At 49.5% G+C, this 219,293-nt stretch overlaps 9 protein-coding genes, 1 long non-coding RNA gene, 3 other non-coding genes and 1 pseudogene across 25 annotated transcripts; 8 read left to right on the forward strand and 6 right to left on the reverse strand.

Moving 5' to 3' along the window:
• Positions 1-12,412: 12,412 nt before the first annotated feature.
• COL5A3 (collagen type V alpha 3 chain) lies at positions 12,413-57,408 on the reverse strand. 4 transcript variants are annotated; one of them, XM_045852884.1, is made up of 67 exons: positions 57,163-57,408; positions 53,017-53,175; positions 52,732-52,921; positions 52,503-52,659; positions 51,683-51,787; positions 51,254-51,406; positions 49,398-49,511; positions 49,146-49,292; positions 47,892-47,939; positions 47,778-47,819; positions 47,401-47,463; positions 46,837-46,911; positions 46,669-46,752; positions 46,426-46,482; positions 46,283-46,336; positions 46,032-46,085; positions 45,406-45,459; positions 45,271-45,324; positions 45,038-45,091; positions 44,631-44,675; positions 44,474-44,527; positions 44,258-44,302; positions 44,045-44,098; positions 43,865-43,909; positions 42,871-42,924; positions 42,724-42,768; positions 42,526-42,579; positions 41,050-41,094; positions 40,881-40,934; positions 40,629-40,736; positions 40,133-40,186; positions 28,442-28,495; positions 27,543-27,587; positions 27,273-27,326; positions 27,106-27,150; positions 26,726-26,779; positions 26,577-26,630; positions 26,433-26,486; positions 26,199-26,306; positions 25,938-26,027; positions 25,630-25,683; positions 24,805-24,912; positions 24,593-24,700; positions 24,457-24,510; positions 23,838-23,891; positions 23,078-23,185; positions 22,948-23,001; positions 22,712-22,765; positions 22,548-22,601; positions 22,361-22,414; positions 21,717-21,824; positions 21,006-21,059; positions 20,725-20,778; positions 20,380-20,433; positions 20,191-20,244; positions 19,889-19,996; positions 19,645-19,698; positions 19,114-19,167; positions 18,835-18,942; positions 18,528-18,581; positions 18,412-18,447; positions 17,907-17,960; positions 17,129-17,345; positions 16,934-17,046; positions 15,356-15,424; positions 13,467-13,706; positions 12,413-13,375 (listed from the first exon to the last, which is right to left on the reverse strand). In XM_045852884.1, exons 1-67 carry the CDS (start codon positions 57,338-57,340, stop codon positions 13,229-13,231), a joined length of 5,337 nt encoding a protein of 1,778 aa, XP_045708840.1. In that variant the 5' UTR covers positions 57,341-57,408; the 3' UTR covers positions 12,413-13,228. The 4 variants fall into 4 exon arrangements, with proteins under 4 accessions (XP_045708840.1, XP_045708838.1, XP_045708837.1 ...); XM_045852882.1 differs by having other exon boundaries at positions 53,017-53,178; XM_045852881.1 differs by having other exon boundaries at positions 47,778-47,939; positions 53,017-53,178.
• On the forward strand, positions 57,155-64,432 carry RDH8 (retinol dehydrogenase 8). Its single transcript, XM_045852886.1, has 7 exons — positions 57,155-57,272; positions 59,014-59,203; positions 61,509-61,670; positions 62,278-62,457; positions 63,426-63,519; positions 63,748-63,931; positions 64,036-64,432. The coding sequence occupies exons 2-7, from the start codon at positions 59,095-59,097 to the stop codon at positions 64,249-64,251; spliced, it is 945 nt and encodes a 314-aa protein (XP_045708842.1). The 5' UTR covers positions 57,155-57,272; positions 59,014-59,094; the 3' UTR covers positions 64,252-64,432.
• Positions 64,433-65,724: 1,292 nt separating this feature from the next.
• LOC123828500 lies at positions 65,725-69,419 on the reverse strand. The gene is made up of 3 exons (XR_006787469.1): positions 69,336-69,419; positions 66,679-66,845; positions 65,725-66,223 (listed from the first exon to the last, which is right to left on the reverse strand). It is a non-coding gene; the product is annotated as an uncharacterized LOC123828500 (long non-coding RNA).
• Positions 69,420-72,131: 2,712 nt separating this feature from the next.
• On the forward strand, positions 72,132-97,878 carry LOC123828510 (complement C3-like). 2 transcript variants are annotated; one of them, XM_045853557.1, is made up of 41 exons: positions 72,132-72,262; positions 72,396-72,603; positions 73,056-73,230; positions 73,391-73,461; positions 73,556-73,644; positions 73,721-73,803; positions 74,042-74,129; positions 74,879-74,981; positions 75,078-75,198; positions 75,466-75,581; positions 76,236-76,376; positions 76,460-76,669; positions 76,876-77,085; positions 77,381-77,542; positions 77,801-77,930; positions 78,989-79,066; positions 80,387-80,584; positions 80,764-80,875; positions 81,137-81,225; positions 81,318-81,457; positions 81,848-82,054; positions 82,704-82,755; positions 82,928-83,014; positions 83,165-83,368; positions 84,578-84,653; positions 84,875-85,043; positions 88,216-88,311; positions 88,472-88,625; positions 89,451-89,629; positions 89,791-89,949; positions 91,090-91,149; positions 92,104-92,194; positions 93,437-93,482; positions 94,507-94,594; positions 94,891-94,977; positions 95,206-95,311; positions 95,676-95,765; positions 96,017-96,103; positions 96,189-96,278; positions 96,375-96,510; positions 97,117-97,878. In XM_045853557.1, exons 1-41 carry the CDS (start codon positions 72,192-72,194, stop codon positions 97,247-97,249), a joined length of 4,992 nt encoding a protein of 1,663 aa, XP_045709513.1. In that variant the 5' UTR covers positions 72,132-72,191; the 3' UTR covers positions 97,250-97,878. The 2 variants fall into 2 exon arrangements, with proteins under 2 accessions (XP_045709513.1, XP_045709514.1); XM_045853558.1 differs by lacking the exons at positions 94,891-94,977; positions 95,206-95,311; positions 95,676-95,765; ... (2 more) ...; positions 96,375-96,510; positions 97,117-97,878 and having other exon boundaries at positions 92,124-92,194.
• A 4,580-nt stretch (positions 97,879-102,458) lies between these two features.
• LOC123828424 lies at positions 102,459-104,292 on the forward strand (annotated as a pseudogene).
• Positions 104,293-108,864: 4,572 nt separating this feature from the next.
• On the forward strand, positions 108,865-113,265 carry SHFL (shiftless antiviral inhibitor of ribosomal frameshifting). Its single transcript, XM_045853022.1, has 8 exons — positions 108,865-109,197; positions 109,666-109,789; positions 109,973-110,022; positions 111,407-111,445; positions 111,593-111,742; positions 112,190-112,293; positions 112,391-112,545; positions 113,032-113,265. The coding sequence occupies exons 1-8, from the start codon at positions 109,177-109,179 to the stop codon at positions 113,253-113,255; spliced, it is 867 nt and encodes a 288-aa protein (XP_045708978.1). The 5' UTR covers positions 108,865-109,176; the 3' UTR covers positions 113,256-113,265.
• Positions 113,266-113,525: 260 nt separating this feature from the next.
• Positions 113,526-121,286, reverse strand: ANGPTL6 (angiopoietin like 6). Of its 4 annotated transcripts, XM_045853016.1 has the most exons (7): positions 119,801-119,872; positions 118,731-118,843; positions 116,118-116,700; positions 115,276-115,450; positions 114,549-114,736; positions 114,199-114,469; positions 113,526-113,724 (listed from the first exon to the last, which is right to left on the reverse strand). In XM_045853016.1, exons 3-7 carry the CDS (start codon positions 116,691-116,693, stop codon positions 113,534-113,536), a joined length of 1,401 nt encoding a protein of 466 aa, XP_045708972.1. In that variant the 5' UTR covers positions 116,694-116,700; positions 118,731-118,843; positions 119,801-119,872; the 3' UTR covers positions 113,526-113,533. The 4 variants fall into 4 exon arrangements, with proteins under 4 accessions (XP_045708972.1, XP_045708974.1, XP_045708971.1 ...); XM_045853018.1 differs by lacking the exons at positions 118,731-118,843; positions 119,801-119,872 and adding an exon at positions 121,185-121,286; XM_045853015.1 differs by lacking the exon at positions 119,801-119,872 and having other exon boundaries at positions 118,731-118,921.
• LOC123828237 (suppressor of SWI4 1 homolog) lies at positions 121,176-128,039 on the forward strand. Of its 2 annotated transcripts, XM_045853020.1 has the most exons (13): positions 121,176-121,271; positions 121,360-121,530; positions 122,256-122,357; positions 122,550-122,600; positions 122,695-122,865; positions 123,407-123,483; positions 123,673-123,780; positions 123,881-124,004; positions 124,087-124,165; positions 124,284-124,413; positions 124,484-124,647; positions 124,730-124,813; positions 126,721-128,039. In XM_045853020.1, exons 1-13 carry the CDS (start codon positions 121,254-121,256, stop codon positions 127,821-127,823), a joined length of 2,382 nt encoding a protein of 793 aa, XP_045708976.1. In that variant the 5' UTR covers positions 121,176-121,253; the 3' UTR covers positions 127,824-128,039. The 2 variants fall into 2 exon arrangements, with proteins under 2 accessions (XP_045708976.1, XP_045708975.1); XM_045853019.1 differs by lacking the exons at positions 121,176-121,271; positions 121,360-121,530; positions 122,256-122,357; ... (7 more) ...; positions 124,484-124,647; positions 124,730-124,813 and adding an exon at positions 125,389-125,454 and having other exon boundaries at positions 126,721-127,950.
• On the forward strand, positions 122,400-122,486 carry LOC123828642. The gene has a single exon (XR_006787487.1). It is a non-coding gene; the product is annotated as a small nucleolar RNA SNORD105 (small nucleolar RNA).
• On the forward strand, positions 123,520-123,599 carry LOC123828644. Its single transcript, XR_006787489.1, has one exon. It is a non-coding gene; the product is annotated as a small nucleolar RNA U105B (small nucleolar RNA).
• Positions 128,040-128,086: 47 nt separating the features above from the next.
• EIF3G (eukaryotic translation initiation factor 3 subunit G) lies at positions 128,087-132,446 on the reverse strand. The gene is made up of 11 exons (XM_045853021.1): positions 132,310-132,446; positions 132,126-132,172; positions 131,517-131,600; positions 131,319-131,407; positions 131,120-131,179; positions 130,247-130,351; positions 129,966-130,155; positions 128,964-129,071; positions 128,699-128,835; positions 128,514-128,620; positions 128,087-128,205 (listed from the first exon to the last, which is right to left on the reverse strand). Exons 1-11 carry the CDS (start codon positions 132,327-132,329, stop codon positions 128,190-128,192), a joined length of 963 nt encoding a protein of 320 aa, XP_045708977.1. The 5' UTR covers positions 132,330-132,446; the 3' UTR covers positions 128,087-128,189.
• Positions 132,447-146,984: 14,538 nt separating this feature from the next.
• On the reverse strand, positions 146,985-196,117 carry DNMT1 (DNA methyltransferase 1). 4 transcript variants are annotated; one of them, XM_045853168.1, is made up of 40 exons: positions 196,073-196,117; positions 181,498-181,534; positions 180,865-180,972; positions 180,452-180,671; positions 179,750-179,825; positions 178,091-178,169; positions 175,898-175,932; positions 175,393-175,498; positions 173,895-173,926; positions 172,778-172,862; positions 168,814-168,848; positions 168,035-168,116; positions 166,349-166,383; positions 165,975-166,020; positions 165,802-165,882; positions 165,616-165,725; positions 162,877-162,995; positions 162,493-162,585; positions 161,876-162,027; positions 161,519-161,706; positions 161,249-161,432; positions 159,907-160,004; positions 159,547-159,694; positions 158,422-158,537; positions 158,007-158,211; positions 157,798-157,931; positions 156,198-156,371; positions 155,827-156,048; positions 154,663-154,855; positions 153,768-153,852; positions 153,505-153,633; positions 153,071-153,353; positions 152,602-152,743; positions 151,129-151,295; positions 150,590-150,767; positions 149,717-149,912; positions 149,264-149,427; positions 148,924-149,040; positions 147,798-147,888; positions 146,985-147,339 (listed from the first exon to the last, which is right to left on the reverse strand). In XM_045853168.1, the coding sequence occupies exons 4-40, from the start codon at positions 180,531-180,533 to the stop codon at positions 147,308-147,310; spliced, it is 4,494 nt and encodes a 1,497-aa protein (XP_045709124.1). In that variant the 5' UTR covers positions 180,534-180,671; positions 180,865-180,972; positions 181,498-181,534; positions 196,073-196,117; the 3' UTR covers positions 146,985-147,307. The 4 variants fall into 4 exon arrangements, with proteins under 4 accessions (XP_045709124.1, XP_045709122.1, XP_045709121.1 ...); XM_045853166.1 differs by lacking the exon at positions 196,073-196,117 and adding an exon at positions 187,162-187,290 and having other exon boundaries at positions 175,414-175,498; XM_045853165.1 differs by lacking the exon at positions 196,073-196,117 and adding an exon at positions 187,162-187,290.
• Positions 196,118-203,619: 7,502 nt separating this feature from the next.
• On the reverse strand, positions 203,620-211,534 carry S1PR2 (sphingosine-1-phosphate receptor 2). 2 transcript variants are annotated; one of them, XM_045853426.1, is made up of 2 exons: positions 210,742-211,534; positions 203,620-206,135 (listed from the first exon to the last, which is right to left on the reverse strand). In XM_045853426.1, the coding sequence occupies exon 2, from the start codon at positions 206,091-206,093 to the stop codon at positions 205,035-205,037; it is 1,059 nt and encodes a 352-aa protein (XP_045709382.1). In that variant the 5' UTR covers positions 206,094-206,135; positions 210,742-211,534; the 3' UTR covers positions 203,620-205,034. The 2 variants fall into 2 exon arrangements, with proteins under 2 accessions (XP_045709382.1, XP_045709383.1); XM_045853427.1 differs by lacking the exon at positions 210,742-211,534 and adding an exon at positions 210,416-210,733.
• A 2,671-nt stretch (positions 211,535-214,205) lies between these two features.
• On the forward strand, positions 214,206-214,369 carry LOC123828645. Its single transcript, XR_006787490.1, has one exon. It is a non-coding gene; the product is annotated as a U1 spliceosomal RNA (small nuclear RNA).
• The last annotated feature ends 4,924 nt before the right edge of the window (positions 214,370-219,293 follow it).

The raw sequence follows: 219,293 nt of genomic DNA on the forward strand, positions 1-219,293 counted from the left end.
GTAACTTGACTGAAGTCACCCAGCTATAAACAGGAGACATGGGATTCGAACCCAGTTCTGTCGAACTCAAAGCAAACGTGTTAATCTCTGTGGTATTATAGTGGGTTATTTGTTATGCATTTTTCCTTCCCTATCACATCCATGTAGGCAACTGAGGGTCTTGCTGGGGACTCCTTGGAAAGAGAAAGAGTAGAATCCATGCCTCAGGGTTGTCCCACTGAGGGTGAGAGAGGTGGGTGTTTATGGTCCAGGTCCTATGTGTTATGGGGGGGGGCTGCTTCAGGGGGCACCAGCTCCTCGGTGTTTCTGGCCTGGCTGGTGTGTGAACTGAGACAGCCCTGAGGCTGGAAAAACAATGCACAGGAACATGTGAAGGCTGATGTGATTCAGGAGGGGCACCAACAGCATCTGCCTGGAGCCCATTTTTCAGATGGAAAAACTGAGGCACAGAAAACTTAAGATGCTTGACCAGGGCCACAGAGAGGGAACAGCAGAGCTAAGGCCATAATCTGGTTTGTGTCTGACTCCAGGTGTCAGGCTCTTTATGCTGTGGTTGCAGAGGAATACCTGGGCCAGAGCCTCCAGTGTTCACAAAGCATCGGGGAGGCCTGGCCCTGCCCAGGTGAGCTGAACATCACTTCACCCCTCTGCAGCCCTGACACCATTCATCCAGTGTTCTCCGGGTCCAGGCCTCCCAATCCCCACTCCCCCCACCCACTGCCCAGTACTCACACAGAGTGGAGCGCAACCCCCTTTCAATGCCCAGGAAAAGGCTCCTGAGGGAAGCCAGAGTTTAGCCCTCAACTCAGAGTTCCCCTGGTACTGTCCCCAACATTCAGCCCTGTTCTTTCCTTCTCTGGGGCATTCCTCACTGTGGAACTGCAGCCACCCCTGAGACTTCCTCGCTTCCAGGCATCTCACACACATGTGTGCTGAACGACCCAGCTGTGGGGGCGGGAATTGTCCTCCAGTTGCCCAGGCCAACTGGGAACTGACACTCAATCACACAACATGGGCACATGTCATCCAGGGACACCACGCCCGGATACATGGCCCAGGCGCACCCACCCACCACACACACACAACACACAACGCTCAGTCAGATGCACACCCCAGGCACAGGGCACGCACAGAAACACATACCCATCCTCAGGTGGTTAAGAATATCAAAGGTGAGCCAGCCACAGTTATTCAAGAACCAGCACTCGCAAATACAGCGACCCAACTGCACGCAGACCCTCCTTGACACAGAAAGTACCCACACCCCACAATGCAGGCACACAGCTCACACAGAGATCCCAAGTATAGACATGTAGTTCATGCATCAAACACCCAGAAACCCACAATATAGTCACGCAGACAACACATAATAAAAGCACATAGTTCACATACATGGAGAGCCACAAAACAGACATGTAGTTAACACAGGCACACAGAACAAGCAGCAGCAGTTCATAGGCAAACACACAGACCCACAACATAAGCACATAGTTTGAACAGAAAGACCCACAGTTCAAACAGAATCACACACACAAACACACTACACGCAGATAGTTCACACACACAGATCCACAGAAATCCATGGCATGACACCGTCCAACATGTGAACTCCAGGCCAGGGCAGCGTGGGAATGAGGCTGTGAGAAGAGGCGAGGTGGACAGGATGACTCAGGGGGCCTCTCTGGGGGAAGAGGAGGAGAGAAGGATCGGGGCTGGGCAGGCATCCAGCACATGTGATTCCCATTACAGGCTTGGGAATTGAGGGATGAGCTGGCGGGACAAGCCGACCAAGCATTGCCTCCCAGCCCTGCCAAGCCAGGAAGGAGCAAGTCCCCAGTCCAAGGTTATGGGGCCGGAACTTGGCTCAGAACCGCAGTAGCTCCTACCAGGAGTGGCTCCTACCCTGAGCCAGGCCTGAATAGGGCTCACTTTAACCCCTGCAACAGTCCTGGGAAGGGTTTTACAGGAAAGGAAAGTGAGAAGCTTGGAGAGGTTAAGCCACTTGCCTGAGGTCACACAGCTAGGAAGTGGTGGGCTGGGCCGGGCTGGGCTGGGAGCCCAGGTTTCTGTGGCCAGCCACAAGGTAGATGCAAGTGCTCCTCCATGAATCCACAAGTTGAGACCAGGTGCTCCCTCCAGGCCTGGCCAGCACTCAATTTGTGGCTATGAACAAGGCAGCCTCTGTCCTCAAGTCATTGAAAGTTAAGAGTGCGTGCACAGATGGGCAGGGTTTTCTGAGTGTCATTCGGGGGCCCTGGTCTAGCCTGGTGGTCAGGGTCAGGGAATGACACTGCAGCTGAAACCTGAGGGATGAGTAAGCTGGCAGGACATGGGAGACAGAGAGAAGAACAGACGCAAAGGCCCTGAGGCCATGAGGTGCAGGAGGCTGGGTCTCCTCATGAGGTACAGTGACAAGTGAGGCCAGAGCTTCCAGATAGAAGGACTGGACTTTATCTTGGGCCCACAAGGGAGCCTCAGGAGAGCGGTGAGAGGAAAGGGACCCAGTGAGGTTTGACAACCAGCATGAAGATCCTCCTCAGAACCGTAACCCAGACTTTCCATATGTCCACATTACACACTCCAGAGGCAGTCATCAGGTGCACGGCAGACCTGCTGGGACGCCTGAGCGGGAGCAAACTGGGAAGCACTGAGAAGTTCATGAGCAGGAGAACGAACAACTATGCTGAAGCAAGCATTTAAAAAGTAATTAAAGCCCTGGCCAAATTGTTCCGTTGGTGGAAGCATCGTCCTGTACACCAAAAGGTTGAGATTTTGATTCCTGGTCATGACACATACCTAGGTTGAGGGTTTGATCCCCAGGTGGGGTGCACACAGTAGGTGGCTGGTTGATGTTTCTCTCCCAAATTGATGTTTCTCTCTCCCTCCCTCTCTCTCAATAAATCAATAAATGCACCCTTAGGTGAGGGTTAAAAAAAAAACAGACAGGACTAGAAATACTTGTGTGTACATGGAAAAGATACAAAAAAACCCAGCTGAGTAGCAAAGCAAATTGCAAAAGAAAATGCTCAGCATTGTAGCAGTTATAGTTTAAAAACTTGCCAAGTCATGTTGTGCTATCATCATGGATACAGCCCCCACATGCCAAAAACGTGGAGAAATCTTCCTAGCAGAAGCTCCCAAGGGAAGGGGAAAGTAGGGAGTTAGTGTTAATGGGGACAGAGTTTCAGTTGGGGAAGATGAAAACATTCTGGAGATGGATGGCGGGGACAGTCACACAATAATGTGACTGTACTTAATGGCATTGAACTAGACACAAAAATGGTTAAATAGTAAATTTTATCTTGTGTATCTTTTACCACAATTTAAAAATTTTTAAAGAATTCTCTACACTCATCTATCTACCATTAGTGGGGAAAGGAGAAAGACACAATGGCAGAAATGTATGCAGAGGGCATCAACTGTGTGCACAATGCTTTTATTTCTTAGATTGAGTGGTGTACACACAAGTGTTCATTATAAAGTTCTCACTATACATGATTTTCTAATAATACCAATACTTTGATGGTGTTTACTACATGGCTGACATTGTTCTAAGTGTTTGATCTAAATTAATTTAACCCTCACACACCTGTTGTATAGTTGGTATTATTCATCCCACTTCATGGCTGTGAAGACTGAGGCCCAGAGAGTTGAAGGTCACATCTATCATAGTAGAGGGCTAAAAATTGTACCAAGTGGCTAGCTCTAACCATTACCCCACACTGCCTCCATACACATTTTATATTTCATCCATCAATTTTGTCACACTAGGAATGTATCCAAGAAGAGCTCATGTCTTGGAAGGGTCATAGAAAAGGGGCATTAGGAATTTTCTGGAGTGCTGGAAACAGTCTACTTCTTGCTTAGGGTGTGTAGACAATTGTCAAAAATCATCCAACAGAATGCTTGAGATCAGTGCATTTTATCATATAGTATGTGCCTCAGTGAAAACAAATTTGTAGAAAGAAATATACCCAATCCAGCAATCCCACTTCTGCAGAATATTTATTTATTTACTTACTTACTTATTTCTCCCCAAAAGAATTGAAAGCAGGGTCATAGCAGCTTTATTCACAGTAGCCAAAAACTGGAAGCAACCAAAGTGTCATGGGTGAATAAACAAATGGAGTAGGTCTACAGAATGGAATGTTATTCAGCCTTTAAAGGGAGGGAAATTCTGACACATGCTACAGAAGGGATGTCCCTTGAGGACATTATGCTAAGTGAAATAGGTCAATCACAAAAAGACAAATACTGTGTATATAATTCCACTTATAGGAGATCTCTGGAGGAGCCAAAGTCACAGAAACAGGAAGTAGATGGTGGGTGCCTGGGGCTAGGGGAGGGGGAGCAGGGAGTCAGTGTTCAATGGGGACAGAGGTTCAGTTTTGCATGATAAAAAAGTTCTAGAGATTGGTTGCATGGCAATGTGAGTATACTTAACACCACTGAACTGAACACTGAAAAATGGTTAAGATGGCCCTGTCTCGTGTGGTTCAGTGGGTTGAGTGCTGGCTTGCGAATCAAAGGTTCACCGGTTCAATTCCCAGTCAGGGCACATGCCTGGGCTGCGGCCCAGATCCCTAGTAGAGGGCACACAAGAGGCAACCACACATTGATGTTTCTCTCCCTTTCTTTCTCATTCCCTTCCCCCTCTCTAAAAATAAATAAATTAAAAATCTAAAAAAATGATAAAGATGGTCAGTTTTATGTTACATGGTGTTTTTTTACCATAAAAATGCAATAAAATAAAGAAATAGACCAAGGTCGGGGGGAAGCATGTATGACGGAGACAAGACCAGCTTCAAGGGAGCCTGGTTGTCCTCTCCAGGTCACTCAGTCTTTGTTCTGCTCAGCTTCCCCCAGCTCCCCAGTACCTCCACTGTTATCTCCCAGGTCCAGGCCCATCCTCTCAAAAGGAATCTCTAATGTATGGGGCACTCAGGATGCTAGGACACACACACACCCTTGCAGGGACAGGGACCTTGTGAATCTACGTGGCATTTTCCTGGGCATGGCTGTGTGAGAGAGCACATGGCTCCCTCCCTCTCTCCGTGTGAGCAGCTGCTTGCAGGATGCCTTCCTGGAGGAGGCTTTTCGTCCTCCTCACTGCCTTATTGTTTTCCGCTGTATAACCTGATGGATCATGTATGTATTTGTTGCTACCTGTCAGCCCTACTGGAGGGTTCATTCCACCAGGGCAGGGATTTTTGTTTTGTTCACTACTGGATCCCCAGAGCTTGGAACAGCACCTGGCACATAGCAGGTGCTCAACAAATTTTCGTTGAATGAACAAATGTGTGAGGACCAGGCGGGGGTCTCGGAGTTGTCCATGATGGAGTTTGCCTGGGTCTGTGTATGTAGCTTATGTGTTGGTGGCACATCTCGGGGTGGGGCTATGTGTCCCTCTGCATGCCTCCATGTCTCTGTGTGTGACAGGGGGGCTCTCCCTGCAGATGTGGCTCCATTACTGCATGTGAGTTTGTGAACACAGTTGTTTGTGTGTATATGAAGTGAGGTGGTATGCTCTGGGTGTGTGTCCAGGCACAAAGGGGTGCAATTGTGTGCATGGCCTGCTATTTGTATCAATATGTCTGATCTGTCTGAGGGTGCAGCATTGTGTATAACATGACTCTGGCCCTAGGAGTTTGCCTGGGGGTCCTGGATGTGACCTGCACCTATGGTGGGGGAGGAGGGAAGCAAGTGACAAGATAAGTGGCTAACTCCACGGGCTATTGGTTTATGTATGTCACTGCGTATCTCTGAGGATGAGTGTGTATGTGAAATCTGATACTCCACCCATCCCCCACAACCATTTCTGTATAAAGCCGCAGATGCCCCCAAAACTGGCTGCCCTGCCCAGCCCCCTGCTCAGAACAGTGGGTGCAATTGCTCTGGAAGTACAAGCAGTGATTAATTACAGCTGCTGGATATGCAGATCAGCTGGGGGCTTTCCCAGCAGCCGCCTGGGTGCTGGCAATGCCGCTGAGTAAACACACACACAGAGCCAAGCCAGCTGAGCCTGGGAGACCCAGAGGTTCCTCCCTACACCTTTGTCAATTACCCTTTAACTTAGCAATGTTTAATTTCCAATTATTTAACAAGTTTTTGGCTAATTAAACAGTTCTTTTTTTTAAGATTTTATTCATTTCTAGAGAGGGAAGGGAAGAAAGAGAGAGAGAGAGAAACATGAATGTGCGGTTGCTGGGGGTCATGGCCCGCAACCCAGGCATGTGCCCTGACTGGGAACCGAACCTGCAACACTTTGGTTCACAGCCTGTGCTCAATCCACTGAGCTACGCCAGCCAGGGCAATTAAACAGTTCTTATTACACTATTAATTATCCCTCCCTTCCAAACTACCTGCACTGGGGTGGGGTTGGAATGCAAAGGCTGATGCCAGCCAATCTGCATGCAACCCTGGGCTATATATTGAATGTCATTTTTTAAAAGGATGGGGGGAAAATTCCCTCAAAGGAGATGATGGGTACTTGTTTAGCAAAATTTGTAGCTCTAGACTCTGGGCAAGTTACTCCACATCTCTGTCCCTCAGTTCCCTTATCTGCAACATGAGAATTGTAACAGAACCTTCTTTAAGGTTTTGATGAGGAACAGATAAATTCATCCAGGCAAAACATTTGATGAACAGTGTTTGGCATATGGATTGCGTGGGCATGAAGATGCAGTCTATGAGGAGGATTGAGTGAATGGTTCTTCATAAAAAAGTAAGATAAATTTGATCAGAGTATAGACAGCCTTAGAGAAAGGGGCGAGGAGGTTAGGCAAGGAGAGATCAGGGAGGGAGACGTCAGAGAGGGAAAGAGAGGGGTGGGCAGCAGAAGGAAATCCAGACTTGGGAAGAGCACATGTCCAGTGACAAATTCACAGCAGTGGGCACTTCGGGGGATAAAGATATTAAATATTAAATTTTAACTTGTTGGTTTTCCTGCAATGAGACCTCCTGGTTCACACACACACATTCTGACCTTCAGTAAAAGTTAGATTCATTCACTGTATTAGTCAGGATAATTAATGTTAGCTGCTGTAATAAGCAACCCTTAAAAATCTCAAGGGCTAAAAGCAAGTTATTTCTTGGTCACATCTGATGGGGGTCTCCTTCGTAGCATTCCTCCAAGCAGTAACTGGGGGAACCAGGCCCTTTTCTACTTGTGTGTATGACACCTCCATCTTACGCAGGTGATCTCCAAAGTCACTGTGGGGAGAAAGCTCATGGAGGACTACACAGGAAGAAAATAACACAGCTCTGCTGTTACCATGTGCGTTGAGTTAAAGATGTTTGGGAGAGGAACTAAAAGGAAATCAGGTCCAAGTCTACATCTGGGTTGATAGGAGAGAACATGGGGTGAAGAAATCAGCAAAAGCAACAAATCAGGAGAAGAAATGACCAAGAGAAACACCATCCACTCAAGAGCTCCCATGGGTATTTGAGGGTTTCTGGGTTCTTCACTGTACGTGGCACACTTCCTCAAGACTCCACATGGTTCTTCCCTACATCCTTCATGTCTCTGCTCAAATGTCACCTCCTCAATAAAGCCTCTCCTAATCACACTATTTTAAATACCCTCCCACCCCATCACTCTCTAGCCACATAACTTGTTCGATTTTCCTTCACAACAAGCACTACTACCTGAAGTCACATTTATATAGTATTATCATCTCCCTCAGGAGTAAGACTTGGAGGGCAGACTGCCTATCACTCTTCTATCCTCAGCATTTGGACACTGAGTAAACACTCAATAGAATGAAACAAATGAATATGTGAGTGAATGAGTGAACTCATCAATCCACCTTCAGACATCAACATTCTTCATGGTGGTAAGACTCTTAGTGACATTTATTGAATAAGGGAATCCAAGACAAATATTTGGGTGGCCTTAAGGAGCCTGATGACAGGAGTAGGAGGGTAAGCTCTGGGTTTGGGGGAAGCACTCACCCCAACCGACAACCTCTATGCACCCTACCCAACCTGATCCAACTCAACACACATGCCCTCCATCACTACTACCTCAGCTCAACAATCTCCATCAACTGATGAATGGGTATATCTAGACAATGAAATATTCAACAATAAAAGTAATAAAGGATACCATATGAAAATTCAGGGACTTCCAGCCAAGATGGAGTCATAGGTAAACATACTTTGCCTCCTTGAACAACCAAAAGAAGGACAGCAACAAATTTAAAAACAAAATATTTACCAAAACTGCCAGAAAATCAAACTCTATGGAAATCCGATAACCAAGGAGTTAAAGGAGAAACATTCATCCAGACTGGTAGGAGGGGCAAGATGGGCAGCCAGGGCAGAGAGGATCCGGTGGCTGGAAGACCAGGTGGTCCCACATTTGCATGCAAATAAATCAGGAGGAACAACTGGGGAGCAAGACAGACTACGCAACTCAGTGTTCCAGCATGAGGGAAATAAAGTCTTAAAACCTCTGACTGTAAAAATCTGTGGTAGTTGCAGCAGTGGGAGAAACACCCAGCCTCATAGGAGAGTTCACTGGAGAGACCACAGGGTCCTAGAATGTACACAAACCCTCCCACCTGAAAATAAACACCAAAAGGGTCCAATGTGCTTGTGGGTAGCAGGGGAAGTGACTGAATGCCAGCCAAGAGCCAAGCAAGCAGCATTGTTCCCTCTCAGATCCCTCCCCCACAAACAGTGCCACAACAAAGTAGTAAGGGTTGCCAGGCCCTGATGAATACCTAAGGTTCCACCCCTTCCTATGGTAACAGACTTGCTGAGACAAAAATATATATATATATATATATATAGTCCAAATGAAAGAACAGATCAAAGATCCAAAAATAGAACTATGTGATAAAGACATAGCCAACTTACCAGATGCAGAGTTCAAAACACTGGTAATCAGGATGCTCACAGAAATTGTTGAGTATAGTCACAAAATAGAGGAAGAAGTGAAGGTTATGCAAAGTGAAATAAAGCAAAATGTACAGGGAACCAACAATGATGGGAAGGAAACCAGGCCTCAAATCAATGATTTGGACCAGAAGGAAGAAATAAATGCTCAACTAGAACAGAATGAACAAACAAGAATTCAAAAAAAATGAGGAGAGGCTTAGGAACCTCCAGGACAACTTTAAACATTCCAACATCCAAATCATAGGGGTGCCAGAAAGAGAAGAGGAACAGAAGAAATTGAAAACTTATTTGAAAAAATAATAAAGGAGAACTTCCCTAATCTGGCAAAGGAAAGAGACTTCCAGGAAGCTCAGAGAGTCCCAAAGAAGTTGGACTCAAGGAAGCACACACCAAAGCACATCATAATTACATTACCAAAGATTAAAGATAAGGAGAGAATCTTAAAAGCAGCAAGAGAAAAGGAGATAGTTACCTACAAACGAGTTCCCATAACACTGTCAGCTGATTTCTCAAAAGAAAACTTGCAGACAAGAAAAGGCTGGAAAGAAGTACTCAAATCATGAAAGGCAAGGACCTACATCCAAGATTACTCTATCCAGCAAAGCTATCATTTAGAGTGGGAGGGCAGATAAAGTGCTTCTCAGATAAGGTCAAGTTAAAGGAGTTCATCATCAACAAGTCCTTTAACATTATGAAATGTTAAAGGAATTCATCTAAGAAAAAGAAGAAGATAAAAAATATGAACAGTAAAATGACAAGAAACTCATAACTATCAACAACTGAACCTAAAAAAAAAAATACTAAGCAAACAACTAGAACAGGAACAGAATCACAGACATGGAAATCACATGGAGGGTTATCAGCAGGGAGGGTGAGGGGGAAGAATGGGGGAAAGGTACAGGGAATAAGAAGCACAAATGGTAGGTACAAAATAGACAGGGAAAGGTTAAGAATAGCACGGGAAATGAAAAAGCCAAAGAACTTATATGTATGACCTATGGACATGAACCAAGCTGGGGAAATGCTGGTGGAAGGGGGTGAAGGGTGGAGTGGAACAAAGGGGAGAAAACAATGGGAAAACTGTAATAGCATAATCAATAAAATATATTAAAAGCAAAGAGCCCTGGCTGGTGTGGCTCAGTGGATTGAGTGCCAACCTGCGAACCAAAGGGTCCTTGGTTCAATTCCCAGTCAGGGCACATGCCTGGGTTGCAGGCCAGGTCCCCAGTGCGGCCTGGGGCAACCAGGCAACCACACAGTGCTACTTTTCTCCCTCTCTTTTTCCCCCCTGTCCTCTCTCTCTAAAAATAAATAAATAAATAAATACAATCTTTATAAAAAAAAGTTTTAAGAAAATTCAGCTCTACTAGAAAGAATGAAGATCACCAAAAATGCTAAATATTTGGAAAAAATATTTTTTAAAAAAGGAACAAAGTATTAATGCATACTACAGAATGAACCTTGAAACTATTATGCTAAATGAAAGGAGCCACACACAAAGGGCCATATACTGTAAGACTCCATTTATATGAAGTGTTCAAAATAGGCAAATTCATAGAGACAGAAAAATTAGTGGTTTGCCTACTGCTGAGAGGTTGAGGGGCATAGAGAGTGACTGCAAATGGATATGGATTTCTTTTGAGGTGATAGGAATGTTCTAAAATTGTGGTAGTGATTGCACAAGTCTGCAAATGTGCCAAAAACCATTTAATTGTATAATTCAAATGAGAGAATTATATGGTATTGAATTATACCTCAATAAATTTGTTTAAAAAAATACCTCAACCTGCCCTAGCTGGTGCGGCTCAGTGGATTGAGTGCTGGCCTGTGAACTGAGGGGTCGCCAGCTTGATGCCCAGTTTAGGGCACATGCTTGGGATGTGAGCAAGGCCCTCAGTAGGGGATGTTTCTCTCCCTCTCTTGCTCCCTCCCTTCCCCTCTCTAACTATTAATAAATAAAATCTTTTTTTAAAACCCTTTTTTTTTTTACATTTTTAGAAAGATTTTATTTATTTATTGTTAGAGAGGGGAAGGGAAGGAGAAAAAGAGGAAGAGAAACATCAATGTGTGGTTTCCTCTTGCTCACCCGCTACTGGGAATCTGGCCCCTACTGGGGACCTGGCCCCTGTCAGGGCAAGCATGTACCCTGACTGGAAATCGAACCATGGCCCTTTGGTTTGCAGCCCATGCTCAATCCAGTGAGCTACACCAGCCAGGGCTAAAATTGTAAAAACCCCACACACACTCAACTCAACATCAAACCCCCAGCTCAATCCTGACAATTCCCACTGCCTGTTCATAACAACCACAACTTATCTCTACTTGGCTCATCCTACATCTCAAATCGACCCTAATTTAATTTAACCCAACATCCAATTCCAAACCCTTAATTCAATCCATTCATTGTCCATCCTCCAACTCAACAGATCCCATCATTAATTCACAACCCCAAACTCACTCCAAACCAACCTCCAATTCAACTCAACTTCAACCGACAAGTATTTTCATAGAAACTCACCCAACCCCTAACTGCCAACCTGTAGGGAACCGCTTCACGTGGTGTGGAAATGTAGCTCAGCACTCCCATGGAAAACCAGTGGGGAGAGAGTGGCCTGGAGGACCATGCCCTCGGGGAGGTTGTCCCGTGGGGAATCAGGCCTGCATTGTGCCTAGGCTGCTATGAGATTTGCTTTTGCTAAAACTCCCTCACCCTGAATTGAGGCAGCAAGTGCTTACTATAACTTTCTAAAGTCTATGCTAAACCTCCAAGCATGGAGTGTGACTGGTTCAACTACTTTTTCCCTTGGTCTGCAACATCCTTCTCTTTGAAGTAATTAGCAACATTCTTTCCTTTGTTATCTGTAAAAGGTAGTCCCCTGAAGTGAACCTGTGCATAGTAAATGAGGACTGCCCTCCATGTAATGTACCCAGGAAAACAATAAAAGCCTGTCTAGGCAGGGACTGGGGCCTCTCACCCCCTCTCTCTCTCAGAGAGTGGCCATGCCGCCCCTTTTTCTCCACAGGACTTCTGTAGTCCGTGTGTATTTGTTCTCTAGCAGCAACAACACACACGGATCCTGCAGGCCAGGATACGCTTCACCAACCCCAAACTCATTTCAAGGCTTAACTCCTAATTCAATTCTCTTCATCTCCAACTCATCCCCTGACTTGCCACCCAGACCTTTGACACCTAGTCATTTCATCTCAAATCCAAACCACATCCTGTCATCTCTTGATGCATCCTTCAGCTCAGCCATTGTCTCCAATACTAATCAAGATCGACATGGAGATCTGCTCTTTCTTTCTGCCTGCCTGCCTTCCTTCCTTCCCTTCTCTCTTAGAGATCTGGCTATTTTCAACCCATTACAAGTGGGTTCCCCCAGCCCCTAAGTCAACTTCACCCAAGAGCACACTTACTTAAAATAGGCTGTGACAATACTTCAGGTGAGACAAGCACCAGACCCTAAGAACAATGCAGCCAACACAAGATGAAGGACACAGACTGGGACACAGTTCACTGGTTTATTCTCAGACTCGAGATGCCCATTATGCCCTGGGGTGGGTAGGGGGTCAAGCTAGAATCTCTTTCATCATGTCCCAGCCTTCTGTAAGGAGGAAGCAGATTAAATACACAACAGGGGGGATTTTCCCTTTTAATACAGACCCAGATATAAATAGGGCAGCACCATTAGGATCCTGATTTACCCCATATCTTGGCCTCCAAACCACCTGGCATGGTAAGGTACACTAGGGCAGATATGAGGGGGCCAGTATTCAGAGCTGGGCTAAAGTAGCCAAAGGAACACACAACTCAGTCCAGGGAAGTCTCACTTCCCTCTGTAGTCTGACTTCAGTTCCTTCACTCTGAACCCACCTGAAAACAGGAATGAGTGAAGGGTCTCAGCCTGGGATCAGGAGACGTCCAGTGCTTAACTATTGGGAAGGGTAGCACCAAAGGCTGTTGGGGGCACTGACTGAGGAAGGGAAGGCAGGCATGGGGGGCAGCCATCAGCTGTGAATGAGTTCATTGCCTGGGCGATCGGGGGTGGGCAGGTGCAGATTGAATGGGCGTGGAGGGGAGAAAGAGGCAGACTACATTCGTTCCAGCAGGGGTGCGGTTCCAGCAGGGAGGCTGGACTCTTGGGTCCATGGAGTCCTGCCACAGTCCCCTGGGATGGAGAAGGAGCATTGTTGGACCATGCTGAGCAGACTTTCCCCTGGCTCCTCAGTCACAGGAGATGATAAATAGGGTGGCTTCAAAGCCTCAGCACCAAATGTGCCCCATCTGGGGCTTCCTCATGGTCCCGCCCACCCTCAAGACTTCTCAGCTGCTAAAGCAGACAGGGCCCAGTTCAAACCCAAACTTCTGGTTCGTCTGGCCAAAGTCAGTGGCCGCCAGGTCCCATAGGGGCAGAAACCCCGCTCGGGAAGAGCTGAACTCCAAGAGGGTCTTCGCCTGTCCCTTCCGGAGCTGACCATGGAAAGACACCAATGGGGAGTTAGGCGGAGGGCAGCTGAGGCCTCCCCTCCCTGCTCTGGTCACCCCTGCCCCTCTGCCTTACCCGGCAGCCATCATAGGGGACAGTGACGGTAGCTGCTGCTGTCTGGTTGAAGGACAGTTCCTCTCCATTGGTCCCAAGGAAGCGAAGGGAGCGGCCATGGTCGCCAGCAGCTTCATCCAGCCAGGCAGCGGCGTTCTGGCAGGAGTAGGTAAAGCTCTGGCGGGCTGTGGCGCTCAGCAACTTCAGAAAGGTCAACTGTACCACGTTCACCGGGGACCCATCAGCATCCACGTAGGAGAACTGGGGGTTGGACAGAGCGGGAGGTGAGGGGCCCCATCCAGCCGACCATGGTTCTCCTGTGAGCCCCAGGCACGTGTGGCTACTGAGCACTTAAAATGCGCCTGATGCAACTGAGAAACTTTTTTGAAACTTTATTTGTTTAATTTTATTTTTTTTATTTAATTATTTAATTCAAACTTTTTACTTACACTCACAACTCATAACTTAGTCTCCACTCAGTTATCAGAAAACTTAGGTTTGGGACAAATGGGGTATGTGAACCTACTTTTCCAACTGCAGGTTTTATGAAATCTAAGTATTTTCAATGAAATTTAGCTTCTAGATATAGTCCTGTAAATGTAGCTTTGTACCAGACTCTGAAAAACATGCATGGAAAAAATGTAAAAAGTAACCTTTATACTGCTATGCCGACATTTCGGACCTAATAATACACTTAAGTAAAGTATACACTTAAGTAAAGTATATTATTAACACAGCACTGGCTTGAGACGGCGTGCTCGGTAATGCGTCCTCCGGCTTCCTTCCTTCTCCTGCCTCATTTCCACGTTCCCCGACTCGTGGTTTCTGCACTCGCCTCCTCGATAAACTACTTGCATTTGAATCTGTGTCTCAGGGTCTCTTTGGAGGGAATCCAAACCAAGATACTCCCTTACATTATAGTAAAGCTTTATTTGTTTCCTTAGTCTGCTGTTTCCTTCGTTATATTCCCAGTAGAATATCAGCTTCATGAAGTCAAGAACTGTGTTTAACTTGCTGCTATGCTTCCAGTGCTTAGCACATACATACATGTTTCACAAAAAAGTCCCAAATGGAGCCCAAGATCCCCTGCCCCTAAAACCCGATCTTCTCATTTACGTATCTCCTCTGAGAAATTTATGTATCTCACCAGATGCCAGTTTCCCAAGCCAGGAACCTGGGCATCATGCCTGTCTCCTCCCTCCCCTCCATCTCATCAATCACTAAGTCCTATTAACTTGCCTTCATTGGTATTTTTCCAAGTCATGCCTTCCTGTCTCTCCCCATAGCACCGCTCCAGCCTGGACCCCTCCTCACTCTCCTGGACCAGCACATCCGTCTCTCCCTGGCCTCCCAGCCTCCAGTCTCACCCCCACCAACAGCAGCAGCCCCAGAGGCATTTTTCTAACACAGGATTTGATCTGCACCCTCCCTCACTTTAAACACAGGCCACAGCTCTTCACTGCCTTCTGTCTTTCTGGAGAGATGGGCCTAGCTTTCACCTACCTCCCCAGCCTCTTCTCTAACCACATTCCCCCTTTTACTCTCTAAAGCAGAGAAAGTGGCTTTTTCTTCTCTAAATTCACCACACCCTCTCTTGACTCTAAGCCTTTGCAACTGCTGTTCCCTCTGCTTCCAACTCTTTTTCTTGTCCTCTTAGACTTGCTAACCCAACTCACTCTTTAGGCCTTAGCTAAGCTGGGACTTCTAGCAGGTCCTTCCAGCACTGCTTCTGGATTTCCACCATGCCTCCTGCTTCCCCCATCACACGTCTGGCACTGCCCCACTCACCCTCCCTTCCCCAGTTGGTAGACTTGTCCTGTTCAGCTCACCCCTCCAAGCCCCTCTCCCAACCTCTTCAATGGTTCCCACAGCTTTTCAAACCATCTGCCACTTCGCCTTCAGCAACTCACCTTCTTCCCTCGACGGAATGTGCTATACCAGCTTCCCGGCTTTTCCCTGGACCAGGAAGCCAGTTTCACCTGCAGAGAGAGGGAGGGTCAGTAGCAGATGCCCACCAGGTCCTTTCTGCATTTACCTCCCATCAATGAAGGCTGCAGGTTGTAAACATCCAGGACACTCAGGCTGCCGGCTGGCCAGGGCAGTGGGCTTGGCTGGTGCATGGGGCAGGCCCACGGGGAGGGGACCCAGTCCTCTGAGGCAGCCCTCATTTGGTGGCTGACAAGAGTTGGTGGATAAATGCCCCAGCTTCCTCTCTTCCCAGGTCGGACAACTTCCAGGTGTGTGTTCCACACTGCCTCCCAGAAGTCCTCAGGGGAGCAGAGCCTTGGGTGCCCAATGGTGACATTTTAACAATACTAGCTGCCTCTCTCGATCCTTCTCACATCCCCCTTTCCCCTCCTGGTGTCTCCTGGGATTACCTCCTAAATAAATGACTTGCCTGAAATCTGGGGAACCCAAACCTAGAACCTTCCTCACTTCCCTCCCCAACTTCTGTCGGAGCAGGAGGAAGGTGAGCTGATGAGGGACCAGACCTCGGATGTCAGCACCTGCTTAGAGATCAAGTTCTGCATCCAGCCCGCATGCATGAGGGGGTCTGAGTACTCACTAAACCAGGGCTCTGACAGTTAAAAATAATAATAATGTATCAGAAGAACATTCTTATGCATTTTTGCAGGCCCTGTACTGGCCGTGTATGTTACCTGCAGTCGAGACATTAGCACATAGCCAGTGTTTAGTCGGTGTTTCTTGGTGCGCACATTGGCACGGCAACTGCACAACCACCCTAGGGGCAGACACTTGCTTGAGCCCCACTTCACAGATTAAAACACCGAGGTGACAGACCTGGATTCCAGCCCAGCTGGTGCAGAGCAGGTGCTGCCCACCCACTGCCCTCCACTGCTATGCCTGGTGCTTTGTGTGAGACTGTTAGTCTCAGGACTCCCTGCTGGAGAACCCCAGGATTTCTGGGGGCCAGGTGACCTCACCTCTCAGCTTGCAGCCTGGAGCTCAGCCAGCCCACCAGGCCTATAAGATAGTAAGCAAGTCAGGAGGTAGGCGGCCGGGTGGTTAAAGGCTGGAACTCCGAAGGCACGCTGCACTGGGTGATCTCATCACCTCTCTGTGCCTCAGTTTCCCTGTCTGAGGGATGGCAGAGCTACCACATCTGGTGGTTAGGGCTCAGTAGGGAAATGCACCTAAGTTACTGGAACGGGCCTGGCACATGTAGGCACTACTTAAAGGTTCGTCACCATTCGTGATTTCTTTACTAGTTTTTCTTGCCTCTCTTCCTCTGAGAAGGCAAGCTCCATAAATGCAGAAAAAATTTTTTTTCGGCTGTAACCCCAGCACTTGGCATACAGTAGATGCTCAATAAATGTTGGCTGCAGGAAGGATAAGGTCCCGGACAAAGCCAGGGGCGTGTGTTGGGGGCGGGGAAGGCGGGAACCGCCTTTCCTGCGGGGTGGGAGGATGGGATGGTGTCCAGAGCCCCGTTTCTCCTCCCACCAACGGCCCCCAGAGGCACTCACGGTCTCAAACTTTTTGTCGGGGTAGAGGCAGGTCTCTCCTCCTGCCGTGAAGTTGCAGAAAACCCTGAGCGCGTCTCGCGCGCAGCCCTGGTTGGGGTCAATCCAGTATTCCCCTGCCGCAGAGCCAGGCGGGGTGGGTGAGGGGGCGCGGAACCCCACGGTTCCCCGCCCGCCGGGGGAAGGGCAGGACCTCACCATCTGGCAGGTGCGGGTGGTTGCGGTGTAGTTCGCCGCACACAAGACCCGGGCGCTCCGCGGTGCCGGGAGGGCGCCGCATCTGCTCCAGCTCAAAGCTCAGCGACAGGAGAGAAGCCAGTACCTCCTCCAGGCCGCCCTCCGGGGCCTCCAGCACTCCCCTGCCCGGGACGGAGCGCCGCCGCCGGCGCAGCCCATGCAGCTCCGCAGGGGAACCCTGAGCAGAGACCAGGGCGGAGGAGAGGCGAGAGAGCCAGGCAGAAAGGAGAGCGATGTGGAAGGCAGAGAGAGGGGGGCGGAGAGATGAGAACGGGGAGGGAGAGATACGCACGGGCACAGAGACAGGGACAGGGACGGGGAGATGGAGACAGAGAGACACGCAGGAAGGGCAGAGACAGAAGACGCAGAGAGAGGGAGGGAGAGAAGTACGAAGACGATGAAAGAGAGTGAACCACAAGGTCAGACAAAGAAAGCAGAAACAGAGAGAAGAAAGAAAAAAAAACATAAAATAGTGGAACAAATATTGGAGACAGAGATGGAGAAAGGCCAGGCGAGTCAGAAGAGGTGGAGAGAGAGACAGGGAGGGACAGACAAGGGGGAGAAGCCAGGGTGGAGAGACAGCCAGTCAGTGCCCCACGGGTGTCCCCCATGATCCCCACCCCCCAGCCCAGGTCCCTCTTCACCTGCATCCCCTGAACAGCTGGTGTGCGCCCCACCTGGTTCTGAGTGCTGGGGGACCCTTTGGGGGCACTTCAACCTTAGGCCCTGGGGAACTTACCGGGGGGCCTGGGGGGCCTGGGGGGCCTGGGTCTCCACGGGGGCCGAGGGATCCCTGCAGGGAGAAGTCAGTTGGGGGTGTTCTCTGTCTATGGAGACACCCCACACACACTACCACCACCAACACCTGCACGCACTCAGAAACACACAAAGCCCTGGGTGGGGGGCAGGGGGCAGCGATTTTCAGCACCAAGCATAAAACACACATTCATCTTCTTTCCATATTTTAGCATCTCTGAAACCAGCATCTTAACATCTTTGGCAAGTCATAGTTTACTTGGCAGAACTGTTTTCTTTCTCCGAGGTTTATAAAGTAATGGTGCATCTTACAACTGATGGCATCTCAGGTTTCGTGAAATACAATGGTAGGTGTTGGGTAAATATTTGTTGAATGTGTGATTGAATGACTAAATAAGTGAATGAATGCCAAGGCATCGAGGGCTCAGTGCAGTGGAGGCGGGTAGGGAGCTCAAATGGGGGAGCCCAAGAGAACAGGGAGGACTCACCGGCACCCCCTTCGAGCCCTTCTGTCCCAGAGGGCCCTGCGGGGTAGAGACAGAGAGAATGGACTCCTGGCTGGCTCACCACGGTGACCCCCACCTCACAGACCCCTCATACTCACCGCCACGCCTGGGGGCCCAGGGTGGCCTGAAGGGCCAATGGGACCAGGGGGACCCTGGAGAGAGGACATCAGGGTCATTATTGATGGGGTTCATCTCTATGGTTCGGAAAAGCCTCCAGTCCCCTCAAGACACAGCCTCCAGCCCTCAAGCCCCCAGAGAGATCCCCCGTTTTCCCTAGACAAACCCCTATTGTTCCAGACCCAGTCTTCCCTGACCCCCCCAGTCTGCGAACCAGCCCATCTCTGCCACCCCACCCACCCCTCCTTCGAACACAGTCTCCCCGCCCGGGGCAGGACACACACTCACGGGCTCTCCCTTGGGGCCAGGAGGGCCCTGCACGCCTGGCAGCCCCTGGTCCCCTTTCTCGCCAGCCTCTCCAGGGGGGCCGATGAGGCCAATTAGTCCGATGTGGCCCTGGAGGACAAGAGAGGCGTGCGTGGGGGAAGAGAGGGGGTGCTGGGAGGGTTTCCTCCTAGAGCCCTGGGGCAGTGCATCTGGGGGCAAAGGAGACCTCAGTCTCCCAGCTCTGCTGGGGAGGAAAGGGAGATCAGCGAGGGAGGGACTAATGGAAGGAGGTCTCCTCACCTTTTCCCCCTTGAGGCCAGCCTCTCCCTTCAGCCCTGGGAGGCCGGAGGGTCCCTGGAAGGAGAGGGAGAGTCAGCTGGTGAGGCTCAGACGTAAAATCTCCAGGCCCATGTGGGTGATTGGGAGGTGGTAAAATGAAAAATTTCCCAGGTTTCAAAGGGGCATTAGCAAGGATATGATCATGGGGATGGTCAGGAGAGAGGGGGATGGCGAGGGGTAATGGAGGGGTGGGCTGGAGAATGGCTAATACGAATACTCAGTGGGGAGGATCAGAGTGGTGATCAGTGAGGACTACCAAGGCTAATGGTCAGGTTGGCCTGTTTAAGAGGGCCACTGTGGTTGGTGTAGACCATCAACATGGAGGGTCGGTGTGGCTGGCCAGTACAGATCACCAAGATGAGTGGTCAGAATAGAAAACACACATGGTCAGGGTAGACCTTCGGATAGTGAGGGATCAGCCAGACCATCAGCACCAGGGTCACGCCACATGGGGCTCAGTGCCAGGGCCTCAGAGACAAAGAAGTCTCTTACCATGGGGCCAGGAGGGCCCATCTGTCCAGGAGGTCCCAGGAGGCCTGGTTCACCCTGGGATGCAACAGAACATTGGAGGACCACACCCTGCCAGAATGCAGTGTGGCTGCCCCTCCCCCTACCAGGACCATCCCCTCCCCACCAGGATCAGTCCCTCCCAACTGTAATGAGAAATTATAAAGTGTGAGCACACAGGGAGGGCCTGATCCCACCCCCACCCCACCCCTGTTCTCGCCCCACTCACCACAGGGCCAGGGATCCCCCGAAGACCCTCAGGCCCAACACGCCCAGGGGGCCCTCGAGCCCCGACAGGACCTGTTCTCCCTATGGGCCCGTCAGGACCTGGCTCCCCCTAGAGTGGACAGGGCCAAGGGAGGGGGCCGAGAGTCAGGGCATGCCTGCCTCCTGACCCCCTAACCAAGAACTTTCAGGGAGGGGGAGAAAATTGGCACACTGGTGGTGGTCACAGGGCCCCTCCCCATTCTGATGACCCAGCTGTTGGCTGAGGGGTCAGGGCAGGGACGCCTCCGTGAACAAGGCACTCACCTTGGCACCTTTCTCCCCTTCTCTACCTTCTCGTCCCATGTGACCAGGAGGACCCTGAGAAGGGCAAGACAGTTAAGGGGGCCCTTTGGGAATGAATGGTGGGGTCATGTGAGTGGGGGCCTATAGGGGTGAGTGGGACAAGGTTGGAGCCGGGCAGCCAGGACAGCCCAGAGGCAGGTCATCACTCACCCTCTTGCCAGGGGGCCCAGGGGGGCCAGGCTCCCCGGAAGCTCCAGGTGGGCCCTGTGGAGATTGCAACAGCAGCGGGGTGGAATCAGCTAATGTCGATTGACTGTGACTGTATCAGGAGGCCTCTGACCCAAAGACAGCCTCCCCCAGACACCACCCAGCACCAGCCATCACCTGCCCCTCCCTCAGGCTGCTCACATGCATAGTGAGACCCCAGAGAAGCAAAGCAGGCACACCCACAGAGGCCCTGGGTGCCTCATGAACCCACGCCTCTGTCCCCCCAGTTCACCCACTCACTGGCCCCCACCCCCTCCCAGCACCGCCATCCTCCGTTTCCTCACTCACCGGTCCTCCAACGTCACCAGGGTCTCCTTTCTCCCCTGGAGAACCATCTAGACCCTGAGGCGGCAGGGGACAGAGTTGGGAGGCAACATGGGGTACATGAGAATTTGGGGGTGAGGATAATGAGGGTTATTTGTTCCAATGACCTTAGCCAGGTGTATAGGGGTAGGGAAATTGGGACACCAGGTCTTTGGGAGGTGAGGGGGGCCTATGGGGGCAACTGGAATGGGGAATTAAGAAAATATGATGGGCTCGGTGGGGGAAGGAGGGGGGCTCACACCCACCGAAACTCCAGGGTCTCCAGGGGGTCCTGGATCTCCTGGGAGCCCTGTGGGGCCCTGGAACACAGAAGGGTGAACAATCACATCCCGGAACCATTGCACATTCATTCATTCAGTTAACAGATAAATGTTGCCCAGGCACAGTTCTGGTTCCTGGGTTACACAATGAACAAACCACAAAATCCCCATCCCGGTAAAGAGAACACTCCAGTGTTCAGTGTGTGCAGTGCTAAGCTAAGAACCTTATGTGCATCACCTCACTGTCCTCCCAGCAGCCTCCCAGCTCTGGACTCACAGATAGAACTGACCCAGAGAGACACTGCAGTGGTGGAGTGGTCCCACAGACCGAAGCTGCTCACTGCCCTGCCACCCCAACTGGAGCCCCACCCCCCGAGATGGCAGGAGAGCCTCAATCTCTGCCCAGTGGCAAACCCCACATCAGCGCCAATCTCGACCTTGTCATTCCCAACATCATTAGAACGGTCCCATGTGGAAGCAAGGTTCACTCCCACAATGACGTATAATCACTGTGTTTCCACATTGATTCATTCATTCATCCATTCATTCAATCAAGCATCATTCATTCAGCCATGTTCTGGGAGGCTCATGGAATCAGCACACTGGAGGACGGGGCACCTCCTGGAAGTCCAGGAGCAGGTTTGAGTAGACACGACTGCCTCCCCCATCTCTGCCCGCACCTTCCCCAGGACTCACCACGTTCCCTTTGGCTCCATCCTCCCCAGGGGGGCCCTTCTTGCCTGGGGGTCCTGCAGCCCCAGATGGGCCTGAGTCCCCCTTTTCACCAACTTCTCCCTTGGGCCCCTTTGCAGAAACATAAGTCAGAAGTCAGAAGAGCTTGGACTGTCCAGGAGTCAAGGTAACATACCTGGATTTAGGAATCTGGGTGGTCTGGGACTTTCCTGGCGTCAGGGGTCAGAGTAGCCTAGACTGCCCAAGGGTAAGAAGTCAAAGGTATCTAGAACTTATAAGAGTCAGGGATCAGGATGGACCATTTGTCTAGAGGTCATGGGCAAGGTGGGTCGAGCCTGTGTGCCACCCTTGAGTGAATTAGAAAAGGGGTCCCCTGTGGGCACCTGATTCCCAGCTCAGGGCTCACGTTGGATCTGAGCCTCATCTACCTGCTCAGTTCCACACCCTTGTGCAGTGTGTGTGCAACCTGGAGAACTGTATGTAGCAGTGACACATTCTAAGGCTCTGTCATCAAAATGACCCAGGATGTCCATAGGTTCTGGGTCAGCGGGTGACCTAGGACTGCCCAGAGGTCAAGGTGGCCTGAGATGCCCAGAGGCAAGGGGTTCCCTGAGATGGGTGCAGGGATTCAGGACACAGTCACTCACAAGGATGCCTGGGACTCCTGGGGGTCCGGGATCTCCAGCCTCCCCTGGCTCACCCTAAAGGAGGCAAAGTGGGGTCAGGGGGAGCAGAGGTTTGATCCTGGCAGACAAGAGGCTCCCCCGAACAGCCACCCCCAATCAGGACTGGTGGAGTTTCCCCCAGCCTGTGTGGTCTGAGGCCCTCTCTCACCTTCTCGCCCACAGCGCCTGGCTGACCAATTCCTCCAGGTGGCCCTGGGGAGCCCTGAGAAGACAGCGAGGGGCAGAGGGGGGAATGTGGGATCCCAACCTCCCCTTCTTGGGAAACAGATGTCCCCACCTCTGAAGCCCTTCCCCCAGCCTCAGAATCCTCACCTCTGATCCACTAGGGCCAGGGGGACCCCGAGGACCTGGAGCTCCAGGGGGACCCTGTGGAACAGTCAGAAAAGCATCAAGTGACCCCATGCCCCCCAAAACACTACCCTTGATGCTTGTGACTTGCATAATCCTTAAAATGACAATATGCCCTGTGATCCCCCCACGTCAATCTAATGTTCTCCCTCACCCTGCCACTCCTCTCTCCCTTCCATCTTCTCCCCTGTTCTCCATACCATGGACCCCACGTCTCCGACCTCCCCTTTTTCTCCAGGAGGGCCTGGCAGTCCCTGTGGAACAAAGAGGCAAGATTAAGGCAAAGGGTGAGGGGATCCAGAGGCTGTACCCCAAAACTCAGACACCTACCTGAAGGCCACGGGGGCCAATCACCCCCACGAAGCCTCTCACTCCATCATCTCCTTTCTGCCCAAAGAGGCCCGGGGGTCCCCGGCGTCCCTGAGCGCCATCTGCTCCCTGGAAGAAGGAGAGGGCCAGGGAAAGTTAGGGTTCAGGTCAATGGTTGGAAATAGGCTCAGGGTCAAAGTCAAAACTGAGTGAGGTTGATGGTTAGAGTTGAGGTTAGGATTAAGTTTATGGAGAATCAGGGTTAGGTTTGGAGTTGGGGGGTGGTTGGGTTAAGTGTCAGAGCTTAGGAATGAAGTCAAGGGTTAGTCAAAGGTTTGAGATGGACACTGGGTGGCAAGTCAGGTTCAGATGAAAGTCAAGGTCATGAGCAAGGTTCAGACAGGGCTGAGATGGAATTTAGGGTTGGGTTTAAGGTTGGGGCCAAGACCAGATTCAGAGCTTGAACTGGGGTTTTGGGTCAGCACTGGAGGTGGGTCAAGGTTGAGGTCATGGCAGGAGTGGGCCAGGGTCTGGCTAACACAGGAATTGAAGATAAGGACTGAGCTGGGAGTGAGGTTAAAGTTGTAAGCAAGGTTGAGATTAGGGGTGAATTGGGGTTCAGGGTTGGGGCTGAGGCTTAGATTGAGTCAGAGTTCACACTGGGTGTCAGCATGGAGGAGTGGATAGGGCTGGAATTGAGTCTGGGACTGAATTGAGGTGTAGGACACTGTGCCTTTCCACTGGGGAACCAGGGAATGGCCACAAAGCCAGGAGCACCTACCGGGGAACCTGGGTGTCCCGCAGGACCCCGTATCCCTGTTGGTCCAGGTGGGCCCTGGAGGAGCAAACAGAGTTGAAAAACCCCTCAAGTTCAAGGTGCGGGGCGGTGGAACTAGAGATGTCAATCACTGTCCCCTGCCCAATCCCCACACCAGCAAGCCACAGCTGCACAATACCCCCCAATATTGTCTTCCTAGTCACCAACTGACGGGATCAGACACAGACATCTGTCCTAAGCTTGGCCCAGCAGGACTTTTCCCCAGAAGTCCCACCAGCACCCAGGGACCGATACTGGGGCTGGGCCTGAACTCCCAAAGGGAGGCTGGAGATGCGATGCCTCAGGGCCATGCAATGACAGCAGAGAGAACGAGGTGACACCAAGAAGAGGGAGAGGAGAGAGTAACCGGCTCAGCACCTTCCCTGGTCTCCTGGGGCCCCAGCAACTCTGTTGGTCCCTTCATTTCAGGTATTTGAGTGGTTTCTGTTACTAGCAGGTAGGTATCAAGATGGGGCCCAGGAAGGTAGGAAGTTCCTTGACTTCTCCCCCTGACTGACTACCCATCCTCCACATCCCTCTCCCCTCCCTGAGAACCCATCCCCCAGGGAGGGCCCCCACTCACCGCATCCCCCTTATCGCCTTTGCTCCCCTTGTGACCAGGGCTGCCCACCTCCCCCTGGAAAGGAAACAGGATGAGGGAGGACCCTGGCCCCCTACCCACAGCCTTCCCCAGCCCCTTCCTCTTCATGAACGCTCACCTTGTACCCTTCTTCCCCAGAAGGCCCAACAGCTCCAGGGGGCCCTGGAAGCCCCAGGGGCCCTGGGATCCCATCTTGGCCAGTGGGACCAGGGGGACCACGTTCACCCTGATGTGAGAGTAGAAGGAGGGATGTCAGAGACTAGGGCAGGAATGGGGTCCTGGTATGTGGATTGGGCCTGGCGTGTGGCATGGGGTGGGCAGACCACTTACCGGGGACCCCTTCTCTCCTGCAGGGCCAACAGGGCCTGGGCTTCCACTTTGGCCAGGAAGTCCAATGCCTCCTGCTGGGCCCACAGGACCACGCTCCCCAGGGGAGCCCTGAAAACAGGGGTGCGGGGTCAGGAAAAATAGGAGTAGTTGTAGTTCCCATTTCTGGAATGTTTTCAAGCTGCCAGGCACTGAAATCATGTGATTTACCAGCACGGATCCAGCACGACCCCTCCCTGCCCTTGCTTCCTCCTACTTTCACTCTGGCTCACTCCTCTCCAGCCACATAGGTCCCCTTGCTGTTTCCTCCAATAAACCAGGCATGGTCCTGCCTCGGGACCTTTGCACATGGTGTCCCTCCACCTGGAATGCTGTTCCTCCAGACATTCACACAATTCCTTCCTTACCTCCTCAGGTCTCAACTCAAATGCCACCTTCTCAGGAGGCCTTCACTGACCAGCCCATTTCACCTGCTCTTCGCCTGCTCCCCTCTCTCTGCACTGCCCTGTTTTGGGACATTCGTCATTGCTGATTTCTCATCTCCCCAACTAGACCGCGACCTCCAAGAGAAAGGAGGTTTTATATGTTCTTGTCTGTCACGCAGATAAGCATGTGTCAGAGGGATCATCTCATGGAGTTCAGTGATAACCTATGAGAGGGGCTATAATACAGATGAGGAAACTGAGGCCCACCAAGGAGTGACAGAACTGAATGTGACCCAGGCCTGTTTGACTCCCAAAACAGTGGACTTAATACAGTGCCCGACCTCCCAGACACCCCAAAGTCCCTCCACCCTGCTCCCCACCCAGCAGAAGGGGTTGCACTTACATTGGCCCCGATGGGGCCCGGGGGGCCTCTGTCACCCTTCAAACCTATAGGTCCCTGAAGGAGGAAACAATTCAGTCAAGAGACTCCCACAGGTGGCCTAGGTCCTGTCTTCACTTTGGGGGACTCACAGTTCCCACCCCCTTCTGGGTACTGAGGTCCAGGGGTCAGTCTCCTCCAGGTCATTCTTTTACTTTCATGGTTGTCCCCAGCCAGGATGCTGTCACCATGTCCCTGACCTGAGGCCTCCATTCCCTTCTCTGCTTCACAGCCCAGCCAAGCAGACACAAAAGGGCCCAAAGGATACTCACAGGGTCCCCTGGGGCTCCTTTGGGGCCAGGGAAGCCCCTAGGTCCAGGTGGTCCTTCCTTCCCAAAGGGTCCCGTTGGCCCCAGCTCCCCCTGCAGGAGTACAGAGGAGGAAGGTCAGGCTCCAGGGAAGGGTTGTCTCCCCCAAATCTGTAAGTCTGGGCCCCTCCCCTTTGGGACTAATTCTGAGCCTTCAGGTGGCCTGGGGCCACTGAGAAGCCATGGAGCCACTCTGCCAAGATTCCCCACAGGACAGGGTCTCACCTTGGCCCCCTCTCTGCCCTCCAGTCCTGGAAGACCTTGTTCACCAGGAGGTCCAGGAGGGCCTGGGGGCCCCCGCTCACCTAGAGGTCCTGCTTCTCCTGTCTTTCCCTGGAGAGGAAGAAGTCCCATCTTGAATAGAGGTAGTCTGGGGGGGGGGTCTATCTGAGATCCACACCCCCCAAAATATCCCCCAACTGGTACAGAACTGGAGGAGCTTGTAGAGTCCACTCTGACCTGAGGACCCACAACACCAGCTGGACCAGGTGGGCCTGTTTGACCTTGAAAGCCCTGGGGAGAAAAATTAAAAGATGTCACATGGGGTGGAGGAAGGGGAGAAATGGAGAGCCTAATGGGGTCAAAGATCAAAGGGTCACTCACCAAGTCTCCTCTCTGTCCAGGGTGCCCAGGTCGCCCATCTTTCCCCTGGGGGCCCTGAGGGACAAGGCAGGAGAGAGTCAAGGCACAAATAAGGAGCCTCTTCCTTCCCCAGCTCCCACCCACTGCCCAATCAGGGTGAGCTCACTTACAGGGGGGCCCTTTGGCCCAGGGAATCCAGGGGGCCCTTGTAGCCCCGGGAGGCCCTGAAATGGAACCAGAAGTCATTACTCATCCCTCCCACCTAGCCCCCTGAACCCCACATAACGACAAGAGCTTGCACATATTGATCACCTTCTGCATACTAGGCACAGGGCCTAGCATATGGAACTCATTTCATTCACCACTGAGAACCAGAGAAGTTAAGTTATTTGCTCAAGGTCACACAGCAGGTAAGTGGATGAGGTAGGATTTTAACTCATGGCTCTGATGTCAGAGGTGGTGCTATTTCCACTGTGTTATGTCTCCCTACTTCCTGGATTTGTCTCCTACCCAGAAATACACACACATACATATACATACGTGCACTCACCTTTTCTCCAGGGATCCCAGGGGCTCCATCCTGGCCTACATCACCCTAGGACATAGTGAATGAGATTCAGGCTGCAGAACACACTCCACTGGGAGGGGCTGGTGGGGACTTGGTGAACCTGGGCAGAGAGCCTGCCTCGGGTGCTTGAGCACCCCGCTACCCCATACCTTGGGGCCTGGTTGCCCTGTGGAACCTGGTTGCCCCCTCTCTCCACGGGAGCCCTGAATAGAAAAGAAACAAGGATTAGAAGTGAGAGGGTGGAGGAGCCTAGGATATGAGATCAAATCCTCTGGGTCCCCGCCCTCCATGACTCCCCCTCTTGTCCCACCAGGGACATCAACATAACCCAAATCCTCTTCCTTGCTCACTCCCCAACTCTTCTCTCACAGCTCCCCCCCAAGACCCTGTGGGGTAGGAGAAGCTCTCTGTTTTCTTACTTGTGGTCCCCGCTCTCCCTCCAGACCAGGCTGCCCTGCCTTCCCCTGGAAAACAAACCAGGTGAGGGGGTAGCAGAAGAGACTTACAGTACAAACACATGACACGAAGGCCCCCTGTCACAGACACAGAAAGATATCCACCACCATCTATTCACAAGTCTTTCACTCAAACACACACTCAACCATGCCAAGATCACAGACATGTCTGATTGCACCTATGGGACCCACACATACAAGCATGTTCACCCGTGTAGACACCTATGTATTGCAGCTATGCAGTAGGCACACATGACTGCATGCCATCATAACAGGCTCAGGCTGACACGTGGAGCTTATCATGTAATATGTTCCTGGAACACATGTGTACTCGATGTAGACACACACATGCATGGATTTATGTGAAAACTCAGTCCTGCACACATATCCACTGGTGTGCATATACACAGTGTCCATTCACACAGCAACAATGCACACAGAGCACAGATATGAATGCATGCATACACAGTCACCCAGTATACACAGAAATGCATGTGTGTATGTCACATCCTTTCACACATGTGTACATGCTCATCACATGTATTTGTGTCACATCACACAATGCATGCACAGGCTCATGCTCTGTTCACTCAGTCACAGGTCCTCAAGCTGCAGCACCCAGACCCCAGCTAATCTGCACTGAGAGGCACATGGGACACACATGCTCACATGCACACATAGGCACCTGTGCCATAATGCCAGGTAGGGTCACCTATGTGTGCCCTGCATTGCACGTGGAAAGAAGCGTGCACACAAGTGCCTCCAATGTAGACGCAGTTACCTGGGGCCCACCCACCATCATGCACAGCCGCGGGTGTTGACCCCAGGTATGCCCTTCCATCTCCCTGTCCATCACGACTCACCCGCTTTCCTTTCTCTCCTATTGGTCCCAGGGGACCAGGAAGGCCAGTAGATCCCTGAGTAGAGAGAATCCGAGAGAAGAGATGGGTTGAGGAGTGTGGGTGGCGAGCAACATTGTCCCCTCACCCCATTCAACCACCCATTTTTTTTAGGCCATTTCAGGCCACTGACTCCAGAAGCTTCTTTGGTCCCTCCAGCCCCAGCCTCCTCCAGAGCAGTCCTCTGTCCTCCTCTCCCCTTACTCTCCCTGCTTGCTCGCTCCACTCCAGCCATACTGGCTTGCTCAGTGCTGCTCAGAGGACACCAATACTCTCCTGCCCCAAGGCCATTGCACTGGCTGCTCCCTTTGACTAAGATGCTCTTCTCTCAGGTCCTCAGAGAGCCAGCTACTCCTCACCATTTACATGTCATTCTGCCACCTTCCTGACCATCACATTCTCTGAGTCACTCTCTGTTGATCACACCGTCCCATTTTATTTTCCCTTATTGCCCTGCTTATTTATTCAACATCTGTTTTTCCCACTAGGACATAGTGCTCTGGTCTTATTCCCCACTGCCTGGCATGTAGTGGGTGCTTCCTCAGTGTTCGTTAACTAACCCACTCTAGTCCCTCCTGTTCTGCCCCTCTCGGAGGCGTCCTCCCTCCACCTAGAGGAAGGCATCACAGGCTCTGATATCCCCTCCCACCCCTCACTTTGTTTTGAATCCCAGATCCACCACTCTGTGATCCTGGAAAAATGGCTTAGCCCTTCTGAGAATCAGTCTCCTTGTTTGTAGCCAACAGTATCTCCCTCATAAGGTGAGGCTTAAATAGAATAAAGTGTAGAAAGAGTTTTACACAGTGCATGGCACGTAGTAAGTGCTCAAGAAATGTTAGATGTCACTGTGATTTCTGATTATTACTATCCACTATGGACTGAATAGTTCTTCATCAAAATTCACATGCTGAAGCTCTAATCTCCAGTATTAAACCTCAGTGTGATGGTATTTGGGGGGTTTTGTTTGTTTGTTTGTTGTTTTTACTCTCACCTGAGGATATGTTTATTGATTTGAGAGAGAGGATGGGGGCAGAGAGAGAGAGGGAGAGGGAGAAGGAGGTGTGAGAGAGAAACATCAGTTGGTTGCCTCCCATACCTGCCCTGATGGGGAATGGAACCCACAACCTAAGTATGTGCTCTGACTAGGAATTGAGCCCACAAAATTAATGTACATTCCAACTAACTGAGCGTACATTACCGGCCAGGGCAGTGTGATGGTATTTGGAGGTGAGCTCTTTGGAAGATGGGTAATTATATAACAGGGCACAGCCAGGGCCCCCTCAAAGAGAGATTTGTAACAAGGTCCAGAACTCGGGGTATACAGTAAATATTAAAAATATATAGATGTCCGCCCTGGCTGGCGTAGCTCAGTGGATTGAGCTCGGGCTGCGAACCAAAGTGTCGCAGATTCGATTCCCAGTCAGGGCACATGCCTGGGTTGCAGGCCATGACCCTCAGCAACCGCACATTGATGTTTCTCTCTCTCTCTCTCTCTCTCTCTCTCTCTCTCTCTCTCTATCTTCCTCCCTTCCCTCTCCAAAAATAAGTAAATAAAATCTTTAAATATATATATAGATGTCCTAACCCCCACAAGTCTGAACTGGGTGATTGAACACAGGGAGCAGGACCATTGAGAGTTATTTTGCATATCAATAGTTTTGCAAATAACAGCAAAAATGGTTATTTAACATATCTCTAATGGCTGGTTAGTTTCATAGATATGTTAAGTAGCTGTGGCCACACTTTTGAGCCAGGGAGAAGGGAGTGACTTCAACCCAAGCTGTAACTGGGAGGCAGCTCCCCTTGGTTGCAGTGCCTGTGTGAGACCTTGGAGTTGGTTTGCTCCATGCCATGGGGCCACGCCTGCCCAGACTTACTATGGCAGCCCAGAAAAGCTGGAAAAATATGGGAATGCTGGCAGGTGTAGCCAATTGTGGGAGGAGTCAGAAATGGGGATGATGAGGAAGATTCAAGCCGGGACTTAAACCCAGGTGTGGCAGCCCTATGGCGAACCACGGAGGGTTTGGGGGCTCCCTTAACCATGGGGCTTAGGAAGCTGGAAAGCAAAATGTAGCAGTCATTCAGAGCTCTCTCTTAGCAGTTTGGAAGAATGCAGGGAGACATTGCAGAAAGAAAAGAGGTGAAAGGACTTTTGCTGGTGGGCCATGAGGAGGTGCCACGTGGGTTTGGATTAAGAACTAGCAATTGCGGCGACACAGCTGATGGTGCTGGGAACCACGGGAGGCCTGCCAGCCGAGCACAGGTTACTGGAAAGGACCAGGGGCTGCCTGAGCCACAGACTGCTATTTTTTTTTCCTGAGATACAGTACCCCTGACTAGGCAAAGGGGGGAAGGAAGGACTGTGTATGGGTGTTTTAAGGAACTTTGACATTTTAACAAAGACATTAAGTCATTACTCTAAGTCTGTATAACTTTTGAATAAATGGTTCCTTTCCTTTTCACCAAACTCTGGCACTGAGAGCCATAATTCCAATTCCTAAGGGTGGTAGGCAAGGCAAACCTACTACAGAGGGACCTTGGGGGAGAGGGGGATCCATTTGGTAACAGTATCTTGTCCCTGACCACAGGTCCATTCTGTAATAGTTTGGTCATGTCAGTGGAGTGCTGGGAACCACCCTGCCTGGTATCAGAAGCTGTAATCCCCGCCAAGGCTAAGGCTGAGTGAGTGACCTTCAGACCATAAGCCACCAAGGAGACAAAAGCTTATCTCCCTGGCAGGAGCACTGCTTCTGCTCCTTTTACTTCACCCTGCCTGGCCCCCAATGCTTGGTCGGTTAGGCAATGACAGGTAAGATTCCCCAAGGGGGGAACAGCCGATGACAGGCACAATCACGTGGGAGGCCCCAAGGAAGGACTTTGGGGGCTACAGCAAAAGGGGGTAATGGACCCTCACCCCTCGGCTTTGACACAGCCTGAGTCCTCATTGTCTGTGAGAAAATCTCCTAATCTCTTGGCTGCCTTACTTCTCTTACTCCACCTAAGCCTGAAACAATGACAGAGGGTGGTGCAGCTCTGTGCTGGAAAGGGCAGGTTACACGGGTGATCAGGCCTAAGAAAGAATATGTAAAATCCTGTGAAACCTGCTTTGTTTAGAATGCTCTCAATTAACTGATAAGGGTCCAGGGAAGAAGTAAGTTTGTTCCTTAAAGTTTTCACAGCTCTTTAGCTATCTCAAAATAGGCCCTCAGAGTTCCTTGTTATTTGATCCTTACTTCCTGGTAATGAGTAACAAGCTTTACCTGAATTCCTGTGTAAACAAACCCAATAAAAGCCATTGAGGAAAAGGCTCTTGGTCCTTCTCCTGTGAGAAATCAGCCACCTTTCCTCCCCAAGCAGATCATGTATTGGTCGACTTATTCTCATCTGTAGCAGCTAGGGGGGCCTTGCGGGCAGAGCCCCCCCCCACAGTGGAGCCCTCATGAATGGGATTAGACTGGATCTCTCTCTCTCCCTCTCCCTCTCTCTCTCCCCATCCTCCCCCAAAAGAAGAGTGTCAGTTATGGACGAGGAAGCGCCCTCATGAGAACCCAACCATGCAGGCATTCTGACCTCAGACAGCCATCCTCCAGAACTGTGCAAAATAAATTTCTGTTGTTTAAGCCACTCAGTCTAAGATATTTTGGTTACACAGCAGCCTGAGCTAACTAAGACACTGACCTCACCTTAACAGACACACCACACCTCCTGCAATGCATTGTTCAATGCCAAGACACACTCACCAGCCTTGGCTTGGTGTCTTTGCTTCAACGTCCATGAAGTTCTCCCACGGACTGAGTTCTATTCTTCGCTATGGTACCATGAGTTTATTACCAAACCTAATTATGTCAGTTGCTTTTGCTACTGGAGTCCTGTGACTTAATGAACATTTACAAAAACTGATGAGATGTAGAAAGGAAAAGAAAAATGTCTGTCAAGTCTAAGATCCAAGATGGTGGAGGAGTACATGGAAGCTACATGACCTCCCCCCAGGACTGTTACAGGGTGCAGCCAAGAGGAGGGACCCCAAATGGGCATTTGAAATGGGGTCCAGAACTCAAGGTGTCCAGGAGATTTTAAGATGTCCTCACTGCCCCCCACCAGGGTGTGGGTTGGGGGAAGGGACACAATGGAACAGGGCCTTTGAGAGCTGTTTAGCATAGCAACAGCCTTGCAGCTAACCTCTGGCGTGGTCATTTAACATATCTATAGCCTTTGGCTGGTCGCTTAGATATGTTAAATAGCTGTGGCCATGCTCTGAGCCAGGGGAATGGAAGTAACTTCCCCACCAAGATGTGACTAGGGGCAGGTCCCCCGAGCTACAGCACCTGCGTGGGAGCTTGGAGATGATTGGCTCCAGGACTTGGGGCCACACCTGCCCAGACTCATGATGGCAGTCCAATAAAGCTGGAAGGATATGAGTTCTGGCATGTGAAGCCGAGTGTGGGAGGAGTCGGAAATGGGGCTGCAGAGGAAGATTGGCGCGGGGATTTAAACCGAGATGCAGCAGCCATTAAGGGAGAACCATGCGGCTGTAGAAGTTCAGAGATCACAGCTATTGGAGAGAGAGAACCACGCGGCTTTGGCAGAGTGGGGACTCCCGTGGCCCTGGGAGAGAGGACCACGTGCCTTTGCCAGAGTGGGGACCCCCGCAGCTTTAGAAGGGGGAACCACCACCTGGTTTTAACAGAGATCCTGGCGACTCAGCTGAGGGTGCTGGGAACCCAGGGAGGTCTCCCAGTCGAGATGGAGTACTAACTGGGAAGAACCAGAGGACTGCCTGAGCCATGGACTTCTATTTCCTTTCCTAAGATACGGTACTCTGGACTGGGCAAAGGGGGAAGGAAGGAAGGACTGTGTCTGTTTGTAGGTCTTTTAAGGGACTTTGAGGTTTTTGATAAAGACATTAGGTCACTACTTTAAGTTTGTATAGCATTAAATAAACATTTCCTTTCCTTTTCACAAATCTCTGGCATTGAGAGACGTCTTTCCTCTGGCGGCGGACATGACAGACCTGGGGGCTTTCTTTTCAATAATAGTATATCGTCCCAGGCCCCCCTTGTTTGTTCTGTAACAGGACCAGTCTGGAATCACAACTAAGTTGTAGAGAAATCATCCAGAACAACCAGCTGAACACCAGCTGGAGAGAAGCCTTATAACCAAGGACAGACAGAAGAAACAGCCTCACCACAACAAGACTGGTAGCGAGTGCGGAGGAGGCATGAGAGGGCTGGCTGAGCTCCAACAGGCAGCAGCTGAAATTCCAGAAGGATGTTTCATGGCCGGGGGGGGGGGTTCCCCTGAGAAGTGTGGGTCTAAACCCCAAGCTGAACTTCCCAGCCTACACACCAGAGCCAGAAAGAACCCAGATAACATTCACAGCTGTGAAAAGCAGCTGTGTTTCTGTCTGCCAGGGAGACGGCTGGAGATGCAGAGAGCCTCTTAAAGGGCCAATGCACAAAATTTCATTTGCAGCCACATACCCTGGGCTCCAGCGGAGGGAGGGCAGATTGGACGAGAGACATTTGAAGAGAGTCTAGAGCAGGTGGCTCTGGACAGACAACTGAAGGAACAGCCACCAGGATCCCTGTGCTGAGTCATCCCCCACGCTGCAGGGCCGTCTTTCGCAAGCAGAGCACTCCCCTCTGAGTGGCGTCAGCCTGAGGAGAAGCAACAGCCCCACCCGCAGGAATTGCTCTGCCCCGTCTGTGGTGCTTAAGCTCAGATGGTGCTTACAGCTTGATTAGATTAACAGCTGATCAGTTTAATGGCTGATTAGTTTAACATCTAAGGCAGAAAGAAAATACAAAGAAACAGCCAAAATGGGAAGACAAGGAAACAGACCACAAATGAAAGAACAAGAGAATTCTCCAGAAGAATTGATGAAATGGAGGCAAGCAATTATCAGATAGTTTAGAGTAATGATTATAAGCGTACTCAACAGCATGAAAAAAGACATAGAAAAATATAAAAAAGGACCAGTCAGAAATAAAGAATGCAATATCTGAGATAAATAATACACTGGCAGGAATAAACAGTAGGTTAGATGAAGCAGTAGATAAAATCAGTGTTTTGGAAGACCAGGTAGGAAAAAACACCCAGGTAGAGCAGCAAAAAGAAAATAGAATTTTTAAAAATGAGAAGAGCTTAAGAAACATTTTGGACAGTGTGAAACATAACAACATCCACATCATGGGAATACCAGATGGAGAAGAGAGTGAGCAAGGGGTCGAGAACCCATCTGAAGAAATAATGTTGGAAAATTTCCCTAATCTGGTGAAGGAAAAAGTCACACAAGTCCAGGAAGCTCAGAGAATCCCAAACAAGTTGGACCCACAGAGGCCTACACCCAGACACATCATAATTAAAATGTCAAGGCTTAAAGACAAGGAAAGAATCCTAAAAGCCACGAGAGAAAAGTGGGTAATTACATACAAGGAAGCACCAATTAGACTGTTATCTGATTACTCAACAGAAACACTTCAGGCCAGAAGTGAGTGGCATGAAATATTCAAGGTGATGAAAAGCAAGGACCTACAACCAAGGCTACTGTACCCAGAGAGGCTATAGTTTAAACTTGAAGGAGAAATAAGGAGCTTCCCAAACAAGAAAAAGCCAAAGGAGTTTGTTAACACCAAACCAGTACTGCAACAAATGTTGAAGGGCTTGCATTAAGACAAAGAAGAAAAAGAGAGGAAAACAGTCTAACAATAAAATGGCACTACACATGTATCTATCAATAATCACCTTAAATGTAAGTGGCTTAAATGCTCCAAGCAAAAGACATAGGGTGGCTGAATGAATAAGGAAACAAGACCCATATATATGCTGCCTCCAAGAGCCCATCTCAGATCAGAAGATACACACAGACTAAAGTAAAGGGTTGGAAAAAGATATTTTATGCAAATGGAAAAGAAAAAGGAGCTGGGGTAGCGTTACTTATGTCTGACAAAAATAAATTTTAAAACCAAAGCTATAGTAAGAGACAAAAAAGGCCATTACACAATGATAAAGAGAACAATCCAACAAGAGGATATAACATTTATGCATCCAACATAAGAGCACCTAAGTATGTAAAGCAAATCATGATGGACATAAAAAGAGAGATCGACAGAAATATAGCCATAATTGAGGATCTTAACACCCCATTGACTTCAATGGATAGATCTTCCAGGCAGAAAATCAACAAGGAGACAGTAGCCTTAAATGACACACTAGATCAAATGGATTTAATTGCTATCTGCAGAGCATTTCACTCCAAAGCTGCAGAATATTCATACTTTTCAAATGCACATGGAATGTTTTCTAGGATAGAACATGTGTTGGGACACAAAGGAAGTCTCAATAAATTTAAGAAGATTGAAATCATAGCATCTTCTCAGACCACAATGCTATAAAACTAGAAATAAATCACAAGAAGAACACTGAAAAACATGCAAAGACATGGAAGTTAAAGCTAAATAATGTCATTAAATGGGTCAACAACAAGACCAAGGAAGAAATCAAAAGATACCTTGAAACAAGTGAAAATGAGGACACAACAAAACAAAATCTGTGGGACACTGGCAAAGCAATCCTAAGAGGGAAATTCATAGCATTATAGACCCATCACACACACACACACACAAAAAAAAGCTCAAATAAACAATCTAACTTCGCATTTAAAGGAACCTGAAAAAGAACAACAAACAAAGCCCAAAGTAAGCAGAAGGAAGAAAATAATAAAGATCAGAGCAGAAATAAATTAAATAGCATCTTAAAAATGATGCAAAAGATCAATGAATCCAAGAGCTGGTTCTTTGAAAAGATAAACAAAATTGACATACTTTTAACCAGACTCATCAAGGAAAAAAGAGAAAGGACACAAATAAATAAAATCAGAAATGAAAGAGGAAAAATAACAACTGACACCAAAGAAATACAAAGGATTGTAAGAAAATATTATGAACAATTATATGCCAACAAACTAGACAAACTGGATGAAATGGATAAATTCCTAGAAACATATGATCTCCCAAAAATAAATCAGAGAATCTGAAGAGACAGATTACACCTAATGAAATTGAAGCAGTAATCAAAAAACTCCCAACAAATGCCCTGGTCGGTGTGGCTCAGTGGAGTGAGCACCGGACTGCGAGCCAAAGAGTCATCTAATCCGTTCCCAGTCAGGGCACATGCCTGGGTTGCAGGCCAGGTCTCCAGTAGGGGGCACTCAAGTGGCAACCACACATTGATGTTTCCCTCTCTTTCTCCCTCTCTTCCCCTCTCTAAAAATAAATAAATAAAATCTTAAAAAAACAAAAAAACTCCAACAAATGTCCTGGGCCAGATGGCTTTTTACCAGGAGAATTTTACCAAACATTCCAAGAAGAACTAACAAATCTCCTTCTCAAACTATTTTATAAAATTCAAGATGAGGGAAGGCTTCCAAACTCATTTTATGAGGCCAGCATTATCCTAATTCCAAAACCAGAAAAAGGCACTACAAAGAAAGAAAATTATAGGCCAAAATCCCTGATGAACATAGATGCTAAAATCCTCAACAAAATATTAGCAAACCAAATACAGCAATACATCAAAAAGATCATACACCATGATCAAGTGGGATTTATACCAGGAAGGTAAGTTTGGTGCAACATTCACAAATCAGTAAATGTGATTCACCACAAAAACAAAATAAATGATAAAAACCATATGATCATACTAATAGATGCAGACAAAGCTTTTGATAAAATCCAGCACCCATTTATGACCTCTCAGCAAAGTAGGAATAGAGGGAACATACCTAAACATAATAAAGGCCATATATGACAAACCCACTGCCCACATCATACTCAACGGGCAAAAACTACAAGTGTTCCCCTACGATCAGGAACAAGACGGGGATGTTCACTTTCACCTCACTTATTCAACATAATACTGGAAGTCCTAGCCAGAGCAATCAAACAAGAAGAAGAAATAAAAGACATCCAATTTGAAAAGAAAGAAGTAAAACTGTCTTTATTTGTGGATGACATGATGCAATACATAGAGAACCCCAAACATTCCACCCAGAAACTACTAGAACTGATAAATAAATTCAGCAAAGTAGCAGGATATAAAATTAATATCCAGAAATGAGTTGCATTTTACATGCCAATAACAAACTAACAGAAAGGGAAATTAAGAAAACAATCCCATTCACAATTGCTTCAAAAAGAATAAAATACCTAGGAGTAAACATAATCAAGGATATAAAATACTTGTAAAATTATAAGACACAGAAGAAAGAAATTGAAGAAGATACAAGTAAGTGGAAGCACATACATGTTCATGGATAGGAAGGATTAACATCATTAAAATGTCCATACGACCCAAAGGAATCTATAAATTCAATGCAATTCCTATCAAGATTCCAATGACATATTTCATTGAACTAGAACGAATATTTCAGAAATTTATATGGAACCACACAAGGCCCTGGCATAGTGACAGTGATCCCGAGAAAGAAGAACAAAGTTGGAGGAATCACACTACCTAACATCAAACTGTACTATAAGGCCATTGTAATCAAAACAGCATGGAACTGGCATAAAAACAGTCACATAGATCAATGGAACAGAATAGAGAGCCCAGAAATAAACCCACATCTTTATAGTCAACTAACATTTGGCAGAAGAAGCAAGCATATGGACAAAAGATAGTTTATTCAATAAATGGTGTTGTGAAAATTGGACAGATAGATGCAGAAAAAAATTAAACTAGACCACCTACTTACACCACACACAAGAATAAATTCAAAATAGATCAAAGACTTAAATGTTAGACCCAACACCATAAATTTCCTAGAAGAAAACATAGACAACAAAATCTCAGATATTGTTCACAGAGATTTTTTATCAGATATATCTCCCCAAGCAAGGGCAACAAAAGAAAAAATAAACAGGACTACATCAAACTAAAAAGATTTTGCACAGCAAAGGAAAACATCAACAAAATAAAAAGACAACCCACAGAATAGAAGAACATATTTGCTGATACATCTGATAAGAGGTTAATATCCAAAATTTATAAAGTACTTACAAAACTCAACACCAAAACAAACAAATAAACCCATTGAAAAATGGGCAAAGGACCTGAATAGACACTTCTCCAAAGAGGACATACAGATGCCCAATAAACCTGAAAAGATGCTCAACATCACTAATCATCAGAGAAATGGATATTAAAACCACAATGAGATACCATCTCACACCTGTCAGAATGGCTGTCATCAATAAATCAACAAATAACAAGCACTGGTGAGAATGTGGAGAAAGGGAAACGCTTTTGCTTTACCAGTGGGAATGCAGACTGGTGCAGACACTGTGGAAAGCAGTGTGGAGATATCTCAAAAAATTAAAAATGGATCTGCCTTTTGACCTAGCAATCCCACTTCTGGAAATACATCCAAAGGAACCCAAAACACTGATTTGAAAGAACATAAGCACCCCTATGTTCACTGAGACATTATTTACAATCACCAAGACATGGACGCAGCCCATGTGTCCATCAGTGGATGAGTGGATGGAACAACCGTGGGACATTTACACGATGAAATTCTACTTGGCCATAAAAAAGAGAAAAATTACCCTTTGTGACAGTATGAATGGACCTGGAGAGCATTATGCAAAGTGAAATAAGCCAGTCGGAGAAAAACAAATACCATATGATTTCACTCATATGTGGAATTTAATGACAAACTGAATTAACAAGCAAAACAGAGACAGACTCATAGATGGAGGGCAGATGACAGCCAGTGGAGGGGGGTAGTTAGTGGGCGGAGAGACTGAGCAAAAAGAAAAAAGGACTCCTGGACATGGACGACAGTGTGGTGATTGTTGGGGATTGGGGGGGTATAAGAGGACTAAATGGTAATGGAAAAAATACAGTAAAGATTATTTTTTTAAAAAGCCTAAGTAAAATGGAAAATATTGAATATAAAAGGAAGGCACTAAAAAATTGCTGTCAAATTAGACATGGACAAGACAACAGTGCCAGACTGAGAGGGTGAAACCATGGAACTCTGGGAAGAGTCTACACTAGGACATCTCCCCAAATGTCTTTAAGCTTCTGCTCCAATTTATATAAACAAAAACTATAAATCATTAGTGATGTAATGTGGGTGTAGCTTTGGCAGAAAGACATGTCTAATCAGTAGCCTCATCCATCAAAACTCTGGCAAGCCATGCACATTTTTATATAAGTACATAAGTTATAACTAATTCAAGATATGTAAGATATGTATTTTTATAATTCTTTTCCTTACTGGCTGTGTTTGAACCAATTTCAATCACATAAAATAAGAAGGATCCTACAATTTTATTATCATAAAAATCATCATCACTATAATCACATGGGTGAAATAGAGACTACTGGTGTCTCCATTGTGCAACTGAAAAAAATGGGCTCAAGAGACCTGCTCAGGGTGGCTCAGCAAGTACGGGGTGACTTGCCCAGGAACACATAGGGGCTAATGGGTGGGTGTTTGAGCCCAAGTCTGTCTGTGGCCGCAGCCCATGTCTTGTGCTGTTTATCAATGACCCATGGGGTGAATAGCTCTGACCACAGCCCAGAACCCCAGAGGTAATCAGTCTCTGAACCCTGCCCCTGCCCACCTTCATCCCCCCAGCTTCTTACCTTAGGGCCTGGACGTCCTGGGTAACCTGGGAGACCAGGCACCCCAAGTTTGCCCTGCAGAGAGATTATGGAACAAAGGTCAGAAATTGCAACCTTGAAGTCGGAGGGGAAAGGGCAGAGCCACTGGAGCATGAAGGAAGGAGCAGCAGGATGAGATTCAGGCAAACATGGCTTCAGGTCCTGGCTCCTGCCTGGTAGGGGCCTGTCCTCAGGCAGCTCAGTCAACCACTCCCAAAATCTCCGTTTCCTTGTCTATAAAATGGGGATTAAAATGCCCATTGCACATGGTTGTTATGGAAATAAAAATCAGATAACGTGCAAGGAATTGCTCGGTATTGCTAAGCTGAGGAATTAAAGGAAATCACTAGGAGGGCCACAGTCTCCTGAGGTTGGAGAAAGAAAGGCAGAGAGCAGAAGGCAAAAGGTCAGGAGATACTGTAACCACAGAATGAGAAGCTGGAGAGCAGACTGGAGGGAGTGGTTAAGGCCCACTCACCTTCTCCCCAGCTGAGCCTGGGGGCCCCTCCTCACCAGGCAGCCCCTCCTGCCCTTTAAGCCCTTCAGGACCATCCTCTCCCCGGGGACCTGGTGGTCCAGGGGGTCCCTGGAATAGAAAGAAGAGGCCCTGATGTCAGTCCCTTTTTGACTATTGCTCCCTCCAGCCCCCTGTCTTAGCCCCAACTCACCCCCTCCTGTCTTCCCCAAGTCCCCCAAACCCACAAGATCCATTATCTGGAGATCAGCTTACCCAATCGCCTTTAAGCCCCCCGTCACCCTTGAAGCCTGCAAAGCCATCCTCTCCCTGAATGGGAGAGAGTACAGAGGCCAGAGGTCAGGGTTTCAGGGAAAGGACACAGGCAGAGCCCCATTATTATGGCATTATGGCTCCCCCACCAAGGAATCCTCTCCCTTCTCACCTTCTCGCCTTTCTCCCCCTGAAGGCCTCGGTTGCCAGAGGTACCCTGAAAAATAAATTTAAAAAAAGCTCTCAGGTCCTTCCCCTGTTTAAGAAGGGCCCCCAACTCAGTTCCCTGCCCTAAAAGAGCCAGGACAGTCCCAAGATGTTGGACTGCAGTGGGGTGGGGGCAGCCTCAGAGGGAATGATCTTCCCCAAAGCCCACTAGCATGGTGTGCAAGAAGCTGCCTCTCTCCCGCCCCTTCTCCCTGGCAGCCTTCCAAGGTCATCTGTGTGGGGATGTGCAGGGAAGGCCAAATTTCCAAGTAATTAATTCCCATCTCCTGGGGACACTGTGTCCACATTTCCTTCTGGCAGGGGAAGGAGGATGAACATTCCAGGCCCCAGCTTCACTCTAGAGCACAGGAATGTTCCCTGTTTTACTGGCTACAATGTGACTCTGTGCCTAGCAACAAGGCAAGTCTGTGCTTGGCTACAGTGAGTTGCTCAGTGCAAGCCCAGATGCTGCTCACACCAGACTCTGGGCTTGGGCCCCAAGGAAAGCTGCACTTGGCTACAGCGTAACCCAGCTCAGAGACTACAATGAATTACACTAGGATACTGTCTAATTATGTGTTTTGACAATAGCATGACTGTCTCTAGCCACAGGGAGACACAATGTAACTGAGCACAGTGACTACAAAGAAACTGGATACAATCTACTATGTGTTTTGGCCATAGCATGACCTCCAGGCACGGGGTCACTTGACCACCATGTAACTGAGTTTGGTTGGCCACAACTGTTCTCTGGCCTTAGCTACAATGTAACTAGATTCAGTGATAACTGTTTCAGCTATATATAACTATGCCTGGCTACTCTGAGTTTAGCCACCCACTGGACTCTGGCCTGTCATAATATAGCCCCCTCCCTGGTTACAGTGTAACTAAGCTTGTGTACAATGCAAAAATGTGAAGAACGTCCCCTGGCTACCACCAAACTCTGTTCCTAGATCACAAGTAACAGTACCTGTACTTGGCTACAATGTAATTAGACTTAGCTACCAAATAGATGTGAATTCTGTTGTCCCTGCCCTTGGTCAACAGTGCACTTCTGTTTAGCCACAGTGCAACCCTCAGCTTGTCCCCACACTGTTGTGCTTGCAGATTGCATGACTCTGGGCTTGAGCTTTAAAACAACCCTCTGCTGACGTGGACTTAGATGTGGCATAGGTACTACAGTGAGCAGGGCTCAGCTTCAAATGGACTCAGGTGTTCTCAACTACAAGGTGATGACTACACTGTAAGGCTGTCCTTTGGCTGTTCAGCTCCAAGGCAACACACATACTTCTCTGTGTGGTCGCTCAGACCCAAACCCCACTGCCAGTACACTGGCAGACTGATCCCTCTCACCACACATGCAGATGTTTCTGAGGGAACAGCCTCCCCGAAACCAATGCTAATGAATCACCCCTACCTGCAGGGCCCATGTATCACCTACCTTCACACCCCGAGGTCCAGGATATCCCGGAGGGCCTGCCGACCCTGGTGGACCCTAAGATGAAGACAATATTAGTGCTGTCCTGTCCCCTCCCCTTCCTTGTTCTCATTGCTCTCGTCTCTCCCCTCATTAGCCCCTGACTCCTGGTCCCGCCTACCACCTCTTGTCCCCAACGCAGCCTCTCTCCAGCTCACTTACCTGGGCTCCTTTCTCTCCTGTGGGGCCCTCGTGGCCTGGATGACCCTAGGGGGGAAATAGTCTAAATTGTCAGAGACCTACATTTACCACCCAAATTCCCAAGCTTCCCCTTTCTTCTTCCTTCCTCTTTCAGCACCCAGGTCCTACCGGAGGGCCATCAGATCCTGTGAGGCCTGGAATTCCTGGGTGTCCAGGGAGACCCTGAAAGATAATGAACATCAGGAAGAGACAGAGGATCTCAGAGCCTGGCATCCCATCAGGAACAGCCCTACTCAGACATGCAGCTGCATCAAGGTTCCAGAACAAGCAGATCCCCGGGGTCAGGAAACCTAACCCCAGCTCTGCCCAGACTTGCTTTGTGACCCTGGCTAAGCCCCCTCCCCTCCCGGAGCCTCAGAAATCCTCTGCCACTGTGCAGGTTGAGACAAGGGGTGGAAAAAATGCTGTGAGAGACATGTTGAAGTGGGGGGCCCCTAAGCACGCCCCTTTCTTTAGAAGTATCTCCCACCCACAGCTTCATCTGAAGAGGGGCAGGCCTTGGTAAACAGGAGGTGGCCCCTATGTCCTGCCAATGGTTAACAGGTCACTTCCCATGTCCTGCAGAGGCAGGTAACTTGGCCCAGCTAAGCCAATCAGATTCTCTCCTGAAATTTACCTGATAGAAACTAGGACCAGCTCAATTGGGGTAAAGAAACCGAACGGTAATGAGCAACTGTGGGCTGAAATGGCAACAAAGCAGCTCAGGGTCGTGTGGAAATGAAAGCTGAGTACAGACACACTAACTATGAATAGAATGAGGCCTGATTGCAGAGGAGACGGGAACAAGTGCAGAGGGGAAGCTGAACCGCAGGACCCCAGAGAGAAGGGCTTTCCTGGCCCTGGAGCCCTGGTAACATTGTCTGTGACTGGCTTCTGAGGCCCCCCTGTATCCTGACAATATCCCCTCATGTGATCTGGCTTTGGCAGCTTTCAATTTCTCCCAACCTACTCTTACCCAGCAAGGACACTTTGTTTAGGGAATACTGCAAGTTATCATTATCCAGAGCTGACCAAAGGGCCCTGATGGGAAGATTTTCCTGCAGACCAAATTGGAACAACACATGGTTGGGGGGTGGGGTGCACAGACAGAGCTGCAACTCACCTTCTCCCCAGGAATGCCAATGGGTCCCTGGGGGCCAGGGATTCCCTGGGGACACAAAACAAGAGGGTAAAAAAAGGCATGAGAAAGGGTGGTGAGTGCTGCAGTTGGGGAGGCTGGGGGTGGTCTATGACCTTGGCTGACCATCACCACCCCCACGTTATTGGGAAATACAGCTCAAACCTGAGACCCAGGATTTCCCTGCTGTCCTGGGGGGCCTGGTTCTCCTGGAGGACCCTGGGGAGAAAGTGGGGGCGTCATGAGGCTGGGAGGCGTCATGGTGTTGAGGTGTCTGTGAAGCTGATGTAGGGGGCAGGTGATAGAAGTAGACAGGGATGTGGATGGTCATGGGGTGGGAGTGTCAGAGAGCATCAGGGTCGGGGGCAGAACACGTACCACGTTCCCTTTGGCACCTGGAGCACCATCGATGCCGACTGCACCCTGGGGGAGGAGAAACTGTGAGACCAGGGCAGACATACACACAGGAGCCTGGGTCTGAGATGCTGCAAGGTGCAGGGGGAAAGGTGGGTGCACAGAAAAGCAACCAGGCAGCAGTGCTAGACATGGAGAGGAAGGTGAGAAGACAGACGGGGACGCAGAGAGACGTCTCACCGGGCTTCCCAGGGGGCCAGGGGAGCCTCTAGGGCCGATCAGTCCTCGGGGACCCTGCAAGGAAGTAGGAATGTTATTCTCTCCTCACTCACTGCTCTGCGCCCCGTGAGTCCTGACTTCCGCCCCCTGCACCAGGAAGGAATCCCCTGACACTCACCGGCTCTCCCGCCTGGCCAGTGGGCCCTGGAGGTCCCTCTGCTCCCTGTAGGAAAGCATCATCAGTTGGGGAGGGGGGAGGTAGGACCCATGCAGAACCCCTTTCCTCATGTGGGCAGCCCTTTCCAGGGGATGCCAGGGTCAGGGCATGCATCGGGGTCCAGCTGGCTGAGCACATGAGATTCGATTCAGGCCCCCAGCCCCAAATCTGGACCACCCACCTTGAGTCTCACCCCCTAACGCCAACGCTAGCCCTCAGCTCTCTGTCTGCTTTTCTGAGCCTCACTGGGGCCTCCTGGCCTCCAGTGCAGACCCTCGCCCCTCATCTTGTCCCCGAATACTCTGCTTCTCTCTGACTCTCTTCTGGCTTCCAGCCCAAACCGTCTCCTAACTTACGTCTGAACTTACCTTCTCACCATCTTCTCCCGGAGGACCAGGTTGCCCCGTATGGCCAAAGTCACCCTGGGGTGCGGAGCAGAAGGGAGGTCAGTGTGGAAAGGTGAGGGTGGAGACCAGACCCCCAGGAAGGGAGATGGGACCTGAAGGGTGATGCCTCAGACGCAGGAATGGAGGCTCTGGGGCTGGGGCGGAGGATGGCGGGGAGGGGGCTCTGGCAGCAGAGAGGGATCTCACACGCTCACCTGTTGGCCCTTCTCGCCAGGCAGCCCTGGAAGGCCGTCAAAGCCCCTGTCACCCTGCACAAAGAGACAGTAGCTGAGCCTTGAATCCTTGACCTTGGCATTTCCTCAGGTTTCAGTCCAGGCCCCATCACCTACCTTCGGTCCTGTGTCTCCTGGGAGGCCCCGAGCCCCATCTGCTCCAGAGCGTCCCTGCGGATATGGGACATTATCAAGGCAGCTACTGCCATTTATTGAGCCCCTTCCTCATGCAGAGTCCTGTGCTGGGAACTTCCATGTGTACCCATTTAACCTCCCAAATATACCTCGAACCCATCCACTACTCTTTATAACCATTGCCCCTTCTCTAGTCCGAGTCACCGTCGTCACAAAAGTTAGGAACCCTCATCTTCCGTCTCCATTAACTGCCCTGCTGTGCATTTCTCGTGGCACGTGAACCTCTCTGGAGTCACCGTGTTCATTTCCCCCGAGGTGCCGGGCTTGTCCTCTTGCACATGCTGTTCCTCCTACAGGAATGCCCTTCCTCTCCCCTTGACCTGGTTCTGCCTCAGATCCCAGCTCGAGCCTCATTTCCTCGGCAAGTCTTCCCTGGCTCTGTCACCTGGCCAGGTCCTTTGGTCCCACACTCAGTGGAGCCGCCACTCTGGGTCCTCTACCCTTACCCCACCAAGGACACCAACAGGCCCTGGGAGCAGAAAGCTGAGGCTCGTACTGGGTGTTGAGCGGTGGATAAAAGACGACCCGAGGACCCAGGAGTCACTCACCATCTTGCCCTGTCGGCCAGGAGGCCCAACAGGTCCCTGAAGGCCTCGGGGACCCTAGAAGAGAAAGAGAAGAGAATGGAAAGAGGAATACAAAGGAGGAAGGACTTATTGTCAATCGTTCCCTTGCAAGGGCCGTAATTGCAAAGCTATCCCCAGCCCCTTTGTCATCTTCCCCAACTCCACACTTCACCCTTTGGCCCTAGGGGAAGACCCTTCCCCTGCAATCCTGTCCCCATTCCCACCAATCTCACCTGTGGCCCCATTTCTCCCATCTCTCCTTTCAGGCCTGGATACCCAGGGAGACCCTTGGGAGAAGAGATGTGATAATATGGTTAGAGTAGGTTCCCCCTCTCCACTGATGTGTCTCCCTCCTCCATGCAGCCTCTTTACTCACCACGGGGCCTGGGCGCCCAGTGAGCCCTACCGGGCCAGGGGGGCCTTTCATAGAGAGCTGGAAAGACAGAGGGCAGCAGAGCCTCAGAGCCCCCACAGGACTCTAACACCCCCACCCGCCAGGGGGATCCGCAGGAGACAAACATCTATCCGTCTCCTGACTAGCCCTTCATTACCCCCCATCTGTGCCACCTTGTCAAGGTCCTCCCATCACCCCCCATCAATCCCCTGATGGTCCACACACCTGAGCCTGTTGCAGTATTGCCTGAGCCTGTGCCTGCTGGAAGGAGACTGGGGGTCCTTTGAGGGAGCCGCTTGCATACTGGAACTAGCAGGCAACTGGCAGTGAGGGAGGCCCAGAAAAGAGGCTCCACCCATGCCCCACAGCTGTGCCCCCCTGTCTCCTCCTTACCGGCATCATGATCACAGTGCCCGGCAGGCCCCGGACTCCGTCGATGCCAGGGATGCCTGGGAGGCCAGCGGGGCCCTGCGGGAGGGAGGCACACGGAGAGGCAGAAAGGGGTGGGGAGAGAGGCGGGAGAGAGAGAGGGAGAGGAGAAATGGAGAGACGGAGGTGGGGAGAAAGGGCAAGAAAGTAGGCAAAACAGACAGAGAGATGGAGGAAGGGAGAGTCAGAACAAGTGGTGGAGGCAGACACAGAGAGAGAGCCAGACAAACAAGAGAGAGAAAGAAACAGAGACGTAGGGAGAAAAACAGAGATAAAAGACACTCAGAGACAGAGACAGGCGCAGGGAGAAACGCAGGAGACAGAACCCCAGGGACAGAAGGGGAGCCAGAGCCGGAGTGACCATTCACAGATGGGGAGAGAGGAGCAGGAGGGTCAGCCCCAGCTCCAGGCTGCTGTCCCCAGTCCCAGCCCCTCAGTCCCATGTTCAGGCATCCAGGCTCCAAGCCTCAGCTCCGCAGCCTGACACCTCATTCCCTGAGATGGATATACCCTGGGGGAGCCTCTTACCGGTGGACCGGGGTCCCCAAGGAATCCTGGGGGTCCAGGAGGGCCTGAGGGGCCGACCACCCCCTGTTGTGGACAGAGGAACAGAGGTCATGAGAAGTGCAATGTGTGAATCCGGCTGACTTCTGACCCACCACTGACCCTGACCCCATGCTGACCTCCCCACCCCACCACCAAGATGTCCCTGGCCCCCTAACACTATACTAACTCACATCCATCGCCTTTACACTCCAGTCTCTATTTTGACATCCTTTGAGTTTCAAATGTCCAGTAGTTTTCGAATGGCCTGGCAGTATTACATCCCAAATCCTCACCCCAGGGGCTCAAAAACCCCAACTGGAAGATAAAGGCAGGAAGAGGGGAATGCAGCCATGACTTACCCGGGGCCCTGGGGCTCCTGGAGGTCCCTCAAACTGCTGTCCCTGAAGGAGAAATGAGTGTGACCCCCGGTCTAGCCCCGGTTCCACCACTTTCTCCAGCCCCAGGCCACTCACCTCTTCAATCACTGCAGGTTCTCCTTTCTCTCCCTTCTCTCCAGCGCCCTGGGATGGGGGTGGAGAGAAAAGAGGTGTGACCCCTAGACCTCAGACGAAGGACTCCCAGCTAACCAACCTCACACTCAACACATACACATGCATGCACACGCGTGTGCAGAGTCCATTCTCCGAGCTGCCTCTGCCATGCTTTCTTTAACCAGTTGAAGCAGCTCAGCTTCATGCTGAGCTGCTAGCTGCTAGCTGGCCATGCTGCATCGAGGGGAAGGGCACAGACCCTAGAGTCTGCTGTGTGGCCCTAATCCTGGGGCTGTCTCTCACTGGCTGAGAAACGGTCGGCTGCTTATTCATTCACCTGCTATGGCATCCCTGCACAGTCTGTAGGTGAATGATGGCTGTGTGTCTCCCATGAAAACATGAACAAGATAAAACAATGTTTGGCACACTACAGGCACTCAGGATATGCTAATAAGAATTTTTCACCTCCACCCTATCCAATACCGAGGCTAGAACCTGGGTCTCCTTCTCTGTCTGCATTATTTTCCTAGGCAATTTCATCGAATTCCTTGGTTTAAAATAGCAGCTCTCTGTCAATCAGTCCCAGGTCTTTATCTCCAGCCTAAAGCGTGTCTCTCGAATTTCAGAATCTTCTAACCAACCACCCACTTAACATCTCCATTTGGATGCCAAACAGGGGTTGCCAATTTATCACACGTGAAATGAGATCCTTGGCACTTTCCACCTGCTCCTCCCCCAGGCTTCCCCATCTCAGTCAACGGTCCCGTCAGGAATCTACCCAGTCATCCTTACATCTTTCTCCACCTCTGGCAGCAAGACCAAAATGGAGCACAGTGCAAATCTCTCCACTTGTTTCTATCCCCACCTCCACTGCCCTCCTCCAGGTCACCACCCTCTGCTGCTGCTGAGACTGCCGGTTTCCCTGCTGCCTCTCTGGTTCCCCCTATGGTTCATAGGCTGTTCAGCAGCCAGAAGGAGCTTTCAAAGCTCAGACGCGGATCTTGCTCCATCTCCAGCCGTTTCTCCTCATGCTTAGACTAAATGTTGAATGAATCGCCCTACCCAGACAGCCATCTATTAGCACAATGCCTGTCACAGTGCAGTCTCTGTCGATAAATATCTGTCAACTGGGTTGGAGTGGTGGGAAGGCATTCTAGGCAAGATAAAAAAGAAGGCAAGAGAGGGAATGCAACCATGTGTGGCCCCCCTGTGCCTAACCCACCCACCCAGACTCACAGGAAAGATCTGGAACTGAGCTCGTGATGACTGTTCTGCTGCCCGGAAGTCCGGGCCCATGGTGGGGCCACCTCCTTCTTCATCTTCTCTGGCTAACTCTGTCTCCAGGGTCCCCAGTTCAGCTCCACTGTCAGGGTCCAGCCCTCCCTGAGGACATGAGGACAGACCAAGGTTTGCCCCTGACCTCCTCATCATCTGCCTCCACCACTGCCCAGGGACCTTCCCTTCCAGCCCCTCTAAGTCCCCACTGACCTCCAGGGTGGTGACGTTTTGACCAACAGTCACAGTGGTGGTGATGACCAGGGGCGTGGGCGTTGGAGGGGGAGTTGGAGATGCTGTCTCCATCTTGGGGATGTCCGTGGAGGTCTGGAGAAGGGACAAGACAGTATCAGGTTTAGGGTCAGACCAGTTAAGGCAAAAAGGAGGCAAAGGAGAAGATAGGCCCCACCCCACCCCCACCCATCCTTAGCACTCACTCTGGGGAAAGGGCCATGGGAGGATTCCCAGAAAACAAGAGGATTGTTGGGTAGGGGGCTGGCCACTGGAGGCAAAGGATTGCAGGCTGGACCAGGACAGCCAGCAGGGGGAGCCCTCATGTGTGGAGGAGGAGTAGGACTGAGCCAGGTCTGGGAAGCCTGGAAGACTGACCAGAGCCCTTCGGTCAGGTTCAAGGTCCAGCACTCAGGGCCAGACTCCCGGAAACCTATCCCACATGTCCTCTCCAAAGGCAAGCTCCACAGTCACCCAGCCAGGTCACAATAAGTGAGGGAATGGCAGCTCCTCCTAGCCTGGACAGCTGCAGAGGGACTGGGTCAAGGGCATGAAGGAGACAGTGGGGGCCCAGGTAAGGGGCTGGGCTGAGGAAGGGGCTGAGGAGGGCAGGCTACTCATGGTGTCCCTGTTCTGGGCCTGGAGTAATAACCTCTTTCTCCACACTAATACTGAGGGCAGATGTAGTACACCAGTGACCCTACCCTAAACAAAGACCCCAGCCAATGGCCTTTACCAAGGATCACTAAGGACCCCTGCCTGGTGACCCACCAGCTAATGACTCCCATCAATGACCCCTGACTGGTGATCCCCACCCAGACACCTAACCAATGATCCCCAACAATAACCTACATCACTGGCCCCCCACGGTTATTCCTATAACCAGTGACCCATCAGTGCACCCTCTCAGTTAGTGACCCCATCAACAGCTGCAGCCAGTTACTCTTCCACCCAGTGACCTCCTCAGTGAACAACCCCAAGCAGTGTCACCCCCACAATAAGCACTAACTAGTGACCCCCCAATTAATAAACCCCACCAGCGATCCCTAATCAATTATTTCCCAGCCAGTGGTTCTCCAACAATGAACACCCATGAGGGAGCCTGGCTAGTGCGTCCCAAACTGTGACCCCAACACCAAACAACGATGCCACCCACCCATAACTCATCCATGAATTCCCAAAGAAAAACCCACTGGGGAACTAATTACTTCATCCATGATCTCCTGAAAGTCACTTCTCCAATTGGTGCCTACCAGCCAGTAATCCTTCATGGGTGACCTCCTTGAGTAATGACCCCCAGCAATGACCCCACACCCACAACCTCTAAACTAGTGACACTCATAACACCAACAGTGGCCTCCAACAGGGACACCCAACACTGACCTCAAGTAATACCTATAGCGACCCACACAACCAGCTCTCTCTATCAGGGAGGTCAGATAGTGCCCCTCACTTCAAATAATGACCCCCCAATAAGTAACCCTCACCAATGGCCCCAACCAGTCAACCCCAAGCAGTGGCACACTAACCAAGGGACCACCATTCACCCCAGCTGCCCTCACACAGTACCCTCATCATAAACCCTCTAACAACGGGTGCTCATCTGGGTGTGCCCCACCATCCAGCCCCCCAGGACTTGGAGGCAGAGGCAGAAGAGCTCATAAGACAGGACCAGACCTCCTGCCTGCCCCCAGTCATCAGGCAGCTAAAAGAAATCAAAAGGCAGGGGTTGGACACTAGGAGCAGAGTCCTTCAACGAGGTGCCAGTTGTCAGTGGGAATCAGAGAGCAGAAGCCGGGCAGTCAAAGATCAGAGGTGAGAGGTCATAAGTCCCTTACCTGGTTCTCCAGAGAGCCAAGAGATGGAGCCAGGGTCAAGGTCTCCTTGTTCTTCTTCTTCCTGCCCTTCCCCTTATGACCACGCCCTTTTTTCTTCCCCTTTCCCTTCCTCTTTCGGTGAGGGGGTGGGGTTTCTGGCTCACCCTGGGGGACCTGGGAAGAGGCACCCGGTCAGGTCCAGAGGCCCTCTGTGGGGGCCTCATCACTCAGGTCACCTGGGACTATGTTGGCACGTGGCCCATTGACCCTATGTTTTAAAGCCAAAGCTCACTCAGCCTTATGACCCTAGGTCAAGGTCACTCATGCCTAGGATCTGTGTGAAGGCAGGAGTCACTCAGGCCCATGGATGGGGCTCAGAATTCACTCATTCTTGAGACCTGGAGCCAGCAGTGACTCAGCCTGTGACCTCAGGACAAGCCTCTCACTCACCCCAGTGGCTGTCGGGTCCAGGTGGTCACAGCCAGGAAGGTACTGCTCACAGGCCTGGAAGGCAGCCTGAGGGTCTGGGCTTATCAGCAGCTCCTGAATGTCTCCCTGGAGAGAGGGTGGAAGACGGGAAGGGAGCCGCAGGCTGACTCTGACCCCCATTCCAAGCACTGAGGCCTGGTGCTTCTTCACCCAGAGAACCCTAAGTATAAGGAAGGGGATGGCCACACCACAACCCCATGGTGGGAGGGCAGGTTCTGCCCCTTAAAACTGAGAGGAGAAAGATTCTATCAGGGTCGCAGCAAATCACAACTGCAAACCACACCCCCCAACATCTATGCCATCAGAGGCTCTCAGATACATGGTGACACCTACTATGTGCCAGGTGGTCTTCAAGGTGCTGAGGACAAGATGGACAACAAGATGGATGAGGCCGCTGGCCTCCTGGAGGTGGCACACAGTGCAGTCACCCGCTGCAGCCACCACACCAAAGACAGGTCTGTTCCATGCTGCCAGCGCCCAGCATGACAACCACTTTGCACACAGTCACACACCACCACCACTGCTGTGGTGCAGCCGTGCACCACACCCTCATCCTCCTGCCACAAGCCAAGTACGTGCCATCACACAGGATCCTCCTGTGGCTCTGGAGTCTCGCAGTCCCACACCGCACACATGCATGATGATCCATGGGCCCCCTCCTCCCAGCTCCCTGGCAGCAAGCAGGACCTCCCCCTTCTCCAATCTCTTCTCCAGAGGCCAGGCTGTGGATAAAACTTCCACCCGCCCTCTGCCTCAGTTTCCCTGATCACTGAACCCCTACCTCGAAACTCTCCTCCCCGAGATCCTGGGTCCCCAGCACAATGAGTCCACCTGTGCTGATGAATCGAGGCCCCTGACCCAACACAGGGGGCTGAGGGTCACAGTCAGCCACCAGAGTCACCACGCTGCCGTCCACACTGACTGCCACACGGTGCCATCTACAGGGAGAAGTCTCAATGAGGGGTGCTCCTCACCCACGCCTCTTAGGACCCTCGCCCTCCCTTACTCACCTGCCATCTGTGAGGTTGACCTGATGGGGGAGGGGTCTAAAGGGCCCACCTAAGAGGTCCAGAGCTGGCCCCAGCGCCAGGCCCAACTGCCGGGCACCACCCTCATCATAAACGGACAGAAGGATAGAGTGGTTGGCTGGTTGGGCCCGAAGAGTGATCAGCACAGAGAAGTTCTCAGGAAAGTGTCCATCTGATAGGGGGGTCAGAGGGAAAGGGACAGCTCAGATGACCTGGCAGTGACCCATGCTCCCAGGATGACCCGCAGCCCCTCCCACACCGACCTACCTGGAAAGAGTTCCCACGTGGGGGCACCTAGTGTGCTGGCCTTGCCCACTCTGAATGCCCGGTCGCCCTCTGGAGCCCTCTGGGGGCAGAAGCCAGGCACCTCAGGGACCCCAGCCTGGCCCCCCCGCACACCCAGCACCTTCAGCACATCCACAGGGTCTGCTGCAGAAAGAAGCCGGGGTGCAAGGCAGTCAAAACAAGCTCAGGACTCCAGGTGAGTGGCTCAGGTTTGGAGACTCAGCTCCCCCCACACACACACTGTGTTTGTGGGTCAGGGAGAGGGAGCCGGTCGGGACCCTCACCCCCCTCACCACCCCACAGCTGTTCCGGCCTCATCAGCCTGTTGACTCCTGTTTTGTTGTGTTTTTTCCCCTTGGTTTTGGTGAGAGAAAAATACTCTGACCTAGTTCTGGGATGAATAAAAGCTTCCTGGCCTGAGCCCCAGAGCCAGACCATCCCCCTCTCTGCACTCCCCCGCACCAACTCCCTGGGGCCGCTTCTCAGGCCTGAAGCCCCCTGCCAGGGGGAACACACTCAGAGAGGATCCCTTGGCTCCTTGGGTATCTTTCCCCACCTCCTCCCTCTGACCTCTCCCTTCGACCCCCGTGCCTGTAAACTGTCCCTTCTGACCACTACCTCCCCTCGCTGCTTCCTTCTGACTTCCACTTTGGCCACCGCCACCCATGATCTCCTCCCTGTGACTGCTGCCACTTCAGCTCTCCCCCTCTGACTACTCTCTCTGGCCATCCCCCTGACCTCCTCTGCCTATCCCAGTCTCCCACATCTGACCTGTGACCTCCCCATTTTATCTCCCTCTTTGGTTTCTCTATGTCCACCTCTCGCTGATAACCTCCTGATCTCCCTCTGGCCCACTCCCTCTCATCCCAGCAAAGGAAGGGACTGGTCTGGCCCAACCAGATGCTAATCCAAGCAGTCCTACCAGCCCCACCCCATGCAGCCCAGGCTGGCCAGCTCTAAGTGGAACCACATGGCTTGGGCAGGGGTGGGTGGGAGCTACCCCTGGGCCCAAAGCCCCTGCCTGGTCTCCCCTCTTTTCTGCCACCCTCCCCCCAGCAGACGTCGCACTGACCCCCTGACCCAGCAGCCTCTTGGCAGGCGCTATATTCTACTGGATCTGCCCATGACCTCACCCTGGGGGCGGCTCTGCTGACCTCACTGCTGGAAGTTGGGGTCGGGGGCCAGACTTGGGGGAGATAGGGGCTTGCATGAGGAACCCCATCCCAGCTCCCGCTGGGTCAGACTCTTCCTTCTCCAGACTCTGTTTAGCCCGTTTCAGCCTCAGCTCCCTCCTGCCCCCAACCTCCTTCTGCTCTTTCTTTTCTTCCTTCTCTCCCCTGCCCCACCCTCTCTGTGTCCCACTTTCTGTCTCGGTCTTTCCAGGTCTCTCTCCATGTCCAGCTCTGAATCAGTCTCCCTCTCCCTCTTCCCCTCCCCCTTCCCTCTCTCCCCGTCTCTCTGCCTCTTGATATTTTATTTGTTCTCCTGTCTGCCTCTCTGAATGTCTCTGTCTCAGTGCCTTTCTGTCTTCTGTGAACTGCTCTTTCCATTCCTCTCTCTTTCTCTCTCCCTCTCCCTTCCCCCCCCCCCCGCCCCCTCAACCCTGCCGCCATCACCAACCCTATCTCTAATTGCCTGCTCTGTGGCTGGGCTGTCATTAAGAGGTATTTGGGTTACAGACCCTTGGGGCTAAGATCTGGGCTCCCAGGCTCTGCTAACCACAAGGGTCACTCCCTTGTGGAATGATCATCCCAGCTGCCCCCCTCCAGGCTGGGACCCAGGGGAGGGCCGAGATCCACAACCCCACCCAGTGTGGCTCTCCCAGTCTCTCCCCTCATCCAGGCCCCAGTCTCCTCAGTGGGAAAAACCTATTGACCAACAGTGCATTCACGTTTAAAAAGTCCTCCCAGCCCTGGCAGCCCAGCTCAGCTGGTTACAGCGATGTCCCAAGGTTGCAGGCTCAATTCTCAGTCAGGGCACATACAAGAAGCAAACAATGAAGGCATAAATAAGTGGAACAACAAATCGCACTCTCTCTCTCTCAAATCAATAAATTTTTAAAAAGTCCTTCCCATTATCTAACCCAAATGTCTTTTACTTCAATCTTGCAGCCCTTCTTAAATGACCTTTCAAAAACTGACTGCCCTTTCTTTTCATGGCTGGCTTTGTGACAAGGAGACACACAAGAGGCATTGAGTCTTGCCTGCAGGGTCAGGAGGTGCGGGTTTGTCAAGGGCCCAGCCCACCCTTCCCCTACAGACTCTCCCCTGCGGAGGTCAGGGCCCAGGGAGACACTGGGTGGGGCCTAGGCCATGGAGGGAGGCAGGCAGAGACCAGGCTACAACCCGGCTGGGCTACCCCCAGAAGTGCAAGAGAGCAGAGGTGTGAGTATCTGTGCAAGCATGTGCATGTACTACTGTGCACATGCATGAGACTGTGCATGTAGCCCATATGTGACTTCAGATGAACCAGAGAGTGTCTAAGAGTGTGACCTGTGGTGTGTCAATGTGTGTATTTGGCCGATGTGGAAAGACTGGGTTCAGTTCTTTGACTCGTGGCTATGTGTCCATGAGAGCCGGGTCCTGGCAGTGAGGTCACACAGGTGAGTCTGGATTGCAATAGCTGAGGCTGGAGCTGGGGGCAATGCGGTAATATGTGAACGCTGGCCAAGTCAGCCAGTGGGTGGCTGGTTGTGAATGTTGACAGTGCTGTACGAATGCCAGTGGAAGCATATGTGAGAGTTTGGAAGTGTGGGAGGGTGACAAAAGCTGTGACCGTGTGGCGGGTGGCTGATGGGGCCGTCTGGGCGTGGGCACCGGTGTTGAACATTCCCAGTGTCCCAGGGGCTCATATTCTGATTAATTGCCTGAGACTGAACGACTGTGTAATGTGTGAGCGTGGGAATGGGGCATAGGCCAATCTGGGATTACCCACGTGAGCAAGCACCTCCCTGGATTTCAGAGAAAGTGAGAAAGTGGTGAGTGTGTGTGTGTGTGTGTGTGTGTGTGTGTGCGTGCGCGCGCGCGCACGCGCGCCTGTCGGGGGCGCTGAGCTTACCTGAGGGAGGGATTTCCAACAGGGCCTGGCCTGGGATCTCTCAGACCAGGGAAGCCCTCTCGACCACCACTTGAGGGACCATAATCTTCCCAAACCCAAACCCCGGGTGCCCAGCACCCGGAACCCTGCGGGGCGGGCGCGGCATCCAGCCAGATGCGCGCAGCTGGGCGTGCGTCAGCGCTGACTCACCCGTCCGACGGCCCCCGGGACCCCTGGGGGGACTCCTGAGAAATTCCTCGGGAAAAACGCCCCATGCTCGCTCAGCTGGGGTGGGGAGCAATTTCCACTCAAGCCCCCGCCCGCCCTCCGCCCCGCCTCGCCCCGCCCACGCCCCGCCCCGCCTCGCCCCTCACCGAGGCCCTCCCGAGGCCCTGTCCATGGTGCTGATCCCAGTTCTGGGGAGCGCGGCGAGGGGGGAGGGGGGAGGAGGTTGGGGAGAGGAGGTGGTCGCACAACTATTGGGAGGAGAGGAGGTAGAGGGAGAGTAGAGTAAAGCCATTTGGGGAGACTCAAAGGTAAGTGTGATCTCCGATTAGATTAGCCCTCTCCCATACCACCCCACTCACCATTGCGTCCTCACTGGCAATTATTTACGCCCCCAAATCACCACTGCATCCCTCATAGGGTCACCCAGAAACGCACTATCGTAAGGCGGAACACATGGTTCTTCTCAAAATCCACCCTCCACACACACACACAGACACACCTGAACTTCTACAACTGACAATCACACACTTGGGGATCAACCCGTCACCCATATCCGTGCAACCATGGCCAATTTTCACACTCAGGCACCCACAAAGTTTTACTCCAAATGTCCAGACACACATCACTGCACGCGCGCGCGCGCACCTATAAACAGCATCCATTCCCCTGCACCGAGCAGTAGAGCTCGGTCACGTCTCCCGGCCCCACCCCGCTGTCACACCCACAAGTCGCCCAGAGCCCGACACTCGCACGCGGCAGCCACGCGCAACGCGGACGCTACCCCCGCTTTCCTGACTCCGCCCCTTCTTTGGGGGCCTCGCTGGATCCTGCACTCCGAGGCCTTTGTCCTCCCTCCCGGCTCACCGGCCTGTGTCCGAGGCGGAAGCTGCAGCAAGGCCAAGAGCAGGCAGAGGCCAGCCCGCGGCTGGCCCAGTCCCCGACGGCCCCCCATCCCGGCGGCGCCCACACGGAAGGTAGGGGACCGGCCGGGGCGGCGGCAGGGAGTGGCGACTCCACGGGCTCGGCGCACGCACTCGCGCATTCGCGGCAGCCAGCTCCACTCGGGATCGACAGAAGACTGCTGGAGACCCCGCCCTGGCCTCGCCCTGCGCTCCCGCGCCGGGCCAGGCGGGCCTCCCGGGAAGGGGGCTGGCTGACAGCTGGTGGGGGGAGTTTGGGAAAGTTTGTGCTGAGCGCTGATTGGCCAGCTCGCGTGGAGCCCTGGGCCGGCGCTGGGCCCTTCTGGCCCCACCCCACGCTGGAGGAGGAGGGTCACTCTCACCCAGCCTTAGAATTTGGGGTCCCAGTCTTACCCCAAGCCCTTTTCTCCTAATTAGTCCCCCTCAAAGGAGATCTTAGCCTCATTCAAACCGCAGCCTCCACCCAGGCCCTAGTATCAGGGGCACAGCTTTATTCCAAAGTCCTTCCGTGCCACCCAGGGCCCCTCAGTGGGACCTGAGCCTCACACCCAACTCCTGACGACCTGCCTTACCCGGACCGCTGAGCCCCGCAGAAGAGGTACTGCCTCACCCCAGCACTTTCCCTGCAGGCCCTTAAGTAAGGGCTCCTCTTCCTACCTCAAACCTCACCCCAGATTCCAAAATGAAGTTCCCAGACGTGCCCCAAACCTTCATTTATCCACCCAAATTCCAGAATTGGACGTCTGGCCCCATCCCCAACCCTCACCACAGACTCCCAAGCACCAGTCTTGACTTCCCCCAAACTCTTAATCTTCAAATAGAAGGTCCCCAACTCCATCCCTAGCCCTCCTCTCCCCAACTCAGTCCCCAAATGGACCCCGTATCCCCAATCCCAAACCTTCACGCCATTAGATGGGGAAGTCTGGCTCTGCCCCAATGCAGGGTACTGCCACAGGGAGGAGCAGCTCCCTGCCACTTCTGGAGTGAGGCAGGGGCCCCCTCATGCTACTGGGACCCCCCAGTGTGAAGAGGCCCCCAGGGCATCAGGTGGAGCTGTTTGTGCAATAGAACAGGAGCAGACATGTGGGATCGGAGAAAGCTTCCACAGGGAGGAACCCAAGGGGTGTATCCTGGGCCCTGACCTACCCCCCCACCACACAGAGGGAGAAACCAGCAGTGCCTCCCTCCCAGCCTCTGGCTGCTCTGCTCAGACAAAGAGTCTGTGTGTCCCTGGAGAGGAGGGGGCGGGGCCCCATCTGGCCTGAAGGGGAGATGGGGGCTCCCATTGTGGGGGGAGCAGAGGGATCCTCCCCAAGCTGTTTCTCCTCCCTCCCCAGGGACATCCAAGGCTGAGACCTCTCCAGCTGAAAGATTCTCATAACGCTTCTTCCCTGCCCTGCCTTGCTGGGAAGTTCCTCCTACATCTAATCCTGTCTTCTGACATTTCTGTGCACATTTAAAGGGACCTTTCTGGGACCACACTCTCTGTCGCTCTCTCTCTCTCTCTCTCTCTCTCTCTCTCTCTCTCTCTCTCCCTCCAGTCAAAGATCCTTTGCCCAGAATAGAGACAGCAAGCGTATGCCCCCGCTAATTCCTCGGGACCCCTGAAACTACTCCCAGCCCCGAATAATTTACAGTCATAGTAAAAAGCCCCCAGTTATAAGTGTAGCAGTGGGAAGACATTTTTGACAGGTAAAAGAAAGGGGGTGTATTGGGGTTAAGGAATTCCCCCCACCAGCTGCCTCCCCTGGGTCAGTTCAGAATCAGGGGTTTGAGGGGGCCTTTCACCATGCAGGGGATCTGTTTTGAGGATGTTCAGGATGACAGGTGGCCGAAGTCAGGTGCTGGCCAGCAGAGGTCATGCATCCAGGGAGGGATGAACATGGCTGATCCTCCCCGCACTGTACTGATCTCAGGCTGCTCGTCAGGAATTGGCCTGCAGCTCGCGGTGCAGCTGGCTCGTGACCCCAGGCAGCGCTACCAGGGTAAGGGGCCCAGGGCAGGGGTGGGAGGGGCGGGGCTGGGCACAGCTTCCCGGACCTCAGCCCCCTTGGCACTATTTCCACCAGCCCTTTCCTTCCAGCTGCATTTGGGGGCTTGGGGAGGACCCAGGACAAGTGAAGACCCCTTCCCACCTCTCCTCTCGAATCATCCTCTCAGCCAATGAGTATTTCCTGAGAACCTACTGGGTGCTAAGCACAGTTCTAGGAGCTGGAAATGCAGCTGTGAACAAAACAGACCAAATCTCTGCCTTGATCAGAGGTGTAGTGGGGGAGGGGAGGGAGGACAGACAATACACAGATTCAAATGTTTATATGTCTAGTGCTAAGAAGTGCTAAGAAGCAAAATAAAGCAAGGGCAACATGGGGGGGGGCAGTGATAGTTTTAGGAGGGCTGGTGAAGGAGATTTCACTCAGGTATTCCCCAGGACTCCCCTCCTCCACACCTCCCCAGATGACTGCTCCAAGATAAGCCTCTTAAGTGAATCTGACCTTGGGGGTTCCAGAGGTCCTCTAGGCCTAGGGACTTGGACTTCAGCAATTCTCGAGTCAGTTGCCCCAGTCTGCACCCCACCCACGGAGACCTCTGACCCAGAGCAGGCTGTAGTCAAAGTGGACAAAGGGCTGTTGCTTAAGGGGGTGGGGGGAAGGGCATTGTCCCAGTTGGCAGAGCTGCTTCTCCCAGCCCTCTGCCCTAAGTCTCAGACACATGCACAGCTTTGAATGCGACAGCCTGGGTGCCAGCATGCAGGAAAGGCACTGTGCTCTGTGTCTCTGTGGCAAGCAGATGAGTGTGTGAAACTGCTAAAGGGTGATGTTCATTGAGTGCTTACAATGTCCCAGGCTAAGTGTTTTGCATCTAGTTAGATATTTAATCCCCACATCACCCTTATGAGGTGGCTGCTATCATTTGCCCAATCTTAGAAATGAGGAAATTGAAGAACAAATTGCCAAAAGTTCTTGCTCAATGTTGCCCAGCTAGAAAGTGGCAGAGCCTGAATTCAAACCCAGGCAGCCCAGTCCCTGAGCCCACACTTGTCACTATATTGCGTGTGGATGCACCCATGAATCACAGAGGCCCACGGGCATATGTAAATGCCCACTAGGAGCACACGTGTGTGATTCTGGTGCGTGTATGAGGGGGTACAACATATTATATAGGTATGTGAGCTCAGCACTCTGATAAGCCCAGGTTCAAATCTCACTTCTAACATTAGCTAGGGTTGGGACAGACCAGGACTGTCACACCGTTGGGCCTTAGTTTGTTCATCTGTGTGATGGGGATAACTTTTTCCACCCATCTGGTTATCCTTGCTAAGCAAATCACCCTCAAAATCTGTGCTGTAAAACACTGTACTCACTTACCTCACAGTTTGCAAAGGCCATGAATTCGCAAGGGTTCACCTGGGCGGTTCTGATTCAGGGTCAAAGGATAGAAGTAGAACAGAGGAGTCTGGAACAAGCACCTCTCTCCCTTTCAGTAACCTCAGGGTGTCTCCATAGGGCCTCCCTATCTGGGCTAGCTTGAGTTTCCCCCAGTACAGTGGCCTCAGGACAACGGGGCTGCTACAGGGTGGCTGAAGTCATCAAGAGTGAGCATTCCAGCAGCAAGCCAGAAAAAGCAGCACCTTTTCTGGCCCAATCTCAGAAGCCACACATCATTTGCACCATATTTCATTATGGTGCCTAGCAAACCACAAGATTCAAAGAGGGGGGGAAGAGATTTCATGTTTTGGTGGGGGAGCATCAAAGTTCTAGAAGAATATATGCAATGAAAGATACCTGGGAAATAAGACAATGACCTAGTCACAGAGTTCTAACAGTGTTTACAGTTTCTGGCACATAGTAGTTGTTCAATAAGTTGGAACTTATGTTGATGGTGTCAATGTGCCTGTTCATACTTGCATGTACACATAGCACATATGTCGACCCTAGGTGTACATGCATTTCTTTTCTCAAGACAATCTGTTTTGTATTTATTGTATTGTCTGACATACTAGACTGTGAATTCCAGGAAGGCATGGGCTTTATCCTATTTTATGCAGTAGCTTCAGCACCTAGAATAGGGCTGGTGTGTGCTGGCTGCTCAGCAAACACGTGGGATGGGTGGATGGAAAAACATGTAAAGGTGGGTACACAAGTGTGCATTTGTGGGTGTGTGGTGAGTGTAGGTGTGTAAACCTGTGGGTCTCCATCCTTCTGTGGTGGCTCATGGAAGATCACAGAGGCGTGCAAGTCCATACACGGGGGAAAGGAGCCTGGGCCTGCCCCAACTGCTCTCTGTCCCCAGTGGTGGCCACCATGAGAGACCTGGGGAAGAAGGGGACACTGGAGGAAGCTGCCGGGGAGGCTCTGGGTCAGACCCTCACTGTGGCTCAACTGGACGTGTGCAGCGACGAGTCAGTAGCCCAGTGTCTCAGCTGCATCCGGGGAGGAGAAGTGGACGTGCTGGGTGAGAAGTCCCTGGGATCACTCGCCCCGCCCTGGCCTGAGCACAGATCCTCACCCCAGCAAGGCTCTCCAATGCGTGGGCACCAGCATCCTCTCACCCTGAACAGAGGGGTAGACTAATTGGCCAAGAGCCCACGGTACCAATCAGTGTTGGGGGGATACAACAAATAAACTGAAACCTGGGGTTGGGGGGACTTTATGGAAGAAAACTTCTCACATATGGAGAAAATCATATGTGGTTGGGAAAATTATTTTGATGAGTCATTTGGGGAAGGGAGCATGATGGAGAAAAAACTCATGGTTCCTTAACAACCTTCTAAGGAGGGTGGTTGTTGATGTTTTGCTGCAATTTGGGGTCAGAGCTGAATTGCTCATGCATTAAAGGGGAGGTTGTTCCCAGTAGCCCTTCCCCCCACCCAGGCTAAGTGTCCCCTATAACAAATGTTGAATTATTTGTAAAGATCATCAAGGCTCCACATTCGTCCACCCAAGATACCCTGAACTGACCCTGGATTTTGAGCGAGTGGGTAGAGTAATTCAGGGAGTGTCCCTGGAGGAGTGACACTAGAGGGGACTTCGAAGTAACCCTCAGCACCCCCCCCCCTTAGTGAATAATGCTGGAGTGGGCCTGGTGGGGCCCCTGGAGGAGCTCAGCCTCACTAGCATGCAGAAAGTCTTTGACACCAACTTTTTCGGAGCTGTTCGTCTGGTCAAAGCTGTGCTTCCTGGCATGAAGAGAAGGCGACAGGGCCACATCGTGGTGGTCAGCAGTGTCATGGGGCTGCAGGGTAAGCTCTGGACACCCACCCTGAGGATCCTCACAGTGTCTGACCCTCCCCAGCTAGATGGCAAATAGGTTTTAGTTCATGTTGCAAATGAGCCTGTGTTGAGAAGGATCCTGAAGCTTGGAAGGGAAAGTTCTGGGATAGATTAATTCTGTCTGCCATGGTGCAGAAATGGACAGTTGTGGATAGATGCTGCCAATGGCCATCTACATCCCAGAATCAACCCCACTTCTGAACACCTCCAAAAACCTCTCCCAACCATTCCCCCCCCCAAAAAAAAATATCAGAACTCCTTCTCCTCAGACTCTTCCTTGAGAAACACTCACCACCAGGCCCCAGAGATGTCTAGATTTGGGATTCTGAAGTTCCTTAGCAAAGGGAGCAGCAGTTGACTAGTGATGTCTGCCATGGGCCCACTATGGAAGCCACCTACCTGCCATCCATGCTCTTGGGTCTCTCCTCCTTGAACCCCTCGAGACTCCCTTGCTCCCCTGGACATTTCCTCAGATCTGGCCCCTCCCCAGCTGTCCCCTAAGGAACCCGCCCTATTTATTATCCTGCCACAGAGAAGGTACGTTTACTTCGCTCATCCCTTTGGCCCCTCACCCAGACACATTCACTGCTCAACGGGACTGATAAGGACAGCTGAACAGGGTTGTCCTTAGGGGCTCTGGGGACCCCTAGACCCAAGTGGCTCCCAGGAGTTTAGTGGGTAAAAGGAAGTCGGGGAGTTTCCTGGGCTGAGGGCAGACAGAGTGCTGCGGGAAGAAGGGGGGCCTGGCACCCCAGACAACCTCATCCTGACCCCCATGCTTCCATCACACGGTCGCGCGGCACCCAGCACGCTGGCCCCAGACAGCTCCCCATTCCAGTCCTCAAACCCCCTTGGTTCTGTCGCCCAAAGACCACCTCTCCCTCTGGACCCACAAACCCAGGCCCCCAAAGAGTCCACCTTCCTCCAATCCTCTCAGGTGTCGTGTTCAATGACGTCTATGCAGCCTCCAAGTTCGCCCTGGAAGGATTCTTCGAGAGTCTGGCGGTCCAGCTGCTCCAGTTCGACATCTTGTGAGGCTGGCGCTGGGCAGGGGTGGGGGGTGGAGACAGGGAGCGGGGGATGCAGGCGGCGATGGGGCGGACAAGGAAACGGGGGTGACGGAGGCGATGGGGGGAACAGGGAGGGATGAAATAATGACGCGGAAATGGGGGCTGAAGAGGAAAGAGGGGCAGTGGTGAGGAAAGTGGAGCGTGAGTGTGCTGGGGCACCAGGCTCGGCACCCCTGTCCCTGTTCCCAGCGTCTCCCTGGTGGAACCCGGTCCAGTGGCCACCGACTTCGAAGGGAAGCTCCTGGAGCAGGTGTCCACAGCCGGGCTCCCCGGCGCCGACGCTGACACCCTGCACTGCTTCCGGGATCTCTACCTCCCTGCTTCCAGAGAGCTCTCTCGCTCCCTCGGGCAGAGCCCCGAGGACGTGGCCCAGGTGAGTGGGGGCTCAGAGCCCCGAGATACGGCTTAGGTGTGCAGCGGGCCCTCCCCACAGAACTCCGGTCCCTGGGTCCCCGGGCTCAGGGCTCCACCCCACAGGTTATTGTCAAGGTCATCAGCTCGGCCAGCCCGCCCCTGCGCAGACAGACCAACGCCCGCTACTCTGCCCTGACTGCGCTCAAAGCCGCGGACCCCTCCGGCAGCCTGTACGTGCGAACCGCCCACCGCCTGCTCTTTCGCTGGCCACGCCTCCTCGGCCTCGGCCTCCGCTGCCTGGCCTGCGGCTGCCTCCGCGCTCGGGTTTGGCCCCGGTGAGCCTGACCCACCCCTCCTCACTACCGAACAGCCAGACCTCTTCAGTCCACACCCAGATCAGAGGTCATACAGACCATTCATTCATTCATTCATTCATTCATTCATTCATTCATTCATTCAGCAAATGCTGCCTGACCAGCTCTGTACCTGGGTGTTGCTCAGCCACCAGGCGCAGGCCCCTCCGTGGTCAGCACTGGGGCAGAGAGGAGGAAGGGGCATTGCCATGGACACTGAAGGGTGAGACAGACGGTCCCTTGGGCCTGGGAATACAGGAATGATCCAAACACGTCCACCCCCACCCACCCCCGCCCATGCACAGAGCCGGGTTGACCGGGGGTCTCCAGACCTCTCTGGTCACACACGCTCCGTCACAAGACGCGCATGTGCTCACACATGCACACATTTTTCATAAAATGTAGATTTGTAACCACTAACAGTAGCTACATTAAATATTTCACAAAGCTGGTAAGAATGTAAAACAGCGCCACGTCTATGAAAAACGTTATGAAAACCGACACGGAATTATATGATCCAGCATTCATTTCTGGGTGTCATCCGAAAGAATTAAAACCAGAATCTCCAAGAGATATCTGCACACCAATGTGCATAGCAGCACGGTTCAAGCCAGCCACTCAAGTGTCCATCAGTGCAAGAACGGGAGAACAAAACATGGCTCATCCAGACAGTCAAGTGTTATTCAAACTCAAAAAGAAAGGAAGTTCCGACACATGCTATGCCATGGATGAACCTTGAGGACATTATGCTCAGTGAAATAAGCCCATCACAAAGAGGCAAATACTGTGTGATTCGATTTATATGAGTGTCCCTAGAGTAAGCAATTTCATAGAGATATAAAGTAGAATGGTGGGGGCCAGGGGCTGGAGACAGAGCTATGGGGAGTGAGTGTTTAATGGGAAAGAATTTCAATTTTGCAAGCTGAAGAATTCTGGAGATAAATGGTGGTGACATTTACATGACAATGTGGATGTACTAAACACTAATGAACTGGACATTTAAAAATGTTAAGATGGTGCCCTGGCTGGTGTGGCTCAGTGAATTGAGCATGGGTCTGCAAACCAAAGGGTCAGTGATTAGATTCCCAGTCAGGGCACATGCCTGGGTTTTGGGCCACGTCTCCTGTGTGGGGCACACGAGAGGCAACCACACATCAGTGTTTCTCTCCCTCTCTTTCTCTTTCCCTTCCCCTCACTCTAAAAAATAAATAAATAAAAATCTTTTTAAAATGTTAAGATGGTAAACTTTGTGTTATGCATATTTTTACCACAATTAAAGTTACTTAAAAATTGCCCTGGCTGGTATGGCTCAGTGGTTGAGTGCCGGCCTGCAAATGAAAGGGTCGTGGGTTCAATTCCCAGTCAAGGCACATACCTGGGTTTCAGGTCACGTCCCCAGTGGGGGAGTGTGTGAGAGGTAACAACACACTGATGTTTCTCTCCCTCTCTTTCTCCCTCCCTTCCCCTCTGTCTATAAATAAATGAAATCTTAAAAAATAAATAACAGGGTTCCCACCTGAGCCCTCAACATATTGTCCCCAAGTTTCTCAGCCCCCCTCAGGAGAACTTGGAAGCAAATGGAATCTGGGTGTACATGCTGACTCTGCCTCCTTCTCACTGGGTTACCCTGGGTAGGTGACTCCTCTGGCGTCACCTTCCATGAAGCAGGGTTAGCGATGACAGTGCTGAAACAATAGAAAAGTCCCCTGCACTGTTACACCCCATTTGGAGTTTTTGTTGTGGTTCAGGATCAAAATTCCACCTTGGAATGCCAGCCTTCAGGAAAAGTTTTTTTTGTAATTCATGTTCAGTCTGCAGCCTTATGAGATGGAGACACTCAGAGCCTCCCCAGCTCATAGCTGAAGAAGCCAAGGTTGCTGGGACAGAGGAGAGGGGCAAGAATCCAGTCTAAGGCTGTCCAGCTCGGTGTGCACCAGTCTCCAGGGCTCTCCAGTGACCTAGGAAAACAAAAACTGAGTCTGGGGCCCTCGGAAGAGATTTGTTTGGGACATAATGGGGGCTACTTGGTATCTTTTGTCAAATTAACCTTCCCCTCCCTTTCCCTCTGTTGGACTTTTGCAGTGATATTGGAATACTTGCAGAAGAACATATGAAAGCAGGTGATGGTGGCAGTTGTGACAGTCACACGAAGTCGTGAACATGCCAACCCCCACTGAACCGTGCACTTTAAAATGGCAAATTGCATGGCACATGAACTACAACTCAATTTAGAAATTAAGTTAATGTTTTAAAAGAACATATGAAGCACACATATGCAGGAGGTCATTGAGTTGCCCCAGGAGGCCCACCCAAGGGTCACATCAACAACGTTCCTCTCAGTTGAGTTGGGTTCTGCCAACAGGAGGCATCGGTGGGAGATTAGCTGTGGGAAGAGAAAGGCCTGAGTACTTACCCCCCTGAAATGCTGCCCTGCAGCCCCACTTTGCTCCTTTCCATCTTCCAAGGCTGGTGATTGCATGAGCCCCCAGTGTCCACCTGATAAATGCCTGTGCAGCTTAAATTGCCCCGAGTCAGTTTCTGATGCATTTAAGGAAGAATCACCACCAATACACATGGCAACTATAAAAATAAATGCAGTGGGGGCCTGTTGTTAAATCTAGCTGGATGCTATTGCTCTGTTCTTATTTACCGCAGAGACCAGCCAGGATTGGCAGGAATTCAAAAGGTGTTCAGGACACTCTAACACTTGCCTCTTAATTTCAGCCCTCATACCCCACACCCCTGTCTTCCTCTTCTCAACAAATACAAGTCCATTCCTCTACAGGAGCGTCCAGCCTGCAGCCCACAGGCCGCGTGCGGCTCAGGATGGCTATGAACGCAGCCCAACACAAAATCGTGCATTTACTTAAAATGTTATGAGATTTTTTTTATGACTACATGCCTCAGTGTACTTAAAGTGTGGTGCAAAACAATTCTTCTTCTTCCACTGTGCCCCAGAGATGCCAAAAGGTTGGACACCCCTGCTAGAGGCTCAGGCCAAAAATCTTGGAGTCATCTCTAGCTCCTCTCCATCACACCTCACAGCCAACACATCAGGAGATCTTGCTCATTTGGCCTGCACAATGTATTCAGAACCAACCACTTCACCACACCTTCTCAGCCTCGGCACTGGTCCAGACGCCGTCATTTCTCACCTGCAGTATCGCACTAGCCCCCATCCCCTCCCCCCTCCTGCATTTGCCCCCCACAATCCAGTCTCCATGTCATAGCCCAGAGAATCCTTAAAAAACATCGTTTGAGTACTTAAAATGTTCACAATGTTTTTTAAAAAAATAATTAAAAGATATTTTACAATTCTATTCTCAACTGCCCAATTCCTGATCCCCCATCCCTGCCTGTTATAACTTGCTGGAGTTATCTATTCAGATTTTCCTTCTCATTGTGCAAGAAAAAACTAATGGATGGATAAAATGTGGTGTGTGCACACAGGCAAAGGAACGCCATTCAGCCTTTAAAAGAAAGGACATTCTAACCCCTGCTACAACATGGATGAACATTGAGGACGCTATGCTCAGTGAGAGAAGCCAGACACAGAAGGACAAACGCTAAGGGATCCCACTCACAGGAGGTCCCTGGAGGAGTCAGATCCACAGAGACAGGAAGTAGATGGTGGGAGTCAGGGGCTGGGGGAGGGGGTGGGAGTCAGTGTGTAATAGGGCAGAGGTCCAGTTTGGCAAGGTGAGAAGGTTCTAGGGATGGGTGGTGCCGTGTCTGCACAGCAATGTGAGTGGACTTAATGCCAACAAACTGCACATTCAGGAATGGTTAAAACAAGAGATTTTACATAGTGTATAGTTTATCATAATCTTTAAAATACATATTTTAATGGAAAACCTGAATACATACTTTTTTACTTTTTCACAAAAAGCAGCACGCCATGCACACCAGTGTGAACCACATGGCTCCCTGCTGCACCTCTTCTAGGTGCTCACACGTCACCATCCCAGAGAGGTCCTCCCTGATCACCACAAGATAGTACCATCACTCTGTCCCCTTAAACTGCTTTATTTCTCGTCACGGACATATACCACAGTTGTATACTACAGTCTGCCTCTTGCCCAACTCCACCCCCCAGAACATCAACTTCAGAGGGAAGAGATTGTTGTCTGCCTGCTCAGCGCCGTCCCCAGACCCTACAACAGTGGGTGGCTCATGCAGACACCCCAACATCTGATAAGTGAATGAATGGGTGGGTAAATCAATGCACTAAAATGAGACTCTCCTTGACCTACTAAGAAGGACTTAAAGATCTCTTTCTGCTCCTCACACCACCATGCTCCATCTTCCTTCCAGGTCTTTGCACAGGCTTCTCTCCCCAACAAACAAAACTGCCTTTTCTCTCCTACCCCTGACTCTTCACAGGATTACTCGTACTCCACTAAGACTTCCAGGTCTCCGCTTTCCTTCGACTTCCTTCGGGAAGCTTTCCTGGACTCCACAGGCTGGCGGGGTTGGGAGGCTCCTCTGGGCCTTCACTCCTACGTATTCATGGGTAGTTCCCTTTGATCAGGCAGTGCGCCCTGGTGGGCAGATATCGCTGTAATTCCACGGTTAGGCCACTTCCTGAAGCCTTTGGGAAACAAGTCGGGTGATCAGAAGTCCTCGGGAACCCAGAAATGACCGGAAGAGCCTGAGCTGGGACTGGAAGTGACTAAGCTGAGCGCCTCCAAGCTAAGAGGATCTTTACCCCTCCTACTTGAGCCAGAAAGAGCACTTCTCTGAGCCTCAGTTTCCTTATCTGTAAAATAGAGGCTTTGCTGGAGAGAAAGTCCCTACTAGGTGCCAGAACTTAGTAACTGTTTCAAAAGTAACAGCCTTTCGTGTTATTCCTTGCCTCCTGGGTCCAGCCCGGCCTTTCCCGGGAAGTCTGGGCTGGAATCCCGGGGAAGGGGGGCGGGGGAGGAGAGGGAAGAGGGGGAGGAAAGGGAAGAGGGAGGGAAGAGAGGGCGGAGGGGGAGGAGAAAGAGGAGGAGGAAAAAACAGCGGCCATGCATCCCTGCAAGGTCGTTCCTCCTGCCCAGCCTCGGCCTCGGCCTTCTTGCTACCAACCTGTGGTTCCAGGCTCACGAAAGCTGGCGGAATCTGAGTGGCAGCAGCAGCTGCTCTAGGCTTGTGTCCAAGGTACCCGCCCTGCGCCAGGCATTCCTGCGGGAGGAGGCCTAGCAGCTACTCCGCTTGTGGCTCGAGGTTGGCTGGCGCCCTCTCGTGGCCAAGAGAGAGAGACTGGCTTTGACCATTAGCGGGAGTGGACTGGGTGGAGCCCGCAGCTACTTTTCCCCACCTCTTACCCTCCTCCCGCTCCCTCTAATAGAGCTGGGAAAGTCACTTAAGCCCCCTGTGCCTCAGTTTCCTAGCTGCAGAATTTGTATCAGGACATTTCACCTTCCAGTGCCTGGATTTTCTCATCAGCAAAATGGGTCCGTGGGTTATTAAATTACTGAGAGGATTAAAAGAGACTGTACCGTCCTGGTGGGCGTGGTACAGTAAATGCCCACTGTAAACGGGTTTCTGTCCTGTTCACTGCTCTGTTCCCAGGGCCTACAACAAGACCGGACACACAGTAGGTTCCCGATGTACAATAACTGAACAAATGCTTATTCTTCTTTGGGGGGACCTGGGGTTGGGGTGGGGTACAGGGACAGATGCGTGAGATTGTGAGTTCCTGCTGTCACTCATTCACCCAATTCCCATTTTTGCCACCCATTCGTTCGTTGGATGGCAAGGTCGCATCCCAAAAGATGCCCCCCACCCCCGTTTGCTTTCAGCGTGTTTTCCTGTCTCCTTTGCTGTTCATCAGCACCCGAGGGCAGTTCTTCCCTTCCTGTGGGGCAGGTCAAATGGAAATTCAAGGCAGCCACAGGCCTGAGCATGCCCCACAAACAGCTCAGAGGCGCCCACCTGGCAAAGATCCCCACTCAGAAGACAGGACCCGGGCCCTGCTAGAGGGAGCCCAGCCTGGAGACGAAGGCGGGAGGGACTGAGGAGAGAGCTTCTGCACCTCTCGCCTTTGGACAGCACCCCATCCTGGACCCCTGGGAGCTCCTGGGACAGAGGAGGGGGCACATGGACACCTGGTGTGGGGCAAAGAAGTGTAAGGGAGAGCTCACTCCAGCCAAGGGAGAGCTGAACAGAACTGGTAGACATTCTCCGAGAGCCTGAAATGGCAGTCGAACACACCAAATGAACACCAAAGTTCTAGAACCTTCTAAATTAGGTGTCACCTGCAGTCCAGGCCTTAAACTGATTATGTTGATTCTTTGCTTCATAAGAGATTGTTTACCATAGACTAAAGTGCATTACTCATCTTCCCAGCTCATCTGCATGCCACAGGGCAAGAGGCTCACCTTCCTGGGGCCCCAGTTCCTTATCTTTACAGTCTCAGTGCTAAATTTTTACTTCAGCATGGCTGTGAGACATCACAACTAGTCACAGAGCATTTAAAAGCGTCTGGTACATGGTAGGTGCTCAATAAACACCTGAGGAATAAACGACTAGATGCTACCTGCCCCCTTTGTTTCTAACACACCTGGGTTTCTAGTGCTCTGCAGAGAGAGTATGGAAAGTCAGTATGCATTGAACCTAATTCACAGAAAGCTGAGGTTTAAGGAGAAAATGCACCTGGGAACCTTAGTAAATTTTGTCACTGTGCTCTCCACGTAGGGAGGGATATTTTATCTATTGTGGTCACTGCTGCATCCACAGCATGCTGAATAAGGCTGGGCTCCTAGCAAAGATTTAGTGAGTCTGCCCTGGCTGGCGTAGCTCCGTGGATTGAGCTTGGGCTGCAAACCAAAGTATCACAGGTTTGATTCCCAGCCAGGGCACATGCCTGGGTTGCAGGCTATGGCCCCCAGCAACCGCACATTGATGTTTCTCTCTCTCTATCTATCTCCCTCCCTTCCCTCTCTAAAAATAAATAAATAAATAAAAAGATTTAGTGAGTTTCTGCTGGGTAAAGGTACATTGTCAATGTTTGGGGAGACCTGGGGCAAGACTCCCCAAGCTAGTTGTACTGACCTCACAGAAGAAAGAGAAAACAGACCAACTTGTCTGTAGCTGCACCGGCTTCTAAAAGGCAGAAACCACGAAGTGGGTTCAACATCTTTAATGAGCATGTTAAACAGCCAGAGATAATTATTTCAGAACAGAGAAAGCTTTCTTCCAGGAATGCCTCCAGTGTGATGTGTTTTCCTCCCTGGTTTAATATGTATAATTTGCCTTTGGAAAAGGAGCCCAGAGAGTTTGGCATGAGGTAAGGACAATGGACAATGGCCACAGTTGACCAAGTATAATCGTCTCCTGCAAGGAAGGAGAAAACCACGCAGCAAGTGCTGGGTGCAGGAAGGTCAAGAGCAAAAGGGCCTGACCCGAGCATTTCTTGGGTCCTGATATGGCAGGGCCTGGGGCCAGGCGGCCACGTGGCTGCTCAGGCTGTGATTGAGAAAGGAATGCCTTGTGGCAGCGCTGCTTCCACAGCTCGCGCCAGTTTCACCAGGGCAGGGGCAGGGCTCCTGTTTCCTCCTACTCCTTTCTGACCCATCCCCACCAAACCCCCAGTCCAGTGCCCTGGTCCACATGGCCCAGGCTCCTTGCTGTGCAAGGGGACAGCTTCAGGATAAGACCCCATGGTTCATGGAAAGGACACCAACCCCCTGCAACTCTGGCCTCCAAATGGGGAGCTGGAACATTTCTCAATGCAACTAGCCCCAGCCCCCCAGGGCAGGCCTGCCTGTCCGACAAGGGAGGAGCAGCCCTCTCCACTCCCGTTGGGTTCATGGGGACTCCCTCCCCATGCCCGTTTAGATATTAACTCGGCCAGGACAGGCCAAGGCAAACACACCAGAGCTGGGGTGGACAAGAGAACAGCAACTGTGACCAGCAGCCCCACACCTCCCTCTGGCTGCCATGGATGTGCCCTGGTCCCTGGGCTTGATTCTGTTCCTGTTGGGGATGCCCCTCACCCACGCTAAGCCACTGTGAGTGTGGGGAGCTGGGGGGAATCTGCCGACTGCCTACACACCTGTCGTCTTCGTGACTCCCTGAATAGGACCCTGTTTGTCTCTGCTGCCGCCTCCCCCACTGGAGTCCCCTGTGTTTGTCTGCTGGCAGGTATATCCTGGTGACCCCCCGAGTCCTGCGGGTCGGCAGCCCAGAGACCATCCACGTGCAGGCTCACTCGGACTCCAGCCAGCAGCTCAGCGGGACTCTTCAGGTGAACCTCACTGTGTGGGACTTCCCCATGAAGAAGACGACGGTGGCTAGGAGCCAGCTCACTCTCTCATCGGAAAACCACTTTATGGATCAGACATCCGTGATGGTAGGTGACAGGCCACCAAGGGAGGCTCTGGGCCAGCAGCAAGAGTAGAGAGGGGAAGATTCTAGAGGAACTTCCTACAGGAGACACTAGGGAATACATGCAGGGCTTAGATATACTTAGTGCTTCTCTAGTGTTCTGTCCATCTGGAAATCCAAAATCTCCCTTAGTCTGGGCTCCAAGAAGGGCCATGATTAGCCTATATGCTACCTCTGTGCTGATTAACAAAAGACGCCCTCTGCTGGTGGCTTGGAAAGCTGAGCATGGGCTGCATTGCATCTCCACTTGGCTGAAGGTCTTTGTGCAGCAGCCAACTGCACAGCCACACAGGGCCACCCAGCTCCCAGAGACAGAGGGCCCCCATTCAATTGCTTCTCCCAAGATCCACTGCAGCACTCTGCATCCAGGGATGGAAACCCCAGCAGGGCCTGAGCACCGGCGGCATCTCTCCCCAGATCCCCGAGAGCCTGGTGTTCCCCACACGTCCAGGACAGCAGTATGTCATCATCCAGGCAGCCTGGGCCCCCACCTCCACATCTTCATTCATGGAGAAGGTGGTGCTGGTGGCTCCCCATGCTGGCTACATCTTCATCCAGACAGACAAGACCATCTACACCCCTGAGCACTTCGGTACAGCCACTGGGCATTTGGCCTGGGGCAGGCGTTGACTCACCCCGAGGCTCCCCCAGTACCCAACATACTCCACCTGCCAAGATGTCCCTGCTGCCCAGGACCATAGTGACCACCCCTCTCCAAACTCCATCCAACTTAGTTGCCCCTTCTCTCCCAGTTCAGTACCGGGTGTTCACTCTGAACCACGGGATGGATCCTGTGACCAGGACATTCACTCTGGACATCAAGGTGGCCTCTCCTGTTGGCAGGGCGGATCCTGGATACTGGGGTTGTGTTACGTGCTGCAGGCCTGCGGGCATAACCCACCTACCTGTCCCCGCAGAACCCAGAAGGGATCACTGTGACCAGCCAGGACCTGATAGCCAAGGAAGGTTTCTTCTCAAGCTCCTTCCACCTCCCAGAGCTCATCAGGTGCCCTGCTGGGAGCCCTGGGACGGAGGGAGGGAGGGTCTCCTCAGCCTCCATCTTCCTAACTTTCCGGCCTCAGTTTTGGGACCTGGAGCATCGAAGCCAGTTACCACAGTGCGGCCAAACAGAAGTTCAAGGCAGCCTTTGAGGTGAAGGAGTATGGTGAGCACAGTGTGACGAGGAGGGTAAGGTGGGACATGCTAGAAGCAGGGCTAGAGATGTGAAGGAGGTCTTGTGGCACACCTACTGCGTGCAGGGCCTGAGCTGGCTGCTGGTGAGCAGGACCGTGTGTTCCCTTTCCTGGGGGTTGCCAGAGTCAGCAGGGAGGGAGCAGGACAGGAAGGGGATGGGGGGAGGACAGTGATCTATGGGGGGTGTCCACTGCCTTTCCTCCACCCAGTGCTCCCATCTTTTGACGTCCGGCTGATTCCAAAAAAGAACTTCTTCTACCTCAGTGATGAAGCTCTGAATGTGGAAATCAAGGCCTGGTGAGTCCCCGTACCCTTAGTCTGGCCACAGGGCCAAGGACACCAAGAAACTGCAGGGTGGAGAGAAGCGAGCCACTTCTATAGCACAGAGGATATAATGAAGGCATCCTTCAACACCCAGGAGATAGCCTTGGTCACCACGTCTGCCCCTGTGAGGCTGCGCAGTCCATCCCTTCAGGCTTCCAGGGTTGCCCAAGCCACCTGGTCTACCTAATGGCCTGTGCCACCCATCCTGGTCTCGACCATCTCTGAAGGCCCACAAGGTTGTGCGGGCACCTCGGGCATCTGTGAGGTTGTCCAGATCACCTCTGCAGCACTAGGAAATTGCAAGTGCCACACTCGCTGCCTTATGGGATTTGCAGACCACCTCCACAGGCCATGCTGTCCACCTAAGGTTGAAAGGGCTGTGCCTGGTACTTCTTAACATGACACAGATGATTCCTGAAGCTGTGTCGTGCTACACAAGGTACCCCGTGGGCTGACCAGGCTGCCACATGGCTCCACGTGGCTGTCCAAGCCAACTACCATCTCCTGAGGCTGCACAAGCCACGTCTACAACCCCGAAAGGCTTTATGTGACATATTTGTCACCTTCCAGGATTTTGTGGGCCAGCAGTGAAACTGCCTAAGTTTCCAGGGGCCACCTCTGCCCCTCCCAAAGGCCCATGGCCATTGTTGCAGCTCTGTCAGATCACACGCACAAGGCCGGGTGGGTGCTTCAGAGCCAGCGGACGGCTCTCTCTCCCCCAGGTATGTATTCAACAAGCCAGTGGACGGGCACGCCCTGGCCATCTTTGGAGTGAAGCAGGATTCCCGCCGGATCTCCATTCAGAGCTCCCTGCAGAGGGTGAAGGTGACTACCCTGGACCCCTCCCCACCTCCCCTCCCCCAACCCTCCATCCCTTCCCCAGTAAACCACCTCCTCTGCTCTCTCCTGCCCTGAGAGCAGATCTCTAAAGGCCAAGGCCACGTCTCCCTCCAGAAGGATGTGCTGGTGGCTGCGTTCCAAGGCCCAGAAGAGAACTTAATAGGGGCCTCAATCTTTGTCAACGTCACCGTGTTTTCCTCAGGTGCCACCCTCACCCAGGCCCGCGGCTGAGCCCAGGACACTGTTCTTTCCCAGCCCAGGCATTCTGCCCGTGTGACCAACCTCGGGCCACCTCTTGCCTCAGTCCTCCTCAGAGAAATGGGAAAATGCCAGAAGGGCTGGCAAGAGCTGACCTTGCACTACTGTCTTTCCCTGTCATCACCAAGATGGGCCTCCCACACCAGCGGCCCTGCCACTGCCCCCAGATCGAACCTCCCCAACAGACCTCACGGTCCCTCTGTCTCCACAGGCGGTGAGATGGTCCAGGCGGAGTCCTCGGGGATGAAGATCGTCCGGACCCCATACAACATCAATTTCATCAAGACACCCCAGTATTTCAAGCCGGGGATGCCCTTCCACTTTAGGGTCAGGGTCGGGCTCCACTCCACCCAACGACTCAGGGGCCCCACCCTCGAACAGCCCCCCCAGGAAATAAAAACCCCACTGAACTCACCTGCCCCCTACAACTGATCTTTCTGAGAATTAAGTCCATCCTGCCCCCCCAGATCAATCCCAAGGTTTTAAGTCATAACCCAGGTCTTCCCAAAGCACAGTGATGGCTCCAGAATTTTTCTGTGGGGGCTCAGGAGTCACAGTCAGGCTGGAACGTGGTGCTCAGGGGTTTATCTTGAGGCCACATTTGCACAGCAATCATGCTGTTTTATACTTTCATTTAGGGTGGCTTTGTGATGCTGATGGGCACTGCTTTGATACCAACCCTACTCTACGTTTTCCCCAAGCCCTCCATGTCTCCTCCTACCTTCTCCACCCCAGTTCCACCCCACCCCCACCCCATGGGCCCACCAACACCCAGGGCCACCACCTGCGGCTGTGCACCGCAACTCTGCAGGGGGCGCCATCCCTAAAGACTCTGACAAGGATGGGGTCTCTGCTGGTGTCCAGTGCACACCTTGCTCGGCCGCCCAGGGCAGTCCTATCCGGGTTGCACTCCCCGTGCCCACCTCTCGAGCCAGGCCATCCCCAGGCCCGTCCTTTATCTCACCCCTCATTCCACCCCAGGTCTTCGTCTCAAACCCTGACGGGTCCCCAGCCTCCAAAGTCTTCATTCGCCACAAAGACAAAAGAATGCGGACCTCAGACAGGGGGGTGGCCACTGTGATCATCAACACAGATGCAAATATGAAGGAGCTCCCTATCGAGGTACCAACTCAATGGGGCAGAAACGGTGGTGGGGTTGCGTAAGCTGAACGGGTGGAGAGTCAGTGGCCCCTCAACCTCCCCAGGTGAAAACTGATGAAGAACTTCGGCCAGAGGATCAGGCAGAAGCTAAGATGATTGCTCAGCCTTACTCAACTCAGGATGGGTCAGGGAACTTCTTGCACATTAACACGATGTTGTTCGGTGCAGAAGTTGGCGACAACATCCTGCTGAGCCTCAACACCGAGCATCAGAACTCCGCAGCCAAGGAGCAGCTCACTCACTTCACCATCCTGGTGAGGGACGAGGAACAGGACTTGAGTCAAGGAATTTTTTCCCTGGAACAGTCTTGGCTAGCTGAGTTGGAGGAACTGTGAAAATTGGGGTGAAGGTGGGAGCCATCTGGGGTGGGCTCAGGCCAAGGAACAGAAGCAAGAGGGCTGAGGACCTCTCCTGTGGCCTGGCCTCACCCTTCTCATCCTTGGCTTCCCTGGTTTCCAAGGTCCTGAGTAAGGGTCGGATCGTGGCTGCCAAACATCAGTTAAGGCATAAGGGGAGTGTCTTCACGTCAACCACTATCGATGTGACTTCAGAGATGCTGCCCTCCTTCCGCATCCTGGCCTTTTACATACTGCCCAGAGGAATAGGCCAGGACCCTGAACTGGTGGCCGATTCCATATGGATTGATGTGAATGACAGGTGCATGGGGATGGTGAGTGAAGCTCCTTGAAGTTGTACATCACCATCATAAAGTCAGGAGAGGGCATATCCAAGTTCAAGGGCTTCCAGCCTGGGGGCAGGTGAGTGTAAGAGGCAGAAATGTGGCTTTAAAAGCTCAGCCTAGGATGTGGTGATGAGGCAAGTAAATGTGTGGAGTTGGGAGTGGCCTGGTGGAGTTCCCTAATGCTCCGTCAGAGCTGTGGGGTGTGAACCTGAAAGTGGACTTGGAGAAGCCCCTCGGAAGACTATGAGCTCCTCTTCTGACCTATCTCTTTTTCCTGGCTCAGCTGAAGGTTGGCTTAAATAATGAAGAGTATTCGGATGATTTGGAGCCCAACAACCAGGTGGAAATAAAGGTGACAGGTGATGCAGAGGCCAAAGTGGGGCTAGTGGCCGTGGACAAGGCTGTCTATGTCATGAACAGCAAACACAACCTCACACAGAAGAAGGTGAGAACATGTGGATTTGGGGTCAAAAGGTTGCCTGAGCTTTCCAGCTGGAGCTTCATCTTCTTCAGCTGTGAAATGGGCAGCGCTGGTGGTCACCAGGACTCAGGTAGCCAGCGCACAGCACAGAGATGGGCAGGTGGTAAGGGCTCGATGGGTGGTAGTCTGAGAATCGCCATGTGCGCCAGCAGTTGCAGTGCACTCCCGTGCCTTTCCTGAGGAGGCACAGGCACCAAATCCAGGTTCCTCTCTTGCCGCCAGGTCTGGGACGTGGTGGAGGAACACGACATTGGCTGCACGGCGGGCAGTGGGAAAGACAGACTTGCTGTGTTCAAGGACGCAGGATTGGACCTGAAGATGAGCACAGGGATGGACACTCTGGCGAGCACCGGTATGGGCGGGGGGCGGGAAGGGGACAGCACGGGGGGGAGGGGCATGGAGGGGGTGCTTTCTAGTGGTTAAGAGCATGAGGTTTGGCATCAGACACATGCACTAAAACCCAGGGTCTTGATACTCACCACGAGTCAGTCACACTTCTCTGAGTCTCAGTTTCTCTGTCCAGAAAATGGGGATAATAATACAAGTAATTCATTCTGTGTTAGTTAAGATATAGGTTTGGCCACATGTATCAAAATAAAATTAACAGTAGCTTAAGTAAGAAGTTTATTGGCCCTGACTGAGTAGCTCAGTTGGTTAGAGTGTCATCCCAATGCACCAAGGTTGCTCCCCAGTTGGGGCACATGCAAGAATCAACCAATGAATGCATAAATAAGTGGAACAACATGTCTCTCTCTCTCTCTCTCTCTCTCTCTCTCTCCCCCCCTCCATTCCTCTGTCTAAATCAATTAAAAATTATAAGAGAGGTTTAACAATCCAGAGGTCATTCTGGGACTCAGGGTCCCGCTAGCTTACTGTTCTGCATGTACACCTCATCAGGACCTCATTCCAGGAGGCAGGAGGAAGGGAAGAGGGGAGGAGAAAATACCTCTCTTACATCTTTCTGGCCAGAACACAGTCACGTGGCCCCACCTTGGTGCAAAGGAAGCTGGGAAATGTATTCATCATTCTGAGTGATATGTAACCATGGAAGTTTAGTTGCCACAGACGAGGGGAGGAGAATGGAGACTGGGGACAACTAGGAGTGTGTAACAGTCTCTATTTACCACCAGTCAGACCCTGTGCTCAGTATTTCTAAATGTACGATCCCTTTGATAGAACTGTGATTATGCTCATTTTACATAGCTGGGGACAGTACCGCCCAGAGAGTCTGTGACTTGTGGAAGACCACATAGCTTTTAAGTGGTGAGCCTTGACTATGAGGTACCCATGGAATAAAATGAGATGATGCACATAAAGCACTGAGCATACGGTAGCACTCAATAAATATTGTCAGGACTGTTGATAATGATCTTGACAGTAGTTGTCTTCATTCTTCCCTCTAACCCCTAGACTGGCAATGCCCCCAGAGCCCCTCCCCCAGCCGCCGCCGCCGCTCCCTGAAGAGCCTGGAGACCAAGAGGAATGCAGGTTGGCGCTAAAGCTCAGTGTGCCCCTCTATATTCATCCGTGCCTAAGATAGAAAACTGAAACCATTCTAGGCATTGGCAGCAGGGAGGAAGGGATTTAATCATAGGAGTTTTGTGCTTTCCAAACTATTTGATGGGCTATAGGAGTGGAAGTTTGAAGGCTGCTGGTGGGGACACAGGACCACCCCACTGCTGTTCTTGCAGAGTGTGGGGTCTCAGGAAACGTCTGCCGGTGTTTCTCCTGAGGCTGGGGGGTAAATAGTGGAACATGGAATTTTTCCCATTAAAAACACACAGACTGAGGCCCATTCATTAGCTCCCACTGCTGTGGGGCTTGTGGTCTGTTTCTCTTCCACTTTCAAATCTTACCTAAGAGCATCTTGGGTGCAGAATCCAATCCCATGCAGATCTCCAGCAGCAAGAGAGTCTGGGAAATGTAGTTCTTAGATGGTATAAGGCCCCTGTGATATAGCAGGGAATGTAGACAGAAGGAGAAAAGGTCGCTGAGTGCCACAGGATCCTATCTAGCCCTGAGCCTGGAGTCCAAGGAAGACGGGAGGCTCCGCTGGTTGGTGTTAGAAGCATGCATTCTATGAATCCTAGATGTTTCCGTCTCTTCAAGCAATGCTAAGGACTTGATGGATCTAAATAAGGGGAAATGAGTAAACTCTAATAAAAATCAAAGTAAAACCCTAACTCTAATTTCAATATCTTCTGGAGAAAAGTTTATAATATGAACTGCTGTTTCATTTGTGGTAGTTATCAGTTATATCATTTAACTAGACAATCTAAGCATGTTATATGGTGGACAATAAGATTTTTAAGCTGCTATAATTTTATCTTTAAGTGCATGCCTTTAGTTTGCTTGTTAATTTAGAAGCGTATGACTTGACATCATGCTTTATAGCAAGCTTTATGTTTTTAAAAACACATAATGAAAATTGGGAGTCAAAATGGCATCTTTTCTAAATAAGCATGGCACTCCCAGTCCCTGTCAAAAAGAAGAAAGACAAGGAGGAGGAGGGCGGGGCAGGGGAGGAAAGCCACAGTAGCTCAGATTCCAGCCCCAGCTCTGCTGCTTGCGAGCGATGGGACCCTAGACCAGTGACTCGACCTCCCTGTCACTCAGCTTCTTGATCAGAACTCACCGTATGGGTTCAAGTGAAGTGGTGGGAGGAAGATACAGGTAACGTGTTTGGACCAGCATCTGCCAGGGTTATAGCTAAACAGAGGCCAAGTGTACCTGGCATTAAGGTGGCTGGCTCCCAGCTCCCTCAGATCCTGCTCAGCCCCTCCTCGTCCCTCTAACTCTGGCCCACAGTGAGCAAGTTCAACACGGAGCTGGAGCAGAAGTGCTGTGAGGCTGGGCTCCGGGAGAACCCGGTGGGGCTGTCCTGTGAGGAGAGGACCCGGCACGTCCACCATGGGCCAGCCTGTGTGGCCGCTTTCCTGAGCTGCTGCCATCTGTCTGAGACCCTGACTCGAGAGGCCCGGGAGGATCAGCTGCTGCTGGGGACAAGTGAGGGGGGCGTGGCAGGAGGCATGGGGTTGGGGGCCTCCATCAAAGGGCATGGGGTGCCATGGAACAGGTCAAGGGGAGATTTGGACCATAGGAAAATGGGGTGCCCTTCTGAGGAGCCTGCTGGGCCTACCAAGGGAGAAATGCAAAGGAGTCCCACCCACCTCTGCTCCTTGCAGCGGATGAAGACGAGGACTTTGAAGACATCTTCCAGGAGGACCTGCCTGTCCGGACCTTGTTCCCTGAGAGCTGGCTCTGGAGGACATTTACTCTGCCAAAGAATGCAAGGGGGTAGGGTCCCCACCCCCATGCCGACGTCCGGCCCCTGGCCCTTGCATGGATCAGTCAGTGGATGTCCACTGAGCACAGTGCCACGATAGGAGCCTCCCTGGATGAAAAAGCAGATCCCAGTGGCTCCCCTGAAGTCTGCTGGTGATGCCTCTTGTGGGCTGACCCACTGACCCCTCCACAGTGATCGTAACCCATGGACGGCAGCTCCGTCCAGGCGGCACCAGCGCAGTGACGCCCCCGCCCCTGCCCCGCCCCTTCCAGGAGCACCTCCGACCACAGCGTTCTCGTGAATATGCCAGACTCCATGACCACGTGGCAGTTTGTGGCCATCAGCTACAAGGCTGGAAAAGGTGACCCCCACAGGCCCCACGCTGAGAGAACGGGGAAACAGCCCCAGGACAGCGGGCTTCTGCTTAACTTCAACACGGTCTCCTGGTTCTAGGTCTCTGTGTCTCGAAACCCTTGGAGCTGACAGTCAGGAAGTTATTCTTTGTGGATCTTAAGCTGCCCTTCGCCGTGGTCAGGAATGAGCAAGTCCAGATCCAAGCTGTGCTGTACAATCTCATGAGCCGCCCGGTCAAGGTGAAGCCCGCAGCCCTCCCCATCCTGCCAAAACACCTGTCAGTGGGTCATGTGGTGTGTCATTATTTGAAAGGGCCAACCAAGTAGTGGCCTTTTAAAAAAACTTCTAAGGTATTTTCTTATGTAAACCTTACAGCAACCCCGCAGGTACGTGTCATTGTTGTTCCTCAGAGATGGGGAGATTGACGCACAGAGTGGGCAGGGGCTTTCTGAGATCACACAGCATGTCAGTGGCAGAGGGGCTTAAACCCAGGCAGGGTCTTTGCCATCAACCACTGCGCTAGGCTGTCACCTACTCAGGATTCTCAGAGCAGGGGCAGGAGGGGACTGTGACTCTAGGCTCCTGGGTCACTCATGCACCAGGACCCCCAACGGCCCACCCTGCGGCAGGTCCGTGTGGAGTTCCCCTACAAGGAGCCACTGTGCAGTGCATCCAAGCCAGGAGCCCCACACCGCCAGGTGGTGGACGTGCTGCCCGCTTCCTCCAAGATGGTGCCTTTTGTGCTCCTCCCACTCGAGATAGGCAAAGTGGATGTGGAGGTCAAGGTCAGGGGCAATGGGGTCCAGGATCACGTGAGGAAGACACTCCTGGTCAAGGTAATGCATGCCCCTACACTTTGCTTCTAGTGCAGACGGCGGACCTTCCCTGTGTGATCATGAGGGGCAGGTGGGCCTAGGATCAACCAACAGGCCTCCCAGGTGTGAGTGAGGTCAGAGGCTAGATTTGGAAGCTCAATCACAGAGCCCTGACTTTACAACTTTGGAGTCAGACCTGGATTCAAATCCTGTCTCTGTTGTGTGATCTTGGGCAACTCACTTAACTTCTCTGAGCCCCCATTTTCTCATTTACAGAATGGGGATAGTCATCACACCCATGATAATCACAGAGCTGAGAAAGTTACACACAATCCATGTGCAACAGTAACACTTGATTTTCTTAACCAAAACACATTTAGCCCCTACAATATAGCACTTTAAGAATATTAACTCACTGAGCCCTCAGAACAACCCTAAGATGTAGGAACTATTATACTTGCCCTTATATGGATGAGAAAACTGAGACACAGACAGGTTAAGTAATTTGCATAAGATCACACAGCTAGGAAGCAGAAGAGTTGGGATTTGAACCCAGATACTAGGGCTCCAGCATCTATGTTCTCATTAGCTAAGCAAGGCTTCCTCTTATTGTCATTGTGATTGTCATTATCGCTATTGTTTTAACTTGTCTCCTCATTGGCTCCCACAGGCAGGGGGGAATATAGAAAAAATATCCCATAGCATCGTCCTGAACCCCCAAGGTTTGTGGGGTCTACAGGGGCATGTGGGATCCTGGGGACATGCCAGGGCAGAGGGAGGGGTTACAATGAGGGTCTCAGGCCAGGTGGACAGGCCAAGCTCCTCCTGAGCTCTGTGCCTTCTGACCACCCCAGCCCCAGAACCCACTTATCACAGAAGGTTGTGTCTGCTCAGGTCAGACCCAGGTGGAGCTGGTGCCACGACAAGACCTTTTGGACAAGATGCCCAATACAGAAGCAGAAGTGTTTGTCAGCGTCCAAGGTGCTTAGGGCACAGCTGGTGCCTGGGGGCTAGGGGAGGAGGGAGCTGAGTCCTCCAGGGCACAGCAGCAGGAGGCGCTGGGACTGTCCTTGTGATCAGAAAGCCACGGTGGCTCAGGCCATTCCCAGGATGACCCTGCCCACCCGACAGGTGACATCCTTGGCGAGACCATCCTGGGCAGCCTGACTCCCACAGAAACGCACAAGCTGCTGACTCTCCCAACTGGCTGCCCCGAGCAGACGCTGAGTCGCCTGATGCCTGCAATCATCCTGACCCGCTACTTAGACTCAACGGGCCAGTGGGGCAAGGTTGGGGTGGAGCACAGGGACCAAGTGATGAAGAACATTGTCAGCGGTGAGCGCTGCACCCTCCTGTGACCTGGAGGAGGGCGTCCGGGCCTCTCTGGGAGGGTGGCTGGGGTACCTCTGGGCTTGGGGGAGGCCCCACTACCCTCCCAGACAATGACACCCAGCCCTGACTCCTCTCCCAGAGGACAAGCTGATAGTGATCCACGGGTGACCCCCAAACGGTGACCCCAAATAGTCATCTCAAGGTGATTCCTAGATTACTCTTGAACTCTGCTCCCTCTCCCAGATGACAGCATGACACAAAGTCCCCCAGGTGACCCCCAACAGTAGCCCTCGGGTTATTTCTTCACCCAGACCCCCTTCCCAGGTTACAATCTGACAACATACATGCTGGTTTATCCCCAGGCAGCAACCCTGCAGGTTCTGTTACAGGCACACCCTGCCCCGGGTTGCACCCAGTCAGTGCCAAGCCCTTTCTTCTAGGGAACCCCCAAGCAGAAAGCTCCAGAATAATCCCAGGCACTGGCCTCCCTCCACCCAGTTACACCTGAATGCTGACACCTCCCCAGGTGACATCCAAACCCCCAGGTAACAACTGGAGGTGAATGACCCTAGTTACACCCAGAGCCCTCACGTTAATTTGGACATTGGCCCCCTCCCCCGGTTGCTCTCAGACACCAACTCTCCATTCAGATGCTCTCAACAGTAATCCCCAGGGGACACCCAGACCCCATCACCCCCGACGTTACACTCAGGGAACCCTCAGGAACCTTCAGATAACACCCAAAGAACAATGTTCAGAATACACCTGATAGGTGTCCCCACCAGACTACACCAGGAGCAACCTCTTCAAGGCAACACAGACACGCTGACACTCCTAGTTTTCAGGCCAAAAAGATCCCCAAGAAAATGCCCAGACAGTGGCCCCTCAGGGGACACCCTTTCCTGGGTTTCACCTTCCGAGATCCCTCTGAGCAGCAATTCCCAGTCTCCCCCTTCCCCAGGTGGAGTGGTTTCCCCGGTGTCTCCTCAATACAACTGCATGCTGCTCTTGCAGTCGTGGCTGGTTGTGACCCTCACTTACACCTGGGCCCCGCAGCTCCCAATTCATACAGTTTATAATCCGTCCCCTCCTCCAGGTTGTACATAAATGGAACGCCCTCACACCCTGCCCCTCCAGACTATGCCTGATAAATTCCCAGGCACGCCCCAACACCCAATCTCCCTGCAAGACCTCACCCACCTGCTTCCCCAGGATATACTCGGATGTTGACCCACCGGAGCCCAGATGGCACCTACCACATCCACAAGGGAAATCCAGGAAGCACCTGGTAAGAACACGGGGCAAGCCTGGGTTTAATGACCCCAGGCCCATCCGCGCTGTGGGGTCTCAGGACAGGCAGCCTGTGGGCCAGCAGCATTCCACACAAGTGAGGGTCAGTCTGAAGCAGTGTGGTCCCTGGGGTAGGTCTGCATAGTGCAGATGCGCCTGCCTTAGGACCCCCTCACTGCCCTCCCCAGTAATCACTTGCCCCCTCACCCTGCCCGCCAGGCTCACCAGCTACGTGTTCCGTGTTTACGCGCTGGCCTACTCCATCACAACCACCAGTGTGATCGACCTGCAGTCTCTCTGTGGCATTGCCAAGTGGGTCATCAGCCAGAGGCAGGCAGAGGATGGGCACTTCTTGGAAAAGGGCCCGGTGATCATGGCGTCCATGCAGGTGCCCACGCCCCCACCCCCTCCTGCATTGTTCAAACAAAACCTGGGGCTCTGCAGCAGTGATAGGGAATTTCAGGCCCCTGGCCTATTCTCAGGTAGAATGAGAAAAGGAAACAGCCGAGGCCCAGCAGCCAGTCTTATTGCCCCTTGCTCCCCTGAACTCTTTCACAATGTGAGGGAGGCTGGGTGCATCTGGAACCCCGTCTCTCCCTTACCCTCAACTCAAGCTGTCACCCATCCAGCCCCCTTCCCACTGGGCCCGAGTCCTCTCTGTCCCCCAGCCAGCACACCCATCCCTCCCAAGTGTTCCTCCACACAAATCTTGAGAAACAGCTTCCAAACAGACTAGGAGGCCTCTCAGGCTCAACACCTTCTGTGGCTCAAGCTGCCTACAGCACTGTCTCTCTGCTATAGCCCTCTCTTCTGCATCTCTTCCCAAACCTTACCCCTCACTATTCCCGGCTCATGGGTCCCTCCTATTCACCTCCGTGTCTTTGCTTGTGCTGCCCTCTCTGCATGGAAAACCCACACCTCATCCTTTTTTCTTTGTCTAGCCAAACTGTTTTCTTATTAGATTTAGCTCGACCACTGCCTCCTCCAGGAAGTCCCCCCTGAATACCAGGCCTGTTCCTGTCTCTATCATTGCACCTATCACATTATTCATTCACTTATTCATTCAGTAATTCAACAAACATTTATCCAATAACTGCTGTGTGCCAGGTCTTGTGCTAAGCAGAGGGGAAACACAGCTAAAAAAAAAAAAAGACATTTACAGCCCCTGCCTTGAAGAATTCACAAGCTCAAGGAGGAGAAAGGAGGGCAGAAGTTCACCAAACAGTTATAGCTATTGATTGTTTAAGTCACAGTTGGCTGTGTCCCATGGGAGATAAGTACCTGGAGAGAGTATTTAATAGGGTCCATGCTTGGCCCTGGAGGTGGCAGGGGAAGCCTGCAAAAGGAAGTGTCTGCAATACACAGACTAAAGTTCTGTGACACCTTGGCCTCCAGGTCCTCCAGAAGCTCCACCAGGAGCCAGGCCTGTTTACCAGGGTGGCCACAGGAGCTGTGTGGCCGGGTGGCCACACCACACTGGCCCCCTAAAGGGGTCACTGGACTTTTCTCCTGTGCGTCCCCCAGTGAGTGTCCACCCCAAAGTGTCTGTCGGTTTTCTGGGCACTGTTTTCTGCTGTTAATGGACCCAACTCCTAATGGCAATGAATAGATATTTTTGTATAGTCACACAGGAGAAAAGTAAGTGACAGTAGATGCAACTTGAAGAAGGAATAGGAGTTGGTGAGGGAAAGAACTGAGAGGGAGCTGCAGGCAAAGAGAACAGCATGTGTGAAGGGCTGGCGGCGCTGGCATGTTCGAAGAGAGAGAAGAGACTATTGCCACCAGAGCCCAAGAAGGGGGAAATATATCAGGTCCTAGGGCCTGCAGACCCTTAGGGGCCTCAATGAAGATTTAAAATAGTCTAGTTGGAGTTTTATTTTCCTATGCAGTAAGTCCTTCCAGGGAGGGAAACAGGTCTAGTTCATTGCAGTTGGCAAATGTTTGCTGAATAAAACTCTGGATGAATGAGTGAACCCAGCAAAGTCAGATTGCACCCCGAAAGGAAGGGAGGACATAAGGAGTCAGGAGGACTGTGTGAGTGAGAGCCCGACTCAGTATAGGAAGGTGATGCAGAAAGAACTTACAAACACAGGTTTCACATGCTTGTAGGTCAGAGCTTCATTCCACCAGTGAACATTTATCAGGGACCAACAATGTGCCAGGCACTCCTTTAAGTGCTGGTGACCCCAGGCCAACGAAACAGATGAAAAGCCCATCCTCATGGGGCATGCATCTTAGTGAGGGGCAGACAGGCAATAAGCATAATGTAGACAAAAATGACATGGCATGTTAAAAGTGGCATCATGCAAGATGCAGGAAAAGGGGGATCGAGGTGATGTGGGTATAATTTTGGAAGGCTTCATGAGGAGGTGATATTTATAGAAAGGCCTGGGGAGGTGAGGGAACAAGTCATGTGACTAACCAGGGAAAGAGTCTTCCAAGCACAGGGAAGTGCACGTGCAAAGTCCCGGCTCATGAGACTGGGCTGTGCCCCATATGTTGGAGGAACAGTGAGGAGGCCACTGTGGCTGGAACAGAGTCAGGCGGGGAGGGGGGCACAGAGGTGAGGACAGAAAGATGCTGGGACAGGTTGCACAGGGCCTTGAGGCTGCAGGAAGGACTTGAACTTTTCCTCTGAGTGAGGTGGGAGCCATGGAGGGCTCTGAGCAGAGGAGGAACATAGCCTGATTCAAGGGTCCCCAAGTTTTGTTGGCCTCTGTGGGAAGAAGAAACTGTAGGGGTATATTGGTGTCCTAGGGTTGGTGTAACAAAGTGCCACAAACTAGGTGTCTTAAAACAACAGAAATTTGTTTATTCTCACAGTTCAGGAGACTAGAAGTCCAAAATCAAGGTGTGATTTAGGCAGAGCTCTGTACCTTCTGAAGTCTTAGGGGAGAATCTTTCCTTGCCTCTTCTAGCTCGGTGGCTCCTGGAAATCCTTGGCATTCCTTGACTTGTGGCTACATACTCCCATCTCTGTCTCCATCTTCATATGCTCCTCTTCCTTCTGTGTGTCTTTGTATGGCCTTCTTATAAGGACACTAGTCATTAGGTTCAATATGACCTCTTCTTGACTTAACTATTACATCTGCAAAGACTCTATTTCCAAATAAGATTATATTCTAAGGTGTCGGGTATACACGAATTTGGGGGGGACATCATTCAACCCAGTACAGGGGTTGAGGGTGGAAGTTAGGAAGCTAAAGAGGCATTTAAACCCTAAGTCAGTCATTTACTAGCAATGGGGAGACTCTGCCTCACTGACCCTCAGCTTTCTTATCAGTAAAATGGAGCTGCTTCAAGAATACTCTGAGATAGCACAGCAAGCTTGGCACAGTACTCTCTGTGGCTGTTTGATGTTATCAGTAAAGCAGATCCCACACAGTCAAGTCTCCCTCCCTCTCCCTCTACCTCTCTCCTCCCCTCTCCTCTCTCTCCTGCTTTCAGCATCATCCAGCCCAGAGTTGAGCACCTGCAAGCTTTGCAAGGTCAGGCAGAAAAAGTTGGGAAAGGTGTCTCCAATATGCTAAGGGGTCCTGAGTGTGGTTCTCCATCCACAGGGTGGCTACCGAGGCTCTGAGGCCGACGTATCCCTCACGGCTCTTGTTCTGATTGCGCTGAATGAAGGAAAGGTGTTGTGCCACCATGAGATACCGGTAGGACCAAAGAGGAGGGCAATATGTGCAGGGCACCATATCCCCTGCACCCACAGGTCTCCCCCACCCTCATATCCCTCTCAGTCCATCCCCCTCTTCTAACTCCGAGACCCCTTTCCTCTGATCACCTCCCTCTAGCCTCCTCTCTCTCACCCTCTAGGATTTGATGGCCAGCATAGAGAGAGCCCGTGGCTTCCTGGAGAGACGCCTCCCCAACATTCAGAAGACCTTTTCCATAGCCATAGTCTCCTATGCTCTGGCTCTCACCAACAGCTCCCAAGCCAATGACCGCCTGGACAGCTTTGCCAGCCACAGTGAGTGTGGGGCCACCTCTTAAGCAACTGTGTATTAACTGCAGCCATGGGGGTGGCGGGAGGGAGATCCAGCAATGTATGATTCATCGTTTAGTGTTTATTGAGCACGTATGGCATGCCCACCCTCGGCTCAGGCCCTGAGAAACCAAGGTGAACAAGGCTGATGTGGTCACCACCCTGAGTCCCCACCATCCCTGGGGGAATCAGGCAAAAGACAAACAAATCAATAAAGAATTACAAACTGACCTGTACTGAGAAGACAAATGCAAAGTGAATGGGAGAGATGACAGCAGGAGAGGAGTATGGACTGAGGGGGCTGGGATGGCCTCTGTGAAAAGGGGATCCCCTCAGCTGGAATGAAAGATGAGAAGGCCCACCCCTGTGAAAGGCCAACGGTGTTTCAAATTCAGGGAATGGCACATGCAGAAGCCCTGATGTGGGGAAGTGCCTGGCGTGGTCGAGGATGGAAAGGTCATTCAATATGGGGCATTGAAAGGGATCTGCCTCTCATGGCCTGCTCTGCCTCATCCCCAACGGCCCTATTCCATCCCCTCCATTCTCCAAGTCAAGAGGAGTGGAGTTAGGAGAATTCCCTTTCTGTGGGACTGGAAGGACCTAGAGAAGCTTCTTGGAGACCCAGTTTCCCCATCTCTAAATAGTTAGAGTCTGTCTCAGAGTGGTTCTGAAAATAAAATATCCATATGCCTCCTCAAAGAGTTTGCATGAAGTAAAGATGAGGAAAACAGGGCCAGATGACAAAAGGAGAAGACAGATTTAGGTAGGTGGGCTCAGATCTGGGTGACAAGGTGGGCATGTATCTTCTAGATAAAAACTACTGGCCAGAAAAAGACAAAGACAGACACAAGACTTCCCTGTACACCGTTGAGGCCACCGCCTATGCACTGATGCAGAAGCTGGAGCTGGGTTTGCATAACGAGACGCAGGTCATCGCCAAGTGGCTGCTGGAGAATCGGGAGCCGGGAGGAGGCTTCAAGTCCACCCAGGTGACGGAGACCTCGGAAGGGTAGGGACTAGGGGAGAGGGGCTGTAGCCCAGGTGCGGCGGAGGATGACACTGCCGCTGTCCGTGGTGCTGACCTGTCGACTGCGGTTCCCGGGGCGCTGTCCATGGTGTTTATCTGAACCCCATGCATCCCAACACCCAGACCACAGTGGTGGCCATCGAGGCCCTCACCCGCTTTTGCAAAGCTGTTCCCTTTGAGGATGCCCAGGAACTCCTCGTCGAGATTAGCGCTCCCAGGAGATCCTTGAAAGTGAAGTGGGTTATCAATCAGAACAACGCTTACCAGCAGCGGTCAGCAAAGGTAAGGCGCCCAGGGGCAGACAGACGGGAAGTCCACACAGAGGTGACATTGGGGATGGGGCCAAGAATCACGTCCCTGCCAACCTCTTCCCCGAGATCGTCTCGCACCACTGGCTATGCTGTCTATGCATTAATTCATTTATTCTACAAACATGTTCTGAGCACCAACTGTGTGCCAAGCATTCTCTTGAGCATCGCGGGCACATTATGAAAGATATGTGGTCCCTGCTCTCGTGGAAACTACAGTCTAGAAAGACAGTCAGACAATAAATATAGTCTATTTAAGCTTCTAAAAACAGGAGAAAACATGAGTTTTTGAAAGTGAAAACAACCTGGGTGTGGGGTTAAGGTAATCTCCATGACCTTACTCCATGAAGGGGGTGATACTTAGCCTCAACCATTTGATACATCTTTACTGAGCACTCACTGTGTGCCAGGCATTTTCCTAGGTGCTAGGAGTATGACCATAAACAAGACAACAAAACCCCTGTCCCTGTAGAATTTATATTTTGTTGAAGAAAACAGACAATAAGGAGATGTAAATAAGTAGAATATGTAGTCTGTTAAATGGTGGCAAGAGCTATGCAGGGAGGGGATTAACAAGGAAGAGGGGTGGGGACACCAAGGAGCGAAATTTTAGACAGGATGAGCAGGAACATTCTCACCAAAATGTGGCATCTGAGCAAAGACCTTAAGGAAAGAAAGGAGTGACCCCTGTGGCTACCTAGGCAGAAGAAAGAGTGGGCACAAACAGCATGAGGTAGGAGTTTTCCAAGAATAGTAGTGAGGTTTAATCAGGAGCGATGTGATTAGATGTGAATTTGTAAAATTTTGCTCTCGCTCCTGAGAGAAAAACATATGAGGGAAACAAGAGTAGATGCAGAGGTGCCAGGGAGAAGCATTGTGCAGGGGGCTTTCTCACGTGGGGAACTTTAGAGACACTGCAGAGTGTCAGACTGGAGAGATGCACATCAGGACACAGCCTGGGTCAGCAGCTGTAGTTGATCTGTGATGGAGTGGACACCACAAATTTTCTATCAGGAAGGAAAATAAAACCATCTTTCCTCCCCACCCACCACTACATTTGAGCCATGTTTTGCTGCTTCCTTTGTCCTCAAATCCTCTTCTCTCTTCCTTCCAGTTTTCTTCTCAAGACAACTTAGAGATCAAAGCCAATGGCAGAGGGAGAGGAACCATCTCGGTAGGTTGGGTGTCCCATCCCTGGGATCATTAGCTGGAGCCCAGGGTCCCTTTAGTTGGTGGAAATAGAGACAAGTTTAGACTCCAGGACAAGATTGAAATCAGCAAAAAAAAAAAAAAAACTCTGCTATTTAGGACACTACTATTTGTTATGAGCCAAACTAAAGACACTGCAACCTCCACCCCCTGGGAAGTTGGTAAAAATATGGACTCCATGGAGCAGGTTAGGAAATAGACCCTCGGGAAGGTTTTCACTGAGGCAAGAGTCAAAGAAGGTAGAGGTCAAAGGTCACTGGGCCTCTCTGCCCTCCCCATGCTGAGTCCCTGGAAGGGATGTCACCTTCCTTACCCCACCAAGGGAAGAGTCTCCCTCCAGGGTGCTTCCCAGTCCTCAGAGGCTAACTCCACCATCTTAGCCTCTGAGGACTGGACTCCACCAATCCTCCAATACCTGTGCCAGCAGCTCTGTTACCCTGGGCCCCAAGCCCCGGGCCAGCAAGAACAGCCCTCTTGTGCACCAATTTTAGGACAGCCTGTCCTCAGGTTTCCAGCAATGGAGTCATGGTTGAATTCTGGTCATTGTGTGACGTTAGGCATGTCACACTTCTTCTGGAGCCTCAGTTAAATTTAAATTCATTGAAATTAAATACTACTTAAAATTCACTCCCTCAGTCACACCAGTCACATTTCACATGCTCAATAGCCGCATGTGGCGTGTGGCTACCATATGAACAGGATACACGGAGACCGTTGCCATCACTACAGAAGACTCTATTACACAGAGATGGTCTAGACTTCATAGGGTTTTGCACTCTGGTCACTGAACTCAGTAATTGAGGGGGCAGACTTGACTGTGAATTCCCCACAGGGGCAGCGACCTGGGCAGGCAAGGACTGGCCCAAGGAGGAAAGGGAGTGGGTGTGAATGGGCTCTGTCACCTTCCCTGCCCTGGCAGATTCTGACCATGTACTACAGATCCCCGGAGTCCGAGGAGGCCACCTGCAACTTGTATCACCTGAATGCTACTCTTACAAGTGCCCTGGAAGGTAAGCCTGGACCCGAGGATGCCCAACCCTTTGTTTTTGTTTTTTTATTTTAGCTATGTTTCAATAAATGCATTTATTGCTTTATTCAGCCATTCAACAAATACTTATTTGAGTATTTACTCTGTGCCATGCCCTGTCCCCTGGCCCTGGGAACATAGGCATAAACAAGAAAAATATCTCCTCTTCTCCTGAAGCCCCCACTCTCATAGGGAGAGACAAACAATGATACAACCATAAAATATATTATTTTCCTACTGTTATTTATTTATAACATAAAAGAATCTATATTATAAAAATAAGTGTATAGTATAATAGCACTTAATGATAAGTACCATACAAAATAAAGCAGGAAAAAAATCATACAGCCTTGGAGGCAATCCAGGAGAAGCTCTCTGAGGAGGTAGCATTTGAGCTGAGACATGAAAGAACTCTGAGGGTGGACCTTGGAGGATCAAAGGGGAAAATATTCCAAGCAGGCAGAGCAGCAAATGCAAAGGCCCCTGAGGCAATAATGAGCTCACCTGGTTTGAGGAACAGTGAGAAGGTCAGTGTGGCTACAGAGAAGAAAGGGGTAGAGTTTTTGGAGAAAAAGTTGGAGAGGTGACAGAGGCAGATGGTCCAGGGACTTGTTGGCCACAGTGAGGACTTCGGTTTGGGGGCAGAGTGTAGTGGGAGCCATAGAGACTTCTGAGCAGAAGAGGGATGTGACCCAGCATGGGTTTGGGGATGCTCTCTCTGGTGGCTGTTGGGGAAACAGACTGTAGAAGGCAAGAGTGAGAACCAGGAGACTAAGGACGAGGAAGCTGCACTAGTTCAACAGGAGATGATGGGGAGGCTGTGGCTCTGGTTAGAAATGGTGGGATTCTAGAGTTCCCAGTCTGGGGGACTAAGAAGGAGGATAGAGGATACTGCCACTGGGAGCTCACTGTAGGCGTAGGAGGAAAAAGTCTCCCTAGGCCCAGGACTTTCAGGGACCAAAAGTGACCAAGGCTTTGGCTTGGGCTTCATTTCTTGACATGTAATAATAATAATAACAATAACAATAATAACAAATCACTTATTCCTTATAACACCCTGGTGGGTTGGGAATATTATGATCCCATTTGTAGATTAGGAAACCAAACCAGAGAGAGGTTAAGCAACTTGCCCTAAGTCACACAGCAGAGCCAGAATTTTGAATTCAGAAAGCTGGCTCCAAAGGCTGTTTTGCCCAACCTCTAAACTTCTGCCTTCTCTCTGCAGAAAATAAAAAGGAAGAAGAGACTTTCCAACTCCGGATGGCAGCAAGGTCAGGGCACCAGGATCTTAGATTAGGAGGGAGGAAGGCCTCACTTCCTGGTATCCAGACTCTGTGTACTGAGTGGAGGGTGGGAACCATCTAAGCCTGCCTCTCCGTGCTTGCCCCTCCATCGTACCTCCTATCCTGCCCTCCCCTTCCTACCCCCATTCTGCCCCTACCCTGCCCTTCCATGCTTGTCTACCATCCAGCCCCCATCCTGCCATGTCCTAGGATAACTGCCTCCACCACAGTGAATGTGCCCCAGATACCCAGACCTGGCTCCAAGCCCCACAGCTCTTCCTCATCCTCATCCTTCATTGTTTCTAGACACCCCGGCCCCCAACCCAGTCCTGCCCTCTCTCCCAAATACCCTCTCCCAGGTCTGCCCCAGATGAAAAACATGTACTGAGGGCTTACTGAGTGTCTGGCTCTCTTCTAAGAGCTGGAGGCACAGATGTAAGCAAGGCAGCCCCTCCCTGCCTGGTGAAGTTCACAGCTTCTCAGGGGAGACAGACAATAACAAAACAATCACCCAGAACCAATGTAAAGTGGCAACTGTGATTCAATGTGGTAAAAGAAACATCCAAGAAGCTGCAGGAGGGCAAATTAAAGAATGCTCTAGTGTTGGAAGTGGACAAGGCTTACCACAGGGAGTGACTCATCAGCTGAGATCACAAAGATCAAAGGATGTTTCAGGGCAAAGAGGGAGAAGCAAGGATTCCAGGCTGAGAGAACAGCATGTGCAAAGGTCCAGTGGCAAGAGGGAGACTGACACCTAAGAGCAATCAAATGAAGGCTGGGGTAGGAGAAGGTGAGGTGGAAGGGTGAGACAAGGTGTTTGGTAAAGGTTGCTAAGCGAGGATGTGGCATATCAGATTCCTGTTTGTAAAAGCCGTCTGCTTTGGGGGTCAGAGGAGTAATGGGGATACCCAGGAGGAGGCCAGTGCACTGGTCCAGGCGAGATATGATGGCAGTGGGAGAAAGGGGGAGGGGGAGGTAGGAGGAAAAGAGACTGGAGCTCTGAAATTCCCAGGTTCCAGGGTGACCGAGAGGCCACAATGACCATCATGGAGGTTTCCCTACTCACTGGCTTCTACCCCAACCGTGACGACCTCAAACAGGTAATGTAGGTCCCACTTGCCCACTGCAGAGCAGGATGGGGGGCCCTGGCCACACCCTGCACTCCCAGTGTTGGCACAGGGCAGAATCTACCCCTTGTCAGTGCCCCATAGTCACTTCTGGTGTCTCCCTGCCTAAACCTAGCCAGTCCTTGCCCTGATTGGACCTCAGTTTCCCCAGCACTGGGGTTGATTGGGCAAAGACAGGGAGTTCTGAGAATTACTTCACACTGACTGGAGTTCCCAGGGCTGTGGGCCTTGGGGGTCTCTACTAACCTGCAGTCTCACCCTGTGCCCAGCTCACAAGCGACGTGGAGATGTATGCTTTCCAGTACGAGACCAATACAAGATCCAGCGACAGCACCGTGGTCCTCTACCTGGAGAAGGTGAGGAAGGCCAGGTGTCCACCAGAGGCTTGTGGGCAGCCCAGTGGGCAGACAGCCTATGGTCAGCAAGGTCCTCCTGGGTGGTGTTGCCAGAGGTCATGCCCCATCTGAGGTCAGGGCCTCAGTAGTCAAGGCCACGTGTGTGATCAGTGGTTATGACCAAGACCCTATGGTCAGTGTCCCATGGCCAGTGGCCCTGGTCAGCTCACACAGGACTCCCTCCCACAGCTCTCCCACAACGAAGACACGGTGCTGGGCTTCCGGGTCCACAGGATGCTGCCAGCGGAGTTCCTGCAGGCCGCCCAGGTCACCGTCTATGACTACTATGAGCCTTGTGAGCAGGGGGTTCTGGGGTGGAAGCATGTCCCACAATAAGGAGACAACTGCGAAGGGCAAAGCCAAGAGGGAGGGTAGAGGAGCGGGGCAAGGAAGGTGAAATAGTGCGTGACTGAGAAGGGCCTGGCCATGGGGTTGGGGGGAGTAAGGTGCGAAAGGGCTTGGGTATGGCCTGCTGGGAATGGGCTAGGCAAGAAGGGGCGGGATCTTCAACGGGAATGGGCCTAATGAGGGAAGGCAGGGCCAGGCCAGGTGGGGCGGGGCCTGCGGCAGGCAGAAAATTAAGGGGCTGAGCCAGGCGGGCGCCGGGCCCACAGGACAGCCCGCCCAAGCCAAACCCAGGCACGCTCTCGCTCTCGCAGCTCGGAGGTGCAGCTCTTTCTACAACCTGCCCACAGAGCGATCTGACCTGCGGAAGATCTGCCACAAAGACGTCTGCAGGTGTGCCGAAGGTGAGGTCATGGGGACACGAGGGCCGGGGCTGCCAGGCTAGGGGTCCAGGGAGACTTTTGTCACCTCCTGAGTGCTGGCTAGACTGAGTGCAGGCAGAGAGAGACCCAGCGAGATAGGAAGATACAGACAGAAGTTGGAGAAAGGCCAGACCCAGAGACCTGGGACCAGAAGGGGGTCTGAGGGGAGGGGATCTGAGGGGAGGAAGCCCCTCCCCCAGTGCAACCAGAGCAGCTGGCCCCTCACCCTCCAGAGCTGTGTCCGACTCTGAGGAAGAACAGCAACGGGCTAAGGCAGGAGGATCTCCAGGTGGCGGCCTGTGAGGCAGGCGTGGATTTTGGTGAGTTCCGGGTATGGGAAGAGGCAGGAGGAGACCCACCTACCGGCCAGCCACCGACACAAGCCCCTCTGTCCCCCTTCCCCAGTGTACAAGGCCAAGCTGAAGACTGTGGAGGCCTCTGCATCCAACCCCTACGTCTACTACAACATGCAGCTCCAAGCCTCCATCAAGAGTGGTATGTCCAAGGTGGTGTGGGTCCCTACTCTGGGGGGAGCCATTGTGGGGGAGGGCCAGGCCTGGACACCCCCTCACTGGGTCTCCTCTCTTCCAGGCTCGGATGCTGTCATGCCAAATGCCATGAAGAAATTTATCATCCACGCCACCTGCCTTGATTCTCTGGACCTGCAAGAACAAGAGTCATACCTCATCATGGGCCAGACATCAGACCTGTGGAGAGTCAAATCAGAGTGTGTGGTGCCCCCTGCTGCCCTGGGGACTCAGGCCTGGGCGCCTCTCCTACCACAGCCCAGTCCCTGGTGTCAAGATTGCTACCACACCTGGCAGCAGGAGACCTGGGCTTCAGAGCCACACTGAATGGAGGTGCAGGCTGTGCACTGCACAGCTCCGGGGAGCACCATTCTCGCAGGGGCTGTGTACATGTATACATAGATCTGGTTTTCCAACAGAGGATAGTAGAGTCAGAAGAAAGGGAGGCTTGTTTAATCCCCAGATAAATGGACTAATGCAGGGGTGTCCAACCTTTTTGTGTCCCTGGGCCACACATTAAATACACAAACACTAACAAAAGCAAAAAAAGCCCCATAATGTTTTAAGCAAATTTATGATGTTGTGTTTGGCCACGTTCTAAGCCATCCTGAGCCACTTGTGGCCTGTAGACTGCGGGTTAGACACCCCTGGACTAGAGGCTTGGGGATCCAAGATGGCTCTGTGGAGTAGACACTATAGACTGAGGCTCTGAGAGACTGCCAAGCAGGGCAGAGGGGAAGGCAGGGAAGTCTCCATGCCTCTGGGGGCACCAGCTCTCCTCACCCTCCTTCCTTCCCTCACCACAGTTACACCTACGTCCTGGGCAAGGAGACATTCCTCATGCATTGGCCAGCACAAGGAGACATGGAAAAGAAGGAATTACTGGACCAGCTGGAGAGATTTTCAGAATACGTGAGCACCCATGGCTGCGAGTCTTGAGACCCTGAGGCCTTTGTGGCTGTCAGGGTTTGTCTTCAAGCAGGCCTAGGCCACTCGGCTTACCCTCAGATAAAAAGTGTGGAATACCATACCCAAGCTACAGACAACTGTTCCTGTTCCAACGTTGGGCAGGGCCCTGCACAGCCTGCCCTGAAATTGCCTGCACCTGCCCCCTCCCTCTCTCCTATTCCATTCCAATCACATTGGCCTCCTTTGTGTCGTTTCAATGCCCAAGTCAACTCCTACCTCAGGATCTTTGCACTCATGGTCCCCTCTGCCAGGTACCCCTGTCCTCCAGATATCTGCGTAACGAACCCTTCCCTTATTTTGAGGAGGTGTTTAAACGTCACCTCCTCAAAGGTAATTGATTTAATAATATATCTAAAATATACCCCCTCCCATCACTCTCTCTTTCCTTACTCTGTTTTATTTCCTCAATCACACTTATATTGTATATGATATCTATTAGTTTGGTTGCTAAATGTTTCCCCTGCTCCACAATGTCAGCTCCTTAAGACCAGGGCTGTATCTGTCTTGCTCATGGCAGTATTCCCAGTTCCTACAACAAGGGAGCTGGTATACAGTAGATGCTCCAGAAATTATGGTGAATGAATAAATTGATGAATAAATTTAGTGCCCACCCTGTACCTGATGGAAGCTTAACAGGGAACCCCAAGCAACTGAGGAGCCAAGACGGGGGCAGGAGAAGATGAGTGAGTTTCATCACTGTGGACAGGGGTGGGAGTAGGGCAACCTGACAAGCCAAGGTAGCAGCCCATGTGGGTCCAGGGACACACACCCCAGGAGTGCTGGAGGGACTACAAGACATCCAGGATGGCTTGAACTTGGAGTATGAAAGAGGGAGAGGGAGACAGGAAGGAAGAGAAAGATGGGGCTGGGGAGGCTGCCAGGAAGGCTGACTTCATAAAGAGCTTTGAATAACAAGCCAAAGGGCTTGGTTATTTTCAAGGGCAGTGGGGAGTCCTGGAAGGCTTTTGAGCAACGGAAGAATTGACCATTCCTGTGGTTGAAGGTGCAACTGGTTGAGGGTGGAAACTGAGATGATGGCCAAAAACCTCAGGAAGAAGGTGGAGCTGTGGAGCTCACCCCTCTGTGTTTTGGTTTCCTCATCTCTAACATTACTTCCTTCAGACAGTTGTTAGTGCCTAGCACATAGTAAGTGCTCAATAAATATTCACTAGACATAGTATCAGTGAGCCAGACAAAAGTCCATGAGGAGTGAGTAGAATTGCTAGAATGCACACAACAGTCAGAAGAAAATCAGGTCACAGCAGTCCCTGCTTGAAACCCTCCTAGGCTCCCATTGCTCTCACACTCCAGCCTCAAGGCCCTGAACCATGGCCCTGTCACTTCTCTGACCCCTTGTCCCTCCACTGTTCGCTTCACTCCACTCCAGCCACACTGGCCTCCTCCACGGTCCCCAGAAACTCCAAGCTCTTTCTTGTCTCTAGGCCTTTGCTCAAGCTGTTCCCTCTGCCCACAACACTTTTCCCAACACTGCTTTTGCCTGTCCTTCGATTCTCTGCTCAAAGAGGCCTCCTTTACCCAGCCACCCTGGCTAGATGAAATTGGCCCCTCCCCTGAAGTTATCTCTCCCTGCAGCCTGCTTGTTCCCTTCAGAGTAAATGTCACAGTGTATAACGTAGGTTCTTTCCCTGCACCTTTGCTGTCCTACCCTGGGCTGGGAGCCCCAGGAGAGCAGGGAAGCTGTCTGTCTTAGTGACAGCAGCTCCCTTGGTCCTGGCACACAGTACAGGCTCATTTTTCTGAATGAGTGATTGAATAAATAAAAGATTAAAAGTGAGATTGAGAGAGAAGGAAGAGAGAAGAGGAGAAAGGGAGGGAGAGATAAAAGGAAAGAGAGGAATGGAGGGAAGAAGAAGGGAAGGATGGAGGAAGGAAAGAAGAAAGGGGGAGGGAGGGAGGCTCATGACCTGTTTTTGTACAGCCCTCAAGCCAAGAATGTTTTTTACACTTTCAAAGGGTTAGAAAGAAGGAGGAGTAGAATGTGTAACAAAGACCATGCAACCTGAAAATGTATATTTATTATCTGGGCTTTACAGGAGGGAAATGTGCCTATCTCTGAGTTACTGCATTAGTTATCTATTGCTATCCAACAAATTGCCCTAAAACTTAGAAGTTTAAAGCAATAAATATTTATTATCATTCAGTTTCCTCAGGTTAGGAATCCCCAGGGAGCAGCTTAGCTGCATAATTTGAGCTCAGGGAATCTCTCATGAAGTGACAAGCAAGATGTCAGCTGAGGTTGCTGTCATCTGAAGTCCTGATGGGCTGAAGGAGCCACCTCCACAGTAGCTCACACACATGACTGGCAGGTCGGTCATGGTTGTCAGGGGGAGGACTCAGTTCCTTGCCATGTGTACCTCTCCACAGGTAGCTCGAGCATCATCACAATATGGCAGCTTGCTTTCTCCAGAGCAGGTGATCCGAGAGGAAGAGCAAGGAGGAAGCCAGGATGTCTTTTTACGACCTAGCTTCATATAGGACACAGCGTTATCTCCAAAACACTCTATTGGTCACACGAGCTAGTGTAGGCAGGGACTATGCTGGGCATGACTTCCAGGAGGCAGGGGTCATTGGGGCAATCTTGGAGACTGCCAACCACAGATAATAAGTGACAGAGCTTGGGGTTTGAACCCAAGCAATCTGGCTGCAGAGTCTATGCACTCATTGCCATGTACAGATGTCCCTCCAAGGCAAAAGGTGGGGACATTTTTACTTATTTTTTAATGTGACAATTCAGTTGTGTGTTTTTAAAAATTTTATTTATTGATTTTTAGAGAGAGGGGAGGAGAGGGAGGAAGAGAGGGAGAGAAACATCAATGTGTGGTTGCCTCTCACGTGGCCCCCACTGGGGATCTGGCCTCAACCAAGGCATGTGCCCTCACTGGGAATTGAACCAGCGACCCTTTGGTTTGAAACCCACACTCAGTCCACTGAGCTACACCAACCAGGGCCGGGACACTTTTTAAACAGGCCTTATTGTTATATCAATTTTAGATTTACAGAAAAACTGGGAAAATAGTACAAAGAACTCTCATATACCCCCACGAATTTCCTCTATTATTTTTTCCTTTTTATTTTTTTTTATTTTTTAGTTTCAGTGGGCATACAATATTAGTTTCAAATGTATACCCCAGTGATTAGACATTATATAACTTACTAAGTGATCATCCCAGTAAATCTAATGCCCCTCGACACCATCCATAGTTATAACAATATCACTGACTGTATTCTCTATGCTGCACCTTCCATCCCTGTGACTGTCGTGTAACTGCCAACTGCTACTCCTTATTCCTTTCACCTCTTTCACCTACCGCCCACCCCTACCCACCTGGCAACCACCAAAATGTTCTCTGTATCTATGAGTCTGTTTCTGTTCTGCTTGTTCATTTATTCTTTTTTTAGATTCAGTTGTTGATAGATATGTACTTATTGCCATTTTATTGTTCATGTTTTTAATCTTTTTTTCCTTCTTCTTAAAGAAGACCCTTTAACATTTCCTGTAATACTGGTCTGGTGGGGATGAACTCCTTTAACTTTTTCTTATCTGGAAATCTCTTTGCTTATCCTTTGATTCTAAATAATAGCTTTGCTCAGGACAGTAATCTTAATTTTAGGCCTCACTTTTCCACACTTTGAATATTTCTTGCCAATCCCTCCTGGCCTGCAAAGCTTCTATTGATAAATCAGCTGAAAGTCTTATGGGAGCTCCCTTGTTGGTAGCTAACTTCTTTTTTCTTGCTGCTTTCAAGATTCTCTCTTTGACCCTGACCAGTGTGTCTCCGTTGGTTGGGTGTGGTCCTGCAAAGTGAAAGGTCGCTAGTTCAGTTCTGAGTTGGGGCACATGCCTATGTTGCAGGTTCAGTCCCGGTCAGGGTGCATACAAGAGGAAACCGATCTCTGTGGTTGTGGTTCCCCTATTATTAACACCTCCCATTATTATAATACATTTGTTTTACTTAATAAACCAACACTGATACATTATTATTTCCTGATGTCCACAGTTATCACCTAATGCCTTTTTCCAAGACCTTATCCAGGACACCACATCACCTTTAGCTGCCAGGTCTCCTTAGGCTCCTTGTGGCTGCGACAATTTCTCGGACTTCTTCTTGTTTTGATATCCCTGAGAGTTTTGAGAAATACTGTTCAGGAATATTATAGGATGTCCCTTTACTGGAATGTATCTGATGTTTTCTCATAACTAGACATGTGGGGTCACAGGTTTGGTGGAGGAATGTCACAGAAATAAAGTGCCCCTTCCAACGTATTGTATCAAAGGTATTTATGATCAACATTGTGACAACTGGTGTTGTCATAAACAATCGCCTGACTGAAGTGGCGTTTGTTGGGCTTCTCTGCTGTGAGACCACTGTCCCCACTTCCTTCTCCAAAGTGTGCCCCCTGGAAGGAAGCCCATCTGTGCAGCCCACTCTAAAGGGGTGGGGTGTCTGAACGCACTACTGAAAACTCTCGTGCATGGGGGATTAGTCGCTTCTCCCTCATTTATTATTTTATTCAATTCTTTATTTATTTCAGTAAGGACTCGTGGATATTAACTTGGTTTATAATCCAGTACTACTTGATGCTGTTGCTGAAATCATTCCCTTGTGGGCACTGGGAGCTCTTTCAGCTGGCTCCTAGTGGGTAAATAGAAACTTTCATGTAGATTACTAACTTAGATCTTAATAGTATTGGCAGTTTATACTTCCACTCTGCCATAGATTAAGGTTTTTACTTATTTATTTTTATCTTTTTATTTGAATTGTTGTTCAAGTACACTTTTCTGTCTTTTACTCCCATTCCAGCCCCCTTCCCAGCCCTCCCCACCTCCCTCCCATTCCCAGCCCACTAGTTTTTGTCCATGTGTCCTTTATACTTGGTCCAGGTTTTTGTTTTTTAATGACATGACACTTATTTTGTTCCTTTTATAAGTTCAGGTTAAACATTGCAATAATTTGATGCAGAAAATTCAGTTTCTCAAGTCAAGGAAAAGGGGGTCAGAGAAAAATGGAATAAATATTAACTTATTTAAGAAAAAAAAGATGCCCTGGCTGGTGTGACTCAGTGGATTGAGTGCCAGCCTATGAACTAAAGGGTCACTGGTTCAATTCCCAGTCAGGGCACATGCCTGGGTTGGGGGCCAGGTTCCCAGTAGGGGGTGCTTGAGAGGCAACCACACATTAATATTTCTCTCCCTTTCTTTCTCCCTCCCTTCCCTTCTCTAAAAGTAAATAAATACAATCTTGAAAAAAAGAAATTACTCAATCTCAACAACAGAATGTGGGACTAAAAGGTCTAACATTCCTGTCATCAGAGCCCCAGAAAGACAGGAGAAAAGAGCATAACACAGAAAAAATATTTCAAGAAATAATGGTTGAAAACCCCACAAATGTCAAACAACACAGGCCTATAGATTCAAGAAGTTCAGCAAACCCCAAGCAGAATAGACTCAAAGAAACTCATGCCTGAACCCATCCTAATCAAAAGTTTTTCTGCTGGCTCCCCCTGACAGCAGCTTGGGCTGCACCATGCTCCCTCCAAGCTGTGGACTTCCGCCACCGTTGTCTCCTTCCAGCCACCATCATGATCATCTACCAAGACCTCATCAGCCACGATATGTTCTCCGTCTATAAGGTCCAGGAGATTGAAGATGGACTGTGCCTGGAGGTGGAACAGAGGGTAACACTGATGACTCACTCATTGGTGGAAATGCCTCCACACCCAGGGCAAAGGTACCAAATGTGCAGTAATCACTTATGTTGATATTGTCATGAAACATCATTGGGAAGAAAATATCTTCACAAAAGAAGCCTGCAGGAAGTACATTAAAGATGACATGAAATCAATCCCAGGAAAACTTGAAGAACTGAAACCAGAAAGAGTAAAGCCTTTTATGACAGGGGCTGCAGAACAAATCCAGCACATCCTTGCTACTTTCAAAAACTACCTGTTCTTTATTGGCGAAAACATAAATCCAGATGGCGTGGTTGCTCTGCTGGGCTACCATGAGGATGGTGTGACCCCATGTATGATTTCCCTTAAGGTTGGTTTAGAAGTGGAAAAACATTAAGAAATTTGACAATTTGGATCGGTCACCTGTCATCATAACTGGCTGCTGCTTTTCATCTGCACACCAGGACTAGGACAAATGGGACGGATGGTATCTTAAGCCTTTCATTTATTTTGACCTTGATTTATTTGGGATGGAGGCATTGTTTTTAAGAAAAACATGTTGTCGAGGTTGTCTAACAATAAAATGCATTTAAACTCAATTGCTGAAAACTAAAGACGAAGAAAAACTGCTGAAATCAGCCAAGGAGGGACCAGCCATTGCACACAAAGAATGATCGCAGTGACGGCAGATTTCTTATTGGAAAGCATGCAGGATGGAAGGCAGTGGGACAATATTTTTCAAGTTCTGAAAGAAAAGAACTGTCAACCTAAAATTCTATATGCACTGAAAATACCCTTCAGGAATGAAGGTTAAATAAGGACATTATCAAAAAATAACCAAGAAAATTTGTTGCTAGCAAACCTGCTCTTAAAAAAATGATTATAGGAAGTTCTTCAAATGGAAGGAAAATAATACCGGAAAGAAAGTTAAAACTTCAGGAACAAAGACCAAGAGAAATGATAAATTTTTGGTTGATATAATAGACTCTCTCTCTCCCCTTAAGTTCTTTAAAATATCTGATAGCTGAGACCCAAAATTAAAACAATGACTGACGACATTTTCAATGTATGTGAATGTTACACATGTGACAACTCCAACATAAAAACGGGAGGGAAGGAACTAAATAGTGGCTTTGCATTCCATTCAAAGTGGTAAAATATTAATTCTAAGTAGACCAGGAAAACTCCAGTATGTATATTGTGATCCCTAGAGCTACCATTAAAGAGAGAGATCATAGCCCTGGCTGGTGTGGCTCAGCTGACTGGGTGCTGGCCTGTGAACTGAAAGGTTGCTGGTTTGATTCCAGGACTGGGCACATGCCTGGGTTGCTGGCCAGGTCCCTGATTGGGAGTGTGTGAAAGGTAACCAATCTATGTTTCTCTTGCACATCAATGTTTCCCCCTCTCCTTCTCCCTCCCATCCACTCTCTCTAAAATAAATAAAGAAAATCTTTAAAATAAAATTTCAGCTTGAAGGAACATTGCCATCAGCTGGCCTGAGTTCAAGTTCTGACTATGCCACTTACAAGCTGCCTGTCCTGCATGGTTTGCTTAAGCACTCTGAAATTCAGGTGCTTCATTTGCAAAAGGAAGAGTGGCACTGAGGAAGAATGCTTAAGAATGACTTGATAGGCTGGAGCCCAGAGGACACCCCACAGAGTGCCTGGCACCCAGCAAGGCCTGGATACATTCAGAGTATTTTTGCTACTGTGATTTCTCCACTCACCGGATCCATTTGAGCAGAGCCCCAAACAAGTTAGTCAACTTCTGCATGTAATGCATTCCTGGAAATGTGTTCAAAGCTGATTTCGCAAAATGCAAACAACAGATTTCCATGTTGTGAAGGACTTCTATTTACTGAGGACTACACAAATTATAAAATCCCAAATTCCTTCTCACCCGTTAAGTGTCATTGCCAAAGATATATTTCCAGGGTTTCACACATGTTGTTTTAAAAAATAACTGGATTGCCCTGACTGGGTGGCTCAGCTGATTATACACCAAAAGGCCTGATTCCTGGTCTGGGCACATGCCTGGGTTGTGGATTCAATCCCCAGTCAGGGTGCATATGGGAGGCAACCAATTCATATTTCTCTCTCACATCCATCTGTCTCTCTCTCCTTCTCTCTCTCTCTCTCTCCCCCCCCCTCTCTCTCTCTCTCTCTCTCTCTTTCTCTCCCTACCTCTCTCTCTAAAGTCAATTTTAAAAGATTGAATTTATCTTACTGTGTATATTTTGGTTCTAATTACAAAAGTGATGGAAGTTTGTTGCCAAAAATAATTCAGTTGCTGAGAAATATGCAATGTGGAAAGTAAAGGTGCTATGGAGATCCTCACACAGAAATGCCCACAGGTGGTTTTGTGTGCCCGGGGAGGGACCATGCCCCCAGCGTCAGCAAGGTCCTAGATGCCAAAGCATCAAAATACAGGAAATGAAAGAAATGGTTCATTCGGCATGCTTAATACTTTAGTAGGCCTTTCCAAGTTGCCCTCTCCAAAGGTTCTAACAAGGGACTCCCTCTCCAACAGTTTTGAGATTTCCCTACTTCCAGTTCTGGGCATTCCCAAATGTCTTCATTTGGTTAAACTGAGGGGAAATTTGACTAGGTTGCAAAAAGCATACACATGCTTCAACTGTGTCCACTTCCTCTATCATTAAACATATGGTCACCACCTTAAACCTCAAAGGGCCCAGCTAAAGGTCAAGATTTGTGGCTTTTGGCCCAATCTTCACTTGCCTCCACTATCCCCTCTTCTCACTAAGCCCCAGCTGCACTGACCTTCCACCTCCTGCAATGGACCAAGCCCTTTCCCACACCAGGACCTTTGCACATACTGCTCCCTCTGCCCTGAACCTCTTCACTTAGATAACTCCTATTCACCCAATGAGCAGATTCTTGCATTCAGAAAAACAAAACAACCAAAAAAACACTGTTTTCCCATTTATAATACTACTACCCACTTCATAGGGTTGCTATGAGGATCGAGTATATTTTAAAACACTTAGCACAGTGTTTCAGATAGTGTTAGGATTCAGCTCAAGAGGCACCTTCCCAATGAAGTCCGCCCTGGCCACCCTAACCAGGTCCCGTTCCCATGTGTTATCCTTTCTCATGGTTCTCTCCATCGGGGAGGCGGTGGGAAGCGGAATACACCATAAGTATAATTAAATAATTACTTGCAATATCATCTGCTTCATGTTTCTCTTTCCGTTAAGACTCTGACTCTGGAAGGGCAGAGATGCTGCCCAGCACCACACCTGCGCCATCAGAAGTACCTGATACGTACACGTCTGTCAAATTAATGAATGGATCCAATGAGCTCCAATTTGACTCAATCACATTATCAGCACATCCATTTTCTCCCTTTCCACACCTTTTTATAAAGACAAAGGATAAAATGCAGTAATGCTCACACCACTGCACAGCCAGCCACATCTAGCCCTCCCCCCACCAAAAAAAAAAAAATCTCAAACAGAACTGTTGGTGGGTAGGCAGCGCCCCCATGTGATCGCTGAGAATGTTTGCTTTTCTGTTAATGTACAATGCTGACATTCAATACTCGGGTTAAATATTCTGTTTGTCCTTCCAAATCAATTCTCCCCCTTCTCCCCTCAACTCTGTGCCCTGACAGGTTGACCGCATGACCAGATCCCGGCTCTCCTTGCCTTCTGGTGCAGCCACTGAGAGGCTCCAGCAGAAGATGGGAGTGTGGGAGGAGAGAGGCAGGGTTTTTATTCTCCGGTGCTTGGTCATAGGCTGGATCCAGTGACTCAGTTTTAAAGTTCAGAAGGAGGCAGAAGTGATACAATGTGACTTCTCAGGGTAGGTCTTGAAAAGATACAACTTCCACCCAGGTTTCCTTCTCTGGAATCACTTGCTCTGGGGAAGCCTGCTGCCAAGATGGGAGTGTACTCAAGGCATCTCAAGGAGGGATAAATTGAGGCATTCCACCACCCAGCACCCACCTGCCAGCCATGTGAGTGAGCCACCCAGGAAGCAGATCACCTGGTCCCAATCAGACCCTCAGGTGACTGCAGCCCCCACAGACATCTCGACAGCAACCCCTTGAGACCCTGAGCCAGAAAAGCCTAGCAAAGCCGCTCCTGGATTCCTGACCCACAAAAACTATATGAAATAATAAGTTTGGGGATAACTTGTTATGCAGTAATAGAGCACTACTACGACTGCTGACAACAGTCCCATGCTCCCACCTCGGGGGCCCTTGGCACTTGCTGTTGGCTCTGTCTGGGACTCTCTTCACCCACCTCCTTCAGGTCTGCCCTCAGAGGTCACTTCATGTCGCCTCCTCTGACGCCCCCTTTTCCATCTCCCTCAGTTCATGTTTCTTCTAGCACTTATGTCCTGTGTGTGTGTGTGTGTGTGTGTGTGTGTGTGTGTGTGCGTGTGTATAAAATTTCTTGTGTTTCCCCTACTAGAATACCAGCCCTCAGAGGGCAGAGTTCCTAGTTTTGTTTGATGCTCTATCCCCAGTACCTGGAACAGTGCCTGGCACAGAGTGAGCACTCAGTATGGTGGCCACTACTAGCAGCATCTAGTGGCCCTGCTCCTTGTAGTAGCTGGAACAGTCTCCCACTTGTCTCCAGCCAATTCGGTGCCCACCCTGGCCAAGGGATGGGACATAGCTGTGACCTCCCCTTCCATTGGGTAAGGAGCATTTGGCAACTATAAAGGGAAAGCCCCTCCACATCTCCCCACTTCCCTCGAGACAAAATCCCAGGCCCTGTGTGCAGACTCCAGGCCCCCATCCCTGCCTCAAAGAGCCACAAACTGTTTGCATTCACTGATGGAGTCGTCTCCACACACACAAAGCTTTGGGAGTCAAATAAAAAACATTAGAACACCTATTTTTTTAATCTTCATTTTTTGTTTGCTAAAGAATATACTTATGTAATAAATATATTATTATAAAATAATCTACAGAATCTATTGGTATAACTGTATTTGTATGTCATTTATAAAGGAATATCCATCTGGGGTGTAGCTTCAACATTTTTCTGATAGGGGTGCACAATTGGAAAAAAATGGAGTCATTTGTTCTAATGTAATTTTGCTTCCCCCCAGAGGACATCTGGCGATGTCCGGAAACGCTTCCAGTTGTCAGCCACTGGGGGAAGGGTGCCACTGGCATCTAGGGTGGGGACTGCAAGGATGTTGCTCAGCGTCCTACAGCACACAGCACAAAGAACTCTCCAACCCAAAATGTCGGCAGTGAGGAGGTTGAGAAGCCCTAGCCCGAAGCACCAGACTCTCTCTTGATTCGGGAGTCTTTGCACCAGCTGCTTCCCCCTCCCCACTCTATCATTAGCCTAGCTAAAACCTCAAACTTCAAGCCTTCCCCTCCTCCAAGAAACCATCCCTGTTGCCTATGGGCTGGGTCAGAGCCCCTTGTAAGGACCCCTCCAGCCCCCAGTGCTGACTGGGTTAGAATCTTGCTGTGTTTTTACAAACACCTCCCGCAAGCCCCGATGCCGGTCTCTTCGGACTAACAGCGCTGGGTGGCCCAGTGACTAGTTCGCCTCCTAGTTTGCATGCCAGGCGGTACTAAACGTCCTCCCCGGGGTCTCGAATTCTGGCAAATACCCAAGTACACAAGCACACAAAACCCACACACACCTAGAGTGTAGTCACTCTTATCATCCCCATTTTACAGAGGGGTACACTGAGGTTCAGAGAAGGAATCGGGCCAGATAGAAGACTCAGAAAGAGGTAAGGGTCCTTGCTCCTAATTAGCGCGTGATTCCTGGGGGAGGGGAGAACGCGAGGAACTAGGGGAACGCTAGCTTCGGGGGAGCAGCAGCGCGGAGACTCGCAGCGGCCTTTCCATGCAGCCCCGCCCCCACGAGGACGTGAAGACGCGGACCCCGCGCAGCGTGGGGACATGTGACCGACTGCAGAGGCCGCACCGCCTCCCCCACCCAAGGTCTGCGCGCTACGCTGCAGGGTGCAGACCCCACGAGCCCTCCTGGGTTTGGGGCGCTAGAGCAGAGGCGGAGCCGGGGCGGAGCCGGCGCACAGCCCCCAACCCATCCATCGAAAGCGAAAGAAGGGGCCAGGAAGGAAAGGCGGAGCTGGCCCGAGCCCCGCCCCCTGCCCTGCGTGCTGCTGGACCGCCGGGCGCGCCCAAGTACGGGGGGCGCAGAGCGCGCAGTGCGGACCCTCGCGGGTACCTGCGCGGCCGCCACCATGTCTCAAGAAGGTGTGGAGGTAGGAGATGACTACGACTGGGCCGGGAGCCCGCGAGAGATGCCAGGGAGGGGCAGGGGCCGCGAAGGGGGCTTCACAGCTCCTGGGTACTCCATCCGAAGCTCAGACCTTTCCCTAGCTGGCGCTTGTCCCCCTTCAAGAAGGAGAGTGACTGCCACCTCCCCCTGAGCGAAATGCGGCCTCCTCGACGAAAAGCGGGGGCTGCAGTGTCAAGGGTCAGAGGCCAGGGGTTACCTGGCCGGCCTCCTCCCGAGCCTGGGACGTTCGTCCCAGTCCACACCCTCCCCCAAAGCCCGGTGGGGACTTTGGCTTTTTCCAGGAAATGCCTTGGAGGGATGGAGGTAGGAGGTGCTGAGGCCAAAACCAAGGGTCAAGTTCGGGCAGAGAGGAGAAAGACTAGAGATGGGGGAGGGGCGATCGTTCTTCTCCTTACACCTTCGGAGCCCACCTGACTCCTCCATCCCCCAGCTGGAGAAGAGTGTCAGGCGCCTCCGGGAGAAGTTTCATGGGAAGGTTTCCTCCAAGAAGGCGGGGACTCTGATGAGGAAATTTGGCAGCGACCACACCGGAGTGGGCCGCTCCATCGTGTATGGTGAGCGGACAGGCGGGCTGGGGTCCTGGTTCTGGTGGGAGTTCCGCGCGAGGGGAGCGTGGTCGGTGAGGAAGGTAGAGAGAGGCGTTGAGATCCTCTCTTGGTCCGTACTGGGGCTCTGGGAACCTGAAATTCCCACAAGATCCTTCAAGGGCCCTTCACTTACACTTATCTCCCCACCAGGAGTAAAGCAGAAAGACGGACAGGAACTGAGTAATGACCTGGATGCCCAGGTAAACTGCCCCCTCTTCTCAAAGGACAAGGTAACTGGGGAGGGAGAACAGTGGGAACCCAGCCCATCCATCCATAATGAGCCCCCTCAGTGCACCTGCCAGATCACAACGCATGGTCCAGCCACATTTACTTCTTCACTTCTCAGCTAGGGAGCTTGCAATCAGTATGTGTTCATTACTTGCTGATGGTATTAAATGGGGGAGAGAGACATGAAACTAACGAGCGACACCAGCCAGGATTAATGTCATCACAGAGGAGTCCTAGAGGTCAGAGAAAGCTTCCTAGAGGATGTGTTGCCAACTCGCTGGAGAAGAGTGATCCCTGGGAATGGAGGGGTCAGAAAGGGTCTTCTAGAAGAGAGAATGGTGTGAGCAAAGGCACACAGTCTGGGATGAGCAGGAGATGAGGAAGAGAGGGGGGCAGGGAAGCTCAAGTGCTAAATGGATGGATGGATGGATGGATGGATGAAAGGCTTGAGACACAGGAACATCACGGCCACATTGCCCTCTGCAAGGCTTTGGTGGCTGATGCACTGTGGATTTTGCCTTCTTGAAAGGCCCAGCATTGAGTTGTTAAAGAGTATAATAAAATATGTATTGCATTCTTTACATTTATACATTTACATTTATACCTGTAAGGAGTATTGTAAAATAATAGCAAAGAGGAGCATTGATGGAGCACTTCCCTTGCAGCAGGACTCCAGGAATTTTACCTGTGACTCATTTCATTGCCACAGTGGCCCCATGAAACAGGTCCTATTATTTATCACCTCATTTGACAGATGAGGAAACTGAGACACAGAGCGAGGAAGTCACTGGCCAGGATTATGCAGCATGCGGGAGGCCACTGGAACTTGAACCCCAGCCACACAGAGCCAGAGCCTAGACTCTTAGATGCCCCTCATTAGGAACCCAGGGTCGGGGGGTGGCTTGGCCACATTCCTACAGCTGAACATAATGGGCAGGGGGCGAAGAGGGAGGGATCGAACTTGCTTCTATCTGAACCCAGAGCTGGAACATGTAACTTAAAGCAGCATGATCTCAAAGAGGCAACGTCTCAATGCTGACAAGCATATGACATTCGCAAGCAGGATGGGAGTATGAGGTCCAGACCTGCCTCACCACACTCACTGAGGGTGATCTCAGGCAAGCCCTCCACCAGCTCTGGGCCTCAGTTTCCCCATCTCAGCAATGGGGATAACAAGTGAGCCCACCTCTCAGAACTGCTATAAGGGTAACTGAGTAAGCGAGTACCACTTAATCAGCTCTCTGTGAGTTGGGAACACTCTACTCCTATATGGGGCCAAGATCCCTCCCCCAACAAATAAGGTGAAAAGAGGCCTGAGCTGAATCCTCAGCCTCTGCCCCTCATGTCTCCACCCAGGACCCACCAGAGGACATGAAGCAGGACCAGGACATCCAGGTGAGTCCAAGACATGGGCTTGGGGAGGTGGACCAGGGAAGCCACCCATGGGGGAGAGGTATGCCTGTCGGAGAGTAGCACTGACATGTGTTCATTTTGGGGGTGGGGGGTGACCACACTGTAATGCCCACCCGCCCAATTCCATAGGCAGTGGCGACCTCCCTCCTGCCACTGACGGAAGCCAACCTGCGCATGTTCCAACGTGCCCAGGAAGACCTCATCCCTGCCGTGGACCGGCAGTTTGCCTGCTCCTCCTGTGACCATGTCTGGTGGCGCCGCGTGCCTCAGAGGAAGGAGGTGATAACTCAACCCCTGACCTCGATTCTGCTGACTGCCCTAAACTCCACTCCCAACCCCCCACCCTCAGTGTCTGAAGCTCTGATTTAAGAACATCATTCCTCTGGGAGCTCAACCTCGGTCTCAGACCCCAACTCCCACCCTGAGCTGGACATCTGATCTTTAACTTGAGGAGCTCAACCCTTACCCCAGAGCTTGACTTCTGACTCCACAGTTTGACAGCTACCTCAGAAATCAAACCTGACCGTGAAACCACAACCCCAAATCTGACTTCTGGACCCACTGACCATTGGGCTTGTGGTACATGCTTAAGAACCAGCTCTTGCAGCCTGGGAGGGACCGTGGATTTGTAGTGTTGACCAATTTCCATGGTGTAAATATTCCCAATAATCAAGCTACCAGAGCTCCCCTTTGACAGGGAGCCTGTTCCCTTTTCCACACCCCCAGGTGTCCCGGTGTAGGAAATGCAGGAAGCGCTATGAGCCAGTGCCATGTGACAAGATGTGGGGCGTGGCTGAGTTCCACTGTCCAAAGTGCCGGCACAACTTTCGGTGAGGCACCCCTTAGCCCTGCCCTCCCTGCTCTGGCCCCAGCCCAGCCTAAGCCTCACCCTCACCCTTGGACCCTCACGGCCCTGCCTGCCCCCAGGGGCTGGGCACAGATGGGATCCCCATCCCCTTGCTATGGATGTGGCTTTCCCGTGTATCCGACACGGATCCTTCCTCCGCGCTGGGACCGGGACACGGGGCACCGCAGCACCCACACCCACTCCTGCTCAGCTGCCGACTGCTACAACCGGCGAGGTAAGGGCCTGGAGTGTGCCCCCACTCTGGGCAGTCTATTTGGCCTTGATCTAGCAACCTCTGGGGTCTTAAGTACCAAGGTCTCAGTCCCTGTGGCCACTTCCCATGGCATTGGCCCCTCCTTCCATGTCTTCTGTGCCCCACCCCAGTCTCTGTGGCCTTCAGCACTACCTCCCACAGCATCAGCCACCTTCCATCGTCTTGCCCATGAGGCTCTGTAATTTTCCTCCAGTGGCCCATGGCCTCTGCCTCTGTGGTCTCTGTATTCTTGGTTCCTGTTTTGTCTCCTGGAGTCTCAGGTGATGCCCATGTCCCTGGGTCTCCTGTGCCTTTGACACCTATGACTTTCAACTCTGAACTTCCTATAACTCTGAGCCTGTGGCCTCAGCCTCTCCCCTTCCCAGATCCCCCATGGCCTCAGACCCCTTGCCCCCAAAGTCTCATGTGACCTCAAGCCCATGGACCTCAGAACCCCTCCCTTCCCAGAGCCCCACGTGCCTGGGACATCCTGTGCACACCCCAAGAGCCGGAAGCAAAACCACCTGCCCAAAGTCCTGCACCCCAGCAACCCCCACATCAGCAGTGGCTCCACTGTGGCCACCTGCCTGAGCCAGGGGGGCCTCCTAGAACACCTGGACAACCTCATCCTGGAGGACCTGAGGGAAGAAGAAGAAGAGGAGGAGGAGGAGGAGGGCGGGCACGGGGAGTGACCCCTGCCAGGTGCAGATGCAAACCAGACACAGTGTGTGGATACTTTGTGTTGTTATAAAATATGAGCTCAAACCAAGATCTAAGTGCCCTTGGGGAGCCACCTGGGTCGGAGATGTTTGCAGGGGGATTCTTGGGTCCTGTTTTCAGGGTCCTGGGGGACAGATCCACAGTGGGAAGGTCTGTGGGACATGGCTCACACTGAACCACGAAGGAGGTGTGGCCAGGACAACTTGGGCTCCTGGTAACAAACATCCCCTGGAACCTGGGGGACAGATGATCACAGCCTCAGAGGCCGGATCAGCATGGCAGCCTTCTTGAGAGAGTAAGCCCCTCCACGAAACTCAGTCCAATAGACCCCATCCTGGTAGCGGTTGCGGTAGTGGCCACCACGGTGCCACACACCATTGAGGTTGGAGTGGGCACAGGCATGGTACCACCAGCCTCCCCGATGGTACAGGGCACAGTTACCTAAGGGGAGAGAAAGTCCGTGTTCTCTTACCAGAATAAAATTATCTACCAGTATCTCACTAGTGCAAGGCTTTTAGCCAGGCATCCCTTAGCCCTTCACTTTCTTCTTCAAAGTAATGGCCTTAATTCCTTCCCTATCCCCTTACCAAAGTACAAGTCACATTTTTCCCACCCTTTCTGCAACCTAGGATCTCTACCTCATTCCTTTACCAGGGGGAAAAATCTCCACTTCCTTTATAGAATAAGAGTCTTAGCTCTCAAGAGTCCCCCGTGCATCCCACCAGAACAAAAGTCCTGACACTATTGCCTCATCAGAATGAATCTGAGCTCCCCAGCCCTTCACCAGAATAAAAGTCCTATGCCCTGTTCTCTTGCAAACCCTGATCCTTACCACAGAGAAATTTTATCACCTTCCATTCTTACCAGAAATCCCGCCTTCCCACCCCACCCCCCACAGGAATAAGAGCTCCTTACCAGAATAGGAGTCTCGGTCCCTATCCACGGTGCTGAAAGGCTTATCACTATGCCAGGAAAGAGAGTCTCCAGCATCTCCATGATACTGGCCAAGCCGTAGGCGGTAGTGGTCCCTCTCAGGCTCCAGAGAGAAACCATCATAGTGGGCACGGGCACCACGCCCCCCCCAGTCCTCCAGGAGCACCAGTAGCTCATGGTCCCCATGGCTGGTCAGCTGATACACCGGTTCAAGGCCTAGCCAGTATTCCCCATCAGGCTGCCCAAAGCCCACCTGGCAGGGCAGGAAAGTCAGAAAGTTAGAAGCAGGTCCCCTCCTCTGCCCAGCCCTGCCCCTACTTAGCTGTGCCCACCTTGTAGTGCTGCCAGGTAGTGAAGAAGTTGACTGAGCCATCTTGCCGCCTCTGAATCACAGTCCAGCCTCCACCCTCCAGCTGTTGCTCACACCAGGCTGACACCATATAACGGCCCAGTCGCAGCTCATACACTCCACTCTGCCTATGGCCTGCCTGGTGCGCCTCTGCACAATCTTGCCATGGGCCTGTGGGCACAGACATATGGGGTAAGTACAGCCTGGACCAACTAACCCCTTATTAGAGTAAGAGTCCTAGTTTTCACTGGTTCCCCTCACCAGAATAACAGTCCTGCCTCTCCCATTCTCATCAAAATTCAATACTCCAATACCAATTTCTTTGGAAGTCACTCTTCTCTCACTACAGCACATGTGGATCCTGGAGTTTTTAAATCCTGGTTATGTGGTCTCACCAGGATAAAAGTCCTGAACATGGTATTCTGAACCAGTTAAAATTCTCACCAAAGTAGCAATCTTAAATTCCCTGATCCCCCATCAAAATGAAAGTACCTACTCCTATTTTTGTACCTAGTAAAAATTTTGGCCTTTATCAGAGTAAAAGCCATAGTCCCTTGTTCCATCGCCAGATTAAAAGTATTACTTTCTCCAGTCTCCTCACTGTCGGAGGAATATACCATTAAAATCCTGATTCTAATTTCCCTCTGCTCATGCTATACTGGAAGTCACCTGGCTCTTCACACCCCCCAACAGCCCTGCCGTCATCTTACCCATTTGCTTGGTAGGGAGAGCAGGGTGCCCTGCAGGCATGGGAGAGGCCAAGGGACCCTGCTGCCTCAGGGTCTGGTCTCTCTGGGACTCTGGGGCTGGGTCTAAGCTGCTGGTGTCATTGGTGCTACCCACCAGACTGACTGGAACCACAGGCACCAGGGGCGGTGGCAGGACCTGGGTGACCAAGAGAATCAGATGTGATTGCATTAACCATCACCCCAGGCTACTCTGGGCTGCTCAATCTCTCAGCACCCAGATGGGCAGATCAGGCAGGGGCATGGATTGATTGATCCTCCCCAAAAGCTTAACTCTAGCTGTCAAGAGCAGACAGACAGAGCTGAGCTTAAATTCCTACTCTGATGTGCACAACTTAACCAATCTGTGCCTCCAACTCCTTTAAAGTAAAAATAATGATATGAGTGGCTCCAACAATGAGTAATAACTTATTGAGTACTAACAATTCTGTAAGGTAGGGACTGTCCCAGAGTAACGCGTTCCAGAATTCGAAATATGCAGGAGTTAGGAGTTAGAAATGCAGGAGTTAGAAACAGTAATGCAGAGTCTATATCGTATATCACATAACACTTCCATAACATGGCTCTTTGGTCTTTATCCACATAATATTACAAGATTCTAAGAATATTTATATGAAGGGGGTAAGTAAAGATTTTAAGTAGCCACTGTTGAGTTTTGACCCAAATGAATTATAGGAGAGGCAAGAATATGGGTTTCAGAACTTTTCGGGTTTTGGAATACAGATAAGAGATCGTGGGGTTGCAGGAGGCCCATCTTACACACAGTGCACACAGGCTGCGATTCTGGGGGATACAACGGAGGTTACCTGCTGTTGCCCGCCCGCGCCACCCGGACACAGGCGCTCCAGACGGGCAATAAGGCTACTCTGACGGCTAACTAGCTGTGCCAGCTCTCGGAACTTGACATCCAGCTGATGAAAGCGAATGGCTGCACGCTGTGCCTCCGCGGAAGCATTGAGCACGCGCTCCCCGAGCTGTTCCAGCGCAGCCGCGGGCTCCGCCCTTGGGCCTGGCCCCGCCCCCGGGCCCGCCTCGTGTTGCAGCTGCGTCTGCAGCTGGCCTAGGCGCGTGCTTAGGCTGCGGCTCTCCTTGCGCAGCGCGCGCACCTCGCCAGCCACTGCGCCGTCAGCCGCCGCCAAACGCTGGAGTTCCTGCAGCAGCTCCTCGTGCCGGCCTACACGCACGCGCAGCGCGGCAACCTCGCTGGCGTTCAGGGCGTCCGGGGCTGGGCGCGGCGCAGTCGGTCCGCTCCAACACACTGCGCCTGTGAACTTCTGCTGGGGTAGCACGAAGGTGTAGGTGCAGCGCGAGGGGGCCGCCCGCGCCCATGAAACGCCCAGCAGGAGCAGCAGCTGCAGCGTGTGTAGGTCTGGTACCCACATGGCGGACCTGCAGGCAGAGGACAAACGGGAGGGAGAGGAGGGCCGGGGAACCCAGACTAGACCAACTCTCAGGCTGAACTAAACCCAACTGCGCCCAATGCGCGTGTTTACACCTCTATGACTCCAGGTCCACACACACCCACCTCTATATCTCCCCCCACCCCCAAGCCTGGAGGCAACCCAGTGGGATCCTGCCCAGGCCTCTCCACTGAGTTCCAGGCACCCTGCGGGACAGAACTCAACAAGCCTTCACTGAGTGCCTACCGTGTGCCGGCCTCATTTCTAGGCGTTGGTAATACTGTCAGAAACAAAATCCCTGCCCTGGTGGGCAAGGAACAAAATAAAGTATGAGATTAATAAAATGTTTTAGATGGTGCTAGGAGAGACACGGGGGATCTATGCAGCAGCAATTTGAGAGGAGAGGAAGACCTGGAGGACGTGACGTTTGACTAAAGACCTGAAAGGGGTTGAAGGAGGAAGCCATGGGGATGTCTGGCTGGGAGAAGAGGAGCCCTTGCGGGGGAACAACATGTACAGCATGAGGCTAAATCATGCTGATGTATTTTTTTAAAAAAAACACCTTAGGAGGCTGGAGCAGAAGCAGGAGAAGCGTGGGTGGGAGGGGATGAGGTAGGGTGAGGGGCAAGTCTCACTCAGTCTAGTAATGGACGGGCCATCTCCCATGTCCTCAGATCAAAACATACCCCCCCAATACCCACGTGCTCCAGGTCTGCTGTGTCCCCCAGGTGTCACCCAACTTACACAGGTGACCTCCAAGTGTCCTCACTCAAGGATGTGTACTCATGGCCACCTACACCTGACCCTGTAGGATCCACACACAGGCTCCCATTGCATTCATACTTGGGGGTAACCGCCTCTCCAAGGAGGACACACATGCCTCACATATACACTTGCTGACACTCAAAACTCTTAGCACATGTCCACATACCACCCCCATCTGCACCAAGTCACACTACATCCCAACCCACACGCCCTGGTGGCCACACGGGCACGTGTCCCATGGTCTTGATCATCATACACATCTCTTTCACACATTCAACAAACACTCCTTGGGTGCCTATTGTGTGCCAGGAGCTGTTCCAGGCGATGAGGACTCAGCCATGACCAACACAGACAAAATCCTGCCTTCATAAAGTTGACATCCTGGCTGGGACAATGGATGGCAGATAGGTCAGGGTGATGAGTGTGTAGGAGAAACCTCAAGCAGGGAAAGGGATGGGAATCCTGGGCTGGGAGAGGCATTTTAAATAGAGGGTTCAGGCCTCTATTTAAAGAGAAGATGAAGCCCTGGCTGGTGTAGCTCAGTGGACTGAGCACGGGCCTGTGAATCGAGGTGTCACTGGTTCGATTCCCAGCCAGGGCACATGCCTGGGTTGCAGGCCAGGTCCCCAACTGAGGGCATGTGAGGGGCAACCACACATTGGTGTTTCTCTACTTCTTTCTCCTTCCCTTCCCCTCTCTTTGAAAAATAAATAAATTACTTAAAAAAATAAAGAGAATTGACACTTGAGTGAGGACCTGAAGGAAAAGAGAGAAAGGGAAGGACACTCCGGCAGAGGGAATAGCAAGTGCAAAAGCCCTGAGGTGGGAGCTTGCTAACGTGCCCAAGGAATAGCAGAGAGGCCTGTGAGGCTGGAACAGTGAGTGAAAGGAGGTGAGGGTAAGAAGGTGAGGCAACAAAGTGTTCAGGACCCTGAGAGTCTCAAGGAGGACTTGGGTTTTACCCTGGCTCATGTGGGAAACAGGAGGGGTTCTGAGGTGGAAAAAGACACATTCATGACTGAGCTCACACATCACACTGGAGCTCCCAAGGGCAGAGGAGGGTCCTCTCCTTGCCCCAAAGACACCAGACCCCCAACAAAAGCAATGGACTACATCCCCTGGAGCTAGAGTATGTAACATCCACTGCCTACCAGGATCTCAGTCCGAGGTAAGGAAGTGGCCTGGGAAGCCCCCCAGCCAAGCAGAAGCCCAGGTATGTCAATGGACAGAATCAGCCTCCACCTGCCCTCTCACCTCTCACCACCAAGATGCTGAATCCAGTGAGGAGGCCTGTAGCAGGTACAGAAGTCAGAGGAAAAGCCAAGGGTCTAGTCCAGCAGGGGCCTCTGAGCTGAGGAAGGGAAGAGCTGGTGGAAGAGCAGGAGGGAGGAGACTTGGTAACCCCACACTCCGCTGAATCCCTGGAGCCTGAGACTAGAGCTGTGATGCTGAGCCCAGGAGCTCCAACTGTAAATATTTAGCCTTTCCCGTATGAGAACTGAGCCCAAATTGCCAGACACCCCTGCCCAGGCCACCAGAGCCTGATAACACAGGTCAGTGCCCTGGACATTCCCCCCATAGTGGAGCATAGAGCGTGGGAGGCTGCAAGCCCCAGGAAGCCAGGGAGGTCCAGCGTCAGACACAGACATATGCACATGCACAGAAAAGGACAATCACCAACATCACCAGTGGCACCTGCTGTGTGCCAGCCATGACTCTAAGCTCTTTACACCTTTTATCTCATGTAATCCTCGCAACCCTAGCTGGCTTCTGTGTGTAGCCTTGCTTTGCAGCAAGGAAAACTCAGCCTCAGAGAGGGTGAGTAACTTGCTCACAGTGCCACAGCCCAAAAGAGTCTGCAGTGGGATTTGGCCCAGGTAGCTTGTCTAAAACTTGCACGTGTATATTCTGTGACAGTCACACACACCCATGTGCACACAACAATGAAGCATGAAGACACACAGATACCCAACAACATATGCAAATTGCTGCACAAAGCAGCAAAGATACACAGATGGGATCTGTGTGTGTGTTTGCCTGGCATGTTCATACACAGATTCCTTTGACCAAAGACACAGCTGGAAACACAACTCAGATTTAGGCAGCAGTTGTGTGTTCAAAATATGGTCACACACAGACATATACATCATGACTTAAAGGAAAACACAGCAAGACCATGATACCCGCCCCCCCCACCATAGTGTGCATGTTGCCATTTGTCTCCCACACACACCATCACATCCTCACTCTGTGCAAGTCATGCAGGGACAGAAACAGGCGGAAGTAACCATACAGCCATTTCTCAGGGGTACAGAGAGACTCACACAGGTCCCCAAAGCACAGGTCTGGGCTCTCCAATGTGTACGAAGGCCTTGCCCACCAACCAGCAGACCAGCAGCCTTCTTCCCCTGTTCCTACCGTCCTGAACTTGTAATCCAAGTGGACTCCTGTGCTGTAAGAGGAAATGGTCCTCCCAGATCTGAGAGAGGCTGCCAGGCTGGGCCCCTTGCCCCCCCCCCGCCCACAGCCCCCTCCAGCTTCCCTTATTGGCAGCAGAGAGAGAAAAAACCTAAGTCACAGAGAGGCTGACAGAAAGGAGAGTAAGTCTGAGAGAGAGAGAAGGGGAGAGACATGGGAGAAATGGGGAGAAACAGGGAGTCAGAAGAGAGAGGATGTGAGAGAAGGGGATGGGGGAGAGAGAGAGAAAAGAGAAAGATGGAAACTTAGAGGTTGTGAAAGAGACAATTGACAGCAGAAACAAAGTTGGGGGAGAGGAAGATGGACAGGGAGGAGAAGACAGAGTGAAGGAAGAACTGGGGAGGGGGAGACAGATGAAGAGGGGAGGCAGAAGGAGGAGGGGAAACAAGTGGGACAGGGAAAGAGATTTTGGGGGTTGTCCCTTCCCCCAACACAAGGTTCTGGGGAAGAAGCCAGAGGCCTGAGGCCAAGACTGGGGCTTTGAGCAAAAACCAGGAGGGGATGAATTTTTCAGCATGGCCCACATCACCCTGAGTTTCCAGAAGGTGATGTGGAGTTTCCAGAAGGTGATGTGGAGTTTCCATGCTTAGCCTGACCACAGTCAGGAACCCCTGGGGAGGACAGCTTGGCCCTCAGAAGATGGGAGCCCAAATGAGTAAACCGGGGGGCCCATAAGTAACCGGTCACGGTGCAACCCCTGTCTCTGGTTGCTCCCCAAGTGTCTGGCACCAGTGTGCCACGCACTGTGCATACATCTTCTCTCTTTATTCACGGGTCAGGCCAGGGGTTAAAGGACTATCGTACTTACTTTAGGGGTGTGAAAATTGACTCTCAAAATCGCACCACTAGCAGAAATGGTTGAGGCGGGATTCGAACCCTACTTCCTTTCTCAGAGCTGTCACAAGCTCCCTGAGGGGCGCGGATCTAGCCCGTTTCCATAGAAACAGGCACCCGGCGTCTCCATAGCAATAGAGGCAATGGTTTCTTAAAGTTTTTATTTATTGGCTTCAGAGAGAGGCATTGATTTGTGGCTTTACCCATTTACGCGGTCATTGGTTGTGCCCAGACCGGGGATCGAACCCTCAGTCTTGGCGTTTTAGGGCAACGACCCAACTGACTGCGCGACTAGTGCCTGATTTTTTCCATCCCCTCCCCCACTCCGTCGCTGTCTGGTGCGGTTGCCCAACGGGTGACGTCACCGCGCAGCGACGCCTCTTGCAAGCTCCTCACCGGTGTCGGAAGTGAGCGAAGAGGTGCCGGAAGCATCAGGCCGAAGGGGCTGGTGGACTAGACGGCAGCATGCGGCAGTCGGGGCGGGTGAGGTGCGGCGGCCGGGGAGGTGGGCGGTGCGGGCTGGTGGCCGATGGGGGCCGCAGAGCTCACCATTCGACTCTCACCCCCGTAGTCCCGGTACCAGAAGCGCGCGCGCGCCCAGGCTCAACAGCGCAACCTCGAGGCCTATGCCGCGCAGCCGCATTCGTTCGTGTTCGCCCGCGGCCGTGCGGGTCGCGGAGTGCGGCAGCTCAGCCTGGACCTACGGCGGGTCATGGAGCCGCTCACCGCCACCCGCCTGCAGGTCCGCACCCCACCAGCCCACCTCCACCTGTCTGCCTGGGTCGCGTCTTTGAGGCTGCCGGGGTGGCTCCAACCGCGCGGGGCCTCCTTCTATTTGGTTGGAGAAAGGAACCTTTATGGGGACTACCGTGCTGCCTCTTGGAGCTTTGCGGGGCAGCAGCGAGGGCGTGCGGGTGAACGCACTCGGGTTAGGGCTTGGCTGGGTGCCTGAGACTGGTGATTAAGAGGGGACTCAAATCGGCAAACCTGGGTTGGAAACTTGACTTCCCTCAAAGGTCTAGAGCAGGGTTGTCAAACTCACTTTCACCGGGGGCCACATCAGCCTCGCGGTTGCCTTCAAAGGGATGAATGTAATTTCAACTCCTTAACAGTTAAGGAGTAGTTACATTTATACAGTCCTAAAATTATTTTTGCCCTTTGAAGGCAACTGCGAGGCTGATGTGGCCCCTGGTGAAAATGAGTTTGATACCCCTGGTAGAGCAAGTTAGGTAACTTTGCTGGGCTTCAGCTGGCTCATCTGCAAAATGGGGCGAAGCATACAGTAGACAAGGAACAAAAGCGGTAGTAGAACTAAAGTCTGATTAGCTGTTAAGATCAAGAGCATTCTGCTACCCTCTCACCCCCTTCTCTGAAAGGGTAGGTGCAAGAAAGGGCATAACAGTTTAAATTTAGAACCTTTGCTCAAAAAGGGGGTCTTTAATTGTTTCTCTTTCTTTATAATACCAGATACGAAAGAAAAATTCTCTGAAGGATTGTGTGGCAGTGGCTGGGCCTCTTGGGGTCACCCATTTCCTGATACTGAGCAAAACGGAGACCAATATCTATTTTGTGAGTGGATGCCTGCACCCATCTTCCCTACACCCTCCTTCTCCCCCAACTCTCTTGATGAACCCATGTGCCTCTGAGTCGCCATGATTCTGGCTTCAAAGTAAACGCTCTGAAGAGATGGGGCAAAGGTTCTCACTCCCCCTGCTCCCTATATGGACGCCTCAACCCTCATTTTGATCTTTACTTCTGTAGAAGCTGATGCGCCTTCCAGGAGGCCCCACTTTGACCTTCCGGATCAATAAGGTAAGGTGGGAGATAGTATGAGGACCATGTAGGGTAGGAGCTGGCGCCAGTCATGTGTGATTGGTGGTCACCCACTCCTCACCCTGCCCTGCAGTACACACTGGTTCGTGACGTGGTCTCCTCTCTGCGCCGCCACCGCATGCACGAGCAGCAGTTCACCCACCCTCCCCTCCTGGTGCTCAACAGCTTCGGCCCCCATGGCATGCACGTGAAACTTATGGCCACTATGTTCCAGAACCTGTTTCCCTCCATCAACGTACACCAGGTGGGCAGGGCCTGGCGTGGTGTTAGATGTGGGTGCATTCAGCAGGTAGCAGGTACCACACAGGCCCTGGGGTTGATGACTCAGTCCTTACTTCCCAGCACTGGAACGAAGAGCTCCAGCTCCCAAGGTCAAATCTCATATGTGTGTCCTCCCCGTGAGCTGCCTTCCCTTCTGGCAGGTGGGTCATGCCTGTGGTGCTTCATTGAGTGTTGGTTAAGCAGTGCGGTTTGTATTGTCATGGCCCCAACCTAGGAGGGACACTGAGGCTGACAGGTGAAGTTGACAATCTGAGGTTAGATATAAGGCAACAGCTCCTAATTTCTGGCACCAGTAGGTCCCACATTTGGTTTGTTAGATGTGACCACCAGGGAGTCCAGAGTGGGCAGCCTTGGTGGGTGCTGGATCCAGGATTTCTAGCCAGCAGTCCATGGACATCACTTTCAGCCCCATTGGTCCCTGCAGGGCTTGGCTTGGGCTCCAGCATATAGTGAGGCCTGAAGGCAGCTGACATGGTGTTGTGCCCGCATCCTATCCTTTCCAGGTGAATCTGAATACCATCAAGCGCTGCCTTCTCATCAGCTACAACCCTGACTCCCAGGATCTGGATTTCCGCCACTAGTGAGTAGGGAGGATGAGCCAGGGTCAGGGGCTGCTCTGTGTGTGGCTGATGACAGTGCTGCTGCTGAGACTCAGTGATTGCCCAGTCTCAAAGTAAACGCCCTGACACACCATGAAAAGGGGAGGAGGTAGGGCTGGCCTCCGACCCTGTGACCCCTAACCCCTCCTCACTCGCTCCAACTCCTACAGTAGCATCAAAGTTGTGCCTGTGGGTGCAAGTCGTGGGATGAAGAAGCTTCTCCAAGAGAAGTTCCCCAACATGAGCCGCCTGCAGGACATCAGCGAGCTGCTGGCCACGTGAGGAAGGGGCAGGGTCGGGGGCTACCACAGTCCAAGGGGTCCCAGAACTTTCCCAGGAGCCTGGGATCCCCTGCTGAGCTATATGTTCCCGGCACAGGGGCGCGGGACTGTCAGAGAGTGAGGCAGAGCCCGACGGCGAACACAACATCACAGAGCTGCCCCAGGCTGTTGCAGGGCGAGGCAACATGCGGGCCCAGCAGAGCGCTGTGAGGCTTACCGAGGTGAGGCCCAGTGGCTGAGGTGACTTCCTCTGGCATCGCTCAGCCCTAAGGAAGGACTGACTTTTCCTTCATGTTCCTCCAGATTGGGCCTCGGATGACGCTGCAGCTTATCAAGATCCAGGAAGGCGTCGGGGAGGGGAATGTGCTCTTCCATAGTTTTGGTGAGGACAGGGCTGGCAGGCATGGGGTTGCAGTCTGAGGCCCTTCCAAGGTGGGTTGTTAGGTGCACTGGGCATGCCTGGATCTTGGTGAAAATCTTGATGAACCATCTCTCCTAAGTGCACAAGACAGAGGAGGAACTACAGGCCATACTGGCAGCCAAGGAGGAGAAGCTGCGGCTCAAGGCCCAGAGGCAGGACCAGCAGGCCCAGAATGTCCAGCGTAAGCAGGAACGGCGAGAGGCCCACAGGTGTGTGGTCAGTGGGTGAGTTGTGTCCCTGGTGCAGGCTGCTGCACCTATCAACATCCCTCTCCTCCAGGAAAAAGAGCCTGGCAGGCATGAAGCGGGCCCGGGCAGAGGCCGATGGGGATAGCGATGCTGAGGACCCTGGGGCCCCCCCAGAGGCAGAGGTGGCTGGCCAGCAGGAAGAGGAGGATGAAGCTGAGTATTTCCGCCAGGCAGTGGGCGAAGAGCCTGATGAAGGTGTGTGGCAGGGATTGGTGCAGCCAGGTATTATGAACCTGTTTCTGTGCCTTGGTGAATCTGATGCAGTCTCTTCTCACAGACATGTTCCCAAAGGCCCAGCGGCGACGGCCCACCGGGCCTCCAAGCAAGAAGCAGCGGGTAAAGCAGAGGAGGCCAGACCGTGGCAGTGACCAGAGACCTTTAAAGACCAAGGGCAGGCCCTGGGGGGCCTGGGCCAAGCTGGGGCCTGAAGGGGCTGCTCAGGACTGTGGCCGAAGCCGAGCAAAGCCACCTAAGAGAGTGGCCTGAAGCCGAGTCTGAGCAGCTGATGGAATGCCCCAGATTGGGGCCCCCTGAGATGCTGCCCTGGGCTCCTGCCTGGATGTCCAGTATAGCCCTCAGTTTCCTTTCATAAAGGAGTTGGTTCCCCAATCTCCACTCTAATAAACACTGATTTTCCATGAGTCAGAGGCTGCATTTGCAATAGGGGCCTGGGGGCAGAGAGCCCAGCCAGGCTAGTGGACCCTGGGAGTTGGGCCTGGACATGTAGAATCCAAGAGCAGAACTCAGATTTGATCCAAGTCTTCGGTGCCTTGGGGTCCTAGGCCCCCTCCCCAACCTCCCTCAGACTGAGGGCTCCCTCCAGCAGAAAGGCCAGATTTGGAGGGTGCCATGAGGAAGGAAATAGGCAGAAGGGTGGTTGGCGCCTGCTTGAACCTGATTTGTTCTTTGTGGGCTGTAGGTGGAGCTGCTGGGGGAGGGACCATGACACGCTGTGGGTAGCATACTCAGGCAGAGCGAGGGACATGGCGGTCAACACCTCAGGTGAGGAGTGTGCACAGCAGGGTTCTTGGGCTGGGCACACATCCAGGGTCCTGGACCTTGTGTAACCCAGCCTAGGACTTGGGGGTGGGAGGGAGCGGTGGCGGGAGGATAGTTTAAGAATCATCTCTGAAAGGTAGCTTCCTCCCCAGCCCTGGCGCCGAGAGCTGGGACAGGAAGGCAGAAATGAAAGCACAGAAACGGTCTATGGTAAGGGAGGGTCAGGGCACATAGCACAATGTGGCTGGCGTGCTGGATCCACTGGAGAAGAAGCATTCATTTCTCAGAAAGCTGAGGTTGAGCAGGGTGTGGGAATTACCTGCAGGGCTGGGTCTCCCCACACTGGACTGTCCCTTGTGCTGTTGTGGACACTAGGGAACCTCAAGGCGGCACTCCCTTCCTTCAAAAGGGATCTTTTCCTGGAGACTTTACTTAAACAGCAATCACGAGGAGATAGAGGCTGTTTTGAGAAAAAAGGGAAGTGGGCTAAGAGGTGCAGTGGCAATGTTAGGATGGTCAGAGAGAGAGGTGAGGGAGACAGCCTGTGATTCAGGCAAAAACGGCAGCCAGTGCAAAGTCCCGGAAGCAGGATGTGCCTAGGAACAGCCAGGAAGTGGACTGTAGGAGTCACTGGAAGCAGGAGAGAATGAAAGCAAGTGGGAGCTGAGACAAGCCCTGGCTTTCCCTTTTGATAGGAAGCCCTAGAGCAGGCTGAGCCAAGTGATTCGACCTTAGGTGCTCACAGGCACCCTCTGGAGGCCATGGGGAGAATAGACGTGGTGAGGAAGGTAGCTAGGAGGGCAGCGCCCACGCAACCGCTGATGGGAGATGATGCGGCCTGGGCACCACTGGTGCTAAAGGGGTGACAGATTCTGAAGGTGGGGTCTTGCTGATGGATTGGAGTTGGGAGAGTGCAGGGGGATCTGAGACTGTCTTGGGTTCCTGCTCCACCCCAGGCCTGATAGCTGTCATCAATGCCAGGTCACAGGGGTCCTGCAAGGGAAGCAATCCTTCCTGGTTCTTGAGGGTGCAGGACCCCAAGAGAGACCAGTGTACTCTGGGCTTCTGGCATTTATGGACCTGATTCCTTCCAAAAAGGAGCTGAAGCTGGTGCCCTTCCTGGGAGAGGACAGGACTCAGCAAAAATCCACAAAGGGGTCATGCAGGCCTGGCGCACAAGTGCTCAGGATTGATGCCACAGTGCTGTGCGGCTCTGAAAGGAGCCACACTGAGGGACAGGCCTCACTTGGCAATGCCCTTGGTCCACAGGTGCCACACGCTGCCCAACCAACATCTCAGCAGCTGCTGACCAAATCCTCAGTAGCTTCCAAGAAGTCTTTCTGTGGCCTATGCTGGTGACCGAGTTCCTAGTGGCCATGGCTGGCAACAGCCTGGCCCTCTACCGCTTCAGCACACAGGAGCAGCGCCCATGGTCCCCAGCTGTGGTCTTCTCCGCCCAGCTGGCTGTCAGCGACCTGTTGTACGCCCTGACACTACCCCCACTGGCTGCCTACTTCTACCCACCCAAACACTGGCGCTATGGGGAGGCTGCCTGCCGCCTGGAGCGTTTCCTCTTCACCTGCAACCTACTGGGCAGCATCACCTTCATCACTTTCATCAGCCTCAATCGTTACCTGGGTGTTGTCCACCCCTTCTTCACCCGCTCTCACCTGCAGCCCAAGCACGCCTGGATCATAAGTGCCACTGGCTGGGTGCTGGTGGCCCTGCTGGCTGCTCCCACACTCAGCTTTTCCCACTTGACGACACCATGGCAGGAAGGAAACTGCACTGTGGCGAAGCCCGAGGCCTGCATCAAGTGCCTGGGGACTACAGGTGACAGCCAGCTTGAGGCCTACACAGCCTACAGCCTGGTGCTGGGGGTGCTGGGCTGTGGTCTGCCGCTGCTACTCACCCTAGCAGCCTACAGCGCCCTTGGACGAGCCGTGCTGCGCAGCCATGGCATGACAGCAGCAGAAAAGAAGCATGTGGCAGTCCTGGTGGCCAGTGGTGTGGCACTCTACGCTAGCTCCTACGTGCCCTACTATGTCACACGGGTCGTCAACATTTTTGCTCGGCAGCACTGGAGAGCCCGCTGCCCAGACTTTGTGGACGTGGCTCAGGCAGTGGAGGCATTAGACCTGGGGTCCTATGTGGGCCACCAGGTGACACGGGGTCTTGTGCCTCTGGCCATCTGCATCCACCCGCTGCTCTACATGGCTGTAGTACCCAGTGTGGCCTGCCACCACCAGTGCTGCCTTGGCTGCAGAGAGGGCCAGGCCCCAGAGAATGCTGAGAGCTGCAGCCAAGCCCTGCCCCTCACTATCCCAGCCACTAAAACCTCAGGGCCCCACTACCCTGAGCTGAGCCCATGACCTGGCCTATCTTGAGCCTCTTTCTGACCACAAGGCACTGGGAGCCAGCAGCAGAACAAAGATGATAACACGGCAGTCCCCAAACCACCTCCCCAAAGAAAGGCCTGTCACGGGAGCAGCGAGCACACAGGCCAGAGCCACAAGAACTTCCGCCCACAGCATGAACCCTAAGCAGGGCCAAAGAGCAAACCCCAGCAGGGGGAGGGCTGACCCCAACTGCCACAAAGTGGGTGACATTCACATATAAAAAGGATGCACAAAGGTTGACTGAAGCCTTTTTATTGCCCTTGGCGTGCCCTGCTTTGTGAGGCTGCCTTCTATTGTGGTACCGCCGGGGGCTGGACAGCAGCAGCAGGGACCGCTGGCTTAGTTGGTGGATGGCCTAGAGAAGGAGACAGCAGTGATGAAGAGGGCAGGTGCTGGGGCTTCAGACCCCAAAGAGAATCCCAAGACACCCCCACCCACACAAAACTGGGGTCTCTGTGGGCGTGGGGCATGGGGCAGGATATGCAGAGCCAGACCAGCAGCTACTAGCCTGGCCCTGGATGGCAGTGGCCCCTCCTTGAGGTAAAAGGACAATAAACGACCTGCATCTTAGAAAAGGCCTGGTGATTATTCAACTGAGATGGGGCCACTGTCAGTCGCAAGTGTCAGCCATGGCACAGTGATGGGGCAGGGGAGGGGTCTTACTTGGCCCATTCAACGTTGAGGATAAGGTGGTCGTAGCCAAAGCCGGACACCCCAGCAATGGCACGGGCAGCGTCCTCACGGCGATGGAAGCTGATGAAGGCAAAGCCCTGGGGAAGGGGAGGAAGGGGGCATTCAGAGCAGAGCCAGACAAACTGCCCCTCCCTGATCATGGCTGCCACGCCCACCTTGGACTGGCCGGTGGTCTTATCCTTCGCCAAGTAGATGCGGGAGATGGAGCCAAAGGGCCTAAAGAGCTCTTGCAAGTCTGTCTCACGAGTGTCCTCTGACAGGTTGGTGACACGGATGGTGGCGTTGTCATCAGCTAGGCACCAGGCAAGGAGAAGCAGCTGTGAGGGGCCAGGCCAGCTTGGGCCCTACCCACAGGATCACCACTGGGTGCTAGGAGGTGCCTGCCCACAGGTCAGCATCAGGGTGGCCCCACTGCCTCACCTCTGCGGTTGGGCTGCATGGACTCCCCACGGCGGCTGGCCCCGTCCCTCAGGCTCGGTGGCACGTACTTCCCTGTCTTGTTCTGGGCCGCCTGCACAGGCTCCAGCTCTGGAGACCAAAAGCAGTCGGGTCAGGGCTCACCCTAGCACAGCAGAGGGACAGCGCAACCTAAGATGCTGGTGTTTCCAGGCCTGGCCCAGCCCAGACACTATCTGTCAAAGCCACAGGCACCCAGCTGGTCCCTCAGAGACCTGGTGGCCATGATGACATAAGGGCCACATCCAGGAAGCCAGCAGTACACAGAGCAGAAGCCACAGGTGTTGACACAGTCGGAGGTGCTCACAGGGCTGAGAGCTAGAGGAACTCTACCCAGCCAACACAGAGAAACACAGGCATGTGAGGCAGGTACAGTCCCCTGGTCCCACACACATGGCACTTAAGAAGAAGACTGCACACAAGGGTGAAATTCAGAGTGTGTGAAGTCATTTAGAGTTATGTGAACTCACACCCACCAGCAGCAAATCACACTGAAGGACACAGACTGTAGACAGTCACTTGTGTGAGTCTATTCAGAGGTGTGTGTATGCATGCACAGACACACATACAGGGCAGCAACCGTGCCCATGCAGACAAAGCACACTCGTGTCAGGACCATCACAAAATCAGCAGCAGAATCACCGAGGGCGAGTCTCACATACAGGGGTCCACTGTCTCCCAACCACGCACGGTGTAGTTCACACACAGGCATGCACATGAGTGGTTCTCACAGACCCCAATAAGAGACAGGTGCCATCACCAGCAGTCACAGCACCCACATGACCAGCCTCTCTCACACACACAAACAAAAACTGTGGCCACAGCCTTTGCAGTACTGATGTTGCAGTGTGCAAGACAGTAACTGTGATGGGGACAGCCTGTTCACACAAAGGTGACAACCTAGGACTGTCAGTGGCACATAGCACCCCTCTATGACCTGCCAGCCACAACCCCAGGCCCCAGCACCTCCAGGCAGTTTCTCCTTCTCGCCAGTGGACAGGCCCAGCTGTTCTGCCAGCTCCTTCTGCATGGGCCCTAGCGTGTCCTTGTAGGGGCAGCGTGTGGTCCAGTGGTCACCCTTGCAGATACGGCAGGACACGATCTTCTGGCCCTTGAGCTTGTTCATTGGGTCCTCCTCTTCCTGGCAGTTCAGATCCTGGCAGGGCAGGCGGAAGCAGCTCAGAGGGGGGCTGCCACACACCCCCACCACCCTGGCCACTACCACCCTGCCCTACTGCCACACTTACCTCCTTGCTGGTGATGAAAGTCATGGACACATCATCACTGACTGTGGTGGTGGCCACATTGGGCCCTGGTGGATCAAACTCTGAGTTCCCAAACTTCTTCCAGTTCTGGGTTCCAGGGAGAGTGGGCAACAGGTCAGGGCAGGGGCAGGTAAGGCCTCCCCTCTGCAGCCCAGACCTACACCAGCCCCTTCCTTAAATCCCACTCTCTACCCTCTCCAAATTCGCCCCCCCCCAACAACAACTCCCGTTTCCTGAGTGCACCCCAAACGCCAAGCCCTAGCGGCTCTAGCAGGCTGGGCAGCTCTCAGCCCCGTGTTCTATATGAGAGAACAGGGGTTAAGGGAGAAGCAGCTGCATGGCCAACAAGACCAGCTTCTACCAGGGAGTGATGCTCAGAAGTATTCAGGGGTCACCCAGACCCCAAAGGGCCTCAGGCTAGTTAAACAACCCGAGCCTCAGCTTCCTGCCCTTGAAAGTGGGGACCACAAATGCTCCCCACCATCCTGTGCTGTTATGGGGATCAACTGAGAAAACTCCTACAAAGCATATGGCATGAAGTCTGGTAAAAAGTACGCAGATAGCTGTGCCCAGTCTACTTATTGCTATCGCTCCTTGTGCTGTGACCACCTCAGGGGAGCGCTCGGCTCTGTTCCTCCTGGCAGACAAGCCAAGAAGAATAAGAAACCACCTCATCCACCCCAGCACCCCAGACTTTTTGGGAAGTAAACATCCTCAGTTGCCCTCCAACAAAATAGGTAAACCAGTTAAACCCTGCTTCTGAAAATAAAGGCACTGGGAAAAAGAACTCTAAATTCTTCTGAATCACCCCTCTGGACTCCCCCCACCCCCAAGAAAAGGGGAGCAGGGTCTCACCTTCCTCCTTGCAACAGCCTTCGAGGCCTTCCGGGTCTCAATTCTGAAGGTACGGACAATCTGTGCATGGGACAGAGGAGGACAGGTTTGGGTTTCCTGTGCCTCAGGCTACTGGGCCCAGAGGATCTTCCTCACCAACCCACCCAACACATACCACCCCTCCTGGTCCAACTGCCCCCACCTCCTTGCCCAGCCTCACCTTGAACTTCTTGCCATCCTCATCTACCTTATACTCTGTCACTGTCTTGATGTTTCCATTGATGACCTCCTTGGGAGGCGGAAGTGGAGCTGGGAGAGCGGAAGAGATGAGAGGAACTGAGCCACATGTAATGGAGACAGAAGGGAATATGGCTAGGAAAAGAAGTGGCCCAGGGATGGAGTGGAGGTTGTCACTCACCTCCTGGCAGTAGCTCAGGCTCTGGGCTGGTGTCGCCAGTGGCCAAAGGGATCCCCTTGAGGAGCTCGCTGGTGACACATTTGTCTGTCAGAGGGAGTGTGGGGAGAGGGGTGAGGTGGAGAAGCAGGAGTTCCTAAGCTGAAATGAAGGGACCTTTAGGGTGATGCTATGCCAGGAGCTGAGAGAGGCAGGCCCAAGGCCAGAGGACTGACCAGGAAGTGCCCTGGGACAGCCGTGAGAGGACACCTGAAGTGGCTGTAATAACCCCGAGCAATGGCAAGAATAGGGGTGGCCTGGCACGAAGGCAGGCGTCAGGCCGCCAGGGCATCCAGGCGCTGGCACGAAGGCAGGAGGCAGACTGTTACAACGTCCTCCCCGGAGAAAGGGAGCGGCTGTGAGAACTGGGGCGGAGGCAGGGGATAAAGGGGCTGACCAGTGAACATCTGGAATTGGCGATAGCCTGGCCCACATGAGGATGGAGGGGGCAGAGGCTAGCCGGAGGGAAAATGAGGGGTCGGACGGCTTTTCCAAGGTCGCGGGGCTGGCGCGGGCGACAGTGTCCGGGCTGGGAGCTGGCAGCGGTGACCCGGGGAGACGGGGCGTACTCACCGTCCTCTCCCTCTTCCTCCACCTGGTCGGCCCAGCTGGGCTTCGAACTGAGACAAGTTTGTGAAGGAAAAGCGTTGAGTCAGGGAGACCCTCCTTCCGCCACGTCGGCGCACCCAGACCCATAATACCCCCTAGGACGTCCCCAAATCGCCTCCAGAGACCCTCTCCCAAGCCCTCAACTTACTCAAAGTCTCCAGTGGGCATTGCAAAACCTTCTCCACGCAGCCGGAGCCTAGCCAGAGACCGGAAGTAAGGGGAGATCGAGACTTCCGGTTCCGAGGCCTACACCAGCCCCATCCGGCGCACGCAGCGCCACCTGCAGCCGGAAATGGGCGCTGTGTGAGTGGCTGGGCCCCTGGTACCCAAGAGACGCACTTCAGTCAGGGTCTACCCCAGTACGTTAAAAAAATTATTTCTCACCCGAGGCAAGAAAAAAAGTAAAGAAATGTATCACCACCAAATCAGCATAACAAAAAAATGTTAAAGGGACTTCTTTAGGAAGAAGAAAAAAAGATTCAAAATAATAATTAAATGGCAACAGCTCTGGCTGGGGTGGCCTGCGAACCAGGCTTGCGGTCCGGTTTCCTCTCTCCCTTCCCCTCTCCCTAAAAAAATAAAAATTAACTATAAATAAATGTTATATATACATACACACATATCTATACATACACATACATACACATACATACACATACATACATACATATATATATATATACCGTTCAAAAAATAAAATGTCAGTAGCCGTGGCTGCTGGGACTCCGTGGATTGAGTGCTGGCCTGTGAACCACAGAGTCGCAGGTCCAATTCCCAGTCAGGGCACATGCTTGAATTGCAGGCCAGGTCCCCACAAGGGGGCGCATGAGAGGCAGCCACACATTGATGTTTCCATCCCTTCTCCTCTCTAAAAATAAATAAATAAAATCTTTTTTTTAAATGGTAATAAACACCCTGTCTGTTGTTGCTCAGTGGGTTGGATGTTGACCTGCAAACCAAAAGGTCGCATGGAGTTCGATTTTCAGTCAGGGCACAGGCCTGGGTTGCAGGGCAGAACCCTGGTTGGGGGTGTGCAAGAAGCAACCGATAGAGGTTTCTCTCTCACATCTATGATTCTCTGTTTCTCCCTCCACTTCCCCCTTCCCATTTCTCTAAAATCAGTAAATAATATCCTTGGGTGAAGATTTTTTTAAAAAGACACAGGATGGCTGAGTGGATAAGAAAACAAGACCATTACACATGCTGTCTATAAGAGACTCACTTCAGACTGCAAGACACACACAGGCTGAAAATAAAGGGATGCAAAAAGATACTTCATGCAAGTGAAAACAAAACAAAAGCTGAGGTAGCAATACATATATCACACAAAATAGACTTTAAAACAAAAGCTATAACAAGAGACAAAGAGAGACCCAGAAATCCCACTCCTGGGTATTTATCTGAAGAAACTCAAAACACTAATTCAAAAAGATACATGCACCCTTATATTCACTGCAGCATTATTTACAATAGCCAAGATATGGAAGCAAACTAAATGTCTGTCAAAAGACAAATGACAAATGGATAGAGAAGAGATGGTACATATTATATAATGGAATATTACTCAGGCATAAAAGAGTGAAATCTTGCCATTTGCAACAACATGGATGAACCTAGAGCATATTATGCTCAGCGAAACAAGTCAGATTTCACTTATCTGTGGAACCTAAAAAAACAAAACAAATGAACATACAAAACAAAAGCAAAACTCATAGATACAGAGAACAGACTGATGGTTGCCAGATGGCAAGGGAGGTTGTGGGAATATGTTAAAAGAGGCAAGGGATCAAGATGTACAAATTGCCAGTTACAAAAACAGTCACAGAGATGTCAAGTACATCATAGGGAATATAATCAATAATATTGCAATAACTGTGTATGGTGAAAGATGGGTACTAGACTTGTTGGGGAGATCACCTTCATAAGTTATATAAATGTCTAATCACTACGTTGTACACCTGAAACTAATATAATATTGTATGGCAACTGTAACTTAAAAAATAAAAAAATATTTTAAAAAGTTTTAAAGTGTTGCTGGTTTGATTCCCAGTCAGGGCAAATGCCTGGGTTGCAGGCCATGTCCCCGGTAGGGGGCACGCAAGAGGCAACCACACATTGATGTTTCACTCTCCCTCTTTCTCCCTCTCTTCCTTTCTCTCTAAAAATAAATAAATAAAATATTTTTTAAAAATGCTCATTGTCAGCCCTGGCTGGCGTAGCTCAGTGGATTAAGTGCGGGCCTGCGAAACAGAGGGTTGCCGGTTCAACTCCCAGTCTAGGGCACATACCTAGGATGTAGGCCAGGTCCTCAGTGGGGGGACACGTGAGAAGCAACCACAAAATGCTGTTTCTCTCCCTCTCTTTCTCCTCTCTCTAAAAATAAATAAAATATTTTAAAAAACCCAAAGTTGATTATCAGGCTGACTGGTGTTGTCAGCCTGAGCCAGCCTGACTCAGTTGTCTGGGTGTTGTCCCACAAAGTGAAACATCACCAGTTCAATTCCTGGTCAGGGCACATGACTGGGTTGTGGATTTGCTCCCCAGTCGGGGTGCATACAAGAGGCAACAATTGATGTTTCTTTCCCTCTCTTGCTCCCTCCATTCCCCATCTCTAATAAATAAATAAATAAATAAATAAAATCTAAAAATTGTCAATTATACCTTAATAAGAATAATAAAATAATTAATAATAACAATAAAGCCCACTCATTGAGCACTTGCTGTATGCCAGGCACTGTGAGCAGGAAATTGTCACTTCCATTTTGCAGCTGAGATAAATCAAGGCTAGTTACTTCCTCGTCTGGAAAGACCTTTCATGATTCAGATGATCAAGATGGCAAGTGGCACTCTCAACCCTCTCACTTCTTTCCTTCATGATATTCTCGACTCTCTTGATACAGTCTTTTCCACTTAACTGTGTATTGTCCAGCTCTCCCTTCAGAGCATGCATTCTCAATGTGAGTGGTATGGGCCCCAAAGAAGCCAAAATTAATTCTTGGGGGGCAAAAAACTCTCAAATATTACAGTGGCTTGTGACCTTCCAAAGCCATCCCTCCCAAATAAAATACTATTACTAAGTATTCAATTTCCAAGATTAGGGAGAAATTGAATGTAATTAGATTGAAATTGATTTATTTAAATTTTTAAGTAATCCATTTTTTCCTTTAGAGGAGCAGTAATGAAAAAAAGTTTGAGAAACACTGCTCTAGAATGTCAGCTGCAAATCGCAGACATTTGCCTGTTTTGTTCACCTGTGGGTCCCAGAACCAGAGAGCACCTGCATGTAGTAAGTGTTCAATTAATGACCATTTGGGACAGGGTAGGAACCAGATTATAAAGGACTTTTTAAACCAGACTAACGAGTATAGGTTCACTCTTATCCTGTGGGCTGTAGGTGTGGGTGAGGTCACTGACATGTTTTGAGTGGTAACTCAGTGTGACCAGAGTTTCTTCTGAGAAAGATTATTCTGGAAGCCTGAAGAAGGTGAAGTGGAAAGGGATAAATTAGCAAGAGACCTGGAAGGAAACTGGGAAAGTGAATGAAAGAAAGGGTGTTCTAGAAATATGGATGAAAGTATAAAGTTTGTACAAAGGACCAATAAACATTTGTGCACTTATTCAAATTTACTCCAAGAAATGAAAAATCCAACAACATAACGCTTAGGCAAAACTTTAAAAACGTGGTATTGCCCAGTGGTAACAAAGACATAGGGAAACAGACACACACATTGTTAGTGTGTGCAATTATGCAAACTTTTCAGATTGAAATTTGACATCTACTAAAACTCACACTGCACCGGTGTATTTTCCTTTGACCCAACTAGTAATTCAACCTGTGATAAAAACATGTAAATGTTTGCAAAGATGTGAGAATAAAATATCCATGCAGTATCATTCATGATAGCAAAACCTGGAAATGCCAATGTGTCTACTCATAGGGGTTGCTTCAATAGGTTAAAGTAAACTCTGCCATATCTATGAGATGCTAAGCAGTCTTTAAGGGAGTAGATCCATTTGTGCTCACATTCAAAAGAAAAAAAAATCTCCAGCCATGGCTGGTGTGGCTCAGTGGATTGAGTGTCAGCCTGAAATCAGGGGGTCACCGGTTCAATTCCTAGTCAGACCACATGCCTGGGTTGTGGGCTGGGTCCCCAGTTGGGGCGTGTGAGAGACAACCACACATTGATGTTTCTCTCCCTCTTTTACTTTCTCCCTTCCCCTGTCTCTAAATATGAATAAATAAAATATTTTAAAAAGTGTAAAATAACAAAAAATCTCAGATATAAGAAGAGAAAGCAAAATGTAAAATGGCATATTTTATAGGAATCAATTTGTGTAAATCTTTAATAGCACACTGATATGTAGGTATATGCAAATTATTTTCAGAAAAGAATATCAAACTGTTCCTGACTCATGCTTTGAGAGGGAAGCATCAGCCCTGGATGGTGTAGCTCAGTGGATTGAGTGTATGCCTGTGAACCAAAGGGTTGCTGGTTTGATCCCCAGTCAGGGCACATGCCTGCATTGTGGGCCAGGTCCCCAGTAGGGGGTGTGTGAGAGGCAGCCACACACTGATGTTTCTCTCCCTCTGTTTCTCCTCCCCTTCCCCTCTCTGTAAAAATAAATAAATAAAATCTTAAAAATTAATAATAAATAAATAAATAAGAGAAGAAAGCATCAAGGGAGAAAAGCTTAGTTTTTGGACTTTTCTGCTACATTTAAATTTTTATGATGTGTAATATTATTTTGATTTCAATATAAATATATACAGAAATATAAAATTATTTACTTTATATACTTCAGATATTAATGTGTAGTATGTATTTACCTAATACATGTGAGATGTAGCATATAAATATGTTCTACTAGGTTTTGCAAGTCTACTAACTTACATTCCCTCTCCTAGAACTGCCCTAAGGAAATACACAGAAGTGCATTAAGTTGTAAGAAAGGGTCCAGCACAGTTTGGTTTAAACACTTGGAAAATCGAAAACTATACAACCATGCTGAGTAAGGAAGCAGCTAAAATGTCCCCTCATCCGTGCAAGCACCACTCCTGGAGAGAAACCGCATCTCCCAGGAGACATTAGCCACTAAACATGGATGCTTCTGGGTGTTTCAATTTGGCTTCATCTTGACTTCCTTTTTGGTGTTTTTCTGTATGGAATACTTTTTCTACAACATCAAGTATATAATATTTTTATAAAAAGTCAGGTATTCCCCAAGGCTAAGTAAAAGAGGGCCTGGGGGAGCATAAGGCAGTGGGGAGAAACCCAAGCAAGGATGAGCGGGAAAAAGGCCCTGAGCCCCTTCTCAGGTTCTTCTTGGCAGCACCCGCATTCTTCCCACATCCAGCGTCTGCACAGGACAGCAGCCAGGACAGAGCGAAACCAGCCCCACGGTGCATGTGAGGAGATACGCAGTCCCCTGGAAACTCCACAGCAGCTTCAGGGCTGTGACTCACAACATGGATTCCACTTCTCGGTATTCTTCGAAATAAATGGAAATGCATGTCCATGAAAAGCCGTGTTAGAACACACACAAATGTTCATAGCAGCTTTCCTCACAATGGCCAAAACCCAGGAACAACTTGAATTAGCTTGCCAGCACTGCCATAACACACCACTACAGACTGGGTGACTGAAACAACAGAAATTTATTTTCTTGCAGTTTTGGAGGCTGGAAGTCCAAGATCAAGGTGTCAGCAGAGTTGGTTCCTTTGGAGACCTCTTTCCTTGGCTTGTTGATGGCTGTTTTCTCCATGTCCTCACATGGTCCTTACAAGGACACCAGTTGTACTGGATTAATGACTTCATTTTAGTTCAGTCCCTTCTATAAAGACCCCGTGTCCAAATACACTCACATTCTGAGATCCTGGGGATTAGCGCCTCAACATATGAGTTTGTAGGGGGGGACACAACCAGCCGATAACACAACTCAAAATCCATCAACAGATGAAGGGACGAATGATGAACCGTGGTCCGTCTGTACAGTGGAATACAGTATGGCAATAAAGAAGGGAAAACTGATACACACAATGACATGAGTACAGGACACAAAGGCTAGACAGCGTATGATTCCATTTGTGGGAAATTCTCAAACAAGCAAAACTAATCTACAGCAGCAGAAATCAGAATTGTGCTGATCTCTTAGTGGAAAGGGCACCAGGCATCTTTCCAGGGTGACAGGAACTTTATACATTTTGATTTTGGTAGCTTGTGACACAGGCAAATACACATATAAAAAGAATCCAACTGTACCTATAAGATTTGTGCACTTTAATAATGAAATTTGGAGGAGAACAAAGCAAGGTTCAGAATTAATTATCCCAATTCTGTTTAATTATTTGTAGCATTTCTCACTCTTAAAAATCACCTCATGATTTATGATGAGACACACACAAAAAAAAACAAAACAACAACAACAAAAAATCACCTCATTGGTTGTGGGATTTGTCTGCCTGCCTTGCTCTTGAGGCGGGGTGGGAGGTACCGGTCTGTCTCATTGCTATGTGCCCAGCTCCAGAACCAGGACCAGAATAGACTTCGTACTGGATTAGTGTTTGTCTGATGCTGTCTACTGTGGACCCTGAGAAAGAAGGTACTTACTCAGAAGGGCTCCTTGTGGCTAACTGGGCTTGAATTTTACGTGTTCATTTTTTAAAGATTTTATTTATCTTAGAGAGAGGGGAAAGGAAGAGAAAAAGAGGGACAGAAACATGTGCAAGAAGACAGTTGCCTCTCACACGCCGGATTTAAAAAAAAAAAAAAAAACAGAGCCTAGCAGCGGTTTCTACACAGGTCCTTCTCATGCACACTGCACTTTGGGAAGAAGCCTAGACTAAACTACCTACCTCTGCACTGAACTGCCTGCCCACACTGCGTTCCTGCCATCCCAGTCAGCCCTTATAAGAGCTCCTGAAATCCTACTTGGATCAATAGGACTGAAGCTTCTCCATCCAATTGGATCTGCGCAGCTATAGCTCCCATCAACATCAACCAATCAGAGCAACTAATTTCTGACCAATCAAGACAGTGCCACTTGGATCAATCAAACTGCGAAGATTTGGAGTCCTCATTTGCAATAGGATGGACCAATCAAGGACCAGGAGCACAGATTCCCGTCTATGTAAGCCAGCTCCCCTCCACTCTGTGAGCGCACTTTCCCTTTTTTAACCAAAGAGAGACGAGTGAGTTTCCACCGCTGAGGTGAAACACTGGTAAGCAGAGCGGAGCAGACCAGTGCACACCAGTGCAGCGCAAAGCGGACTGGCAGGGAGCGGAGCGGACCAGGGCTTCCTACCCTGAGGGGGGCCTGGCCCCAGGGCTGCGTCTCTGCCCCACTGTATCACAATTGAGTTGATTTTCACAGAATAAAGTTTTTTTCTTCAGCACACCCCAATTTGGGGATTCCTGTTGGCCATGAACTGGTGCCAACAACCATCGGTTGCCACTATGTGAGTTTTCTGTTAGTAGCAGCAGATGGCTACATGTGAGTGTACACACAGCCCACTGGCACATTACACATGTGCGTGAGGATGGTCACTGTGACAATGACAGGGTGTTAGGGAGGCTTCCTCACAACACAGACAGGAGAAACAAGTGCCAGCCGTGAATTCCAGTCATTTGGAATTCATTGTTCTTTTTCTATAGCTGGCCTTTGTCTAAAAGCTCCGAACACGCTTGAGGGAGAAAAGCAGGTGGTAGAGACATATAAATAATAGCATTTATTTATTCTTTTCAGAGACACAGAATACAATGTTTATGGACACACAGAGCTGGTAACTGCCAAAAACCATGGGCAGGAAGGGGACATAGCCACATTGTCCTAGTGGCTGTGTGGGGCAGATGCAGATGGGGATCTGGGAGGCATGCAAAGGGGTTTCGGCCATGCCTTGAAAGTTACTTCATTAAAAAACAACCTGCTGCTATGGGAACTGGTACAGCAGTTCCTCAAAAAATTAAACACAGAAATTTCACATGATCCAGCAATCCCACTTCTTGACATATAACCAAAGGAACCGAAAGTAGTGACGTGACAGGTATTTGTACCCGTGTTCATGGCAGCGAGGTTCATAATAACCAAAAGGTGAAGCAATGCAGTGAGGGGTAAATGGATAAACAAAATGCGATCCGTTCATATAATGGAATATTACTTAGTCTTAAAAAGGAAATTCTGACACATACTACCACATGGATGAACCCTGAGGACACGATGCTCATGAAATAAGCCAGTCAGAAAAAGGACAAATACTGTATGACTCCAATTACATGAGGTCCCTGGAGGCGTCAGATCCACAGAGACAGGAAGTAGATGGTGGCTGTCAGGGGCTGGGGGAGGGGAACAGGGAGTCAGTATTTTGTGGGGACAGAGTTTCAGCTTTGCGGATGGAAAGTATTCTGCAAATAGATGGTGGAGACAGTTGTGAAACAATGTGAATGTACTCAATGCCATTGAACTGTACACTTAAAAATGGTTAAGATGGTAGATATTGTTGTATGTGATTTTATCACAATTTTCAAAAAATTAAAAATTAACACATAAGCATACATACTCAATTCTAAACCATAGTGAGATACCATTCACACCTATTAAGATTCTTTAAAAAAAACTAGTTACTGGACTTCCAGCCAAGATGGAGTCATAGATAGATACACTGTGCCTCCTCGCACAACCAAAAGAAGGACAACAATTTAAAAACAAAAAACAACCAGTACTGACAGAAAATCAAACTGTACGGAAGTCTGACAACCAAGGAGTTAAAGAAGACACATTCATCCAGACAGGTCAGAGGGGTGAAACTGGGCAGAGAGGACTTGCAGCAAGGCGGCAGATTGTGGAGTGGGGCGGGTGAGGCTGCAGTTGGCGGACCCAGTGAGGTGGCCACTGGGGGACCAGATGGTCCCATATTCCCACACAGATAAACTGGGAGGAACGGCTAGGGAGTGAAACCCAGAGTCCCAGCACCAGGAAATAAAGCCTCAAACCACTGACTGAAAACACTGGTGGGGGTTGAGGCGGCAGTGGGAGAAACTCCCAGCCTCACAGGAGAGTTTACTGGAGAGATCTACAGGGTGTTAGAATGTACACAAACCCACCCATCAAGGAATCAGCACCAGAAGGGCCCAATTTGCTTGTGGGTAGCAGGGGAAGTGACCGAAATCTGGTAGAGAGCAGAGCAAGCACCATTGTTCCCTCTCAGACCCCTCCCCCACATACAGCATCACAGCACAGCAACGTGTTTGCCCGGCCCTGGTGAAAACCTAAGGCTCTGCTCCTCACTAAGTAACAGGCACTCTGAGAAAAAAAAAAAATGGCCCAAATGAAAGAACAGATCAAAGCTCCAGAAAAAATACAACTAAGTGATGAAGAGATAACCAACCTATCAGATGCACAGTTCAAAACACTGGTAATCAGGATGCTCACAGAATTGGCTGAATTTGGTCACAAACTAGAAAAAATGAAGGCTATGCTAAGTGAAATAAAGAAAAGTGTACAGGGAACTGATAGTGATAGGAAGGAAACTGGGATTCAAATCAACGGTGTGGACCAGAAGGAAGGAAGAAACATCCAATCAGAACAGAAACAAGAATTCAGAAAAAATGAGAGGCTTAGGAACCTCCAGGACATCTTTAAATGTTCCAACATCCAAATCATAGGGGTACCAAAAGGGGAAGAGGAAGAGCAGCAAATTGAAAACTTATTTGAACAAATAATGAAGGAGAATTTCTCCAGTCTGGCAAAGGGAATAGATTTCCAGGAAATCCAGGAAGCTCAGAAAGTCCCAAAGAAGTTGGACCCAAAAAGGAACACACCAAGGCACATCATAATTACATTACCAAGATTAAAAATAAGAAGCAGCAAGAGAAAAGAAGACAATTACCTACAAAGGAGTTCTCATAAGATTGTCAGCTGATTTCTCAAAAGAGACTTTACAGGCAAGAAGGGGCTGGAAAGAAGTATTCCAAGTCATGAAAGGCAAGGACCTATTTCCAAGATTACTCTATCCAGCAAAGCTTTCATTCAGAATGGAAGGGCAGATAAAGTGCTTCTCAGATAAGGTCAAGTTAAAGGAGTTCATCATCACCAAGCCCTTATTATATATTAATAATGTTAAAGGAACTTATCTAAGAAAAAGATTAAAAATATGAACAGTAAAATGACAGCAAACTCACAGTTATTAACAACTACACCTAAAACAAAAACAAAACAAACTAAGCAAACAACTAGAACAGGAAGAGTCACAGAAATGGAGATCACATGGAGGGTTATCAACAGGGGAGTGGGAGGGGGAGAGAGAGGGAAAAGGTACAGAGAATAAGTAGCATAAATGGTAGGTAGAAAATAGACATGGGGAGGTTACATATAGTATAGGAAATGTAGAAGCCAAAGAACTTAAATGTACGACCCATGGACATGAACTAAAGTGGGGGAATGTGGGTGGGAGAGGGTGTGCAGGACGGAGGGGAATAAAGGGGGGGAAATGGAACAACTGTAATAGCATAATCAATAAAATATATTAAAAAAAAAACTAGTTACTTTTTTAAAAGATTTGTTTGTTTATTTGTGTTTGTTTGTTTATAGAGAGAGGGGAAAGGAAGAAGAAAGAGAGGGAGAAATATCAATGTGTGGTTGCCTTCCACCACCTGCTACTAGGGACCTGGCCTGCAACCCAGGCATGTGCCCTGATTGGGAATCGAACTGTTGTCCCTTTGGTTCGCAAGCCGGCACTCAATCCACTGAACCACATCATCCAGGGCCCCATTAGGATATTTTTTAAAGATTTTATTTAGTTTTAGAGAGAGGGTAAGAGATGGAGAAAGAAAGGGAGAGAAACATCAATGTACAAGAGATACTGGCCCAGGTATATGCCTTGACTGGAAATTGAATTGGCAACCTTTCAGTTCACAGGCCAGCGTTCAATCCACTGAGCCACACCAGCCAGGGCAGGATGACTATATTTAAAAAAAATAAAAATAAAAAAATAACAAGTGTTGGAGAGGATGTAGAGAAATTGGAACCATGATAGATTGCTGATGGGATTGTAAAATGGTACAGTCATTGTGAAAAAGTTTGATAGTTCCTCAAAAAGTTAAACATAGTAATTACCATAGAGTCCAGCAATTCCACTCCTAGGTGTATACTCAAGTTAATTGAAATAGCCCTGGCCACTGTGGTTCAGCTGGTTGGAGCATCACACTGTACACTGAAATGGTGCAAGTTCAATTCCTGGTCAGGGTACATACCTAGGTTGTGGGTCCAATCCCTAGTCAGGGCATGTGTGGGAGGTGAGTGATCAATGTTTCTCCGTCACATTGATGTTTCTCTCTCTCTTCCCCTTCCTCACTCTCTAAAATCCATAAATATATCCTCTGGCAAGGATATAAAAAAAAAAAACAAAAAAACTCAGCCCTAGCCAGGTAACTCAGTTAGTTGGAGCATCATCTCGATACACCAGGTTGCAGGTTTGATCTCTGGTCAGGGCACATACAGAAGGCAAACAATGAGTGCAGGGATGGGTGGAACAACAGATCCAAGTTTCTCTCTCTTCCCCCAAATCCAGCCATAAATCTGTTATTTTGCCTATATTTAAAGATTTTTACATATTTTAACTTTAGAGAGAAGGGAAGGGAGGAAGAGAGGGAGACAACTTGCACACCTCCAACTAAGGCCCCTGGCCCTACAACCCAAGTATGAGCCCTGACTGGGAATCAAACCCATGACCCCTCAGTTCACAGGCCGGAATTCAATCTACCCAGCAATACCAGCCATGGTCCGCCTATATTTATAAATTGCCATTCTATTAGAAATAGAGCTTTCTCATCATTGGCAGGCACCATCTGTTATCATTAAACAGTTTCTGCTGGAAACAGAGAATAGTCTTGATTCCCCCCCTTTTGATGATTTCAAAGTGTGATATTTAATAATAGTCACCTCAAATGGTCACAAGGCTTTGAGCATCAGTGGATTTTATTGATTAAGGTACATCAATCTACTACAATCACTATTCTTGTCAATGTTCCAATTCCACCAGGTTACTTTTCTTGAGAACTTGAACTTGAACCCTGGTGGAAGAACTTCTCTGCCAGCAGGCCAGGGAGCAGAAGCTGCTGGAATCTGTATCCCCTCCCTTGGCCCCATCCAAGCACAGCAGTGACCCCACCTTGGTCTACAAGCCTAGCCCAGGCCAGTGCTCTTGGATACATGGAGGCAGGTACATCTCACAGGCTGCCAGTCACTTGGGCCGCCCTTGGAACTTCACCCACAACCCAGCTGAGACCCGATGGCTGAACCACAGCAGAAAACACAGTTTCCACTCCCTATGCTAAAGTGGATCCTCAAATTGTTCTTGGTAGCATATCATATACCTGAAATGAAGACCTCAACTATAAAAGTACCACAAAGTAAAAGAAATCAGTAAGTTGGCTAGGTTAAAAAAACAAAACAGAATCTATTCAGTCAATAATCAATGCAAGTCAATAGTCTTCCTGTGAGCAAAGGACCACTGTTTGAAAAATATCTTCATTACAATCCTTTCATTAGTAACGAAAGGGTTAAATGCCTATGAATCAAGTTAAGAAACGTACAATATCGCCCTGGCTGGCGTAGCTCAGTGGATTGAGCGCGGGCTGCAAACCAAAGCATCGCAGGTTCAATTCCCAGTCAGGGCACATGCCTGGGTTGCAGGCCACGGCCCCCAGCAACTGCACATTGATGTTTCTCTCTCTCTCTTCCTCCCTTCACTCTCTAAAAATAAATAAAATCTTAAAGAAAAAAGAAATGTACAATATCTATATGAAAACTTCACAATGCTATGAGGGATAGCAAAGAATACTTGAATAACCACAAGGACCAACCCCATTCTTAGAAAGGAAGGCTTGTCATTAAGATGTCAATTTTGCCCCTGAAGTCTATGAAGCCACATGGATGAATCCCAGAAATATGCTGAATGAAAGAAGCCAGACAAAAAGCGCATGTGGAGACAATTGGGCCAGAGGTGCCAGTTGGTGGGGGATGGGGAGTGATTCACTGTGGTGATGGAAACGTTCTATAGGCTTGATAAGATTGAGTTACAGAGCTATAGTAATTTATCAAAGTCCAAGCTGTATATTCAGGACTTGTGCATTTCACATTAGACTTCAGTTTGAAAAAATTGGGTATCAGTGAGACATTCCTAGGTAGAACAATCTTCAAGGAACAAAGCGCTTTTAATCAGTGCCATCATTTGCGGCAGAGAAGACACGAGTTTGTAGTCAGGCAGAGAATGACTCTGGAAAGAGATAAAGACTCAGCTCAAGGTGCCTGGGATGCAGACAAGAGCATACTTTTCACTTCACTCATAATTTTTTTAATGATCTTCAGCTTTAAAAAAGGCAGAATGTATAGCTAAAAAAGAGAATCTCTGACGAGGGAACTTCACCAGATACCATCTCGAGCTACTGTGTTTACCATGTGCTTTTGTCACCTGTTCAAAAACTAGGCCAAGATGCCTGCTTTCATCTTTACAAAAGCGATTCACATGTTAAAATGAGATGTCAAAGAAATATAGAGGAAAACACAAGCTTATGATCTGGAAGCAGGGGAGGCCTTTCAAAATAGGCTCTGAAAAACACAGGCAAATAAACAAATCTAACCCTTAAAAATAAAATCTCAGTACGGCAGAGATGTGGTAACTGGAGGTGAAAGGAACACAGACGTAACAATCTGATGCCAGGGCAGTTCCCAGCGAAGACAAAGTCGAGTGTCCAGTGGCCGCCAGACATGGACGTTGACTCACTCCTAAGAAATGCTGTGAAGGCTTCCACCACTCCCTTGCCAAGGACTGAAGGGGTAGAAGCCAAGGCAGCCTAAAGGAAAGTTTGCATTGCTAGAGGGGACAGTGCTAAGGCATCCCCAGAGGGGTAGGTCAGCCGCATGTTCTGAAATGGAAATACAAAAATTTTATACTCAATAGTTTCAGAACCTCTTGAGATAGTCCCCTGCAGATGATGGGAGAGAATGTACAGAATGTTCTGTGCAGTGCTGTTTGTTTGCAGCACAAAAAGGCAAACACCTAACTACTTATAAGGAACTTAGTGAAGTTTGCATTTGAATTATATTTAGTCCTGTAGTCTTATGACTGAAACACCTGGGACTCGTTGAGTAGAAAGTTACGGTTGGAGTGCCCCTGAGGACACCATTTATGAAAATACACGTACAGGTGGTGGAACAGGTGGTACTTAACATCTAATGGTGGTCTGCTGGGTCGTGGGGGCTGGAGACTGACATTTCTTTGTCTGCTTGTGCTTTGTCGACATTTTATAGCAAGTCCTTTCCCAAAAAAGACAAACCAAAAAAGTTTTGTTTTAGAATTCAGTAGGATTGAGTTAGGCTGAAAGCACAGAAAGCTTTCCTAGTAGATTCTTAAGCAAATCAGGGGTTTGTCTTGGGGTGACAGGCCAGGGCTAACTCCTCTCTTCTTGCTCCACCATCAACTGCTAAGGGCTTCTGACCTCGTGGTCACAAGATGGCTGCTGCATTGCCAGGCATCACAGCCCACTCCAAAGAAGGCCTACAAGACCATGGGTTAGGCCAACTAAGACTATTCCTTTAAAAGAATTTCCTGGAAACTGACTAGCAAGTTCCACTTGCATCTCGTTGGCCAGAACTGAGGCACACAAGTTAACCCCCACCCCTAATATGCACATGGGACACATGAAGTGACAACTTCACAGAAATGTCTCTTTGGGATCACCATCAGCACTAAGGAGGAGCCCATTCTCACCCAGCCTCAGCTGAGAGACAGCCAGGAGCCCCTTGTAAATCAGGAGTCACCAGCCAAGGTGATTTATAGGAGAGATTTATTTGAAGAAATATTACAACATATAAAAACTACATAAAGTTTTAATTTCCACTCATACAGTGGTAGATCTGATATAATGCATAATAAAAAACTTTTAAAATTCAGAATGCACAAAGTACTGCACAATTTGATCACTAAGTCATTTGTTGATAAGCAAACCTTACAGAACAGCTGCATGTCAGCCAAGGCCACAAACACCGTGTACAACACATTTGAACTGACAGATTTCAACATGTTAAAAATACAACATCAGTGCACATTGGGGATCCCTGGTGCCAGACACAAGGGCGATGGGCGGGTGATACTAATCCTTGATAGTTTTCTCCTCGATTTTAACTGAAGGGAGAGAAAATGGAAAGTCACTGTAGGGAATATATACAACATCACCCTATAACAGGCAAGCACAGCAAATACACAAAATCAGGAACTACCTGAATGCCTAGGCGTCGGTATTAATGGCTGGCTGTAAAATAACCTGTAGCAGCTCTGAACGAACATTCAGGAAGACTGAGTACTGTTCAAAGGTGACCCCTAGAAGTTTCCAAACTGCCTGGGTTAGAGGCTGAGGCAGGCCCACCTGAGCTGGGCTCACCGGAGGGACAGGGGAAAGTGCCCCAAGACCCAACCGCTCACTATGTGCCAGGTACCAGTTCAGAGCACCAGCCATGCGTGACTCATCCCATCTCACAGCTGCCCAGAGAAAAGTGAAGCCACTAGAAAGAGTGTGACTCGCCTGAGTCCCCAAGCCTAGAGTTACACCCTGGCTGCCCTCAGCCAGCCCACACCCAACATACCTGAGGCACTCTCTTGAGCTTTGGCCAACATACAGAGCTTGATCTCCAAGCCAATGGCTTTGGCCAGGGGCGGTGGCACGGCGTTACCAACCTGCAGGAAGGAAGGAGAGAGATGCCTAGTTTGGCACAGCTGGAGCCAGCACTGGTCTCTGCCCAGTGAGGACACTGGGCCCCTGGTCTCATGCTCACATGAGCCTTTTCACCACAATGATCCTCTGACCTGCCAATCAACTCATCCTCCCACACCAAATACCAACTTGTCAAGAACCACCCACAGAGAAGGGAACCATTAAAGGGCTTTAAAGCTCAGGCTGGTGTGACTTAGTGCACTGAATGTGCACTAAGAACTGAGTGCACTGAAAGCTCTGGCTGGCCTGAGAACAAAAGGGTTGCTGGTTCAATTCCCAGTCAGGGCACACGCCTTGGTTTTGGGCCAGGTCCCCAGCAGAGGGCGCAAGAGAGGCAAACACAAATTCATTGATGTTTCTCTCCTTTCTCCCTCTCTTCCCCTCTCTGTGATTTTTTTTTTTTAAGGGCTTTAGAAAAACTCAAAGATCCAGATGTGAAAGCCACCATGCTTCACTTCTAGCTGAGCAGCTGCTTTCAGAGAGCAAGACTGGGGGTATGGGATGAAACAGCCATTTCCCCCTATAATGCCCAGGCACCATTGGCTTTTTAAGCCGTGTGTGCATTACTTGGGTAGAAATACATTCATTCAAGAAACCAACCTAACACCCTAGGAATCAGAGGAATTGTTGGTTCCTTTCAACCCTTAGCAATAATGAATTTTCCCCACTATGTATTTAGTCTGTTCCCTCTCTAAAGTTCACTGCATTAAAACTTTCCTTTGGGATAAATCTGCCTCAGAGCTGTGACCAGCAACACACATTTAGCGACTCAGCCTGACCCATAAGCACTCTGAGCCCAGGGACAGGGACCCTCCCTCCTGGCTGCCCCCCTGCTGGGAGTGCTGAGGCCAATCAGCGTCCCTGTGGGAGCTGTGCTCCCCACTGATCCACTGAACTGCTCTTTATCCTGTTCATGGGCAAGAGGGGGCCCCTCCCACCCGCCTGCACCTCCTCATGGCCAGAGGAGAAGCAAGCCGGCTCTGTTCCACTGAACTGACCTGACGGTGCTTGTCCAGGATATTGCCAAACAGCCTGTAAGTGTCTGGGAAGCCCTGGGAGCGGGCACACTCCCGCACGCTCACGACACGGTGCTGTTCAGGATGAAGCACACGACCCTGGGGGCGAGAGACACGGTGGGGCAGGGGCACAAGACCTGCCATGTGGGCAGGGTGGAAACTGTATGGTGGAGAAGTTCGGTCTTAGGTCTCAGCTGGTAAACCTGTCTCCATCAGCACCAAGGCAGGAGGTGAGGAGTGCCAGTTCCCGATAGGCTACCCCTACCTGCTAAGCCTGCACCTTGGTCCCCTTCCCAGGCCTGACCCAGATCCTCAATCCTACCTGCTTGCCCATGGGCTCAGGGTTGGTGACAGTTGTGCTGAAGAAGCCGTCCCACTCAAGCCGTCCGTAGAGACCGGCCCAGTGGTTGTGCCTGTTGCCGGTGTGGGGCAAGCACCAGGGGATGAGCGTGTTGAACTGCCTGGCCGTGGAGTCACAGGCTTTGCCTGATTGAAGAGAGGGCTGCAATGAGGCTGATGTTACGGACAGGAGAAAAGCCCAGGAAGGTACCTGTGGCACTCGGAGCCCATCCAGGGACATAGCAGTCAACAGTCTCCGTTGCCTGGGCACACTTTTACCAGGGGGACACCCAGGCTTAGCATGTGTGCCGTGCCCAGAACTACTGCGTCACTGAGCGGCAGCACCCAGGATGTCCTGCAGACCAGGACCTGAGGGGCCAGGGCTTCACAATAAACTCGAGGGAAGCTACTCCCAGGGTACACACAGGGGTCCCACCTTCTGCACAGGAGCAGACCCCTCGGAGGGCCCCAGTGCTGCTGCAGCCATTCTTCTTATCGTGGTGGGTGTACCGCAGCTTCCTGGCCATGGTGCCATCGGAGAGTCGCACCTCAATATTCGGCAGGTCACGCCAGTCTGAACCCGGTGCCAGAGGGATGTGCCGCATGCGGGCAGCCACCAAGGCGCTCATGTCCTAAAAGAGTGTGGCAAGACCCAGCTGTGACCCAGCCCAGGGAGCATCTGAGGTGGGCTGGGCACCACTGCTCTAGGCTCTGGGGACACCACAGCAACCAGGAACCCCCAAGGGGCTGACCTCCCATGTGGGCAGATGAGTTACCCAAATGAACAGCTTGGGGATCACACGTGTGCCCTGAAGACAGAGCAGGGATGGAGGAATAATGTAGGGGGAACAGGTGAAGTAACAGCTTCAGGGCAAGCGTGGGGAGGATGCCTCAGCTGAGTGCTACCATATGGGGCGCAGCAGTAGCTGGGGGCACACAAGGCCAGGTTGGCATGCTTGGGACACCACACAGAGAGGAGTTGCCACAGAGGTCAGTCAGAGGGGCAGTAACCAGACACACCACTCCGGGCCTACTCCACAAAAAGCAAAAGCTCTAGTCAATGCTTTATATGACTACGAGCTGCCGTGGGGGGCATGGGTGGTGGGGGCAAGAAGAGAAGCAGGAGTCAGTGAGGCTGGGGGCCAGTCGAGATGACAGTGGTTTGGGTTAGAGGCCAAGAGCAGAGAGGCAGCTGGAAGGGGGCTGGGATCAGGTCCTGCTTCCTACCCTAAGCCTTGGCTGGGCTCCCCCAGGTCTGTTGTTCCCGGGAGGCAGCTGGTAGGAGGACTCCTCTGTTGGGCAACGTTACCTTACAGATGTGGTCCCTGAGGATGGGCTGGTACTGAGAGCCCCGGAGCTGCCTCTGGAACCAGGACTGAGGTTCCCCGTTGTACGAGATCTCCAGGGCCGAAGCTCCGTTCCGGATCTCAGGAAGGTCAGACATCGTGTCCCGCACAGTGATGGTTCGGAACGGACCTGAGCTCAGCCTGTAATAGAGTGTGGCAGACAGTTGACACTTTTGGGGACGCATACTGCTGCTATTCCTTCAGTCACTACTGCCATCCCGACTGCTGGCACTGCCCTCTCTAGAGGGGACATCCCAACTCAGAGGTCAAAGGGCTGCCTGAGGTCACATAGGCAGCATTCTTTTTAGACTCCATCCAGGAAGGAAAGAGGCTCTAGCTGGGCTTTGCTCATGACTACAGCCAGGCATCTGGCCCCTGCTTTGTACACAGTGGTTACTTGGGGGTCAGAACATGACAGTGGAAGTGGCAGAGTCCAACGCCAAACTTCCCCAGGTGACGCTCACAAATACCATGACACAGCAGGGCAAGCGGGGGCTCCTACCTGGTTATGTTGCTAACAAACTTCTTGTCATCCACTACGACGCTCAGCTGGCAGGCCCGGGGCGCAAACACGTGCAGTGGCTCTGGGAACAGGGGGAGCTTCTCCCCAGGAGCTGCAGCCAGGATAATGGCTCGCCTCCGTGTCTGGGCCACACCATACTGACCAGCCTGTGCACAGAAGAGCCACACACACAGGTCAACTGGTACTCTAAGTGGCTGAGCCAAAGTCTGAGGTCAGTGACACCCACTTTTTGGAGCAGGTGGCTTGAGCACAGCTCACCCAGAAAACTCAAAATTAACCCAGCAGGTTTATTCCTGACAAGAAGTGAGACCGGCTCTGGCTGGGTAGCTCAGCTGTTTAGAGCATCATCCCAATAAGCCAAGGTTATGGGTTTAGCCTCGTCAGGGCACACACAAGAATCAACCAAGGAATGTCTACCCCGTTGACAGAAGCAAATCAATGCTTCTCTCTCTCTCTCTCTCTCTCTCTCTCTAGTCAATTATCTCTTTCTCAAGTCAATTAAAAAAAAAAAAAGTGAGACCAGATGAAAACCTAAGATTCCATGTGGTGGAGTGAACTCCTCTGAGGACCCAGTCAGCTCTTTATAGAGCACTGCAGGGACCTGTGGTCTCAGCACTTGAGGAGAGGCCAGAGGAGACTGCACAGAACCCAGCCACCTACACAGGGACAGAACGTGGCTGCCAACCAGGCTTGACCCGTGAGCCTGGATAAGCCAGAGCCTGAACCAGGAAGAGCCATGCAACTAGTACCCACTCACTCAAGGCACTCTAGCCAACCTCCCCTCCCCTTTTGATAGTCATCTCAGCGTCAATTACGTCAACGATGACTAAAAGGACACACACAGAGGGGCTGCTTTCGGACAAGTCCTGTTCCCCATGTGTCACCCCAAGTTGTGACTCCTGTGGTCATAGCCATTGGTAGCCACCTGGAATGCAATCTTTTGCCCTCTCTAGGTGTCTGTACGCACGTGTGTTCACCCAGAAGAAATGCTCACATTTTACCCCGTTGACAGTTTGGTCTGTGTGCACTTCTGCCCACCTGGCCTCACCCACCCCACCCTGGGGACCTAACTGTTGCCTAGACCATCATACTTGGCCACGACCATTCCCTATCGAGGAAATGAGCTGGAAACAGAACAGCCAAGAGCCCCCTGGAATGCAGCCCCTCCTCAGGCACACTAGAGGACACAGCTCTTGAGAAGACCCTAAGAGGTGGACTCTGGATCCGAGCTTTGAGATCTAAAGGCTGCGGGCTTCCCAGTAGTGGGTGGGGGCCCAAGGGGCCATCTCCCTGCCCTCAGCAGCACAGCCAGTTGTCATTCTTAGGCCTGGCCCTTTGAGCCTTATTTTCGGATGGAGACAGTCCACTGCAGTCAGTGCAGGGAGCGATGACCCTCCTCCCGACCACATCCACCCGCCCACCCACCTGTGCCCCATTCCCTGGGAGCCCCACCTGCAACACGCCGAAGGTGCACTGATAGCCCATGCGGACCAGGCAGCGGAGAGTGAGCTTTAGGACCATGGAGCGCTTGAAGGAGACGAAGTTCCTGACATTTTCCAGGAGGAAGTACCGCGGCCGGTAGTAGTCGCAGTAGCTGTGGGAGGCACCGGAGTCACCATTTGGATTGAGAGAAAAAAAGATCTGCTCTACCGAAAGCCACTCCTAAATGGCCAACGTCTGGCTGCCTAGAAACAGACCCTCCCAGCTCTCAAGGTCACTCTCTCCTCAGCCAAAAGTGAGCTATTACCTTCCTGAAGGCAGAGGCCAGGTGCCTCACCTCAGCACATGGCCACCAGCAGCTGGGAAGGCTGAAGCAGTGACTGTTCCCCCCACCCGGCATGCCCAGTCCCACAGCCCCAGGGCTGGCTGTCGGGTCACCCACAGGCAGCACTGAACACAGAGGGGCCTCTGCCCCATTTACCTGAGGAAAGAGACCACCAGAGAGTTCTTGAACTTGGAGTAGGTACGAGAATTGAAGCGGTTCATGCCACTGAAGCCTTGGCAGGGTGGCCCGCCACACAACATCTCCACGTCTCCCTTCTGAGGAAGCTTCTGGCCTCGGGAGTTGGTCACCTCTCCGGCCATGACCAGCTTCAGCAGGACATTGCAGTCCTCCGTGAACACGGTGGACCCGGGGTTGTTCAGCCGGAACGCCTGAGCCGCAGGGTCCCACATCTCAACGGCCCACAGCGTTTCTGAGATGCCTGGCAGATAAAGAGACAAAGGGCTTTAAACAACCTGGAGTGAGACAAGTCTTGAGTCAGAAAGGTGACCAGAGCCAGAAAACTCTTCCAGGAAGAATGCGCTGGGTCTGGTTTTGCTAGTTGTGCAGGGAAAGGACCTCTTGGCCTTTACCTGCTTGGTGGAATCCTTCTGATAATCCCCCACAGCCAGAAAATACATCCAGGGTCCGCAGTTTCCGCAGCTGAATTTCTGCCTTGGGTTCACTTGGTTCACATGTCTGAGACTTGACCCTGCTTCTCCCTGGAGGAGACAGGCCACAAATTAGATCAGAGCCTTGACTTGTTTTCTTCAAATACCTTATTGATTCACAGACATTAAGTAGCCTGAGTTATAGACAATGGACTTGAAAAGAACCCTAGGGAATAATGACATACCTTTTCCCTTCCCTTTCCCTTTGTTTCCAGGGCTACGGGCATGGTTGGGAGGATCTTCAAAGCTTTTGCTTTTAGCATTATAGGCCTGGGAAGGGAAGAACCACAAGTCTGGCAGAGAAACACCTTGTTCTTCTATAACAAGTTAATTTGATAAAGATCTATTTAATTTCTTTCTGAATATAGCCATAAGCAAATAGCCACCAATAAGAGTACTCTGATTTTACTACACTGGAAAATCTTTTACATTGTATTAATACAAATATTTTATGTGGTCTACATTGACATTCTTGCTTTTGTAAGTGCTGGGACTACTCGTTCTAAAAATAGGCAAAAGTGTTACACCAAGAGATGAGTCTGATGAGGCTATCTACACTGGAACCTAGGGAAACGTAGGAACGTGTCATTTCAAGTGTGCCAACACAGAAGCTGCACTTGCCAATTTAAAAGTGATCAGTTTAGTTAAGACTCCTGGATCTCCTCTCAATAACCAGGGCCAACTGCAGTGTGTAGACCTGGCCTGGAGGCAGACAGTTGGCTGAAGGGACAAGAGGCAGGACTGTGTCTCCCTGGGGAAGAGGTCTCCTTCCCTAACTCACACTAAGGCACAGTGGGTCAAGCTAGCAGAGGCTGCCTAATAGTCTTCAAATGAATTTTAGTTGCATTAGGATACTCAAATATTATTCTTACTCTTATCACTGTACTTTTTAACAAGCCAAGAGTAAGAGCATTTGAGACCTTGCCCGCAACTGTCGTCTTACAAAAAAGAAAAAGCCAAAAAAGTACTAGGTTCCAGCTTTGAATGTCGTCGATTTATACTCTGTATAATTAAAGTGCTTTCTTGGGGGCTGGGAGTTTGACCCGAAGCCTTTCCCTCCAGCAAGCGCAGGGCAGCCACCTCGAGAAAGTAGAAGCGGTCTGGGCCGCCAGCTGAGAAGTCCTGCAGGCACTCAGGCAGGTCCTCCCCGTACTCCACAGTGCAGCGGCCCTGCACAGCGCTGAAGTCCACCACGGCCTCCTCATCGCTCCAGTAAAGCAAGTTGATGTCCGCATGGTAACTTGCTGGAGTGGACTTATGTGTGTTCTCCGGCCTGCAAGCAGGAGAGTCTGTCAGCAATTCAGCGAGTTAAGTGGTACCACACACCTGGGGTTGCTCAGAGACTCCCTGGGAAAAGACCATGGCTCCCAGTTAGGTCAGCTTGATCAGTATCCTTAGTTGCCACTAGACACTACAAACAGTGCAATTCGTGGCAACAAATGCTCCTTCCATAGGTGTTGACACAGCTTGATGCAGCAGAGAAGCAACCATTATGCGTAACTGAACATTAAACCTTAACGTAGTTCAGTATGTTGAATGATTTGCTTCCTGTTCATGCCCCCGCTATAGCCCAAACAGGTTAGACTGGCCCTGTGTCAAGACTGCCTGCTGCCTCCTGTTAAGAAGCGTGTCTAGAGCTTCTTTTTCTCATCTATAGCAGCCGGACTTCTCCTTTCTCTCCCATTCCTACAAATGATTATTTTAAGGACTTCAGAAAGTCTTTGATATACATTAGCCAAGTGAAGCAGTGTTATAACTACCTGTATGGCTTAGTTTCAGGTTAGCTCCTAACTACTACCACTTACTAGGGTCCCAGAAAAAGACTCAGTGCAGCCAAGACCTTGGAAAAGTATAGGCAGAAAGAAACCCCAGCAGCAGGAAGGAAGGCCTGGAAAAATCAGGAGGATGAGTGCTGGGAGGGGCTGGGGGAGGAGGTGGAACGCAGAGGTCATAAAAGAACAAAGTTCCCTGGGGCTGCCTCAGGCAGAGCACGGGACATTCCACCTCTGGGATTTCCTTGGAAAGAACTGGCAGCTATAAAATAAGGTCTATTTATTTCAAAGCAAGGCTATGAAATAAAGTTCCATTACTATCAGTACTCAGATAATCAGAAATACCTGGAAAAACAGCTACTTCTACCTGACTCTTAGAACACCCCTGTGTGTGCTACATTACAATCCCATTTCAGGCAGAACTTTCTGGAAGAGCCTGTTGCCTCCTGGAAAAGCAAAGGCCATCACTGACCTGTAGAACTTGTTCAGTCTGATCTTAATGTCTGTCTCATTGGGCTTGCCATTGTTCTTCTTGACACAGAAGATGTCTTTGATGCGGCCAATTCGGTACGGCTCAGGGGCATCCAGGTTGCTGCCTTTGATGTAGTCCGAGTATTTCCGGTAGTGTTCTGGATACAGATCTTCATCCACAGGCTCCTTCCGCGGGCGTTTCACAGGACTGGACAGCTTGATGCTGCAGAGAAGCAAAAATTACATGTAACTGAACATCAAACTTTAAAAAGTAGGTAGTTCAGTATGACCAACCAGTGACAATGGCTCACAGGCAACAGCTGGTACAAGAGCCAACCCAAGGGTCCTGGCCCTGACCTGGGTGTCACTCACTTGAATGTGAAGGCCTCAGGGAGGAGGTACACGCCGTCACCCACTCGATACTGGATACCATCCTTGGAGGCTGAGCTGTAGAAAAGCCGGCCATCTATGTCCTCGAGCTGCTCCATGACCCTGGGAATTTCCTTTTGCCTCATTTCGGCCAGACGGGCACAGCTTGCACAGAACCTGAAGGAGTACAAGACAAAAGACAACAGGCCCTGAGGTGGCAGGTAATGACTCTAGTAAGAAGCCACTGGCTTAACTCGGAGACTCTGGTGACCAAGAGAATAATCTACAGATGTTTGAAGGAAGCGTCTTTCCTGTACTTTATGTTCACATTTTTTTTTAGATTTCATGTATTTTTTAGAGAGGGAGGAAGTGAAGGAGAGAAACATTGATTGGTTGCCTCTTGCACACCCCACAGCAGGCAGGCGCCCTAGCCCTCAACCCAGGCATGTGCCCTGACCGGAAGTCAAACTGCTGACCCTTCCAGTGACTCTTTGGCAGGCAGGCCAGTATCCAACCCACTGAGCCACACCAGCCAGAGCTGTGTTCATACACTGAAAGCACTTACTTGGGATTAAAGCCCAGAGATACATACGACACACAAAAAAGTCAAACCTACCCCACTTTCAAGTACAGTATTTGCTATAAAAACCCTAAGACATTAAACAGAATCTAGAATATGGTGAAAAGTACACCAGGAGCAAGAATACAAACAGTGGTTCAGTCAGAAACTCAAAATATCAGAGCAGGCTCATACCATTATCTATATAAAGGTTAGAGGTATTTGGTCAAGTTCAACATTATTCCTTAAAGGAGGCTGGAAGTCTGACTTAAAAATGGAGATCAGCCCCGGCTGGTGTGGCTCAGAGGATCGAGTGCCAGCCTACGAAGCAAGGGGTAGCTGGTTGGATTCCTAATCAGGGCACATGCCTGGGCCGCAGGGCAGGTCCCCATAAGGGGGTGCACAAGAGGCAACCACACATTGATGTTTCTCTTCTCTCCCTCTTTCTCCCTCCCTTCCCCTCTCTCTAAAAATAAAATAGAGTCAAGAGGTAGCACCAGGCCAAGTAGAGAAACTCCAGAAGCGTGTAAGTGAGCCCCCCTAGGCTTCGCCCCATCAGCCTTACTGTTGCTCTAGAAGTACAGGGCCACTTTCAGTCAAAACAGGGGAGGAACAGAAGTTAGGAAAGAAGGCACAGGGCACTAAGCACTAAAAAACAGCAAGACTCCCTAAAAGCAGTCACCCACCGGTAAGAATAAAATGGACTCAAAGATCTCACTTAAAAGATACCTAAGAAATGAAAGAAAACATGAAATCTGTGGTACAGAGACTGAAGAACATGCAAAAAAGGCCAAAAACGCAAAGATAAATCCTGCTCTTGGACACTCGAGTTTCTCATTAAGATAACTCCGTGCCAAGGTACCAAATACCTTAAGCCATTGAAACAAAGCCAGGACAATTTGGGGTAACGAGGAAAACAATCAGATGCTGTCCGGGAAGCAAACCCAGCAGATAGAAGCATGTGAAAAGCTAGAGTGATTCACACAGAGGCATGGTGTCCTCTCCAAGGAGGTGACAACACCAGGGCCTGGGGCCAGCACTCACTTGTACTTGTTGTCCTCTGTCGGCTGAGTTTTTGGAGGGGATTCAAATCGTGCATAGTCTTGATCGTACCACAGCTGGTAGAAATAGGTCTTCCCATTGTCCTCTGCCATCAGGGCCTCAGGATCCATGCCTCCCTTTGGGGACAGGGATGCTGTGTCAGGCATGACCGCACACAGTGAGAGGGACACACAAGGGCGCTGGGCACTCACCTCCATGGCCCAGTTTTCCGACGGAGCTTTGTAGACGACTGTCACCTTGCTGTGAATGTATGACAGCTGCATGTCCTCACATTCATCTACCAAGAACAGCTCCAGGGGGTCTGACGTGGCCCCGAGGACTGTGTCTGTGCCAGCACAGAACCAGTGGGCATGAAACATCTGCCCTTGGATGCTGTCCTCCCACAATGCTGTGACCCTGGAGTCGGAAGAGCAGAAGGCAAGAAAGTTCAAACTTCACCAGCAGATCTGCTTTGAGTTTACAGGGGGAACTTGTGGGGGTTTGGGGTTTGTTCGTTTTGTTTCAGTGCAGAACAAAGAGCTGCTGCTGCTTTTCTTGCAAACAGCCATCTCCTACTTGTTCAAGAGAAAGTGTGTGCTGAAGTCAAGGAAAGGGAAAGATACAAACCTTGCTAAGTACAGTGGTTTCGAGGAGTCATCTGGAATAACAGAGACACAGTCCCCCACTTCCAGGGTTTCTGAGTCAATGCACACCTTCTTATAGTAAGTCTTCTTGCCTTCAATCTGAACACAAACAGAGCTTATTTCAGGTGGAGAAAGGTTTAAAGATCTATGCTAGGCTTGACCTGCATGTTGTTACTTAATATAAAGGCATAACCCATACTGACTTCATTAAGTCATGAGCTATACTGGCCTGACTCCTATAGAGAACACCCATCTGCCTCTATTGTCAGCTCTGCCCTTGCCAGTCAGCAGCAAATCAGGTTCCAGCATTCGATGTTGACAGCACCCGTCAACTCTTCACCATGGTCCTAAAGCCACATCCCGTCCCCGACTCCTCTCTCAGCCTCTCTCCTTTCCTCACAAGGAAAACTGGTTCCCACGTCAGAGCCTCTGCCCTGGTTCTTCCCCAGATCTTTATGGGGCGGCTCCTCTCCCACCTTCTGGGTCCCAGCTCAGAGGTCACCTCCTTGGGGAAGCCTCACAGCCCCAGCCCCCTCCCAGCTCTCCACCTGCCCAGCAGCGTGTGTCTGTCCTCCTGCCCTGGAGCATCAGCACCACAGGGCAGGGCTGAACCACGTCCAGGCCTGAAGCAGCACCCGGCAGAGTGGCCTCATGCCTGCCGAGTGAACCAACTGCATCTTTGACTTATGGACACCAAGGAAGCAGTGCTGAAGACATTGGCTTTCCAGCTTTGGTAATGGAGCTGAGCCTTAGATGTGAAGCTGACCAGGAGGCAATCTGCTAGTGCCCCGATGACACCCATTCCCATACCAGAGATGTTGACATCTCTCTTCAAAACAAGCTATAAAGGGGAAGCAGCCCAACACTCTTAGAACTGTGTCAAATACCCACTTTGGGACTAATGACTCTTAAGTCTTTGGCACACAAACAACAACACATTTCTGCTGTGTGGCCGTGGGCCTAGGCCTCACCGCTGGCTCTGCTCCTCTCATGAGGCAAGCGAGCGGATACAGGCTGCTTGAGAGGCCTGGCACCAAGACAAGAGGAGACAACTCGCTTCTCAGAGGGTGGCAGAGAGATGACGACGGACGGCCTGTTCCAGGGTTACCTTAACAGCTTCTCCAATCCAAGAGATCCGGTTCTTGTTCTGTTTCTTTTTCTTCCCCTGATGCATTTTTTTGGGTGAAGGCATCTCTGGGATATTGTCATCCACTTCCTCGTCATCATCTGCCTCTTTCATGGCCATATTGGGACACCTACAAAGTCACTTGTATAAGCAAGGCCCCTTGGTAAGTAAAACCAACAGGGGGCTGTTTTAGTCAGATCACAGGGACCGGCCTGGGGACAACGCTAGATGAAGCACTCCTGCCCGCTCTGCACATCTCCACACAGCCGACCCCCCCCACAGAGTGCCAGCCAGCAGCGGGCACTGTCCTCTACAACCCGCACAAAGGTCAGCCGGGCCTACCTCCTCTCTTGGCAGGCCTGTTTGCTCCTTCCACTACCACCGAATTTAACCATATCCTTACAGGCTTTACACTTTCCACACTCGGGCTGCTGACAAACCTGAAAGATAGTAATAAAGTAAACCAAATGGCCATTAATAACAATTGATAACCAGGTTTTGGGGGGATTACAGTTTTAGAAGCTGTTATGTCTAGTCTCATGAGAGACACAGGAAATGAGAGTCAGGAACCAGGTACCCTTCCTACCCTCTAGATCAGTGAAGGTTAAGAGGCTGGGCATGCAGTGTTGAAACAGGTGTGGGGAAACTGGCACTGATCAAAGGGTTTACGCTGGTAGCACCATTTTGGAGAGCAGTTTTCTAGATCAAAGTGAAGTATCTAACCCATACCCCAGCAATTCTACCTCTAAATAGAGGCAGTCACATAAGTCTCATTCAAGGATGCTGCCTGCAGTATGATTTATAATATCGAAAGTGGCCCATCACCGAGGGGTAAGCTGCGATATCAGGTAATGAAGTACTATGGAACAGTCAAAACGAATTAACTAGATCTACCTATATCAACACATAACATGGTTATAAATACCAGTTCTGTATATTTAAAGACATTTTTAAGGCTTAGATACACATGTGCTAGATGATAAAAATTAAAATCAAAACAAGAATGGTGAGCATATGCAAATTCCCGTTAAGGGCTACCCCTGAATACAACAGGAAAAGCTCTGACTCCAGAGGACAGTGTGAACACAGGGTGGTTATGAAGGCAGCTGCTGTATTTTTATATCTAAGTTTTCGTAGAAAATAAGTTAAATAATAGATACCAAAATATATGTGATCTCTGAGTCACAGAAGATTAGGGGGATTAATTCCTCCACAGTAAAGTAAAAAAATTTTTTTCACAGAAAGAGGTCTTTTAAGGCCTCAAATCTGAGTTGGACAGTCCCCACTTTTCTGGGAAAGTTACAGCATAAGACAAGGCAAGTTCCCAGGAGGTTGTGCTCCCTCTGAGGAAGCAGCACCTGTGGGGCAGCCACGCCCTCTGCCCTCAGGCTGGGCCTTCAGACACAGTGAGATGCAGGCAGAGCAAACGCCACCCAGGAAGCTAGGCTTCCAGGTTAGTGACAGTAGCATTAACAGCAAAGCCCCCGAGCCCACCAATTTCTACACCGATTGATTTCTATCAATCGGTTTGTCCATGAGGCATGCAATTCTCCCCAGATCACCAACTTTCTCCCAGCTTACTTTTTAGAGCTCACACTTGAACAGTGAGCATCTCAGGGCAGAAAGAGAAGGGAGTGATTTGCTCAGATTACATGGGGAACTCAGCCCAAGTGAGGTTACCTACCTCGCAGACACCACACCGCCGGCGTTTGAAGGCATTCTCCTTGTCTTCTCTGTCATCTTTTTCAATTTGCTCTGCGAAGAAAGTGTCAAAGATCTCGTAGACCAGCTTGGTGGTGGTAGCTTTAGTAGGGCCTTTGTCCTTCTCCTTGGTGGAATGACTGATGGTCTGACGTCTCTCAGCTCGCCTGGGAGAGAGGTTCCCATTATGTTAGTATGACATTCTGCCTTCTCTGCTCTCAGGTCTTCGGTTTTACTCCTGCTCCATCCTTACCTTTTCCCCAGGGTGACCCCGGCCAACTTGATCAGGTCTCTCATGCAGGGGGTCAGGAAGATGGGCTGCTCATCACTGTCCCCAGCTGCATCGTAACTCTCTACTTGTTCCACCACAAACTGGGCATGTCGAAGGAGAGAATCCTCAGTGAACCGATTCAGGTTGAGCACCGAAGGAGGAACAGTGGTCTTTAAGATAAAAAAAAAAAAAAAAAAGAAAAGTTCCTTAGACTTAAGCAAAACTTCTAATTGAACTAAAAAAGTTTCTGCTAATTCTAGACATAACTTTTTCAGCAATACCTACGTTGCATGTAAATAGGCGTGAGTGCCAGATTACAAAGAACTTAAAACTTTGTACCTCAATCTTATTAATCAGGTCTTCATAGGTTGAGTCAGGGTTGTTCTGCAGGAACTCAACGACTATCTTACTTATGTAGATCTTCTCCTGCATTACGCTGAACACCGGGGCATACTCTGGGCTGGGGTCCATCAGGATGTATTCAGCAAAGGCTAGAGTGAACAGAAGATGATTTTATACAGTGATTTGAACCTGATGGCAGCTATGGTGGCCAAAGGGCAGAGACGAGTCTATGAAGCTTACCAGGAGTCTAAGTCATTCTATACCCAAGTGTCAAAAACGTCAAGTGCAGAGTTATTATCTCATTCAGAAGCGGCCTGTTTGGACTGACTAGAGAGCTTGCTGAGGGGCTTTCATTTAGCTCATCTCTGGTTTTTGAAATTTGGTCTGGGTATGAGTTGCAAGAATATGATCTACTCGTGTAACTGAAGGGTCAGTTCCAAGGCCAGCTGTAACTAATACAAGAGGCCATCCCAGCACCCATGTGGTCACCACAAGGTTAGTGGTGTTCACGAGAGCTTGCTGAGAGGTCCCGAAGCCCAACCAAGCCCCAGGGAGGACAGAAGTAAAGGCTCCTTTCATAACCCAGAACAGTCCACAGTTGGCCACATACTTACAGGTGCTGAAGCCAATGAGAGCCTTTTCACCTCCATCAAAGCCAGTGATCCACCATTCATTGATGGGGCCAAGGTTTTTGCCATTAACACCACCTAAGAGATGGAAAAGAAGAAAACCAATTTCTTGAAAGGAAAGGGACTCAGAGCTATGACTCACATCAAAAATCTCAGCAGGGCCAAGTGGCACTTGAAGAGCCCACCTGAGCTGACACCCCTTACAGCAAACCAGGCAGTCCTCACCAGACATCAGAGTGCACTTCCGTAGAGCTGTTCACAGCAGTCTCAAGCCCTATCTTTAAAAGGTGTTCCTGAATATTACTTTAGGGGCGAGTTGTTTGTTTTTAAAATATCTGTCTCAAAAATAAGCTGGGATGTTCCACTTACCTTCAAGAGACGGGTCGTCGTCATATATTGGTTTTGCTGAACCAGAAAAGAAGAGTTCAACATTCTTCTCAATGAGGCCAGTGTCGATTGGGCACAGGTGACCACGCTTACAGTACACGCTAGACAGGTGACAAACAGTGTGTTAACCAGCTGACCAGGCAAGTCACAGCACAGAGTCAAGTTCAGACACAAGGTGACAGGACTACGTGCAATTCCTGGACTCTTATCTTTCTGGTTACCAGACCACTAGATCAGTACAGTGTTTTCTCACCCAAACAGCTTCCACCTGATCCTCCCACCTGTGCATCAAGGATACAGTGTCTGCAAAGGCGACACCAAAAGATCAGTGAGACAGTGGAATGGCAAGCAGTCTCAGGAGAGAGCAAGTCACTACATCTTCCCTTGGCATGTTGCTAATACAGAAATACCAGCTCTTAAACTCATTCTACTCACAGCTGTGCAACCGTCACCTCTACCTAGCTCCAAAAGTTTCACTGCAAACAAACAAAAACCCCTCATACTCATTAAGCAGTCACTCCCTATTCTGTCTTCAACCCCAACGACCACAGATCTGCTTTGTTTCTTGGGTTTACCTTTTTGAAATACATCATTAGTTTTGTGTTATGTGAATTTCACCTCAAAAAGTTTAATAAAATAAAGCATATTATATAATAGCTTCTGCCTTCTTCTAGGTAAAGCTCAGGTTTAAGGGCATCCATGGTCCCACCATCCAGAGACAACCCTTTACAGCTGGGAGGGTGTTCCTCCTTAAGCAGGATGCCACACTTAAGAACAACATGAATCAGGGGTTCTGCTTATGGACCTGCTCGTGCTGGTCTCAAAACCACTGTCCTACGTAAGTAAGAGATGCCAGGCCATTCCTCAGAGTCCTCAGGCGGGCCAAGCAGGGACCTCTGCAGGTCTCCTGAGACCATCTGTCCCCACACTCCCATAGCCTAGGGCCTTGGAAGCCAGAAATCATCATCTTGGAATATCACAAAACCTTTTAAAAAATGTAAATGAGCACCTTGAACTGAGGTCCCCTACTATGTGCCAGGCATGGCAGACAGACATGGGCCATAGCCCTGCTCTCAAGACTTGGAATCCAGTGGAAAAGATGGACATGTATCAAGGTGGGGGTGTGGTGGGGGTCGGGGGGCACCTGCTGCAAGCCCACAGAAGATGAGGATCCAGGGCCCAGCTGACTGGGCTGTCGCTGGGCTCTCTCATTAGAGGTGGCATCGAGAAGTTCCCAGTCCCAAGTAGGGGCAGGGCTCACTGGTTCACAGGATGAACCCTGTCCGAGACCTGCTTCCACCCATACTCTTCAGCCCAAGTACCAGAGGTGCAAGGTGTCCCCTACTAACCAGGGTGGCCTGGCTCTGACAGCCTGATGCTAAAAGGCACTTACTGCCACCCCCTACCCTATAGGGGTAAGTCTACAGCAGACCCCAACTTAGAGAGGAAGCCGAGATGCCAGCCCTGACATCACTGACCACAGCAGGTCCTCTCCAAGCCTCTGGCCTGAGGAGTGGTACAAGGAGACCAGAGGGCATGGACACCGGCTATGCCAACACAGCATGTTTGGTTGTGCCATCAGGCAGAGGTTTGGGCCATGTACTGGGTGTCACCGGTAGATAAACAGCACCCCAAAACAAATCAGAATCCTGACTGTGGCGGAGAAGGGGATAAAACCAACCCACCACAGGGAGTGTGAAAAGTGCTACAGAAGAAATGCACTGGGGTCTTGTCCCAGGACACAACCCCCAACCTGCTGTGGGGCAAGGATGTCAGAAAGGGCTGGCTGCCCAGAAGTGATGTCTTCCTGAGGCTTACGACAGGTATTACTGAGGTGACCCATGTGCCCCTACAACACCTTCCCAGGGAGAGAAATAGCTCATGGCTAGGCCTAAAAGGAGACGTGAGCTGATCCTAGAGCCAGGCCATTTACCACCAAGAAAAAGCAAAGCCTTTGCTTCTGCACAAAGCCACTGCACCTCCAGCAAGAGGGAGCAAACTAAACATAAGGTGCTGAAAAGCGTAAGGACTGTTCACTCAAGGGTTCATTCGAGCCTTGCCAAAGATACAGTCCAGATACCATGGAGCGTCACTGAGAAAATTCTGGAGTCAATGCCATAGCCTGCAAAGCCCTGTATGGTCTAGCCCTCTCCCGGGCACCCTGTTCCCTGACTACATTTCCCGACTACTCACCGCCCCCCCACCCCACCCCACCAGCCTCGTCAGAGTCTCCCACAGCCAACATACGCCCACCTCTGGGCCTGCCATTCCCTCCTCTTGGGATGTCTTTCCCTAGCTATCCCCTCAGCTTGTTCTCTCCTGCCACTGAGTCTTTGCTCCAGTCACCTCCCCACCACTCTATTCTAAACACCACTTCTTTCTCCTAGCCAAGGTCTGTTTTCCATGCTTTTTACATGTGTCACAGTTGTTACTACCTGACAGACATAACAGTACCTAGCACAAAGCTGGCCCTCATTGGAATGGAATGAATAACCTCCAGGATGTGTACAGACTGAAGATTTAACATGTAAAATTTTAAAAACTCCCCACCCAAAAAAATACCAACCCCTTACAAATATCCACTGCACTTCCACCAGCTTTGTGGCTTTTACCCATCAAGTGTTAGCAGCATAAGAAGTTTGCAGGTAAGGTGCTAGAGATACTGAGCACTCAGGTATCTTCAGGGAAGTGCCCTGTCACAGTGAAGGAACGCGTCAGTACCTGAAGCATGTCAGTTTGTGCTGGGGAAGAGCTTCATAACTCTCAAAGCCAGATTCATTGGCATCGAAGATGGACAGTCTCTCATTTGTCAACAACTGTGGCTCATCCACCTGAGAGACAGTGGACCATTAAGCAGAGGCACAAGAGCCAAGGAAATAGAAGGCTGAAGATAGAGCTGGAACTTACCGCATCAATGAGATGATGTTCATACTTCAGTTCGGGGTCATCCAGGTACTGTCCGCACTGAATGCACCTCTGAATATGGGTCTGTGGGGGCACGACACAACGGCGCTCAGAGCCGGCGCCAAGCAACCCCGTTAGTGCTGTGCCACCGCTTTTATCCCCAGGTGCGTGTTTACCTTGGAATACATTACTGTTTTGGTTCGAGCCATTTTTTTCTCAGTTCTGGGAACAAAACACAAGATAGTTTCTTTTTTCAGTCCTTTCAGAACATATCAGAATCCACTGTCAAAGTCAACTCTAACCCACCCGACACAGATGAGGACCAGGTGCTGCATAAGGGGCAAGGTGCTAGGTCACAAGTGTCTCTTTAGCACATGCAGGGGACCTGCCTCACTGGGAAGAAGTAGAGCATCTCAGCCCTGTGCTCACAAACCCAATCGAATTCAAAGCTAAGGTCGGTCTGGCAATCCAAAAAAACCCCTTTTTCTTTCTAGAACAACTATTTTAATACTATCATCTGCTATGTATAAAGACAAAAATAAGTTCTTACGGTTCTTTGGATGTAGTTTTGCGCCTCTTCTCCTCCTAAATGGAAAAAACAAAATTGGAGTAAAGAGTAAAAAAGCATTTTATATGTGCATAGTGCTCAGAGTTAAGAATTTTATATATGTGGTTACCACAAAACCTAGTCACAGGTAGAAAAGAAGGCAAAGAACGAGAGACCTGATGATAAAGTCTTATCAAAATTCTTATAGCCAAGTGTCCCAGGTTCGATTCCCAGTCAGGGTACATGTCTGGGTTGCAGGCCATGACTCCCAGCAACTGCACATTGATGTTTCTCTCTCTCTCTTTCTCCCTCCCTTCCCTCTCTAAAAAATAATACAATCTTTAAAAAAAAAATTCTTATAGCCAAAGACTTCCTTAAAAGACTCATGAGAGCAAAAATCCCTTAGCTTTCCTATATAAGCAGTACCTCAAGTACATAACTGATGAAACCTTAACCCCAAATGTGACTATAATTGAAGAAGGGGCTTTAAAGAAAGTGACCAAGGTTATATGAGGTTGTAAGGGCTGGTTCCTAACCCAACAGGACTGGTGCCCTTACCAGGGGAAGGCCAGAGCTCACTCTCCCTGGGCTCACACAGGGAAAGGCCACGTGATGGCCCACTGCGAAGCTGACTGTCAGCAAGCCGGGAAGAAAGACTTCACCAAACACTTGGCCAGCATTTTGATCTTAGACTTCCAGTCTTCAGAATTGAAAAAAATATCTGTTGTTGATACCAACAAGATTGTGGTATTTCGTCATGGTGGCTCAAACAGACTAATATAAGGGGAAACTTACTTCTAGAATTATTTTGGATAAATGAAGGAATGATAGAACTAGACTGTCACCACTTTGCAACTTCTGGTGACATAACGGAATTAAGCAATGCCTATTGAAGACATTAGGTGGAAAACTGAGGGGGACTTTATAATGGATGGATCAAGCGGACAGCACCTGAACCCAGTAATCAACCTTAACTCCACAAAAAGACGACTGTGCCTTCTAGTGCGATAGAGCATCTCAGAAGTGCTCTGGAAAACAAAAGACCTGCATCTGGGTCAAGCCTCTGGACCTATCACCAGTCTGCAAGAGACAGGGCTAGAGGGAGATGTGAAACGCAAGAGGAGCACAAATGGCAAAAGCCAGAATCCAGATACTCTACAGATATTCAGGATGTGTATGGACTGAAGATTTTCACATGTTACAAGAAAAAGGAGAGGGGTGGAACTGTGGGGAGACATTTAGGACAAATATCAAACAAATGTTTTGTGTAGACCTTGTTTGCATCCTGCTTCAAATAGAAAAACTGTAAAAGCATAATGCAGAAAGTCAGGGAAGTTTAAACAAAGACTAGATCTCATTATTTTGTTAGGACAATGGGATTATGGTGATGTTTAAAAAGAGTCCCTCCCTTTTACGAGCAGTTCTTCTGTAAATGTTTTAGGGATGTGTCGGGTTTGTTCACCATGGGGGTAAAGGGAAGGGGAGGAGAGTAAGTGGGACTAGGCTAAAACACAGCCATACAAGTCGGTAATTGTTGAAGGCTGATCAAACGTGATGGTCTGCTAACCTACTCTGCCTACTTTTGGGTATAGTTTAACATTTCTATAACAAAAGCAATTTTTAAATCATTTTAATATTCTAGCTGATGGGATGTATGAAATATGGTAAAATTTTAAAAACTAGCCTTACCCTTTCATCCTCATCTCTTTCGTCAGAAATTTGTGGTTTTATTCTTTCAGGCTCTTTTTCTTCAGGTCTCCTTTTGGCAGCTCTGTTAGGTAAACAAATATATGCCAAATTTTAGCTCAGAAAAACTAACCATTTCGCCAACTTGCATTAAAAAACTAATGCTTCCCTATCAAAAAGCAAAATATTCAGCCCTGGCTGGTGGGCTCAGTGGGTTGGGTATGGTCCCACAAACCAAAAGGTTGCCAGTTCAATATCCGGTCAGGGCACATGCCTGGGTTGTGGGCCAGGCCCCCGGTTGGGGGCATGCAAGAGGCAACTAGTTGATGTTTCTGTCCCTTTCCTTCTCCAAAAATAAAAATCTTTAAAAAACATTAAAATAAATATTCAGAATATATCTAGGAAACAGAATCTTCTCATCCAAAAAAGAAAGCCCCATGTCATGGTGGTGCTAAAGGCATGTATCTAACTCATGATCCTGAACAGGGCTTTCAGAAGCTCCATGTGATCCCCCTCAGATGGGGCAGGGGGGAGAGCCTGATGACAGGTCCTGGAAGCTAAGAGACACATGACTGTGCAGTGACAGGAGTGCCACTGGCAGAAGGTAAGAGGTAAGAGGGCTCATTGTGGTTTCTTATCCAACCCTGCCCCAATTGATCTAATCTTCCAATAGCATCAGCCACTCCCTGTAAACCTCCATAGTCACAGGTCTCTAGAACACTTATTTTAGTTATTAAAGTTACACAAAGCACAGTGCATAAGTGCAAGCATTAAACACTTACAGATCTTTGGGTTGACTCCTGTGCCTCTTTTCATCCTGAGAGGAAGGAAGCAGAAATGGAGAGATAAAGGGGAAAAAATTAGCGTCTGAGAAAGAGCTAGACCAAACCCGAAGTATCAGTTAGTGGCTACAGCACTGCAGAACTAGAGAACAGGAGGATCTCAGCAGATACACAGAGTAGAGATGAGGCTTCAGGTTTTTTACTCAGCTCCCTATCCCCTTCAAACAAGGGTTGATCAAATAATTGGCAAACTATTTCTGGAAAGGCCTAAAAACAAACATTTTCAGATTTGCAAGCCCCATGTCACAACTACTCAACTCTGCCTCTGTAGCACAAAAGCAACCAGAGATAATATGTAAATGAAAAGGCATGGCTACGTTCCAATAAAGCTTTATACAAAAATAGAGGGCCAGATTTAGCCTGGAGGCCGTAGTGTGCCACTGTCCCAGGAAAGCTCAGTGAAGGAGACATTATAGCAATTTTTCTTGTATTACCCAAAATGCCTATAGCTCCATCTGTCATCTGGCCAGGACTGAAGACAAATATTGAGATAGTGGGGGTCAAGGATGGGGTGGCACATGACTTAGAATCTACTATGGAAAATTAAGACATAAAAATAAGAATTCTGCCCTGGCTGGGGAGATCGGTTGGTTAGAGCATCGTCCCAATACTCCAAGGTTATGGGTTTGATCCCAGGTCAGGGCACATACAATAAGCAACCAATGAATACATAAATAAATGGAACAATAAATCAACATCTCTCTCCCTTCTTTCTCTAAAAATAAATAAACAAATAATTAGTTGCTTTAAAAAAAAATTCCAAACTGTTACCAACTCCTTGCTTTATGTGGACAAGCAAGTATCTTCTGAGTTTTCAGACAAAAAAAAAAATACCTTTCTGATAATACAGTTCATCTTCATAAAGCAACAAATCTATGAATGGATCTATTAAAGTAGAAGAGTCAACAATATTAAAAAGGCCAAGTGCCGGCTGTGTAATCCCAATCACATGCCAGTCTGTCTGGGAAGAATGGGCGGTCTGACACCACCACCAAAATCTCTCTAGGAAGGTAACCAATGTCTGGACAGAAAGGTGACAGACAGTAAGATGGTGGGAACACCAAGAGAGTCCTCTGCCACAGGACAAGAACAGATGCCATGGCCAACCAGGCCGGGAGGCAGAATGCTCATGGCCAAGTAATACGTGACCTCAGGCTCCAGTCTCTAGATTTCAACAGATAAGTCCATGGAGACAATCCAGGAATTCTCCTAGCTCAGCCTCTCTCAGCCAGACAGGAACAAAACTGCTTGAAGAGCTTGTGACTCTTGTGCTGTGTCCCCAGCAGATTTATCCCCTTCCCCGAGAATTATGGTAACAGGGCAACCCTGTGGACATAATCTTGCTATCTTATGGTTTTATGCAGGCCCAGCCTTGTCTCAATGTGTTATGTTTAAACCTTAGAACATGTTTACTTAGCTGACCTGGAAGTGAGCAGCTGGTGGGGATGGGGAGAACTAGACTCAGAACGTAGGAGACAGATTGTTCAAGCAGCCCGGGCATGGCTGACACAGGTCTGGGCTGACACATGTCAGGACTTCTCAGCAGAGAGGATCTTAAGAGCAGCTGGTTTCAAAGACATCGTAGTCAAGGCACACACAGGCCCTCTTCAGCATTATGGATAAACAGACAACTGAAGTGAACGCGCACCAGACATCAGGCACTGACATACAAGGACAACCACCAGCCCCTACAAGTGGGGTTAGATAATTTGCCCAGAGTCACCTCACAGGTAGGTAGGGGTGGATTTGGACCCAGAGCCCTGCCCCATGAAATTTCTCCCAACCAAATGAAAACAAAATAAAGTAACTTCTGGTCAAGATGGCAGCGTAGGCAGACATGGCTCACCTCTTCACACAACCACATCAAAATTACAACTAAAATATAGAACCACCATCACTCAGAATCATCAGAAATCAAGTTGAATGGAAGTCTGGCAACTACAGAATTAATCCACATCCATCCAGACTGGTAGGAGTGGTGCAGACACAGAATGGGCTGGTCTCACACCCATGTGTTCGTAAGGGATATTTCCAGAGTGGAGTCCCAGACCCACACCAGGCCCCCCAGCCCAGGATTCCAGTGTCAGAAAGATAAGTCCCCACAACTTCTGGCTGCAAAAACCAACAGGGATTGTGTCAGAAGAAACTTCGAGTCCCAAGCGGTTCCTCAGGGGTAGCAGCTTGAAAGACATCAGTGATATACAGAGAGAAACTGAAGTGTCCGGCATCGGGGCACACAGAGAATATTGTCCCTTTGCTAACACCTCCCCCAACAGAGCTGGTAGGCTGCTACCAAATCTGAGACTTCACCAACCTGGCTAACACTGTTAGACCTGCCCTGGAGATCCCCAGAGACTTGGCCCCTCCCAGCGTTTAGGCCCACCCAAAATGCTTTTCCATATGAATAGCTGGTCTCAAGGCTCATGCTTCACAACTTCCTAAATCCTATCAAACAATCAACAGCTAGCCTCCGTGAGCCCCAGGTCCCACACTAGCAGCAGCCAGATTAGAATAACAGCTTGGCTTCACCCAGGAATCTCCAAGCCCAGCACAAGTAGCAGCCATCTCAGGTTGCTTTGTAGCTCAGGCAGGGTGCCCCAGGCAAAAAACACAGGTGGGGGCTGACCTTGGCCAGCTCCACCTGGGAAACCCCAGGGACACAGCACCCAAGGGACAGCTATAGACATGTTGGAGCACCACCACCCAGCCCTGCACAGCTGGTCCTCAATGAGGGAGGAGGTTGGTGGTAAGTGGTCACAGCCAGTCCTTGCAACTGACTGGCCTGGGTAAATCCTTCCCATTGATCTGCCAACAGCAACAAGGCTCAACTACAAGAGGAGGTTTTACTCAGCCCACACAGAGATCATACCTCAAGTACCCAGCTTGGGTGATAGGGGAGGCTGTGCCACTGGACCCTACGGGACACCTAGTACACCAGATCACGCTACCAAGACAAGGAGTCATAGCAGCTCTATGTAATACATAAAACAAACACAGGGAGGCTGCCAAAATGAGGAGGCAAAGAAAGAACAGAAAGAAACTCCAGAAAAAAAGCTAAATGAAATGGAGATAAACAATCTATCAGATGCAGAGTTCAAAACACTGGTTATAAGGATGCTCAAGGAACTTAGTGAAGACCTCTACAGCATAAAAAAGATCCAGTCAGAAATGAAGGATTCACTAATTAAAATAAAGAACAATTTACAGGGAAACAACAGTAGAATGGATGAAGCCAAGAATCAAATCAATAATTTGGAATGTAAGGTAGCAAAAAAAAGTCACACAGACCAAGATGAAAAAAGAATCCAGAAAAAATTCGGGTGGTATAAGCAGCCTCTGGGAAAACTTCAAGAGGCCCAACATTCACATCCTAGGGGGGCCAGAAGGAGAAGAGAAAGAGCAAGAAATTGGAAATCTATCTGAAAAGATAGTGAAAGAAAACTCCCTAACTTGGTGAAGGAAATAGACATGCAAGTCCAGGAAGCACAGAGAGTCCCAAACAAGATGGATGCAAAGAGGCTCACTCCAAGTCACATCATAATTAAAACACCAAAGGTTAAAGATAAAGAGAATCTTAAAAGCAGCAAGAGAAAAGAAGTTAGTTACCAGAAGGTTGACAGATGGGAGGGTGGTACAGAAGAATGGGTGAAGAGGTGAGGGGATTCAGAAGTACAAATAGGCAGTTACAGAGTAGCCATGGGGATGTGAAGTACAGTACAGGAAAGGGAGCAGCCAAAGAACTTATTCACTCAACCCATGGACATAAACAATGGTGGGGGGATTGTCTGAGGGAGTGGCGGTGCTGGGTGGAGGGGGACAAAGAAGGAAAAAAATCAGGACAACTGTAATTCCATAAACAATAACATAATTAAAAAAATTAAAGTAACAAAGATTCAGTCATTACTTTCTCATCTCCTTCATCCATTTCAGCCTGAACGCCTGGACTTGCTTCTCTGTCAGGCTCCTCCTTAGGTCTCTGTTTAGGTGTTCTGTCACAAAACAAAAGCAAGACACACCCCCCCATCAGCTCAGGGAGCCTGAAACCCTTGCAAGCAGCCCGATGAGGGCCAATGCACAGTCTCCTCCCTGCATCAGAGCATGGGTCACCTTTCCTACCTGGCAGGGCAAGGCTTCACTGCAGGACCCCGAAGGGCACTGATCACCCTCAGAACTATGATCTCAGAAATACCATCAACACTTTATACAAATGTTGATGAGGGAGATGCCAGTAGTTTAAAACAAAAAACAGACACCAGGACTCCACTGATTTCTCGTGATCTGATGGGAACCCTTCCTGTAGTTCAAGTGTCTAGCCCACGGCCACCCCTGTGAAGGTAAGAAGAGCTGGTGCCATCAGCATCACCAACCAAGGAAAGCCAACTGGACACATGAGATCTTCACCTCCCCCTCTGCCAGGGCCCTGCCGCTCAGTTTGGGTGTTCTACCCACCCCCACCCAGACTTAGCCTCAGTCTCAACATTTGCTTCAGCCAAATGGATGTCAAAAGAAGCTTGTAAAGGTGTTGCTTTTCAATTCTGCCCTCAGGGTCTACGACTGCCATGAGATTGTGCCTAGGTTAACCAAATCGTGGGGCAGTAGCAGGTCAGCCCTGTCATTCCTGTCCAAGATCAGCCAACAGCCACCAAGCTATAGACTCGTGAACTCAAATGGTTAACTGTCTTAAGCCATTGAGCTTTAGGGCTATTTGTTACACAGCGTCTTCATAGTTAATGGGTAACAGACATAACATAGCTGCTTATTCAGTGCGCTTAAAACACCACTGGAGAATTGCTTGCTGTATGATTACTGCTGAGGAAGGGCCTGGGGTCAAGTCAGCTGAATCTGAACTGACCTCAGCCTTCACTGTGGTGGTCTGACCTTCCACAAACTGAACTCACCCACATTTTACATGAATAATTAATGCACCTAATGGTCTTTCCAATCTATTATTTTTACCAGAACACTTATTTTAACAGTAAGTTTCACAATATAAAGTACAAAGGCATGTTTACTATACTTACAGTTCTTTGGTTTGACTTCTGAGTCTCTTTTCCTGAGTGCAGGGAAAAAAAAAAAAAAAAAAAGACTAGTTAGTTTTCCCCCATCTGGTCCTAATCATTCTATTAAAATGTTCTATAAAAATAAAATATCTAAACTGATCCTACTGGGATCAGTAGGGATGGGTGAGAGTAAAAACTGTCTACCTTCAAGACAGCAAAATTTTTTGGTGGGGTAAGCAGGAAATTAAAGACACTCTTAAGAGAACAGGTCCTGTAGTTCAAGTATTTACCCACGAGCCTCTGTCACCTGCCATGAGTGTTGACAACCTCATAGACAATAATTTTATATCAAAACTAGGAATCCGTAATAAAGAAATAAAGTAGCGTGATCCAGTCTAGACAAGTTCTATCTTAAATATGGACAACACATCGTTTGGAGTCCGGGTTTAAAGAGCTACACACATCTCTCGGAGAACTGCTCAAGCCAAATTCAGCCTCAGAAAATCATGTCATTCATACATAAAGAGACCACAAAGGTCAATGGCATTATGAGAAAAACATGTTGGGAACCTTCCTACTCAAGAAGAGATCCTGGGAGCTTGACCACGAGTAAGCAACTTCAGCCTCGCCCAAATCTCCTTCTTTGGAAGGTGACTGAGCTGGCCCACTAAAACTGCCCCTTCTGAAAGGCACTCAACGTGTGTCCCAACTGTAACTGCTGTCTTATTTTAACTAGTATCAGGGTAGGGAATGTACTTAAAGACTAGCTTCAAGTACCAAATGGTTCAGGAATCAACATCCACCTTAGCTGACCCTCCATTAGAGCCAAATAACCCTCCATTAGAGCCAAATAACCCATTCTTTAACAGAGTCCCAATAAAGGCACTCTCTACCCATCCACATTTAGAAACCATAGTAAGAAACTTCTAATCCATGTCTTCACATGAAAACCAAAACAGGACCCCTTAGTGCTCCATCACCTATGATCACCCAGTGTCGGCCCTTTGTCCCATGGTAAAGTTTCCAGTATTGAACCCCCAATTCCACCTCCCACCCCTCCTCATGGGGCTTCAGGTGGCACATCTGTGATTTCATAGAACCTTAAACTCTGATTCTACCAAGGAGCTACAGATCTGCTAGCCTGATCTCAGTTAAGAATGTGACTTTATATCTAAATGATGCTCTAGAATTTTAGTACCTCACATGCTTGAAAATGAAATTTTCATAGACTTCTTGGGTGAGAGAGGCAGGTGGGTGAGGGGACAGACTGAAGCTCTGATGGACTGATGGGACAGCAAAGGTCCAGCTGACCCCAGGTCTACCACTGATGTACTTCCTATCACAACAGCAGTGGAACCCACCTTCCACATAGAGAACCACCAGAAAAATGAGTCTGAAAGGCATTTTAGCCAAAGTCATGGTCATTTTGGTCATTAATGAAAGTTATTCTGGGCCCACACACTCTCCACCCGCTTCCTAGAGCCAAATGGGGACTCAGATTAAAGTACAAGTGACAAACTTGGAGGTGTCCATGCTTTACTTTTTCATCTCTTTCTTCTTCCTCTTCCATGTATGTTTCTAGTTTGACTCTTTCTGGTTCATCTGCAGAAAGTGGTCTGGCAACTCTGTCAAGCAAAACAATACAGCCAGAGGGTGACTTTCAGACTACTCCCCTGGAAGCAGTTTTCATAAGGTCCTCCTTGTTACCCCAAAACTCGATCTTTATCTCAGGGGCCCTAAAAGGAACATGCTACCTTAACATTTAATATTTCAATGACCTGTAGATCTGGTTCTGATAACAACTGCCAGGTGTCCTCCATTCATTCTCTGCAAGGAGAATTCTACCTGAATTAAAAAGGTTAATCTGACCCCAAACTCAGCATCCTTAAGCTATCTACAGTTAACGCAATTCTTTTAAAGTTCTAAAGGACTATAAAGTTCTTTTTAAAACATTTCTAAAATGTCATTACAGTAATCAAAATTACAGCTTGCACAGAATAAAAAGGTATAGTAATTATTCTTACAGTTCTCTGGATGTAATTCGACGTCTCTTTTCCTCCTGTGTGGAGAAAAAGGAAGAAGAAAAGACAAAATTATTCATTTCAAAAGAAAATCAAAACCAAAAATGTAAGTTAAAGTGTTAAGTAAATACATTTGATATGATTAAAAAGAGGGTGGGATTGGGGGTGTTAAGGTTTGGGGGAGAAGATCTGGACAACCACCAGTCCAGCATTAATGCCTCATCCCCTCAAAACAAGAAGGCCCAGGAGTTGCCCAGGGTATGTTTGCACACTATAGATTGCTGGAGTGTCTCTGAAAAAGATCAGAGACCTTTCACCTTGTGTCAGGAAGTCTTCACTATCAGAAAAAAACAAAACGGTAACTCAGGGTTCATATCACAAAGTGACAACAACCTAATTTGGACACCAGCTATTCTTAGGTGAATACTCTAATACATTAGTTCCCTAAGTTGATAATATTTGCCATCTGAGGATAGCTGTATTTATGTATTCAAAAGAGATCAACATCAACCCCTCCCTGGGTCTCCAGCCTGTAAGTCTGTCCTGTGTATTTCAGACCTGCCAGCTTCATAACTCACGTTGAACCAATTATTTAAAATTCATCATACATAGCCTACTGGTTCTGTTTCTCTAGGGAATCTGAATGTAGATTTTATACTGATATACTACACTTATATACATACATACATACATACATATATATAGGTTCCAGCAGAAGTAATGCCAACTTGACTGTAGTTGATGGAGTAATAATATGGGAATATTAATTTACAGTTTTAATTTGAACATTTCACCTAAAATGTCATATGGTGTGCTTGAGTGTGATATTGTTACAGAATTACATGCTTATGATTTTGTAATAAAAGATTTTGTAATATAAAGGGGATGTTATTTGTGCCAGACCCTGTATATAACCTGAAACAACACAGGAGACACAGAATAATGCTTGCCCCTAAGAAACACAAGAGCTTCGAGGAGATGGGGTAGGAGGGAGATCCATGTACTGTACATCTTTTAGTACTATGTGAAAGTTTTACCAGGCACATGCAATGTATGTTTTTAAAACATAATAAATTCTCAAGACTTTGAACTGACTCAAGTAAGATAGTCTATATTACCACTTATTTGACTGACACCATCTGATTAACACTTGGTCCAGTTTGGTAAACTAAGCCTTATTCTAACATATTGGAATAAACACTATCTTTACAAGTGTTCATCCCGGAAGCCCCCAAGGCCTCACACACCATGCCAGTGCACTGGCTTGTTGTGTATTTCTCTAGAAGCCTGATGAACAGGCTACATAAGCTCTCCAGAAGATTAAAATACAAGAAACTCTAAAACTACTGCATTTATAAAAACAGTTATCAATATTATAAGATCTGACTTGCTTTCACCTATAAAAATTCTTCCTAGGAGGCAAGAGACTGGGCCACATGATTGCACAAGCTATTTCCCCTTTGTGCCTCAGTTTCCCACTTCACTGTAGTATGACTAAACCTAACTACAAATATCTGAACCAAGATCATGAACAGTGACACCTAATTTCTAAGAATACAGTGATATGAGAACTAGTGTGTCCTACAACAAAATCTTAAGCCTACTGCAATACTAATGGTAGCCCAATGGCCCCTGAGTGACCCCTTAGCCCAGTGCTTCTCATCCAGGGTTATTTTGCCCCCAGGGGTATCTGGCAATATCTGAAGATGATTTTGTTGTCACAATTGGAAAGGGAGAGGGGCAATGCTACTGGCATCTAGTGGGTAGAGGTCCAGGATGCTGCTAAATACTCAATAGTGCATAAAACTACCCCCATAGCAAAGATTACCCAGACCCCAAAATCAGTAATGCCATGTTGGAGAAACCTTGCCTTAGAACAAATCATCTTCACTATGTAGCAGTTAGGCACTTCGTACCCACACATACCTACAAAGATTTCCCCTCAACGCTCAGAGCTAGTCCTGTGGCAAAACTGAGATGAAAATCAGTGTGTGACCATCTGGTATTGCACAGGTTTGGCCTTCCTTGAGTCACATGGGACAGTACCAAGATTGACATTTTGTTTATCAAAGGTCTTCAGCAAGCCAGCAGTTTTCCAAGTCCAAGCAGCACTATCACACTACGTGTACCAATGGCAGAATTATCTGCTTTTACAGAGTCATTGGATGTGGGATGTTGGATATGGGCCAGACTTACCTGGTCTTTTTCTTCATCGACAGAATCGTCGTCCAGTTTGGCTCTTTCAGGGTCATCCTCAGGTTTCCGTTTTGCAGGGCTATTGAACACAGTAAGGCCATCCGTTAGCTCAGCCAGACCCTCACCCCCAGTGGGTGTGGAATGACTTACATGCCCCCCACCCTCTTTAGGGCAGATTCAGGGCATGGATGCCCTCTTCCATCCAATGACAGGTGTCATTGACAGGGTGTTGAAAGAGGCTTCAAGTTTAATATTTAAGTGATAGGCTGAGAATATCGCCATTTTGCAAACCCTAAGAAATCATGATTCTGGACATTGATCATCAGATGCTGGTATCAAAGAAGAGACATTACATGCTTCCAGTGGAAGCTTACAGAGCCATCTATGAAGGAGTCTTAAAAAACATAAACCTGGAATCTGACCAAACCTTCAGACATTGTAACTACCAGATTATAGGAAATGGAGATAAGGGAACACATTAACTACCATAAGGATGCAGTCAGCCAGATCAAGGAACTCTATTGGACAAATGACCTAATTTTTTTCAAATGACCTATTTTCTTCAAATAGCAAGAAAATAAAAAGGAATCTATAACTTGAAAGGCTTAAGGAACCAATCAACCAAACACACTTTGTTTGCTACACATGGAAAAATGTGAACACTGGCTATGTGTCTGACAGCAAGGAATCATTACACTTTATAAGGCATAAAAATAGCATGCTATGCTTTGCCTCTTTAAAAAATGACTGTTCACTAAATGTTAGCAATTATAGCAAAATATGAATTTAAAATCTGTCATAGAACAACAAGAGACCTCATTGCCTAGAAATGTACTGAAATATCCATAGATAAGATGACATATCTGGGATCTGTGTCAGAGTAATCCAGCTGGGGGGACGGGGGGGTATACGGAGTTGTGCACTTGCAGTAGTATCGCTGGAGCATATGGGGTGCAGATGAAATGATGGCCAGGAGCAGTTAACTGCTAACACTAGGTGATGGATTACTGAGGGGTTCATTTTACTATCCCTACCAAGTTTTTGAAGTTTCCTATAGTAAAAAGAGATGAGGTATTCAGAAATGCTGTTCACAGGGATGTAAAACAGAGCATAAGGAATAAGGCCAATAATATTGTAATAATTATGTATGGTGCCAGGTGAGTCCTGGAAATATCAGAAAGATCATTTTTTAAAAGATTTTATTTATCTTTTAGAGAGAGGGGAAGGGAAGGAGAAAGAAAGGGACAGAAACATCAATGTGTAGTTGCCTCTTGTGTGCCCCTTACTGGGGACCTGGCCTACAACCTACGCATGGGCCCTGACTAGGAATCAAACTGGCAACCCTTTGGTTTGCAGCCTGCATTCAATCCACTGAGCTATACCAGCCAGGGCAGAGGGAACTTTTTTTTTTTGGCAGAGGGAACATTTTATAGTTTATGAGTGTCTAACCACTATGCTGTATACCTGAAACTAAAACAAAATAATATTGATTGTAAAAAAAGAAATCCTGTACATAAATGTCTAATGAACAAAACTGCATGATAAAAACCTACGCACTGTGGAAAAAAGTGCTAAATTATATCCTACTAATTCCATACATGTTTTACCAAAAGCGATCGGCCCCTAGAAAAGGAGGCTGTCAATTCATTATATACTGACCCCCTTGTGAAATGAGAGGTGATGGTGGTCTGCCTGGTAGTTTGCCTTGTAATCCTGGGGCTAGGTGAGACTTCAGCTGTTTAAAGAGAAAGAGAAGCCACTATGAATAAAAAAAAATTCACAGCAAAGGTGCAGTTCTTCAGCATCACTAAGTTAATGCAGAGCATTAAGTGTCCTTTCTCTCTCATTCTAATCAACAACTGTCTTGATAAAGTTGACAATTAGCACCTACCTGCTGGTTTGCTGAACCACTTTACACAAGCTCTTATATGAGAGACCAACCCCTGAACCAGACAAGGAAACAGAACCATCAAAATGTGAAGTGGCTGAGAGGTAGACCTGAGTTCAAGTCCATGATCTTTTGTTTGTGAAGATTCCAAAGAGTTACTTTGACTACAAGCTGGCAAGGAGTCTAAGGATAACGTTTAGTTTAAAAAGGAGTAAGTATCAGTAGTTCCTATTATCTTATACCTCCTAACTCAAACTTAGCCATGTTTTGGGATCTAATGCTCTAGACTTGGTCAAAGACAAAATTTAGATTAGTATACACCTAAGCTAGTTAGGAAGTATACTTACTAGAGGTATACACAAGAAACTAATCAGGAAGTACTGCCCAGGAGGACCTATGGCTCCAAGTCTGACTGTCCCCTTCCTTATGTGGTAACAGTCTCCATCAAGGTCAAATGAGTTAAGGGCTCTTACACTTTGTCTCTCCATCAGACTTGCTTCTCCTGGGCGTGCAAGGTTTGGACATGGGTTTGGGCGACTTGTTTTCCTCTGCCATTCTCACTCTGCGGTTTTCACCACTCGAATGGCTCCCGTTTTCTAGACATCCATTCACTTCCCGACTGAAAGTATGTGCTCCGTTCTCCAAGGACAAATCTTTATTTAAAAGGGATTTGACTTTAGCCAGGTAGCCCTCCTACAGCAGGAAAGGATAATTTAAGTAGCAGTGAATGTAAACAAGTGGCAGTAAGAGAATAAGGAAACACATTCATTTCCTTTATAACTATCAGGTAACAAGGAGAGCTGGGGATTATTCCACCTCTCTGGTCACAGACAAGCTACACAACAGGAGACATTTTTAGATGTCAGGATACCGAAAACTGACTTACCTCTGATAATTCTTCTTTGTGTAATTTCGTTTCCAAATCACACAACTGATTCTTTATTTCTGTTTGCAGAAACTCATGCAAAAGATTCAATTTCTCCTTCACACACTCCTAAGGGAAAGACATAGGGTTAGAAGTCCCGAAACTCCCAAGGTACTGACTAATGGACTAATACACAAATAATCATGCTACCTGGTCAGGTAACAATGACTGAATGGCAGGCAATGCTGACTGCAGAAAACAAAAAAAATCACAACTTAAGTATTCACTACACACTTTGCTGACGTTTCCATTAAGATCACATCACACCATCTCCAGAGTGGTGAAAAATGGAAGATCAGAGACAGAGTCCCATACAATTTATTAGAACAAAACTGGGCTTTTGAAAACTGTGCCCAGGACAAGGGATAGTTCGGAGTCTAGGTCTGGAACCTAGATTGGGAAACCTGTCAATGAATTACCAAAGTCAGCTCATATTAGCAGCATGTTAACACAACACATTAAAACAAAAATACTTCCAAGTTATCTCAAAATTTTATGGAAAAAAGCCAATTCCACTTAAACGTTTTAGAAGCTACAGAGTATCTGTCAAGTAGTCACATTTGGCAATAAAAATTTTTTTAAGGTGGAGATTACCTTTTCTGTTAAGCTATCTCTTTCCAAATCTTTGAGCCTGGGGGCGAAAAATAAGGAAAAGAAAAAAAAAACTTGTTAAGCAAGTTTACTTATAAGAATTAGCACCACAGCTTTGAAGAACTTTGGAAGTAAATTTAATATACATGAGTGTTAGAAAAAAAATACAGTGCCACCTCCCCCTCACCCCCATCTAGAATGCCTATTGTAATGCCTAGACATTAAGAAGTCATTTGTGACTGAAACGAGGTCCCTTTTTGGGGGACAGTTTTTCTGATGGTGAGAGATGATACAGAAGCTCTGTAACAATACAGGGGTGGGGAGAAGTAAATGTACAGCTGTAAACCTACTTTTGTCCACCAGTATATAGAATTAAAAAAGGTACTGGGATAGGAAGCAGGTCAGAGTTGGGTTCCGTTCGTAAATAAAGTGACCTGGAGGTGGTCTTCCCCTAGCTGGATCTGAGAAGGGCCAAGATGAAGGTGTACCATAGTGCTGTCGGCATGAGAATGAGTAGAGTGGGGCCACAGAATGCTGTGGGGAACAGGTGACTAACACTCCTAAAGGCTGGGGTGGAGGGCAGCACTCACATGAGGAATGTATGAAATGGGGGAATTAAGGCAGCAGGGGTGCCCACACACAGGAGAGATGCATGAAGTTAGAAGACTTGGCAGGTACCTGCCCCAACAGCTAATCTTTGTAAAGTTTGTATGTAATACTTCAAAATTGCAGAACTGTCAGGAGTTTGGCTGGAAAATCATGGTCTGATTTAATTATTTAAGACTAGTATCTTGCCTCCTTTGGCAGGGAGAAGAAAAAGGAAAGAGACTCGATGACACTGAGGAAAGGGAGGTGAGTGAAGAGGCCATCCCTAAGCCTGTGTGCTGACTGTGGGCGGCGGTAGGGCAGCAGCTCTAACCTGCTGGGTTGGCGCAGTCAGCAGAGTGGGAGCACACTGGGCAGAAACCAGGCCTCCACCATCTCTGGATTCTCCCACCCAGCACCCACAAACTAGATACTCAGTTGTCACTAGCTCAAAGGCCAGGAACAGAGCTTTTCCAGAGGGCAAGCAAAGCCCTCTTTTAGCAACAAAGCCAGGAATGGGAGCAACAGGCTTTGCAAGAACAATATCAAAGTGGCTAATCCAAGTGCATGTGGACCCTGCTTCTAGCTTTGATCACCACTCTCATCTGTGGGTACCTGCTATATGCTAAGCCCTGTTCCAGGTAATGAGCTGGGTGATTGGACAGAGGCATTGCCAGGTAGGAACCCAACTTGGGTGGTCAAGAAAGGCCTTTCTGTAGAAAAGACTCTCAGCAGACTGCAGATATAGTAGTAATACAGATGACCCTTGAACACCATGGGTATGAAATACACAGATCCAATAAATACTGTAAATGTATTTTCTCTTCATTTTGATTTTTTAAAAGTTTTATTTTATTCTCATTCAAGAGAAGGGAAAGGAGAGAGAGAAACATCAACGGAATAGAGAATACACCAGTTGCACACGCCCCAACAAGGAATTGAACTGGCGACCCTTTGGTTCCCGGATGATGCTCCAACCAACTGAGCCACACTGTCCAGGGCTGATTGTAGTAACACCTTCTTTTCTCTAACTTCCTTTACTATAGGAATACAGTAATAATACAGATAACATAGGACAGGTGTTAATCAACAATTTATGTTATCCATAAGGCTCTGGTTAACATTAGGCTATTAGTTAAGTTTGGGGGGAGTCAAAAGTTATAAATTTTGGACTGTGCAGAGGTTCAGCACCCTTAACCCCCAAGTTGTTCAAGGGTCAACTGTATGTATCACATCCAGAAGTTGTGAACGTCTTGTGAACGTCCAGAAAGACGTTCACCTTAGAGCCAGCAAGAGAAAAGGAACTTCAGTCTTACACCACAAGGAAGTGAATTCTACCTAAAAGAGTGGGACAGATTCTCCCCTAAAGCCTCCAGAAAGGAATACAGCCTGCTGACACTGATTTTTATCTACTGACTCATTCCAGATTTCTGACCTACAGAACTATTAAGACAATAAATTTATTTGTTTTATTTAAGCCACTGAAATTGTGGTAATTTGTTAAGGTAGCAATTAAAAATGAATACAATATCAGAAATTCAGAACTTTTTGGTGGGGGAAAAGGAGAGTAAGTAGTCCATGAGTTTCAGAAGTGATGTTTTGGTGAACAGCAGCTATCCATATGGCTATTCAGCAGCTAGAAATCAGAAATGGCTCTCTACAGATGCATCAAAATTAGAGGCATCTATCTCCAGTGGGCACCCCAATTGCTGAAAGTAGAAGTCCCACACCAGAAGCGAGAAGGGTCCAAGAATGAAAGAAAGGGAAGAGGAAAGGGGTAAGTGAGGAAAGAAACAGGCTCTCTGGTAGTAGACAGCAACACAAAAGCCAAAGATACAAAGCAATATACTACAAAGCAATATACTGAGTTGAAAGAAGAGAGAAAGTCACCTCGAGCCTAAAAAAGAATGCCTAAACAAGAGTAGGAGTGGACCGCTGGTACAAAAGCTAAGGCAGTAGTAGAAAAAGCAAGTCCAAACCATTCTACAAGAAACCAGACAAAGTCTGGAATAAGCAGGCATATAGCTCATCTCTACACCACATACAATGCTACATTACTTCCTGCCTCCGTATTAAGATCTGCACATTAGTACTTAAATTTTGCTCCCCTAATAGAAATGAAATATACAGATGACCACATGACAAACACTAGGTTTCTCTGCAGGTACTGCTCTACCACACTGATACCTTAATAGTTCAGTCAGTCGGCATACTGCCCTAGTAGAAGAGGTACCTTCACCCCATTTTACAAATAAAACACCAAGAGGTTAGCCACAGAGTTGGCAAGTGGCAGGGTGGGATTTGAACCCACCCTGCCGCCTCTAGAAACTTACTGCAGGGGAGAACTAGAAAAGATAAGTCAGTTTTTTCCCCTATACATTACCTACTCAGCAGGAGCCATGGAACTAGTTAAGAACTTCAAGACCTGGCTTAATCTAATCACAGAATGACTAGCAGATAAAAAAGCTGTTATAATTAAACGCTAATCAGAGCTGTGCAAAGGTTGCTAGAATCATGTGTAAACCCAGGCTTCATTAGAGAGGAAAGTTTGGCATGCAAGCATTTGAGTTCGCTGCACACCAACCTACAGATACAATGAATAAAGAAAACATGCTCGGACAACAAATCACCAACTATGCATGCTGCCTGGCAACGCTGGGGTACACTAACAGAATTCCACACCCTTCTCCAATATGGGGAAAGGAGGCTGTGTTTCTGAGTGCAATCTTAAGGATGACGGGTAAGTGGAGCCCAACCTCACTTTGGTCACTCTGCATAGCCTCAGGCCCTGAGAACCTAAAAGAAGGCCTGCATGGCTTCTGAGAAGAGCACAAGATGACTCAGTCAAATGAAGAGGGATTCCGGACTTCAGGCCAAGTATACCAGACAGTGGGGGTGGGTAGGAGGGGCAGGCCTTCTGGATCCAGCTTATGTTGTAACAGGATCAGTTTCCACTTTCAGAAAACAGACCTGACTGACAACAGGAAGACAAGCGGAAGACTATCACCTTTTCTGTACAAATGATGGTAGCTTGGACTGAGGAAAAAAATCAAGTGGAAAAATGTGGCTTATCCTGAAAGGTATGCTTTTTGAGAAGACTTATGGTAAATAATACTTCAATAAAGAAGTTAAAGACCAAACATTGAAAATACTTTCTACTACTGGGCAAGTAATTACATATGTAATGAATTAACTATATGCGCATTTTAAAAGAAGGTGCTATATAAACACAAGTTAGCAAAAGTGACAGAAATGCATAAATAAGGACCAGACCTAAACTTTGCTACTAGAGTATTCTAATGGACTTAAGGCTCCTGTCATATAGTAATAACTCATCTCCAATTTTTGTAAGTCAACAGTTATACTTGCATTACAAATCAAGTTTAAGGGATTGTTGAATGCCATATTTATGTGTATTCTGCACATTAAAATTCAAAGTGTAAGGAAAGCTGTTGAGAGGACAGCATAAGCTGACCATTTCAATGTCTATCACATGGTCTAAAGCAGAAATCTGAAACTCCATACGTGCAGTGAGCAATTCTAGTTCAAAGTAATATGGAACCAAGAGTAAATGGCAGATTGTTAACACTCACCTAACATTCAAATTCAGAAACAAAAACAGTGGTGTGGCCCAATAAAACCCCTGAGCCAGTAAGATTAGCCAATACTAGGTTAACATGTGGGCCTTTATGTGTCAGGCCCACATATTCTCATTTACTCCAATACCACTTTTCAATGCATATTAATAACCCTAGTCTACAGCTGTAGCTTGCTTGGGACACTTGCCCAAGGTCATAAACAAACCAGGGGAGGTAAAGTTATCACCATCAGAGTGAAGAAGGCCAGGCCCCAACATCTATGTATTGGGTCAATATCATGAAGCCAGAGACCTTCATAGTTCCATTTCCATTTGAAGTCATGTTATATCTTGGGAGGGAAAAGAGATGCAGACTCTTGAACAATACATTCCCTCTAACTGCTTAAAAGACAGTTGTAACTTTAAACACCTGCTAAGGAGACCCTAATACCCCCAACACACACACTCTCCACCCAAGGACCAAAGCAGACCTGGCCAGGCACAACCATAGCAAACAACCACGGGGAAGTGGCAAAGTCGGGTTCACTTCCCACTGGAAGTGTTCTGGCCTGGTCAAGGGTCCTGTGACTAGTGCTCCAAATGAGGGATGCAAGTTTTCAGGAGTGAAATTGGTGCCCTTTACAAACAAGAAGCGGAGACCCAGTGGTCTTCCCATGTGCAGCCACCCATGTGCACAGAATTGCTACAACCATCCCTGACATTAACCACCGCACCTCACTACCCCCACCCCCAGGCACGTGCTGGAAACTACAGCCAGTTTTCCCTAGTGAGAATTCCTTGATTCCAAGGCTCACAGGAGCAGATTTACTAAAAAAGCCCATTCAGTCTTCATGAGGCCTGAGCTATGGCCCTCGTGCATGGTAACTGTTTCTTCCAGAATATTACTTCCCTAGCTGCTGGAGATGGAGGGAGCTCTCCAAAAAAGACAGGACTCGCAAACCTGAGCCGGCTGCGCCCGGGCCCTGACCGGCGACGTTTGTCTCCGGTGGTCTCCATCGGGATGTTGGTGTGGGAACGCCAAGAAGGGTCCCCTGAAACACCCTCTGGGACAAGGCACCCCTACGCACCCCCCCCAACAGCATGCACCGGAAGTGGAGGCCAAAGTGCCTGGTTGAGGGGTGTCCCGAGGCCGAGGGCTGCCCACTTCCTGTGCAACCAAGCTGGAGGCAGGAGCCAAGCCTGTGGCTGTTCTAGGAAAGGGACCCCCAAAGCGAACTCTGAGCTTGCCCTACTTTGAGGTCAGGGGAGACCCCAAGTTTCTAGTCAGGAAGGACTGTTAGGGCCCTTGGCCCATTTTGGCGCCAAACAGCCCAGGACGCGCGCGACCGGAAGTCCCACCCTGTCCGCGCCAACAGCTGCCGCGCTATCCCACGCATGCGCGCCCGTCTGTCAGCGGCAGCCAAGGGCTACCCAGAGGGGAAGCAAACCCTCCATCCCCAGTGCCATGCCACCCCACAGAGCTCACGGTCCCCTGCGGCACCTACCGCCTGCGGACATCGTCGGGCAGTGAGATGGCCCGGGAGGCCAGCGCGGGCACCCGGGCTGGGGCGGTGCGGGCAGGCATCTCAGAAGCTGCAGCAGAGGTGTCGGCAGCACAAGCAGCTCTGGCTTTTCGCGCGGAAACCGACAGGGAGGGGCTGTGAGCTGAGGTGGCGCGTACCACCCTGGCCTGGGCACGGGGGAAGTCGGGACGTACCATACTGAGAGAGACTGTACCAGGTGCAGGCAGACTGAGTGGAGCCTGCTGTGCACAGGGAAATGCGCATGCGCGAGACTGGTTCGCACCCCCGCCTAAAGCAATGGGTTTGTCCAAGACCCACTGTTCGCTCCAGCCTTTGCCCGAGACAGTCATTCATTCATTCTTTCCAGCGTGCTGGAGATAAAAAAAAAAGGGAGATCCTCACGGAATTCAGGCGTGCTAGCCTTAAATTCAAGTTCTCAGTTCCAATCCCACCGCCACCTATTCTCTCACTAAAAGGACCTTGGGCAGGTCATTTGAACCCAGACTTAGTCTCCTCGTCTGTAAAAAGGGGCTAATAGCACCTACTCCAAAAAAATCACTGGGGTGCAAAATATGTAACTAGCACCAAGGATCTCACAGTTTAGGGAGGCCCGGGCCACTTCTACAGTCTGTGTTTAAAAAATCACCAGAACCTGGGCGACGGACAGTCTTTAACAAATGCCATTGGGAAAATTGAATATCCATATATAAATGAATGGAGTGGGACCCTTACCTTACACCATATATAAAATTAACTCAGCCCTGATTGATATGGTTGGTTACCATTCAGTTGGTTAGGTGTCATAGGTCACTGGTGCAAGTCCTGGTTGGAGCACATGCCTTAGTTGGGTTTTGGTCTCTGGGCACAAACCTGGGTTGCAGTTCCATCCCTGGTCCGGGTGTGTACCAAGAGGCAATCTATTGAAGTTTCTCGCACCAACATTCCTCTTTCTTTCTCCCTCTCAAAATAAAATCTTTAAAAATTAACTCAAGCGCTGGTTGGTGTGGCTCAGTGGATTGAGCACTGACCTGCAAACCAAGAGGTAGCCGGTTTGATTCCCAGTTAGGGCACATGCTTGGGATGTGTGCCAGGTCCTCAGTATTGGGTGTGCAAGAGGCAACCAATGGATGTATCTCTCACACATGAATGTTTCTCTCCCTCCCTTCTCCTCTCTAAAAGTAAATGAAGTTTTTTTAAAAAAAATAAAAGTAATTAACTCAAAATGGATTAAAGACTAAGTGTAAGACCCGAAACTATAGAACTACTAATAGAAAATGTGGGGGGATAGCTTCATGACACTGGACTTGGCAATGATTTCTTGGATAGGACACCGAAAGCACAAACAGTAAAAACTAAGATAGACAAATGGGACTACATCAAACTTAACAGCGAAGGAATCAATCAACAAAGTGAAAAGGCAACCAATAGAATGGGAGAAAATATTTGCAAACCATATGCGCCATAAGGAGTTAACATCCAGAATATATAAAGAACTGGTACAACTCAGACATAACTTGGATTTTAAAATGGGCAAAGGGTTTGAATACACATTTCAAATCCTTCTGACATAGATACACAAATCACCAACAAGCACATGAAAAGATGTTCAACATCACTGATCAAGGAAATGCAAATCAAAACCACCATGAGATATCATCTCACATACAACAGGGTGACCATAACCCAAAACACAATATGAAGTATGACAAAGATGTGGATATTGGAACACATGTGCTGTTGGTGGGGTTGTAAAATCATGCAGCAGCTATAGAAAATTGTGGAAGTTCCTCAAAACAATAAAAATAAAACTACCATATGATCCAGCCATACTAGTTCTGGGTATATATTCAGAAGAAGTGAAAACAGGATCTCAAAGAGATATTTGCATACCCAGCTTGATTGTTGTGGTTTTATTCACTGTAGGCAAGAGTTGAAAGCAACCCAAATGTCCACTGACAGATGAGCGGATAAAGAAAATGTGGCATATACATACAAGAAATATTATTCAGCCTTAAAATAAGGAAATCCTGCCCTTTGAAACAATCTGGATAAACCTTGAGGTCATTACAGTAAGTGCAATAAGCCAGTCTCAAAAGGCAAATATTGTATGATTCCACTAATTAGAGGTATCCAAGGTAGTCAAACTCTTAAGAGAAAGAACTATTGTGGTCACCAGGGGCTACTGGGAGTAGGGGGGAAGGGAAGTTTTTCAATAGAAACAGTTTCCATTTTACAAGATGAAAAAGTGCTAGAGATCTGTTGCACCGCAAAATGCATGTAGATAACAATACTGTACTGTATACTTCAAAATGACTAAGATAGTAAATAGTATGTGTTTTTTACCACCATAAAAAAAATAATAAGGTTAAGGTTTTGTTTTGTTTTGTTTAAGAATACTTTATCTGCCATAACAAAAACAAAAGCACCAGAACAGCGTTTAAAATTATGGTATATAGTTTTATACTTTTGTATTACAAAATTTATAAGTGAATGTGTTTGTAAACACATGCATAAACCTAGTTTCCCCAACAGCTGGTGGGGAGGGGTCAGCCTGGCCAGAAGTGGACTTCAGACCCTCTGGTTGCTATGGGTTACCCACACATGGCAAGCTGCAGGAGAACTGAAACTCTAGGACTGAAGTTAATAGCTATTAATTTAATATTTAATCAGCACTTACATACTGTACCAGTCTCTTTAAAGGAGTTACTTAATTCTTTAATTCTTAAGCATTAAGGGAGATATCAGGACCCCATTTCCTATGGCCTAGGATATTTTTACAAAGGAGCCTGGCTCAACCCTGGCCAGGTGGCTCAATTTGAGCATTGTCCCATACAAAAAAGGTTGTGGGTTTGATTTCCCAGTCAGAGCACATATAGGAGGCAACTGATCAATGTCTGTCTGTCTGTCTATCTCTCTCTTTCCCACACCCCCCTCTTAAGAAACAAACAATCAAACATATCTCCAGGTGAGTACTAAAATAAAGGGAAAAAAAAAGCCTGGCTCAGAGGCTGCTTACCCAAGATCATAGACTCAGGGACCATAGTAAGTAGCAGGGACCACGAATCCAGGTCTTTAGCTCCAGAGTCTGAATGCAAAACAGTGACCCCGGGGTTGACCTGCTGTTAGGCCCTGAGATGCCAAAGGGACAGCACTGGGGGAACTGGACTAAGGAGAGGGGCACAAAAGGGGGTAACAGATAGAAGACAGTCTGGCCAGAGAGAGAGTCAAGTCCCACAGACCTGTCAGAGGCCAGCATCTAGGCCCCTCACCCACCCTAGGAAAAGGTGTGCTCACAGGACAGGGGAGGGAGGATTGACAGGTAAGCAGACCTGATGTTCAGGCTCTCAGCTCATAGGAGAGCACTGTATGTATTGGAGGCTCCCCCTCAGGTGGATTATCTTTATAATCCTTTTGCCAAGGGATAATTGAACCATTTTACAGAAGGGGCAAAGGTTTTGGCAAGTTGGTGCTGAAGCTGGACTTCCAGCCCAAGTAGACCTGCTCTCAAGTTGCTCAGAGGCAAAAGGCCAGGCACATACTTAATTCCTCTTCCCCTCACATGTAACACATGAGGAATCTGTTAGTTCTTCCTCTGAAATATAACCCAGGTCTTTCTGCTTATCTGCCACCACCTCAGCCCAGACTGCCATCATCACTCACCTGGGCTATTGTAGCAGCCTCCTGTATGATGCCCCAGACCACAGAGCTTTACGATTAAAAAACAAAAAAATCAGAACATGGCATTTTCTTCTTACCCACTAAAATTCCCATTGCCCTTGAACTAAAATCTAAGTATTTTATTCAATTCACAGGGTCCTGTCTGGAGGCGGCTCATTCTCCCTCTCACTGAGTTCCAGCTTTGCTGACCCACTTTGAGTCTCTCAAGCTATTCTGTGCCCCAGGGTCTTTGCCTCTGCTATCACTTCTGCCTAGGCCACTCTCCTGAGAGATTCACACAGCTCAAAGTTTGCTGCTCCCCAGAGGCTTTCCCCTGACCTACTGGAAGCAAACCCTCACCACTACCCCCAGTCACCCCATCCTATTAGCCTGTTTCTTCATCGCATTCATTATCAGAGATTCTCTTCTTTACATCTGTTGTGGTCTATCTGTTCCACTAGACTAGAGCAGGGGTCAGCAAGTTTTTCCATAAAGAATCAAATACTAAATATCTCAGATTTTGTGGGCCCTGTGTCTCTGTTGCAGCTATTCAATGGTGCCATTACAGCATGAAAACAGCCACAGACAAAACATCAATGAATAGGTGTGGCTGTGCTCCAATAAAACTTTATTTAGCAAAACAGGTGGTGGGCCAGATTTAGCCCATGGGCCTCAGAGTGCTGATCCCGGCAAAGTCTATGAGCCCCAGAGGGCAAACACCTGGTCTGCCTCCTTCACAGCTGACACTCCAAGGGCTCACTCCATAGCAATCCAAATATCAGTTGAATTAATATATAGGACATGGGAGGTAGCACATGGGAGGTGCCTGATGCAGAGTAAAGGCAAATGTTGGTAGGTATAAGCTGTTTTCTCCTTCACAACAATGTAGTTTCCGATTTACAAACAGGGAAACATAGGCCAAAATCAACTCAGGTTGCAAAGTCAGGTTTGACTCCTAGTCCCTAAGTCACCAGTTTCACTCCAGAGTTTTTAGTAGTTTTCTAGAGGTCACCTGACCACTAAAAATGTCAGCTAAATTGATGGGGAAAGGATACTCATTGCTTCAAGAGCCTCCATAGTGACTGGTTGGACCCTCAGAAACCCCCCTCCCCCACTTACTAATGGGTTCATCCCTCTAGCTAAAGGACTGGGACTTCCAGAAGAAACTGGGTTCAGGCCCTGGCCAAGTGGCTCAGTTGGTTGGAGCATTGTCCTGTGCACCAAAAACCTGCAGCTTCAATCCCTAGTCAGGCCACATACCTAGGTTGTGGGTTCAATCCCAGGTAAGTGATCAACGATGTTTCTTTCTCACGTATCTCTCATGCTTTCTCTCCCCCCTTCCTCGCTCTCTAAAAACAGAAGAAAAATAATATATTCTCAAGTGAAGCTTTAAAAATTTTTTCTTTTAAAAACAAACAAAAAATAAAAAGAAACAAACAAAAACCAGGTTCAGCTCCTGCGGGCATTCACTCCACCTCCACCTCTCCGTAATGTTCACAAAACCCTCAGGAGAAAAGACTTGTCAGGCCCAAGCTTCCTGCTTCCCAGGCCACATTCCAGCCTCCGGTTGTAGGGCCATACTCCAGAGGCCAGGAGAGGGAACTTTTCACAAAGGCTGAAGAGCCATACTCCACAGAGGCCAGCCCAACAACGATCGAACAGCCCAAAGCACCAGGGCTAGTGGAGGGGTGGTCACGAGTCCTCACCATGGTCAGTCAGAAGGTCAGTGCTGAGTCATGACACACGCTGGGGAATTAGTCACATCCCCTGAGGTCTCTCCCCTGGTACAAAGCCCAGCAGAGGCATGCAGTGGCGGCAACCCTCAAGGGTTTCATGGGACACTCTGCCCCTTTCACCTCAGACAGGGGGCCAGGCAGGAGGAGCACCAGTACAGGTCCTGCTGGTCTCTCTCTGGGCTCAATGACCAGGAATCAGTCTGAGGAAATCGATATTGAAATGCGCTGGGCACACCTGCCTGCAACTGACAGGGTCCTTGAGCAGGCCAATGGCCTTCTGTTTGAGATCCAGGAGGCTTGCTGACAAACTTGGTATGTTTTTCCTTTAAACAGTCCTCGAGTTAGTTAGCTGATCTGTACTGGCCCAGGTCACCTCTCTCCTGGACACTGCCCAGCCTCCTTCCTGGGCTGCCATTCAACCCTCTCCCACCTATTCTCTACATGGCATTGGGAGAGATCTTCTCAGAATCCTAATCTGATCCTGTCATCTCCTCCCTAGCCCATTCCACATACCTGAATGGTTTCTCAGTGCTTTTAGGGTAAGCCCAACCCCTACGCACCTAGCCCTGCCCATGTCAGCTTTTTGCCACTCACTCCTTTGCTCACTCCAGCTGAGGTACATCATGATTATATCTAGCCCCTTCCTGCTTAAGATTCGTGGTAGCTAGCCTCTAAGGGGGCCCTTGACATTCCTCCCCTCTCAGCATTCCTGGCACTCCTTGTGGAGTCCTCTCCCACTGAATTAAGACTGGTGTGTGTGGCCAAGAGAATGCGGTAGAAGCAAAGTTATATGACTTCTTAGGCGAGGTCATAGAAGCCATCACAACCAACTTGTTCTAGTGAAGGAAGCCAGCCACCATGTGGTAAGGATGCTCAAGCAGCCCTACAGGAAGGCCCATGGGAAGAGGAACTAATTCCTCAGTCTGGCGAATGAGCCCCTTTGGAAGTGCCTCCACCAGCCCCAGCCAAGCCTTCAGATGACTGTAACCCCAGCCAGTATTTGCACCCTCTTGAGAGGCTTCAAGCTAGGGCTACTCAGTTTTGCTGCTTCCAAATCCCCAACCCACAGAAACCCTGAGGAACAATACATGGGTATTGGTCTAAGTTACTAGACTTTGGACTTTTTGTTATGCAGTCCCAGATACTTTTAGCAAGGTTTCTGCATTTGCTGTTCTCATAGCCAGGAAAGTCCTGCTGCTCTGCGTTCCCACTTCTCATACCTGGAGCATCTCTAACCATTCTTCCTATTTGGTGTCAACCATCACCTCTTTCAATGGGCCTTTCCTTTCCTCTTCCAGCCCTATCAAGTATCTGATAGGCTCTTAGAACTACAGCTCTTTGTTTCAGAGCCTTTACTTAAGCTGGCAATCACATATTTTGGGGTGATGGTTTATGTCAACCATATCCCCACATATGCCCAGCAAAGTGCCCAAGATATGTTGGCATGCAATAAAGACTTAGGGAGTATTCTAGGAATAGGGTAGGATGACTGTTATTCCTACATTAAAAGCTCAGTCTGCCAATAACCATCAAAAAACAAATACACACCCCCTTTTATTCAGCTATTCTACTTCCAAGAATTTCTCTAAAGATCCACTCACTCACATTTGCAAAATGAGAAGTAGACAGCTATTCACTCAAAAGAGGAAGAAACCTAGTTCTCCATCAGTGATGATTAGCTAAAGAAATTATGTTTCATTCATACCATGATGGACCCCAAAACAACAAAAGCCAAAAGGGCATTTTCCCATATAACATCATAGAGATCGTTTTCTATCTCTAAGTGAAAATAAAATACTGATGTAGAACAGAACGCATAGCGTTCTGTTTATGTAAAAGAGGGAGGGGACAATTATGTGTATTTACTTGTCTATACATAAAACCTTGGGAAAGAAACAGATAACTTCCTGGAGATAAGGAATGTTAACTAGCAGGGTGGAAGCTGTGGGCAGGAAGAGGAATTTTTCTGAATATCTTTTTGCCCTTTAGAATGCCAGAACATGTGGCTATGCTATTTATGCCAAACAAAAACAACTGGCAGAGCAGTTGTGGGGGAAAGGGTGGTCTTTTCAATAAATGGTGCTGGGTCAGTTGGATGGCCGTATGGAAGAACGTGAACTTTGATCCCTACCTCAAACCACACAGAAAATTCAGTTCCAAACATCTCGTAGATCTACATGGGAAAGCAAAGTCAAGAAAGCTTTTTAAAATAAGACATCTATGTTCTACATCTCTGATTTTGGGGTAGGCAAGTGTTTAACAGGACACAAAGCACAGAAACATGTTAGGCTATATTAAAATAAATTTTTTTTGTTAAAGGTATCCCTTAAAGACAAGCCACACATATATGCTGATCAAGGACTCATATCTGTAATATATATAGAACTCCTTTGAATTAATGAACAGACAAATCCCTCTTTTAAGCAGACAAAAAAATTGAACAGGCATTTCACAAAAGAAGACATCCAAATGGCCAAGACTAAAATGGAAAGCTGTTTGACTTCATTAGTCATCAGAAAGTCAAAATGAAACCTCAAGGTAATATCAGCTCCCACCCACACCAGGATAGCTATAATGAAAAAAGGAAAATTGGCAAGTGTTAGCAATACCAGAACTCGGTATTGCTGGGGGAGTCCAAAATGGTAAAGTCACCTTGGAAAACATTTTGACTTTTATTTACTGAAGCTAAACATACGCCTGCCCTATAACCCAGCAACTCCACTCCTGGAATGCATGCTTATATCCACCAAATGACGTGTACAAAAATGTTCACAGCAGCTGTATTCATAATAGCCAAACAACTTAAGGATGTAAATGTCGAACACCAACAGGAAAGATGACAGTTATTTATACAGTGGAATATGATACACTGGGGTCATAAACTTTCTATGCAAAGGGTCAGATAGTAAATATTTTAGAATTTATGGGCCATACTCTCTGTCACAAAAACTCAACTCTGCTGTTGTAGTGTGAAACCAGCCATGGGTGATTTTGTAAGTGAGTGGGCATGGCTGAGTTCCAATAAAACTTTATTGGCACTGAAATTTGAATTTTATGCTATTTTCACGTGTCACAAAATGTCTGCTTTTTATTTTTTTCCCAACCCATTAAACATGTAAAAACCACTCTTAGCCAGAAACAGGCTGTGGGGTGAATTTGGCCCATGGGCCTTAGTTTGCAGAACTGTGATACTGAGCATCAAGAGTGAGCATTGTAGAATTAAAGACAAATCTATATGCAAAACCACAGACAAATCTAAAAAACATTAGGCTGTGTGAAAAAAGCCAGGCATAACGAGCACATTATCCCTTGATTTTGTTTTTATACATCACCAGGACTTCCCTTCTCCCTTCCTTCCAAGACATACATGTATATCCCACCTTGCCTCCACCAGCCCACAGAACTCACATGTCAGCCTGCCTGGTCCTATGGCCACCAGCCGTTACAGCCAGCAGGCTCTAGAGAAAAACTGCGCTGAGATCTGGATGAGAGTCACTCACCTTCTGGCACAAGAAATAAAAAGCACAACAGCATCGGCTCCTGACCTGCAAAGAAAGTCCACACCACACGGTGCAGGGATGAGAACTGGGCCTGCCCTGACCATTAAATCAGAGAGACTTCACGTGAGGCACCGCCTACCTGGAAATAACCACTAATTAACCTCAACCGCCTCTCCAAAGGTAATCACCAAGTTATTCAAACTCCCTGGCAAAGGGTTTGGGAGAGTCTTTAGAAGTTTCCTCACTCTTTCAGCTGTGGCCTAGGGCTCCTGAACCAGCTGACCAGGTGAAAGGAGCCAGAAGGGCAAAGGTTGATCATCAAACTGAGCATCACTGACATTTGGAGCCAAATAACCCTTTGTCATAGGGGACTGCCCTGTGCTTTCAGGGCAATTAGCAATGTGTCTGACCTCTGTCCACCATATGCCAGTAGTGCTCCTACTCCCAGGTAGGAGTGTCTCTGTAATTGTCAAATGTCTCCTGGGAGTGTGGAATCATCCTGAATGAGAATGACTGGTTTAGCCTCAAGGAAATGACAAAGTAATGACCTTGTCCTATAGTTCCTCCAGGCACTATCTTACAGCCCTAAAACAGCCCTTAAACCAGCATTTTGAAAACTATCAGTCACGCATGGTTCACATCAGAAGTGGTGTGGAATAAAAATGCAGAGTCCTGGCTCTGGAATCGGATTCTCTGGGCCCTGGTAGAGTTCAGAAAGCTGTATTTTTTTTTTCACAATCTCCCCACTTGTGGAAGTTTAAGAAGCAATTTCCCCCAGCTTTGTTGAAGTATAATGGGTAAATAAAAATCACATATATTTAAGGTGTACTACATGATGATTCGACATACGTATGCATTGTGAAATGATTGCCACAATCCAGCTACTTAACACATCTATCACCTCAGTTACCATTTTTTGTGTGTAGTGAGAACACCACTGTTTTAGCAAATTCCAATTTTTTAGAGTTTATTTATTTAGAGAGAGAGGGAAGGGAGAGAGAACGAGAGGGGAAGACACATCAATATGTGGTTGCCTCTCACATGCCCCCTACTAAGGACCTGGCCCATAACCTAGGCATGTGCCCTAACTGGGAATTGAACCTGTGACCCTTTGGTTCACAGGCTTGTGCTCAATCTACTGAGCCCACACCAGCCAGAGCACAAATTCCAATTATGCAGTATAGTATTATTAACTATAATCACCATGTTGTACATTAGATCCTCAGAAATTATTTATCTTATAACTGAAAATTTGTACCCTTTGACCAATATCTCCCCAATTCCCCCATACCCCAGCCCCTGTCAACCACTATCCTAGTCCATGTTTCTATGAGTTCAATTTTTTTAGACATCACATATAAATGAGATCAGATCATACAACTTTTGTCTTTTTGAGTCTGGCTTACTTCACTTGACATGTCATCCAGGTTCACCCATACAGTTACAAATGGCAAGATTTTCTTCACTATGGCTAAATAATGTTCCATTGCGTGTGTGTATCACATTTTCTTTATTCTTTTACCTATTGACAGACACGTAGGTTGTTTTCATATCTTGGCTCCTTGGATAATGCAGCAATGAACATGGGAGCACAGATATCACTTCGAGATACTCTTTTCATTTTCTTTGGACACATATCCAGAAGTGGGATTGCTGGATCACATGGTAGTTCTATTTTTAATCTTTTGAGGAACCCATACTGTTTTCCATAATGGAAATGTTCTAACATTGTGTTATATATTTATTTTTGTATACTGTCTAGAATGTGAGATCTCTGAGGATAGGACAAAATAGGGCATTCAATGTGTATTTTGAAAGGTTCAGATTCTTTTTTAACAAGCTTATTGAAGTGAAATTTACATACCACAAAAATTTCACATATTTTAATGTAAAAATCCATGGCTTTTAGTAAATTTGCCAGTTTGTAAAGCTATCACCACAATCCAGGATTAGAATATTTTCATCACCCCAATAAAAGTCCTCAAGCCTGTCTGCAGTTAATCCCAGCTCCTACCTCCAGCCCTAGGCAACCACTAACCTATTCTTTGCCTCTACAGATTTGTCTCTTATGGTCATATTATGCAATGGAATCATGCAATATGTGATCTTTTGTCTTGCTCCTCTCATTTAGCATAATTAAGTCTTATGCATGTTATCACGTGTGTGACTTTCATTCATTTTCATTGCTGAATTTTATTCCATTGTATGGATGAGCTGCACTGTTTATCCATTCACCAGTTGATGGACGTTTGAGTTGTTTCCACTTTACGGCTATTAGGAAAAATGCTGCTCTGAGCAATTGCATATGTCTGTGTGTGGACATGCATGTTCATTGCTCTTGGGTAGGTACCTGGAATCAAATTTCTGGGTCATGTGGTAGGCTTGTTTGCCTTTGTAAGAAACTGCCAAACTGTCTGCCAAAGTGGAAGTACCATTTTGCATTCGGGTTGGGATTATTGATACATCCACTTTACCAATGATGAAACCAGCTGAGACTTGTTAGGTGACTTGCCTGAAGGTCTACTTGGGTTATAAAGTATTGCTTTAAGATTTGAATCTATGTTGTTTTTTTTTTAAAGATTTTATTTATTTATTTTTAGAGAGGGAAGGGAGGGAGAGAGAGAGAGAGAGAAACATCAATGTGCAGTTGCTGGGGGCCGTGGCCTGCAACCCAGGCATGTGCCCTGACTGGGAATCGAACCTGCGACACTTTGGTTCGCAGCCCGCGCTCAATCCACTGGGCTACGCCAGCCAGGGCGAATCTATGTTTTTTTTCTTTAGAGAATGCACTCACCATTTATACCACAATTGTCACTAGAAATGAATCACATCCACCCATCATTTCCCCTTTTTGACAGATTTAACTAACCCTGGACAAGACACTTAAGGAAAAGTGATAAATGTTGGACGTCTGAATTTGGGGAAAGTACGTTTGCTTTGCAGACAAATGAGAAAACTAGTAGGATGTGAGGATGGGGAGATAGATTAGAAGCTCTTTGAAGACTGCTCATGCAACGATGGGTCCAGACAACAGTCAATGGTGGACGATCATACCATTGGGGAACAGTTGGATGGGGAGCTTACAAAGGCAGGATCAGGCTGATGGCACGTGAACCCCCGATTAGCCTTAGTCATCAGTAAAACAGCCAGGTATCATATTCTCCTGCTAGAAGTTTCCAACACCACCTATGAGCCAAAACTATCAATCTTAAATCAGACTGGGGAAGAGGAACATGACATAAGGAGATGCCATCAATTAACACCAAATTAGGAAACTCTCCAGGGCAAACAACCTGGTTTCTTCAACAAATGAATTACTAAACTTCAGTTAAACAAGGTTAAATAGGTAGTTAAATCTATTGTTTAACAAGAGAAACTTAAGAAATTCACTAAATGCCATGTCAGGATCTTATTTGCATTCTAATTCAAATAAAATGTTAAAAAAAAGAGGTTAACATATAAGAGTAAGATCAGAATGAGAATTTGATGGAAAGTAGATTTCAATAAACAAGTTGAGAGGACAGAAATGCAAGAAAATGTGTGCTAAATATACTATGAATAAATGTATTTTTATACAGATTGCATAAAAAATAGTTACACCTATAAAAACAAACATATGGGGAAATTTTAACACTGACTGACACTTTTAATAAATATAATCTTGGTGTTGTGGTTAAGTTAAAAAAAGTATTACTTTCTTTTGAAGATAAAAAGTGGCTTATCTACAGTGAAATCATGTCATGTCCTCCAATTTTCTGAAAGAGATCTGTGAGTAATAACTGATTCAGACAAGAATGAATGATAAAGGAGTAAAAGTTTGATAAGTAACAAGCTATTTACAGAGTCTCAAAATACCACCCCACAAGATAGTTAATAATTACAAGGGGGGAAATCGTAACTTTAATGTGAAGACACTGGCAGACACCACCAAGTGATTCAAGTTAACACGACTAGTAATGAGACTAATTGAGAACAACACGTTACTTCTGTGTTATTTCTGTCAAAAAAAAAATGCATAGCCTGAATGTAATCATGAGGAAACATCAGACAAACCCAAGCTGAAGGACATTCTACCAAGTCATTGACCTATATTTTTCAAAAATGCCAAGGTCACAAAAGACAGAGGTTCAGAAACTGTTCTGACTGAAGGAGACTGAAAAGATAACTGAATGTGACAAGTGATCTGGGATTTCCTCCTGCAATTATAAAGGCCAGTAATGAGACAATTGGTAAAATCTGATTAAGGTTTGTAGCTTTCCTGATTTTGGTAGTTTTACTGAGGTTAGATAGGAGAGTGCTTTGTTCTTAGGAAACAGAAAGCATTTAGGTGGATGGATGATAGATAGACACACAGACATATTTAAGTGGATGGATGGATGGAGGGACACATGGACAGACAGGAGCCTGGATGCTAATAAACAGGCATCTGTCCTTCTTACCCAGGACCAATTTCCTCTGAAACCCTTTTATATGATAAATCCATTTCTCTTTCCTTTTTTAACTCCCAAGCCTCAGAATCCATTTATTTGATGTGTGTGGATGAAGTCTTCAGCCAAGGGTCAGGCATGCATTTCTCTTTGTTAAGTTACTAATATTTTGTGTCTTCTGTCATTTGCAGCTGAGACTAATCTTGAGATCATTATTAAAAGAAATATTCGAAAAATCATGAAGCGACATAAGAAAGCTACCATGTCACTCATAATAATAATGATGATGATGAGACATGAATTTTTGTCAAACTGGCGGCATATGCCAAGAGAGTTCAGCTCTTTTCTGGCTGCAGAAACCAGAGATTCACGGTGTAGAACTGTTAATGGCCACATGTACCTATTTACATTTGAATTAAAGTTAAAATGTACCATATTTAGCTGTGTATAATGTGCACTTTTTTCTCCAAATTTTTGAGGGAAAAATAAGGGTGTGCATTATACATGTATAACAATTACATACCATGAGTATAATAATCCCATGTATAAAGCACACAAAAATATAGGCGCACATTATACATGGGAGTGCATCATACATGGCAAAATACAGTAGTTCCTGCATCACGCTAATCATATTTCAATATTTAACTGCCCACAGGTGTGCAGGGCAGCTATGGCATAGTTCCATCAACGCAGAAAGTTCTACTGAGATTACGGAGTCTAGAACTTTTCTTAGACTATGGTCCCAATATGATGCCTGGAAGTGTTTGGTGAGAAACAAGCATTCCTGGGGTCACTCCAGACCCACTCAATAAGAATCTCTCATGGCAGAGTCTAAGAATCTGCATTTTTTCCTTTAAAACAAAGATTTTATTTACTTTTAGAGAGGAGGAGGGAGAGAGAGAGAGGGAAACATCAATGTATGGTTGCCTCTCATGTAACCCCTTCTGGGGACCTGGCCTACAACCCAGGCATGTGCCCTGACTGGGAATTGAACTGGTGACCCTTTGGTTCACAGGCCTGCACTCAATCTACTGAGCCACACCAGCCAGGGCAGAATTTACATTTTAATTGGTTCTTCCAGGTGATTCTAGTGCTTTCTAATATCCAGCAGCATCATTGGGAAACGGAAGTAAAAGTCATCTTGCATCCCCTTAAGCTGGTCCCTTCCATTCTAGGCCCCAACATTGGAGATATCAGTAAAGTAGATCTTCAGGATATTGAGGAGGATCAGATGTCATTGCGATCTTCAATCAAGACTGCCTGGGTTCAAATCCGGACACTTCCACTCACATGCTATGTGACCCTTGGGCAGTTCACTTGGCCTATCTGTTTAACTCAGTTTCCTCGCCTGTTAAGACTGCTGATGTTCGTGCCCGAGTACCCCAAAACTGTTGCTTCCACTACTTTTTCTTCACAGCACTGAACACTTACTGAAATGACCATCATTTCCTTTTACTTTCTTTCTTTCTCTTTTCTTTTTTCAACTATGCTGGCATTCTGGTATAGTTAGCAACGGTGTTGGAATGAACCAGACCCAGAATGCCAACCAGCTACAGGCTGCTGTTCTCCCAGCAGTGGAACGTGCTTTTACTTTCATTCATTTCACAAACACTTATGGAGTACCTACTGTGTGCTGGTCACAGTTCTGGGGCCAAGCAGTGAAGACAGACACCAACCCCTGCTGTCATGGGACTAGCATTCTAAAGGGGAAGATAGAAAATAAACAGGGTGAGGCAAAATGTGTCCCATGTTAAAGAGTAGCAAGAGACAGGTAGGAAAAGAAACTCCTGCATGGCAAGGCCAGAGGCCTCACCTGGGCTGTGATATTTAAATATAGATCTGAAGGAGGAGGGAAGAGTCACAAGAATGTCTGGGGGGAGATCATTCCAGGCAGAGGAAACAGCATCTGCAAAGATCCTATGGTGGGAATATGCCGAGTGCTATTTACCATGCTAGAGACACAGTGGTGAATAACATGGATACAATCCTACCTTCAAGTTTTTCTAGTTAAAGGGAGAAGACAGGCAAACTGTTATATAATACACTGCCAGGTAATAAATAGGCAAAGAGCTAGACAGAGAGGGAAGAGGGTGATCAGGGCAGGCTTCTACAAGGAGGTGGCATTTTAGCAAAGGACTGGAGGAGAGGGAGGAAGCAATAGGTATTTGGGAGAAATGTATCGATTCTTGCTTGGCCTAGGTCTCTCCTTCCCAATCTCAGCAAGAGCCCAGATTTGCAAACAGAGGTTGTCTCTGCACTACTGGAGGAAGGGGAATCCCGATGTGGGTGCAGGCCTTTTAGTCTCTGACTTCTGTCTACCTTACTCCCCTCTCACTGGCTGCCTTAGTAATTGTGCTGGTGTTGCTGGGTGAGGCTTCAGCTTGGGGTTCTGTGCTCCCAATCAAGGCTCAGATCTTCAAAGGAGCCACCAGACCCTGCACCTCACTGCGTTCCATCTTGGCTTCTCCCTGTTCTTGGTGGGGCTGGCTGGGGCTGGCAGCCCACATTTCCATGGCAACGAGGGTGTTGGGGATACTTTCTGAGGTCCACTGGTAGAGTTGGCAACATCTCAAATCAGCCCATTTGAGTTCAAATCTAGACAGGTGCTGCCCCAACTGCTGTGTGACCCTGAGCAGTTCACTTAACTTCTCTGAACCCCCATCCCCATAAAAGGAGTTTACAGTAACTCCCACTTCCTGAGGATTCACATCCTTTCTTCGTGCCTGGAAAATGCTTGGTCAGCCATTGCTCTGAGGAATATGGAACTCTGAAGGGCCATCTGGGCCTGGGGTCCCCAAGGTTATCTCTCCAGCTCCCAAGGAGGGACATGTATTTGGGATGGGGAAGGGGGGCCCCACCACCCACCAGATCTTTCTTTGAAGGAAAGCAAGGAAGACCCGGACAACTGTCCTGAGGAAATGTCTGCGTTGGTCCCATTTCCTCAGAAGCCACTGCAGCCCTGGTCTGGGATGGGCTAGGGTGGGGCCCCAGAGCGGAAAGGCTGACAAAAGGTGGTGAGCTGCCTGGGCAGCAGTTACTCTCCATCCCATCCACCCCCTGCCACAGGGCACTAACTGGGGAACTACCACCCTAAACCTGAAAAGACACAGGCATCAGAAAGAGAAATTGAACCGTTTATTAGCCTGGGTCTTGTCTCAGACATTGGAGGGGCATCTGGGGAGCTGAATGAGGGGAACCAAGCCCCCAACTGGCTCCTGGCCCCCACCAAAGACCCTCCCAGCCTTTGCATTCACAAAAAAATCATTTTGAGGCATAATGCTCCCTTCCCCAAGGTGAGCTGCAGCCCAGCTCTCAAGTGGGGAAACGAGCCAGAGATTATGAAGGGGTCTGTCTGGAGCCAGGCCCCTCTTTGGCAGCTTCAACACAGACATAAGGAGACAGAACAGCATCCATTCGGGGAAACATGGTGGGGACAGGGGGTCGCAGGCATTACATACACCAACACAGAGACACACACAGACACTGACAGACACACATAAATATATGTTTGTACCGCAGTGATTCTTCTATCTATCCACAGGATTTAGCAAAGTCCTTATGGGGCAGGTTAGGGAAGAGCCCCTACAAATGTCCTCAGCACCTCCACTCCCTGTTCCGTCCAAAACACCTTGAAAGGAGGCACAGCGGGCTCAAGGCTGCCCTGCCTTAGGAGATCTGGCACCTCAGCTGGAGCTGGAGGAGGAAGTAGACTGTGGGTGGTTGTTTTTTGGAGGTGGAAGGGTCCTCGGCTAAGAGGTCTGCCAGACTTTCTCAAGTTCCACCCTGTGCCCTTGAGAAACCCAGAGGCCTCCTCAGTGCCCTGCTGCCCCGGCCCCGGCCAGGTTTTTCTAGCCCTTGGTGATTTCTCTGTGCCCCAAACAGTGCTGCTGGCCCATGAGGTCTGAAAATGGGGTTGAGCCCCCTCCCCCTCCAGCCCATGGTTTCCTGGCATCTCGTGGAGTAAGAGGAAAGGGAAGAAGTGGCCAAAGTGTCAGCTGGTGAAATTTGGGGAAGCTGTGGATTTGTGCCCAGGGAGCTGTTAATTGGGGCTGCCCTGATGGTCAGGGAGGAGGCCTCCAGCCCCTCAGGACAGCAGTTCCAGGAAAGTGGCCTGAAGTTGCCAGGAGAAGATGACAAGGGGGGTGAATTCAGAGAAGAGTCTGGCACAGGGTGGAGGTCAGTCATGCAATAAAATCCTTTGTACCACGTTGTAAATTGCTCCTGCCCTGAGCTCTGCTTGAGTGCCTGCCTGTTGTTACCTGGGTCCTTTCCAGGTCTCCAGGACCTCCTCACAGTCCAGTTCTGAAGGGGTTATGCCGGCCACTGCACTGGCCTCCAGGACCCTCCTGCAGCTCTGCCTTCCAACTGGTCAGTGCCTCAACTGGCCATCCCAGGTATGAAAGATTTTCAATATCAACCCAGGTCTGTTGAGGTGGCCGTCTTGCTTGGCAGTCCCACATCTCTATCTGAAGTCACCCAGCACCTGTCCGCGGTGCCCTCTGCCATGGCCTGGTTGTCAGCCCATTTGTCCCTCAAACCACTGTGTTGCCCTCCAGAACTGTGGGTGACGTGGACATGTGGGTGCCCCTCTCCAGTGAGCTATAGCTACGGAGGGGCAGGAGGCGGTGGCCTGGAGCCCCAACCCGCCGTCCTTGCACCCCTGCCGCCCTCCGGCAGCACTGTAGCGGCCGCAGTACCTCCCACCGAAGGTCCCGGCTGCGCCATGTGTAGATGACAGGGTTGAGCAGCGAGTTGAGGGTTGCGAAGGCAAAAAAGTAATGGGCCTTGTAGAGGATAGGGCAGGAGTGCACAGGACAGGCATAGTCCAGGAGGAGGATGCTAAAAGCAGGCAGCCAGCAAACAATGAAGACACCTAGTACGATGGTGACCGTCTTGAGCAGGGCCAGTGTCTGTGGGCCGGCCACATCGGCATGACTGGAGCGGACCACGCAGTAGATGCGGACATACAGAGCTACGATGGCCAATAAGATGACAGAGAAGATGGTTACCACACAGAGCACGTAGTGCTTGGCATAGAGTGGCAGAACGGTGGAGCAGGTCTCTAGGTGGCCCAGGCAGTTCCAGCCAAGGATGGGCAGGCCACCCAGAACCAGCGAGATGAGCCATGAGGCTCCAATGAGCAGCAGCATGCGACAGCTCTTGTCACTGCCGTAGAGCTTGACCTTGGCAATGGCCACATGCCGCTCAATGGCGATGGCCAGGAGGCTAAAAACAGAGGCGGAGAGTGTGATGAAAGCTGAGCCCTCACGGGCAAACCACTGTACAGGTGTCAGATGCGGCGTGACAGAGCCTGAGAGCAAGGTATTGGCTATAAAGGCCACGCCTGCCAGCAAGTCCGAGGCGGCCAGGTTGCCCAGGAACAGGTACATGGCTGAGTGGAACTTGCTGTTTCGGGCGACTGCGATGAGCACCAGTAGGTTCTCTACCACTATGGCACAGCACAGGATGATGATGAGGGCTGAGGCCACCTGCCGGGAGACTGTCTCCTGTGTGACGAGTGTCTCCTTGGTGTAATTGTAGTGCTCCTCAACCTTGGTGGTGCTTAGGTACTCCGAGTACAGGTTGCCCATGGTGGGGCTCAGTGGCCATCCGAGGCCATGGAGCTGTCAGAGCTGCAGAGAGAAGAGAGACAGACAGGTCAGTGCTGTAGCTGCTGCCTGGGCTCTGACTTTGGACGTCCATGGGTCAATTCCCAGCCCATCACTCCTCACTGAATGGTCACATGAAGTCAAAATTTTCACGATCCCTTGCTTTACAGATGGGAAACCTAGAGACATCAATTGACTTTCCCAACGTATCAAAGTTAGTAAGTAACACAGCCAAAGAGACCTGCTCCAAAGCCTCTCTAACGTCTAGGCCATGCTGTCTCTCAGAAGCTCCCCCAAATGAATGGCATGAAGGACACAAAGTGGACTTCCAGAAGCCTTGTCCACCTACCCAGAGAGCAAGCCGTGGACAGGAACTAGAGAGCTTGCCTTGGGCTTCGTGCCACCTGCCAGCCTGGGTCAGAGAGATGCTTGATGCTGCTAGCACTGCATTACCACCCACTGCCCTAGATTTTAGGCTGGGTGTAAGCCTTGAGGCCTTGGATGCTCCCCAGATAAAGTCTTGGGGAGATACCAGGGCAGCCTTAAGGTTCCGGCAACCCAGAGGTCACATCATCTTAAAGGACACAGGCCTTGAAGGCAATCCTGGGTTCAACCCCACTACCTCTGACATGCTGTGGGATCTTGACCAAGTCAATTAACATACAGCCTCAACATCCTCATCTGTGCAATGGGGAGAAGAAAGCCCACTTCATATGGGTGATAAGAAAATCCTGTTGAATGATGCTTGAGGTACCCATAGCACATAGCAAGCACTCAGTAAAGATTATTAGCTCCCTTTTCCCTGCCATACACTGCTTGGGACTAGGTGCCCTCCACCCAGTCTTTTGGGAGGGGATGTTGACTAAGCCAGCCAGGCAAGATTCCCAACAGCCTGTTCTCATCAGCACCATCTAGCCCTGCCCTTACACAGAGGATCCAGAGGGGTAGGCAGGGCGTTAGCACCCCCCTCCCACCCAGCCAGGATGAAATCCAGATGTGAGGCCCCTGGAACAAACAGGGTGGAGTCCTCGCTCCCTAGTCACATCCGCTGTGGGGAAGGCTGGAAGGAGGTGATGGGATAGGGGAGCCACAGGAGACCAGTGTGGGAGGTCTTGGCTGGGAGGATGGGGCAGCTGAAGTCCTGTGAGAGGTGAGGGGGCGTGCAGCCCTGCCGGGAGGGGGGCAGCAGTATTTGTTTCCATGAAAGCCAGGAAGAGGGACAGAGAGGATGATGCAAGGCAAGGCCAACATCATGGCCTCCCTCCAGCTTGGGTGGGGGCTGTCTCAGAGAAGCTGCAGCAGTGTCTGCCTTTCATGAGGGGAGCCGTTAGCTAAATGAGGGTGGGGGATGGAGCACAGGAAAAGCCCTTCCCAGGTCCCTGGAAATGCGTTTGGCAAGGCCTGGCAAGAACCACAGGTGTGTCAGGAGCGGAGTTCCAGGAAAGGCTGGTTAGGCCGGTTCCTAGTGAGCCCTAGAGTGAGGGGGACTTCTGGGGTCGCTAGGCCAACTTCGTCTGGGCCCTCAGAGAAGTGCCCTGGACCGTGGCCTAATAGAGAGGCAGCTGCTCCCCTTGGGCAAAGGGACATCCGTCCTAGTTAGGGAACAGTGAAAGGCTTGTGTGCTTCCCCGGGGAATGCCGCCCTGCCCAGATTGCCACACAGAGAGGCCCCTTGTTCCTGTGCAGGACAGGGCCTTGGGCGCCCTGATGCCCTCTGCAGCCAGACAGGAGCTGGCTTGGCCCTCCCAGACCCACTGCTGGGCCAGAAACAGCCCGCGCCCTGACTGGCTTATTTTCAATCCCAGGGCATTGAGCCATTCAATTATTGGCCTGAGCTCTCCATCCTCAGCATTGGACTGGCCAAGTCGGGAGCGCTCTACAGCTAGCACTACCAATCTGATCCTTTCCGGGAGGCTGGAGCTCCCTTCTCTCTGAGGAGAGTTAAAGCTGTGTGAATGTCCCTGGGGAGAGTTTGAACTGCGGTCTGACCGCCGGGTCACCCCGACCAGACGCCCCCAAGCTGCCCTGGCCTACTAGGCCCTTCCTGGAGTTTAAAATTGAGAATCAAGGCCCCATCGCAAGGCCTGGGAAGCACCCTTGCTGGTGGGGCCAGAAGCCCAAGGCGTGTCCCATGGCCACCCCCTCCTTCCCCGAAATGGGGCCACCACCCTCTCCAATCTGGTGGCCAAAAGAACAATGTATGGCCACTTCCTGAAGAAATAAGAAATGGGTTCAGCCTTGAACCCCAGGAACAAACCAAAAAGTCTGTCTTCTTCCCTAAGGGGGAACACCCGGGCACTGTACCCTCACTTGGAGGCTGTCAAGGCATCCTCAGGAGGGGTGGCTCTACTAGTTATAAAAGGGGAAACTGAGGCCCATACTATCTCATCTTCCCAACTAGGATTTTGCTAAAGCAGGAGCTTAAGGAAGATTGGTGCTTTCCAGAAAGAGGAAGCCAGCTGGGGTTGGGGCTAGCAGATGCATGCCTTGCCTGCTTCTCTTCCCTGTGTCGGTTCCCGGGCTTGGCTGCACACAGGGCCTGTCTCCAGCTTGCCTTCAGCAAGGCAGCCCTGACTCCCTCCCAGAGGCTCAGTAAGAGGTCACTGGGCTCAAAACCAGGGAATGGCCAGGCCTGAAACGGAGCAAGAGGGACAATCAAAAGGGTTTAGAGGGAAGAGAAACGGTTCCAGATTGTTCAGGGTGAGATTAGAAGGGAGAAAGGCAGGAGGAAGCTCAGTGGCTTCCAGGACCCCCTCCCTCAAGTTCCATTGAGGCAGGCTCTGTGGTTAAGTTCCCCCTGGTGACTTACTGGACCCATGCCTCTTGCCCTAGGACAGTACCCTGTCCTTTCTTTTGGTTCCTCTTCGGCTGTCAAGTCCCCCCCATGTGGCCATTCTCCATACAGCAGCCAGGGGGAGCCATTTAATTTAGAGCTCCAATATATCACTCAGCTCCAAATTCTTTCATGGCTCCCAACTACCCCAAATGGCCTGACCCCTGCCCACTTAGCCTCTTTCCACTCTTTCCCAGGGTCATTCCTCTCCAGACATACTGACCTCCTACCAGCCAACTACCCCTAGGAGCCTTTGCTCCTGCTAGCCTTCCACCTGACACATTCTTCCCCCAAAACCTTGAATGGCTGTCTCATCTTTCAAGCTTCGGTTTTAAAGTCACTTGCTCTGACCACCAGTCTATTATAGCCACCTTCACCAGGCGCTTTCTGTCACAGCACCTTTCTTTGTTATCTTCACAGCACTTGGCAATTTGGAAAGTATGATTGCACAATATCTCAAGTTTTCTGTCTGGCTTCCACAGTAGAATGCAAGTGTCAGCGACCAAGTCCGTTTGCAGCCCCTTCGCAGTGATACTTAGCATACAGAAGGTACTCAGAAAACACGTGGGATGGATGAATGGGTGTATGGATGTACAGACGAATGAAAGGAACCAAAAAAGCCAACGAAAAACGAATAAGGCCCCAGTGGGCCCTGGAGGGTGGAGGCTCCTAAACTCAGCCCAGCCCCAAACAACAGCAAAGGAGGTTGGCAACGCCCCTGACTGCAGGCGATCCTCCCTACCCCGCAGACCGGAGAAGCCTTGGAGACAGCGACAGGACCCGCCCCCGTCCTCGGGCCACTGTCTCAGCCTCCTTATCTGGCCGTGGAATGCACGGTATCCACACTCCAGGCCCCTGGGGCCGCACCTCCTCTCTCTTTCGACTGCCACACGCGCGGGACCTCCACATCTACAAGTGGGGTTGGGGGACTGCTCTCCGTCTCGCCAGGGGCCCTGCCTCGACATTCGCAGAGGACTTGTGGAGTGTGGTGGGGGAGATCCTAGCTTCAGCCGCACCGCAAATGCCGCACCCGCGTCGCGCCACGAGGGAGAGCGTGGGCTCAGCTTGTGGCGCCTGGAGCGTCTGACTAGAACAGAGTTGGGGGAGAGGGTGGAAATCCCCGGGTGAGTCAACTGGTGCCGGAGGAGGGGGCGAGGTCCTGAAGCACTTCTGGGCCCAAGACCGAGCGGGGCCCGTGCCACGCACGCCTGCACTCATGCCCCATACCCGGGCCCCAGGGGAAAGATGAGGTGCCAGAGTCACACAGTCACGTTCCCTTTCCTTTCAGAACAAAGCCACGTCCCCTCAGAGGAACTGAAGAAGACTACTCGAAGAAACTGAGTCAGAGAGCCAGATGTGTAGATGGTGAACGAGTATCTTCCTCCGGAGACCCGCCCCTTTGGCTAGGAGGCTCCGCGGCGTACAGCACCTTTTGCCCCGCCGGAGTCAGCCAAGAGGGGCGCCCTACCCACCTCCTACACACTCCCCAAACTCCCGGGGCAAGCTGTCCTGACTTCCAGTCTCCGGTCAAAGCGCTCGGATTCCGCCTTTTCGCTACTAACTTCCTGCCGCCGGGTAAGGCAAGGAGTGCAGTCTGGGGGTTCGCAGTCAAGGCCGTGTCTGCCGCCTGGAGTAGTGGGGAGGGCTCACGACGACCACTCCCTCAGCGCAGCAGGGGCACGGCGGCGCGTGCGCGCCGCGGTAAGCCCCTGATCCCCGGCGGGGCCCCTTGGCTGCGATCCCGCGACCCAAGAGGACCGGGCCGCCTTTTTGCCTCCCCCTCGCCAAACAAGCTCACCTGGTTAGGCGGGCCCGGGTCCCTGCCCTGGCCGGAGGGGCTTTGGCGTCTCCGTCCCCGGGACGGCCGCGGCTGGGGCTGGGGCTGCCCGCCGGGCTCGGCTGCGTCCCGGGGCTTGGGACCTGGATGAAGCGGGGGGCGGGGAGAGCCACCGCCTCGGCCCCCTACTCGCCCCGCCCTCCTCCCCGCCCCTTTCCGGCGGTAGCTGCAATGAATTCCAGATGTGAGATGGGAGCTCGGAGCGCGCCGAGGCCAGTGGGGGTGGTGAGCGGGTCCCTTTGTCCGCGCCACCCCCCACCGGACCACTCCCGCCCTGTTCCTCCCAGCCCCTCCTGTGAGAACCTGCTAGAGCGTGACGTCACTCAGCCCCGTGACTTTACGTTGCTCCTGGCCAGGTGGCCTGAACCTGAAACAACAGTCTCCAAGTACAGGTGTACTCTTGGCCCATCGCTGGGACTCTGGAATTGGAGGACAGCATGGGATCCCCTTTATTTATTCAACAAGGAGCCATGAAGCACCTACTATGTGTCAATGCAGTAAATAGGCATTAAGTGCCTATCCTGTGTTCATTTAAAAAAGAATCAAGTTCCTACCAAGTGCCACGCCCTGTCCCAAATACTGAACTGTTTTCAGCAGTGACAGGATCTCAGAATTCAGGCACTGCCTTTTCTCCCCTAGAAGACTGGATGCAACCAACAGCCTACCTTGCCTTTGTCCATGGCTGTTCTGCTCTTGCTGCCCATTGACCAGCAAGCACAGGTTGGGCCCTGCCTGGCAGGTTGGGGCCAATACTCTATCTGGTTCTTTTTCTTTTTGAGAGAGAGAGAAACATTGATTTGTTGTTCTGCTTATTTATGTATTCATTGTTTGATTCTTGTGTGTGCCCTGACCAAAATCAAACCCACAACCTTGGCATATCTGGACCCATGCTCTAACCAACTGTGCTACCTGGCCAGGGCTCATTGGTTGATTCTTGTATGTGCCTTGACCAGAGATGGAACCTGAAACTTTGGTGTGCTGGGACAATGCTCTAACCAACTAAACACCCTGCCCGGCCCTCTATGTGGCTCTTGTTTACTCCTCTTTCTCTCACTCAGCCTTTTAGGAGAGTACTGTTTGTGAAAATGCATACATAACCTGTTTATATGTTCATTTACCAAATACACTGAACATCTGGTATGTACCGGACACTATTCTAAAGGATAGAGACAAATCAAGGAACAAAACAGGCAAAACTTCCTGTCCCCTGTGGAGCTGATGTTCTATTGGGTGTATGCAGAATATCCAGAATATTGCAATAAGAAATTGGTAACTTTTCTGGGAGAGGAACTTAAAGATGGAGACAGGGCATGGGACAGAGGCTGCTTTCACTCTACAAATTCTTTTGACCATTGTAACATGTGCATATTATTGTAACATCTTGTTTTTAAGGTTTTATTTAATCATTTTTTAGAGAGAGGGGGAGGGAGGGAGAAAGAGAAGGAGAGAAACATGGATGTGTGAGAGATACATGGATCAGTTTTCTCTGGCCTGTCCCCAACTGGGGATCTGGCCCAGGACCCAGGCATGTGCCCTGACTGGGAATCAAACCAGTGACCTTTAGGTTCATGGGCTCAATCCACTGAACCGCACCAGCCAGGGCTTATTGTAACATCTTTAATCATTCCAACAATAAATTAAATTTAAAAATTAAGCCTGCTTGATGCCCAGACAGTGCAATAAAAGGAAGGGAAAGGGTAAGTGCACTCTTCTGCATGTGTATTATACTTCAAAAAAGCAAAATGATGGAAAGATATCTACATTCCCACGTTTATTGCGGCATTATTCACCAAAGCCAAGACATGGAAACAACCTGTGTCCCCCATTGGATGAATGGATAAAGAAAATGTGAAATGTGTATATAGATATATATATCCATATATATAATTTTCCACATATATAAAGTATATGGGTCTTGGCAGAAGTAACACCTGCTTGAGTGTGGTTGGTAGGGCAATAATATGGGTGTAATAATTTATAGCTTTAATTTGAACATTTCACCTAAAATGTCATATGGTGTGTTTGAGTGTGATATTATGTTACAGAACTACATGCTTATGATTTTCTAATAAAACAGGGGTGTTATTTGTGCCAGACCCTGTATATAATGGAATATTATACAGCTTTTAAAAAGGAGAAAATCCTGTCATTTGCAACATGGGTGGACCTTGAGGGTATTATGCTAAGTGAACCAAGAGAAATAAACCACAGAGAATAACAAATAGTGCATGGTATCACTTATATATGGAATCTAAAAAATAAAGTCAAACTTGTAGAAACAGAGAGTAGGAAAGTGGTTGCCAGGGGCTGGAATGGAGGAAATAGGGAGAGGTTAGTACAAGGATACAAACTTTCAGCAATAAGATAAATAAGGTTTGCGAATCTAATGTGAAACATGGTGACTATAGTTGCTAATACTATATGATATAATTGAAATTTGCTGGGAGTAGAACTTAATTGTTCATACACACACCACATAAAAACATATATAAATATGTGAAGTGATAGATATGTTAATTAACTCAATGGGGGAATTTTTCAGAATGTATACATATATCAAATCAGTATGATATGTGCTTTAAATATCTTAGAGTTTTATATGTTGATGATATCTCAATAAAGTTGAAATAAAAAAATTAAAGCTACTTGATACTCAGATAGTGCAACCAATAAAAAAGAGGTAGGTGTACCTGGCTGGTGTGGTTCAGTGGATTGATTGCTGGCCTGCGAACCAAAAGGTCGCCAGTTGGATTCTCAGTCTATGGCACATGCCTGGGTGTCGGGCCAGGTCCCCAATAGGGGATGCGTGAGAGGCAACCACACATTGCTGTTTCTCTCCCTCCCTTACCCTTCTAAAAAATACATAAATAAAAATCTTTTTTAAAAAAAAGTAGGTAGGTGTCCTCTTCTGAATGCATACTATGCCTCATAAAGAGTGCTGAAAAGCAAAATGATAAAGGAAATTAAAATGAACCCATTAATGCATATTACAAAATTAAAATGGGTAATCTCGCTTTTTTAAATCCTCATTCAAGGATATGTTTATTGATTTTAGAGAGAGAGAAAGAGAGACATCAATGTGAGAAAGAAACATCAATCGGTTGCCTCCTGTACATGCCCTGACCAGGAATCAAACCTACAACCTAGGTATGTGCCCTGTCCGGGTATGGAGCCCATGACCTTTTGGTGCACAGAACAACATTCCAACCAACTGAGCCACACAACCAGGACTGGAGTAGTCTCATTTGTACTGATGTGAAACTGTCTTCAACACGTTATGTTGAAAAAAGCATAATGTAGACCAGTTTGCATTGTTCGCTTGAACTTCTGGGTGTGTTTATAAAGGCTATATAAATACACACACATTTGCCTGTGTATTTGCCCACAGGCCATCTCTGGGAGAAGGCACAAGACACCCATCACACATATTCACGTGGCAGGGAAGAAGCCACGATCACAAAGGCGGCTTTCCCAGGTTGAGGCTCACGCATTGCCTTCCAGATGTGTTGATCCCTGGGATTTCCCCAAATGTGGGAAACTCAACTGCAGACTTTGTGGTTGTGGGAGACTGTGTTTGAGCTGTCCCCTGAAAAAACGAAAACCAAAAATGACACACGTCACAGTGGTTAAACTCAGGGAAGGGAACTGTGGGGGCAAGGGAACAGGTGAGAAGGTGCTAGACTTTTTATACTGTGCACTGGGGTGCTGTTTAAAATTTTTAGCTCATATTATCAATTCAAAAAATTTACAAAGACCTAAAAAATCAAATAAAAGGTAACAAATTATTAAACTTCTAGTTGTAAAATCATTCCTGTAATAATAATAATCAATAGTATAAATAAATAGTAACATGGTTAATAAAGATATCAATATTATTATTCAACATATCAATATTAACAAATTTATGTTAAGAATAAACATGTTTGCATTATTAAGAAATGTATATTAAGCCCTGGCTGATGTGGCTCAGTGAATTGAGCGCCAGACTGTGAAGCAAAGGGTCGCTGGTTCAATTGTAAGTCAGGGCACATGCCTGGGTTGTGGGCTGGGTCTCCGGTATGGGGGCGCATGAGTGGCAACCACACATTGATGTTTCTCTCCCTCTCTTTCTCCCTCCCTTCCCCTCTGTCTAAAAGTAAAATAAATAAAATCTTTAAAAAAATAAAACTTGTTATTCAAAAACTAAAAAAAGAAATGCATATTAAGAATGAATGTATTAATGCTATATATATGCATGCAGCATATATGTTTATATAATGAATGCTCTGTGCTGACTTTGGTGATGGCTCATTGAGTTTTGCCCTCCAAATCTGAGTGTCTGATGGAGGAGACCGAGAAGAAACCAGATAGCTCTAACACAGAGCAACAGGGCTTTGATGCAGAGATAAGAAAAGTCAGAGAGTGACTTTGCTTCTTTTCCTGAACCAGATCTCAGTGTCCACTTGGTTCTGGGACAGATCATGCTGGGGTCTACTAGAACCTCAGCAAAGTCTCACTGAATCCTCTGCCAAGTGGAGTGTGTCGCCTGGGCAACGTCTCCAAACCAGGTGTTCAACACACAGGGGACAAGCCACAGAGAAAACTGGGTCCTGTTCTTATCAGAGCGGAAATCTCAGCCGTCTGTGGGACCTGAAGGCTGGGGAGGAAATGCCCCCCCTAACTTGCCTGAGCTGGCTCAGCAGTTTGCTGTCCCCCCAGGGACCTGGGGGTGGGGGTGATGTCAAGGCCATGGCATATCTGGCGTCTGTTAGGGAGTCCATGGCTCCTAGACAAAGATGATACACTCACAGGCAACTTCTGTCTGCTCTCCTCCCCCGGCACCTCCCACTTCTGGGGCAACACAAGGTCTCCCGCTGGGTCAGCTGAGGGAATGGACTGGAGCACTGGAAAACACTGTAGGCCTAGGTTTCCCGATAGTCTGGGCTGGGGGTGGGGGTCAAGGGGAAAGCTGGGCCCTGCTCTAGGGAGGCTCCTGGGAGAGAAAAGTGGAAAGGGAAGGAAATGGCCCTTCCCTTGAGGAGCTACTAGGAAGGGAAAACAGAAGTGAAGAGGCTTGGACCAGCCTCCACTAATTACAGGGCCACTGACAATAACGGCCAGTACTCACAGGACACAGACTATGCTGGGTGCGGCTCTCGGAACCCTCACAACCCTAGGAAGTGGGGAATATTACCATCCCCCCATGGTTTTAAATAGGCTTTCTTTTTAGAACAGTTTCATGCTCACAGCAAAATCGAGGGGAAAGTACAGTGATTCCCCATGTACTCCCTGCCCCCAGGGCTTCGAAGCCTGCCCCACCATCAACATGGTGCCACAGAGGTGCTTTTGTTATCACTGGTGCACCAACATTGACAGAGCATTATCACCTCAAGTCCAGAGTTTACACTGTGGTTTGCTCTTGGGTGTTATACCTTCTGTGGGCCCTGGCAGCAGCGTATAGTGACATGTATCTGTAAAGAATAGTTTCACTGCCCTCAAATCCTCTGTGCTCTTCCTCTTCACCCCTCCATCCCCCCACAAACCCAAAGTAACCCCTGACTTTTTTTTTACTGTCACCATAGTTTCCCGTTTTCCTTATCACCCCAATTTAAAGATGAAGAAACTGAGCCCTGGCTGGTGTGGCTCAGTGGGTTGAGCACCAGCCTGAGAATCAAAAGGTCACCAGTTCAATTCCCAGTCAGGGCACATGCCTGGGTGGTGGTCCAGGTCCCTGGTTGGGGGCATGTGAGAGGCAACCACACATTGATGTTTCTCTCCCTCTCTTCTCCTTCCCTTGCCCTCTCTCTAACAGTAAATAAATAAAATTTAAAAAAAAATTAAAGATGAAGAAACTGAGGTACCCATTAGTGGAAGGATGTGAGTGTTTTCATCCCCATTCCTCACCCTAGTCCTGATACAATGACCCCCTTCCCTGCCCCAGAGGGTCAGGATAGAAGGGTGATAGTTACTGCTCAAGATCACATGGGTCATTGGTAATACAGGATGCTCTTCTCTGTAATCCAAGTGAGGGGAACACTCTGATCTCTGATTTTTGTGAGCTCTCTCAAATCAGTGAGGCCAGGACTGTCCTCAAGCCTCTCTGAGCCTCCACCATCCACCCACTCCCCGGCTCTCAGCTTTTGGCAGGAGAAATTGTGTAAAAAGAAATGTCTGAGACAGGTCCCAACTTTCTCATCATCACCCCGGCATTGGGGGAAGGGGCCCCAGCTGCAGAGAAGCTTTCCAGATGCTGATCTTGGCAGGCGGTGGAGTTGCAGCCGCCTCGCCTCGCCTTGTCTACTTCATCCATGGGCTTGGGGCCCACTTTCAGCTTCAGGGATGGGCTGGGAAGGCTCCCAGTGGAGGCCAGTTCCTGCCACGTCTGCACCAGATGCAGTCTTGGCCCTTCCAGCCTGGAAAGGGTGGGCTCTCTCTTCCGGACCAGAGAGCATGCACATTTAGGGGAGACGGGAACACCAGAGGCTCGCTTCTCAGCAACCCGCCCCCCACAACACAGTATAATAGTAACAGCTGGTACATATATACTGGGCCAGTTATTGCCCTAAAACATTTAGCAAATACCAGCCCATGAAAAGCTCACTGCAGCTGCCTCAACTAGGGAATGAGTAGACAAACTGCAGTCCAGCCTTACACAGAAGATCACTCAGGAATATATTTGGAAACACTAGTTCAGAAAGGAAGGAACTAGTTATAAATAACAACATGGATGAATCTCAAATGCATTATACGGAGGGAAAGAAGCCACACACAAAAGGCTACATGCTGTATTATTCCATTTCTATGACGTTCTAGAAAAGGTCAAACATATCTTGGTTGTGCTGGTGGTTACGTAACTACACATGTTTTCTGTGGAAACTTGCAGAACTGTACACTGAAAAGGGAAGACTTCATTGTATCTCAGCTGTATCTTAAAACAAAAAATCGAACAAAATCCCTCCCAGCTGCCTTAAGGCAGGAAAACAGAAGGACCTCAAACAGAGGGGATTTAATACAGGGGTGGGTTACATAGGTTAAAAAAAAACCAAAGTATAAATAGGTTGAGACTATTTAGAAATTAGCACACTGTGAGGCCTTATCCAGTGGAAGATGCTGCCAGGAGCAGTTGGGAAGAGATACTCTGGCTTCTCCCAGCCTCCTGCTTTCCAGTCTACCCCTGAGTGCCCGCCATTGGTGAAACCCGGGCAGAAGCCAGTGGACAAGGGAGATGTTGTGTGCAGGGGTCAGCCCCTAGCCATGGAGCAGGGGCAGGGTGGGAAATGGGTGATCCGAGGGCGCACGGGCTCAAGCTGGGGACAAACCCTGTGAGGTAGGAGCAATTGTACCCCATTTGACAGAGGAGGAAACTGAGGCCCAGTGAGCCCGTGCTCTGCCCCGGGTTTCCAGGCCTGAGGAGGGTTTGAATCTCTGCCAAGACCTGACTGTAGTGCTTTTTCTTTTTTCCTCCAAATTCCTAGTGTGTCTAAACTGAAGGGGACTACCGGTAAAAAGGAATGGAAATGACTATGCAAATCAGGCCCAGTCCCAGGGGTTGGGGTGGAGGGGTGACTCAGTAGGAGGCTCCTCCTCCTGGGCTTGGCATTACCCAGAAACTGAGCTGAAAACACAGAGCAGATGTTCTGGCAGTTGGTGTAGGGGCACTTTAGATAGCTCCCCCTATAGGTCAGATCCCCCCATCAAGCCTACACCCATGTTTCGCATCTCCTGAGGGCTGCACCCAATATTCCAGCCTTGACCTCTGCCCTCTGTGAAAACCCTTCCACAGTGATGGAGGGGGCTAGGAATGGCCAGGTGTATGATGACGTGTGTGCCCTCTAAATTGCTATCATGCCAATGGCCATCAGAGACCCTTTCCAGGGTCTCTGAGGCTGACGCCAGAGACAAAGGCTGACACAGTTCAGCCTTTGATCTACAGTAGTGGGCTGGACATGTTAACCTTTGACCTCCACCCAGCCTTAGTCCAAAATGCTCAAACTTTGAGCTTTGCAGTACTCAGGTCATTACCTCTCTTTCATTAAGGCTCATAATCAATATGTTGGGTGTGTGGGAAGGGAGCCCTGTGCAAAATGCTCTCTCTACATTCCATTTGTTCAATTACTATGCATGGAGAATGTACTGGGTGCCCAGCACCCTTCTTAGCAATGGGGTCCAGCAATGAAAGGAACAAAGAACACTATCATTTAGGCACTGACATTCCAGTGGGGGAGACAGGCAAGCCTCAGGAAAATAAGAACATGCTATCTGTTAGTATGTGGTGAATGTTATGGAAACAAATGACACCAGAGAAGGCAGATGAGGAATGTAGGGTAGGAAGGGAGCAGTGGTTTTAGAGGCAGTGTCACCTGAGAAGGTGACATTTGAACAAATACCTCAAGAAAATGAGGGAGTGAGCCATGAAGATATTCAGGGAGATTGTTCCAGTCAGAAGGAATAACACATGCAAAAGCCCTGAGGCTGGTGTGGGATTGACAGGTCTGGTGATAAGACCACTGTGGCCAGAAACCGGAGCAATGGAG

The sequence above is a fragment of the Phyllostomus hastatus genome, unplaced genomic scaffold (assembly GCF_019186645.2).
Source record: "Phyllostomus hastatus isolate PE091 unplaced genomic scaffold, TTU_PhHast_1.1 phas_contig_98, whole genome shotgun sequence".
Taxonomy (NCBI): Eukaryota; Metazoa; Chordata; class Mammalia; order Chiroptera; family Phyllostomidae; genus Phyllostomus; species Phyllostomus hastatus.

Coding starts and splice junctions, on each gene's coding strand:
- LOC123828237 (XM_045853020.1), top strand. Junction 123,781..123,880: donor ATCAGCGAGCTGCTGGCCAC/GTGAGGAAGGGG, acceptor TTCCCGGCACAG/GGGCGCGGGACTGTCAGAGA. Junction 124,166..124,283: donor TGTGCTCTTCCATAGTTTTG/GTGAGGACAGGG, acceptor ATCTCTCCTAAG/TGCACAAGACAGAGGAGGAA.
- S1PR2 (XM_045853426.1), bottom strand. CDS start 206,093: ATGGGCAACCTGTACTCGGAGTACCTAAGCACCACCAAGGTTGAGGAG.
- DNMT1 (XM_045853165.1), bottom strand. CDS start 187,241: ATGCCTGCCCGCACCGCCCCAGCCCGGGTGCCCGCGCTGGCCTCCCGG. Junction 179,826..180,451: donor GTCTGATGGAGAGACAAAGT/GTAAGAGCCCTT, acceptor CTCTTTAAACAG/CTGAAGTCTCACCTAGCCCC. Junction 175,499..175,897: donor CGAATTACATCCAGAGAACT/GTAAGAATAATT, acceptor TTTGCTTGACAG/AGTTGCCAGACCACTTTCTG.
- ANGPTL6 (XM_045853018.1), bottom strand. CDS start 116,693: ATGTGGGTACCAGACCTACACACGCTGCAGCTGCTGCTCCTGCTGGGC. Junction 114,737..115,275: donor TCTCCCTACCAAGCAAATGG/GTAAGATGACGG, acceptor CTGTGCCCACAG/GCCCATGGCAAGATTGTGCA. Junction 114,470..114,548: donor CTACCTGGCAGCACTACAAG/GTGGGCACAGCT, acceptor CTGCCCTGCCAG/GTGGGCTTTGGGCAGCCTGA.
- COL5A3 (XM_045852881.1), bottom strand. CDS start 57,340: ATGCGCGAGTGCGTGCGCCGAGCCCGTGGAGTCGCCACTCCCTGCCGC. Junction 46,086..46,282: donor TGGGAGAAATGGGGCCACAG/GTGAGATTGGTG, acceptor TTTCTCTTCTAG/GGTCCCCGAGGCCTTCAGGG. Junction 23,186..23,837: donor CGGGACACCCAGGTTCCCCG/GTAGGTGCTCCT, acceptor TCCTTCTTCCAG/GGAGCAGATGGCGCTCAGGG.
- RDH8 (XM_045852886.1), top strand. CDS start 59,095: ATGAACATGGCTGATCCTCCCCGCACTGTACTGATCTCAGGCTGCTCG. Junction 63,520..63,747: donor CTGCTCCAGTTCGACATCTT/GTGAGGCTGGCG, acceptor CCCTGTTCCCAG/CGTCTCCCTGGTGGAACCCG. Junction 63,932..64,035: donor GCCCCGAGGACGTGGCCCAG/GTGAGTGGGGGC, acceptor TCCACCCCACAG/GTTATTGTCAAGGTCATCAG.
- EIF3G (XM_045853021.1), bottom strand. CDS start 132,329: ATGCCCACTGGAGACTTTGA. Junction 131,601..132,125: donor GGAGGAAGAGGGAGAGGACG/GTGAGTACGCCC, acceptor TCCCTCTGACAG/ACAAATGTGTCACCAGCGAG. Junction 130,352..131,119: donor AGGCTGTTGCAAGGAGGAAG/GTGAGACCCTGC, acceptor CCTGGAACCCAG/AACTGGAAGAAGTTTGGGAA.
- SHFL (XM_045853022.1), top strand. CDS start 109,177: ATGTCTCAAGAAGGTGTGGAG. Junction 110,023..111,406: donor GTAATGACCTGGATGCCCAG/GTAAACTGCCCC, acceptor GTCTCCACCCAG/GACCCACCAGAGGACATGAA. Junction 112,546..113,031: donor CGACTGCTACAACCGGCGAG/GTAAGGGCCTGG, acceptor CTCCCTTCCCAG/AGCCCCACGTGCCTGGGACA.
- LOC123828510 (XM_045853557.1), top strand. CDS start 72,192: ATGGATGTGCCCTGGTCCCTGGGCTTGATTCTGTTCCTGTTGGGGATG. Junction 91,150..92,103: donor GAGGGAGAGGAACCATCTCG/GTAGGTTGGGTG, acceptor CTGCCCTGGCAG/ATTCTGACCATGTACTACAG. Junction 93,483..94,506: donor CAACTCCGGATGGCAGCAAG/GTCAGGGCACCA, acceptor TGAAATTCCCAG/GTTCCAGGGTGACCGAGAGG.